The sequence below is a fragment of the Musa acuminata genome, chromosome BXJ1-8 (genome assembly GCF_036884655.1).
Source record: "Musa acuminata AAA Group cultivar baxijiao chromosome BXJ1-8, Cavendish_Baxijiao_AAA, whole genome shotgun sequence".
Taxonomy (NCBI): domain Eukaryota; kingdom Viridiplantae; phylum Streptophyta; class Magnoliopsida; order Zingiberales; family Musaceae; genus Musa; species Musa acuminata.
In genome coordinates, this window is record NC_088334.1 from 3,150,433 (window position 1) to 3,424,874 (window position 274,442).

General features: G+C 40.3%; 34 protein-coding genes, 2 long non-coding RNA genes, 1 other non-coding gene and 2 pseudogenes across 64 annotated transcripts in view; 22 read left to right on the plus strand and 17 right to left on the minus strand.

Annotated features, from left to right (window-relative positions):
* Positions 1 to 1,589: 1,589 nt before the first annotated feature.
* Positions 1,590 to 8,472, minus strand: LOC135680681 (SCY1-like protein 2 B; annotated as a pseudogene).
* Positions 8,109 to 13,514, minus strand: LOC135581730 (protein NLP3-like). The gene is made up of 6 exons (XM_065194785.1): positions 13,115 to 13,514; positions 12,423 to 12,985; positions 11,034 to 11,081; positions 9,997 to 10,939; positions 8,641 to 9,733; positions 8,109 to 8,556 (listed from the first exon to the last, which is right to left on the minus strand). Exons 1-5 carry the CDS (start codon positions 13,356 to 13,358, stop codon positions 8,670 to 8,672), a joined length of 2,862 nt encoding a protein of 953 aa, XP_065050857.1. The 5' UTR covers positions 13,359 to 13,514; the 3' UTR covers positions 8,109 to 8,556; positions 8,641 to 8,669.
* Positions 13,515 to 15,188: 1,674 nt separating this feature from the next.
* LOC135680683 (cytosolic sulfotransferase 12-like) lies at positions 15,189 to 16,617 on the plus strand. Its single transcript, XM_065194786.1, has one exon. It carries the CDS (start codon positions 15,275 to 15,277, stop codon positions 16,445 to 16,447), a length of 1,173 nt encoding a protein of 390 aa, XP_065050858.1. The 5' UTR covers positions 15,189 to 15,274; the 3' UTR covers positions 16,448 to 16,617.
* Positions 16,618 to 16,795: 178 nt separating this feature from the next.
* On the minus strand, positions 16,796 to 19,155 carry LOC135588912 (uncharacterized). The gene is made up of 3 exons (XM_065081251.1): positions 18,726 to 19,155; positions 18,567 to 18,652; positions 16,796 to 18,087 (listed from the first exon to the last, which is right to left on the minus strand). The coding sequence occupies exons 1-3, from the start codon at positions 19,036 to 19,038 to the stop codon at positions 17,803 to 17,805; spliced, it is 684 nt and encodes a 227-aa protein (XP_064937323.1). The 5' UTR covers positions 19,039 to 19,155; the 3' UTR covers positions 16,796 to 17,802.
* Positions 19,156 to 19,809: 654 nt separating this feature from the next.
* On the plus strand, positions 19,810 to 26,841 carry LOC103993874 (E3 ubiquitin-protein ligase At3g02290). Of its 4 annotated transcripts, none has more exons than XM_065194787.1 (5): positions 19,810 to 20,036; positions 20,345 to 20,528; positions 22,151 to 22,568; positions 25,153 to 25,262; positions 26,385 to 26,841. In XM_065194787.1, the coding sequence occupies exons 1-5, from the start codon at positions 19,825 to 19,827 to the stop codon at positions 26,409 to 26,411; spliced, it is 951 nt and encodes a 316-aa protein (XP_065050859.1). In that variant the 5' UTR covers positions 19,810 to 19,824; the 3' UTR covers positions 26,412 to 26,841. The 4 variants fall into 4 exon arrangements, with proteins under 4 accessions (XP_065050859.1, XP_065050862.1, XP_009412365.2 ...); XM_065194790.1 differs by having other exon boundaries at positions 19,898 to 20,036; positions 20,320 to 20,528; XM_009414090.3 differs by having other exon boundaries at positions 19,898 to 20,036; positions 20,356 to 20,528.
* Positions 26,842 to 26,883: 42 nt separating this feature from the next.
* LOC135680684 (truncated transcription factor CAULIFLOWER A-like) lies at positions 26,884 to 31,933 on the minus strand. Its single transcript, XM_065194791.1, has 9 exons — positions 31,646 to 31,933; positions 28,626 to 28,704; positions 28,482 to 28,546; positions 28,268 to 28,367; positions 28,084 to 28,125; positions 27,810 to 27,851; positions 27,604 to 27,728; positions 27,204 to 27,347; positions 26,884 to 27,097 (listed from the first exon to the last, which is right to left on the minus strand). Exons 1-8 carry the CDS (start codon positions 31,828 to 31,830, stop codon positions 27,251 to 27,253), a joined length of 735 nt encoding a protein of 244 aa, XP_065050863.1. The 5' UTR covers positions 31,831 to 31,933; the 3' UTR covers positions 26,884 to 27,097; positions 27,204 to 27,250.
* A 6,500-nt stretch (positions 31,934 to 38,433) lies between these two features.
* Positions 38,434 to 41,397, minus strand: LOC135680685 (photosystem I assembly factor PSA3, chloroplastic-like). The gene is made up of 3 exons (XM_065194792.1): positions 40,963 to 41,397; positions 40,727 to 40,891; positions 38,434 to 38,810 (listed from the first exon to the last, which is right to left on the minus strand). The coding sequence occupies exons 1-3, from the start codon at positions 41,317 to 41,319 to the stop codon at positions 38,487 to 38,489; spliced, it is 846 nt and encodes a 281-aa protein (XP_065050864.1). The 5' UTR covers positions 41,320 to 41,397; the 3' UTR covers positions 38,434 to 38,486.
* Positions 41,398 to 42,759: 1,362 nt separating this feature from the next.
* Positions 42,760 to 47,523, minus strand: LOC103993871 (uncharacterized). Its single transcript, XM_009414086.3, has 9 exons — positions 47,258 to 47,523; positions 47,108 to 47,163; positions 46,885 to 46,987; positions 46,276 to 46,373; positions 46,011 to 46,141; positions 45,773 to 45,881; positions 44,102 to 44,293; positions 43,886 to 44,022; positions 42,760 to 43,310 (listed from the first exon to the last, which is right to left on the minus strand). The coding sequence occupies exons 1-9, from the start codon at positions 47,502 to 47,504 to the stop codon at positions 43,034 to 43,036; spliced, it is 1,350 nt and encodes a 449-aa protein (XP_009412361.2). The 5' UTR covers positions 47,505 to 47,523; the 3' UTR covers positions 42,760 to 43,033.
* A 91-nt stretch (positions 47,524 to 47,614) lies between these two features.
* Positions 47,615 to 56,073, plus strand: LOC103993870 (uncharacterized). 2 transcript variants are annotated; one of them, XM_065194793.1, is made up of 8 exons: positions 47,615 to 48,739; positions 52,727 to 53,053; positions 53,186 to 53,251; positions 53,440 to 53,520; positions 53,653 to 53,712; positions 53,942 to 54,026; positions 54,193 to 54,328; positions 55,691 to 56,073. In XM_065194793.1, the coding sequence occupies exons 1-5, from the start codon at positions 47,890 to 47,892 to the stop codon at positions 53,679 to 53,681; spliced, it is 1,353 nt and encodes a 450-aa protein (XP_065050865.1). In that variant the 5' UTR covers positions 47,615 to 47,889; the 3' UTR covers positions 53,682 to 53,712; positions 53,942 to 54,026; positions 54,193 to 54,328; positions 55,691 to 56,073. The 2 variants fall into 2 exon arrangements, with proteins under 2 accessions (XP_065050865.1, XP_009412360.2); XM_009414085.3 differs by having other exon boundaries at positions 47,617 to 48,739; positions 53,126 to 53,251.
* A 532-nt stretch (positions 56,074 to 56,605) lies between these two features.
* On the minus strand, positions 56,606 to 69,117 carry LOC135680686 (histone acetyltransferase GCN5-like). The gene is made up of 13 exons (XM_065194794.1): positions 68,419 to 69,117; positions 67,647 to 67,711; positions 67,414 to 67,494; positions 66,374 to 66,445; positions 63,958 to 64,126; positions 63,345 to 63,388; positions 62,965 to 63,064; positions 62,172 to 62,240; positions 61,148 to 61,202; positions 59,664 to 59,767; positions 58,720 to 58,813; positions 57,174 to 57,315; positions 56,606 to 57,076 (listed from the first exon to the last, which is right to left on the minus strand). Exons 1-13 carry the CDS (start codon positions 69,040 to 69,042, stop codon positions 57,010 to 57,012), a joined length of 1,686 nt encoding a protein of 561 aa, XP_065050866.1. The 5' UTR covers positions 69,043 to 69,117; the 3' UTR covers positions 56,606 to 57,009.
* Positions 69,118 to 69,871: 754 nt separating this feature from the next.
* Positions 69,872 to 71,831, plus strand: LOC135588880 (chitinase 1-like; annotated as a pseudogene).
* Positions 71,832 to 76,293: 4,462 nt separating this feature from the next.
* LOC103993867 (U-box domain-containing protein 43) lies at positions 76,294 to 83,107 on the plus strand. 2 transcript variants are annotated; one of them, XM_009414081.3, is made up of 4 exons: positions 76,294 to 76,840; positions 78,046 to 79,420; positions 80,636 to 80,954; positions 81,497 to 83,107. In XM_009414081.3, the coding sequence occupies exons 2-4, from the start codon at positions 78,185 to 78,187 to the stop codon at positions 82,969 to 82,971; spliced, it is 3,030 nt and encodes a 1,009-aa protein (XP_009412356.2). In that variant the 5' UTR covers positions 76,294 to 76,840; positions 78,046 to 78,184; the 3' UTR covers positions 82,972 to 83,107. The 2 variants fall into 2 exon arrangements, with proteins under 2 accessions (XP_009412356.2, XP_009412357.2); XM_009414082.3 differs by having other exon boundaries at positions 76,294 to 76,686.
* Positions 83,108 to 84,507: 1,400 nt separating this feature from the next.
* Positions 84,508 to 88,635, plus strand: LOC103993866 (GDP-mannose 3,5-epimerase 2). The gene is made up of 7 exons (XM_065194796.1): positions 84,508 to 84,657; positions 85,846 to 86,268; positions 87,139 to 87,232; positions 87,357 to 87,486; positions 87,573 to 87,705; positions 87,868 to 88,075; positions 88,182 to 88,635. The coding sequence occupies exons 1-7, from the start codon at positions 84,548 to 84,550 to the stop codon at positions 88,335 to 88,337; spliced, it is 1,254 nt and encodes a 417-aa protein (XP_065050868.1). The 5' UTR covers positions 84,508 to 84,547; the 3' UTR covers positions 88,338 to 88,635.
* Positions 88,384 to 94,271, minus strand: LOC103993865 (uncharacterized). Of its 6 annotated transcripts, none has more exons than XR_001979467.2 (5): positions 93,515 to 94,271; positions 93,205 to 93,394; positions 92,476 to 93,110; positions 91,883 to 92,161; positions 88,384 to 89,120 (listed from the first exon to the last, which is right to left on the minus strand). XR_001979467.2 is itself a non-coding variant. In XM_018830454.2 (4 exons), exons 1-4 carry the CDS (start codon positions 93,869 to 93,871, stop codon positions 92,039 to 92,041), a joined length of 1,305 nt encoding a protein of 434 aa, XP_018685999.2. In that variant the 5' UTR covers positions 93,872 to 94,271; the 3' UTR covers positions 90,508 to 92,038. The 6 variants fall into 6 exon arrangements, 2 of the variants coding, with proteins under 2 accessions (XP_018685999.2, XP_009412352.2); XR_001979469.2 differs by lacking the exon at positions 88,384 to 89,120 and adding an exon at positions 90,508 to 91,381; XR_001979466.2 differs by lacking the exon at positions 88,384 to 89,120 and adding an exon at positions 90,508 to 91,743.
* A 4,257-nt stretch (positions 94,272 to 98,528) lies between these two features.
* LOC135680688 (probable histone H2A variant 3) lies at positions 98,529 to 101,744 on the plus strand. 2 transcript variants are annotated; one of them, XM_065194798.1, is made up of 3 exons: positions 98,529 to 98,631; positions 98,945 to 99,073; positions 101,319 to 101,744. In XM_065194798.1, exons 2-3 carry the CDS (start codon positions 98,966 to 98,968, stop codon positions 101,613 to 101,615), a joined length of 405 nt encoding a protein of 134 aa, XP_065050870.1. In that variant the 5' UTR covers positions 98,529 to 98,631; positions 98,945 to 98,965; the 3' UTR covers positions 101,616 to 101,744. The 2 variants fall into 2 exon arrangements, with proteins under 2 accessions (XP_065050870.1, XP_065050869.1); XM_065194797.1 differs by having other exon boundaries at positions 98,603 to 98,861.
* A 6,376-nt stretch (positions 101,745 to 108,120) lies between these two features.
* LOC135680689 (protein LONGIFOLIA 1-like) lies at positions 108,121 to 111,604 on the plus strand. The gene is made up of 4 exons (XM_065194799.1): positions 108,121 to 108,639; positions 108,715 to 110,067; positions 110,139 to 110,364; positions 110,508 to 111,604. The coding sequence occupies exons 1-4, from the start codon at positions 108,484 to 108,486 to the stop codon at positions 111,110 to 111,112; spliced, it is 2,340 nt and encodes a 779-aa protein (XP_065050871.1). The 5' UTR covers positions 108,121 to 108,483; the 3' UTR covers positions 111,113 to 111,604.
* A 181-nt stretch (positions 111,605 to 111,785) lies between these two features.
* LOC135680690 (protein SPIRRIG-like) lies at positions 111,786 to 135,892 on the minus strand. 3 transcript variants are annotated; one of them, XM_065194800.1, is made up of 19 exons: positions 135,217 to 135,888; positions 133,091 to 133,160; positions 132,905 to 132,990; positions 130,982 to 131,114; positions 130,836 to 130,892; positions 129,600 to 129,776; positions 128,729 to 128,920; positions 128,550 to 128,615; positions 126,814 to 126,928; positions 125,494 to 126,647; positions 124,653 to 125,340; positions 124,464 to 124,566; positions 123,271 to 124,370; positions 121,537 to 123,187; positions 118,367 to 121,381; positions 114,935 to 115,243; positions 114,526 to 114,832; positions 114,239 to 114,385; positions 111,786 to 113,443 (listed from the first exon to the last, which is right to left on the minus strand). In XM_065194800.1, exons 1-19 carry the CDS (start codon positions 135,423 to 135,425, stop codon positions 112,292 to 112,294), a joined length of 10,731 nt encoding a protein of 3,576 aa, XP_065050872.1. In that variant the 5' UTR covers positions 135,426 to 135,888; the 3' UTR covers positions 111,786 to 112,291. The 3 variants fall into 3 exon arrangements, with proteins under 3 accessions (XP_065050872.1, XP_065050873.1, XP_065050874.1); XM_065194802.1 differs by lacking the exons at positions 111,786 to 113,443; positions 114,239 to 114,385; positions 114,526 to 114,832 and having other exon boundaries at positions 115,141 to 115,280; positions 135,217 to 135,892; XM_065194801.1 differs by lacking the exons at positions 129,600 to 129,776; positions 130,836 to 130,892; positions 130,982 to 131,114; ... (1 more) ...; positions 133,091 to 133,160; positions 135,217 to 135,888 and having other exon boundaries at positions 126,814 to 126,953; positions 128,729 to 128,792.
* Positions 135,893 to 137,434: 1,542 nt separating this feature from the next.
* LOC135680692 (protein TIFY 4B-like) lies at positions 137,435 to 143,803 on the minus strand. Of its 3 annotated transcripts, none has more exons than XM_065194804.1 (9): positions 142,740 to 143,803; positions 142,491 to 142,648; positions 142,253 to 142,404; positions 141,859 to 141,943; positions 141,620 to 141,782; positions 141,478 to 141,543; positions 139,392 to 139,449; positions 139,104 to 139,321; positions 137,435 to 137,993 (listed from the first exon to the last, which is right to left on the minus strand). In XM_065194804.1, exons 1-9 carry the CDS (start codon positions 142,948 to 142,950, stop codon positions 137,980 to 137,982), a joined length of 1,125 nt encoding a protein of 374 aa, XP_065050876.1. In that variant the 5' UTR covers positions 142,951 to 143,803; the 3' UTR covers positions 137,435 to 137,979. The 3 variants fall into 3 exon arrangements, with proteins under 3 accessions (XP_065050876.1, XP_065050875.1, XP_065050877.1); XM_065194803.1 differs by having other exon boundaries at positions 142,253 to 142,407; positions 142,740 to 143,799; XM_065194805.1 differs by lacking the exon at positions 137,435 to 137,993 and having other exon boundaries at positions 139,185 to 139,321; positions 141,452 to 141,543; positions 142,253 to 142,407; positions 142,740 to 143,802.
* Positions 143,804 to 144,764: 961 nt separating this feature from the next.
* On the minus strand, positions 144,765 to 147,152 carry LOC135680694 (uncharacterized). The gene is made up of 4 exons (XM_065194807.1): positions 147,006 to 147,152; positions 146,807 to 146,924; positions 146,582 to 146,734; positions 144,765 to 145,103 (listed from the first exon to the last, which is right to left on the minus strand). The coding sequence occupies exons 1-4, from the start codon at positions 147,011 to 147,013 to the stop codon at positions 144,930 to 144,932; spliced, it is 453 nt and encodes a 150-aa protein (XP_065050879.1). The 5' UTR covers positions 147,014 to 147,152; the 3' UTR covers positions 144,765 to 144,929.
* Positions 147,153 to 147,311: 159 nt separating this feature from the next.
* On the plus strand, positions 147,312 to 154,271 carry LOC135680693 (tRNA (guanine-N(7)-)-methyltransferase non-catalytic subunit TRM82-like). Its single transcript, XM_065194806.1, has 11 exons — positions 147,312 to 147,507; positions 148,737 to 148,870; positions 149,358 to 149,522; positions 150,508 to 150,688; positions 151,417 to 151,473; positions 151,551 to 151,621; positions 152,012 to 152,090; positions 152,169 to 152,228; positions 153,069 to 153,169; positions 153,266 to 153,326; positions 153,760 to 154,271. Exons 1-11 carry the CDS (start codon positions 147,442 to 147,444, stop codon positions 154,150 to 154,152), a joined length of 1,368 nt encoding a protein of 455 aa, XP_065050878.1. The 5' UTR covers positions 147,312 to 147,441; the 3' UTR covers positions 154,153 to 154,271.
* A 945-nt stretch (positions 154,272 to 155,216) lies between these two features.
* On the plus strand, positions 155,217 to 159,090 carry LOC103993858 (homocysteine S-methyltransferase 2). Its single transcript, XM_009414068.3, has 7 exons — positions 155,217 to 155,801; positions 156,083 to 156,139; positions 156,215 to 156,444; positions 156,546 to 156,675; positions 157,615 to 157,818; positions 158,027 to 158,098; positions 158,628 to 159,090. Exons 1-7 carry the CDS (start codon positions 155,421 to 155,423, stop codon positions 158,850 to 158,852), a joined length of 1,299 nt encoding a protein of 432 aa, XP_009412343.2. The 5' UTR covers positions 155,217 to 155,420; the 3' UTR covers positions 158,853 to 159,090.
* A 6,617-nt stretch (positions 159,091 to 165,707) lies between these two features.
* LOC103993857 (NADPH-dependent aldehyde reductase-like protein, chloroplastic) lies at positions 165,708 to 166,929 on the plus strand. The gene has a single exon (XM_009414067.3). It carries the CDS (start codon positions 165,754 to 165,756, stop codon positions 166,711 to 166,713), a length of 960 nt encoding a protein of 319 aa, XP_009412342.3. The 5' UTR covers positions 165,708 to 165,753; the 3' UTR covers positions 166,714 to 166,929.
* A 1,143-nt stretch (positions 166,930 to 168,072) lies between these two features.
* On the plus strand, positions 168,073 to 170,537 carry LOC135581784 (protein SINE1-like). 5 transcript variants are annotated; one of them, XM_065194810.1, is made up of 4 exons: positions 168,073 to 168,190; positions 168,265 to 168,382; positions 168,499 to 169,862; positions 169,934 to 170,537. In XM_065194810.1, exons 3-4 carry the CDS (start codon positions 168,555 to 168,557, stop codon positions 170,357 to 170,359), a joined length of 1,734 nt encoding a protein of 577 aa, XP_065050882.1. In that variant the 5' UTR covers positions 168,073 to 168,190; positions 168,265 to 168,382; positions 168,499 to 168,554; the 3' UTR covers positions 170,360 to 170,537. The 5 variants fall into 5 exon arrangements, with proteins under 5 accessions (XP_065050882.1, XP_065050881.1, XP_065050880.1 ...); XM_065194809.1 differs by having other exon boundaries at positions 168,520 to 169,862; XM_065194808.1 differs by having other exon boundaries at positions 168,265 to 169,862.
* Positions 170,538 to 170,631: 94 nt separating this feature from the next.
* LOC103993856 (T-complex protein 1 subunit theta) lies at positions 170,632 to 176,755 on the minus strand. The gene is made up of 13 exons (XM_009414066.3): positions 176,425 to 176,755; positions 175,539 to 175,801; positions 175,282 to 175,428; positions 175,037 to 175,198; positions 173,818 to 173,895; positions 173,501 to 173,634; positions 172,671 to 172,743; positions 172,506 to 172,583; positions 172,301 to 172,423; positions 172,035 to 172,129; positions 171,267 to 171,476; positions 170,999 to 171,056; positions 170,632 to 170,881 (listed from the first exon to the last, which is right to left on the minus strand). Exons 1-13 carry the CDS (start codon positions 176,570 to 176,572, stop codon positions 170,816 to 170,818), a joined length of 1,635 nt encoding a protein of 544 aa, XP_009412341.2. The 5' UTR covers positions 176,573 to 176,755; the 3' UTR covers positions 170,632 to 170,815.
* An 803-nt stretch (positions 176,756 to 177,558) lies between these two features.
* LOC135680696 (uncharacterized) lies at positions 177,559 to 182,283 on the plus strand. Its single transcript, XM_065194813.1, has 4 exons — positions 177,559 to 177,913; positions 178,133 to 179,041; positions 181,637 to 181,684; positions 181,766 to 182,283. Exons 1-4 carry the CDS (start codon positions 177,719 to 177,721, stop codon positions 182,204 to 182,206), a joined length of 1,593 nt encoding a protein of 530 aa, XP_065050885.1. The 5' UTR covers positions 177,559 to 177,718; the 3' UTR covers positions 182,207 to 182,283.
* A 15,183-nt stretch (positions 182,284 to 197,466) lies between these two features.
* Positions 197,467 to 198,904, minus strand: LOC103993853 (glucan endo-1,3-beta-glucosidase 8-like). The gene is made up of 2 exons (XM_009414058.3): positions 198,648 to 198,904; positions 197,467 to 198,574 (listed from the first exon to the last, which is right to left on the minus strand). Exons 1-2 carry the CDS (start codon positions 198,887 to 198,889, stop codon positions 197,467 to 197,469), a joined length of 1,350 nt encoding a protein of 449 aa, XP_009412333.3. The 5' UTR covers positions 198,890 to 198,904.
* A 1,003-nt stretch (positions 198,905 to 199,907) lies between these two features.
* On the minus strand, positions 199,908 to 202,753 carry LOC135581795 (probable NAD(P)H dehydrogenase (quinone) FQR1-like 2). Of its 2 annotated transcripts, none has more exons than XM_065194815.1 (3): positions 202,581 to 202,753; positions 201,513 to 202,065; positions 199,908 to 200,334 (listed from the first exon to the last, which is right to left on the minus strand). In XM_065194815.1, the coding sequence occupies exons 2-3, from the start codon at positions 202,052 to 202,054 to the stop codon at positions 200,106 to 200,108; spliced, it is 771 nt and encodes a 256-aa protein (XP_065050887.1). In that variant the 5' UTR covers positions 202,055 to 202,065; positions 202,581 to 202,753; the 3' UTR covers positions 199,908 to 200,105. The 2 variants fall into 2 exon arrangements, with proteins under 2 accessions (XP_065050887.1, XP_009412331.2); XM_009414056.3 differs by lacking the exon at positions 202,581 to 202,753 and adding an exon at positions 202,354 to 202,540.
* A 1,479-nt stretch (positions 202,754 to 204,232) lies between these two features.
* LOC135581796 (protein EMSY-LIKE 3-like) lies at positions 204,233 to 212,343 on the plus strand. Of its 2 annotated transcripts, XM_065194818.1 has the most exons (9): positions 204,257 to 204,411; positions 205,105 to 205,164; positions 205,496 to 205,698; positions 205,951 to 206,060; positions 206,155 to 206,332; positions 211,110 to 211,340; positions 211,586 to 211,654; positions 211,789 to 211,846; positions 211,935 to 212,343. In XM_065194818.1, exons 3-9 carry the CDS (start codon positions 205,564 to 205,566, stop codon positions 212,027 to 212,029), a joined length of 876 nt encoding a protein of 291 aa, XP_065050890.1. In that variant the 5' UTR covers positions 204,257 to 204,411; positions 205,105 to 205,164; positions 205,496 to 205,563; the 3' UTR covers positions 212,030 to 212,343. The 2 variants fall into 2 exon arrangements, with proteins under 2 accessions (XP_065050889.1, XP_065050890.1); XM_065194817.1 differs by lacking the exon at positions 205,105 to 205,164 and having other exon boundaries at positions 204,233 to 204,411.
* Positions 212,344 to 212,486: 143 nt separating this feature from the next.
* On the plus strand, positions 212,487 to 218,302 carry LOC135680698 (binding partner of ACD11 1-like). Its single transcript, XM_065194819.1, has 8 exons — positions 212,487 to 213,121; positions 213,229 to 213,332; positions 213,537 to 213,612; positions 215,644 to 215,712; positions 215,796 to 215,858; positions 215,972 to 216,309; positions 217,095 to 217,218; positions 217,957 to 218,302. Exons 1-8 carry the CDS (start codon positions 213,116 to 213,118, stop codon positions 217,975 to 217,977), a joined length of 801 nt encoding a protein of 266 aa, XP_065050891.1. The 5' UTR covers positions 212,487 to 213,115; the 3' UTR covers positions 217,978 to 218,302.
* A 1,481-nt stretch (positions 218,303 to 219,783) lies between these two features.
* On the plus strand, positions 219,784 to 222,340 carry LOC135680697 (uncharacterized). Its single transcript, XM_065194816.1, has 8 exons — positions 219,784 to 220,019; positions 220,081 to 220,285; positions 220,385 to 220,475; positions 220,544 to 220,689; positions 220,753 to 220,996; positions 221,086 to 221,190; positions 221,262 to 221,649; positions 221,736 to 222,340. Exons 1-8 carry the CDS (start codon positions 219,803 to 219,805, stop codon positions 222,224 to 222,226), a joined length of 1,887 nt encoding a protein of 628 aa, XP_065050888.1. The 5' UTR covers positions 219,784 to 219,802; the 3' UTR covers positions 222,227 to 222,340.
* Positions 222,341 to 224,639: 2,299 nt separating this feature from the next.
* On the plus strand, positions 224,640 to 228,198 carry LOC103994336 (uncharacterized). 2 transcript variants are annotated; one of them, XM_009414660.3, is made up of 9 exons: positions 224,640 to 225,794; positions 225,868 to 226,072; positions 226,138 to 226,228; positions 226,304 to 226,449; positions 226,555 to 226,798; positions 226,890 to 226,994; positions 227,063 to 227,245; positions 227,342 to 227,543; positions 227,668 to 228,198. In XM_009414660.3, the coding sequence occupies exons 1-9, from the start codon at positions 225,575 to 225,577 to the stop codon at positions 228,159 to 228,161; spliced, it is 1,890 nt and encodes a 629-aa protein (XP_009412935.2). In that variant the 5' UTR covers positions 224,640 to 225,574; the 3' UTR covers positions 228,162 to 228,198. The 2 variants fall into 2 exon arrangements, with proteins under 2 accessions (XP_009412935.2, XP_065050892.1); XM_065194820.1 differs by having other exon boundaries at positions 227,658 to 227,950.
* A 187-nt stretch (positions 228,199 to 228,385) lies between these two features.
* LOC135680700 (serine/threonine-protein kinase TOUSLED-like) lies at positions 228,386 to 245,115 on the minus strand. Its single transcript, XM_065194821.1, has 16 exons — positions 244,474 to 245,115; positions 243,640 to 243,729; positions 241,575 to 241,781; positions 240,002 to 240,052; positions 239,153 to 239,260; positions 239,020 to 239,064; positions 236,318 to 236,430; positions 235,268 to 235,334; positions 234,371 to 234,437; positions 233,738 to 233,835; positions 233,431 to 233,610; positions 233,027 to 233,237; positions 232,057 to 232,321; positions 230,240 to 230,294; positions 229,549 to 229,710; positions 228,386 to 228,712 (listed from the first exon to the last, which is right to left on the minus strand). The coding sequence occupies exons 1-16, from the start codon at positions 244,681 to 244,683 to the stop codon at positions 228,617 to 228,619; spliced, it is 2,025 nt and encodes a 674-aa protein (XP_065050893.1). The 5' UTR covers positions 244,684 to 245,115; the 3' UTR covers positions 228,386 to 228,616.
* A 1,016-nt stretch (positions 245,116 to 246,131) lies between these two features.
* LOC135680701 (uncharacterized) lies at positions 246,132 to 248,605 on the plus strand. The gene is made up of 3 exons (XR_010515508.1): positions 246,132 to 246,373; positions 248,007 to 248,148; positions 248,288 to 248,605. It is a non-coding gene; the product is annotated as an uncharacterized LOC135680701 (long non-coding RNA).
* A 248-nt stretch (positions 248,606 to 248,853) lies between these two features.
* On the minus strand, positions 248,854 to 248,925 carry TRNAG-UCC (transfer RNA glycine (anticodon UCC)). Its single transcript has one exon. It is a non-coding gene; the product is annotated as a tRNA-Gly (tRNA).
* Positions 248,926 to 249,889: 964 nt separating this feature from the next.
* On the plus strand, positions 249,890 to 256,526 carry LOC103993847 (myosin-binding protein 7). 5 transcript variants are annotated; one of them, XR_001979287.2, is made up of 6 exons: positions 249,890 to 251,238; positions 255,290 to 255,333; positions 255,427 to 255,525; positions 255,789 to 256,012; positions 256,122 to 256,162; positions 256,285 to 256,526. XR_001979287.2 is itself a non-coding variant. In XM_009414049.3 (5 exons), exons 1-4 carry the CDS (start codon positions 250,150 to 250,152, stop codon positions 256,159 to 256,161), a joined length of 1,272 nt encoding a protein of 423 aa, XP_009412324.2. In that variant the 5' UTR covers positions 249,890 to 250,149; the 3' UTR covers position 256,162; positions 256,285 to 256,526. The 5 variants fall into 5 exon arrangements, 1 of the variants encoding a protein (XP_009412324.2); XR_010515509.1 differs by having other exon boundaries at positions 255,841 to 256,012; XR_001979286.2 differs by having other exon boundaries at positions 256,122 to 256,526.
* Positions 256,527 to 259,590: 3,064 nt separating this feature from the next.
* On the minus strand, positions 259,591 to 267,768 carry LOC108953638 (uncharacterized). Its single transcript, XR_010515510.1, has 3 exons — positions 267,394 to 267,768; positions 260,753 to 267,312; positions 259,591 to 260,300 (listed from the first exon to the last, which is right to left on the minus strand). It is a non-coding gene; the product is annotated as an uncharacterized LOC108953638 (long non-coding RNA).
* Positions 259,896 to 266,200, plus strand: LOC135680703 (ABC transporter G family member 22-like). 2 transcript variants are annotated; one of them, XM_065194823.1, is made up of 10 exons: positions 259,896 to 260,271; positions 260,781 to 260,851; positions 261,154 to 261,389; positions 261,834 to 261,989; positions 262,151 to 262,334; positions 263,192 to 263,500; positions 263,850 to 264,137; positions 264,660 to 264,944; positions 265,036 to 265,143; positions 265,788 to 266,200. In XM_065194823.1, the coding sequence occupies exons 1-10, from the start codon at positions 259,896 to 259,898 to the stop codon at positions 266,007 to 266,009; spliced, it is 2,235 nt and encodes a 744-aa protein (XP_065050895.1). In that variant the 3' UTR covers positions 266,010 to 266,200. The 2 variants fall into 2 exon arrangements, with proteins under 2 accessions (XP_065050895.1, XP_065050896.1); XM_065194824.1 differs by lacking the exon at positions 263,850 to 264,137.
* A 561-nt stretch (positions 267,769 to 268,329) lies between the features above and the next one.
* Positions 268,330 to 269,130, plus strand: LOC103994335 (uncharacterized). Its single transcript, XM_009414659.3, has one exon. The coding sequence runs from the start codon at positions 268,385 to 268,387 to the stop codon at positions 268,886 to 268,888; it is 504 nt and encodes a 167-aa protein (XP_009412934.1). The 5' UTR covers positions 268,330 to 268,384; the 3' UTR covers positions 268,889 to 269,130.
* A 2,176-nt stretch (positions 269,131 to 271,306) lies between these two features.
* LOC135581813 (E3 ubiquitin-protein ligase RHF2A-like) overlaps positions 271,307 to 274,442 on the plus strand; it is a 4,189-nt gene continuing 1,053 nt past the window's right edge. The window contains exons 1-8 of the mRNA XM_065081253.1: positions 271,307 to 271,514; positions 271,848 to 271,988; positions 272,112 to 272,158; positions 272,572 to 272,634; positions 272,728 to 272,836; positions 272,949 to 273,331; positions 273,424 to 273,531; positions 273,613 to 273,965. Coding sequence (XP_064937325.1) covers positions 271,857 to 271,988; positions 272,112 to 272,158; positions 272,572 to 272,634; positions 272,728 to 272,836; positions 272,949 to 273,331; positions 273,424 to 273,531; positions 273,613 to 273,895 — 1,125 coding nt within the window. The 5' untranslated portion in view covers positions 271,307 to 271,514; positions 271,848 to 271,856 and the 3' untranslated portion in view covers positions 273,896 to 273,965. The remainder of the gene's footprint in view (positions 271,515 to 271,847; positions 271,989 to 272,111; positions 272,159 to 272,571; positions 272,635 to 272,727; positions 272,837 to 272,948; positions 273,332 to 273,423; positions 273,532 to 273,612; positions 273,966 to 274,442) is intronic.

Genomic DNA, 274,442 nt, shown 5'->3' on the forward strand with positions numbered 1-274,442 from the left:
AAGAAAGTTAGTCATGACATTACTAAGATGATATTACTATAAGAGCTTGGGTTTGATTATGACTAAGATTAAATTTGTTCGATTATTAGGTTATAAATAATTATATTCATTAAATATTTTATCTTTATAATTGCTATACATTAATTAATAAGATTTATGGTAAGAAAAAAAAAATAACATAAACAAAAATTCATATTTATAGCATATATGATCTTTAAAGTTTAATTCAATATAAACACTCCTAACCCTATAATTATTTATTTTAATTTTTGTAATTAAAATTATCTGTTCTCGTTCTCGGCAAGTAACACTCTCGGACTGTCCGAGTCTTCAGGTCTTTGTGTGAATAGCGACTGCAGCACCAATAGCAGCGATGATGGAGGCGACGACCGAGGGGCGGAACCTTCGCGGATCCGACTCTCTGGTGGCGAGCAACCCCCTGCCGACACCAGCAGTGTCGGAGGCCCATCACCACGTGGCACAGCGGAGGAGGTCATCTTCTCAACGGGAGCAACTACCGCTGCTCGTCTGACGCGCTCCGAATCTCTTGGGATGGTGACATCCCCACCGCACCATCCTTGGACGGCGACTTCCCCGGCACAGGCTCGCGTCCGCCACCGCCATCGACTTCCCATTCCGCAGGCATCGCACGTTGCATCATGAGATGCCAGATGCTGCACCCATTAGTATCGCCCACGATGCGTGCCTCCTCGACATCTCTCGGCGTCTTCGGCTCCTCTGATTAAGCAACACGGGAGGAGGGATAGGATAATGTCGGCGGTCTTATTCTGCGCGCTCTGTTCCATCGCGTTAGATAAAGCTTCGATGTTGAGGCTTGTCAGGGTGGTTGACCTTTCCAGAAAGGTGCGTGGATCTTCACCGCGTGCCGACATGTCGACGACCGGGCTCTTCCGTGTCTCACCGCACCACTGCTTCGATCGAATCGTGGTGGACCATACGAGGATCGAGTTGTTTAGTCTCTCTTTTCTTCTTCTTCCTCCCTCCCACCCCTACTCGTCTCTGTGTGCGTTTGTGTGTGTATGTGTGTGTGTGTGTGTGAGAGAGAGAGAGAGAGAGCGAGAGAGTGTGTGTGTTTGACTAATCTGGGTTTGGTTGACCAACCTGGGTTTGTCGGTCTCCGGCGCGACACAACGGTGAGGCGTCGAGGCTGCGTCGGCGCGGGCGGATGCAATGGACGACAGCGTCATGGCCGTGGGGTTCTACGCCGGTAGGTGGGTGGGCCACGTCTATCCCCGCCGCATCTCTCGCGTCTGCTTGCTGGTCTCTCAAAAGGAGACCTGCGATGGTGATGACAACATGAATCGACGGCGACGCGGTCTGTGGGACACATCCCTGACTCGTGAGTTTGGAGCCATCTGAGGTGCGTTCTCCATCTACTTTTCACTGCCATTCTCGCGTGTCGTGTTCACGTCCCAAAAGTCCGCAACTGTTGTAATTTTATCTCTCTCTCTCTCTCTCTCTCCCAGAGCATTTTGACAAGAAATGCAGGAGGGACCTTATAGACATGGAGATGAATGCTGTGAGTATCTCCTCCACTGAATCCATAAATCACATCCGCAGACCAAAAATTTTGAATCTAGATTTAGGCATCTGAATTTTATTTGACATTACAAAAGAGAAAAAGTTCTCATTTCTTTACATTTGTCTAAACCATCCTCAGAACCACTGGTTTCCGAAGAAAGATCTGAGCAACTATAACATTAACAAACTTTGAGGGGAAGATGCACAGGCAAAATTTCCATTTACTTCCCATCAGAATTTCCACATTTTAAACAGTAAATTACTGTATGCATAAAGAATACATCTTCTTTTTAGATCTATCCTGACCTTTTATATGGCTAAAAGAGAAAATCCACATCATTACCATTCAACTCAATAATCCACCTGGACTTTATTCGGTCCGAATAACGGCTCTGATTGGGGAGGTTGCTCTGATGATCCTTGCTATGATTTTGATCATCCTGCATTCCCTTGATTCCTTCGATGAACTCTTCCGATGGCAGTTGCAGGAGGTGATCCAGTTCTAGGAGTTGGCTGCCCATGGTGAGAAGAGGCGAATATGAACCCAAGGTCGGTTGTTAGTAGTATGACCACTAGAGATGAAGTGACTTGTACTTGATTCCGAGACTGATTCTCCAGCGACTGATGCATATGCAGGATTCAACTGACCAAAAGATTGGCTATTCATGGGCACACCAGTCTGTTCATTGTGGCTTCGATTGCCCAGTAGAAGATTCTATGCTGCTCATACCGGATCCTGATATATCATGACTCTGTGTTGGTACAGTTACAGACGCTAAATTGCTTGGCTTTGGTGGCCAATTGGCAAAAGGATCCAAATCGTCGAAAGCACTATTGAAAATCGCTGCGGGGTTCTGCTTCTCATTAACGCTCAACTGTGCACCAAACCCAGAATACGAATTTGAAGGAGGCCATTCAATGTCAACAGGAGTGCACGGCATGGAGGTTTGGTGGATAGGCACGGCCATAAGAGACTGCAAGGGAATAGCAGGGTCAGGTGTTGACTGCAGAATCGGAAATGATTGTTCAGGCTGATGGCTGAACTCCGTCGGATGTGAAGCATTGGTAGTCTTCTTTACTGTAGGAACCCAGTCTTCATCGCATGAGGGCCTGCTCTTTGTCAATGAGTTTTGTGCACTAGATTTTGGTAATGGTTCAGAACGAAGCTCGTTGGCTAACGCAGATGACACTTTGACTTGTGAGGCACCAGAATCAGACATGGTCGCACCACGTTTCTCTTCTATCTTACTGCAAATACAAGATAAATATAACTCAATTGCTTCTAATAATTATATTAAAGAAAAAGATGCAGATGTATTTACAATACCTTATGATATCCTTAATGAAGAGTACGTACTAAGTGAATTGCTGAACATTCAATTGCTGGGCAGTACGCAGTGGGAAAAGTAGGGAAAGCACGTGCTCAATGGCAAATTCTGTGCCATGCTGAATAATAAAAAGCCGAGAATTGTGAAGCTTGGAAAAGATGGGCACATCTAACGTGTGATGTAAATGGAATGCGGTAACCATTCAATGTCAGCTGCAAGAATAAGCTTAACAGAGAATAGGATCTAGGAGATAAATGCAGCTTTGCATACCTGTTTATGAATAGAATTTGCCACTCCCAGTGTGCACATGAGGGTGGGTATCGAGTGGTCGATAGCGGTACAACGTTGAAGTGCTAGCAAGATGTCCAAAATCGCAAGTTTATCGAGTGCTGAAACCAATTCCCCTAAGCAATGCAGAGCATTTACTCTCATCTGTTGATTAAACAATGAGAAAAATATGAATACCCAACAAAAACAAAATGAACATGTTCTGTACTTCCAGTCGCACAGATCTGAATTTCATAATAACGGTGACAAAACCAGAAGAAGTCTGAGACTGCAAGGATTTAGAAAACAGAACACCATACTGTATGTAATGACAGAACTTTTGTGCTAAACATAATAAAGGTACTACTTTACAAGGTATGCTTCCAGGAAAGAGAACTAGGAGCCTGAAAAACCTCTACTTACCGCAGCAACTGTAGTCTTCAGAGCCAACCCATGAACACGAAGTCCCATGGCTTGATTCACTAGCTACAAAAGAGAATTTAGTGAATCAGTGTTACCTGTTGCAATAGAAGTTGAAAATGGAGAATAATCAGGATAAGATATCCACTGAACAACATGGTAACTGATTTAAATAAAGGTATAGGGCAACTTAAATGTCAATAAATCCATTCACTAGGAAATAAAATAGAATAATTAAAGCACATCTAGTCATATATCTAATAAACTTGATTTGTATTGGTATCAGTCAAGACTGATCCAATTTAAGATTGATTTTTTTCAATTTTGTCATGAAATTGTCTGGAATCGGCTAGAATTGATCAAACTCTATCAGGTATGTAACTGTCAACTTCAAAAGATAAAGAAGTGGAAAGGAGCAGGAGGTCAATGGCTACTGCAGGTAACAGATGCACAGGAAGGAAAATAAAATGGGAAACTGAGAAAAGACAAGAAAAAGTGTGATAGGCTTGGGCAATCGTGGGTTGGAAGAATTCTCAAAGATGGATGGCCTATAGGATCACCACATGAGGTACCAACAGGAGCTTTTCAGTGCGATTAAGGGATGAAAGATTTGACATTCGTGAACACACAATCACATACAGAGGCCCTACAGACTATGGATTCCACACTTACGTGATGGCTGAGGTAATAATAGCAATCAGCATCATCAGAAAGAAACAATGCTGTTGAGCCAGGTCCACAATCAATGGGCACAAGACACACAAAAAGGAAAAAGAAGGAAGCAGTTGATAGAGTTCGATTCAAAGTTGATGAAATAAAATGGGGAAGGGGAGGTTTAAAAGATCTATACCACAATGTGTGGATGTTTATTAAAGAACTAGTCAGATCAAGTCCAGCTGCTCAACCTTTACACATGAACTTGAACCCTAAGTTTGAACAGAGACGATTTTTAAACTCCAGGACAATATGAGTTGGCATAAACATACCTGAGCTTGTCCAAGTTTGAATTAGGGCCTATATGCCTGAGCGGTAGCTCAAAAAGGTAGCAGTTCTGAAATCTAAGAAGAATTGTAAAGATTGCAACATTTTGTTTATCTTTTTGTTTGTAAGTCATTTATCTATGCTTAAGAAATTATAAAAGGATATATGCATGTAGGAGTATTTACCAAACAACGGTCAATATTCAACACCTTCATATAGAACTCAGAAGATCATGCACATGTTATTCATGCATGCAAAATATTATGATCCCGACCTGCATGTTGAGTTGCCTTGCCAAGGGAACAGTTCTCCGCAAAACCTCTTCTTGTATTCGAGGAACAGAGTCATCATAAGCTCGAACAAACAAAGGAAGAACATAGGATATCAAGTCATCTTGGCTTGCCTAAAAGAAGTAGATCCGACAAGAGGGAATACATGACGGAAATATATGAAAATAAAAAGAATACTTAGCGTGCACAAGAAGATAGCATAACTACCAAAGCCCATTTCTGAAACCCAGCAACTGACCTGCACAGTCTATTTAAATCTACATGTCTAAATGAAATTAAAAGACATAAGAACAATCTAAAATGCCCATTGTCTATAAATATAATCTGATTACTAATAAACATTATTTATTAAGAGAATGGCTCATGAACCAGAATCTGTAGGAACTTGCACGGAAAGAACATTGCATGTTTAAGCTTAGCAATCTTAGTACAACAGTTCCCCTCGTCTTATATTGCTAAACCTGCCTAGTTCAGGCCAGTAGTTTTCAAGGTCAAAGTGACATCATTAGTGGGTCACACAACTTTGTCAAATCTTAGACTTGTTTGAATTTTCATTATGCTTTATAGAGGATCATTCAACTTCTGCCAAATATTGCATGGACCTTTGTCTATATTTTATTAATGCTCTACATTAGAACCCGCAACTTTGTCAAAACTTAAATGAAGGCTTATGTTGCATTAGTTCCTCAGAGCTAACTTGACACGATATTGTTTGAGAAATGCTTGGACAATGATTTAATTGGCTGGCTAAAATAGACTTAATATTACATGTTTTCTTTACCATTTGTCATGACCCCCCTTGATAGAGTACTAACCCACTAACTTGAATGGTCGAAAACCACATGGCTCAAAATGTTTAATAACGAGTTAATGATAGTTGGTAGTTATATCCTTATAAACTAGCTAAATATTCCTCCCACGTCAAATATGGCACTAAATTAGGGTGTCACATGGGCAATAACAACCAACTTCTTCAATGTGAAAACTAACTAACTGAAAGTTGACATGTAAAAAATCTTGCAAACAAAAGGTAATATCCAAGAAGGGAGTTATAGATAAACCAATTTTTAGTTATATACTGATAATTTAAAGTAAATTAGTTTCTCGTCTATAAAATAGTACCAATGTGACAAACATGACTAATATCCAACTAAAATTTAGACATAACAATAACCTGTATCTTCCTCAGCTACAACTAGCCCAACTCAAAAGGCAACAAGAAATGTCAAACCAAGCTACAAGAAGGGAAACCAGTAAGTGCCACCTCAGTCTTAAGACATACTTACCAAAGTTTTGTCGAGGTAGATTTTGCATGTATCCTCAATATCAATTATTAAAGATCTTAGTAACTGCAACAAAAACAAGAGAAAGCAAAGGGATTACAAGAGGTGAGCAAACCTGTTGAGGTTCTTTAAGTTCTACTAGAATATTAATTCATGGACTTATATAAACAGCACAACTAGAGAAACTATCTTTAAGGGCGTATTTGCCAGCTCCAATTTGTTCTCTTATTTTATTTTGCCTTTTTCACTTTGTTATTTGGTTGCTTAAGCATATCAATAAAAGTAATAATATAGGTAGCACACAGGGAGTACAAGGCTCACCCATCGAGTACCCTTTTCAACCATAGATCAGAAATCGATCGGCACCACAAGTAGTGAGAACAATCCTGCAGTTATCTTGCCAGATGTACAAAATCACATACCTCCATAAACAGAAAAAAAAAATAAAAAAAGAACAATTTTATCCAAAGAAAAACCCTAAGGATGCTGAGTACAACAAGTTTAGGAAACTAAAGCACAAACCATGAAGGGGGGAGATAATCTCCTACTGTGATGCAGCAAGATAAAAGTAAGAGATTCACATAGACATTGAGATCTGCATCGGTAACAACCTTCTCAATCAGAATTCTGAAAATAAATCTAATTCTACCCTTTTATGTAGATTTCAGAATAAACGCTAGCGCTATATAACTCAAAACCAGAAGTAAAAAAAAATAAAGTGTAAATCAAGAAAATGGGGGTAAAAAGCAGCAGCTAGTCGACTTACTTTTTGATCGGAAGGCAACAACCTCAACCTTGGGAGTAAACCGAAAAAAATTGCAGATCCTTGATCGGAGAACATTGCTTCAGCCCTGGGGATAAAAAGAAGCAGCCGGTCCACTTGATTCTTGATCAGACGGCAATGCCGCCATCCTCGGGTGTAAAATGTATCATTCGAGGGCTACAAAAATTACGGCTGGTGAATTGGAGGCGGAGGAGGAGAGGGGAAGAAGGGAGGCTATCGGCGACTCGTCTCTATTTCCGTGATTGACTTCTTGCAATTCTCGAGAGGTGGGGTGGAACACCGGCGGCGTAGGATGATTCGCGGAGTCGCAAAGCAGCGTTTCTGATGGGTATCATTTGAGGACCACAATAAGTATCTCCCGCTTTGGCATTAAGCAACCATGCTATTGTGGAGTTTTGCCTGATTCAGAGATATTAACATACCAACATGAATGAACAACATGTGCTCAAATTGTTACTTTGATGGATGATAGCATGAGAAGTGGATACAAATAAAAATATCGATTTCTATTAATAATGCTTCGATTCTTATTCTCATTTTAATTGTTATGGAACGGAATGAGATAATTTTAAAGATCTTAATACATAATAATTTAGATGTATCAACTCAATCAACTAAGATTAGTGTTCTGGGGATCAATTGCTTGGTATCATGTTGTGTTTGGAAACACATTTGAAATGTACATTTCAAATCAAATATGAATTAATATTTTTTTTAAAAATTATATCTAGTTTGGATGCTACATTGAAAATATGTATTGATACTTGATTAATTTTATCTAAAATTATAATTAATTTTAAAAATATTATATGATTTTATCTAGAATTATAAGATTACTAAAATGATTTAATGAAAAATCAATATGATTTATATTTTATAATAAAGATACATTTTTTTTATTTATCTTTAAAATAAATAAAAAAAATTATTTTTTTATTATATATTTGGGTCATATATTTTTTATAAGATTACATATATCATTTATTTATTTTATTTTTTACTACTATTAATTTAAATAAATATATTTATTTATTTATTTTTAAATAAAATATTTAAAATATTTAAAATGATAAATTCATCATAAAATATTCAATAGACTTTTGAAATATAATTTTATCAAATAATATTTGTATCAATACACATTTAAAATATAATTTCCATCCATCATTTATCAAATATTCAGAGCATTTCATGACTATACATTCACTCAAACTTGACATTAAAAATACAAATATGTTCTTAATGGGAGACTCAGTACAGTAATTTATGCCAATAGCAACAAACGAAATCATCCTCGACAATTAAAATTAATCCTAGATGTCCTTGATATTTCACATGTAGCACCACCAAAAACTCATAAAGAATGCTATTCTACTTTGTACAAAAGAAAACAAATCATTATATAGCAATGAAGAATTAAATTTATAGTTATATTCTACCTCAGAACAAAACTTGGCTTCTGAATCCATAGTACTTTACTGTCTTCCAGAGTTATCGAACACAACTTCATTACAGTTCTACATTTCCCAGTCAGTAGTTAGTGCTAATGATGCCATTTTATATCCTGGTCTGGTCCATCATATACAGATTGCTGTCACTTGTTTCTTTCTCTTCTTTTGACTCGTGGTTCCTGCACGGATGCTGGTGCCATTTTAGAGAATCTGCAATCAAGCCTGCAACTTATAAAATGTTCAAAACAAAACAGAAAAAAGAGATTTTATGCCAAAACATCACCGCTTCCCTACATTTGTAAGATGATCTCTGAAATGTATGTTTAACCGACGTTGAACTGTCTGGTGACATAATTGTGATAATCAACCTCTGAACTCTCGCAAGAGCTTCCAAGATTGGTCACTGTATCATGCACAGATAGCCTGATTATATGAGCTCCAGAAGATCTCGAAACATCTAAGCATTCCTCCAAATCCCAGTCACAGGTCAACATGACCCACTCATGATCATCATCAAGATACTTGATATCAAAAGTGCCAACTTCCAACTTCAACTTCTTTGAAATTTCATCCTTCAAAGCCAAGATACCAGCATTGTGTGGCAATCGAAATCTAATTATATCTTCTTTGTAACTTGCCTTGATTGTCAGTGCCTTCGTTTCTTGTGACACCCAAGGTTGTGAGGTATCACGAGTTAGAATCATGGCAGGTTCATCCCGGGAACCCACCCCTGCAAAAGTACAATTAATTTTCAATTCTTTTGAGCTTCCAGAATCTTTTATTAGCACTCCAACTGGTAGTTGGGGCTTCGAATTGACAGCAATAGGTAGTGTGTTTTCATTCAGCAGACTCCAATAGCGAGCATTTTGTAATGTGAGTTTTGAGGAACAATTGGTGCCTTGTGCCTGATTTAAGTCCGACAATGCTGGCTGGCTACTCACAAAGAAATTATTAACTGGACTTCCCTGGCATGAACCTTGGGAAGTAGGGGCATCCATGCTTCCTTCTGAAGAGCTTCCTGTTGAGTGACGAGAATCCATGACAGGGTTAAGCTGAGGATCGACTTGTTCTTTAACATGTACCCAAAGAGAAACAGATTGGTCCTGTTTATCTTCTCTATCACAGGGTTTCCCGGGAGAAAATTCACTCCTCTTAACACCATCTTGCAAGTCCTTCAAACTATCCAAATCAACAGGCCATGGAACAGAATCAACAGCAACTGGAAGTGGACAAGATAGAGAGGTCAAATCCAATGACCCAGCACCTTGGACCGACTCGATCACATGCTTCAGCTTGGAAAGAGACCGGTTAACCTTATTAATTTTCCGAGATGGCCATCTGGAAATTCCATGATACCGACAGATGCGCTTCATGGTTGTCGGACAAACTGTGAAAAATGAAAAACCATATGGTTATGGTCGAAGAAGAGCATGGAGGTACTGATTCAAAGCACACTTTCCAGTGGTTGCAAACAGTAACAGAACAGCTAGGCCCAAACGATATTAGTCATAGATATAACCAAGAAACCGTAAGACTACTACTTCTGCTACTATAAAACCATATATATTTCCTGCATGCAGAAGGAAAATAAAACCAAAAATGGACATGCACAAAAAAGATTTCATATGCATCACAAGCATGGAAACATACCTCCCAGACTCTTTGCAGCATCTTTAAGATTCCCAGAGAAGTATTGCTGAAGTAACTCTAAACTGATCGTCTTCTCTGGTTTGCCTCTCCGCTTTGCAGGTATATAGCTGGTTTTGTTGTCCAATGCAGTTGAGTCTAAAAGTTTGTTACCATTCTTTTTGACATTTGAATCTGTAGCCAAATGCTGCCCATGCAAATCAGGAGTTGCATTTTCCTCATTTAGTGAGTCATCATTGTCTACAGGTTCATCAATATTAGCTTCAGAAGGTATATGGACATGAGTGTCACCACGTGGACTATATATGAGTCTAGGTGGCAATTCATAGCTACCATCCGCAATTAAGTCAACTTCAGGAGACTTTCCTCCTTGAAACTTAACCTCAGTTATGAATTTTAGATTCTGAAAACACTGTTTCAACAAACCTGAAATGGAATTCAACAAATCCTGTTGCTCACCAGGGCTTTTACAATCAGCTGGAAGGAAGAACTCCAATATGTAATCGTCATCGCCCAAATGGTTACTTCGTAAGCATATGGCAAGACATCCAGCTAAACCAAACATCCGTGCGTAATGTACAAGAGGATACTCACTTTTACAATACTTGGTAATATCTTTAGAAAAACATGGCCTACGTTGTGCAAATGTCTTTCCAGCCACTCCTTGTCCCTTCTGCAAATGATGTTCCACACAAGCTTCTCTAAATCCCCACAGGTGAGGGTCGATAATATAAAAGGCAACATCTGTTGTTGACATGCAGACTTGTCCCATGCAACTTCCATCAAATCTTGAACAAATCTTCTTAGGACCACCACCATGTGTCAGAACAGTTTGATGCCTGCATGGAACCCAAGTTTGAGCAAGCGGCAAATTTTTTGCTTCACAGACCAGTGTTAAGATTTCAAGAATTTCGGCTAGAGGTGCTTGGTGTCCATCATTGGCTATCTGGTTTTAATATAAAAATCGACCTCATCAACTCGTGGGAAATTTATAAACAAGAATTTGATTGAATATTATAACAGAGTAAAAAATAACTCACTAGAACATTTGGATGGTCCAAAATCTCAGAACTTTTCAGGTTAACAGCCTGCAGAAAGTTGCATGGATTAACAAAATTTATTTGAATGACCTGAGTGACATAACAACAGAACACTGCTCTGCAGCTTAAGCAAGTTCGTAGCCAGAGCTGAACAAGGAGAAAATTGGATACATAAGGGTATCGGCTTACTGGGCACCTCAGCTACCCCAAGGAGGCAAAAGGCTTAAATAGCAATTTGCTGGAGAAAGAGGTACACACTATTCTGCCAAGAGAAGAGATACATACCCAGAACCTGACTGCATCGAGTATCCCCATGAACTGGCCAAATTACAACGACAGCAGTTCCACAGAGCATCGAATTGCCTTAATCCGACTATTTAAGAACTCTGTCACCAGGTTTTCTTTTGTCTGCCATAATCATGCTTTTACTTTTTGCTACCCCTTTCTTTTTTCCTTTCCCCAACCTATCATAATTAAGGAAATTTTCTCCTATCTCCAGAATATATATCTATGAACCAAACGAGGCCTTGTATGTCTAGACCACACTAACCTCATATTGGTGGCTACACATTTATTATTATAACAAATAAACATTTGCTAGTGACATAGAGAGTTATTCAAGGATTAATCTAAGATAACAGTGCAACATAATTATTTTATCTCTTAATTATACTGTATACTATTTTATTGCAAAACATGATACATAAAAATTATAGAGATAGAACAATACAGTAACCCTGGACCAAATTTTTTCCAGTTAGCCACCTAACGGTTTGGGTACCTAGGCAACCAAGCATCAAGGCTGGTTAATCTGGACTATCAGACAAATGTGGAGTACAAATACTAAACTATGAAAGGTCAACTATTAAGAGAGTAAGAAACTAACTTTGGAAGTTATGGATCAAGCCAAAGGCAGCTCAATGACAATCTTCACAAACACAATGGTTAGATATAAATTTCCTAGCTATCTGTGGCCCACAATATTCAAGACAGTGTGACAAAAGTGACAGAAAGGAACAGTAATCACTTTGAAATCTTGTTTTCCCTAAATATGCTACATCTCATGACAGTGTGCTAGTTGTAGCTCCTAGGTACCATGGTTTGCCATATGAAAGAATCTAGGGTTCCTCATGTAATCAGATTGAAAGTTGGGCTAAACCGTACCACCATCTTCTAAATATTTACTTTCTAGTTTTTTTAATAATAAAGTGCATGTAAAATCAAATGGCACGCATCTCATTTGTAAAAATACCTTGTGTAATTCTACATGCCCAGTTATACTCATCCTACCATCAACTCCAAGCAAGAAGACTGGACATTTTCACAGAATCTCTGAAAGTAACTGAAGAAAAAGAACAAAAGATAACTGCATAGGAGAAGGAAACATACCTCTAGAGCTTTACAAACTTTATCAACCTCATTCGCATAATTGACCTTTTGCGATGTCATGACGACCTCAACTACACCAATGCAGGATTGACCAGATGGTTCAAAAACTGGCAATGCCAGGGTCCCCTGAACATTATAACAGAGAGCATGATTAAGGCGCTGATACTCCTTGCTGCTATAGTATTGCACATTCGGTGTCCATTCTGGCATTCTTCTTGTGAAAACACGGCCAGGGAGACCCAGATCGGCATCATCATCTTCATCAACCGAAAATATGTACATTAGAGACACCGTTCTGTACTGAAGAAGCTTGGTACTCTCAGGATCTAGAATGAAGGGCTGTCCCAAAGTTGTGAGAACACAACGATCCCCGTTCTTTACAGGCGCCCAAACCTGAACCAGAACATGATGATCTGTTGACTCCTTAAAGTACCGAAGTGCCTGCGTCATCCTCTCCTTGATCACAAAGGAAGCATCCGAGAACTCCTCCACTGCTGGAACTTGTAGATCCATTGCTTTGCTATCAGCCATGTTAGCCTTTGCATTTCGCATGTCATGATTACCTAAGTACCAGCAGTCAATTCCAGTTTCACGCAATCGAAGCTATCAAAAATCCCTAACGAAGCAGGCAAAAAGAAAAGGCGACTCAAATCGAAAGGCAAAGGTCAAATCAAGAGCGGGTGGGATCTCACCCTTCAAAAACCCCGGGTCGTCGGCGAGAGAACTTGAGACGACGGCAGCAGTATCTTCGAAGATCCAAAGCGGCGAAGGCGGAGGAGGGAAGAACAGCGGAGAGGAGGACGAGAGGAGGAACGAGGAGGGGAGGCTCGCGACCAAGGGGCTCGGATCGAACGTCCACGGGGAGACGTCGAGGTCGAGGTCCATGAGCGCCGGGGAAGCGGAGGGCCGATGAGAATGGCATCGGGGTTCCGACATGGGGAGGACGGGGGAGGGAGGTCGGGGGAGTCGACGGTAGAGGGCGGTGATCCCATCTGGGAGAGCGCGGCGGGACGGTTGGCTTAGTAGAACCAGTGGGCGTCCCACCGAACCAGCGCCTGAGGGACAAGTTGGAGGAGGAAAAGTGGGGGCCAGGTCGATCGGACGCGCAGCCACCGTAGGATGAGATCAGGACGTCCACAGCGAAGTTATCTCTGCCTCGTGGGACGCAATACCTTCCGTGTGGCGCGTGGCAACGGAAACGTGTGCGTCTGTAAACGGGCACGCGGTCCTACGCCAACAGGCTGTCAATGATTTGAGAAATACCATTTCTAACCAAATCAAGAAAAATAATTTTATTTATTTATTTGGATTTTTATTGACATCGAAATCGACACAAATATTTCCTATTTGTTTTATTTCTTATCAAAATTGGTTGTGTACAATATACGGAATTAATCTTCTGGTCATTCGTCGAGATAAAGAGTGGTCGAGGCTTACTTGACGCTCTCTACTGCACATCCATTCGTCGAGATAAAGAGTGGTCGAGGATTAGTTTATCCTCTAGTGCACATCGACTCGATTAAGCTTTTCCAAGAAGTGGGGAAGTGATGTGGACACGCACATCATATATTCCAAGAAGGCGTTGACTTTAATCTGTTTGTGCTGATCCATATATATGTATATTCTAATAGTTAAGTTACTATTCAGGTCAGAAAATTAGCCAATGATTTTAGTATCATTTCAAACGGTGTCCAAGAAGAAAAGATTGGTTGGTATTAGAGAAAGTCATTCATCGAGATCCGAGCTTTATCTAGCCCTTGGATTGGGCACCCAAGATGGCTGAAGAAGAGAGACGAGCAAATACCGTTCAAGCCCTCCAATTGCACCACCACCACTAGAGAGATCCTTCTAAGTTAAGTTCTCTTGCTCTAAAGCGAGTTGGCTAGAGGATCATAGTCTACGATAGTAGTAGGTGTAACACATTTAGGAGTTCATCTATTGAAGTATCTTTGACTTTGACCATCCTTCTCTTCATGTTCCTGCATAAGTTTTTTGGGTTGAAGTCTTGGTTTCTCCTGATATTGAAACACCAATGATCATATCAACCTGATGCTCGATCGGTCCATATGGTCATGGGGACAACTCACGGACCGTAGGTAAGTATCAGTCCAGGCGTCTCCTTCGGATCGACTCTTCGATCTATTGCTGTAGACAGATTCTTATAGAAACGACAGAGCTTAGATCGACTACTCGTCATTAGTGAGGCTCTCAGAAGTTCTAATGTAACTCGAGAATGTTTCTTTATTGCTCTCTTCCTACAGGTAGGAGAGAGAGGTTGCAGGCTTCATACGCTTAAAGCAAAGGCGCGTGAGTTTCCAGCACCAGCACTGGATTCTCTTCTACAGCACAGTACGTCCACTCGGGGTCACGATCCATGTCCATTCTGCTTCCAGAGTGATGAAAAACCGGCATTGATAAGCATACTAAGATACACGTGTGTTTATATGCTTGAACTCGTTGAGTTGGTGAGTGATTGGGTTACGCCTCCTCGATGAGAATGAAAAGAAGAGTGTGGAGAGCTTGGAAATGTGATGTCTGTGCATGTGAGCTCTGACACCGATGCTAAAAACCATTGTAGATAAACTGCCCTTACTGTGAGAGGGCGTGCAGATCTCGGACATGTGATCTCTAATGCATCTACTTACACGGTGAGATTTTGTGGTAGGTCTGCTCCCCGGTCAAATCCCCATCACTATGTACGAGCTTTGTCCACATTCGTATGCGAAGGTTAACGAGTGGTCACAGCACGAAGAAGGCAGACAAGGCGAAAGCCAAGACCATGGAATTGGTATCCGTGATCGTTTCAAGAATTTACTCTCGGTTTGAATGCCTTGCTAGTTTTTGTTTTTTGGATGATGTTTTTGAAACTCCAAGTTCTTAGTAAAAATTTTATTATATTAAATAACATACATCAATTGAGAATAGTACTGTTTTCGATTGTCTCGAAGGAATCCTTTTTTTATGTTTGCCTTGGGAAATCGTTGGGTCGATATTACTGGAGGAATCCTTGCTCCTCCTCCCAGTGTGCCATGGCCGCTGGCTCCGTTCCCCTTCTTTCGGAGGATGCAGTACCTCTCCAAGAGTGCAGGGACCTCATCGCATCCCTCCCGGTCGACCACCGCGTCGTCCCCGTGCGGCAATACCAAGGGTTTTGGTGGCCGGAGAGCACCCTCCCCGGCGTCATCGCCGTCCAACGCCACTTCAAGCCTCGACCCGATGACGTCTTCCTCGCCACCTACCCCAAGTCCGGCACGACCTGGCTGAAGTCTCTCGCCTTCGCCGTCACGACCAGGTCGCAGTACCCGTTATCCGACCACCCTCTCCTCCAGATCAACCCCCACCAGTGCGTGCAGTCGCTGGAGAGGATGTTCAACCGGGGCCGCAGCTCCGAGATCGATGCCCTGCCCTCCCCTCGCATCCTCGCCACCCACATGCTCCACTCCGTGCTCCCCGACTCCATCGCCGCCTCCGACTGCCGGATCGTGTACCTGTGGCGCGACCCCAAGGACGTGATCGTCTCCGCGTGGCACTTCGGCGAGAAGGTGCTGGGGACCCGGGAGTACCAGGCGGAGTGGCCGGTGGACAAGGTCGCCATGGCGCACTGCGAGGGGATCTCCACCCACGCGACGATCTGGGATCACATCCTCGGGTACTGGAGGGCGCGAATGCACCGTCCGGAGAAGATACTCTTCCTGAGGTACGAAGAGATGTTGGCGGAGCCGGCGGCCAACCTGAAGAGGATGGCCGACTTCCTGGGTTGCCCCTTCTCGCCGGAGGAAGAGAAGGCAGGCATGGTGGAGGAGATCGTCACCCTGTGTAGCTTCAATAATCTGAGCGGCTTGGCGATAAATAAGCCGTCGAGCGACGTGACCGATGAGGGGACGAAGTTGCAGCTGCTGAACAATGCATCCTTCTTCCGCAAAGGAGAGAGGGGTGACTGGAGGAACCATATGAGCCCGGAGGTAGCTCGGAGGATGGATGAAATGACCATGGAGAAGCTTCAAGGATCAGGGCTGAGCTTTTGATGTAGACGCCAACACCGCAGGAGAAGCTTTAAGGCCCTTTTGGCTGCCGTCTTTTTCTTCTGGTTTTTGCTTCCCTTTGTTATCAGTAATAACGCAACGCAGGCTGTAGGAAGTGTTGCGTGATGTTGTTTCTCATCGCTAGTTTAATTTGCTTTTGTTTTTTGGTTAAAGATCTGTAACTTGCATCTACTCTTCTTTTAATTCTCACCAACGCTTAATTAACCCAATTATTCACCAACTAAACGAGTATATATATATATATATATATATATATATATACCATGTTGAGATTAATTAGTATTCTTATAAATGCCTGTATTCCACGAATCTTGAAGCAGAATGGACATGGATCGCGTGCCTAAGTGGACGTTCCGTGCAGTAGAAGAGAATCCAATCTTCATTAATTGGAAGTCTATAGCAACCATGTCTACGTTTACAGTGGAGATTATACAACACCAGGTCGTTCTTGCCTCCAAGATTCACGAAGCGAGGCCTGCGGCGGGGCTCGAGGGCGGCCGGGTCCATGAGCACCGCATCCCGTGTGGGAACCTCCATCCTCCTCCGGGGCCGCTGGGCGCAGAGGTACCTGCAGCAGCATGAGAAGAGGCAGAGGAGAACCAGAACCAGAACCAGGACCAGGGGCAGTACCACGGTCAGTCCCATGCGCCGCCACCAGCGGAGTGCCTCCGACCTGGTCTCCGGCGGAAAGGCCTTGTCGAATTCGCGCGCCACGAGCCGGACGAAATCCTCCAGGAGACGCAGCACGTAACCAAGCTTCTCCTTGATCAGCTCCAGGACGTATTGCTCGAGGTCCAAGGCTTCCCCTGCTTTCTTTGCCTTTAGATTCCTCATGCTGGCTTCCCTGGCGGCTCTTCGTTCGTATGAAACAGCCAGGTGGAAGGGAGTGAAGGAGATGAAGAAAAGGCACTCCAAAGGCTTGAAGAGAAACCGATACACTGTGGATAGCCTTCTGTTTCAGAAATTGAGCTCGCAGATTTAGCAGGTCAAACCTGGTTCTGAAATATACTATAATCCAATTGAAATATGAAGAGTGAAGCACAGAAGCATTAAAACATACTATATATAATATTTACACACACTTGATATCGGAGTAAACTTATTATAGCTGAGAGAGAGAGAGAGAGAGAGAGAGAGAGAGGGGACCGACCCATTTTTATTCACCAATGTTACTGAGAGTAGATGAAGCAGTCTCTCATGACCAAAAGCATATCATACAAAGGCAACAAGGAATGAACAAATGCTACAGGTTTCATCTTTGAGCTATCGGCACATCACTTAACCCTCGAAAGCAAACATGCAGGTCAAAGCACGAGGCTCATGTTTCGATTCCAACCTCATGCTAAGAGCCAGAAATCTTTGTGCCGCTTGGTGGTGATCAAGTAGCCGCCGCCTTTCCTGCTCTTCCTCCTCACCGCCAGCGCCATGCATGTGGCGTTCTGGACGCAGTAGTCCACCGTGCTGCCTCCCACCTTATTGCCCGCCCACATCATGATCAAGCGCCATGTCGTCGATCTCTTCCTCTGCCCCATAACGAGGAGGGAGGCTCCCTGTTTGCCTGCCTCTTCCACGATCGTCGGCCCTCGCTCTTTTCCTTCCACCGAACAGAGCTCAATCCGCACCTGGGAACAAACTCATATATCAGAATTTGCCCATGGAAGATGGACCAGTAAAAAGGACAAGCAAGAGGCTGATCTCACAATCATCTACTCTTGAATCCAAGGTTATCTTAATAGGCCCTGAAGGACTTGACATCTCTCTGGTTGTGTGGTCACAAGGGAAATCTTACTACTCTTGATCATGAAGTTCATTTGCTTTGAACTGTCAAAGAACATTCAAGAGTGTCCGAACTAAATAGATTTGGCCATTAATGTCAGTATATCCTGTTATATAAAGACCAATCAAGGTGAGCAGACAACTGGGGCTTTAGTCCAATGGCTGAATCCTTGAAGGATGACCTACTATCACAAGCAATGTCCAACGCCAATTCTTATCTTCCCTATGCCCTCTTCGGAAGGAAATCTTGCCCAATGTCAACTTTTGGACAAAGAATGAATGACAAGTTCATTCAGCTAAAGCATGAACACATTACAACTTTTACCTCTGGTTTTTTTGCTTGGCAAATACTCTTCATGGCATGGAGAAGCTCGTAACCTTTTGGTTGTCTCTCAGTTTGAACTCTTTCACCTGCCATCACAAAGTTACAGACATGGCCAACGAGCAACAGGACTCGATTACCGATTGCAACACAGAGTCTTACCGTTCCTGGATGGCTTCACGATTTGGACCAGGACGACCGTGTCGTTGCTCTGCACCGAGTGGGATAGCGCCCACAGCAGAGCAGCCTTCGCCTCCGGGCTGGAGTCCACCACGATCATGATCCGCCTCCCCTGTTCCATCTCTTGCTTACCTCCATTGGCCCCGACCTTCTCATCCGCATACCCAAGAGGCGCGCTGAACTTTCTTGCGCTCGGGGAGAGCGGCTTCGATTCGAGCGGCGGAGACCGGACTCTGACACGGGTGGCGACGCGGTTCAAGCAGAAGCTCGGTAGCCTTGTGCCGGTCCTTCCCATCCTTCCAAATGAACTTTTGCTGCGCGGCTACGGAGGAGGAGGTGGTGGGAGGGGAAGAAAGTGAGCGCAGCACAACTGTCTCTGGCTCCACCTATGACCTCGTCCTTGTGGTGGGTGTCATTTCACATCCCATGCCCCCTCTCTTTTCTCCTCATGCCCGACCTTTGTTTTCTGCCATGGGCTCCATCCTCAACGTGGTAGCCATGAAAGTGTTGCTTAACTCGCCACATTTCATACTGAGACCAATCATGAGCATCTTGGCTTACACTCCTTGGAGAAACCACCATGAACAGGTTTGTCCCCGAAGAATGCGCACGTATAAAGGCACCATGGCTTATCCCGGGATGGAGAAACCTCGGTGCAGTATCTACCGCAAGACACTTCTTGTACCTCCCCATTCTGTAATGCAGTCTGCAGAGAGGACTGTGTTGTGGGCTGCCATGGCAAGAACTCAAGACAATGAAAGATGCTACCATGAGTCTTCCCTCATTGACAAACTCCGCAATGATTTGGATCGAATTGACAACTTGATATAGCTGTCTGTAATTTACAATTCCAAATGGGACAGTACGAAAGCTCCAATTTCAGCTTTCATGTTTCCACCAATTTGCCAAATTGATGCAATAATAAATAATAATTGTTATTTTTTTGGTACATATTTAAGAAGTGGAAGAAGCATTTAGATCTCGTATCGGGTTGGATTGGGACCCTTAATCCGATAAGGGCTTAAAGGACCCAAATAGGATCCGATTTGGGTACTCAATCCCTGGATCCGCACCTATTGCCATGCTCGATAACTATCGGGAATCGGATCGGATTTCGGATTCATGTCCTGTAAGCGGTTCATCTGACACCCGTAAGGCAAATGGGTGCTCCAGTGCTCACCAACGCCTGGTCGCCGCCCTTGGTGCTTTCCACCTGAGTTCCTCGTCGTCGGGGAAGTTCGCCGAGGGAAGGTGGGGAAGATTCCGATTCGAAGAAGCCCGTAAGAGCGGCAGGTAAAATTAAGGAATCTTGCAACAATTTCTCGATTGGATGTCTGTGATGAATGCCTTGCTCGTTCTGTCTACCGGTAATTACGCTTGAATTCGATCCTGGATGATTTTGAGACCTAGATGTTAGAGATTCGGCTTTTTTTGTATTTTTGGAAGATTATGTTCTCGATCTTGGTGTTGAATTATCTAGATTTGATTTTTTTAATTTTGACGACAGATATATGTTTTTTTTTTTTTGGCCTTGGATTCTCCTCATTTAGGTGAGAAAAAGAGAAACGTTTTCCAGGATGCTTGATATAATCAGGTTGTAGAGTTGGAACAGGAGAAAGGTGCCACTGGAGTGGTAGATCTGAACAGGGGAGTGAAGTTGGGAATATGGGATCTGTTTCCTCTTGCTTGCTTGAAGAGGATACCGAGGAATATCAACATTCAAGTGCTTCGGTTTTCAGAAGCTGCATCTGCCTCAGATGCTTGGCTCAGCAATTGATAAGCGTGGTATGCCTTTTTTTTTTTAGTACTGCAAAATCTCATGCGATCCGAAGCTTGCATGTATTGACATTAAACAAAAAGAGCTACTCTTCGTTGCACTTATTTTTTATTCGCTAGTCTTGAAGCTCCAAATATTTTTAGGTTTCATGTAAGTTTCTTGGATCAGCTAGGTGGCATAAAATCAATGGTTGCTCTATCTCTCTGGATATTTGATATTAGTAAAAAGGCACATCGTTGATATGCATAAATTTGTAGCCTTGTTATTATACTATATACTGTCGATTTGATCCCCTAGCTTTTCTTCTTAAACATTTTAAATAACTAAACTAATGCTTATACATAGATTAATACTATGCAACTCACCAAGGATTCAGAATATTACTATTAAGCTAATGCATATCTCCCTGTACCCAAGAACATGGTTTGTAGAGAAAATTAAAAGCGTGTTTTAAAATTATTATCTAGAAGTCGAAAGAAGCTCCATGAGCTTATTTATTTTCTTATCGAGCTTAATGCAGATTATATATTGTTAAATCTAACTTTTAGATGGAAAAATACATAACAGAACATGGTAGTAACTTTTTCTCTTTCCTGCTAAGTTGGAAGTGACACTAACTAGGGATAGGATGAGGGAAAATCATTTAAGATGATTTTAATTTGTCTAATGATGATCTATATGGTTGACACCACAAAATTATAAATGAAGGCCTTTGTTATCTGGCTGCTCCTTACAGTAAGGTTACCTTGTCAGGACTTACTTTAGTCATGAGCTTTGCCATCAGTTCCCTCCTTGTAAGCAATGACTTTGGGCATCGGTAGCTCCCACTGTTTGATGGTGGTATGAGTTCATTGTGATATGGTTGACTCAGATTACTTGTAATCTTGGCTTCAAGTATGCGGGATACAATCTAAACTTACGGCAAAGAAAAGTGTTCTTTTATTTTTCCCATTGGGAGATTAACACACTTTGACTGATTTAGTAAGATCTCAGGAGCAATACTATCTTGTCTTCCTTTTAGGTACTTAGATGTGGGTTGAATTGAATGGACAAGAATGAAGAGTATAACCAACTAAAGGAATGTATAAGAAATTTGTTTTAGAAGCTTAACTAACTCTGTCATTTGAACATCATTTATCCTGATATCTTGTCGGGCATGGATTTTGTGATAGCCAAGTGTTATGTTGTCAACATCCTTATTGCAGGATACTGGTATCTGGTTGGCATGACCTGCATGCAAGATTGTTGGTACAAAGTTTCATATCATATGCTACTACTTGGCATGTCAGTAGCACTGGCCATTGGTGGAAACTTTATCTAATAAAGTACTTGGTATAAGTTTGTTGTGAAGGTGTGCCCTGTTTTCTTGATTGATGACTTACCTTTCTTCTACTTAATTATATTTTATTTGATTTATGTACCAAAAAATGGGGAACTCTACTGGACGTGACAAACTTAATAAAATTTATTTAATTGGCATCTTCTGCCGGGGCATGCTGATGAGTTAGAAACTGAAATTGACTGTTGCATGCTTTTTGACATCTTCTAGAAGATGCTGAAGAACTTCCTTTTGTCCAATGTTTGGGCTATTTCCATTAATTAGAAAGCCATTTTTCATCTTTTTTTGCAGTACACTGCATTATTTTCAAGAGAGGAAGTGCATGCCGCTCCTTCATCTTTGCGGGAAAGAGTTCCTGTTGCATCTCCATCACTAAACATTAATGACTCTATTCCTGACACGTACAATGCTCCGCCCAGGCCTGTACCTTATGATGATCCTATATTCTCCCAGCGTCAGCATGATGGGCTTATCTCAAGGCACGATAAAATCTTAAGCCATTTCCATGAGGAGTCTGAACCATTTATAAACAACAATGATAATGAGGCAGAATTGAAAACAGAAGGCAAATGTAAGTCAATCTTTGACGGAGGATACAAATTTGGTCAGCCAGAGTCGTCACTAAAGCGCTTCTCTGCAGAACCCAGAAAAGAAATAATGAATAACTTTCCCTATGAGGATGAGGATGTTTGTCCAACATGTCTTGAAGGTAGATTGGATGAGTTCTTTATTTCTATTAATATATTGGCTATTTCGCAGTGAATTGGTTATAAGTATCAATTAAACTAAATTTACCTTTTGGCTTAATAGATTGGTGAAATTTTTTTCGAACATGCTGTAAGGTGACTATATTTTGTGAAACAGCAACTTTCAAAAAGATGACTTAAACAGTCAAAAAGAAAAGAAAGGATCATAACATTCCTCTCTAAAATCTTATTATATGTCATTTTACTTCTGCTTTAGAACATTTCAAGGGAAGAAAACATCTGTCCTTTGTGAGGGTAAGCAAATTTCTCTTTTAGATTTCTTATATTCAAGTGGGACATAGTATATTATTGGTTGCCTTTGCTTCAAATTGAGTCAATGGTGTATACCTGATGAGATAGATGAGAGCCAGGAATACTCTTTTTACGTAACAGAACTGGAAAAAGTCAATGGTGTATACCTGATGAGATAGATGAGAGGCAGGAACACTCTTTCTAGGTAATAGAACTAGAAAAGACAGTTTCACATCCGCGCGTTCCAGCCATAGTGACTATTTGCTTATCATATGAAAGGCCATTTGACAAACAAATATAACTTTTGTCTTAGTTTAGATCATAAAATATGGTGAAATCAGGTCTGAAAATTTTGCTTGTGGTTCATGCTTTTATGGAGAAGAGGCCAAAAATATCTATTTCTGATTGTATTCTTGAAGAAGGAAGAGATAATAATGGTCAGCTTGTTGAAGCTGTGTGTTTTCTTTTGCTAAGATTGTTAATTTTATGTTTGTTAGTCATATTTTAGGTAAAGCTCAGGAGAGTTGAAACAGAGCTCAAGGTGGAAGTTCCAAGTAGGTGGTCAAAGTAGTTGGGGCATTACGACTTAGTATTGTTTTTGTTTAACTAAGTTGGTACAGCCATCACATCATTAGGATTCAAGTTTTGGATATGTTTTTGTACTTAAGAAATTACGGATCTTATCAAAAAGATGTTTCACATCCCTTGGGTTCTTTTATTGATGTTTAAGCAAGATTCAAATTTTGATTTGTACCGGTTGGTAGGGGTTGTTTTTACCAATGGATAGGATCAAGGAACGTCACTTTAGGTACCAGACCCATGACAAACCAGTACGTACCGGGCAATACTGGCTCATAGTGTATTGGTATGTTTTGGTCGGTGCCAACTCACAATGTATTAGTATGTCCCGGTTGGTATTACTGTACTGACTCAGAGTACACCGGTATGTACCAGTGACTTGAAGAGGAAGAAGAAGGAGAAGAGGAAGGTGCGGTGAAGGAAGACGAAGGAGAGGAGCCAGTGGAGGAAAAGGAGAAAGGAGGAAGAGAGAGAGGAGGAGGAGATGAGAAGGAAGCGTCCAGCCTCCTAATTAAATTTCACTCTCTTAAATAATTTTTTAAAAATGGGTCAGAATGGACAGCCCGAAACGGGGGTGGCCGCATACCCGTTCTTGTTCAGATCGGTACATACGGTCCATTTTGTGCCAGTCGATGTGAAATGGTCCATGGTTAGGATGATCATACTTATTGGTTTCTTTTTTTGTAAAGAGTAAGTGGTGAAGGCAGGATTCAAATCTAGAACCTTGTGATAAACCATCAAAATCTTTACCAATTAAGTTAGCTGATACCTTCATACTCGTTAGTTTCTTGCTGTTGTTTCTCATGATGTATAACTGTGTGTTTTAACCATCTAAATAAATGTCAAGGCTTGTCACATGAGTATGTGCTGCCTTTTAGCCATGAACCCTGTTACTTTCTTTGTCCCGTCTCTTTCACATCTTTCTATATTTGGTTTCTTCTGTTCAGCTCTCAATTTCTTTTTTTTTTTTTGTGTTGAGAGAAGTTCTAGTGGATACTGCACTCTTTCTTCCCTTCTATCTCGTATTATGCCAAATAGAAACTCCAGAGCTTGTATTTTCTAACAGCAGCCCACTTGAGACTTTTAATTTGAACAACTTGAATGCTTCTTTAAAGTGTCTTCTTTGGTCTAGTACGAAACGAGTGGTACATAATGGTCCTGTTATATGTCAGACAGATAGGGTTCAAATGAGTATGACATTTAGTACTCATATATGTTTGTGTTAATGAAATGTTATACTATGTATAATAAGCAATCAATCATTATCATATATGAAGCTCATAAAAATGTAACGACAGTTCATATATATATTCATGAATTTTTTCCAAACAGGAACATGCAACAGTAAGGAGTAAGTTACAATTATAAGCATATTGCCAATATTTGATATGCCTTGAAGAGTTATATGTTTTAAGTGCTTTACATAGATATGGTACATTTATTTATTTTCAGAATTCTTTCTGTCAAAATGGCAATCCGATAAGAACTAGAAGATTTTCAATAATGAAGAAAAATGTACCTTGTGTAAGCTAATCACTCGACGGGAACTTGGCCTAGGTTTATTATGTGATGTCACATTCGGTTATTCTGGAAATAAAGGCTAATTATCGTCATAGACTTATGTGTATTCAGCAAAAACATATTACTCCTTTTTATGCACATCTGATCTTGAAGGTTATTTGCGCCATTTGAGTCTATTTAATGATGCCTCTGCAGATTATACTTCTGAAGATCCCAAGATTACAATGCAATGTTGTCATCATTTCCATCTTGGTTGTATATATGAGTGGATGGAGAGAAGTGATGCATGTCCTGTTTGTGGCAAGGTAACTAGTTTGTCACCATTTGTGATTCTTTCAACTGACCAACCATTGCTCTAACTTTTTGTTATTGTATCTAAAATTTGCCATTTTCCATTCAAATTTGTTTCTTTATGTTGAGTGTCTAACTCATGTGGTCTAAGATAACATCAACATACAAAAGAAACCATGCATTACGAATTAGCTATATTTGAACACATCCACATGGTAATTCCCTGGAACTTTAAAACCTGCAGTTGGTAAAGAGAGAATATCCAACAATCTTTTTAGAGATATTATAGTTGAACTTCACTTCTATTTCTAGGAATTGTCTGCTATGTGCCTCAACTTCAAAAATACAAACCTTCTTGTATATACTGCTGACATGTAACTTCTAATTATATTCGAGATGAAAATAACTAGCTAGAAAAACTTTATTTGCAGTTCTATTTCTCGTAAATAGAAGTCATAACCTTGCAACATCTTGTCAGAGAAGATTTGATTGTTCATGCATCTTGCATTCCAGGATGCATGATCATATTAAAAGACACCTGACTGGAAGTTTGACTCAATCAGGTCAAATTTATAAATTGATTTGCTGACACATTGCTTTCTTGGTCTCAAACCATGTTCTGAAAATACAGATGACCCACTAATTAAATATGTACTGCTTCCTACTCTCCTCTCTGTGGCTCACAATCAATTGTAATCAGCACTACTTCATTTTGCCTTTCTTTTCTTTTGCGTTGTTCATTTTCTTTTCTTACCCATGCTAACACAAGAACACAATTCCAAGATGTAATTCATGTTTGCTGCTCCACATAGGAAACTAACCTAAACTGGAATAGATTGGTAACAATGAGTCAGCTACTTGGAGTTGCTTGGTTGCGCCACATCTAATCTTAATTCATTACCATTAATACGGTCACAATGGTTTCCAGTCTTGAAGCGAGGAACATACACATCTAAAATGTGTGTGTTCAGCCAGGCATCTGATTTCCGAAATATGAATCCTCACAAGGGTTCAATATATATAAAGATAGCAAAATGTGTGTCGCTTCTGATCATTTCTGGATAGATTGGTTTTATATGCCAAATAATGTACAAACTATTGGCGTTTGCTTATGTACTTTGGTGTTCTTTTGACAGATGATGGTATTCAAGGAAGCAACATGATCACTCCATGAACTCCGTGTGCCAAAGTTTGTATGTATCCATAATGTGTATCTCAATGCCGCGAGTCTTCATGTATGCATGATTTTGCGGGCTATTTATATTTACGTCGGTGAATCTTTTGAAATGACAAGGAGGAAGTCGCACGGCTTGTGCTCGGGTGGAGAGTTTTACGTATTAGGCTCGATATTGTACATGAAGTCCATTTAAGAAAAATCTCCGATCGTCCGATAGTGGAAAAAGATGAGCATGCCAATCTGATGATGACTCAGTTTGTGACAAGTGAAAACAATACATAGGAGAGGATTACTGCTCGAGAGTCGGTGGTATTTGTTTTCTCTTTAGCATGTGGGCAATGATCGGCATGGTTGCTGTGAACCCAATCTACTTTTTCCTTTATCAGTACAAGTTGTCTCTGAAGAGTGTTTAAGCAGCACGATAATGGTAGGGAATAAAGCGAGGTTGCAACATCACATAATCTGTAGGTAGAATTCCTTCAATCCATAACGTGTTTGTCATCGATCCTCTGACATTACGTATGGGCAAGAGCCAGTCACACACATTACAAACACGAGGGAGAAGACTCCTCATACGTTGACCAAAGTCCACATTGGAACCGTGTGTCTCTCGATGAGATCACGCAGCTTTAGTCTAACATGCTTCCTTTCCATACGACTCCAAAGCTGGACCTGGATCAGACAGACTCTAGATAAGAGAGAGAGAGATAAAAAGGAGGAGCTCGCAACACCAGCACGGAGACTTGGTGTTATATGTACAAGTAGTCGAAAGAACAACTTGAACTTGAGAGCGCTTGTTGAGTGACGACTGCTTCTCGGTCCTCTTCACAGGCGAAGCATCCATGGTGGCAAGACGCTGCTGGTCGTTTGGGCAAGAGGCTGCTCGGCTTCCTCCACGACTGCGCCTGTGGCTTGGTAATTTCTGCAATGGTAAGGTCGGTGAATTTGCTCAAAGAATTCATTATTACCTCATACTAATTTTGACTTCTGATGCAATTATACAAAAAAAACATGGCAAAACCTCTTTAAACTCATAGCAAAATCATGGCAAAAAGCATGAGACAGACCAGGTTCTATCGTTAGGCAATGAACTGTGAAATTAACTAACTCTTTTATAGTGTGTGATATCAAATCCAGGTATTATCTAGTAGAAGAGAGATGCCAGATGGGAAGTATACCCGACATTAATGGTGGAGTCTGTTGATAGCAAGTCCGGTGGAGAGGAACTGGTCTCGGCTAGAGCTTGGTGCTCCGCTTGTTGCTGTTGGCTCAAAGCCTCTGCCTCCTTGTTCTTCTCCTTGATCTGTATGAAGAAGCCATTCAGTCCACATTTCAATCCAACTTTGGAAGTCCATAAATGAGGTTAATCATTCTATCACTTCACCTTCTTCTCCAGATCGCTGTTATGTGCTTGCAGTGCTTTCTCCTGCATGATAATAATAAAAGGTTATTCACGCACGCACCATTTTACCTGAATTCTGAACGTTGTTATGGGCAGTTCGCACAGCGGTCAACCATATTTATTGTTTCGTTAAATGTTCTCAATTTCTCCACAGAATATATAATGTAGCCATGTCATCTATAAGATGATGAAGATCAGAATATCTAAGAACATTAAACATGAATGGGTTCACATGTCATTAGAGTTTCGGACTTGCCTTCCTTTGAAGCTCATGAATCGAATCAAACAGCACATTGTTCTGCAAAAATTGAAAAAAGCATTAGAAACTAACTTTGCATGCACAAATTGACATCACAAAATTAACGACTGTTCGAGGTAGGTCGGTCGTAAAGATGAGGACATAGGAGGGAGGCTATGTTTTGTAAATGACATCAATTCACCTTTCTTGACCTTGTTTTTCTCAAAGCTGTTTCAAGTTGTTGTTCCAGCTGTTGGAGTTCTTTAAGTGTCAACTTTTCGAGTTGCTCACCAACGAGGTGCCTGAAAATGGCACAAAAAGACGGTGCATGTAACATCTCTGTGAAACTTTCCATAAAGAAGGAAAAACATCTTTGTACAAGAGAAACACCAGATTTGCAACACATATCTCTGTACCTTTGACTCGTTTGTAGTGCCTCAATCTTTGCCTTCAGTTGCCCATATTCAAGACACCAGTTTCCCTACGTATAACATTCACATGCTTTTAGTTATCTGTATGAAGCATTGGGGCTTTGAAGCAGGTCTTTGATGATATGCTACCTGAACCTCGGTATCTGCTTCTAAAAGGGCTCTTTCAGCATACGAGTATTGCTGGTAACGTTCGAGAATCCTTTCCATACTGCAGGTAAAAAAAAAATAACTTTTAGTTTTCCTTTTTATATTATTGATGTAAAATTCAAAAGCTCAAGGACTAGCATTATTGCCTCAAGTTTGTAATGTTCTCTTCTAGCCAACTTAGATATGCCTCATAAATTTCTCATGCCAAGAAGCATTTATCAAAGAACATCCAGGAAGTATCTCATATATATCAGAATTCATTCATGCTGATTTATCTGCTACTCGATTATAAAACCTCCAAGTTCTTGCATTCCCAGATTGTCTTTCTAATCAATATGTCGCGTTGAAGTAACTTGGCTAAATAAACATCTCTATCTTTCATATATCTTTTTATACTCCTAACAATTATAAGAAATTACCAAATCAATTCCCTACACCATGCTATATTTTCTGTATATTCTTCACTAAAACAGGTCTTCTGGACTAGCCTTGGTAAGTTTAGGATAGATGGTTTAACAAGTATTTTGAAAAATTCACAACTTTTCAAAGGATAATAATTTTCATAATCTCACAATAGTTTTTTAATAAAAAATCTATATGTTCTTACATAGACTCAAAATTGAGATCTATCATTTGTAAAAATTGTACACTCACTATTAGAATGTCTCAATATAGATATAATCTTCTATGAATTACTGATACTGTTCAAATAAAATAAGGAAATTGGCTAAAAGAGAAAAGAGACATCTTATACTGATTGAAGTTTTATAAATATATATATATATATATGCCAGATTTATTTAAAGATAATTTTTTATTGAAGGAGAAAGATCATCAATCATATATTTTATTAACAAAAAATATTACTTCAGAAAAAATATATGAAAATACATCTTCCGTAAAAAAGAAATATGAAATGATAGATATCTTTTGATTTATGGGATAGAATCTTTTATTAATTTTCTGTTCTTACACTTGGGGATTCTAAAGAAAAGGATTCATAATAAAGAATGAGTTTTTTTCATGTTATATTTGGGTGGTGTGAAGTTACATTTAATTTTCTCGATGATAAGTTCCCATCATCCATGTGTGATGCATGAGGGTACAAGATCTTCATCGTCCAAGTCTCTCACTGAGCTAGAATAATTTCGTAATTTATCTTTTTCTATCAAACAACTATCATCCTAGAAAATTTTCAATATGAAAGTTCATCCTACATTAATAATTGCATTACAACTCAACAGTTTTAGTTGGTACATGCAGGGTTTACCAATTTTATTTGATGATTCTGGCGTTTATCATATTTGATCATTTCCATTTCATGTTCCTAATAGGTTTTAGTTCCAATAGATCATCGGAAAATTCTTAAACAGTCTATGACACTTCAGTTGTTTGTTTAGGGCCTACTAAAATTATATCCACTTAGGGCCCCCTACTGTCGACCTACCATAAAGTCTCAAGTACCCTTTAAATCTAGCGGATGGCCATTGTCCTTTACAGGGCGGTATCAACTACTATTTTCCTATCCCTTTGAACATATTCTGTGATGAAACTTGAAAGCTTGAGGTGCATGTAATGCAGAAAATGTGAAGAAACAAAAGTAAAAAAGAATTAGAAGCTGAATTTGATTCAAACTGATTTGCCTCATTAAGTTGGCCTAAACTTAACATACTTGCACCATCCAATTACTGACAAACAAAACCTACTAAGTGGGCAAGGGGGAATGTGTCAGATAGGATAAAGGAGCAACCAAAGTTACATAGATAAATTAGATAATCCCCTAATAAGCAAAGCAAAGGCAAAATTGAAATATCTTCACAAACACAAAAAGACAAGTCTAGTGCAGGGAAATTGTGGGTACAGATCGGCAGATAGATTTCATGGTCGATATTGGTAGATAGAAAGGAATATCACTGTATCATAATGTGGGAATGCAAACGATAAAAAAAATGGGTTTTTCATGCTAGGCACCAAAGGGAAACAGTAAAAGGCGTGTCAGACACAGTAGGGGATAGCCTGAAGTGTGAGAATGGTTAAAGATGTAACGAGAGAGGAAGAGACCAACAAGGGGGACCATGATTCTGATGGGAAGATACGCACCCAGAATAAATATCTGCTTTTGGTATCGTGCTAACTAAGTTTTGCATGATCTTTCAGAAACTTCAATATCCTAAGGCATTGATTTCTATAGAAGCAACAAGTGGCTCAGAAATTTCGCACCGGCTACTGCAACAATGAATCGCGGATGTGCCCGGTATTCAACTTGGGACAAGATCGTACGGTAATTGGTACTGTGTCTGGTCTCTAATGAGTGAAGCAGTGCACCGCTGGATGGCACCAACCTCCAGAATCATCGAGAACTACATGAGGCTCGATGGCACGGGCAGCTCTTAAGCGGCTCAGAGGAAAGCACGAATGCAAGATTTGCCAGAAACAGTGGGAACTCATACTTCAAAAGCCGAGCTGAGCTACCCAAATCACAGTCGATCACCACTGTCCATCTGTGTACGACAGCAAACAAGCTAAATTTACACAGCAGTGTACGGATAAAGAAAGAGAGAGAGGGGGGGGGGGGGGAAGACGAGGAGTAGGAAATCTGTGGACATAAATCGAGCTAGGCCGAGCCTCAAAGGACGGCAGCCATTAGGATCGTACCCCACCCGGAACTGCTCCGGAGTGTTGTGCAATATTAGATGAAGGTAGCAGCGCTTGATACTAATGTCAAACTCGATATCCGCTCTTAGCGGCACGCCGCCAATGGAATACGCCATGCATGCACATCAAACCCCCAGTTCCAAGACGAATCAGGAAGAAGAGAGAATGACATCCATGGGAGGCTAAAGAAATCGATTTTGATTGGAAAACCTAAGATCACGCAAGAACAATGATCCGGGTCAATCAGGAACCCGGAATCACGGGCTGGTCGCGCAAGAAACATCCTTCTTAGAACAAGAACATGAATGAGAGAAGATCGAGCGAGAGATGGAGGGCGAAGCGGGTACCTGGAATCGGTGGAGTACTCATAGAGCTTGCCTTTGGTGGAGAACACGATGAGGGCGACCTCGGCGTCGCAGAGCACCGAAATCTCGTGGGCCTTCTTGAGCAGCCCCGATCGACGCTTGGAGAACGTCACCTGCCGGTTGATCTTGTTCTCGATCCGCTTCAGCTGCACCCTCCCCCTCCCCATCGCTCCTCCCCAATCCGATCTCCTCCTCCCTTAAACCCTAACTCGAGTACGACTAAAGCGACGCGAGTGGAAGAGAAACCGCCCCCTCCTCCTATTCGTTTTCCCCCTTCACTCCTCTCCTTAGCAACGTTTCCTCGCCTTCTCGTTATTTATAGAGGGAGGGAGGGAAGGGTGACTCCCAGATCCGGAGAGGAAGGTGGTTTTGTAAAACCGGGGTGGTTTCGGTTTATACGTTGTCGACGTTCTAGTGGCCGGAACAGGTGGGGGCCGGTCTTGGGCCGCTCCCATTGGATGACACCACTGTGCATTCGTTATTCGCGTCAGCATTGACCCGAGCCCGAGGCGTCCGAGGACATGGCTCGGCGAGACCGATACCTGGACCCACCAATTGTTTTGGAACCTACAGTTCCACTGGCCCGGGTCCCACCGGGTAGAAGCAACTCGGTGGTGGCCAAACAAGCTCCGAATTAGGAAAGAGACGCTCACGCCTTTCTTTTGCATCCCCGCTCACGAGTTACCGGCGCGGGTCCCATCAGATACGTCTCCCTTCCTCTGATCACGAAGCGGGTGCACAAGAAATGGTAGGAAGGAGGCATCCCGCACCACGCGCGTGCACGCTGCACGTACGAAAGCCTCGTAGCTATAATTGTTTCTGCTGCATCAACGCGACGCGAGTCCAGAATCTCCGCCGTCCGTTGCCGCAGGGAAGGCTGGGGCTGCAGTCACTGCGGTGCAGCACTCAACGAAGGCTGCAAGGGTGAGCAGGAAGGACGCCATGGTGGATTAGAGACACCGCGTGGCTGCAGAAGCAAAAGGCAGGGATGAGTTCCAGTTTGGGGGAGGGAGGAGGAAGAGGGGACGTGACCTCACACGAGGGCAGGAGGAGGAGTAGGAGGAGGAGATTGAAAGGCCCGTGCGTGATCGAAACGTGGCGGGACAGTGCACGCTCCCAGTACCAAGGAGATCGACGAGCCCGTGTGAGGTCGAAACGTGGCACTTGGGGTGCGCCACGCAGTACCACGGTGGCCAATTCGAGCACGGTGGCCGTCCTCCCCCCGTCGCCCTTTTCTTGCAACTTGCGGTGTCTCCATCGCAGCACCAGGCGAGCTCACTCCTCCCTCCGCCTATCTGCGTTAACCTTCTTCATCCCAACAGCGCAAAGTTGCTTACGCTGAATCCAATTCCAATCACTTCTAAGGAACCCAACAGTTGTTTTTGGTTGCAACACAAGGAGTTACTTGGTTTCTTCTTTTCTTGCATCTCTCTCTCTCTCTCTCTATAATATACATATATGTGTGTGCTACAGAGACAATCTGATGGCCTAGTAAAATGCCTAGTCTACCATTCATGGACATATGGGGGAGCATGAGTGGCTGCTTTGACGACAATATGGGGTTGGAAGAAGGCAGCCTCAGTCATCATTTCTGTGTGCCTATCCTCTCCTCTAATGTTTTCAGATTGTCTATTATTTGCTGCTATTTAACTCCAAAAGAATTTGTTTAGCTTTCTAAATTAGTATAATATCTTATTTACTACTATTGAGTTGTGAGTAATAAATATTATTCCTCAACATTAATCATTGATTGTTTTCAAGTTATCATCTGATGTAAGAAGACCCAGTGAACTTTGCCTTGCACACCACACCTCATTTGTTCTTTGTCACCCTTTTGAGCCACACCAATTGAAATTTGTGCTTCAATTTACATTTATTTGACCACAAAACTGGTAAGAAAACTTTAGAGAAGATTATTTTTTGTTGGACGAGAAAAACTCATTTTGCTTAATTGTTTTTTTCAAATTGGCATGGCAAAAAAAGATACAGTTCGATTCGATAGCGTAAAATGAAGTCTAGAAAGGATCAATGTATATCGTTGTGCACCAAAGTTTATGAGTTTCACCAAAAATATGTGAATATTTTTTTGGTATTTCTTGTTTTTTCGGGGCAAAAGAAGAGCGTGGTATTGAGGTTATACCAATGAATCATGTGTGGTTGATGCGTACCATTACTTGTTTTGATGTCCAAATATATCATGCATGACAACTTCTTCTTCCTTCTTTTCTTCTTCTTCTTTAAAGACTAGCCATAATAAAAACGATCGTCTTCTTTTCTTTTATTATATATTTCTTGTCATCTAAGTTGATGCTAAGTTAATATTTTCTTAAAGATGCAAAGATATTAATTAGCTCATTTCTCTCTTTCTATGATGCATAGATTCTTATATGATGGCTGATCAATGGTGAATCATTAACAATTAGATGTAAGCAATATATTGAAACCCTTCTTGATAGAGAATTAAGAAGCGATGCCCTCAGATTTATATGCCATACATACATACATCTTTCTTTAATTCCATACTAATTGATTCATCATTTGACATCCTAAACATCAAACATACTTCAAGATCTTATTTACGGAAAGTTTTGAGATGAATTCCACAAAATTTGAAGCACATCAGTACGAAAGAGATTGATGCATCCACCAGGAAACCTAATCTTTGTGTTCCATTAGCTCAAAACCAATAGAGCTTCCTCCATTGCTTCTTTCCTGCACCATCAGATCGAGAGTAGAATGAGGCAAGTTTGCTACCCGAGGAAAGGCAGTTGATCTTACATCTAAACATCAGATGAGTTGCGCGGATCAGAATTAGCCCACTGCAATACACAGACAGAGAACAAGCTAAGTTTACGATCGAAGGCTAAGGAGATGAGTTGTTTGGTTGATCTCTTACATTCTTTGCTGCCATGCTGAAGGCTTCTCGATGAGGTATGTCAGGTTTGGCTGCCTTGATTCGCTTTATTTCCTCTCTAGCATTAACATGTGGACACACAGATTATATTGCTTAGCTTATGCAAATGCATGCAGAACATCTACAGCTTTAATCTTTACCTCATGAAGTGATTGTAAGCTGATGGTGCTCTGTGTTTCTTTGGCACTGTGATCAACAGATTGAATTCAAATGTGCCAAAGCATCAATGGAACTTTATCAGGAAGCTTACTACATCATACGAAACAAATGGTGCTTTCTTGAACTGCTCACCTGAAGTCGATGATCTCCGCAGTGAAGGTGGTTCTCTCCTTGAGCCAAAGCAAGGACCCTAATTCACAGTATATGAAGGAAACAGTCATATGAGAGTAAATACTCGTCTCCCCTTGTTGAGCTGCTTTCGAATGATACAGTAATTGTTAGTGATAGTTAGTTCATGTATTCTCTTGTAAGTCTGGCATTGAGGAGAACAAAATACTTCAAGAACAGTATATGTATCCCACAAACACTTTTGTTTCTCTTTCACAGGAGGATTCAGTTGTGGGTGAGAGAAGTTTATTAGACTGGAATATGAACCTGAAGACTCATCTGCAGGTAGCTGGTGGGGCAAATGCACTGCACTACATCTCCAGGACTGAGAAAGGACAAGTGGTGGCAGTGACCACAATTCACAGTCACTCTGTCCATCAACCACCTGAATGGAACTCCAACCTGCAACACATGATAGGCTTTTATACGTGACAGAAAAGTGAGAATCCAATAACTTGCAGAAGCTCTACTTTGGCATGTGGAGGAGCTCAAAAAATCTCTTTGTTGGAAATGACAGCAACAAGGGAAAGGGATTGGCCATCACACTCTTTTCATTAGGTTAAGGATCGTAGCTGTTTCAAGTGGATCTTCTTGACTCATTCATTAGGTTGACAGATGCTGACAAGAAGAAATGTAGCTGAGGCAACTGATCACAGACTGGAGAACTGTTGGTGAGGGAAAAAAATAAGGAGCAAAATGATCATGAAGAGAGACCTAACAACAAACTCCGGATGCATGAGATGATGAAGCTTCTTATCGTGTATCATGTACTCTAAAACAAGTTTGGGGAATCCAACTCCAAACCATGATATCTTAGGACAAGAAAGAAACAGTCGATTGAGAGGAGCTTCTCATATCTCTCCATCTATTTCTACATGGCGAATCTAAGAGAAGAGAAATGGACATAGCTGTGGAGGAACTTTACTTGTGGCGAACAATGTCGACAAGAATTGAAGAGAACCTCACTTTCAGCAGTGGCTTTTACGGATTGCGCATTCAAGAGGTAACAAAACGACCAGAGACAAAGATAAGAAAGGGAAGCTGAAGCCCATTTTGAACTGCCTATTCCTAAAGACATCGAAACATGTGTTTGTGTGCTTCTTGTGCATCAATCTACACTTGAAGAAGTCCATCTTCCTATCCAAGACTTCATCACCGGGTTTCACTTCAAGAAATTACCGCAAGAAGAGTGTTGCAGTAGGTGCAACGAACGTAGCAAAGGTGCTCGATGGGACAAACCAAGTCCATGGCAAGAAGAAGAAGAAGAGATAGGAGAAGAGGAAGAGAGCGTGGCTTCTCCTCTGGTGTTGAGCTTAAGAGGGTTTGCAAAGAGAGCTGAGGACCGTAGCTTAGGGTTTCCATTCTGACAACACTGACCGGTGGATTCCCATCTATGAAGGTACGGCCGAGCCATCATATCAAAGCTATAGAAAACCTCAATTGACCTACCAAATCTCGCGCTATCTTGTGAGACAAAGATTCGTCTAAATCTGCTCAAAGATTCGGAGGTCCTTTTCTCTTGTGCTGTGATCAAGAAATTGCTTCCTAAAACTCCTTGTAGGAAAACACTTACTATATTATTGTGATAATATATTAACAATCAGGGATGATTAATTTCTCTCTTTACGTCGAAGAGACTTTGAATATGATACGAATCCATGAACTCATAATGATCGATCAAAGGAGGTGGCATCACTTCCATCAGCCTCCAAAGTTTGCATCAGACACTCCTGATGTTGTTTTCCCAAATAAGCCGCAGATACCTCAACGAGTAGCGACAACAAAACTGGGGATTCCACTGTATCCCCAGAGAAGGTTTTCTTCATCTTTATGAGGAGGCACTTCTTGCTTCTACCAATGGCATGAACGAACACAGGAGGAGGCAGATGGCAGATTAAAGATGATAGAGGCAGTGACCAAGAGCAGCGGGAAGGAAGGCTAGCTTGCTGCACTTGCTCTCTAAATCACAAACTAGATATGCTCTCATGCTACACACCCAAACACAGGGAGTACACATTTGAGATGCTAACTTGCAAGAGCTATAATGAATGAGTCTACATGCATGACAGCACCAAATACAAGCAAACAAACAAACTTCATGTTCCTGCTGGATCTGACTCGACTGCGATTATAAGTCATGTCACTTAAGCTTGTTGTGTAGCCACTTATCATCAGTAAGAAATGAAGGAAAAAGAAGAAAGAGAGAAGATATTGCTGCTGCAAAATACAAACAAACTGAGCTGCAATTATAGGCCATCACACTCTCGAGCTGGTTCTGAAGGTACTGAGAGAACTACGATGGTGAGAAGATGCTGCTGGAATTGTGTGGAGGAGAAGGGCAGTGGAGGAGGAAGCAGCTCCCCACCCCAAACTGATGTGACGATTCGTTGGCTGCCATGAGAGCCGCCCTCGCCCGCCCCTCTTTGGCTCCCTCACGTTTGCTCTGTCCGTATGACTTTGCCTTTACCGATGCAATGGCGATGGTGCGAGCCTTCTCTGACCCCTATTAATGTCCTACGCATACATATATGTTGCTGCTAACTCGTCTTCTGAAGCTACTTTCAAGAGGCTTGCATGAGCCACCACTCCTCTTCCGTAGCCTTTATCCTTCTGCTCTATCTGTATATATACTTTTAATATGCTGTGTAGCTTTGGAGTGAGACCTCATAATAAATGCAGCCTTTTCCTTTTTTGGAGTTTCGAGCAAGAAAACAACATACAGTTGATTAGGTCATCTTTTCATTCTGATTGGTGATAAGTAATGGATTAATATTCTGTTTTACTCTCAGATTATAAATAAATAAAAATATAAATTCATTTAAAAAGAATTATAAATATTTTAGACTAATAACATAGTATAAGATAGAGGAATATAGGATTATTCATGACAGACTTTAATATGTACGGATCTATGGACATGAAATAATATGCCAGTGTATGATGGACATATATATCGGTCTAATATAAATCAACACGAGTCCAGTACTCAAAATTAAAAATCTTGAAAAGGAAATAGAGGGCAGATAGCTGCTGCAATCAGTTGCCATTTTCTTCAGATTTGGAACTTAGCTCATCAATGCCGAGACATAGAGGACATGAGAAGGCAGTTGCTGATCAGTTTGGTCGGAGGTCCTCGTCGTGGCACGGAGAATGATCGAGGCATTCTCTCCTCCAATGCAGGCACGTTCTTGATGTGTTGTCAATGACATGGCAGCCACTTCGTGCACCACATCGGCACCAGAGTGGAGCACCACTCATCAAAAGTATTCAAGCGTGCCATTTTTTTCCTCATACTTCAGTTAATAACAAATTGAAATTTCGATAATATTGTGCTCGCATGATAATGATGATGGAAATCAATTATAGTAAATATGTATACATTGAATTTAAATTTAGAAGGACAAGTATACGCATTAACAAAATAAAATATTCCGAAAAAAAAAGGAAAAAACAGAATTGCTTCACCAGATAATGAAAAGCTCTGCAAAAGTCATACGGACAAGCGAAAGAAATATCAACAAGAATAGTGTATGCAAACTACTACTGCATTGGTAAGAAGAGAGACTCGATACATCAGGAAGGTTAGCTCGAGTTTTCGCTCTTCTGTTGCAGAAACTCGAGGTCCTTCATTTGCCGCTCTACGGCTTCTTTGGACAAAGATTTTGGCTCTGGATAATTTGTTCTCTCACCTGTAGCTATTTGCTTTACCATGGAACTGACTATTCTATCAATCTCTTGCTTCCTGACTGAAGGGAAAACTGCATGTAACATATTACACAGTAATCTGACATCCTCTTCTTCTATGGTATCCTTACCAAAGCAGCAGACGTAAATGGCCTCCAGCGCTTTCTCAATTCTAATCTCCATAGGGATTTCTGGGGTTGCAGCCTTCAGTTTTGTTCGCCTCTGGACAACATGAGAAACCGAGTTCAGTCATTGTTCATCTTAATTTATTCTCTCTCTATATATATACACACACACAAGCAAGTCCATGAGATATGAATTCGTATAACAGGCTATGACATTAGCTAAAGTCCAAGCATTATGCACATCAGGTTCTGGCATCCAAGATTTGAAACTATTAATTTCTCATCTTTAATAGTCAGGTACTATTCAATGCTCCCTGTCATGCTGTGATCAAAATAGGCACTTCAAAGTAACGCAAAGGTCATTGGCACAACAACAGAACACTAAGACAATATATATATATATATATATATATATATATATATATATATATATATATATATATATATATATATATATATATATATATATATATATATATATATATATATTTGTATAACAAAACCATTGTTAGGTACGGAAAGTATTAGCTATAAGTTGCCTTTTTAGTGGCCATCCAGACTTTGAGATCTAATTAGCTGATCGGAAATGAAACATGGGCATACAGAAGGAACATAGATGCCGTACTACACATCTAAAAAATTAGACATGACACAACAATTGCTAGATGCATATTTCTATAAAAAGCAATAACTAGGAACACATTATAGCAGCAGACTTGGACAGTCTATAGTCATCATATACACAGCCAAAGCTTTAAGGAGATTACTCACATTTACAACAAGACAAAAGTTCAAAATACATACATACTGTCAGTCATAGCTATCAAGGGTGCATATGACCTAATCGGACACAGTTGAAACAGGAAAAGGATCTAGATTGCAAACTGATGATCTGACATTAATGACATGATCCAGTATATATAAGATAGGATGTGGATCAGGATTGACTAGATCCAACTCATCCTTACCTTATTTTATTCTTTATTTCTCTTTATATGATATTTTTTCTTCGGAAGTGTTAGCCCATCTCTTTTTTTATCCTTTAATTTGACTGTTCCCGTTATCTATACATCAGCCTAACTCTTCCTTCTGTACATAGCTACCAACAACCACAGCATTCATCTATTAGAAGAAGTTATAAGAATTGTGTAAAACATCATTCCTTCCCCTTTTCTGTATTTTTCTCACTTTCACAGTTCCATAGATAGCTGCAACCTCTCCCCCACCGCCTGGACTCACTGCTCCACCAACGAGCCAAGCCATCGAAGCCACACCACTCCTCTGCCATGCTATTTCTGTCGAGTGACACAAGTGATGAGAGCCGTCACCACCACCAAAGACCCTAGCTGAGGCCCCTCCTGCTCTCATACCATTATTGGTGATGATGAGATCTGCCACTGCCAAGTCGACCAATATCCTCTCTGTTCTCCAGCCATTAGACTAGATTGAAACAGATGTCCATATAAGAGCTTCTAAAATTTTATAAGCAACAATAAGCACCTAAGTTATCTCCCTCCCACATTATTTAAGGAAACAAAAGCACTTTTTCTGTCTCCAGAATAGACATGGATTTTTTTTTTTTTGGAGGCAAAATGACCTCCTAAGTCTGGATAAAAAGCTAGCTGAATAATGTTCCAAGACCAGACTATATAGAAGACTCTCTCTCATTTTCTGTCTATACACTGATTCCACATATTTGGAGGTCAACCAAGATTAAGATCCAGTACTACTCTCCAGAGGGAACTAACTTGTTTGGCAGGATTTCCAGGTTATCTCTCTTACCTGATCATTTCATTGTTGTACCCAACTGGACCTTAAGGCCTAGCTAGAGATCAGGTGTTGAATCAACCTGTCCAACCACACCAATTATTCAGCAAGTTCTTCATGTAAGTCACCACAGAGAATATACATGACTAGTCAACATATAAAAGAAAAAAATGAAAGCAATAAATACTGATTGCCATCCGAAGTTTGCACATAATCTCAGGGTGAATCTTTTAACAGAACACTGACCTCCCTTGCAGTAGTCATCATGGCGAAGAAAGTCTCCTCCTCAAACTCGATATCATTTGAAATGCGAAGCCTGGCCGCCCCTTCCAGTATCTCTTCGGACTTCAGAAGTCCAGCACCAACCGCGGCCAACCAGCAACAGAGAAGAACATACAGTGGATCCCCTGCCTGCCCAACCAACGGAATCATCAAAAGCTTTTGCAAAGAACGGAGAAGAGGGAGAATTTGGAGTCACGAACCCGACCGCGGCGGTCCTGGAACTCGTAGAAGGCTCTGGAATCGGTGATGCTGCACTTCTTGCCGACCTGACGCCGGAACTCGGCGAAGTCGATGAGGTCGTCGCCGACGCCCCCCTCGTCGCTCAAGATCCGGGCGACGAGGCCCACCACGGGGAGCGACCCGATTACCTTGCTCGCGAACCCGGCGAGGGAGTTGGGTTTCCGCTCCATGTACCCGACCACCACCGTGGATCTCGCCACGCCGCCGCCGGAGGTGCCCGGGCGACGGGCGGGGAGGAGGAGGGTCAAGGGCTTGGGTGGGAGGAGGGAGGAGAGGAGATAGGGGAGTGGGGTTAGGGTTGCCGTCGAACTCCCCATGGGCTTCGCCTGGGGGTTTGGCGAGGACGGGTTAAGCTTATCGTTATCACAAGGGGAACCACGCAGCGTGATTGGAACCGAGACATTTCTTGGTTTTCATTTTAAGTTGTAATTTTTGCGCCTTTTTTTTATCCTTTTCTTAGTAATTTAGTTTTTTATTTTTTTTCACTTCATCTAATACAATATATTATTTTAAGACCATTTGCTCAACCAATTATTATTATCATTATTGTTGTTGTTGTTATTGTTTTACCAAAAGAAATTTTATGTAAAAGATTTTTTTTAATCAATTTGATGGAAATATCCTTTGTTCTCTACTAATTATCTCTAGTTATAATTGCCTTTGTTGTCCCCACCACCCTAAGTAGCGTCGACCATCGCCTTTTCTCTTCTCTCCCTCCTCCTCATCGACGTCTTTGTATAGCACTACCATGGGTGGTAGCCTTATCCCCCTCCCTCAATAACACTATAGTTATAACGATTACCTCTCTCCTATCCTCACGATGAGAGCTCCTTGCTCATGCTACCCTCCGTTGCTCCCTCTTTCTCGTGATCGAAGATAAGGAATGGTCTCGCTCATGAGACTCTCATCGGTCATGGGCCTCACTTCTCCATTATCTTTACCTTTGGTACTCTTATCACCTATCTCCTCTTTATTTGGATTACTCAAGTGATAGAGTATGCATACAAGACTAGGTGGGTGATGGGAGGAGAAAGAGAAGGAAGAGGCGACGGGTGATGTCATTCGCGATCAAAGGGTTAGTGGTGACAATGATCGAGGGCGACCAATAGGATATTTTCGTCAAATTGATCAAAAAAAGATAACCTAATGTAAAAAATCAATTAGGAGCGTTTTTGGTAAAAGACTTTTTCAAATAAAATGCCCTTCCCATATATATATATATATATATAGATTATTTTAATAAAATACTATGTATAATGAAAAAGAGAATATTCAATAAAAAAAATCAAAATTGGAGTTCATTTAAAAATGAATCACCTTAATATACACTTTTTTTTTCCTAGAAATTCATGCTTCTAAATTTTATATGAAAGTAATGCATCCTTTGAATCCTCCAAACTCTGAACTATTTATAGGGCATTATGTTTATATTGCAGCAGAAGATATTCATCAGAATAATCTTCGTTTTTTAAATTATTATCAACTTACCTAAGAAAAGTCAAAAATAAATATAAATTCAAAAAAGATTCAGATATATCAATTTTCTTTTTATGATATGATTAATCTGAAAAACAAAACATTAGTATCCATCACCATACAAGATTTTATGGTTTATAAAACAATAAACCATCGTTTCTATAGATTCTTCTCTACATTAGAGCTCTCTCCTAATAGTATTACAAAAGATCATTATGAGAAACTATGATCTTATGCACAAAAGAGAGAACAGTAGAGTAATAATAACATTTGCACTCCCATAATAACAATTTTTTAAAAGATAAATTAATATATTCTAACTCAAATGTTCCTTGAGACAGTAGAGTAAAATGGAACAGTGTCTCAAGAATACAGACTATTTGCAATCCATAACTTCAGCATAAACAACTTCTAGAGAATTGATCAGTCATTTAGGAGTTCCTCAACACCTTAAGCAATTCCAAACAATGTAACAAACAGCTATAACAACTGTAGTATCATTTGCATCTAAAGCACCTCATCCTTTCCATCCAACACCAAAAGCATCCTTGGATGTCATACAGCCATTTGAAATCGCTCAGGAACACGAAGCAAAGGTGGCTGGATGTACCCAGGCTTCCCAAGCTGACCACAAGCAGCCATCTGATCATCCCCTCTGCTAAGTCTTAAGAAAACTACGACCCCAGCTTCGGCCAGGACATTGCGGAACTCTATCATCTTTTCCTCTGGAGTTGGTTTGAATTGTGTTCCACAGTGAGGGTTGAATGAAATGAGATTTATCTTGCAAGGAATCCCACGAACAAGTTCTATAAGCCTCTTTGCATCCTCCATGCTGTAATAGAATTAGTGTCAAGTTGCAGACATCAGATGCAGACATCGTAGGTTCTACGTGAAACAAGAACACTACCACAAAAAAGAAAAAAAAAAAAAAACAGGTAGACCAAGTGATTCATATGCATATGATGACCAATACTAATTGCCACAGATAATATAACATAAACATGCACCAGTAATATCATTTTGTACTAGCAGGAACCGACTTTTGGAAGCATCAGAGGAATGAGGATGTTACTATATTCCCTGAGCAAGTTCTTGCAGGTGCTTACTTTGTGAATGAGACGACATGTGCTACAAGTGATCACAAATTTAGTGCAATGATAATATTAATTCAGATTCAGGCTTCAAGGGTTCACATCACAAAAATGGTGAATCCACAGGAAAGTATAAGAGTCTGCATGTTTAGACCTCCCAAAAACCCTAGTTTGGATCTTGTGCACTAGGCTTCCCTCTTACCATATGGTAGGTAACACACGTCTGTTGTGTTAGCAGGACACAAAATGTTGTTATATTGATGTCATGTCCTAAAGAGATCCTGTATTCTAAAAGAGAATTACAAGCAACTCAAACCTGTCATTTACTCCTGCAAGCATCACATACTCAAATAGTACTTTGTACTTGTGTTTGGATAAAAGTTCCTCCCTCAATGTCTCAAGAAGCAGGCTAAGATTGTATTTCCTGTTGATAGGCATGATCCAATTTCTTACCTGCATTTCATAATATTAGCTGGTTTGCTCCATACAAAACTTAAAGAAGTTGATGTTCCAAAGTAACTCCAGGAATCACCTCATCTGTTGTAGCATTTAGACTAACTGCTAATGCACATGTTGATTCCCGAAGAAACCGTTTTAACGGAGGGACAAGTCCACTGGTTGAGACAGTCACCTTCCTTGGGCTAAATTGAAGGCCTTGCTCATCCACCATTATGGATGCCGCTTTAATGACATTATCTATATTATGCAGTGGTTCACCCATGCCCTAAATAAAACGATCAAGTAATCATCGTTACAAGAGAAAGCTACAAATAATGGTCACCAAATGTTATAAGAAAAAGAAAAAAGAAACTGGTTGCTATACAGCTAAGCTACACAAGAAAATGAGAACCAATTACAGAAGCAATTATCCAAGACCTTAAGTACTAGAGGCAACTCCCTGTTGCTTCTTGATAGATCTAGATGTGTGTATATTTCCAGCAGGTCTGGTTCATTAATAAATTTCTAAGCAAAACACAAATTTTTGAGACAGTAGAATGTATTCTAATTTGACCTATCTTTAGTATCATCAACAAGTGTCAAATCTGATCTCAGCTTCTGGAATTCAGGCTAGACTTGGATTGGGTAGATTCCTGCAGGTTATACTGAATAGAGGAAGTGAACTATAAAGCTGATTTTGGAACATGAATTGCATTTGCTCTGGCTAATTGCAAGAGTCATTTCAGTGCACAAAAATATTCAGAGCTTCATATATATTTCATGATATACAAATCCGAAGGTACATGTGAATCTGTTCAAGTTGAATCAGGTACCACAACACTCACTAAAGCCAAGGCCAACACAACTTTAGTTGAGGTCTGAAATTCGAAGCCCAACTCATTACTTGACCATCTTCAAGTTCAATCAAGTAGGTTTTCTCAACCCACATTAACTGCAACTCACCACATGATTGTCCTAGATATTTTACGATTCCACATTACTTACACAACAGCTTAATTATGATAATATAAGTGTCAAAATGTATAAAATGAAACTTTAGGTTCCTAACTTCCTACTAAAAGGTTCCTCTTATGATGAGTATGAAAAAACAAAGTCATATACATTAAATAGTTAGTTTAGTGGAGTCTTTATTTAAAAAAGCAACAAAGAAAAATGACAGGGAAAAAAGAGAATCTGGTGATGCACAATCCTTTTGAAGAAACTTTGATCATCTTAATTATAAAGTTAGTTTCCTGTAAGTAAAACAGACTCTTGGTCAGTTGCTCCACGACCATTAGGAATAAATATCCCATTTAAAGTGAAATTAATCATGTACCACAGATAGCTCTAATAATATGCATATACCAAACATGTGACAGAATATGGACACCAAAAATTGCATTTAAGTTCTTAGCAATATGATCTTTACTATCTTCACTGAAAATGGTTTTGAGATACTTCCACCTTTATCACATCCATACGACTATAAAGTTTCACATTCAGTTGGCTTATAAAGTCTCAAAGTTTACATGCATATATTCCTGATTCTATAATTTCCGCCATTGTCCATTGATGATCAAACCATGTTTACATCACCTTCTCAATGTTTTCTAAAGCTTCTATCATCAAAGATCTAGCTGACAGTTAAGATCCATATGTACAAATTCAGATGCTAACATAATGGTTAAATACCTGCATTAAGTTTTATGTCTGACTGATAAATAAGTTAACTGAGAATTTAAGAAAAATAAGACAACATGTTTACCATGAATACTACATTTGTAATTGATCCAAATTCACTTGAAAATAACCGGCGAGCAAAAACTGCCTGTTCAACAATTTCTGCTGTTGACAAGTGCTTCCTTAAGCCCATCCTGATAGATCAAAATATATAATAGGTTTAGCTAATATCCAAATGTCCAAATCCAAATAATCAAGCTTGATAATACAAACATTTAGGAAAAAAATGAAATCAATCAATTAATACTACAAAAGATCCATGCCTCCCAGTGTAGCAGAACTGACAATTCATGGCACAACCCACTTGACTAGAGACACAAACTGTAGTCCTCCCTCTATCGCATGGTATAACAACTGTTTCTATCACTGATCCATCATCCAAAGTGAACAAAATCTGCAACCTCCTGCGAATTTAAAAATTAATTCGAATATTCTGAAAGCATGCATAGTCGTTCTCAAATAAAAATATAAAACAAATTACAACATCAAGCACAGTTGAATAGCTGGAAAGGAAAAACTTGGACCTACCTTTCGAGTCCCGTCAGATGCAGTGAGTACATCTTTCACTGACAATGCCATAAGAGAAGAATTTTCACTTAACATCTTTCTAAATTCTTTGTTTAAACCTATCAAGAATTATAAAGTTAGACCACCAAGCTAGTCCATATGAGTTAATTTGCATACACAAAAGAAACATAAAAATAGTACAAGTGTGACACTAAAACCACATATCATTTATCCAAGGTATGAAAACTGAGAAGTAGCACAATGGTTCTTCAGCCTTACTTCAACTTGAGAAATGCTTTATACACCGATCATGATAAACACCCAGCCAAACGCCCACACTTCCCTTGTGTATGATCGATGCCCTTCTCAATACCAATTTGACCCTTGATTTAACCAAATTACATTCCCAGTATTCACCAATCAGTTACTGCTCAGAAAATGTAATATATTATCTAATTAATTGTCAAACTTGCGAGAGTTTGACAAAGTGTTTGACGAAGTGGATAGGAAGCATTCTTCCTTTTAGCTCAAAGAGAATGCAACTCAACTAAACCATCAAACCATTGTATTTCCAATAACAAAAGGTGGAGGGAAGCCAATATAAGCAAGAAAACCAAGATAGTACAAAACCTGCCAATTCGTCACAGCTCTGTGCCCAATTGTTGTTCCCATATAGACACTTCCACAGCATCAATGCCTGCCCCGACCTAAATCCTCGCGACTTGACCCATTTCTGCCCAAACACAAATTTTTCCCCACATATCAAGTCAAAATTCATAGAACAATGACAGCAATCTGAAATCTTTATTCACCTAAATGGAGGAGAAGAAAAGGAGGACTCGAGAGAGCTTACTTCGAGTTCGGAAAATTCCATCCCCTTCAGCAGGACTTTGGAGCTCGTGGGATCGCCTAAGCCGATGCACACGTTGAGAGCAAAGCGAAGAAGAAGATACGAGATCGAAAGGGGAAAGCGCAAGTGATCGAATGAAGGAGAAGCCGATACCAGATTCCGGATAAGCCGGAGGAGAAGTCGCGAGGGAGAGGCGGCGAGTGAATCGGGAGAAGGTACGGCGGGGCAGAGAGAGGCAAGCAGTAGCGCTGGGACACGGGAAGAAGGCAAGGGAGGAATGAGAGAAGGCCGTCCATCGGACGATCACTGCCATGGGCGGAGTTGGGAGGCAGCGCAGAGAGATGCGGTGGCAGCGGCAAGCTTTATCTTCGCCTACTGCCTCGTTAGGGAGTCTTGACATTGGGCCTGTTGAGGAACCCTACCCTCTCTCAGCCCGTTAGCCCAAGTGTTGGTGTCAACAATCGATCAAACTTGAGCTTTACCTGAGCAGGAGTTGAGTTTAGGAGGGCGCTCGGTTTCTGATCCTGTGGTGAGCGGGGAGTCGACAGAGCAACAGATCGCGCACGCCACCGCGACAGACATCGATCCTAATCTTGTTCGGACGAGTTCCTAGAATCCACTGCACACATCAAGCTCATCCAAATCCCAATCTCGCTCTCTCTCTCTCTTCTTTCGCGATGGAGCAGAAGGTCAGCCGGAGCGGTAGCCATGGGTGCCGGTGCTGGTGCCGGTGCTGAGTAGAAGACGAGGACGGCGCGACAACCCACCACTTCGCGAGCGGTGTTATGCGTCTCCACGCCTCGAAGCTCGACCTCCCCTTCCCATCCTCCTTTTCCCCCTCCTCCCCCGCCGCCGTCGTCTCCTCCGTCCTTTTCGAGCCCTCATCCCGCTCCCTCTCCCTCATGCTCGTCGACTCCTCCGCCCTCCTCTACCCATCTCTCTTGTCTTCAGCCACCCCAGTCACCGTCCCCCCGCCCTCCACCGCCGCATGCTTCCTCCGCCTCCTCCCCTCCGCCACCGTGCTCTTCCTCTCCGCCGCACCCCTCGCTGCCGGCTCCTCCCTCCAACTCCGCGCATGGATCCTTCTCCCACGCGGCGGCTCTGCCGCCGCCTTCGCCCCCGCCCGCCTCGACTACAGGAACGACCGCGGCCGATCCGCCGTCGCACTTCCCCTACCGCACGGCCTCTCGGTGCGGCTCGCTGGTTCGGTCAACGCCTTTGTCGTCCACTCGATCGCCGCCAGCCAGATCTGGGTCTTTGCCGCGAGGCTGGACGCGGGGGCGGAGGCGACCATCCATCTCGTGAAGTGTGCGGTTGTGGAGCTCACGCTGCCGATCTACTCGATCACGCTTTCCATGGGGTTTATGCTCATTGGCGAGGTGGATGGCGTTCGGGTCTTTCCTTTGCGGCCGCTGATCAAGGGGGAGATCAGGAACTCCGGCGGTTTAGGGCACAAAAAGGCGAGCGCTTCGGTCGTAGATCTACGCAAGAAGAATTTGCCGAATGGGCTTGTGATTCCTAAGAGCCGTATCAAGAAGTCTTTGGGGCCGGACTCCGGTGGTGGTCGCTGCGATTGCCGAGGTAGCACGAAGGGTTCGGCAGTGGAAACCATGGCTGATGGAGGTTCTGCACCCTGTAAATTTCCGAACTTCATAATCTCTTCTTTTTTGTTGGTAACATTTTTGCTGTCTGGTCTTTCAATCTTTCTCATTATCAATATTTATTTTTGAGCTATCATCAGATCTTGTCTGCTATTTTTCACAGTTTTGCCTGCTAAATTCTTTCAGTTTATCATTCTGAATCATTAGTAGATAATCTTTGTTGTAGGATCATGTTACCATTGGGAAACGAGCTAGTTTTTGTTGTTGGGTTGCAGCCTTGCATGTAGGCTAGTAAATATGGCAGAAGAGAATGATTTATTATAGCTTGCTCTGCGAATGTGATTGAAGGTTCGTTTTCATGATTCAAGGTTTTTCTCGGTGATAGTGTAAAATGTTGGTGACGTCTATGTCAGCTAGACTCGGTCTTGGGCCACGTGTGCAAGGGTCTGAGAATGTCCGACTAGGGAGGTCGAGAACTCGTCTACACGCTCGATGACCAACTTGCAAGAAGACCAAGGTCGGGTGGGGTGTCCGATTTGATCCTTTTGACGCTTAAGTTAGGGCCAAAGTGAGAAAAAAGCTCACTGATGAATAGTAACTGACTTATGTAACAGTAAAATAATAAGCCTTTATAGTAGGTTGGATCCAAGGGAATATTATGCAATATGGGCTAAATATTCTCCTTTGGGCTTACTAGTGTTGTTGGGCTTGGATGGTTGTCACCTCATTCGAGGCCTTGCCACATGGCGAGCTATGATTGGAGGAATAGATTTTTTCCCCCTATCATTTGTCCCCCCTGAGGTACGTCTCGGGGCTTGTCTTTGGGTGCCAAGGCATGCCCTTGCTCCAACTCGAGATGTGGCTCGATTGGGAGACTCACTTGCGGTGCTAGTGACTTTTGTGTACCAGACATTGGATTTGCCACCTTCGCAAGTGCATCGATCGTTCCTTTTGTGCTTGGACCGGTCGAGAGATGCCTTGGGCGCATTTTCATGCTTGGCTCGAGGGGGACACCACGAGCGCATCTTCATGCTTAGCCCGAGAGGGGCACCTCAAGCGTATTTTCATGCTTAGCTCGAGAGGGGCTCCTCGAGTGTATCTTCATGCTTAGCTTGAGAGAGGGCCCTTAGGTGCATCTTTATATTTAGCCCGAGAGGGGCATCTCAGGCATATTCTGAAGCATAGCCCGAGAAGGGGCTTCGTCAAACCCCCCCACACCCCCCCCCCCCCCCCCCCCCCGGGTCAAGTTCCTGTTGGCAGGAAAATTCCAAATGTCGCATCAAGTAGGAAGCTTAGGCAAGAAAATTTTCAAGTGTTGCATTAAGCAAGAACTTGAGTAGCCTAAGGAGTCGACCCGACGCTCTAGAAGGCGAAGTGGCGGTTCAATGGATATAAGACGACCTCTCACATGCAGGTGGGGCTCTACTTGCATCCTAAGCCCCACCTTGCTTCTTACTCCAGCCTTTTTATCCTCCGCTTTTTGTCTCGGGTCTCCAAACGTCAATGCACCGGAGGCTAAACTCAAATTCCCCCTCCACCCCTTCCTTCATCTTGGAGTGCCTCAAGGCCTCAAGGCCTCCCAAATCATTTGGAAAGACGATCCCTAGTCCGTCGAATACCTTCGACAGGGCGCTACTCCCTCCTCTAGCCAAGGAGGTATATAAGCTGCCTTCGGAGTTACTTATCGAGGCATGCCTGAGGTGGGAAATTCTCATAAGCAGTTTCTTGGCCTATTTTTGTCTCGATCTCTAGCGATCCGTTCACTCTAACTTCGTCCTTTCTATTTGCAACACCAACACCATTTTATGGTGTTGGTAGATCGGATGTGTGATTCGGGAGTCATCGACACCACATAGGGTGACAAAATCATGCACATCCAAGCCGAGGTGGTCACCCTAAGGGAGTCGGTTGACTCACAAGTCGTCTCTCGGTTAGAAGGGCGGGTGGCCGAGCTGGAGGGCCAGTTTGAGGGGCTTCGTTGTGCTGATGCCTCTTGGGTGGCCGAGCTTAAGTTCGTTCGGGGCAATTCCGGTCCATGGAGGATGGGTTGCTCTGGGATCAGGCAGTCATCTAGGATCTCAAGGGATTCCTTAAGGAGAAGGATCAGCAGATCGAAGAGTGCGATTGTCTGGTCGTCGATCTAGCCGAGCAGCTCGTAGTTGAGGCGGCCTCACTATCAAAGAGGGAGGCCAAAGCGATCAAGTGGTACAAGTCCTCGGTCAGGCTTCAAGAAGGGCCTAGAGCACTTAAGGGAATCCTCAGAGTACGGGCACCTCTTTGTCATGGACAAACTTCTAAACAGGATGTTTGATGAATTGCTTATGTATGTCCGTGTCTTTTGGTATGTTCATGATTTGCACAGCATGTAGAGGGACGATCGAAGGCTTAATAGTCCCATTATATTTGGGTTTAGTAGTCGTTTAAGGCTTGTAAATAAATGTTATGTCATGTGGACACTTGTGAGAGATTTTCGGTCTGTAGTGGACCATTTTGACCCTTTGTTGTGCAACTGTTCAGAGCTTGTAAAGTCTGTTTATAATTTGCATTGTCTATGAAGTGTTTTCGAAAATATTTGTTTGTGGATCCTGAGTGAGATGTTTTCTCTAACCCGTTTTCTCTTTTGTGGGTCCTAAGGGACCAGGGGAGGCTTTAGGGAGGTTGACCTTTGCGGACGGACACGCAAGGGTGCTGCACGACTTAGGCAAAGCCAGCTAAGTCCGTGACAAATGGTATCAGAGTGGGACAAGCGCTCACAGAAACACTTGGCATGCAAACGTAGGGGACCTAGCGGGGCTGCGTTGAGGGCAATCAGCACACGCGCGATCGTTTGGGGGAAAACAGACATAGAGATGTAGGGAAAATGAGTCGCTCAGAGGAGCGGACATCTGAGATTGGCATTCAGAGGAAAGACCAACCCTTCGCGCAAGAGGCGCCACGAGAATAAGCAAGCTCGGAAGAATGCGGAGCGCACAAAGGTTGGGATGGCTGAGTTTAGGCTACTGCTCAACGTTGACAACTATACTTGATGGTGCTCAATGCAAGCGAGGCGCTTGGTAAAGGATGAGACCATGTAAGGTGGAATGAATTGCTCAGCGACCGAAAGAGTTGTGCAAAGCTCATAGAGGTGAGAGGAATTGCTAACTCAGAATTCGGTACTGATGCATGGCCTTGTATACGGACGATGGAATGTTCGCGGCCATCCCAAGGCGACCGAAACTCGACGCCATGGAGCATTAAAACTTTCTCTTCAGCATGTGAAGGATACGTCCGTAGGAGGCTGAAGTATGCAGTGAGTTCAGCATGTTGCTAGGCCTTGAGTGGTGCAGTGGGGGCTGTATTGACGTGGAGTCGCAATCTAGCAAGTGCGTTTGTAGGAGGCAGAACAATGCACAGTTTGTTCAGCAAATCGGAGTAGTCTAAGGGGATGGTGGTCTCCGAAATGAGGAGAGATATTGCTCCAACGGGATAGATATCCAGGAGAGATAAGTCCCGGCTCTCCAGATGAAGAATCATGTGCAACAGACTGCACATGTTGAGGAGTACCTCAAAAACAACAACTCCACGAAGCTTGAGAGGCTGGACCGAGCGAGCGACGAGGAGTTGTCGCATGATCTCGCTTGAGAGAATGCATTGGTTAGACAATTTCTCTTCTAATTTAAAATTACATAACGTATAATATTCTTATCAGGTTATGAAGCAAGTGACCAATGTAATTAGATACATAGACTTAGAACGACTTAATAATGAGAGAGGTGCACTGAGTCTGTGGGTTCTTTTCCTTTTTGGATTAGGAGTTCTATAGAGTTCTAGTTATATAAAATGAAAATGTAACTGCAACTGATCAAATCTGCTACAGACTTAGGATGCATTTTGATTTTCTCTTTAAAGTTGTCACTTGCTTATCTTTGGCTTCTTTTGAAAATTATTTTCTTACTATAATTATTTTTCTCGACAAAAAACATTTTTATCAATTTTTCCAGAGGTGATGCTTTAAAACTATTTATAATTATCTTACATGCAGGTAAGCTTAAGACTGTGAGACTGAAGCAAGACTCAGGTGATCACTACTCATTTTTTGTGGTCATAAGGGGTGGTGAGTTCCAAACCTGTCAGGGCAGAATAGGAGTTCCTTCGTCACTAAAGGCAGTTTGTATCCATATGCTATCCCCGAAGAAGTTTTTGATCTTGGATTCTGCTGGTGATTTGCATGTTTTAAGCTTGAATGACAGTGGCACGGCAATGGAACCAAATGCACGGTTCTCTATGATTTCCAAATTAGCTGATCTCCACCCTCTAGACCATGTCATGGAAGTGCAGATGTTAGCTGCTCTTCCTGACATTTCATCAAGTATGCTTAATTTTTACATGCATCTGGATTATCTTTCAGTTTGTTTCATTTTATAACTTATCTTTTCCACAGAAATACAATTTGTTTGGATATCAGATGGGGGATATTCCATACATTTGATTTCTATGGCAGATACTGAACATGCCATTGGAGGGAGTGATAAAGATGAAAGCAAGCATAAGTCTGCTATAATTTCAGGTCCCTGAAAATTAACTTGATGACTTTTTATCACTAATAAAGCCATTGCAAATAACAAAAACAATTTCATGACTTGTTAATATTAATGAGCCCTTCAGAAAAAAATTCAAGGGAAGCTATTGCTTATTTTCTGGTCTCTCATAATAATAGTGTGATCTTTTTTTGGTATGAATTCATCTTCCTTCTAGTTGTCGGAGCTATATTTACAAGTGAAAAGATTCAGGAAGTCGTACCAATGTCTTCAAATTCATGCCTAGTGCTTTGTCAAGGTACAATACTGAGATTTTATGGATTTATTGAAAAATGGATTTTCCAATAGCGTTTTTCTTTGACGATCTTAGTATATCAATATTTTTTATATTTATGGTAAGAAATTTGATCAAATTTTGTTTAATATACAGGAAACATGTTTATTTATGGTGTTGTATGAAGAGAAGTGTCATTCGCCATCTTATGTGGTGGTTAGTTCCATATGCTCATCAGATATCTGGATTTTAGCATGCATGATGCAGTTGGTTCTTGCCCGATAAGAGACCTCAAATATTAGGGGCCACTATTATACCATTGATGGCTAATATCAAAAGAGTTCTTGTGGCATCATGTTGCTTTTATTAATATATCTAATATATTATATCATCAAATAATTTTCTACAGTACTCACTAAAATATTGTCTTTCCTATGTGATAAAGGAAATACTTGTCAGGCCAGCTTACAACTTTGAATTAATCTATGCCTACATGCTTGCTGTTTGGAGCAATTCCTTGTTAAGATAGGGTAAGAATATTTCGGTATTTAATTTCCAAAATGTTTTATTGTACTTCACCTCTATATATCAGAGTAGCAATTCCTTGTTAAGATAGGGCAAGCATATTTTGGTATTTAATTTCCAAAATGTTTTATTGGTATATATCAGAGTTAAATTTTTTGTTGTGCATTTCAGTTGGTGGTCGTGCAGTCTTACCTCTCAAGAGGTTTCTTTCTTGAACCTGTCTTTGAAGTTGTGAGCTACATTTAACTTATCCTTCAGTATCCACCTCTAGTTCATAACTTCAAGAGGGATCACCAAGAGCTCAAAGGTGAGTTTCTTTGTTTATCTATTAATAAGAGTAGGATATTATATGTGGTTGATGAGTGTTAGTAATGTTGTCTGCTTCATTAATATCTTGAAGATGCAATTGCTGCCATTTTTACATTCAGTTCTGCAGTTTGAGACTTTCTTTGATGTTTTCATCACCTCTGACTTTTTTCTGTGTAGTTTCACTATATAAACCTCAGATGCTCTTGTAATTTACATGTTGATCTGTGTCCCTTTTTATTCCTAAAATGAGGCAGAAACAAGCCAGGAAATCCATCACATAGAATCATGATCCATGGTTTAGAATTTCAGTTCCAATATTGGTCACTAGCAGCATAACTGACTTCATTGGTGAAATTTTGTAGCTCAGAAGCCTGAAACTTTAGGAACACTGAGAGCACAATGAAATTGGTAAGAGGTTTCAGAGGGCTGCTTCAGTTGATTCATTCAGAATCACCAGAGATAATGGTGGGAAGAAGATTAGCAAGGCTGGGATAACAAATAGTTTTAGAATCCAGGATGAGGATCAGTGAGACTGGAAAATTATAAAAATAATAATACAAAATATACAAAAAAAAAAAAAAACTGTATACTAAAATATTATATTTTATACCATATAAGAGTAGGATAACATGACCATATCAGTTAATTTTTTTTATAAAAGATAAAAATGATAAATGATAAAGATAACAAAGTGAAATAATCATGTGTAATCTTATAGAACTGACACATAAAATATAAGGGTTGTATGAATGTCAGATGTGGAGTGAAGTAGGCGACATGCTTGTACCGTGTGGTAATCTTGCAAATACATGCTTCATGAAAGGAACATACATAACTTAATATTCCAATAGATCAAATCAACATAATACTTTATAGAGGGTAGTGAACTAGAGGAAAAACTTATATATTTGTTCAAGTTGGCTCTGGGGCTCCTTTGAATTATATATCATCTATCATAATGGTCCAGCGGACTGGAAAGTAAAAAAAAATGTTGGTTTACGCCTGGGTAGGTAAATACGGTCTAGTGTGTACTGGTCTGGATGAAATTAGGAACCATGTTTTAGATAATGACATACCTAATCGATAAAGTAAAAGTATATGAGAAGGGCTTTGAATATGTCACTGGTGTTTAGAAAAGCTTGCTCTCATTTGTGGTCGAAAGATCTATAAATGTTCAAGTTATCATTTCACGGACACCCAGTAAGTGGAAGGATATGATTGTCTTTCTACTAACGTTGCATATGTTTATTCTTTTCTAATATTCTTGATTTTTGAAATGGCAAAACCATTTTTATATGCATTAAGGCTCATTTGCTTCTTAACTCTATCGGTAACTCAGTGGTATTTGTCCTGTGATCAGGTGCAGGCCGTCCGATAAGGGTTTGACATTCTGAATTATTAATGGTGTTTTCCATGTTAAAGGCTGTGCTTAGTGGTTATCGACTGCTTCACCAGACTTCATGGGGTTTGGCTGTTTTACATGGAAGATTAGGTTGATATCTGAAACCAGATATTTGGTGGTTTTATCTGTTTATCCTCTTGAGAACTGCTGATACTAAAAGTTGATTTCTCAAAGACGACAGTCTGGGCAGCTCCTGATGCCACCAAACTTGTCATGGAAACTGCCGCCGCCAAACTTGTGGGTTGCGGATGATGATGATGATGATGATGATGATTCAAATGTCAATGATAGATATTTAAACAACAAATTAGCATCAATCGAGAATTTCTTATATTCTGTCATATAGTACATTTCGTGCATGATGAATTGATGACTGTTTTCTCCTACTTCGTCTACTCGGAATTACTTCAGATTTCCATGGTTGCACAACCCATATCGAAAAAATGGAGGTCTTTGTTCCAACCAAACAATTAAGTAATGTTGAATTTCTGAAGCATGATCTTCACCATGTCATAGTCCTTTTTCAAGTTAATTAGTCCCTTTTCTTTGTCTGTTTGCCGTGACCCATCAACAATCGAAGAGAAAGGTGATGTTAGCTTTGAAGAGGAAGAAGTGTTGCATGCAGCAACAAAGAGATGTGGAAGGTGACGAGGGAGTCGATCAAACTTCCTAAAAACCCTTTACATCAAATATGAAGAATGGCTAGAATCCCTGTTTGATTACCACTGAATTCTGAGAGTATTTGAGAACCATGTTTCCTTATCCACTCAACAACAACAACAAGGCGATGGTAAGGCTCACTGTGATGCATATCCGAGATTTGCAGAAGGTAAGCCTGTGTGCCACCTTATCAACTCAATAACTCGAAATGAATGATAGCTTGCAATGATTTCCTTCAAGATGATAAAAAATTAACTGTATCAGAACAGTTATAAATTACAAAATATGACACTCAAGTTACCTGAGTACAACTACGACCAATGATAAGATCCGTGTATAACGACACTCTCAAGCTTCAAAAGTTTGCTACAGGGGATTTGGTGGAGCAGATAAATCCCATGACAAAGTAGAGATGAGTGGTTTAGGAAACCTAGTCGGATTATTTACATTTCAATTAGTCATACAGTAAAGCTTTCAGAATGCTTTGGATTTCAAGTCCATTCTCCCACCTCTCTTCTACCAATTCTCTGACTACTCTCTAACTCTTTTCATGATTTGTACAGACAGTAGCGCTCCTACATCAGCAATTGGATCAGCCACAGTTGTGGTGCACGCTGTTACGAGCTCTTGTTTGAAATTTGCAGAAGGTAAGCCTGCGCCTTGCTTGTGAAGAAGTTCTCGAGCCTGATGCGGACAACAAGAAAATGACATGAATCACACAGGCAAATCTATATTTATAGGTATCAGTTACAAGATTTAGGATTTGACGAGGAAAACACACCTATTTGCGCACTTATAATATATTGTCTCGGGGGAGTTGTAGGTGCGTGCATTTGCGCACATTCTTTTCACATCGGCCACAAACATCTCGAAAGTGACGTAGTACTGTTCTGACTCTAATCTCTTAGACATGGTCCTTAGATCTGCAAAACAAAAAATTTATCAGTCAAAATTTCAGGAGAGAACTTAAACTGAAAGATCTGATGTTAAAAAATAACCTAAATATAGAGAGAAGGGATTTAAAAAAAAAAAAAAAAGCAACGTCCTTCCAATGCAGCATAACTACAACAATTTTCACTTCTCTGGTCCAGTAAGTTAATGAATCAAACTAAATGAACAAATGCTCAACATAGTCTGCCACATAAAAGAGAATCATTATAGATATAAGCATGTTGTTTCAAGAACCCAATCTCTGATCTGATATCAACATTAAAAAGGGCATTAAGCTTACTACTCAAACATTGCCAGCTGTGCTTGATTGGAAAGAAAAACATCGATCCGCATGATTTCCTATGAACTCATTTCAAGAAGAAATTAATAATGATCATGCAATCTAATTGAAAATATGGGGCATAGGATTTCAGATTTTCTCTCATCTACAATTATAGATAAAAAAGAAGAGCATGTGGACACGGATTGATCTGTTACTAAACAATTTAAGTTGCCCAATATCAAGCAACAACCTAGGATTCACCCAAAGTTTAATGTAGAGTTCCTTGAAGTATTCGTCTTTGGTATCTACATATGTGACTTTGTTTTCCTCGAGTAATGCAAATAACTCCTTTTCAATATGTCAACTTGCTGCCAGCACCACCTAAAGAGATATACAATTTAATCCCAACATAGACCTCTGTTATTAATCCAACACCAAACTTCTCTTATGTCAAATAGCTGCCGCTGCATGGTTCACTACATCAAGATTTTTGGAAATCCATGTATGAATGAACCAGCCATTTTTATCCCCAACATGGTAACCTAGCCTCTTCCATTCAAACAGTCAAAAGTTTACTGCTGCATCCTAATCAGCATGCTGTTGACACAGTAACCACATAACTCACAAGCAGAAATGGAGGGAAATTGTCTTTTGTTAGTTTATCTTAGCCCAATTACTGGACAAATTCTAATAAAATAAAGTCAAAGTGATCCATCTGATGATTTATCTGCATGAGGTGAACAGAAAAAAATAGAGCCTTGGTAAGCCTCATGCCATACTGCACCATAAAACAACATTGCACAAAAAGAACCACTAATGCATATGAGCCAATAGAACACAAATCTTTCTAAACAAAAACTAGGCATTTCTTTCTTTCGTCAAGCAACTATAAACGAGTTCACATGAATATCTATTATCTTCATAACACATGGCATAGAGCAAAATTGTTTGTCTAAATTAAGACAGTAATTAAATCATTTAGAGGCTAGGAATCTTGATTATTTCTTTAACAAAAGTTAACAGAAAAGAAAATCACCCATATATATGGAAGGTACCATAAAAAGAAATATTTAATTAGACTTTGGAACAATATCAATATTTCTTGCATACTTACCCATAGGATCTTTTATGATATCATAATAATCAGGAACCTCACGTGCATCTACTGGTTCCTTGAATGGCCAAGCATCAGGATGTTCAAACATGAGCTGTCAGAGAGTCAATAATGGTATCACATTAGTATATAATAGGGTATTACATTAGCATATAACATAAGTATCTGAAAGCACAGAATCATTATCGTGAATCTCTGTATGTATTGATTGCCTTCATTTACAGACAATCTAAGGTATAAGAATAGGCAGCAGTTCTATATGTAATATGTAACAGAACTGTTTTCTTAGTTCCCCATAATCAAGAATTTTAACTGTCTAAGATGAATTTTCTAGCAACAACCATTGTTACAATCTTGAACAAAATAGAAATGCATAAATCATATAAAATAAATGTTAAAACTTCTAAAGGTTATATTCTGGAATCATGTCACACAATACACATATAATTATAATGGAAAAAGAGATCAACAGACCCAATATGGTCAAAGGAATAACCTCAACTAACACAACAGTAGTGTCACGAAAAGGAAACCCAAGTTGAAAGAACAAGGCTTTTCCTTTGTTTTGGCAACCAATAAATAGAGTTCAATGCTAATAACAAGAACTGTGTTTATAACCTAAACTGAACCATGCACCATTCTCTAGGATAGTGGAGAATGGGCAACCACCAAATAGAGTTCAATGCTAACAACAAGAACTGTATTTATAACTTAAACTGAACCATGCACCATTCTCTAGAACAGTGGAAAATGGGCACACGTGTATAAGCTTGTGGTGCAGAGGACAGATTATTCTTCACAGCAGTGATTATTGTTTTCATATTCATGCTTTATATATGACATACTGATTTCCACGTAGATTGTTGAACGATCGATTCCAGCATGATAAACTTAATTAAGCAGAAAATAGCAGGACTAGCAAAGATCTAAAACATTGAACTTACCTTTAAAAGGTTACGCATGAAGTTATTAAGCTGCTGGCGCTCTGTAGCATTTGTTGTCTTAAATTTTGAGTGGCCCCATTGATCTGGTGTCCAACCGGCATCCTCTATATATTACAGAAAGTAGAAATTTTCATGACAACAGAACCAAGAAAAGAAAATACATAACTATAACCTAGATCAATTGCTATGTATACTATGCATGCTGGTATGACACCACACGGCTTCTAGAACTTCGTACTCAGAAGACATTACCTATAATCTAACCTATTAACAGAGAAAAAAGAATCAAGCTAAAAATTGCATTCAGATGCAAAAATATCTCGGACGTTTGAACATCCTTTTGATGTCAGTTATGCATTTTGTCAATAATAATCACTAAAATTTCAGCATCACATACAACTACAAAAAAGTTACTCTTTTTGGTGAAATTATTTTAAGCAGAATTTTAAAACTAAGATTCATAACTTTTTAAAATTAAGAAAACAGACACTGAAATGTTAGTAGTGCACACGTTTGTCTAGTAGGCAATCTTATCTCGAATGCATTTACATAGTGACTTGGGTCTTCGGCTGTTGTAAATGATTTCTCAAGGCACAGGAAATACTCATGATATACAAAGAAAGCTTATTCACACAAACAAAAGAAAAGTAACAGCATTTTGCTGAAGTGTCAGTAGGAAGATACAGTAGTCCACTACCTTAATAAGCAAGAAGCCATCAGCAGAAAAAGGTGGTAAATATTTTTTTTTCTTTTGAGGTGCAGGGTTTTGTAAATTAATGTGCCTACTGCTACCTTTTCTAGAAATGTGTTAGATTTTGTAGATTGACCCTGGCAACCAAATGTCTTCAAGGCATTTATTATTTTTCCTCAGATTATACTTTAGATATATCACTTCACTTGTAAATGTACTTTGGGAGACCCAGTGTCGCTACTAACACACATGTTGGACCAACCACAATGGCATGAGTTTGTACAGGTTACTTGCAAAACATTTTTCAGCACTTGTATGTGAATCCAGAAAACTCATTTTGCCGGATCAGTCAGCAAAAAGTGTAGAACTTTTTTAAGACTTTGTATTTGGACAAAATACATATCATATAGGTAATGATTGAGTGATCATGATTAGCTTATGCATAGAAAGCCTCTAGTGAGTTAAGAAGACTGCTTCATTGTTGAAACTAATGAGGAAGCTGCAAAACAAAAAAAAATGATACATGAACAACAGTGTTGTATGTGTGTGGGTGTATGTGTGTGTGTGTGTGTGTGTGTGTGTGTGTGTGTGTGTATGTTTAAAGTTCTATATAAAGTGCTCTCTCAAGAAAGCTACAAACGGTAGAACTGTATTGAGTTTCTTTTACTATTTTGAATTAGTTCAATTACATTAAAAAATTATGAATTTACCTTTGACAGAAGTGACCTTTAGTTCCTAGTTGATATTTTAGAAGAAAAGATGATCAAAAGATGAAGTCAGTAAATACACTTACTCAGACCAGGAATGTCTTCCACTTTAATTGGTTTTCTTGGAATGCCAGCTTCTTTCTGAACAGGACAAAAGATGTTGATCAGACATAAATATAGCTTAAGCATACAAGACGTTAATTAATATGGGAAACCTATATAGTCCAGAAAACATATGGAGCAAACTTTCAGTCAGTCAATTTGGGTAGTTAGATGACTGCATATTGGTAAACTTCAAAGGAGAATTCTGGTTCCAACATTATTTGTATAATCAAAGAACCATTATCACCAGATAATGGCAATTCAATGGTGCATACCTGTAGGTCTTACACATATATTCTAAGAAACTAAATGTTCAAGTCCTTGAAACATGACAGAAGTTATATTTTTTATTTGTGCAAATGCACTATATGGCTAATGTTAACATGTGCTAACAGAAATTAGAAATTACAAATGCAATTCTATCCCTTTTTTTCATTCTCAATCTACATGCATCCAGACAAACAAATGTATATGCCAAAGGCCATAGTGGAAAGTTCTCATGATCTCATTTTTCTAATCTAACAAAATATTGTGTACCTTGATGATGGATCTTGTTTAAGATATCAAGATACACACTATAAAACTTATGGAAGTTTGTTTCTTTATGTTATTCGAACACATATAATGGATTTCCTGAAGAGACCTATAAATAAACAACTGAAGTTATGCAGGAGTATTATCAACCCTTAACATAAAGGTTTCAAGTTAGCAGTCAAAAACAATGCATGATCTCATCAGGTTTATTCAATAACCGCAGCTCTAGTCAACCAGTTCAAAAAATCAGCAATGACCACTTTAAACTATGGATAAGAAGGCATAACACACAATATGTACCAATTATCCAAATTTGTGAATACAAATTATTTGCAACCTACCATTGGGAAAGGATGTACACTAGGTCATATATTAATGTCTATACTAACATAAGCAGACAACATTTCAAATTTTGGTTGCTAAAGTGAAAATACAGGATAACATCAAAATCTATATGTACAGATGACATCAGACCTTTTGGAAGTCGATTCCTTGATAAACAATGTGACAATTTGAAAGTTCTCTTATTTTCTCATCTATTGCCTGCAAACTCAAAACGAGAAATGCACATTCAAGTGATTCCACAATCAATATTTAGTAAATACCCAACAAAAACAAGTAGAAAAAATTCTCATAGAGTTACAAAAATCAAAAGTCTGAACCTAAGAATCTTATTGATATACATGACATAAATGAAGGGCAGCTCAGTACATGAGGCTTGAGCTTAGTGACATTATTTAGTGCTGTAACACACATATCAAATTAGAACAACCTCACAGTTGTGCTTAAGACCCACCCCTTAATATTTCAGGAGCCTATTACACATACATTCCGTAAAAATGAAATCTAACTGCAAGTAGCAAATAACTTAACTTGGATATTGATATAACAAGTTCAACATAGATTAGATTCATTTCTAATTTACATAGTATGCATACCCATCCCAGCTTTCTATCACTAACTATATTCAAAATGTAGTGTGAATTTTTTAACCCTTAAAATCCTTGTTGTTAATGCTTAATAAAGACAAGGCTAACCTTTCCAATCGCCCAAGCTCAATGAAGTGCTAAATAAATAAGATAAAAAGATCCTAGGTAGGTACTACAGTGATATACATTTTCTTCTGGATTCCATTTTGTACCAGTATCCCAAAGAAACCGACGAACATCTCAAATAATCTCTTAGTCCTTTTCTAAATAACACGACCAAAATACTTAATTGACTTACATGAAAACCAACAGCTGCAGAGAAGCATTTGTCACTTTACCTGTCGTTGTCGCCGAATCATTGTAGCCAGATCAATGTATGGAAGCTTCGGGTCTATTTTGCACTCCATAAGAATACCTCCATCATAGTCCTTGATATATCTTCATGTACAAGGTGAATAGATAATTTAATGTAATAAAAAAAATTCAAATGACATTTGGAGAATATATAAAGCAACATGGTTTCTAATAAACACATTCCTTAAGTATAATATAACAAAAATTGGTCAGAAAGTGAAATAAACAGCAAGGAGGAAAGTTCAACACTTCATGCAGCAAAATTCATAAAGGAAAGGGAAAATTGAGGGCATTACAACCTCAAGCTCTCAAAAATACAAGAAATTTGAATCTCGTGAAATTGATAATGTCAAAACATCCATACCCTTGCCATCTTTCTTTCTCCAAAGTGATCTCCTTTGTGAAGCCCTAACAACATCAATTCACAACAGTCAAAAAATTCTGACCAGAAAAATGGGCCAGAGCTATATGACAAGCATGTTAAGTTTTCCTTTTAGGGAATCATCTTGCACAAGCGGATATGGTAGCAAGCTAAATTCCATAGTGTGAATAAACCACTGTCCATGAGAACAAATTGAGTATTTCTTACCAGTACAAAATTGCACTAAATTGCTACAGCTATGCGGACACAATCAGTAATTAAAGAATCAGAAAAAAAAAAAAATGTGAAGCAGAATTAGATTTCCAAGAGCAAGATTCACCACACCGAACAAAGAAACCAAAATCACAGGACGGGACACTGTAGATGGGAATAAATAAATTTCCTCATTTTGCTCACCTAAATGACTATGAAAGTTCACCAGTCACAGACTAGAGAAGATATTCGCCCGTGTTTTGGGACATTATACGATTAGCATGTTTAGAAAATAAAAGAAGCAGATTACAAAACAACTATCATCAAATAGTCTAATGACATAAACATTATCAATAGCCTAATGCAGAAATGTGGGACAGGATAAAACTTTGATAGAACCAACCTGCTTAACAAAATAGCCAACAGCATTATTATCAGCATAAGTTAGAAAATAAGCTAGCCCATCAACATCACGAGCATGCTGTTTTAAGTGATTCATAAGTCTTGTGCCATAGCCCTTGACTTGCTCATCTGCTGTGATTGCACAGAAAGCAATTTCCCCAAATCTTTGGCTGCAAGCGATTAAATCCAAATTATTAGAAAATGTTCAATATTGTGATGAAAATGCCATCGGAACAGGATAGAAGCATGACAAGTTGGACAAAACAAAGTTTTCATGGCTTCAAACATGTTGAGGAAGTTATTTTATTATGAAAGTCATAATGCTGAGCATCTACATGTGCTTATAAATGCATGCCTGCATGAACACGTTTATAGAACATGAACATACATGCATGTATAATATAAAATTGTTCCAGGTGAAATGTACCAGAGTTTGAAGTGGAAAAGAATTCAGAGAAACAAGAAACCAGGGCAAAGGAAACAATATGTTTAGTTGTTTACAGTCACAGCCAACAGCACAAAATAAAAAATCACATGTAAATTGTTGAGCTTAAAGATGCCTGCAATTACATGTTTTCCTAATATTATAAATATGTCAAAAATAAATTAATATTGTTGTGTGACTAAACTACAACCTTCCCTACAGTTACATATTCTTGGTAAAAAAAGCAGGGGAAAAAGAAAAGCATAAAGCAATATAATGATATTTAGAAGGAGGATGGTGAAGATACATGTCAACATCGGGTAGTCTTGCAGCAATGTACCATCAGAACTAATAGGAACCAACAATCACTAAAAACTAAATGGCCCAGATTCAATGGAACCTATGGTCAGGATTAGAACTGATCAAATTGGATTGATGCATCAGGATATTCACCCAAAAATAGCTATTACATAAATAAGTAGCAACCTATACTTGTGTGAACTCTTTACTTTTGATGTGGACGTCTTTTGAGGCTCCAGTTAGCTACTACTCTTCCTTCCCAATACTTAATACGGGTGTGAAAGGGCCTATCTCAGGCATGAACTACTACACATTATGACCCAAAGCCGACTATTGATATTATGCCATGGGGTAGAAGTGCACATATGTCTTATATTTTTTCCATTAATAAAGAGTAAATAAATAAAACCCAAAATAGTTACTTTACATTTTCTTCTTCCTGATATCATAGAGACTGACTGAGTTTTTTTTAGCTGCTTTTATGCATAATCCCAAGTGTTTCACCTTGGTGAGAAAGCACTGACGGTAATGCACGTTAGGCAGTATCTGATGTCAAGCTCACTAGGGTTTTTCCCTACTCTTCCCACTTAAGTCTCTCGTTTTCCCTGCCACCATGGATATGTTGACATGGTGCTGATAAGGCACATGCCAACAAGTTTCATCACAGCCACAGACAAAACAGTCATTCAAGACCGCATTTGAATCAACCCCAAAAAACAAACCTTAATTTCAATATTAGTCTCACCTATCATTCTAGGGCAAAAAAGACAGCCATGCTTCACCTATCATCCAATAATAGTCTCTAGTAACCCCAGCTCCATAAAGATCTTGATGTGAGCAGTTAAGCCAAAGGTTGTGAAGAGGAAAAACAGATCAAATCTGTAATGGGTAGACTGTAGAGGTCTACTCGGATTGATCACTGAGTAATTAAATGCTCCTAAACCAACAACTGACATCCTCTAGTTGGAAATGATCATAAAAGGAAGACAGCATTAAAAAATCACTGGTTTACAAATAGCTGTTAAATATTCAGCAAAACAAAGGTGTGAATGATTCATTTGGATATATACCCCATCTAAAGAAATATGGAGCAAAGTTCCTATCATCAACAAATGAGAAATCATCAAAGCAGGATTTCACAAGAAGTAATCGACCCACATACAGCAGTGGAACGTATTAATGCTCGACTATCAGCAGTAAGAGGGCTTCAATATGAAAAGCATGTCATTAGAGCATTGAATGGGTAAGAATTTCAATAACCTATATTAGCACAATATCATGCCTACTGTAGAATAATTAAACAACTCTCCATACATTTATATTTAAGCAACAATAGGTTCCCAATATCAAGTCCATTTTAGGGATTTAAAGATGATTGATTGATTATGGCACCAAGCTAAAACAATAACATAATGTACAAGATTGTTTAAGAAAACAGTGACCAGAAAAGCCATTCTTGGAGAAACCTCAATTTTTCATTTTTATCATAAAATTTCAACCAATAAGAACTGCCTAGCATGACATATAAATTACTGGTGAACAACAGCTATAAAGTCAGGAAACACAAACGTTATCATCCAATTTATTTTCATATAAAATTGCAAATTTGGATTACACAATATTAGTAATAAGTTCAAACCTTTACAAGTGCAGGACATTGTATTGATCAGATTATGATATATGGTTACTTTACCTGATATAGGGGCGATATGTTATTCCACCAACTACCTGATTATGTCGGATAACCATCATTGACTTGTGGCTTCTGCAAAATAACAAAAACAAAGATGATATAGGCAAATACAAATAGATAAACAAAATAAGTGACAAAGTTTGTGTTTAAGAAGACAAATACATCGATACCAAATAGCAAGCACAAAGGCCATGCAAATCATTGCTATGATTTTGATTTAAAATAAAACGGGTAATGCAAATCATTGCTATATGGAAATAAAAATGGTTGGGGTGTTATGCAATAAACTGTAATTTGTTTACACCTGGCTTTATCTAATGTTCTCTGAGCCAGATACCCAAAAGTCAAGTGCACTTTGCCTCGAGCGGCACACACCACACCAGCGAAAGGTGTATGCCACTGAAGCTTGGCCCAAAAACTAAATTCTTATTTCAATTAACTTCAGCCCATGATTGTTTTGTACCAGCCCATGAGACCCTTGCTAGAGAATACAGGTTCTGAAACCAGTGAAGAAAATGAATTTTAGGAGGATTAGTCACCAGAGAATCTAGTGTTGCTATCTCTATGGAATGATCTAAAAGATGCAGGAGCTTTCTATTAGATTTATTCTGAAACTCTTTAAAAATGCAACAGAAAGTATGCAATCATCATCAGTGTTCTTGCAAAAAAGTGTTGTTTAACATCCACACTGGACATTCAACTCTGAAACAATTGACCCATCTGAAATTCAGGCAGATCGATTGAGATGCACTAAAATGCATGTTTCATGTACCTAAACATATATAAATCTAGAGAATTCTTTATACTTCCATATATGTAGCTAATAGGAGCAAACTAGAAGAAGATACAGAAAGGATCAACTGACAAGTTAATGCATAAAAATACAAGAAAAACCATCAATTTTAGTCTGTCGCAGAAAGTGAAGACAGACATCTTAGTTGTCCAGATGCATGAATTTGAAAGCATAGGAGGAAACTAGAAGCTTAAGATTAAATTTCAATTCCTACTTTACAAAATGATCCAAAAGCTTAGATGATTACCTATCCATAACAAGACGAACAATATACTCCTTGGGCATATTAGGAAGTTGTCTGGCAAATATATTCTTCAATCCAATCAACCTAAAGGGTGCAAAGTAGATAGGAATAATTAATTACAACAAAAAAAACCTTAAGTTTTCAAATATTTCATGGTTAACATTCAAGTCAATATTAATAATATAAAAAATTGAAATTATTCCTGAAAATCATGTAAAAACACATGAAAACAATACCAAATCATATGTTCATCAACTCCGTCATTTGCATAGCACAAAAATTTGAGCCTTCCAGCATCTTCCTGCAAAGGGACTAATTTTTGTATCAATATGTTTCAAAGAACTAGTAAACCAAACTGAGAATTTGCGATGCTTTCTAGGTTAATTTCTTGAATAATTTCAATGAACTTGTAAAGCTAACAGATCGACCAAGTTGTTATATATGCCACCAAGATGCATCAAAATTATTTACTTAAGCAATGGAAGTCTTTGAAATTACTGATGAATGTGACCTCAAAATACGAGATATTGACTCCAAAAGTAACATTATGATATGTGGTCTTTGTTCCATGAGTCATTTGGAATGTAAATAATGAAAAATGCTAACAAGTCTCAAGACCAGCAGACATCACTTGAGGTTTCATACCCGATGCTTCCTTGCTAAATTTTCGCATCGAAGATACACTTGGCAGAAGTAATCATGTTTCTCTGGAACGTGCTAAAGAGTAATTTTATGTACTATTTGTCTAAACACCACAAGAATTTTACTATTAGCCAGTATGATAATCTTCTGTTCTTTAGTAACTGAAGATTGGAACAAAGCTTGTATTGTATTACAAGATAGAAGAATTTATAGAGAAAAGAGATGAAAGTAGTCCTCCCTTGGTCAAGATTTTCAAGAAATGATGTGCTTTGCTCCGAATATACTGTGGATTTAGTTTTCAAGAAATAAACAAACTCCTCTATCTCTCAAAATATTCAAGAAAAGGAGAGGGACGAGCGGACTCACCTCTCTTTTCAGCCCTTCCTCTCTGGCAATGTAAGCCCCGCTAGTCTGTATGTTCTCAGTGAAAATACTCTTCACGGTCTCCTCCTTGACCACGATCCCAGGCATCAAGTTCACATTGGATGAGGGGTTCTGCTGGGCCGGCGGGCCAGCGTTCCCACGGTCATCCTTGCTGCCCAGCGCCGACAGCCCAACCCCCGATGGTTCGACCTTGGTGGTCAGGTTCTCGGTTTTAGGGGGCTTGGTGCTCCTGGGGTTGCCGGATCCGCCGGCGGCACTGGCGTTCTCGAGGCGAGCGGCGGTGAAGGTCCGCATGGAGTCATTGTCCTCCTCCTCTTCCTCTTCCTCCTCCTCCTCGTCCTCGTCTGCCTCCTCCTCCTCCTCCTCGGTATCGTCCTCCTCCTCCTCCTCCCGCGCGCTGATGCTGTCGAGGTCGTCGTTGGAGGTGAGGGCACCGGTGTCGGAGAGCGCGAAGGGGGCAGGAGCAGGGGCTGGGGCGGCGGTTGCGGCGGCACCTGGGAACTTGCGCTTGTGGTGGACGGAGCTGGAGGCGGAGGCAGAGGCGGAGTGGGAAGGGGAGGGAGATTGGGAGCTCCGGGAGCGGACGGGGGCGGAGTGGCCGTCCATCGGTTCTAGGGCTTAGTCGAAGAGTCAAAAGGGTTCCGACGGGGGGTTTGCTGGTCTTTTTACTACCCCACTCCGAAGAGCCAAAAGGCTACTGTTTCATCATTTTATAATATATATATATATATATATATATATATATATATATATATATATATATATATCACGTGATGATCGATAGTCATGTGACATCTCTACCATAGTCTCGTTGCACACACTGCATATCCTTCCACAAATAGTGCAAAGAACCCCCATAGTCATGGTGGTGTATAGTTGTGCTCGCTCGCTAACATAAATAAATCGATAACATAGATAAATTTAGAGATCGAACAAGACGGATGAGATAAGAAAGTATATCGATAACATAGATAAATTGTTCAACTATCGTACAATCAAATTTGAATAACACATTTTCATAACTAAAATATGTTAACAAATATATCTAAATACAAAATAGATCCAATATACTTTTACGATCCAAGGTATTTGATTTTAAAATATAGCTATGATAGTATAAAAACTATAATTATACTTTTATGCCAAAAAAAATTTATGTCAGAAACTAAAATCAAATAACGATATATCAAATATTATGATTATGTATCTCTGGATGCTTTTTAGAAAACTTTTATTTGATCTATAAGAAAGTTGTTTCCCACAACAATGGTGTTTGAGAAAAATATGAGAAAATATAGAAAGATAGTTTTTATTCTAATTTCATCGCTTAAAGTGGTCTAGTAAAAGATAAAAAGAGAAAAAAAAAGTGAGTTTAATTTTCTTTCGGGCAGGAACTCCTCGCCTACGCGTCCAGAGGGGACCTTCGGCTTCGCACATGCACAAAGGTCGAGCCGAGGCTCTCGGTCCGACCCCTCCAACGATCAAGTTAGCTGATGTGGAGGGGGTTTCAGATGAAGGAGTGTTTTTGTGTGTCCGTCCCCCCTCATTCTAATGAACGAGAGGGCATTTATAGGGAAGCATATTGCTTCCTGAGCTGCCCGCTTGTAGGGGGCAAGCTGGTAGCGTCTGACTTTGGATTGGCGTGGTGTGAAGATTTGAGCTTTGACATGATGTTAATGTGCTTCGATCGGTGTTCCGATCTGCATTGACCGGGTGCTGTTGCGTGAGGCGTCATCTGACGTCAGTCGTGTCTTATCATAATTACTAGCCTCATCAATCATATACCATAACATTATGTATAAAATACTTAAGAGGTTCTATCCATCTATTTATTGGTCACAAAAAGGTCTTATCCAAAGCAAAATCAAAAATAAATAATCAAGAAAATCGTTCTCGTTAAGATTATATCTTAAGAAATTATATAATAATTTATTTTTCCTTTTCATTAACTAATAATCATATCAAAATCTAATTAAATATATAATATATCTAATCTAATTTAATTCGAACTTTGATCTTATTCATGCAAGCAAGCGAGCAAACCTTTCTCCATAGTCTGCATCATGCAAGACCGCTTCTTTGTTCTCAGTAGAAGAGTAGATCGAGTCAACACACTGCAATAAGCTCGACTTTTCCATCGGTCTCGTGCCGATCAAGGGCCCTAAGTTGGTCAACTACGTTGACAAGGACTTTTGGTGGTGCGGTCAACATCATCCAAACGCGATCAAGGACTTTGTCTTCTGAAGTCCTTTGTACGTAAACTCTGAAAGGTCTTCTTCCAATAATTTCGTAGTCCGGAAGAAGACGACACCGCTCTTGGATTAACTTCAATTATTAAATTCACAAAATCACATATAATTACAGTTTATAAGTGTATATTCTAAGTTTATATCAACACGATCTCCAACCACAGCGAGCTAAGCCATGGGTGTCTGTCTCCAAGTTGTTCTTCTCATCCTTCCTCCTCCGTGCTCTTCCTCTTCTCTAGCTTATGACCATAGCCCAAAACTCCCAGCTCTTCTGCGAATACATTGGAGCACAATTCCACTTCATCCTCGCCTTCGCCATCAACTACACCACCTCCGCGTCCCTCGCCGATGGACAGTTCAACGTCTGTTGGGATAGCACTAACCTCTCCCCCTTCGCCACCTCTTCCATCAGACGAAGCAATGGGATCGTGAAGGTGGCTCTTATCTTGGGAGGAGACACCGTGAGCGACAGCCAGACTTACTTTAGTCCTTCTTCTATTGACTCTTGGGTCAACAACGTCGTCTCTTCACTCACCTCGATCATCCGAGACTATAACCTCGACAGTATCGACATCGACTACGAGCACTTCCAATTTCACGTCGACGCCTTCGCAGAGTGCATCGGGCAGTTGCTGACGACCCTGAAGAAGAATAATAGGGTGATCTCGATCGCTTCCATAGCTCCTTTCGATGATGCACAAGTCCAGAGCCATCACCAAGCACTTTGGGCGAGGTTGTCCATATAACCATGTCAACTTCCAACATCCAGTTGATTGATCGAGTTGATTGATGAATATGATACCAATACTAATGAGATGATGACGGTTAGTTTGGCAAGTCATATAGTCCCACATCGGAAATATCAGACTTGTTGTCTCGTCTTGGAACTATAAATAAGGGCCTGGACTTTGAAGTCAGATGTACCACAGACACCACAAGAGGTACCACAAGAAAACCTGCTTACGGTTTGGGTTTTTTCTTGTTTAGTAAGCTGAAGGTGTTTTATGGTCTAGGAACATCTTCCTAAGGCATTTGTCAATGTCCCTCTTTTATAGTAGTAATTTGCTCCTCTTTCTTCCGTAGATGTAGGTCAAAGTCATTTGACCGAACCACGTATATCTGGTATTCTGGTGTTTGGTTTGTTCTTGTCGCTTTTATTCTTTCCGTTTTATTGTCTTGTTGTGTTGCCAAAATTATCCTTTGGTAAATATCTTGGGGCTAGCTTTAACAAACTGGTATCAGAGCCTGGTTCTGGGATCTTTTGGCAACAATGACAATATCAAAGATCGTTGTTGAGAAATTCTACAAAAATGTAAGAAGGCCCGATCCAGCATCATTCTAAATCTCTCTGATGAGGTTTTACGGGAGGTAGCTACGGAGACTACGGCTAAGAGCATGTGGGACAAGCTTAAAGCTTTGTACATGAAGAGGACAGTGGAGAATCGTCTCTACTCGAAGCAGAGACTGTATATGCTTCGGATGATTGAAGGTACATCTATACTCTCGCATCTTGATAAGTTTGATTCTTTGGTTATGGATTTGGAGAATATAGATGCAAAAATTGATGATGAGGATAAGGCTTTGTTACTCTTGTGTTCTCTTCCCCAATCTTTTAAGCATTTCCGTGATACTTTGATTTATGGAAAAGAAACAGTTTTGTATCAAGAAATTAAATCTGCACTGAAATCTAAGGAGCAAATAGATAAGAATATCACTGGGGAAAGTAGAGAGAATCAGGTTGAGGGTCTGGTTGTTAGGGGGAGAATGGATAAAAGAGAATTTGACAGTAGTAGATTTTGGAATGCAGATATTGTCATAAAATGGGGCACATTAAATCTGATTGCTTTAAGTTGAAAAATAAATTAAAGCAAAAAGAAAAATTTGTTGAGAAAACTATTGAATCCGCTGAAGCTAGTGTAGCATGTGATGAGAATGTTGAAAATATTTTCTTTGCTACTGATGACAGGACGATGTCTAAAAATGAATGAATTTTAGATTCAGGTTGTTCTTATCATATGTGTCCCAATAGGGATTTGTTTTCCACGTATGAATCTTGTAATGGTGGAATTGTTTTGATGGGCAATAATGCCGCATGTGATGTTGTTGGTAGAGGAACAATCCGAATTAAAATGCATGATGGTATTGTGAGGACGCTCACTAATGTTAGACATGTTCCTGATTTGAAAAAGAATCTCATCTCTTTAGGCACCCTAGAGGCCCTTGGGTGTAAATACACAGCTGAAGGTGGAGTTATGAAAGTTTCTAGAAGTGCTCTTATTGTTATGAAAGCTTGTAGGTCTGGTAGCTTGTATATTCTGCAGGGAACTACTGTCATAGGTTCAGTTGCAGTTTCGTCATCATCATTATCTGATTCTGACATCACCAAATTATGGCATATGCGTTTGGGTCATATGAGCGAAAAATGTTTGAGCATATTGAACAAAAGAGGTCTACTTTGCGGACAGAGTACTGGGCCACTGGACTTTTGTGAACACTGCATTTTTGGAAAGCAGAAAAGAGTCAGCTTCAATTCTCCGACAGTTCACAAAACGAAAGGTACTCTTGACTATATTCATTCAGACCTTTGGGGTCCAGCTCAAGTTCAGTCTAAGGGTGGTGCCAGGTATATGTTGACTTTCATTGATGATTATTCCAGGAAAGTTTGGGTTTATTTTCTGAAGCATAAAAATGATGTTTTTCTAACCTTTAAACAATGGAAGGCTTTGATTGAGAAGCAAACATGTAAACAGATTAAGCGGCTTCGAACAGATAATGGCATGGAATTTTGTGAAGGTGATTTTGAAGAATTCTGCAAAAATGAAGGAATCGTTCGGCATCGCACTGTTAGGATGACGCCTCAGCAAAATGGTGTGGCCGAACGTATGAACAGAACACTTTTGGAGAGAGCGAGGTGTATGATCTCAAATGCAGGGTTGACAAAAGACTTTTGTGCAGAGGCGATTAATATGACATGTTACGTTGTCAATCGCGCTCCTTCTGCAGCACTTGATTTTAAAACTCCAGAGGAAGTTTGGTCAGGTACTCCTGCTGATTACTCTGATTTTAAAATTTTTGGGTGTCCAGCATACATGCATGTAAATGAAGGAAAATTAGAGTCTCAGGCTAAAAAGTGCATTTTCCTTGGGTATGCTTCTGGGGTGAAAGGATACAGATTATGGTGTCCTGATCCCAAATCCCCAAAATTTATAATCAGTAGAGATGTTACTTTTGATGAATTATCTATGCTATCTTCTAAAGAGGAATATACTAGTTGTATAAATGATAGTGCGCAGAAGCAGGTGGAGCTTGAGATTGGTAGTTCAGATTCTTTTAAGTCGAACTCTTCTACTCAAAGAATGCTAGTAGATAGTCCCGAGTCTACTGATGCAGATGATCCAGAGGAAGAGCAATATTCCATAGCCAAGGATAGACCACGGAGAAATATTCGACCACCACAAAGATATGCAAATTTGGTTGCATATGCTTTGTCTGTTGCAGAAGAGACAAGTGAAGTTGGTGAGCCTACTTCTTACTCAGATGCAGTTTCTTGTGATAATTCCGCTAAGTGGTTGATTGCGATGAATGAAGAAATTGAGTCTCTCCATCGGAATAGAACTTGGGATCTTGTGAAGCCGCATTCGGGTAAAGAAATTGTTGGATGCAAATGAGATACCATTGCTGAGGGAAAGGTCCTTGTTCAGAAAATTTATACGAAGGACGATTCCGTTGATATGCTTACGAAGCCTCTTCCGGTTTACAAGTTCAAGCAGTGCTTGGACTTGGTTGGTATTCAATGTTGGTGATTGTCCGTTGGGGCTTTTTGTGAAGAAGTTTGTTAGTTTGGCAAGTCCTGTAGTCCCACATCGGAAATATCAGACTTGTTGTCTCGTCTTGGAACTATAAATAAGGGCCTGGGCTTTGAAGTCAGATGTACCACAGACACCACAAGAGGTACCACAGGCAGCACAAGAGGTACCACAAGAAAACCTGCTTACGGTTTGGGTTTTTTCTTGTTTAGTAAGCTGAAGGTGTTTTATGGCCTAGGAACATCTTCTTAAGGCATTTGTCAGTGTCCCTCTTTTATAGTAGTAATTTGCTCATCTTTCTTCCGTGGATGTAGGTCAAAGTCATTTGATCGAACCACGTATATCTGGTGTTCTGGTGTTTTGTTTGTTCTTGTCGCTTTTATTCTTTCCGCTTTATCATCTTGTTGTGTTGCCAAAATTATCCTTTGGTAAATATCCTGAGGCTAGCTCTAACAATGACCACATCTTAAATCAATAATATAGTCATTTTCAAAGTTGATAGATGTCATGGCCTCAATAGTTTCGACCATAAAATATTTAAAACAAGCTTCATCAATAGTATTAGAATAATCTTCTTGTAATATTTTTTGTTTTTAATCTTCATACGATATTTTTTCTTGATATGGTATAACTTGTCACACTTATAACACATAATCTTCTTTCGATTTATACTATTATTTGAAAAAAAAAACTCTTGTTTGTTATTAGCATCATCCTTATTTTATTTATTGTTATCATTATCTCTTTTTCTTATTTGTAAAAAGACATCTTCATCTCTCATTGAAATAGAAGCTCTCGCCATTTGATGAGATAGGGATTCTTGAGATATCTTATTTGTAAAACCTATCCTTGAATAGATGTAGTATAAGAAATATATTAAGACTATGAATAATATAACATTACATTCGTGCATTAGAAATAGATTCATTTGGATCTAAGAGTGATATATCTTAATATAATTTTTTAATCTTTAAAAAATAATAAGAAATTGAGAGATCACCTTACATGGTATTTGCTAAATCATTCTCCAAATATTGAAGCAGAGTCATATTATTTTTGTTGAGCAATGCATCAAGAGTGATTCAAATCTCTGAAGTTGATTTACAACGACTAATATGTTCGAAGAGATCATGAAAAATATATATTTTTAATATAAATCCAGCATTTGCATTTAAAGTCCTCCATCTCTTCATAGCGTCTTCGTCTACAACACCTGATGCTATTTTTTGTATTACTATCAACCACATCTCATAGATCTTTCCAGATATGACTTCAAATAAGTCTTCCCGATCTTATAGTTAAACCGATCAAGAAGTTTAATATAAAATCCACCCACTCAACTATAATATTCCATAGTAAAAAAAGATTATCTTCTATAATATTCCACGGTGAAAAAAGAGAATCACAGTAGGTATAATCCTTTCTCAAATAATAGTAATAAATCAAACAGAAGAAATCAAGACGAATTTTTTTTTATTGAACTCCTAAAAAAAAAAAAAAACTTATAAGTTTTGAACAAAGTCTTAGACTTTGACTTGAATACTCACACTTTTATTGATCTACATATAAATACCATATATTTATAAAATAGAGGTAAAATACAATAGTCCTTAATCTCTATAACTCTATCTAATTTTATTTTAAAAAAATTAAAAATATATTTTTAAATTAAAATTTTTTATTCTTAAAATTATATAATTTATGATATTTCAAAATATACTTTATTTGTCACCCGAGAATGACTTCTTCGTTGCGGGTGCTGCGCGCTAGTTACTTATTGCACTACCGGGAGTCTCCACGAAGAAGGGCTTCGTCGTCGCGCGTGGTCTGGAACGATGGGGCCTCTTTCTGGGGAGGCCGATGGTCCTTTTCGCTATCTTTCACGGGTCCCCCTCTTGATTGCCTGCGTTTGTTGTTCACGGAGTCGTAAAGATTCCTTCATTTTCATATGGATCCTCTTTAAGGCGCGGTCGCCTTCTGGGCTCGCCAAATCGTCATCGATTATGAATGCTCGTCTCGGTTTCCTCGAAGACTCGTGATTGACTTTGGAAACCCTCACCTGGATCCTCGATCGCCTTCTGGTGTGCCAAAAAATGGTTTCTTTTTTCCTCGAGTGGCTGGATTATATAAGTTGCATCCCTCCGGCGTTCTTGTTGACCTTGACTTGTGCTGCTGCGGGTGGAGGATGTGGAACGGTTTGGCCTCCGATCTTGTTCCCTTGGTTCTTCCCTGATTCTTCTCCTAGTTGTCATGCAAAGAGTTGAAAGCTTCGACATTTGCGTTTCGTTGGTTCGGTAACTCGGTCACAAACGATCCTTTTGGGTCTTTTTTAACCTTTCCATGCTGCAGGTGAACGGTTTCGCCTCTTTTCTCGTTTCCCTACTTGTTATCTAAAGTTTCGATCTTTGCGTTTCATTGGGATCCGTGTGACTGGGGTGTTAGTTCTCGGATTCTTGGCGACTTGGTTTCTTGATTTGGACTAACGTTAGTCGGATGTCGAACGGTTCTGCCTCCTATCTCGTTTCCCTTCTTCTTCTTCTTGTGTGGTTATAGTAGTTTTCTCGTAGTATTTGCCTTTCCAATTAGCGCAGTGGTTGGGATTCTTTTGGATGATTTCTTGGATTCTTATCTGGGTTTTTCCTGCTGACTGCACTTCTTGTGAATTTGGCTTTGAGTTTTTGAGTGTTGTGAACTTGAACCTGGGCGATCGTTGCTGTTTCTACAAATGATTCTCAACTTCATTTAAATCGAGCGTCATCAATTTCTAGGGTTTCTGAAAGTGATGTAAATCCATTCTTTTTTTGGGGGGGGGGGGGGGGGGGGGTTGAGTTCTTCAACAAAAGTTAGCAATGCAATCGAACGTAAATAGTATTCATCTATCAAGTAAGTCAGACAGTTGAAATCATAATTTATAAAAGTTAATGTGTAAGAATTTTGAAAGAGTTACTTCATTCTTTCCTCATTTTCGTAGTTAAAAGAATCAAGGTGCCATCCTGTTTCCAGGATTTGGCTACATAATAGATGACTCTCTGATCATAAAAAAGCAATAAGGTTTAATATATTGTATTGATGATTATTTTCATGAAATCAAAAGAAAAGAAGGGGCGTTTTACTTTATTTTGATTATCTTATTCCCTGGTCGTTCTTTGTTAAAGATGTAATTTGAGACCTTTCATTCTTTGTTTATTATGTTGAATTTGTGCTTTAAGCTTCCTGGATCCACCAATGGAGTAAAAAGGCAAGAAAATGCCTTGAAAATGCCTTTTTGACAATATTTGATATTGCTGCTCCTTTTTGGTGCATAATTCACGTCAGAGGTTTAGTTTGTTTTAAAAAGTAATTTTGGAATTTCCTTGTCTGGATATTATCATAAATGAACTTTTCGCTTTAAATATGCATCTGCTGCAGCATATTTTCTATTTAATATAGTTTTTGGGGCATTAGCTTTATGTTAAATATGGATAAAATTTTGGACTCCCTAGTGGAAGATATCATTGATGGATTAGACTAAGACTTTCCAAGTAGGAACTGTGAAAAATCTGTAGTTCTTGCAGGACATGGGTTTGGTGGTCTTCTTACAGATCATATAGTGTCATTTTCTGCACAACTTGCTTGTAGACACTGGCATTTTTTGTTGTGTATAGTGGAGCAAAAGTTGGGGTTTGTGAATCAACTTGATTTGGGGATCAGAGAATGCCGCTTTTGGAACTGATACCGATCGGAACAATCTTGGCACTGCTGACAGATCAGGTCTTACAAACAGCAACAGCCGCAAAGGATGTTCTTATTGAGAAAGAAAGTTTTAAAGCATTATCAAAGTATCTCTATGATATCGAACCTGTCTTGAAACAATTGCAGCTTCATGAGTTGAATGACACTCAAGCTGCGAGACAAGCATTGGAGTTTCTTAAAGAAGATGTCAAGAAGGCAAAGGACATAGTGGATAAATATAAGAACCGTGCACGCTTTTATTTACTTGTAAGATGCCGAAACATTGTAAGAGAGATACAAGATGTCACGAGGGACATTGGAAGGTCTCTTGCTGCTTTGTCCCTTGCAAGCACTGAAGTCCTCTCTGATTTATCAGAAAGGATGAATAGGATTCATGGAGAAATGCAGAAGGCTGAGTTTGAAGCTTCTCAAGCACAGATCAGAATTGTTGAGAAGTTGGATCAAGGACTTCGTGAGAGGAAAAGTGATCAGACCTTTGCAAATCACATGCTGGAAGAAATTGCAAAAGCAGTGGGTGTGCCTATTGAGCCATCAGAAATAAGTGAAGAACTTGCTAGTTTAAAAAGGGAAAAGGAAGAAGCAGCTGCTCGTAAGGAAAGGGCAGAAGAAATCTTTTTGGAGCAAGTTATTGAACTTCTATCTCACGCTGATGCTGCTGTTGATCAAGAGGAAATTAAACATCATTATCAACGTAGGGTCCAGACTATAGAAAACTATGCTCCACAGGATGAGTCCATTAAACCTTTGAACTCATTTATGTGTCCCATAACAAGATCAGTGATGGTCGACCCTGTCAGCCTTTGCACTGGAACTACATGTGAGCGAGCAGCCATCGAAACGTGGTTTGAATTTGGACATGCTATAGATCCAGAGACACACCAAATTCTTGAGGAGTTCTCACTAAGAAGCAACATTGGTTTGAGACAGTCCATTGAGGAGTGGAGAGAGCTCAACTATTGTCTTAAGATTAGGTCAGTGAAGGGAAAATTACAATCTGGTGATGATTCAGCATGTGCTAATGCTCTCGACCAATTGCAGGAGGTTATTAAAGAAAATCCAATCTGCAAGGATTGGATTGCTCTAGAGGGTCTTATTGATATCATCCTTTTGACAGTCCCAAGTAGCCATGATAGAGATTTAAAGAAAAAGGCTTTAGCAACATTAACTGTTATAGTTGAAGGGCATGCTAAAAATAAGGTATGTATTTCATTACTAAGTTTAAAGGCCATATGAAAACAAAGCAATAGTTACTTTAAGCACTATTTGTTTGTTACTTATTGCTGACTTCATATTATTCTTCACACTTCTAGAAATTGTTTAACATACTGTGTTGGTAAAATATTTGTTATCTTTTGATTTTCCAAATGTCACATTTATCCTAGAAGTCATAAGTAGAAATTCCTATTTGCTGCTATTGGCATGGTTTACTGTCATTGACAAACAAATCCTGTTAAATTGCAGTTTCATTTCTTGAGTTTTGATTATGAAGATTTAATTTGAAATTGAAGAACTATGAACAAATGTAACATTGCAATTACCTTACAATAGAGCTATCACAATTTACGGAGGATCCCTAATTTGCTAACTTAGTTGCAATTTAGCATGCATGCAATTATGATGAATTACAAATCCTTTATGTGCATCTCCGGGATGCATGCGGTGTAAGAAAATACTTATTTGGCTGTTTTCAAGTCCTTCTAAAAACTTAAATAGGAAAACTTTTAACTTCTACTGCTCCGAAGCTTCTAGTCTTCTTGCAATTATGAGTGTATGTATGTACACGAGGCTGTAATTCCTTCATCTTCAGATGCAATATGTTCTCTAGAATAGGTTTGTAAGCTCATCAGCTATCTTCTTGCACATACACCTATTTTTTGCTTTTCTATAAAGAATTCTCTTTTTTTTTTCTCCAGATTTATCTTTCCTGTATTCTTCTTTTTTGCCCTTCTTTTGTTTCCAGATTCTTTGGCAAGTTACATTTTTCATTTCAGTGTAGTCTCTCACTGCCTTTGCCAATATGTTATTCCATTCTATCTTGACTGTTAATATTCTTTATTGTTCAACAGCCACCCAAAATTTGCATGTGTAATGATGCCTTCAATATGCTCTTTTGGCAAATTTTGAGATAATGTGCAACTTAATGCATAGAACTTCCTTACAGGATATAAATTTATGCCTATGTGTAGTATCTGTCCATTCTGAGACATATTCAAAGCATCTGTCCCTGGAACATTCTCCTGGTTTATGTCATCCACTGAGAATATACATTATAATTTCTCTTCTTGTATTAAAACACTAAAAAAAATTAATTTTCTTTCCTGCATTGTGTCATTGGTTGAAATCCTACAATTCTTATTTGTTTTAGAAGCCTTTCCATTTCTTTTAAAAGGCAAAAAAATATTACTGGGACAGGAAAAAGTGGTTGAAGCTGGTGGTCTTGATCAGATAGTTATTTGTCTGGGACGTGGTCCAGACATTTCAAGGGTTGCAATTGAGTTACTATTTGAACTACTGCATGATGGTTCAAGGTGGAATAAATCTACATGTAAGAAACTTAAGCAGCAAAAAAGCTCCATTCTTTTTCTCGTGATGCTTCTGAACAATGAAGTCAGGGAGTCAGCAGAAAAATCTGAAGTTATTTTATGGAAGCTTTGCAAAGATGATGATGATACTATTTTATCTGCAGCTGCTTCTAGTTGGTACAAGCCACTCATCGATCGTCTCAGTCATGGTAAGTCCTTAAATATTCAACCATTGTGATTAGTGTACAGTAAAATTTCTTAACATTTCTTAACTTCTTATACTATCGTGGGAAATTAATCGCCAAACTTGAAAATCCACCATCACCCATTGAAAAATTATGACTGTCTCTACATGATACCCCCATATGGTCTCACATCAGAATAAAGAGGATGATTATGATGATAGACAAACTTAGATGATGGTGTGGTGGACAGCTTAGCCATTTTCTCACCTAATGATTAACGGTTATCGGTAGATCTCCTGGGAGAATTGCTACTATTTCTTTTTCTTACCCTACTCATGTTTCCTATCTGACAAAAGACAGCTGATTGTATCCTAGTGCTTATGAGTTGAGAATTTCATCAAGCAGAAACACACACAACTTCTCATGAATTATACTCTTACTCCATCCCAATGATATTACTTGACATAAGGCGTGGTCTTAAGGAGACATATATGCAAAACCTTTGATCTTTTAATTGCATGCTTGCTTATAGTTTTTTCAACTCATTTTTACACTTCAACTTTTAGGTCCAGAGTCATCAAGGATATATATGGCGAGATCCATTGTGAAAATGGAACTGATTGATCAGAACATAAGGCTTCTTGGTGATGAAGGAGCGATCCATCCATTGGTAGAGTTGGCATCTGGAAATCTTGAAGCGAAAGATTCAGCTTTCTCTGCTCTAGCCAAGTTGTTGAGTTCCCGGGATAATAAAAGGTTAGTTGCTGCAGCAGGAGGGGTTCCCCTGGTAATAGAACAAATATCTTCTTTGCGTGTCCCCTCAATTATTGTTGGTGAGTGCTGTAAGATTCTTGAGAATCTCACTTCAGACGACGGCATAGAATTTCTTGTTGATGCAAATGGAATGCATCTCGCATTGGAGGCTATCATAACCAACTTAATCACCATGCTTCAAAATTCACATTACTCGCCAAACATTTTGAAGCCAGTCCTACTCACACTTTTGAATATCTACAAGTCAGACCAAGTAATTTCACAGAAGGCAATTGCTGCAGCTAATGGTGTTTCTGTTATATTTTCCTTGCTTGAAGATCGCAACAGGCAAATACAAGAACTTGCACTTAAGCTCATCTATCATCTTTCTCAGCATGAACCGGATGGTATAACAAGTTTCCTCCTGGATAAAAGGCTGGAGACAGTCGTTGACTTTCTTGAAGATGGCACTCAATATGATGTGCAGACAGCAGCAACAGGGTTATTAGCTTGTCTTCAGAGCTCTGAGGCAGCACTTAATGAAAGATTGATTCAGTTAAATGTATTGCCACTACTTATGAGCATACTCAATACGAGTAATACTGAAGCAAAAGAAAATGTGCTCAGGGCCCTCATCAGGTTTGTAGATCCAAGTGATGTTGAGATGCAACGGAGGGTGGTAAAACTGGGAGCCTACCCATTGTTTGTGAGCATCTTAAAGTCTGGTAGCTTAACAGCCAAGGCAAGAGCAGCAGCTTTAATCGGCAAACTGTCATCGAGCAGTTTCACACTAACTGTTGCACCAGTTACGACTGGCTGCTGGTGTTTCCGAGCAGTATCCTTCCCTGCGTGCGAGGTGCACGGCGGAATATGTGATGTCACTTCTAGTTTTTGCCTTTTAAAGGCACAGGCATTACCCGAGCTGATAAGATTGTTGAAAGAGCACGAAGATGCAACAACTTATGAATCACTTCATGCGATAGGGACTTTGATTCAGGATGGTTCGTCTTGTAGAGTTGCCAAGGTTCTACACGAAGCAGGTGGCATCAATCCAATAGTGGATATTTTGAGCTGGGGAACACCAACCTTAAAGGAAGAAGCTCTTGTAATACTAGAGAAGTTATTTCAGTACAGGGAAGTTGCGGACTTCTACCGTGCAGTAGCAAAAATCCTGCTTATTGGTTTGTCCACCAAGAGCAATGAGAATGGGCATCTCGGACGGAGGGCTGCTCAGGTCCTGTTAGAGCTCGACCGCTACTCTAAATCAAGTTCGATGCCACTTACTTAGATGGTATGCATTAATCTAAACTGTAACCATGCTTTCTGTCAGATTCCTTTGCAATTTATTACATTTTGGTGCTAAAAAACCCTGCCTCATTCAGCCATTTTCCATGATCCGGTATACAAGTAAGTTTGCGAATTCAGATTCTTCTTTCATGTTATTGTTTCTGGCCTCTTGGCAACATTTTTCTGAACATATCTTAGGTAAGATCCTTGTAGTCTGTTTTTGTTCTATAGAAAGTTGTGTGCAAGACTACCATCGAGATATGATATATCTCAATCTACTGAGTCATATAGGTTTTAGATTTGAGTTATAAGCAAAGGATCTTTCCAAAAGAGTCACTCAATAGCAAATTTACCTGCTAATTTGTTTTAGCCGTCCTCCCTTTACATGGTGGGGTATATATTAGGGTGATTGCAATATCCGATTTTTGTGTTTTTTTTTTCCTGAATGGTGCTCCTTTTTCAAAATTTTCAAACCATCATATCTTATTTTAAAATTTTCAAAAATATCCCCTAAAAACTATTCAATGTTTTCCCATCTAAATTCAAAAAATAAAAATTTTATCAATTGTTTATAGTGTTTTGTGGATTAATTTTTTATCCACAAAACACCGTATAGTGTTTTTAAAATAAGACACTATATAATATTTAAAAGTACTCTTCAATATTGTTAACGCACTATACATTGTTTTAAAAACAATGTGTAGGGATTTAAAAACACTATATAGTGTTGTTTTAAAAAATATATAGTATTTTGTTAAAAAATACTGTATAGTGTTTTATGGATAAAAATAAATCATAAATACCCTTTTTTTTAAGGAGTTTTTTTTAAATATAAAAAAATAGAGGGTGATGATTTGAGAATTTTAAAGAGGTTTCATCTGGGAAAAAATTTCAGAATATTTTTTTGAATTATCGTGTGTGTATGTGTATGTGTATGTGTATATATATATATATACATATATATATATATATATATATGTATACATATATACATATACATATACATATATACATATACACATACCTATACATATATATACACATGTATATATATATATATATATATGAGAAATTTTTCCGCCAATCGCTGTTTCGCTTCGCGAGCCAATCTTCGCTGCCACTTCAGCTCACGCCGCGGACGTACGGGTGTGCAGATTACGCTCTGAGGAGGACCGTTGGATGAGGATCAACGACGGAGCTTTTCCCGCTGTGACGGGGCAAGTACAAAAATGTGCGTACGTTCAACGCGTAAATCTTGCCTCTATGACGTCCAAGACGTGGCGTTGCCTTCACCGTTCGATTCGGGCTCATCCACATCGGTCCCAACAGAGCCCGACCCCGAGATATAAAAAATCGTCACTCCCGTTCGTACAATTGGACACGACTTAGGGGCCCACAGGAGATGGGGCGACTCGCGTGTGTGGGTCCACCGCCCTGCCCCGGCAACGGGTCAAATTTGGCGAAGCCCTCCATAGAAATTAGCTGGAATAAAAATAAAGAGTAGAAAACATGCGCTTCCATTTATTATTACTATTTCGTCGGACAAAGTGGCCAATCTTCTGCCCTTCCTCTATATAATGGGCGGCGAAGAGCTCCACTGGCCACCGAGATCTCCTCTCTCTCTCTCCGCTTCCTTCCTCTCTTCCTCGGTTTTCTGCTCTCCCCACCTTTTCCTTCAGTCGACGAGGTAAACCTTTGTTGATGCGTTATCTTGTTGTTGTTTTAGCTGAACGAAAGCCAGACGCTTTTCGTCCTTGGATTCATCATCTTCTGCATCGCTCGTGGTGCGGTTTCGAGCAAGAGCCTAATTCCTTCTTTATCAATCCAAGCATAGTTAAGGCTCGTCAGATTTCTTGTAGGGTACCGTGTTGATTGTGTGGTGTCATGAATGATTGCTTAAGTTCCTAGTTTTACTGTTGTGGGGACCCAAAACATGCTCCGATTCGTGCTTTTGCCTGCTAACAATTTGTTCTTTCCCGCTTTATTCATATGGTTGCTTCGCTAATCATTGTGCTCTGTCTTCTACTCTTTAGATTTGGTATCTATTGTCACAGGGTATATCTATTTTGGATGGTTTTAATTGTAATTTACTGTTACTATTACCGGTCGCTGTGGATGATTTTTCCTTATAATCAAATTGCAGAATTCTTGTGGCTTTTATGGTATTGTTACTTTTCCTTATTAACTCTTGTCGCATACGGATTGAACTTAGCTTTGACTGTGATTGGCGAATAAGTATTGAAGGTACTAAGATTGGCACTCATTTTTGGTTGTTATCATCATTAGTCTTGGGCATTCAGGTGTCAGAGCTCACTCGGTTTGACTTTGTGACTTTAACTGTTCTCTGAGGCATAAATTAATGGATTGCATCCAGGGCTTTGATCTCTACCTGCTTCTTGAGATGTAGACTATTGGATTTTGTTCTTCACAAAGCTTGCTAATGTGTGAGGTTGAAGCATAAACATGTCCCTTTTTTTGTCGAGTTTCTCATGGTGCTATGGAAGACAGGTTGCTTCTCTGTCATTGATTATGTGCCTGCTCAAATTCTACTTTTGCAAATGGGAAAAAATTTCCCTACTTTTCCTATTTTTAGAGTCGTCTTTGCTTGTTGTTGTACCTTGTTTATCAATTGTATCTGCTACTCGCAACTTGCTATATTGTTTTACCACCATGTTCACCCTCCATATCTTACTTGAGTCACTGGTTTGATCTGGATCTCATGTGCTTCGACTCACTTGTAGCTTTGTCATTGGTTTTCTTGAATTACTTTCAGGTAACTTGTGTTTGATATTTTATGAAATTATTTTGTATATCTCATCAGAAAAAAATATTTTGTATATTTCATGAAAAATTATTTTATGAAATAAACTTGAAGTTGCAGAATGGGCAGCACTGGAAATGATGAGACCAACTATGGAGAATACACTTATGCAAACTTGGAGAGAGAGCCATACTGGCCTTCTGAAAAGTTGCGGATTTCCATCACCGGAGCTGGAGGGTTTATTGCATCTCATATTGCAAGGCGTCTGAAGAGTGAGGGTCACTATATTATAGCCTCTGACTGGAAGAAGAATGAACATATGACTGAGGATATGTTCTGTCATGAATTCCATCTTGTTGATCTGAGGGTCATGGATAATTGCTTGAAGGTCACTAGTGGGGTGGACCACGTATTTAACCTTGCTGCTGATATGGGAGGAATGGGCTTCATCCAATCCAACCATTCGGTGATTTTCTACAATAACACTATGATCAGTTTCAACATGCTTGAAGCTGCAAGGATCAATGGTGTGAAAAGGTACATAATTGCTATATATGTAAGCCCCTATTTTTATCATGGAATTTGAGCATGTAACATTAACAGATTTCACTCATTAGGCAAGGTGATTAAACTGTAGAATCGCATGACATTAGATTTAGTGGTCATTGTGGCATGTCATGCTTTTGAAGATCATATGGTTTTATGCTTAAACACTTTAAAGTTATGACTCTACTATCCAGCTAGACCCACCGTCATATTTCACAAGGTATAATTAGGTCTCCCAGAACATATTTGTGTTTGGCTTATAAAAAATAAGGAAAACCAAAAAATACTGATTAACTTCCTGTAAACTTCTGGCTGCTGTCCATTTGATTCAGCATTGGATGATATGTTCATCCGAGTACATTTCAATTCTCATTGCAGATTGTTTAGTGGTCACAATGAGAAAAAGACATTCACTAACTTGGAGCAATTAATAATGGATGAAAAGTTGAAAAACAACACCTAGTCTGCGAGGAAGATATTTTGTCTAATGATGTAAATTATGGAGCTATATTTTATGTGTATGCTCTATTTTTCTCATTAGTGTTACTAAGCATGGTCTACTTGGTCCACTTGCACGCCTACCATACTGTTTTGGTGTCTTATCGGCACCTACCATAGTAAGTTGTAGTCAAGTTACTAGTGATGCCTGTGAAAGCTTTTTATTAACTCTATAATATCTTCCAAAATATCCATAAACATATTTCTTCTGATGCACTTTATTTCTTACTGGTTTCTCTTCTTTATATTTATGCTTCTTAGGCTTGCCTAACTAGTTATGAACTTGGTCATCTTTTGTTTAAATTTCCCTCTTATTTGCATGCTAGTTTGCACATACAAAACTTAAAAGATGAATTTCTGCAGGTTTTTTTATGCCTCAAGTGCTTGCATCTACCCTGAGTTCAAGCAGTTGGACACTAATGTGAGCTTGAAGGAGTCTGATGCTTGGCCTGCCGAGGTTTGTTGATCTTGAATCATCAATATTGTTGGTTTTATTATGTTCTAAATAAGTTCAATAATTAATTATTTCGACTCCTACTTTAATGTGTGAGTGCAATTCTGAACTACTGTCGTCGTGGCAGCCTCAAGATGCTTATGGGTTGGAAAAACTTGCTACGGAGGAGTTGTGCAAGCACTACAATAAGGACTTTGGCATTGAGTGTCGGATTGGGAGGTTCCATAACATTTATGGTCCCTTTGGAACTTGGAAAGGTATGTCACGAGTTGTTGAGGCATCTGCAAGCAAATCTACTTTTGAGATTGTTTGAACTGTTGAGATTATCCTGAATACACCACAGGTGGGAGGGAGAAAGCCCCTGCTGCTTTCTGCCGTAAGGCATTAACTTCTACAGATAAATTTGAGATGTGGGGAGATGGGCTGCAAACTCGATCCTTCACCTTCATTGATGAATGTGTTGAAGGTGTTCTAAGGTAACTATGATGCAAAGTGCCTGACGGATTTCTAATTATACAAATTTTTCCAACTTCCTATTCGCTTGACGCAAGGATCTAGTCTTAACAACTACTAAAAGTTGATAGAATCTAACTATAGCCAACAAATTTCCTCAAGCTTATTATTTTTTCTGAGATCAGATTGACAAAGTCAGACTTCCGAGAGCCAGTCAATATTGGCAGTGATGAAATGGTGAGCATGAATGAAATGGCTGAAATAGTACTCAGTTTTGAGAATAAAAACCTTTCCATCCATCACATTCCTGGTCCTGAGGGTGTCCGTGGCCGCAACTCTGACAACACACTGATCAAAGAGAAACTTGGCTGGGCTCCATCTATGAGGCTGAAGGTATGCAATACAGTATTTTTCTGTAGATCCTGTTTGTTTGACTTTTTGGGTTCCTCTATTTTGCAACTCTGCTATAATAACGGAGCGATTTCCTCTATTTCAACAGGATGGCCTCAGATTTACATACTTTTGGATAAAGGAACAAATTGAGAAAGAAAAAACTCAGGGACTTGATGTGTCTCTTTATGGATCATCCAAAGTCGTGGGAACCCAAGCACCGGTCCAGTTGGGTTCCCTTTGTGCAGCTGATGGAAAAGAATGAAGTCAACATCCTGAATTTATTGCCAATAGCTTTCACACTCTGATGGTAGCCACTTGGTCTGTAAGAAATTACAGCGAAAAAACATAGCGTTGAAATCAGTAAATTTCTTCTGCATTATAATATCCCGTTCTATGTTGTGTAAGTCAGGTATTATTGTTCCTTCTTGTCTGTATTTTGACAGATAATTCGTGTTGTAGGCTGATATCGGCATTGTTATACGGTATCACCATCGTCGCAGTGCCTATAGTTTCTGAGAAGACATTTTAATAAATAGAAGAAAAAAGTGATTTTGTTGTAATTGACGGTATATGATTCTGGAGATGCATTTTAATCTTTGCGGAATTCATAAGAAGACAGTAGTCCTGCTAGTCCTTGTGACTTCTATCCTTTCAAAATTTTCTCTTGGAAGAGTCTGCTGTGCTGTATCTTATTCTACATCATGATCTTGAAATCTTCTTTGTTCCACCAGATTGATGTGTGGCAGGCAATTTAAGTTTCCACTTGATGGAATTGTTTTTGATTGAGGAATATTATATTTAACCATTCAATCAGATCTAGTCAGACCAGTTTTGTCTCATGCCTGATTAGCTGATAATGATACTGCAACCCACCTTTTCTCATACATCAATATGGAAGGCACAGATGGTAGAAATTCTGGAGTTCTGAGAAGGACACATACCTTTTCTTTTATGTCTCTCCTCTTCAACTTGACACCCAACTTGATGGAGGAACATTGACTTGACAGAGGCCACAGGCTGGTTCTTTTGGACCACTCCTGTGGACCTGCACATAAGATGAGAAGTATGAGCTGAAACCAGTAGACCTTATCCTGTGTGTTATCATCAGGGAGAGGGAACAGTTTTGAGACGTGGGGCTCTTGCAAGCCTCCGAGAGCAAAGAAATGGGGTGCAGAAGAAGATAAGAGCAGACACATCATGTCAGCTTCTCGCCATTATATCCAGGAAAAAGAGTTGATGGGTCTGTGAGTTGCTCTTATCAGATGACTGTCGGGTGAGAGTTGTTAGAACCCAGAAAAATAATAGTACATCTCTTCGCTGACTATGCTTGCATTATTTCTAGAGATTTAGTGCAGTACTCGATCTATCTACCAAGTTAGAAGACTTTGTTGTGATCGTATCTTTTCAGATAATTATTAATTTTATTGAGTGGGAATCATTGTTTCAAACTATTTAAGCATGTACTTATCTGTATCTCTTATAAATCGATTTAAATCTTTTTCTACGTTAAATATTAGACTATACTATACGTTTGCGATTTCGATTTACACCATGTGACGACGAACATAAAATATTATTTGTTAACAATATCACTTTATGATGTACCCTCTAATTTCACTGTAAGACGATGCACATAACATATTATTTGTTATTTTCGTACATCATTGTATACCTAAAAAATTAAAATGATACAAGTCATATATTAGATGTATCGAATCGAACAAACTCTGTATTTGTTTGAGAGATCGATGAAGAATATAGAATAATAATTTTTAATATTCAAATATATCCTCGTTGAGTATGTCTAAAAATTAAATGTTAATTTCATAAGATCAAACATGCAACTTCTTTATTTTTTTATATTTTGAAGAAAAATGAACAAATTTTTGAAAAAAAAATTAACTTTGATAATTTCCTACATAAAACCCTAATTTTAAAAAAATTCCCACAACTAGTCAGATTATTTTGCCCTTACTTTTGTTGGACTCGTCTTCATCTTGATCTTGCATTGTAGCTCGTAGCCCTCACATGAGAACTATTTTTGCCTCCGCTAATATTGTCCTTACATGCGTCACCCGCAACCATCGTGTAAGGAAGGAGGGGACACGAGAGTCATCAGTGTTGCTCACAACCGTCGTACAAGTGTCTATTATTACATATAGTCTTGCTCGTGATTGCCTCCATATTCGCAAGGGTGAGTTTGATAAGGTTCTCTCCTTTCTCACACGAGGGTTGTGAGTGAGCATAGCAAAAGCAAAGACGATAACGAGAGTTCGATAGAATGTTAAAGGTAAAATAATTATTTATTAAAAAAAATTAAAGTTAGGATACTTTATGAAAATTCTTAATGAATTTTTTTTTTCTCGAAAAGTCACCCCAGAAAATTATGCTAAAAAAAATCTAAAATGGTTTTTGTTTGGATGAATGGAAGGTGATAAAAGGTATACGATTCCTTCGACGCCCAACTGCGTCAGGTTGTTCGACCGTCTTTGCAGCTTTTAGCGGTGCAAGACAAAAGAGCTGCATTAAATCCGCTTACCCTCATCCAATGCAGCAACGTGAAACGTTAAATCGTCGAAGGTGGGACGACCGGACGCAGGGCTACGTGAAATCATGAGCACATGCACAGGTACGTCCTACATATGTCATGCATCCGAAGAGGACAAATCGCTCAGGTAGCCACCGCACTGTAGTTTCAGATGGGTGGGTACAAAAACTGGGCCTGAAAAGGAGTCGGTGACCGAATTTAATGGAACACGACGCGACTTAGGGTGCACCTCGATTCGTTGCACGAGTGGCGCTCTCTCGGGTGTGGGAACAGGGCTCTCCGCTTCCGTGGACTGTCGGCCCCACCGTCCCAGCTTTTGTTCGAGAAGGTGAATCGTGTTCCCGGTTCTGACCGAGACAGCGGATCCGAAAAGAGAAATAATGGCCGCAGACCCACAGACATTGTGTTCCAATGTGGTCATGTGGCCAGCAGCGGATGATCCGACCAATGTTCACGCGCCACGTCGCCGCTTATTCGAATGTGTGTGGTGTACAGGATAGAGTAGGCCCGGGTCTCCTTTTCTTCAGCAGTACTCCGGGGAGCGAATCGCGGGCCGACAGCTGACCCACAAAGGGCTTCACTACCCAGGTGTCGGTTTCTCATTCGGAGATGTTGATGTGCTTCCCATGGCTCCTTACATGACAAATTGCAGAACCAGAGGGATGGATGGATGGATGGATGGATGAGACGGAAAAGGCATTGATTCTGTTGATGACTACCTGCTGCTTTTGCTTCTTGTTCAGTAGCTCCTGGGACGCCTGGGGTAAGGAAGAGGGCATTCGAAATCATGGCTTGATGTCATGAGACCGAGAGGACTGATGGTTAGGATCGGTCGGTGACTTGAGAGAGGGGAGAGAGAGAGAGAGAGAGGGGCCCAATGATTGTGGCTGTGAGGAGGAGAGTAGGACGATCACGATCAAAGCACCGGCGAAAGAGACGGGAGGAAGGGCACGCATCGTGGTACCATCCCTTCATTATAATAATGACTCCGTGGAAATGAGTACTCCCCTCGGTCGATGGGACCTTGACGCCGTTAACGGGATGCTTCGGTACGAGGATCACGAGAAGAACAGGATAAGACTGGCCCACGTTAGCGTCCAACACAACGCGACATGTTAATCTGCGCTGTCGACGTCATAGTTGGGAAGGGTGGAGTCCCTAAATTACCCCCAAGCGCGCGGCCCCCCGGGGTATGCCCCCCGGAAAGTTCGAGACGTTGGGGTAGTTTAGTCAGTTCAGGGAAAAAAAAAAGGAGGTACCTCACGCGGCTCCTGTGGGTCCGTCGTCTCAATCACGCCGAACACGAGCATGCCGTCGTCATCCCCCGTCGCCCCGTCCAACTTGTGTTTGAATGCATGTAGCGGATAAGAGCATAAAAAAGAAGAAACCGATCATATCGGGAGAATAGCATTCGCTTATAAAAGAGGAGCGTAAGGAGCATAACCTTTATTTTTGGTAGGGTATCGCCCTCCTGTTGCTCGATGTTTCGCTTTCAGGGACCGACGCCGGCAGAGAAGCTTTGCGATCCGTTCCAGGAGCTTGACAATTAAATAAACAGTTAAAAAAAGAAAATAAATATCTGCGGGGAAAAAGTTACATGGGGAACAAAATTATCGTTTATAAGAATAATAAATATTATTATTTGATATTTTCATCTATAACTAACTACGTAGTTATATTAGCAGGGCAGTCACTCCATACAAGCCCCCCTCTTACAAACAAGATCAGAAAAAGAAAGGGAAGGAGCACGAGATTTAAAGCGCTTCCATAAGCCTCAGGAGACAAAATAAAATAAATAATAAAACGAAAATTACGGGTTTTCGGAAAGGACGGAAGCCAAGCCGGTGACCACCTTCGCTCCCTTGTGCGGCGTCCTGGGCTTCACTTCCGGCAGCTCCCACGTCGGTGGCGCCGACGCGGCCGCCACCGTGCTCTTCCCCTCTGCTGCCTCTATGGGTTCGTCGGTCGATGGGAAGGCGTCGCCGCTCGAGTTCTCGGTCTGGGCTTTCTCTTCCAATGCGCCAGTCTCTTTTAGTGCCTCCGTTGGTTGCGTGGGGTCCGTCACCACCGCGCTCTTCCCCTCTGCTTCGCCGGGTTCGTCAGTCGTTGAAGCGTCGCCGCGTGGGTTCTCGGTCTTGGCCTTCTCTTCCGACGCGCGAGTCTCTTCCACTGCTTCCGCTGCTTGCTCATCGTCCGCCGGGGTAGTCGATCGCTCGTAGGGAGCGAGCCATTTGGAGCGGATGTACTCCGGCTTCCGCCACGGAGGGAAGTAGAGGCCCTTCTTTCTCAGGCTCAGCCGTGCAGCCTCCGAGACCACTGCGACGATCTGGCTGACTCGGTCCTCCTTCCCGACGAAGACGGACGGCAGGGACTGGAGCACGGCGGCGTAGCTCTTCGTCGACCGCGCGATCTGGAACTCCGACCTGAAGTCCACGTCCAACAGCAGCCGCTCGCCGACGATGATGACGTCGATGTACTCATGTTCGCCTGCCGTCATTTCAACACCCCTCAGGTCGTCGGTCGTCGGAAATTGAGACGAGCGAACGGCGGGATATTGATGAGAGACGGAGAAGGAACGTACCGGCCGGGATGGAGGCGGTCTTCTCCCACCGCGACTTGCACAGGGAGGCGTCGTAGCCGAGCGATCGGAGTCCATCGGTGACGGCCTTCATATGCTCGTTCTTTCTCTTGAAATTCTTGTTCCTCTCCACGACGGTGGACGCATCGGCAAGGAGATTCCTCTCCGAGATGGTCGTGCAAACCACCAAACCCTGTAGCAATCCCATTATTTTCAAGTAGAAATGAGGGAATTCTACGAGCCTTGAATCGTAAATATCAAGTGGATAAGAACCACCGAATGGGGAGTGGATTTTGAGGGAGTCCGCTGGTACCTTGATGACTTCGGCGGCGGAGACGATCGGAGCGTCGCCGCTGTTGGAGGAGGAGATAAAGTCGAGGTCGTCGTCGGAGCTGTCGTCACAGTGGCCGTGAAAGCAGTTACAGCGGCTGTGACCACATCGGGAAGAGGGCTTCTCCCCGTTGTTGTCCTCCATGAAGCTGCGGACCATCTTGTCGAGGCAGACGGAGCTCGGCTCCAGATCCAGCCGTTCCACTGACGAGATTCGCAGGACGCCGGGGAATTGTCGCTCGAAAAGCCGCTTCAGCCGCGATTTGGGCACGGGTTTTGCCTGATCGCTCCGCACTAACCCTCTCACGTCGATCGGCTGGATCTTCGTCGGAAACGGCATGATTACACCAAAATCCAAACCACCACTTCTCTTCCTTGATTCAAGCCCGGAAATTAGTGACACTGCAACACCCCGAACACCAAATCGGCTGAATCGGAGATCGATGACAAGATCAGGCACCGGAAAGAAGCGTCTACGAGTCGGAAGAAAAACGACCAAGATCACGAACGAGGACTCATCGAGGAAGACGACCGCTCAGGTCCGAACCAAAAGATGATACGATCGCTAGATTCCTTTACACTCGTTTGCCATCAGATAAGGGATCAAACAATGAATGGCTTCCGATCTCTACCAGGTGAATAGCGTCGCCACGAAGGTTCGGCGGCAAGCCCGACCTCACGGGCAATTCTTGGGTTCTCCGGCGGTGGCGATCGGAACGATGTGGCTCGGGAGGCGAGGAGGATGGGGTTTTAAAGAGGCGAAGCGGGATACCAAGGTGGGGGGAGAGAAGAGGAAGTGAGGGAGTGTTGACTAGGATAAGACGTGGCATCCTACGTGTCCATGTTAATCCTAAGCCATACGAAACGGTGGTCGGGTTCGTGCCCGGTTTCACGGACACCGGTTTCGAAGCGGGCCCCCACGATCTCGACACGTACCCCACCGAGCAAATCAAGTGTTGTTAACAATGCCACCTTCGTTACCGGGGCCACCTCAAATGACACTCTTACACCCTTCATTTCTCACAATAACCCCTTTGCCACTTCCTCAGCGTTGTCAGAGAGCTAAAAGGGAGTGGCATCGTGGTAAGAATACTTTACTTGGGATGGCTAATGTAGAGCAAGCACCTCCCGTTTCGTCTCCGTCCCAACGAGTGGTTTTCGAGCCGTTGCGTTCGCGTACGCGATCGAACCACCAGTCCTTCCACCGTCCGATCTCGCCACGTGTCCCCATTAGTCCCGCTCACGGGTTTAAGCTCGTGGGTTAGGGGATGTAATAAGCGGGGAAAGAATCGCTTAGGCTAATTAATCAGCGAGTGGCTTTCAAACGACGTAATCCCCCCCGTTCGTGGTGTTTGTCGTTTTGCGGTGATTAAATTCGCTGCTGTTGAAGTGCTACGAAAGCGTCCGCGCTGGAACGGAGCATTCGCTTGCCGCTAAACATGGCCTATTCGTGTCGCGACGGAGGTCGCGCATCCCACACGAAACATGGAAGGACCAACCCATTGTTGCTTATCGGCGTACTCCTTCATGTACACATAATAAATATTTGCTTATAGTATACTTGTTGTTACGTGGTGACAGGGAAGGAGGGGGATAGGGCTGAGCTTGTTGGAGATTGCAGGGTGTTGACCCCGCTGCAGATCAACTTCAGATGAGCTGTGGCAAGCCACGGTCATGGAGAGGAAGCTGTGATCCGATCCCATGCCTCATGTGAATTTTACAGTAAAAAGCAGTGTCTCACGGAAAAGACACTGTAGTTCTCAGTTCATGCATCCAACCTAAAACAGCGTCCACATACAGTCTTCAGATTTGTAAGACCTTAATTGCACTTCTCTCGGTCGATGAGGACCTTCTTCTTCTTCTTCTTCTTCTTCCTCCTCATCTTTGCTTGCCCTGAGAGATCATTGATATACCAGTTTGCTTAGTATATACTGGAAGAAGAAGACCAAAAACCACATGCACTCAGGTCAAGAGGTTCTCTCTGGATTTGAGTCCATTTAAAGGATGACTTTTAGGTGTATTCATTACTTGAATGCATTAGGCAAGACTGTATTAAGAGATGAGGCATTACAATAACAAGTAGGTTAGGATGGGATCTATCTAGTAGGGTACTTAATGACATCATTTGATGTAGCATTGTTTGACAAAAGTGAGAGACAAGTAGGGTTGGGAGCTTTAAGCTTAGGTGACTGTTCTTATATCATGACATCTCATTAAATATTTGATTCTAATTTGTACACCAATTGCACAATGACACTGTGATATGCACCACATTAAAAGACATGATGTTGTCTTGGTCTTAGTTTAGATTCATTGAGCACACTTTGTACAAAAAAAACACTCATTATGTTGGTCCTCAATTCAAAAAATAAAAATTAGAAAAAGGCTATTCTTTTATTTTGTTAGACCCAAAATCAGAAAAAAGACAATTTTTTTTTTATTTTCTTTCTTTCAGATTGAAACATATAAACATTGCAATTGTTCCTGCAAACAATTATATGCAATTTACTTTGTTGGTATCCACTAAAAGCCAGGTAGAAGACTCCATAATGATATATAGGTGATGTTGGTGGGCCCTAGGGTTGGATGAGATGTCATAGTCTTGTAGGACCCCCAGGTCCCAGCTACTCTCAACTGTTGCCCTGCATGAGGACATGCATGCTCTTCTTCTTGCTTGAAGGAGTTTCTTAGAGGACACTTGAAACCCTAGGTTTAAACTCCTAGGGATGGTCCCAAGGTCATGTGGGCATGGCCCCCTGAGCAGCAACACCTTGCAGAGGTTTAAACAAGATGCCTCACCATTGGCACCTTTGGCAAAGGACTCCATGGTCTTGATGGAACTTGCATCAATAAACATATCATCTCTTTCAGCTAACTTTCTTGGAACAGGGAAGTCTGTCCTTTGAAGAGTTATCATTGAAGAGAGAGACAAGAGGAGGGCTTGGATCACAGGAAAAGCTATTTGGTGGGCCACATTCAAAGATGTGATGTTTCTTTCTTCTCATAAAAGGATTGGTTCCTCATGCAATTTTGAGATCAATTGAAAGGTATTGCTATATCATGTTACTATGCAATATTTTATAATATATTATTCTGACTGCAAAATTAGAAGATAAAAGGATGATTTTTTAAATAAAAGTATTCATATTTTAGATATTTTTAATCGATGTCTTTCACTTTGTTTTCAAACATTATATTTTAATTAAAAAATATCCAAAATACCCATAATAATATTTTTATTAATTTTAAATGATTATGATGTTTTTATTTGACTCATGTATAGTATTTTTTAATAACATTCAAGCACTAAAAATACTCTAAAAATTATTTTAAAAATTATTATAAGTGACATCATATTTTTGTCTTTTTGGTTTTCATCGTTACGAAACCATATTTTTAGACTCGTAATCAATTTAGTTGAAGTTGGAAGTCTATTTGGATTATTTATAGTGTTTTCGAGTAAGTTTTACGATATTTTTATTGTGGTGACTATAATATTATAACACGCTAATTTTTTATTTTTATTTAAGTGATGTTATTCTTAAATTACTATAAATACTTATTTTAATCATAGTATCATATATCATATGATTTTTATTATTTAAAAGAGTATAGATTGAAAAATACAAAAAAAAAAAAAGAGTTTTTGAGTATTCTGAAATTATTGTATCATGTTATGCATATCACTGAACTCAATCTACTTATTCAAAGCACTCACACATATTCTAAACTACAAGAAAAGAAACACAATGGACAACTACAAGTCCATCATTCATCATTTATCTCCCATTAGCTCCATATTTCTGCCCTTAGAACCATTTTACTTTATGCATTTTGATGCACCATTATTCATGTCAAAGCATGATGATGATGATCATCAAGAGCTTCCACAGTCCATGGTCATGCTAATCCAGAACCTAATTCTCATCATGTCAAAACAAATGTGATCAAAGCTAATTGAGTGCTCACAATTTGGTGGTCAAGCTTCAGACAGCTGGCATCAGCTATCATACTATATGATGACTAATGACTATAATGATGATTAGGTTTATTTGTATTATTCACTTTCCAGCATGATCTCATTCTTAGCTTACCTTATCGATTAGCTGCACTTGGCGATGTGTTATTGAACAAATGTGCTGTATTGACCGGTCCATGGGTCGATGTTAGTTGAGTTGGATGCAGAGGTCGACTGGGCATTCGTGACGGGGTGTTGATCAGCGTTCCCTGATGTGTCGATCCAGACATCGTATATGCCAGGCTGCGTCTCTCCTTCTCCAAGGTGGTTGACAGCTCGTCTTTGTGAGGTGGTCATGCTCTCAGGAAGGAGTGTTGGTTGTCATTGGTCAGGATCCAGGTCGATTGGTTGCTCTCCTTTGTGCACTGGATGGTGACTCCAAGGTGGTTGGTAGCTCACCTTCGTGAGGTGACCGCGTTTTCCTGCAAAAATGACCCTCGTCGGGATCACCCGATGAGACCCTTCCGACGAGCGAAGTCAGTGAAGTGATCAATTGATTTTTCCACCTCTTTTTTTCCTCTCTGGTCGGATGTCGACTATAGGTCTTTATATTACTGTATGTGGGTCGGTCGTATGCGGGTTGGTGTGGTGGATGTGCAGAGCAGTGCTTTAGTACGAATTCTGACTTGGCGTGTCTTAATACGAATTCTAACTTAGTGCATCTTGAGGGCCAAAATATGCATGCATCTTGAATTGTTTTAGCGTTTCATATAAATCATACCTTCTTAGGATCCGTATTCGGATCGATTATCGGGTTCAATCGACGTGGAATCGTCTGAGTGGGTCGGATTAAGAATATGGGCCGGATGAGTTTTGCCGACGAGGCCCAGTCACTAAACGTACTCGGTCGAGGCTATTTTGGTCATCGAAATGTTTATTGACTCTATTACCCAATCATACCCTGCGTCTTTTATACTCTAAGCACCTACACGCACTTTATTTTCTGTCATTAACTGATAAGTGGAGGCTATTTTGGGGAATTTGTACTCCCTCGTCTTCCTATCCGTTCGAGTGATCGTGTGTACAAAACGCCACGCTCGCTTCGACCCCTCGAAGCTAGAAAGCGGGAGGACGAGGAGGAGGTAAACTTCCCCCTTGCGCTACCTCTCTCTCTCCCCCTCTTAATGTGCTTCGGATCTAGGGTTTTGCGCTCGAATCGATTAGGGTTTCTCCGCCTTCGGTTCTGATCTGGCCTACCATTTCGCCCCTTCCCTCTTTGCGACCAGATCTGGAGGTTTCGCGGACGGAGTTTGGGTTCTTCTGTCCTACCCCTGTATTTCTTGTTGGTTTTCTTTTGAACGAGTTTTTCTTGGTGGGTTTTTAGGGTTTCTAGCGTTTTGCTTTGCCTTTTTGAGGCTGTTTCGTTTTGATCGGGTGTTGGTCGATGCCCGCTAGGGTTTTGCGAAGTTGGAAGAGATGGCGGGAAAGGGAGGGAAGGGGCTCCTTGCGGCGAAGACGACGGCGGCGAACAAGGACAAGGACAAGAAGAAGCCGGTATCCCGGTCTGCCCGAGCCGGTTTGCAGGTGAGATCGGTTTGATCTGCCTCGTATTCTTTCTCCGCCGGCGGTTTTGATCGGCCAATTACATGGAACCGTTTCTTACTTGTGTGTCTTTACTTGTTGTCGAGTTATTCTGGTACTGATTCCGGAATTGTAGTTATTAAACGTGTTGTTTACATTTGAAAGATTGGTGATGTTGGTTGTGTTGGGAGGGATCTGGATAACTGGAATGCTAATGTCATTCATATAAGATCATTACTTTATATGGGTATAAAGATTTTCTTATATGGTAACTATTTGCCTTATGTTTTGCATTTGAGATTGCCTCCCTCTTTCCTTTTTTTCTCTCTTACCTGAGCACACCCAGACAAACAAGAGGTTAGGGAATTTCGAAGTGTTGTTATTGATAAGCTTAGGTCGTAGTCAGTGAGGAAAATCTTTGTGTCCGCTACTTTCTTTTGTTCGAAGTGGTTTCGAACATGGGGTCTAATTTGGTTGGGAGGTATTCCTGGTGTAGTGATACTAATCATAGAAGTTGTAGTTCGTTCAGGAAATTGTCAACTAAAGTATCCTTGTGACGTTGAGCTGCCCAATTCTTAATGCAGGTTCTATGTGACATGGTGGAACTTAATTATACCTACATTTTAATTCCTAGTTTAATCCTTTTCTCCTCTTCTGTCCTCCTTTATTGAGGTTCCATATGCCTGTTCGTTTTTGTATTCGTACTCTTCTCTTATCCCTATTTCAGCCAGACACTGTAGATATAACAACGTTTCTATTTCATACATGGGCTATTGCTTCTATCCTTGGAATTATAATTCTTAAACTGAATTGGACCGTAGAGCATAATTTCATGCTGTTATAAGAATTATATCAAATCGTTTATTGCCTCCACTGTTTAGTCAAACATGAGTGAAGCATCGTAGAAAATATGGTTGATCTGTGGTGCCTTCTCCCCTTGGAGTCTGATCCTTTTGTTCTTTGATTAATCATCTTAATGATAAGATCTTTAATGGTTCATAATCCGGAGCCATAGTCATTTCAGTTGATGGGGCCACTGACTTAATTCGACCAATGAAAACGTATCTGATGAATTTGGAGGAGACTGTTGCTCGTTTGCATTGACATGTTACCCTGTGCTACATGGTACTCTGCAATTGGATTGTAAGGACATGTCCCCATCAATTTACTTTTTAATGTGCCTTGACTTTTATTGTCACAGCATTTGTATTTGAAAACACTTGCAAGATTGTGGCATACAGATGTAATACTGCAAGCATAGAATTTGTCCATAGATAAATATAGAATGTACATGTGTATATATGCATGTTTTTCTATTAATTTGTGCATATTTGATGGTTCAGTCATACGATGTGAAAGTCATGTGATTTGTCTTTTGCCTAGCTACTTGCTGGGGCTATTATGCAATTGCTTATGGAAAATATGATGTTGAGCTAACCATAACCGTAAACACCTTGGGCTAACTTATTGTCCCATATGTAAAATGCTTTCGACAGTTCATTCTTACCGTGAATGGGTCATTCAAGAACAAAGTTCTTTCGTTGTATTAAAAGTTCTTTTGGATGGGCTAGTCATGAGAAGTTTTGTCGAATGGTCTAATAAATGTTGTTCTGGTAGTGATGCAATTCTGCAATGTGATCGGTTGTTCTTTTGGGTTTGTGTTTCTGAATGAAATTCTGATTGTTTGGACATTTATTTTGATGAATATTTATTGAAAGCGAATTTTTTAGTTATTTTTACCCAAACGATAGCAACACTTTAGATTAATAGACTTGATTGTGTACTATTATTCAATATTTGTTATAGTTTTCTCGACTGATTCAAATTGTTTGCCTTTAGTGAGAGAGCGTGTGCTTTTGTAGTACTGTTCCTGAAATCGGAGCATTGTCAGATCAGTTTCATTTCAAAAGTTGTTTATGTAACTTCTATTTCGTAACTAATTGACCAAGCTCTTCCTTGTCGAACTAGTTTCATGTTAATCTTTATTCAGTTGAGGAATCACATTACAGTGGTTCAGTTGAGGGTAGGTCCTTTCTATTTAAAGATGGGGAGTTTGTATGAAGGTTCCAATCCAATGTGTGATTGCCATGTGAGGTCAATGAAATTTATCTGGATAGTGGTTGCTCTCAAGTAAATGGGGAAGCAAACCTTTTGGTGCTTATTTTTTGGTTGGATTTGCCATCTGCATGTGTTAAGATGCCTTGTTTGCATGCCTCTTATTGTTGTTGTACTGATGATATATGTGTAGTTTCCTGTTGGCCGTATCCATCGGCAATTGAAGTTGAGGATTCAAGCAAATGGTCGGGTTGGAGCAACTGCAGCTGTCTACTCAGCAGCAATATTGGAGTACTTGACAGCAGAAGTGTTGGAGCTTGCTGGGAACGCTAGCAAGGATCTCAAGGTGAAGCGTATCACTCCACGCCACCTTCAGCTAGCCATTCGAGGAGATGAGGAGCTTGATACTCTCATTAAGGGCACTATTGCTGGTGGTGGAGTCATCCCCCACATTCACAAGTCCCTCATTAACAAGTCTTCCAAAGAGTGACTGTGTCATTTTCTTTGGATGGATTTGCAGTTAGTGGATATGTGTGCTTCGGTAGATCAGTGATTTTGTTGTTTCAATTGTGAACCTAAAGTGGATTATTTGAGCAAAATGATGACTGTCTTCCTACTAGATTTTCTGGGATTAGCTGCCGGTGTCAAGACTTTTGTTTAGCTTTAATATTTATTTAGCATATATGCTAACATCAACTACTTCTCAGAAATTTATGTTACAGAATTTTGGTTTGAGCTAAAGGATTGAAAGGTAAGCGTTCAAGTCATGAGGGGGGTGCGAGGTGCATGGGTTTGGGGCGGTCAACAGATTGATGTACACCGTCTCATATCAGGATTCATTCCGTACATTAAGCTATCATCTTCTGGTTTTCCCTGTAGATCCGAAGGAAAATCATGGTAACGTCTGGCACTCTGTTTATACCTGGTTAGTGCTTATTATCTTCTATATTATTTAGGCAATGCTTGTTCTTTCATGATGATCTCCGAGGAGAATTTACGTGATGTGCTTTTTTATGAGCTAGTTGATTGTTAATGTAAACGAGAATATTGGTTCACGGACCAGTTTTTATAGATATAACATGGTTATGATAACCTTTGGTCTTTTACCATGGGGTAAATAGAATGTGGTTTTATCACACTTGTCATGGAGAACTAGTGTTGGGTTTGCACTACTTAGTTGATCTGTTTTTCTCTTGTTGAAAATGAAAAATAGTGGGTTCATATCTGCTTTTTTGTTTTTATGTTTCTCCATCAAATCTATTATGTGAATTGTTGTTTATATTTAAATGTGATCATCATTATCTTCGGGTGTTTTAATGTCATTCTGGTTTTTCTGGAGTTACTTTTGCTCGCGAGTGTGTTGTGTTGTTTTAGATTCATAGAAATTAACTCTTGAATTAGCAGGGTTCTTTCTTTCTAGGTCCAACAAGCTGGGCCTCTCCTTTTTCATCTATTGATGTGTCGCTACAAGGTAGAAGAAGCTGTCAGATTATATGTTCCTGAAACAAACTACAAAAGCCAACCTGATGATAATTGATTGAACATGGCAGAATTGTGGGGCTATGTGTATCTCCTCACTTCGTACCGATGTGCATTACAGCTCGTCTCAAAGAATTCAAAGCCGACGGTAAGTGGATTCTTTGTGCATCGTATTTCTTATTGTCTGGTTGTCAGCGGTCTAATGCAAATGCAATCCTTCTTCTTTATCCAGCTCACATCTTCTGAAAGAGTACAAGAGTCGGCTTTGAATTTTTACCAGTAGGGAATTGGGGGTGGGGCCGTGGGGCTCAGCAGTAAGTTTGGCTGACATCGAGGAGGTCACTGGGACCATCATGCTCAGCTAAGATCCAAGCCCATGAAGCCTTTGAAGGTACTACTAGGCTCATCAGTCCAGGACATGCGGCATGCTTCTTCACTCTCTTTCAATGCCTGTCCTGCCTCTGTCACACGCACAATCAACTGATGTCATCTGAAACGGCATTTAAACTGCTAGCTGCGCAGTAATACTCATCAACCCCTTAGTTGGTAAATCCTACTAATCAAACAGTACAGATGAATTATTGGGAGTGAGGTGCCCATGGACAAAGGCCCTATCCATCGGCTACCTCCCAAGAGTCTCTGCCCGTCGGGACCATTCATCCCTGGATAGCATCCAATTATTCATGAAGCTTTAGGGGGCAGCAGCATGCGCATCATTGCAAGACATGCATGCAGCCCGCTGATGGTCCTGCAAATTGGTTCATTGCTTCCTGATGCTCATTCACTTCAGAATCTAATCTAATCGACAACACCCTCCTGCTAAACAGACACAGGCCGGGAAAGGTGAGCAGCAGAAGCAGCTTCGTTCTTGCATGGGATCAACTCATACTCTGGAACATGGCAATGTGTTAGCACAGCTGATCTGCAGGCAGATGGTCTCGCGAGCAGTGGCTGCTTGCTTGACATTTATTACCATTGCCACCGAGTAGATGGCCAGGTGTGGCAGCTCGACTGCTTGAGAGCTGATGACCCCAGAGCCCCCAGTAAATGAGCGACTTCTCTTTTTGGTGTCCCCCATTGCTGAGGCCCTGCTGTTGGCACACCTGTCTATTTCCTCCTATTGGTTGGATGGGAGCAATCAGTATCCACGCAGGCTGTCAGTTGTCTTACGGTTGTCCTGTGGTTATATGGTAAAGCATGAGAGAGTCTGCATTCCCCATGCACACAGTAACTCCCATCTGGGCTCCATCGGACAATCTCCGGTGTTGATGCCCTGCAACAATGGGCAATGATCTGGATGCATGAGACATGAAGTTAGTTAGCTACTCTATGCCTGACATTTTACTTGGAAATCTTGCCCAAACTTGCCTTCCAAAGCACCCCTTCAAGCGTGCACATTCTCTGATGGACATTGAACAATGGTGTTCTTCTTCAAGCGTATGAGATCATCACATATGGCTAGTGATAGCATAGATCCGATGCAAGGGATACCACATGGATTGCTGTTCCTATCCTACAGAACTGGCAAGTGGGTCAATTCTTCACCTTCAAGATACTTCATGTCCTCCTTGTGTTTGCTTCTTAGCGATCATCAGGAGGAAGATGCAATGACCTGCCAAGAGCCTGTCTGTCCTCGCCCTCTGCAGAATATTACATGACCTACCTGAGACGTCACTGGGATCAGTCGATACGAGGACTCGCACCTTGTGATTCAACGTCGGTTGGGTTCAGGACTTCGATAGTGACTGAAGATAGATTAATAATGCACACATATATATATATATCGACACAGTCAAGTGTGTGTGTGGGTGTCCGTCCTGATAAGATGACATCAGGTATCATAATTGCCAACACGGGAGTCTGTGCTTCATGGTTTTGCTGCTGCAGCCTCCATTAATTATTCCCACTTCTGACTCCCTCCCAATAGAAAGTTTGTTCTCTGTCTGCCTCTTATCCACAAATCCAACAAGAGCCATGTGAGGTGGTGGGCGGCACCTCTCCCCATGTCAGAAACAGGAGAATTAGGATTGGCTTAATCTCTGGCTTGGCTTGGCTTGGCTTGGCTTCACCATCCCGAGCACAGGAGGGAGCGAGAAGACCAACCATTCATTATTCAAAGGGAGGGGGTGATGTAATCATGGGACCTCTGTTTTCCATATCCCTTTGCCTCTCATTGGTTGTCCCAACACAAAGTGCCCCATGTTGTCACTGCCAAACCACAGCAGATTTATTGCAGGGGCGAGTGGTACAATGCCCCTGCGGCCCTGCCTCCCATTCCAGTCATATGCTGTTGTTGCCTCCCAAGGCCACTCCCAAAAGATTCCCACCCCCCTCCTCATTAACTAACGATGCTCGCAGTGTGCTGCATCTTTCTAACACATGGGTCATCTCTTCAAAATGACGGATTCTTTGTGCCAAGAGGATGATGCCACTGGGACCACCAAGTCCGACTAGATCAGACGTGGGCCCACCTCTCGAGATGGAACCCAGACACCCATGTCAAAGTTGGATCCTGACCGGTTACAAAAATCTCCCAACTCCGATGCATGATTTTGAAGTTTGAGGTTGATCCAAAAACATGACTTTTTCGAGTCGATGTAACTCCACAGGGCGATGGAGATTTCTCTCCTAAACAGCTTCCGCATGTTGAAGCTAATCGACTTTGTATCACGGAGTGTTAAGACAATAGAACTCCACTATGAGATCGACGACACAAGCGGAGGTCAGATTAGCCAACAAGCCCACTCGTTTGGTCACAGGAGCAGCACGCATTGTCTTATGGCTGGCTACATGTGACCGGAACAAAAAGATAAGATAGGAGAGAATGGCATAGAGGCAGTTCAACAAAAACCCAAGACATAGCTCTCTAGCCCGATGGCTTAGCATTTCAAGAATGTACCAAGCAAATCTAACTAGATTTGGAAGGAGATTTTGTTCATTGAATCCCTACCGGTAGTGGAATCAAAAGCTAGATCTCCATATCTCACAAATGCCAAAAGGATTTACCCTAAAATATGGGGATGAGAGAAATAAACAAACGGAGGCTTTCCTCTCTCTCTCACACGTTAGTTTATTTTTCAATGGGAGGTACAATGGAATGTGAGAGTGCAGTGAAAGGTGGCGAGTGGGGAAGAAGACGATGTAAGGAATGTGGTCAGAGAGAGAGAGAGAGAGAGAGTGGAAGAACATGGGAGCGTGCCAAGGTTGGGAGCCGTGCAGTGAGCCTCCGGTTGTTGGGTGGCATCCGCATTCAAATCACCGGCTTCTCATGGGAACTTGTGAAGGTGGGGGGGGGAATCGGACGGCCAGGATGGGAGCTTGGACTATAGTTGGCCGGAGGAGATCGCGATGGGGCGGGGACGTGGCCGCGGTGGTGGTCAGGGGCGCACGTTGGTGCCTGCATGGATGCATGTGGGGTGTGGGATCAACGAAAAGCCACGCACCAAAAGCCATGCATGCTTTCTGAAACCTTTCATGTGTGGAGAGACATGTAAAGAAGAAGTGACGTGACACGCACAGTCAGAGAGAGAGAGAGAGAAAGATGGAAGCTCAAATGAGTTGAATGAGGGGAGATGGGGCACCCTAATTTGGTCCTTTTAGCCTTTTGTTTTGTTTGTATGTGCGTCGGGGCACGAGGCCCACCAAACACACAACGGGCGGTGGGTGTGTCTCCCATCTCCATAGGACCCGTGGAGGACGCGGATATGAGGTGATTGATACATCCCGCCATGTTGGCCGTTTATAATGACCACCAATTTCAGTACAGCATATGCGTCAGCTTATGCTGTTCGATGTGTTGTTACATAAATGTTCAACATTGATTCAAGAGATTCTCTATTAAATAGATTGCGCATTCCACACGGAAGAGAAGACTCACACACCCTTTTAGTTTGATATGATTAAGATAGATAAATGATGACTCTTTGCATGCATGATAATATGATTATAGTCATATTAAAACTCAGATTCCCCAAGGGATGGATTAACATTGAAATATGGCTATTCATCTCCGATCCAATGGGCGTACAGCTTGTGAGAGTTGCATGCTACAGTTTCGTGTGACGTCTTCCTTTTGGACTTTTATGTACATCTCATATTGGTTAGTCTATTCATGCCACTTGGGGTAACAAGATTCTTTTATTGTCTTCTGAATCTCCAAGCCAGCCACACATATGGCTCCTTGAATCAACCCCAAAGCTCCTTTTCATCCCTTCCTGACGATGCTTTTCTTTTCTTTTGTATGTTATGTTGATAGGGCATATATTGGAAATCTACCCTCTAACTATTATTCTTAGTTACATCAATACGAAGGACAATACATCGGATTATATATTACCCCCCCCCCCCTCCCTCGGGCGTCGCTGACCAAGTACAATATCATCCCGTAAAGATTGGGACGACGTCGAACGAGTATCCAACCCGCAAAGGTTGGGATGGCGTCGATCGAGTACAGTGCCGTTCAGCAAAAGCCGGGACAATACCCATCGAGTACAACGCCATCCCATGAGGGATGGGACAACGTCGACCAAGTACAGGCCTACGTCGGGATGGGGAGGGGGATGCCGACTTAGACCCCTCCAAAGATCAACTTAGTGGCTTGCTAATATTCTAGATGCCTCTTGTCAGATGTTGGCAAGAAGTTTTTCATAGTGTCTGGAGGTCGATCGTACACGACCTTGGCACGATGATCGACTCCTCAAACAATGAGCATACCTTCAAGCATTCGTCACTTGAGATATATGGGATGGTGTCATGCGACATCGTCCCGAGCTTCCCGGAACGATCCTTATTGTGACGATAGTTGGTGCGGCGCCAAACGATGCGAGAGGAGGACGATTGTTATTTCGGATATCTGATGGTGCATCCGTCGTGACACTACGTCTTCCTCCTGAGAGCCCACACTTGGACTAACGTGACGGGAGTCGTGTCCTTATGACGGAATCCATAATATGCCCTATTAGCTTCTGAATCAACTCCAATGCTCCTTTTCCTCCTTTCCTTATGAAGACGCTTTTCTTTTCTTTTGTATGCTTACCACTAATTCATTACATTCTTTATTTTCTATTGTCTAAATTCCTATATATAATAATAGCTTGTGAACATAAATAAAAGCTGCATTAGAACATATTGTGTCGATAAATGCTATATATATATATATAGAGAGAGAGAGAGAGAGAGAGAGAGAGAGAGAACGGGGATGGGGAAAGCGAGTGTGGTCACCGGAGAGGACTCTTACCGGTGTCGCTGGTCGCGGCGAGACAGCGATAGTTGTCAGGGTCACGTGGCGCGGTTACCCGACGCCAGATCTCGTGACGCGTGTTAATGTGACGTATAAAGTTGAGTGATGACGTGACACGATCGTTGTTGGTTAACATGCTAAACCCAAAAGCTAAAGGAAATGGCTTAATTGGAACCTTTTAATTCTATACGTGTTCGGATTGCGTCGTTGATATTAGCCAAGAAATTGATGTATAGTTACAAGACTGCCATATAGACTACACGTCAGCTAATTAGTGATTTAGAATAAGGTGGATTGTGATTATAATTATAATTATATCAGTGGCAGTGACTGTTAGCTGCCTGCGGTGGAGGTTTCGATTCGTCGTCATCCGGTCAAACTCACCCGTAGCTCGAAAGGCGTATGCTCTCGCTCTCCTCCTTGTCACGCAGAATCCGACGTTTCGGGGGCAATACCGTCATTTGGGTGCCGATCTCCACTTTAAAAGGTCTTTAGCGGGAGTCGCGATGAACGAATGAATGCGAGGCTGAAGTATCCCATGTGAATGCGTGCGGAGTGAGGCGGAGTTGAGAGAAGAGGTTGAGATCTGACCTGACAAGGGCGGCGGAGCATCGCCGAAGAAGAAAGGCGGAGGACGGAGATGACGCCCGGTGTCGTCGGGGAGGGAGGGGTTCTCGAGGAGCAGCGCCTGGAGCCGCAGATGGGGTGCATGGCCGGGTTCCTCCAGCTGTTCGACCGCCATCACGGCGTCGCCGGGAGGCGGCACTACTCCGTCCACCGCCTTCCCACCTCGCCGGTGAGGGTTCGGCAGAAAGGATGCGGTTTTAGACACGTTTCGTTTTGTCTTCTGATGGTTGGTTGGTGATTTCAGACTGCTGGATCGACGTCGCCGTCGGAGAGATCGGAGGCTTCCTCGGCTTCGATTTTGAAGGAGAGCCATCCTCCTCCGTCGTCGCCGGAGCCCTGCCCTTCTTCGCCGGAGAGAGGCTCAGCGGCAGAAACACCGGCGCGGCGGTCGCTTCCGCTGTCGCTCCCGGTATTCGAGGTCACGGACGGAGTGAGCACTACCTGGAGGATCCGGGACATTCCGAGGCTTTCTCTCGACAGCCGCGCGGTGGTTGACGCGAGAGGAAAGCTCCGCCCGCGGGAGATCCGGACGGCGGTGCCGGTACGCTCCGAGAACCAAACTGACGCTTCCGAGGCCACAGAGGAGCAGCGGCGTTCCCCGAGCGTCGTCGCGAGGCTAATGGGGCTCGGTGTCCTACCAAGCGCCGGCGGGGAAGGACGAGCAGAGCCTCACCGGGCCGAGCTACGGCGATCCGCCTCCGAGTCACGGGTTCGGAGAGATCCATCGATCTACGGGTTCGTGGACGCAGGATCGTTCCACAAGCCGTGGCCGTCGCTGGCCGCGGAGGAAGCCGCCCCGGTCTCCGCGGAGGAGTTCTTTAAAACGGTCAATCTGGCCCGCTTCAGGCTAAACGACGCGACGAAGGCCAAGCCGCCATTGAGAAATACCCCGCTTCAGCCGCTCCAGCGGAAGATCTTCTTCCATGCCGAGGACTTCTTCCCGGAGCCGAAGCCGTCAGTAACCCTCTACGGCGAGATCGAGAAGCGGCTCAGGTTGCGAGGCATTGACGAGCCGGCGAAGGACCTGGAGACTCTGAAGCAAATCTTGGAGGCGCTCCAGCTCAAGGGGCTCCTCCATTCTAAACGGTCGGACCATCGCGTCACCGGTCGCCGCAATCTCATCTCCGACTACGAGGGCCGGATCCAAGGCGAAGCTCCGATCGTCATCATGAAGCCGGCACCCAAGCCCCCGCGCCGGCGCTCGAGCGAGCCGCCAAGATCCGTCGCCGCTCGCCAGAGCTCTTCGCCACTCAGGCGCGAAATATCGCCGGTGCATCGGACCATCAGGGGAGGAAACGAGCGGACGAATCGTGCGCCGAGGTCGCCCGAGAGCCCGAGCTCACCGGTGCTTCGGAGGACGTCAAATGCTGCGACCCAGAAGAGCGTGCAGGCACAACGGAGGATCTCGACCGTCGGTTCCCCAAAATGTAGTCCGAAGATGACGGGGCCGGATCCGCTGGCCGTCCGATCGCCGAGGAGCCGGAGGCCAACGGCGCCTTCGTCTCCCGTGGAGAAGGTTTACGCATCCGCGGAGGACGATACCTCCACCACCCTTTCCGAGAGCAGCATCAGCGTCTCCTCCCAACTGGATTTGGAGGTACAGCGAATACATTTCTCTTCAACTGCGTTTATGGAGTTCCGAGTGCTTAGTGAAATGAGGGTGGGCAGGTGATGCAGAGGAGATCGAGGGCGGGCGAGTACAGATCGGGGCGAAGCCTGTTGGATCGATGCGACAAGCTGTTGCACAGCATCGCGGCGTTCACCGGCGCGGAGCAGGTCGCCGCTGCGGACCAGCAGCCGAGCCCTGTCTCGGTGCTCGATTCGTCGGCCTTCCTTGCTGAGGAAGGCTCGCCTTCGCCCTCCCCCCTCTCCAAGCGCTCCATCGACTTCAAAGGTGACCACCGCCTTTCCTCGTTTGGCCAACCTGGCTTCGTTGAGACCAAGAACGACTTTGTGATTCGTATTTTTCCTGATCACGCTTTTTATATCATCTGAATCTCATCGTGAACGCGAATATTGGTGTAATCTGGTCCGCAGATCGAGCGGCGGAGGATTGGGAGGGGGAGCAGAGGTCTCCACGGGCGTGGACGAATCATGGGGACGTGGAGGGCGGGGCCGACGTCGTGGACCGCGACTACGCCTACGTGTGCGACGTCGTCCGCGCGACCCGCCGCTACGGGGAGGCGTCGGACGCCGTGTACGCGACCCTGGAGAAGGGCCGCTACCGGCGGCCCGCCGAGGTGTCCAAGGCCGCCCGCCTCCACCGACGCGTCGTCTTCGACACCGTGTCCGAGATGCTGGACCGCAAGCGCCGGGTTCCCCCGTGGGACGCCTTCTCGAGCCCCCCGGGACCTTGTCCGGGTGGCTGCGGGGAGGAGGAGGCGCTGCTGCGGGAGGTGTGGGCGGAGGTACGGCGCATCCGTGAGCAGGTGGCGGACGACGACCAAGACGCCGTGGCGTGCGGGGCCGTGCGGAAGGACATGTCCGGGGCGCTCGCGGACGGGTGGGCCCGCCACGCCGCCGAGATGTCCGACGCCGTCCTCCACATCGAGCGGCTGATATTTAAGGACGTGGTCGCGGAGACCATCCGCGACCTCGCCGCCGCCGCCCCCTCCACCCCCCGCCGCAAGCTGCTCTTCTAGAGGGCAAAACAAAGGAACAAAAACCGCTAGCGCTCGGATGCAATTTGGACGGTTGTGATGTAACGGAAGTTTGTTGACAACGACCACCACCGAGTCTTAGGTGGGCAACTCGTGGCGCGTAGGGCGGAGGGCAACACGATATGGGCTTCCGCCAGCAAAGGGGGTCCACGAAGGCAGCCCCCGGTCACTTGTGGTCGCTGCTGTAGCAGACGATGCCACGAGAGTGGAGTCGTGAATGGGACGCGCTCACGCGGGTGACTTGGTTTCTTTTGGGGTGGGGGAAGGGGCAGAGGCATATGATGTGGTCAGTCTGTGTCAACGTCTCGTCCCCTCTGTTTCGCGCAGGTGGGGGGAGGGTCCACACTTGAGGATTTGATGATGATGACGATGCTGTTTTACTTGTTCTTGGGTGGATATCTGTCTTCCATTAGCGTACTCAACGAGCAGTGGCTTGCTTGTGCTAAAATGAGCTTAATCCAATCCCAAATCCGACTTAATAATGCCTATTCTCCGATTCAAGAATACATACATACATATATCGTTTTAGTTATTAATATATAGCATTTGATTGTTAGAATAATGACATTTAGGCCTATAATGACAAAAGGTAGTTGTGGATTACTAGTTTGTGATAGTACCTCAGAGGAATGAATGATCACCAAAGACAATACCATACATAATCAATCAAATGGTCATATATGAAACCCCTTCCTCGCACTTAAAAATCTCTACAACCCATCACAGCTCCCAAAACATTCATTATATGATGGCTCTATACAACTTGATAGAGCATTAATCGATCACCAATTTACACCAAAACAGGCAAACCGGCATCGACTGCCTTGGATTCTGAAGAAGCCTCCCTGCTCGCAATGCCTTGCCACAGAAGGGAGAAAAATAAAAAGTAAATAATTGGCTAAATCACTTATCTATCACATCTCACCTCGATCATCTGTCGACCACCAATATCGTGTGTATGTGCCCGGACTCTGTTTAGTTAATGGAGCTGTGCCGTGACCATCAACAAATCTCTTCTTTCGCTATGACTTTCAGGCCAGCCCTCGGTGACTTGTGTTCGCCCAGAATGGCGTCACTGAGTGATCAAAACTTAGTCCTAAGCTTGAGGACCGATGTTATCGAACACTAGCAGATTGATTCGATGGGCCATCGTTTGTAGCCTCAAGAAGCTCTCAAGCTGTTGTCGGAAAGGGTCCATGACAGCAAGTGTCCGCTTGAGTCACCGCTCAACAGCTGCTTCATATCACTTGTAAGATGAAGTGCCGTGACAGGATGTTTATGGGACTTGAGTACCTTGTGCAGAACCAAGTTGTACTCGGGCAACCTCCCACCTAAATTCAGCAGTCCCGATCCATTTGTTGGTGACTTGCTCCTGTTGGCCTCGTCTGTGGAACAATGCACCATGTTCCAGACCTTGACTGCTCCACTCTGGTGACCCGTCATGTACCAGTTTGTGTCCTGCCAATCGGAGTATGCCGCACTTGTTATTGTCAAAATGAGATCCGAAGGGAGTTGTGAGGTATTCATCATCGTGAGGCAGTCCCCATTGACACTCCAAACTGCGAGAAGAATTCCTGCAGCAGTCAAAACTGTTCCTGTAAGTTCATTCACATGGACAGCCGAGACTGGTGCCGGGAACAGAGGAAGCTGCTTCACAAAGACCAAGTTTGTTAGATCCCACAGATTCACACTACAGTCGTCAGAGCCTGTCACAATGAGTGAGTAAGGCTGGCTGACATGGAGGCATGTTATCTTGCCAGTATGGGCACAGAGGGCCCTCCCCAAACTCAGGCGGTTATCTTTATCGGACTTCCAAACTGCAACAACACCATCATCAGCACCAGTCACCAGAATCTGACCATCATGACTGATCCCGACACATTGAATCTGGTTTCCACCATGAAGGTTTTCGTGAGTGGAAAGAAGTTTGTCTTGGTCATAGCTCATAATTCTCAAGCTTCTATCTGGAAACCCCCAAGATATGTACTTGTTATATGTCACCGGTTTGAGTAGGCTATTTGCTCTAGCTAGAAGAATCTTTTCGTTCAATGTCACAATCTGAGAGATGAAAGATGAAGACCGCCGGACTTGATGGGGGACGAGACTGGCACTGTAACGAAGAGGGTGAAGGGGAACTTTCCTGTCAGTTCGGCGCTTAACATGCGGCTTCAGGAATAACTGCTTAGGTGTCTGACCAAAATGATTTATCTGAGCCAGGATTGAGGCTTTCATGGTAGGGTCTTCGACTGAATCTATGTCCACATTTCCTTCATATGTGTAGTGATAGAAAACGTTCGTAGCATCTTCAGCTGCCTGTAAAAGTCAGGATGAAGAAAATAAGGATTGGTTGGATGAATGCTTACATGGTCATTTTCACATTGCAAATCAGAGTAAGGCAAAACTCTTCTACAATTTTGGTTTTAAGCAACATGAAATGTTTCTGGAAATGATGCATCTACAGCTCAAGGAAGGCGACATTCATGGCTACTAGATCATTTGTTTCAACTATTTTTATACTACACCAATATCAGAAATATAAAATTGCAAGTCACCAGCGTAGTCAAAAGAAATCTCTATGAGATTGTGAAGACTCGTTCATATTCCAGAACACTCCAACCATCCACACATACTAGAAAGTCTTGACAGTAAATTCTTCTTACAAGAGCTTTGATCAATAACACTGGAAGCATTTATGGGTCGAATTGTCTAAATTAGGATGAATATTGATGCAGTTGAAAGAAAGTTCAATGGATATTAGCCAAACTGAAGAGATAAGCCATGGTGTGGAAATAATGAACAAATAGAGGTTGCATAAATGATTGGGAATGTGTAGAACTATAAGGGCTTGCATAATTGAACCTCACTAGCCTTCCTAGCACTAACAACATTTGCCTTGACAGCCTTCAGTTGCAATGGGCGACAGGTCAATCCTTGTTTACAATTTCAGAATTAATTTCCGCAACTAGGTCAAAAATGTTCTTATGTATTTGGGAGAAAAAGTCTTTTCAAATACATATAGTTTTTGCACAAGTAAAGGATAAGTTCGTTTCAACCCATAAAACAAAATCAGGGAAATCTATAAATTGCAAGATCACAGAGTATACCCACCTTCCCTCTCTGCTTATATCCAAAGATGAGGTCTATCCAGTGATGCAGATTCTCTGAAACATAATCTGATTCCAAGGCTTCCCGGTGCTTCCTTATGAACTCTCTAGGACTGCCTTTGGCCCAAGGGGGCAGAACAACATCACCAACCTGAAAAAGAGTCTCATATGAATCTCAATGCAAAGGTGCCAACAAGTAATTTTCTCCAAAGTCAAGGTAACTTTGTGTGCATATTTTCTCACACTGCAAAACCAAAAAACACCAGGACACTGATTTAGTTCAAAATTTACCTTTTCGCCTGACTGTTTTTCACCCAGGTCGAGATTAAAGCGATTCTCCAGAAACTCAGGCATGTAAAAGAACTCAGGGATCAGTTCCTTCACATCCGATGTGTTACTTCTTCCAGCTGCACTTAACCATGTATCTCTCACACTATTAAACAAACGGTCTGCATGGTCAAACTGCCCCCCTTGTAATTTCTGATTTTCAGTGCTAAATGGTGGCAGCCTAACAAGATAGAAAAGTACAATTCCGGCACTAGAATAATGAGAACCATAGTGAAACTTGGGGACATCAGGATCATCCCAAGTCTCATATCTGATAAGACAAAAAAAAAAAAAAAACAGAGAAATAAGAATTTCCAAAAAAGTTATCTGAACCAGAACAACTAGATTTAATGGACAAGTAAAGGGGATTAACCGTTTCCTAAACTCTTCCTTTCCCTCTGCTGTTTGACATCCCATTGGTTTATCAAGTTTACGGAATGTCCGAGGATTTTTCAAATCCAAAGTTTCACTCTCATAATCTGCAAGAACCCATGGAAATACTGGATATTGTGTAAGATCACTATAGCCACGTCCTGCAAGAGTGTTGAGGTGCATGAGGTACTGAAAGTTGCTAATTTCTCCATTTTGCCATCTCTTTGAGAAGGACTTGGCCATGATCTTAAAAAGGCGGCTTCCCTCATTGCTTTCTTGTTTTGATGACCCAGATATTGTTGTGTCCAACCTGTCAATTTGTTCTTCTAGTGCTTATGGAACTATAACTTTGGAGTTTACACAAATATAACAGTGATGTTAACAAAAAAGACAAGCATGGTATATATACTTCAAGATAAAAAACCACCATCATTTGGACTCCAGGTGCATCAAAGTGGCATAGAAGCAAAGAACTAACAGCCAACAACCATATTATTGCAAAAAAAAAAGAAGGGAGAAAGAGAGGGTTATTCAGTTAGCTAGTCAGCCAAAAGGTTTACTTTCTTGAACTAAACCACAAAAATTAGATTAAAGCCACATGCTGCAATTTAGCCCGATAACTTGTTCCATTGAAAAACTTGTACCACGCTGTAGATGTTTCCTTTAAACCATTTTTCTTGTTAACATTGAAAAGACAAATAAAAAGTACTCCATATACTGATGTCTTCTCTCAGTGTGTTCATAAAGTCTCGGCTAGTTTCCCATAGGACATAGACCTTATTAGATTACCAACTGCACATCTTCATAACATGCATAAATTATAATTAGAAGCGGCAAATTTACTAATAACAAGTTTTATCTATAAGCAAAATGCAGGTACTAATTGCATACACAGCTGCATTAGATGGTCAATGCTACCTATGATATGCTTCATAAACCATATAAAAAAATTCTATACGGGCATTCATGCAAAAGATGATAAACCAGAAAAGTCTCGGTGTGTTCATACACAGCTCCATATACTGATGTCTTCTCTCAGTGTGTTCATAAAGTCTCGGCTAGTTTCCCATAGAACATAGACCTTTTTAGATTACCAACTGCACATCTTCATAACATGCATAAATTATAATTAGAAGTGGCAAATTTACTAATAACAAGTTTTTTCTATAAGCAAAATGCAGGTACTAATTGCATATTTGCATACACAGCTGCATTAGATGGTCAATGCTACCTATGATATGCTTCATAAACCATATAAAAAAATTCTATATGGGCATTCATGCAAAAGATGATAAACCAGAAAACCACTCAATTTCAATTGGATGAGAGATTCATGTTGAGTATATGGGAAGACTGATTAGAAAATGTCTCTAAATAAATGGTGATGCAATACATAGAGAGACTCAAGCATGATTAAAAAGAGTTATGATTGAGAACTACCAGTTGATAAAATTCAAAGATTAGACCGGTACGAGGGTCTGGCTTCTCAAAAACAAAATGATTTCAGGTTTAGTTTGTAAACTGGATTTAGCAAATTTGATTCTCATCATAGCAATCAAAATCACAAACTTACAAACTGGTACTCTTTCTAATATTTTTCATGTTCTACATATTTTTATAAGATTCCTCCTTCATAAAGGCTAGATTTCAACTACAGTTTGGAATTGCCAAAGCCTTTAATGCTTTCTTCGTAAATAAATCATGTGAAGAAATCAATGATAAAGATCCATATGGAAAAAATTTAACAGTGACTTAGAAGCTGAGAGACATCCTTCAAAGCAAGGTTTGCAACATCATCCAGTAAGGTTGGGTACGGACAATATTTACTGATCCATCATCTTGCTGATATATGGACCAGACCAGGGTAAATCATGCAGTACATCCGATGCAAGGTCTGTACCACCAGGTAGTGTGGTACAGGCCGTACACTGGACAGTTTCTTTTTTTGTTTTTCGATCCTTTTTTGGGCTTTTTTCGAGACTCCGCACATGGCAACATATGGACACTCAATATATTGGTATGAACCTGTATGGTACCAGCACAAGCGCAGACCAGGGCACTACTAGACGGCACAAGAAATTGCAAACCTTCAAAACAAAGAAACCTAGGGGCTAGGAGTGCTAGTCTAAGGTGTGATTCTTCTCCTATTTTTACAAAACCAATTCTGCTTGACTTTAGATTTCTTTGACTTTTTTAAAACAAGAAATGGTCCTAGTCTGAAGATTAACAGTTAAATACAGCATCTAGTCCTTGCCCAGAGAATGTAAGATCACTGAAAGAAAGGCTGGGTAAAAGTTGTGTATTTCTACCTGTTTGCATATGATATCATTTGTTTATAATCAGATACCAAAATATGCATTTCATTGCATCCAGCCCTTAGATATCATTATTGGATTTGTGTGGCTTCAAAGTGAAGTGCTTTGATGTCATCATCACAAATCCTAATAAAAATGCCACTAAATAGAGGAACAATGATAATCAACTAGTTATTTTGAAGCTGTCTTGTTTAGGTATTTTAGTGATGGATATAGTACATTGTCAGTAAAAAGAAAAAACAGTTAACACTAATATACAAAAGAAATTACCTAGCTGAAAGTTCATTTACAGTGCATAAGATTGCAAGATTTTCTGAAAAACATATTTGTAATATTCAACCAAGACAAACAATTTCCTCCACTTACAGGCTTAACCTGCTCACTGTGGAGGAAAAGAAAAAACTCACCCTTTTACACTTTTACTAAATAACAAAAAAAATCTGCTGCATCTTGTCAAATGTCAACAAAGGTGTGCCTATGTCTAGAACAACCAATGTTAGAAGTCCACTCAAAGGTTATTCTACAAAGCTGCATTAATGCAGCTTTACCAGTCATATAGAAGCTACTGGAACTATTCTATCCTGGAGAAAATGATAGCAAGAAATGCTGTTACCAATGTGGCAAAAAGGAAAAAAGGACAATAATAATACAAATGAGGTAAGGAAGATAAGAGAGCATACAAATGAGAACAGTACTATAGAGACTCTTTTCTGACAAAAATTAAAAATGTGTATCGTTTACTCTAAATATGAAGATTTCAAGAATGCAAGAACTTTGAAACAAATGATGCGGGCTGTAATAGTTATGCCAACAGTTCAACTGATCATATTCGATTAATTTAAATCTGATGTATATATGTAACTTTAGGTGCTTTCTAATAGCATGTTTTAATCTGCCTATAGCACAATATGGAACTACTGTTTTTCAATGATTATAGTACATAAAGGGAGGATGTGGAGTAACAAACTTAACGGTTAAGGGTATATCAATGATAAGAAATATAGACTCAGTATTCTACTTAATGGTGCAGAATGTGCCAAACTCAAAAACCATAAAACCAGGCAAATAGAGCAGAACAGGGAATAGAAAAAAGGTGAAGTAAATGAAATGAAACATACATGCTATTCCGTGGAAGGTTCATTGTGATCAAGTTTTTGAAGACCTCCTCTCTCTCCTTTTTGTGGAAAACCAGAAGATCATTACATCCATCCATGCTAAATAATTCAATAGCGACAGGACGAAGCTGGTAATCACGTTTCAGGAGTTCATAAATGCTATCAAGCTTCCACATGTGCCATGGATGTGGCAGGTTACTACTGCTACAAACCTTCTCCTTTCCCCAAGCACCTCCATTATATGCCCATGCTCTTCCACCAGCCAATGTCTTTACTGCCATGCTCCGTGTTGAAGGGGATTTTAGCTGGAAGTCACTGCTCCCTGAGACATCCTTTTTCACACCCAAAGCTTGATCAATCACAGATAGGTCGTCCTCGTTTACCTTTTCACATATGCAGCCAGAATCATCAATGTAAAAGTTCTCGATAACATACAAGAAGAGGTCCCCTATAAGAAATATACCGTCATGCTTGTCAAGGCCCACAACACGTTCACAATTATACCTGAACCTTATCTTTTCTAAAGGTTCAAGAAAAGGCCTGATAAGATATTCACCATTATCAAGCAGTTCTTTCTCTTGTTTGAGCTCCGGAGCTCTTGTGTCATAACTCTTAAAAGAAGGTGACTGCTTTGGAGTGCCTAGTTCAGATTTTTTTTCCTCTGTCATCTGAACAGAAAAGGAACTTGACTTATTGCCACATTCCGTCGCAGAGTGAACACTTGGTTCATGCATACTGCTATAATGATCATCATTCCACCCAATCTGAGCAGATGGTAAGGTTTCAACTCTAGAACCAACTTCTTTTATTGACTCTTTGTGGCCACTACCATCATAGCTCTTGTCTGGAGCATCATCCGATAATATATTAAAATAAGAATCTGACTCGGATCCAGATGTACCTGCACCATTTTCATGCTTTTGCTTAAACATCTTTGGCTTCTCCAGCTCAACGCCTCTCACCAGGACACTGTGGATTGTATCAATTTTGAGTTTGCAGCGTTCAAGCTTTTTCCGCATCCGATATGGCCCTTCAAGAGCACAGAGCTGCCATTCGAGTTTCAAAGATGCACGCCGAATGGGAAAAATCCCTCTTTCATGAACAAGTTGCTGAAGCTGATTTTGCCACTCACTTTCAGCATGAAGAACCCAACCATACTTGTCTTGGCGAATAGCTCTTAGTTCTGTAGACATTAGATCTTGACCTGATTCAAGAGCAAATCTTCGCTCATATATCTGTTCCCAATGTTTTACATCTAACTTTGCACATTCCCGTGCTTTCCTACTCATTTCCCTCTTACGACGAACTTCCATGCCTTTAATTCTGACCCCAGGAAACTTAGCTGACCCAGATACATATTGCGCCCACATGATAGATGAACATTGTTCCAAGACTTTATTAATGGCTTGCTCAGAGCCCTCGAACCAGTCAAAAAATGCAGAGAGATTCCCCGTCAATAACTTATCAAAACCACCACGCAACACATTCAAAGCAGGTCCTTGATTTGGCTTTGTCACAAGAAAGTCTTCGAGTGCTGGTCGACGATGCAACAGCAGGTACTTGATGAGGTCCACTGCTTGATTTTGAGCCATTGATCTATTGTCACGTAGAAGAGCAATTAAATTTATGCAAAGACAACAAATCAGATCAGTATCGAGATTACTTGGGCAAAGTACCAGCCGCTTGTTAGCAATTAACAGCTGCAAAATTGTGCATATATTGACAGTTGACTCATCTTGCATTTCGTTCAAAGATAAGTTGGTACTCCTTTCAGATTGAAAACCCATAGTAAAAAGCAGATCATCCTCACAAATGGACTTTAAGAACAAAGGTAAAAAGCAGTACATTATGATGCGGTTTGTGTTTTTCAGAATGGCATGAATATATGCCTCAAGTTGCTTGCTTCCTCTGGCAATGGACAATAATCCTTTTCCAGGTGCTGCCTCTTCCACATGACCATCTTTATTAGCAAGTTGTAACATTGACAACAGAAACTCCAACGTTCTAAAGACTCCAATTGGCTCAGAAAAAGATCCCATATATACACGATCTACAATCATCCAACAAAGAGAATCTAAGTTTACAGTCCACCGATTTTTATCAAGTTTTTTCTCATCTTCATCATCACGCAAGAGGCGCCTTTCCAGGAAGTTCATCAATCTACCTAAACACAATCCCTGAAAAACTAAAGCAGACTCAACATCCACATCAAGTGGAACAGATTCTAAAATATTCTCTACAAACTGGGTTGCTTTCAATTGTTCTGAGACAATATCAGCAAGAACTTCAGCAGTGAAGTCTAAAACAGCAGCAGCTCCTGCAGAACAAGGACCACCTCCATAACCTGAATCATCAATTTCAAGTAACAGCTTTGGATTTATTGGAAGAAACATGCTTGCAGCAGATGATTCATGCGAATTTGTCTTTAAATCAGGAGATGAATCAGACTCATTCAAAGAAAAAGATCTCATTGATGGAGTAGCAGTTAATTTTGCTTTTGCATCACTGTTACTGCCTGTGCTGCCAATCCATGATGTTAAAGCAAGTACAGGAGATGCACTAGTTTTCATGTTTGAATTCTCAGATTGGGCAGGAGAATAAGGGACAGACATAGAGGCAGAACTAAGTGTATCAGATGGTTGACTGAGAATCTGAGCCCTTATATCAGGATCATTGTAAGTAAAAGACATGTCAGTGAAATTTTGCTCATTAGGACTCCAGAGAGATTGGTCACCTTCTCCACTGAGAGATTTCTTAGGATCTACATTTCTTGCATCATCTCTTTTTACAGTAGCATCAATCAAAGGATAATTAGGTGTCCCTTGTATATCTGTGGAACTAGTACTTTTTTGCTCTTGAGGAAAGCTTCCAGTGCTTATGGAAGTTTTCACAGACTGCTCGTTTTCTGGAGGCAAGCTAGTGAATGTGTTCTCAGAATCCTCATCATCATCAATATCATTCTTCTCCTCAGGTGCAACAGTAGGAAGATTTTTAGCCAACCTTAATGCACAATCAGCCCTGAAAGACAGCAAATTAGTCAATAGACAAGAATAAGGAACTCTTAACAAAGATAATAGTGCAAGGTTGGTAAACAAGTCCTCGCATTTATGATGGAATTCAACCCAGAGACCAATAGAAATGAATCAAAAAAGCTAGAGCATCTTGCAACAAACCTTACACAAGAAAAATATAGATCAACACAGCTCTCAAGAAAATCTGCTCGCCTGCACAAAGCAGAGAATGAAGGACATGTTTTTGCTAAATCAACCATAAACCGCAAAATCGAGGTGGCAGCAATAGGCGCCCCTGCCTCCCCACCCATTAATCGTGCTGCATAAGTCTTGTGCAATAGTGCTTCACCTTGAAGGTCTCCTGCCATATCTGTTGTTGCTTCTACAAGCTCTGCAACTAAGCTACCATTGGTAAGTGACAGATTACCATCTTGATGAGCAATCATTGACTGCATGCTCAATCTATCAAATGTGGCTTTTGCCATAGCAATCACTGTTTCTAACAGGTCGACAAATTTCAACTCGCCATAGTTTCCATCATTAGGCAAAAGGGCAAGAAAGTCAAGCATGCGGACTTCAGGCACCCTGGGATAGACAGCCTTACCAAATATTAAACAGAAGAGAATATAGTATATTTCAGGAGAATCATGGAAGCTTGGAAGAACACGTGACAACCCTTGGTAACCCCCGCTGCTACGGAACATGAGAGCAAACGTAGGAGAAGAAGCAAGACAAACTCCCAAAAGAGTCATGATCCATCTCATACTGGTTGGATGTACAGCTTCATCAAGGAAAAAGGCAATCAATTTGGATGAGACAATCTTATGCCACTGTTCAAGCAACTCTTCAGCATTAATAGTTACTTGTAAATCAATAAGCATCTCCAGTAACATGTTCCTTACTATAACATGCTTTCCCATTGTCTCTCGAATAATCTGATTCCCTTGAGTCAGGTGGGGCGGATCAAATGTCATAATAACAAATTTGACAACTAGTTCTAGCTCAGAAGGTAAAAAGCCATCCTCCAGAATGACACCAAGCAGTACCACCAACTTCTCTAAAACAAGAACTTCCATATCACCACGTTGCAGAGTTACTAATAAATGCTGAACCAGGTTCATGTGACGTAAGATTGTCAGGTTGTGATTTCTATACCAGTGCGTGGATACCATGCGTTCAAGAAATCCAATAAGTGCAATTTGAATCGAAACAGAAGCTGTAACCCACAATGTCCAGTCTAGGAGGACATGCTCGACCATGTCAGCATTTGACAGAACGATACAGTTTGAGTTTACATCTGACAAATCAGTGTTTTCAAGATCTGAAAGATGACTAAAGGAATCCTTTTGTGCAGAGAAATCATCCAGATCTCCATGAGATCCAACTGAATTAATTTCATCAGAAAATTTTGGAAAAGAAAGATCCTCTACACTGGCTTCTGGTGAGGTTCTAGCAGGAAGACTCATAGCCCCGCTTGCTTGATACTTTTGTGGTTCAGAAAAGGAGGCCTCACATGCCACAATACGAAAGAATATGTCAAGTGAATGCATATCAAATATTGACATCTTACGGTGCAGAAAAAGTGCGAGAAGATGATATCCTCTCAACATTTGCATGTCCCTAACATTCTGTGGACTTTGATGAAGTGAACATGCAAGCAACTCCAGTGCCATGTGTAGCATGTCCCTGGTTTCAGCAGCCTCGACAAGAGCAAGCACAACAGGGATTCCACCAACAGCACGTATCCTATCACTGATCATCAATTGGTTGCAGATGTACACGTCTCCAGAAAGGCGACCATAGCGTGGTATACCTGCAAATCAAATAACAGCATTTACTTCACGTATTACACGGAATTCCCATTATGAGTTCAAGTATCATTTGTAATCTACATACCACCAATAGGAGAGGCAGCAGCTGATGTTGGATCAACAAGATTGAGCAAGGACAACGTCCCAGAAGCTCGAAATGATTCTGAGGATGTTCCATCAAAAGCGAAGATGAGTTTTTTGCCAGAAAGCTGTAAAGAAAGGTTTGTCAATCTTTCCAAATCCCAAACAATCCCACTGCGATCTGACTTGGTTGTTCCCTGTTTGATAGAACTATCAGGTCGTTGTGAATTGGAAGCCATAGGCAACTCAGCTTCCAAAGAATCTAGTATTGCCATGCTGCCCCCACCACAAGCCTGGTTTGGGACAAACCTTAGAAGATCTGCATCCTGAAATAGTCCCCTGTATCCTCGGCCAAGAATATACATGAAGAAAACACTACCAGAGGTGAGCACCTCCTCAAAAAGATAACAGCATCTAAGCCTCCATGATAAATCACTAATTTTTGCATGAGAAACTGGTGTACCAAGAGTAACTTGCAATAATTTACCAACAGGAGATAGTGAGTAGCCAAGCTTTCCTGTGTGAATCAGCTTTCCATTAACATAAAGGTATGCTACACTGGCTTGGAATAATCCTGCTAACGCATTAGGTTTGCTATGAACAACTGCAAGGTGATGCCACCTTCCTTCTTCCATTTCTATGCCAGGAAATGATAGTGAGCACGAATTACTTGTTGCTAGAGTTAAGACACCATTCTCTTGGAGGTAGAGTTCTGCATATAATGTGTTTCCATCATTCATTGCACCAACAGAAAAGATATGCAATACCTGACCACCAGAAGCATTGCTTTTGCTAGATCCAATTCTGGATGCCTGCTCAGATTCTTTAACTTGACTTTTCAATAAATTATGATACTGAAACCAACAAACGAAAGAATAACCAGCAGCTGGAGGCCATGTTCTTTCTCCTAAAGACACCTGAATGGATGCATGACCCACTTTGCTCATGTCCATCTCAACAAATGGTGCTAAGGAAACACCCTCTGATCTGATGTCTTCCATCTGTACTATTTTTTCCATCATATCAACAAGAAGTTGCCCTGAATTCTTCAACTTTAACAGCAGAACATATCTTACAAGAACTCGAAGCTCAGAAGAAGACAGCCTATTACCAAAAAGATTACATGTTACTCCAAGCAAACAAGTAAATATCTAGTGGTCAGATGGCAACTAAGTCTCAATTCAGTATTGAACAAACCTGAATGCTCCTAGAACTTCCACAATTCGGAAAGCATGTATAAGTAGCAGGGATGAGCCCTCAAGTAATGGCCTAATTGTCTCCAGCAGAAATGCAATGCATCCTAAATTATTAGCCGACCAGAGTAACATTAATTGCTATATCATGCATAAGACAAAACTAAAAGAAAATGTAATTTTTTTGCCTTACCAACAGAAGTTAAATTTTCCTGATTAAATGGACCAGCATGAGCAAGCTTTTCAATGAACTTCAGGATATCCAATTGCATTTTTGGAGTAAAGAGTAACAGGGAACGTATGAGCACACCCACTGCACTAGCATTGTATATCCGCTCATTGTCAAGCCTAGATATACCAAGAGAGATGGCCAACAAAGAATTTGGCTCATCCTCTGAGGTATCAGAGGAAGAACTCTCCCCCTGAATATTAGCAGATGGTGGAAGAACATTCTCAAGTGCAAGCTCAAACAACAACTGGACAACTTGCTTCTCGCATTCCACACAAAGCAAACCGGACTCACAGAGAAGATCATAAAATGTCTGAGATGACATAGTTGCTTGGAGTCTCAATCTATTAACAGGATTATTGAATACCCCAGCAGTGATGGCTCGCATTAGAAAATTAAAAACATTTATAGAAGATTGAACATCTGGAAGCTCACTGCCCTGAAAACCATGTAATGTGGTTAACAGTAGGGAAAAGCCAGTGGCGTCTCCGAAAACTCTTTGTGCTGAATTGTTTGCCCCAAAGATACGCCATAATGAACTTAATATTTCACATTTTGCATCAGTTTGAAGTTTGTATTGAGATCCAGAGACACTTGTAACCATCCCACTCTTGAGAATCTCAATTAGCATACCTAATTCTTCTGGATGAGCCTGGTAGGAAAAAGAAGATACTATCTATGAGATAAGAACAAAGTACTTTTTGTGGTTGAAAAAATAGTCTTTTGTAGAAAATATTGAAGCACAAACAAGTTCCAGGTGAAGATATTCATATATATATTAATTGAATCTTTAAGTACTGCATACCTGAAGAGCATCTTCAATAATCAAACAAGATAGGAGCCGAAGAACACCAGAACGATGGCGATCAGATATCAATAATGGAAGAATGACACTGACCCCATTGGATGATCGGAATGATTGTTGGTTAGCTTCAGCTCTCCTTAACAAAGAAAAAAGACAATCCCATGCTATAGCTGTGGTACTGTCATCTTCAAATACAGGATATTTTCCTAAACCAGAAACCATTAATTTGGGTGAAGAAAGAATGCCATCTTTGTTGTCGATGTGTTTTCTGAAGCTGCCAGGATTAGACTTTTCTAAACCACTAGAAATCCTGTTTTGCTGCTCTACACCAGAAAAATACTTGTGCTGTTTCAGATCATCTAGTAGAACCTCCAAAACACCAACCTCCCTAAGGACTTTCTTATACTTCTGATCAAAGGACAGGAGCTTAACAAAGAAAGCAAGTATAGTATGCTTCAGGCTAGCAGTAATAGGCTGCTGCAATAAGCAACAAAGTGAAAGCAGTTCTTGTTCAGGAATACAGTTTGCAACAGTCACAGCATATTCTAAAATTTTTAGAACAATCTCCTGTAATGATGCAGGAAAGCCAGCCATATTAAGGATAAACAGGGGCAAGGTCCGCAGTTGTTGACACAACTGGTAATTGTCAAGATGGGATGAAAATATCTTAAACATCCTATTCAACACCTCCGCCTGAAGTTCCACATTTTTTGCCTTCAAAAAAATATCTTGAAGCATCTGTATGGCTTCAAGATCTTTAACCTTAGTATTACTTTTCTCATCATCACCGAGTCTATCAAAAGAATGTGTACGACTTCGATGGCTTGTACCCTTACTGTGTATAGATTTTGAACCTTTTCCAACAGTGTGTTCTGTAGGACCTGTTTGTGCTAAATTAACAAGAGCATCAAGTAGCCTTATTAATGCTGGAGAAAGATGGGATGATGAGGCATCACTTTGACTTTCCAACTGTATCGAACTATTAGCTGCATCCTGACCATCCAGTTGGGAAGACTCTTTATGTGGCAACTTTGAACTGACTGACTGAACAACCTGATCCTTTTGCAAGCTGGATAGTGTTAAGGCAAACTGAACAAGAAAGTGATAGCCATGTGCATTGTGTATATCTTCCCTTAGATTAGTGGTGCCAGCCTCTACAGATAAAGCACAAAAAGTATAGCACTAAAACAAATTACCTAACTCACAAGTTATGAAAGGTAACCAATTGCTTTTATATCTGAATAGCAGCTCAGATAATAGTTTTGATGGATATGAGAAAAACATCTAGGACATGAAACAAGTACTGTGAATTGAAGTTACCAGGTCTATATGATAATTCGACGCATTCAATCAGCAAATCAACTATTCCCATGGTGTACGCAGCATCACCCTTCTGAGGATTGAAATCTTTGACAGCCATCAAAAGGACTCTTATCTAAACACAAGACCACATAAAGCCCCTGATAAGACAAGACATCAAATACAACACATCTTTGCTAAAGAGAAGGAATAATCTACAAGAAGATTAAAAAAATAAAATATTACAAAAAGAAATTTATAAACTGCATAGTGTTCCTCCAAAATCAACAAAACCATAAGCAGTCAAATATAGCACAGATGCCTCTTGTTGGCAATTGGCATAATCGTATAACAAATAATGTCGAATTTATCCCACTCTTCACTTTCATGAAGCAATCTATTTGTGACTACAACCTACCATATATCATTTTCCAGTATTTGTCAAAATTTTCCTTTAATTTCACTCCTTCCAGTCAAGTATTACATGGCATATGCACTAGATGCTTACAACAAGATTCAATCCATCAGGATGACTCCTCAAAGACTTAGTCTTGGTGAATTAACTTAACATGCAGTTTAAAAGATCAGCAACATATGTATAGAAATTTCCATGAAAACAAACTTATCAAATGTCACATGATATGACATTGCAGAATTTAACAGAGCATTCAAACTACCAGTATATGCTCCCCATGACAAAAAAAATAAACACATTAAATGTTGCATCATATAATATTGTAGAAGTGAATAGAGCATCCAAATTACCAATAAATGCTCCTGCTGACACAGAAATATACACACATTCTGACACCTCTTTCAACCCACTGTTCTCATTCATCAAGCTCTTTTTCGCTAATAATCCAACTAAAGCTTTAAACTTTCTTTCATTGTTTATATCTATTCTCTTATTATGAGAGTCTGTCAAATGGTCTGACTGTCTGAGACAAAGCCCAACAGGTCCTAGCACACTAATCATCTCCAAAAGCCTCCATTCCCCTCCCCCAAGAAACAACACTTTATAGTATTTACCAAAAGAAATAAAACTACAGTTGATGAATGTCTATAATTATGTGTCTAACACTTACATATGATAATTGAATGTGCCTATTAACATATTGGTTATGTTTCAAGTTTTCATAGACATATATAAAGGTTTTTTTAGGTTAATAAAGAATAGACCAAAATCTCTTCATCATGTCAAGTCAAAAACCTTTGATACTACTAAATAGCAGAAATGATTTTTCATTGATGTAATGTATCTAATGTGCCTATATATTAAAGTTTCAGTAAAACAGAAACTCAACACAAGTGGAATGCAAATTAAGTGCAACACACAATGTGGCCTAGCAGACTGCCAACTTATTTCATTAAGAAGTTGAAATAAGTAAAGAGGGAAAAAGGAAAAGAAGAGAAAAAGTAAATTACTTCCCACTCTGTAATGAAAGGAATGAAAATAAAAGCTGTCACAAACCCATCAGAAGAGAACAACTTCTTCTCAGAAAGATTAACCCTCAAAACAGCAAACTACCTAACTTCTGTCTTGAGAATGTGGAATCAAATGTCTTGCTTTGAATTTATACAACAAAACAACGGAACTAAATGATTATACACAAATCAAAGGTGCATTTTCATTTGAGTTTTAATATATGTCATTTGCACTTACAATTGCTTTTAAATGAGACTAACATCCACTACATGATAATATGGCATAAAATATGTTAATTCAGTCCATTAGGTGAATAGGGTAAGCAACATACCAAGTGATGCTTATGTATATATTTTGCTGTGCTTCCATTGTCATTGACAAGAAGAAGACCAAGTATCTGTACCAATCGAGAGTAATAATCACAATTATGCATATAAATATGTATATGGGGATTGCATACCATAATTGAATCTGTAGAAGGCTATATCATGCATCCACAAGGAACAAAACCTGCATGGCATGTCGATGAAGTTGAATGGTATGCAAAGGAACAAGGCCATCTCCAAATTGAGCAAATACATGTGAAGAACCATTTGCAACCATATGAAAGAGAAGCTGAAGTGAATCATCTTCAATCAAACTTGGTGCTGCTGAAGGATGGCTTGCTAATGCCTTCATAATATGCACTATACTTCCTTCTATCTGAATGGAGACCAAAAATAACAAACCCATTAGACCACCATATAATCACAACTGAAAGTAGGAAAAATTGTGCAAGGATGTTCTCCAATTAGACACCAGACTAGCTGGAGTTTCTAAAGAGACAATTATGACTATAGTCATGCAATTGTCCATGGTCAATTTGACCTGAGTCTCCACACTGACATTTGGTTCATGATTAGCACCTTATCTGGCCAGTGGCAGTTTCCTTGGGACCATGAATACTGGAAGTCATTTCCATTTCAAGCCTAAGCCAGTTTTAGCCATCATGAGCAAGTTGTTCAAATTTTCTCTCTGGCATCCCATTCAAACCTCAATAATTCCTTTTACCTTTGATACCACAAAGCTCCATTTTTGTGTTATCTAGTGTATCCTCTATTGTCATCACAAGCAAGGTGTCCTTGCAGGCTTGCCCAGAAACTAAATTTTAACGATCAAAATTAGAGGGAAGAAGGAAGTGCACGATAGAGAGAAAAATAAATTTCAATAATGTAGAGAATATAAAATATAGTAACAAAGCATCTTATCTCATAACTAATATTAAAGCTAGATTTACAACTCCAAGGCATGGCTAGAAACTCACAGAAAGAGAAAAAAAAAGGGGACTCACAGTAATTACATAAGTCAAGAGCAGAATTCCTATATTCACAGGTGAGTTTACCTCAAGCCGTCGCACTCGAAGAGCATCTTTATCATCCATAGCTTTTTTACTTTTAGTTGATTCTTCTAAGGTTTCAAGTTGTCCTTTCTTGGCCTTGTCAGGAGTTAAAAGTGCACTGAGAATATGAATAAGACAGCATAGAATGCCAGAATCCAACAGTGGTTGCTTATCCGTTGCCTGTGTATAAATAAAAATCACAATTCAAGCGGATACACAATCTTCATGTCATAATGCATTCAAAGGTGTGACCGTTGGTTGTATGCTCAGTTAGCTCTACCAATATCAAGCTAGCTTCAGATACAACAGCATTAAATCAACTATGTCATAGAAGATTAAGTCTGTTTGTGCAAGTTAATTTGTGTCCTTTTCCCTTCTTTGGTGGATTTGGAGTTATATTATTTGTTCAAAACCAAGATGCAGTTTTGTCATACCATAACTTTACCTTAGAACTTTAACAAGAAAAATTACAATTAAAAGATTTGAAGAAATTCCACACACTAGCATTTGGTTGACATGGTAAGGAGGAGACACATTCACATCCTCAAGAGCAATTAGGAAAAAGAAATAACTTAAACAGGTTTCCAACTAGACAATCACACTGAATTAATTCTTGGAATTTTATTGTAAAATATAAGAAAGTAAACTTTAGAAATATTTGTTCTATAAAAGAGAAAATGTTGAGGTGGCATTATAACATTGACAAAGATATGTAATAATCTAGATCAGGTGGTATTCATGTAACTGTATTCAGACATGCAAGGTGTAAAGTACTACTAACATGCTGACATGTACTGTTTTTCACCGGTATTTAGAGAGGATTAGCACATTAGACCAGATAGCATATACAAAATCAAACATTTAACCTCACATAACTGCAGTCACATACCATCCAACATGTCACCTTTATATTACTCTTATACGGTGCTGTGACAGAAATCATAATGATACATGTACCCCAAAAAATTTCTACAAGTTTATAAAAGAACATCCTTCAAGCAAATATAACAAGGAAATATAACAAGGAATAAATTATAATTCTGTTCATGACTAGACAGAGCCACTAGATCCAGTATTTGTATTCTCGTGTCTTAATAAAGCACCTTTATTGGTTGACATCAGAAACAGAAATTTGACAAGTAAACAAGTTTCTGTAAGATAAGTTACTATGTGTTAGAGAATTAACAAGATTAAATGCTTTTAAATAAATTAGTCACTAAAGAACATGGACATACATACCCCTGTTACAAGGAACTCTACTGCATATAACAAATTAGAACCACGGCCGATCCCCTCCTGCACAACAAATAATTACTTACAGGTGTATGCAGTTTTTGGAATTAACAAGTATGAAAAAGTGGTAATCAGAAAGTACAACAGCAGACCTTAACTTCAGAAAAGAAACTTATTATGTTTGCAACATTTAAAGATTTTCCCTTGCTATAGATTCTCAACTTCTCACAATCTGTCACAAAGGCTCTTCCAACAACAAAAGAAAATATGTGTACTTCTACAAACCTGTAGTAAGAATTGAAAGAAATGTTTAGTTCATGTAAGCCATTATGCCAGAATACTTTACTTCAACAATAATGGACAAAAATATAACCAAATTCACACTTATAAGATAATGTAAGAGTTTTCTGCTAAAATTTGTTGGATTTGTAGCCAACTTCTAGTTGCAACTTCAAATTGGATGAACTTATAAATAGATTCAAGACAGGTTCCCAAACTGCATGCATTTGCTAATGACATCCTTACAACTCAATTTAAATAGAAGAGAAAGTAGCACATAGCTGCCAGAATAAATCTCAAAATATAAAGTCTATCTTATAATTTGACTTAGAGAGACTTTATGCAATTTCAGAAAATATAAAAAAAAGGTAATCTGAAATGAATGGTTAAAAATAGACTACTGTCACTACTTAATCAAACAGAAACAGGATAAGGAGGAGGAAATCGCTCTCAGAGATATGGCATGATATGATGGAACTAGTGTTTTGGCATGTGTTTTTTGTGGCTTAATGTGCCTCAAGGAACAGGACCAAAACAAAGCAGTCCATTTTCTAAAAGCAGAGCAAAGAATAAACACATATGGATGATAAGGATTGCAATTAAAAAAGAATGATCAAGAGTCATCACTATAAAGATAGGATCGACAAATTATTGGAAGCTGTAGTTGGCAGCAATATCAATGGAAGTTGTTTTAGCTAATTTGAGACTTCCAACAACCAAATGATGAAAATTTTCCAAACACAAAATTTAATTTAACAGAGGCAATCTAAGAACTACTCCACTGGTTTGATATCTCTGTTCTCTTCAAAAGTAATTTTGAACTCAAAAGAGCATGTCTCTTAAGATTTCAACTTCCTACAAAATAAAGTGAACCAGATGTACAATCTACACAAGCTTGCAGACTATTTTATTTACCAAAAAACAAAAATTAGCAAGTCATTATCAAGTTAAACATCAATGCAAACATATGAAGCTAGCAAAAAGCTACCCATTAAACAGCCCTAATAGGAAAGCACTGCACTAAATAAAGAGGATGTAGGAACAAACAACTAATTCAAATGTGCTAAGTTGATTGGGAATTATTCAAGAAGACATGGTAATGCAAATATTAGAGGACTACATGATCAAACATAGAGTAAATGACAAAAAAGACAAAAATAGCTTAGATAAACTTCTATGACATGGTATTCTGCATGTATTTAAACATGCTTCCCATGTGAAATAGCACTTGTGCACCATGAACTAATAACAAAGCACTTATCAAGACTAAATAAAGGCATATCTTCATCTAATGTCACATCTCTAAATCAATAATCCAGACTTTCTGTGTCATAATGATCATGAGACACGGCAAGAATTCTACAAGGTACTACGATGAAGCAAAGAAGATCAAGAAGTTAGGAACAGGTGTAAAAAAAAGATGTTAATTCAGATAATGATGCAAGAGAAAAGATAGAAGGGATACATAATTCTATCTACATAGTACATATTAAGTTTCAAATATCATCAACCAAAAAGAAGATACACTTGAAAGTTCATCAAAAAGGTATCATAGCTAATGTTTCCTTCAGTGGGCTATTCATATTTCTTGTAGAAAAAATAAATTTTGCAACCAATCTGTAAACACACTAGATTCATGATTTACTAAGCCTATCAGAAATTGGTAGTCTAAAAATAAGTTTTAAAAAGGCTAGAAAAATAAATAATAAACATCATAATTATTTGCAGGATAACATAGGGGACACAAAGTGTGAATAATTTAGATTGTATGATGTGAATAAGGTGAGAACTCATACTTGGTAATCAACTGAGCTACATTGGACTGCTGCTTAACCAGTCTACAGAATACATCTACAGCCAAATTTAATGCTGTTTCTTTCTCCTGCATGGGCAAACTTTCAATATAAGCATCCAGACTGTTAGAAAATACAAGATGACAAAGGCCACATTAGTGCAGGGAGCATGAGAAGCCTTATAACAACCTTTTCAGAGCTGGAAGATCGGAATTGTTCCCAGAACTTCTTAAAGTCCAACTCCAATTCATGTTTGCCTCTGCATTTATATAGAACAAGAAATAACAAGAATGAGCAAACTACAGAAGCTGGTTTTGATTACTTTTTATAATAACCAGATGCAACTCAACAAGTAGAACTTCAAAGGTCACCTGAAATAAGTATGTAAATTATTCTCGGTGAAACAAGAAAATGCACAAATTCAGAACAAGGTAAATAAAGGATTCCCTTCAAGATCATTTTAGCATGAGAATCATGCACATATTTTAACCCAAAACAGTAAATGAATGCCATTTGTGAATAAAGGTAAAAGAGCTGTCATGATTTGAGAGTGTAAAATTCAGGCTACAAAGATCCTGCAAAGTGAAAAAAGTAACAATCTACAAATATAGCTATATAGATCAAGATAAGAATTAACAATCTGAATTCATCTCTTCTCATTCTCAATTTAAACTGAAAGTAGCATTGAGCCAAGAAGGAACCTCTACCCGAACATAGAATACAAAATAGCAGTTTCTCAACCTTTCTGCAGATATACAATTCAAGGTCATGCAGTCGGTAACAAGAGAGAGGATATATTTAAATTTCTTTTAATTTAAGCTTTGTGCAGCTTAGAGTTAATTGGTTTTTGTACTCTAAGCTGAAAAGTGTAAACTACAGCACTAAATTCATCAAACTAATCAAGCATCCTAGGATCACTATGAAAAGCATGTTTTGGAATTTGTTAATGATATATAAATTGTCTAATGATCTATAAAAAGGACATGGCAAGTTGCAAAATAATACAAAATTATAATGAATTCTTGAATATATTATTATTTTTTAGTGGATTCCAAATAATATTTTTTCTACCCTTCTATGGTCACTTTGCTTCTTTTCCCCTTTCTTTATATCGTTCTACATAAAACATGTCTCTTGTTTCTTCAGCCCTTAAAGCCACTTTGTTTGACGTTGATCGGAATCAAAGAAATTATTCCTACAGTTACTTCATTGCTATTGGATCCCAATAATCTACAGAGTAATACCATGACAATCAACTTCAACAAAATGAATAAAGGATTTAAAAAGCAGAGAATTCATGTCAAAGCAGGATCTAATTAATAGAATTAGGTGGATGAATTCATTGTTGAAATGGAAAGAAAGATGGATCAACTAATAGTCATGATTGTATATGCAGGAATCAACTCCAATCATCTGTTGAGTTCAACTAAGAAGAGTACAATGACAGCAAAATTCCCAAACAGTGGGTTGATGTATTTTCTCATGATCAGTGTTCTTTAAATGCACACAGAATCATAACCTTTAGACAAAAAGTGAATTTTATCTATTTCCCTGTCTTGCATTACCAATAATCCATCATTACTCTACTGATTTTTTTGCATTACCATAATCATGCACACATCCAAAGGAGGGTTGGTGATCACTGGCCTTTCATATCTTTTTAATCAGCTTTTACTATTTAATATACACTTGCAACAGCATAGAAAAATATCTGTCTTCATCAGCATTACCTTTATCTAGATATAAATTATTGCAACAATCCTACTTATCTTCCTATGCGCCAATAACTTATGCTTTCAGAGGCAAAACTTAAGCTAACACATACATGATGCTCATTTATTTGCCAATATTTGGATGATTATACTAATCCATTTTCTGTTACCTAATGGCAGAAAAAACTCATATCTCATTGTCAAATCTCATCTGTACGAAAGGAATATCCATGTTGCTTATATTTGGAAGTATAGACCAGTCAGTTGACTTTGTAGCTTGCACATGATCATTAAAAAAAAAACATATTGCTTTAATGGAATTATCAGCAGAAAGATTAGTTAAATCCGATGCGTAATTCAGTTGTTCTCTCCGAGATTCGCCGCGTGAAATAGCATTCTGCAGATAGTAAAAATATCATACACAGAAGATCCTAACCCGAGAGACATTCAATGAGAAGCAGCCATCCTTAACATAGATTCTTATCTTTCACACCAGAAACAATCCATCTTTCTACAGGAATGCACCGCCTAATCGCATTACCACGCGCAAAAGATACAAAAACAAGAACTCGATGGTTGAAGCAAAATCAAAAGGTTTCATACCTCGCAGGTGACGCGACGGGAGATCCGTATGCCGACGACGGGGCCGACTCCGATGCGCCAGCTCCACCATATTCGGCGGCGGCGGAGAGCGAGGGAGACGGGCAAGCTACGGACTGTAACTGTGGCTGCGACGCGGAGAGCCCGATCTTCTCCCTGAGATCCTTAAGCAATGACGACCATTTCATCGTTTTCCGCGATGACTGGAACATGGGTGGTCCTCATCCGAAGCACGAACCCCCCGCGTCCCCCGTCCCTCCTCCGTTTCAATTCCTAGATACGATCCCAGCTCGATCCAGACCCTCACTCTCCGTCTCGTCCCGTCCACGGCGGTGACCGACCCAAAAAGTGGGAGAGACAAAGAACGAACGGAACGCGAAGTACGAGGCGTCAGCTGGAGCGAGACGGAGCGCCGGATCTCGCGTGCTGCTTCGTAGAATCGATCGGGATCCGTTCAAGAATGGGATCTTTCGGCGGAAAAAGATTGGTTGAGGGTATCCGGCTCAGGGGAACGAGGGCCTTTGGTCGTAGGGATTTGGGGACACGATGTCCGCTCGAAGGAAGTCGGAGACCGGAGAGCTATTCTCGTTCTCTCTCTCTCTCTCTTTCTCTCTTTCTCTCTCGGTCGAACGATCGATCGTGTCCGTGCGAGAGACTCTGTCTCGGTCGGACGCTTCCCTTCTTTCTTTCTCTCTCATCTCACTCTTAGCGCGACGTAGTCGCCGTCCACCCCGGCGCCACGTAGGCAGGGGAAACGCGCCACGTGGCAAAGCGGAAATCCAGTTCCACAACATTCTTTACGACACGAGTCGCGAAGTACGGTGCGCTCGGTGCCGTGGCGATCGAAACCTAAGTCGTGGCGAAGGCGGTGCCCCGGTTTCCCTCGCTCCCGCTCGAGATCTTGCGATCCCCTCGGTCGTAGCCCACGTCCGACCTCACGATTCGTGCGGGCTGCGACGGACAGGGCGAGGATGAAGCGGATCCGAGGGGGTTGTCGTGGTCGTTCCTGGGGATGGGTGCGGTTACCCGCGGTGAGGACAATTCCTTCGGATGTCCCATACGCACCTGATTCGGGCCGGTCAAACCGACGGATCAGATTAAAATCTGAGGAAACGAGAAATAGATGGATATGGGTATGTGAGTGGTTCATGTCATGCTTACGGTTTAACGGAAACGGGAAGCAACGAGCTTGTGTGGAGTCGTACCTGATCCACTTTGACTCGCTCCTATCCCTCGTGCCGAAGACCGGGTCGAGGTCAGCGCCAAATCCTCGTGCTAAGCAAAGCCAAATTGGGAACATGAGTGGTTTGACTTTTGCTTTGATTAAGACTTGGATTGCGATGATAAATTTGATGGATACAACGTTTTGCCAAGGTATTTAATTGTTAAGAGACATCCCTCTTTCACCTCATTATTTTCTCTTGTGAGCCACTCTGAGCACTTTATGTTATTGTTAAAGATATTAATAATACACAAAATTCCATAGGTATTAATTGTTATGCATAATTTATAGCATCATTTTTAAAGTTATAAAATTAAATCATATATGTCCAATAACACATCATACCTTAATAAGCAATTGAATATGAATATGAATATATATATATATATATATATATATATATAATTAAATATATAGCTTACATAATTGACTTAGTTCTGATAAGTATGCATTGAGCACTCCTATAAGATGTCATGAATGGTAATGACGAAGACCTCCTTTCTTTTCTAATAGTGGATTAGATTGATGATGATGAAATGATGACGACCAAGATTAGCATAAGGGTGTTTCATAAAAAAATATTACTCGACAAAGCCCCAAGAACGAGTCTACAATAAAAAGTCAAAAAGTCATGAGTTGGACTTCCCAATGAGCAGATTGCTTTTGGGCTTTGCTGAATGAAATATGAAAACACTAAAAGAAAATAAAATTTATATGGTTCTCATTGGCCAAATAAATGTGAGGTCACATATAAAAAATACTATGAGACCCAAAGAAATAGTTAGCAGGAGATGGTGGACGGAATGATTGAAAAGAACAAAAAGAAAAATATCACCACATTACTGAAGAAGAAGAAGAAGAAGAAGAGGCAAGAAAACAAGAAGCCACCAGCAAACACTTTTAAATACGAAGGAAAAGCCAAAAGCACTTACGAACGGATAAAGAATCTAAAATGAGTAATGCAGAAAACACGAGTGCGTTTGGTCCTCGAGGCAATACTTCCACCAGTAACGTAAACCAATAGATTCAACATGTATCGATAAACTTAAATATAAGAATCAACAACAAGAAAACTATCTCATAAAAGAGAAGAAAAAAAATGGCATGTCAAACTTTCGGGATACGGTACTCACCCCAAATAAATCCACGAGCAGCTGAAATATTCATAGAACACCTTACAGCAAGCAAGGTGGTAAATGGTAAGAAAATGATAGCAGTTGGAAACACAGAACTGCGATCCTTCCATAGGCTGCACTGGCACCATAAACTGGCAGAATTGTTTTCACAGGTGAAGAAATCTGTTAAATCTTGGCATATTTATATGCTGGATGGAGACTATGGCTCAATCTCATCTTCCATCCTGCCTTCTACTATTTGTCAAAGTCATGCTTGTCATTGCTTGGAATCACAAACCCAAACTTCTTGAATATGTTCAAACCCAAAGCAGAAAGATGAGGAATTAGGATCTCTGATGGCTTTGGCCACGTTGATGGAGCAGCATTAGCACACTTCTGTTCGTCAAACAAGTGAAGTTAGGCAGTTCACTAATCCCCACCACCTGTAATTACGATTGAGATGCAAACAGATATCAGATTGTCACCAGCAGTAGTGCTAAACCAAACGAAGTAAACACCAACCAGGATACAAGAAGGTATCAATTAATGGATGGTGGAGTATGTGCATACATCATAGATTTATATCACATCAAACTAAGATGTAATCCTACTGAAATTTATTATAAAAATAATTTGAAATTTTGATTGTTATTATTATTATTTTTACCTCGTGAGAAGTCTGAGAAACCGCAAGTCATTTGTTCAGCTCATGTCAATCAACAAAGTAATTGAGAGACATGTATCTGACACCAAATCTTACTTTTAACTCTCTTTTTTTTTTTTGATAAAAAAGCTCTAACTTGCAACATAAGTTTAGTTTCTGATCTTATCAGGTTATCCAAATTCCAAGAATAGGGTGATGATGGTTTGAGGAACTGCAACTAATTTGTTGGCAGGTTTTATTTTCCTAATCTAAACTATCACAGATCCAAGAAGAAAAGAGAATAGTGGTGCTGATGGACAAGAGCATATGAATAGCAGAACAAGCCCAGTGAATTGGACACTGTTGAAACATATATTGGGTCATTTTCTAATAGCTTAAACCATTAGAATTTATGACCACTAAATTAAATCTTTAAAATGGTATCAGAATATGCCATGAATTTGAATATTGTATTTTCCATTTTTTTCTCAATATTTAATTAAAATTATTTACGCATTACTGGTTCTTCATTTGGCCGTACACCTAAACTAGCACCATATATTCTCGGAGTAGGTGGTGGTGAAAGGCAGAGAGACTACCTCAGAAGAGGAGAGATCACCAATGGTAAGATGAAAAAAAACAATGAAAGTCGAATACAAGAAAATATATAAACAAGCCTTGATATTTTCAACATCAAAAGCGAATCAGACAAAGAAAACAATTTCTATATCATATGATATTTCTGTATGTTGAAACAGAATTCAAAAGAAAACATCTCATGTGCAAAAATTTCATAAATTTTTGCTTGAGTAGCATCCTCATCGAGATGCTAGCTTAATCAACCAGTAGTGATTTTACATGCAAAGGAAAAGTACAGTGCATATATCATCTAACACAAAATTTAACTCACCATCACCATTGAGATCGATGAAGAATTTCTCCCTTTGAACTTGGTTTTCTCCAGAGCTGCACTTACCTGGGGATTGAGGTTGTTGAAATAGGGCAGAGAAGCTTGTGTCATCGAGCGTGGTAAGCTCATTTGGGTTCGGGAATTTCAACTTTTGGCTAAAGTACATCATTTCCATATTTGAAGAAGTTGAACCTTTAAGGAGTTTCTTTGCCTTGAATCTTCATCAAAGAAAAAAAATTAATGGAATTTCTTTAACAACAAAGCCTCTCTGGTACAAAAAAGCAATACCTGTCTTTTCTTTTCACCAAATACCTCTGCAATGATGCTTTTCTGCTTGTTGCAGAATCTGTGGTAGTTCAAGTAGCATTAGTACAAGAAAAGTATGGCATCATTTGATTGATTATTAGGTTGCTAATATGATGCTAGTCATATGGATTAATTATAAACTCCCTCCACATCCATATCTCTCTTATCAGTGTCAATTTCATAGGATTTCTGAGGGCAACTGTATGGACACTACACACTAGCACAATATTCAGCAAATAAAAATGAGGCTTAGCAGTATTACATACATACAGTCAACATAAGCCTGGTTTCATGCATGAAGTAGTGAAAGCCAATCTCAACATACAGGTTTCAGTTAATAGTACAAGTGCAGCAAAAACAAATTTGTTCTGAAAACTAGATATCTACAAATTCTCATAGCATAATCCTATAGTTTTATGCAAATCTTTTTAAGGATCTACTTTTACAAATATGATTTTTGAACAACATCATATATTTAGATTATTCATGACAACTTAATTCCCATTAAAAATTGAACACAGAACTTTGTGCTGCAGGATTGAAAACTTTCTTCAACAAACATTTAAACAGATAGGTCCAGACAACTAGATACTAAAAATAGATGCAACTATCAAGCCGGCAACTATGGTTATTGGGAAGTTGGAACAGGGGCAGAAATGAAGAACAATAACAAATTAGTGGTTATTGCAATGAAGAACAATAACAAATTAATGGTCGGCCCGATCATAATGGGCAAATTGCAATCAGTCCATAGGTCACCCAATCTGCAAACAGGCTTCCAGTCCATTATTACACTTACAACTATCGCGAATAATAATAAAAACTGGGTTCCTCACCTAACAACCACAGCCACCCATCTAACCCAACAACCACCAGAACTCAAATATCTCGCTGGTTGCGTGAAGTACACTTAGATGACATTTGCTCTATACTCACAAACCAGAAGTATAGGAAATGGATTCAGCTAAGATCAGAATCCTTTAACATGTTTCGTCCACGAACAAAAGAATTGAAAATGGAATTTAAAATCCTATGTTGCTTCTTGTTTCATCTTGTCATATTTCTTTATGTTTTAATTATCTTATTTTGATAGATTTTATATATATTCATATTTACTATACTATTTATTATAATTTAATGCTAATACATATTTTGATTGTCTGATTGGGATGCCAATTCAGAGCCAATGGAGGTCTTGTTTTATGATTATCTTTGACTAGTGTTGGAAAAGTACCAAATCCCCTTCATTGTTCAAAGTGTCATGCAAAACTATGTCAAAGGTATGTCTAAGGAAATGCACATGATGAGCTTTTCATAGTGTGGTTTTAGAGAGGGAGGAAATGCCCCCCTTGGATATGTGTTAATGTCGAGATGATTACATGCCCGTCGGTTAATCAAAGTCATGTCGAATCCAATGAATGACAACATGTCAATCACATGACATCGAGATGTTAATCAATGTGACATCTAATTATCAAAACCATGACATTAGAATATCGATCATATGACGTTAGGATGTCGACTATCAGTCACATCATCATTCTTCTCACCTATATATTGTTTTATGATACTTTATATTATTTTATCTTTTTTTCTACTTTAAGTTAATATTTAGTTAATAGTTTTATGTAAGATTTTTTTTTTAGAATTTTCAAATATTATTATTTGGTATATCATTTTCATATGTCATATTAAAGGCTATTTTTATATCCTTTGGGATTGTGAATGCGAATCACACGCACCAGGTCGGATTTCATATCCCTTAATAAGGAAAACACAAGTCCTCTCCAAAGGACGCCTCTGTCCGTCCCGACCGAACACGAGTGAAAAAATCACCCGCTCCCATTTCCATCCCAGTCTCAGTCCTCTCCTTGGTAAGGGAACCAAGTGTCGCCCTAAATCTTTAAATGCACGACCCATCACACAGTGGGGGGCCTGACGTTGAGATAGCCTCTCACAGGATGATACTGTTCGAGGATCCCACTAGGGTGTCAAAATGTGTGTCGCAATCAGTAATGATCGAATCAGAAAACAAACTTTACCCGCCACAAATTCCCCGCTCTCTTACCAGGCTCCGCTGGCCGTGTGCCTCTCGGTTCCTCCAAGCCGCCCGCCGCATGGTGGGCCACCCTGCCTGCATCACAATCAGTCCGGTCAGATATTATCACAAGGCCAGGATTTATCTGCACAATACGGCAGTCGATGGCTACCCGACGCTGCTACTGGGAAAGTTTTGGCCAACGAGGGCGCTGTGGGGACCGATACCGGGCCCTGCTCGGGGACAACTGAGGTGGGGCGGAAGGCCGGAGAAACCGGACGGGTTAGGTCGTCGAAGCAGACCGCGCTGGCCGCGAGCTCCAGGACCGCCCTCGCCTGCGAGGCAAAGCGGCGCCGTGTCAGCGTGTAACGCGTCGTGAGTGACGGGCGAACACGAGATTCTTGAACTTACCTGATCCATCGGCAAGTCGTCGTAGACGTTGACCACGCCGTCGTAGACGATCGTCATCTGCCCGGCCGGGAGTTCGGCCGTCGCCCTGAAAACAGAGACGCATAAACCGTCATCAACGTTCACGACACGCCCATAGTGACCTGCACCATCCCTATGCGGAGAGGAGCGCTGGCCCACCCATGGGACATAACGCCTACCGATGAGCTCCTTTGCTCGATTAAGTAATCACGTACTGGGGCGGACGATCTGGGTCGTCGGATCGACGATGAAGGGTCTCAAGGAACGGAGGGGTGACCCGGTGAAAGAGGGGGGACCGCGAACCGGCGCAACTTAGCGGCGCGAGGAGGGGGTGGGTTTTGGGGGGGTCCAGTTGGGGATGCTTAAGGAGACAAACCTGGGGAAGAGGCAGCGGATCTCCGGCAGGGGATGGGGTTCCGCTCCGGCGGAGTAGGACGGAGGGATCGGATCCCTCCTCCGGAACGGTGACGACTCCTTTGCCGGCAGCTGCGATCCGCCGCCGTCCTTCGGTGAGGGCGGAGAAGAGTCCTGCTGAAAAGAAGCAAGAAATGGGGTGAGACTAAGGGCGTTACTTCGGTACTTTGTGGAGAAAGGAAAAACCAGAGGATGACGACCTGCAAGGGGAACACCGGCGCCGGAGGAGGGGAAGACTTCTGAAAGATTCCGACGCCAGCGGGGCAGTCGTCGCATCCCGGCGTCCCTTCGAGGAGGGCCTTAAGGGAGATGACCTGCTGGATCGCCTGCGACTTGTTCCATGACGGCCGCCGCATCCCTACACGCGCCCATCGATTCCCCCATCACCGCGCCCCCCGGCAAAGCAGGAACAGAGAGAGAGAGAGAGAGAGAGAGAGAGAGAGAGAGACCTTTGGATTTGAGGAAGCGGCGGGCGTCCTCGCGGGTGAGCTGCGCGATGTCCCTCTCGGTGAGTTCGGCGAGGGGCTTCTCGAGAGGCGACCGAGGCACAATCTCCCCGGCGCTCGTAGGAGGCAAGCCGCCGTGATCGACCGGGGTTCCGGCCACCACGGATGCAGGAGTAGACATCAAAGGAATAGCAGCGGGAGAAGAGTCGATCATATCTCTTTCTCTCTCGCGCGCGCAGTGCGATCGCAGGAGCTACCTCAAAGAGGGAAAAATAGCTCGAGAGAGGCAATGTACTCGGAAACAAACTCAAACGGGATGGGGTTAGGCCGCGGCGTCTCCCGTTCGTTGGGGGCCGGTTTATTTTATCCGGTGGACGACGCAACCCCATGCCGCCACGTCTGTCCGCCGCTCCCACCAGTGACTGCCTGGCCCCGCCCGTCGCCCCGATCACCCAAAAGCCTACGCATGCAACAAGCTTTGCCGCGTAGACCGTGACATGTTGCCAGCGAGGTAGATTAATCGTACGGCTGGTTGGACGAAGCAGCACGTACTGAGCCAATCGCGGCGCTCGGATATGATAAATCCAGCGTTACAACGCACGTGATGGTACTTTACATGCGATTTATGCGTAAGGTAAATTGGAGACATTATTGGTATGCAGGTGACGTCAGCGGCATGGGACGAAATCCGGGTCACGTGCAGACCGCTCCGGGCCCGTTGTTACACCCCCATCCTAACGCGTGTCTTGACACCCGAAGGCCTCCGACACCGACGTCTCGGGGCCCACCCTCACGTGGGTGCGCCCACGGCGGACGTGGGGGTTCCAGCGAGCGGTCACGATAAGTGGGTTCGCGTCGGGTGGGTGACGCGCGCTCGCCCACGGCGGTGTGGGGTCGCATGGCCACGGACGTGCGGGGGCCATGGTGGGTATTTCCCAGCTTAAGGTAAGCAAGTAAAGTAGACTTATAGGATGAGAGTTCCAAGTTGGCATCTGATACAGTATAAGCTATAATTTTGCAGAAGCAATCAAGTCAAGCAATTATAATGTTCGATAGATAAATAAGTCACAAGCATATTGAAGCATATATTTCCCCACTTTTTTTTTCCTTCTCAAATATGGTAAGAATTTTATACTCGAGTCATCTTATTCATACATCATTATCATCATGATGTATGATATTGTTAACTATAATGGTCATTAGTTCAGTTGAGATATATATATATATATATATATATATATATATATATATATATATATATATATATATATATATATATATATATATATATATATAACCATAACTTAGAGAAATAACATGTAACACGTATGTTGAAAAATATTTGTTATCATTGTTTAATGGGTATTTTACTTAAAAAAATTCTTACTAATAGATTTTTTTTACTAAAGGATGTCTCCTAATTGATTTCCACATAGGGATATCATTTTTTATTACTTTGATAAAAAAATCTCTTCATTATCATTTTGCCCTTGATCGTCGACACATTATCATTGTCTCTTCCGACCTCTTACTTCCCTAGTAACGTGTAGTGTTATTGTCACACCTAACCCTCCACCATTAGCATAGCACTATGTCACCATTCCCTTTCATCGCCACCACCTCATCGCAAGGTGGTATAGTTGTCATTCCCGTTGCCTTATCCCTAATCACCCACCCATCCTATCGCAAGCCAATTCGATAGATACTATTTCCGTCACTTCTGTGTGAAGACTGATTTAAGAGAAATATAAACAGTCTTAACAACTATCCATCATCGTAAGGACTTGCTATGAATCAAGGAATTGATGGGGTCCGTGACAACTTCATGCGCTCGGTTGGTTCAACTTCAAACACAATGCTGCAGGTGCTTCTGGGTGCCAGGATTCATTGAAGCCGTGAACAGTAACATCTTTTGATGATGACAAGTTTTCCAGCATCAATCTGTGTCAGATTCTTGGGCCATTCGCATCATGTTGATAGAGGAAACTAAGCAACCAGAAGAAACATTGATGATGCTCCCATCACAGCTTCAAAAAGAATAATGTACTATATCCATCAATCATTGAGGAAAAATCAGAATCCAAAATGAGAAGAGGGGGGGGGGGGGGGGGGGGGGGAGAGAGGAAATTGGGGGCATTAGCACAATGGTTTTGAGAATTAACACACATGCTGCAGAAAGAAGAAAAAAAAGAACTAATTTTCCTCCATTGGCTTCGCAGTTGGCGGTTCTTCAAGATCCTGCATTTCTTCATCAGGCTTTGCTGGAGGTGGCGGTAAAACCTCAAGAACTGAATCCACCAGCTCCTGAACTTCATCAATCCCTCGGGCTTCGTCTTTTGTAAGACGCTTCTCGCAGTACTCGATAATCTGCACAGGTAAGAAGGCACGAACAAAGGGATGATGGAAAAAGAAACAGATCTCTTAAACTATTTGTCATGAAATGAATGGAGCATATTCTAATATCTTAGCACATATATTTGGGTAGATTTACCAGTCCAAAAACTGATGGTAGCTTCAAAAGTAGTCCGACAATGATGTCTAATAAAGGCGGACACTCAAATCAAATCATTTTAGGATATCAAGTTTTAGAGTAAAAACTAGAACGAGCTAAAACTAGAACAGAAGACAATAGTGGAAGCATGCATTATTTGGATGAAAGCTGCAACATCTTAACAGTATAGGCATAGTAAATCCTAATGAAAGTTCTTTGATAACTGAACAATGGTAAGTATTTTGACGATTCTCAGAGATGAGTCTTGGAATATAAATGGTTCATTGCACCTCCTGTTTTAAAATAGATCGGTTTAAGATTTTCAATGAGGCACAGGTCTTTATGAGTGTATCCACCATGGTTTATTTTTCTAGTTTCTATTTCACTGCATCGACAACTTCACTCATCTATGCCAACTCCAGGTTCCTTATTTTTTCGTGTGCAAAGGGTACTCAGGGTTAAAGATCACTTAGAAGTCCTTGGGCTTGAAGGAGTGTAAAACCAAAATTTCATATGTTTTCAGAGATTTTGTTGATATTGAATAATAGTTTACCATATTTTCTCAGATCTTGATAAAATCAACCTCATGAGCCTTTTGATTGCTCTTGACATGCAGATTTATGCATCACTTCTTGCACAAGTCATGAGCCTTTTGAATGCATCATTTATTCAAACTCGGTTTTTTTGGGTTTGAATATTGGTCCTTCCTAAGGTTTCTGTGTTAACTCCTTGATGGTTACCTAAAGACTCTTTTAACTCTAAATGCATTCTCTGAAAATAAATAGAATCATCAAGTTGGTTGAAAACTTGAAATTATCTCTCTCTCTCTCTCTCTCTCTCTCTCTCTCTCTCTCTCTCTCTACACACATGTGCGCACGCACACACACACAATCCTGCAAATGATTTTATTAAGTTGGTTGCAAATAGTTCAAATGGACCCTCTTTATTTGTTTGAGTAATTCACAATGATGAAACTATCTCCAGCTAACCATAATAAAGGTTAATCTTAAGAAGTCCAGGAGCCTAAGTTAAGAAAGTTACTTAAAAGAACTCATGAAGCTATAATATTCAAGGGAGTCATCACATGAAATTATCATGGAGCAGGTACACCAAGGTCATATAATTTAGCAATCTACAATGCAGACATATCATCACCTCAAGGAAGAACAGAAGTTTTCCTTTGAATAGAAGCTGGATGCATAATTAGTCAACAATTAACATGGTTCTTCGTATGCAACAGCTGATAATTGTTGACAAAGCTTGCTGTAAATAATCGCAATACCTAAATGCAAGCTCACACATTCTAACATACCAAACATAACAGTACCAATTAGTTTTAAAAAACAAGACATACCGGATCGATCAAAGCTTGGTTGGATGGCCTCAAGTTGATGATGTTGAACTTCTCAGCTTTTGCAAGCTTGAATTTTTCGCATCTTTTCAAGAACTCATCGATTGCTCCCCGTGTCTGATTGCAAGCAGGCGTGTTTACAAGGTAATCGAAAACCTGCCCACACCAGAACCAAGATACCGTCACCAGGATTGCTAGACGACGAGATTTAGGGCGTGGGAGTGTCACCTTGCACTCGGACGGGGCAACAGCACCAAGGCACCCCATGGGATCACTCGTCGCCCCTCTCGCGCGCAGGAACTCGAGGACCTCGAGATTGGTGAGCACCCCAGCATTCGCCTGTAATCTATGGAGCACCAAGATCGTTTCTTTAGCAAGATTCCAACAACAGGATCAGAAAGGAATCACCAAGAAGAAGAGGGCTTACGTTTTCATCGCGGGATCTCTCAATCTCAGAAGGAGAGAGACACCCTTGGAAGGCACGCGACGCTGAGCGGGACGACGGCCGGCCGGCGGAGAGATATAGCGGTGGATGGCGACTGGGGGTTTGCGGGTGGTTTGGGTTGGGTATTGGATTAATCTGGACCGTCCATCTTCAACGAATTGAACGGTGGACTGTGCCCGATATCAACCCGATCCGACCCGTTAACAGCTTCCTTCCCCGCTCGTGTTCTTCACGTGACCGAGGGAGCGGTACACGTGGCCCAGTATGCCGAGTGCCGTTCCACATTAGGGCGAACGAGCTCATCAAAAGGTTTCGCGCCGTGCTAAGCTTTCGATTCCCATCCCTCGCGTTCTCTTCCTCGCTTCTTGGGTTGGCGTCGAACGCAGAGGAGCTGCCGCCAGGGACAAACCCGACATCCATGGAAGAGACGACGGAGATTGTCTCCGATGGCGGCGACGAAGCGGCTCCTGCAGCGGTAACCATGGTTCGTGCTCTTTTTAATCTTGGTCCTCGTCCTTCTCTTGGATTTGGCTCTTTGTTGACTCCCTTCTTCTGCATTAACGCTACTTGATCCGATCGAAATCCGTGCACCAAGTTAATCCTACACCCGGTTGTGTAATTTTACGGGTGCGATTGAGATCATTAATTCTACATAAATTTATGACTTCTCTTTTCACCTTCTTGTTATACAGTCTTTTAATGACATCTAGGAACCTACTTGCTTCATCAAGGCTACTAGAAAACCCTTTTCTTGAGGATTAAGCTAAAAGAAAACCATCAAAACTAATCGAAAAACCCTTTTGTTCAGGGATAATCTAAAAGAAAACCCTTCATGGGCTACTCAATAGCATACACCTTTACGGAAAATTGCACCGAGGTGTGATCAGGATAGCTCAGATTATGATCTTATCATGTTACGAGCGTACAGGTCGGGCTGTGTTTTAGAGAGATAAGTTGTAAACATAACTGTGATCCTCCCACATTAATCAGACTTCACAAGTCCTGGTATAACCAAATTAATTTGCCTAAACACCAAGACATACTCTTTTTTTTTTTTAATGTGTCTCCTGACCTTGCTTTAACTAATTAATTGCTTGGACACTAAAATGTTGATGTTATGTGAAAATCTTCATAAAAAGAACGACCACTATGTGTATATATGAATTACAAAGAATTGACTTGGATATTCATAAAGATCAATTTGTACTATGAATTTAATCACTTATAGTCCCTTATTATTTCTTTTCTAATGGCCCATTGCACAATTAAGAAAATCTTAGTCATTAATCATATTTGTAGGACATTTTGTAGACCAAGATTGAGGCCACAAGCTAACGGGTTAAGTGCCTCACCATATATGGATTTGTATTGTTTTGATTGAAATCATGTTGGATAGTACTTAACTGTTCTATTCTAGATACAGATTAACTTCCATGTCATTTGAGTTCTCAAATGTTGTAGCTATGTTGTTATGCGGGTGCTCCTTTTTAAGAAACAACCTTTCGAATAAATTAAATCTCACAAGGCTTGCATGTCCGACCCAGCAAATGTAGTTTCAAATTCAAATGTTATATTCCCTTGACATGTTCTTGTTTCTAAAAGAAAAAAGAAGGCACGTGCCATTATTTTATTGCCAAAATATCTTAAAAGCTAAACGTTCCTTTTGTTGCATTTAAATATTTGATTTCTTACACAACTTTCATTTGGGAATAGGATGTAGAAAATGGCTTGATTGAAGAAGAGAAAAATATGGATGGTGAAGTCGCTCCTGCACTTATCTCCATTCATCCTTTTGAGAAATCAGTTGTTGTTGCAGTGGGTTCTGAGCTTCGACTATTCAATTTAGAGTAAGCTTTCCAAGATATCTTTATCGAAACATGATTATTCATGGTTATGTCATACTTGACATTTGAATTTTGACTAGAATTATAAGAATCCAGTGATAGGTCGCTTTTAAGTTTGCTACTGATGTCTTGTCTTTGAGCCATAAGAAGATTCTTCTTTGAGTAGTTGTCTGTTGCTTTTTGAACCCTAAAGGACAAACTCAGTGCACAAGGCTGCTCCCTGACACTGTGCGGTCTGCGGAGCATCAATGTGCATAGCCTTACCTTTGCAAGCAGAGGTTGGTTTTTCTATTACTCGAACCTTGGACACTGCTATATGGTCATAATGAAGTTTTGCAACATGTCAATGGTTGAAATTCTAACAGGTGGAACAATAGTAAGAGACAGACTTATGATAGACCATAATTTGGAAGCATTATCAGCCTTTTGGGCATATATCAATAAAAAAAATATATATATATTCTGATTGCCTTTATTTTGTTCCCAACAGGGGTAACTGCTCAGTCTCATTGATAGATGATCCCAGTGGCCCTTCCCATTCAGATGCAATTAGATCAATTAACTTTGGTGCAAGTGGAAAATTTCTTGCATCTGCCGGAGATGACAAACTTGTCAAGATATGGGAAACAAGTTCCTGGCATTGCATTCATACTGTGTGAGTTTTAGGCTCTGAATTTTTTCAATGCATAATTTCAGATGAACTGCTTGTTCTTCTTTTCCTATGTATTTTGGGTGGAGGTGGGGATGTAATTTTATTATGTATTTTTTATGCAAATTCAAATATGTAATCAAGTATGAAGCACGTGTGTTATGTCATCTTAAGGCTGATACAGACACTTGATAAAATAAGATAAGGCATATGCAAAGGCATCTTGATTTTGTAAACTGAAAAAAATTGGACTTTTCCTGTTTTCAGTGTGAACTGTATCATGGATTACTTGTTAAATTTTAGCAATATGTGAAATGACTGATGTTCCTAACATCATTAGGGTTTCATTAAACTGTATCAATAGGATAATGATTATCAACTTATTGTCTAAAAACCATCCTTGGCCCTTAAGTATCTGCTTGGTGAGATGGCATTTTTAGCTGATACATTTAACAACTGAAGTCCTAAATCCTTAGAGACAGTACCGTTCGATGTATCCTACCTTATAACTCAAGTTCTCACACAATAGTAACTTTCTACTGTAATATCAAGGTTTCGGTTTGTTTCATATTTTAATAAGAAATGGTGTTCCTAAATTTTGTTCATGCAACAATATTTGGATGTAGACTACAATGAGTTATAGCTACTTAGTCTAGCACATACGTTCATGTTCATTTTAGTGCATAAGCAGACTCGAACTTAGTTGACTTTTACTCCAGATTTTTATGTTGTTGAAGATGGTATGGTGCAGGTATTCTAGTGGATGAGAATTTATTCCTTTATACAATTTAGACACAGATCCTTCTGGGAAATTGGATCTAATCACTATATAATTATAAGATTATGTTGTTGTAACTGTCAACTGGGTAGGTTCATTATGTATAGTTATGTTAATCAAATTTTTTATTTTTTCCTTGTTTTGCTGTTATTAAATATCCCTTGTTCGTGAAGGTTTTATATATTCATATTGCTGTCAACAACTAATATCCAGGTCTGCAGACAAACGAGTTAGTGCAGTTGCTATTAGCCACAGTGGGCGATATGTTGCTTTTGCTGATAAGTTTGGAGTTGTCTGGTTACTTGGATTGGATGAAGATGATGCTAAACAAACAAAAGTTGATAAGAAGGTTGTGCCAATTCTAGGTCATTACTGCAGCATCATTACTAGGCTGGTATGAGTTTTTATCATCCCACTTTCTTAATATTCATGATAAGGTTAACTTTATTTTCTTTGTACTGTCTCCTTGTTTTTCTTTTCTCCACCAAAAAGAATTCCCCATATTTGATGCATAACTTCAATGGATCCGCTTTGCTGTGCTATTAGATGGCTTATATCTATTAGATCTAGTAAAATTTATGTGATTGGACCCTTAGTTTTAGCAGTCATGTACCATAATTAAGCGGGTGGCACACCATGTTTATTATTTTTTTCTAGTGCTTTAAAACTGATAATGCACATGCTCATGCCATTTTCATTGGGTTTGTAAATATTAGCGTTTTGTCATGTCATTGACATCAATGGAGCTTTATTCTGGTTTTTTTGTTTTTTTTTGGGGTTGTGTGTGTTGAACATATTTTTTTTCAAATGAAACTTCAGTGCATTATTTTTCCACATACTACCATTTCACAAGTTCTAAGTCTACTATGAAGTCAATATGTTCCTTGCACAATGATCACTAAAGCAGATAGATATTGCCTCTGCTGTGCATCTCAGAAGTCCATAAGCAAAATACGCTAATTAGTTTAATGAAGATAGCCTTGTTACTCTATCGGATCTTAAATTTTAAGCAGAAATTGCTCATGTATTTTAAGCAGAATATGCTAATTATTGGTTGCCCCATAGGGTCTAATTTTGATTATTCATATAGTTTTGGTTATTTTTCTGTTGTTCAATATGCAGGAATTTTCGCCAGATGAAAGGTTCATTGCAAGTGCTGATCGTGACTTCAAAATTCGTGTATGTATAAACTTCTTAAAGTGTTCTAGAATTTCTTACGGTAATTTTCTTGTGTAATCTCATTTCCCCATTTGTAGATCACGGTTTTTCCTAAACTACCTCTAAAAGGAGCACATGAAATTCAGAGTTTCTGCCTTGGTCATAAAGAGTGAGCATGGATTCTATGTCATATGCACATTGTTTTGGTTATTTACTTTTAGCTTTCTGTTCTCCAATATACTCGCATTTTCCTAAGTCTTGATAACTTTATTTTGCACTACAAAATGCAGATTAATGATTTGCTAAACATTAGTTTGCGTATAGCACAGTTGTCCTTTATATTGTAATGAGTAATATAGCAGGTCTTAAGACATTATATTGAACTTCTGCAGCCAGTTTATAATATACAGTAAGTCCATAAACCAGTTGTATGCTGAGTATTTGAGTACATCACACATACATCACATCTTTAATCTCATACCTCCATATATTAGTGTAAGATCTCACTTAAAATGGCTGTTGGATAACAGATCATTATAACTGGGGTTCTTTTTTGCAGCTTTGTTTCTTGTTTTGCCTTTGCATGTCCTCCAGGATGTGCCCATGGTTTTCTCTTTTCTGGAAGTGGTGATTCAACTGTGAGTGCAAAAAATCATCTAGGAATATGAAAAATGTTGTTGTTGGCATGTATTTATATGGTGTTTTGCCTTTTGTAGGTTCGGTTGTGGGACTTCATTTCTGGACTCCTACTTGCTACTTGTGAAGTTGGGGCAATGGTAACATAGACTAAGCTTATTTATTTTTATGTAGAGAATTTTCTTTTTGCAAGGAAATGATGTCAATTTCTGTACTGTTTTTAATAAGAGATTGTCATGATGCCTCATTATCTACAAACGCTGAGGCTAAAGTTTACTGTTTATGGTACTCACAGATTTTATGACTTTTAAGTGCTGGGATAAAGGTATGACACCTAGCCCAATTTGCCAACTGTATTAGCAAATACATTTGAATTAGAAAGACTCCATTTGGCTTAGAAATGAGATGTCCATTGAGTTGTTTCAGTTCATAGATTGATGAAAGCAAATGGGGAGCTGGTAGTGAAAATTTTCTAGTTTTTTCCTGGATCGACGGAATCCTTGTGGTTTGGAGCTGTGCCTTTATGCAAGATTATTTTGGTTGGATATGTTGGCGTGAACTGACTACATTAAAATAGGAGACAATGCAATTGCATATTGTTACATCTATTATCAGCATGTGTACGAGACTCAGAAGAGCCTTTTCTTTTTTAGCAATTTTTTATATCTTAAAATGGTGCTTCATAAAGATCTAAATACACATCTGAATTAATTGATTTACATTTTGTATAGTGTTTCATATTTCACTTGTGATGAAAGGTCTTTCTTTCAATTACCTTGATCATTTATACCACTCTCTGCTGGCTTTGATTCCGTATCTCCTGATGACATGCATCTGCTCACATTCTTTTATTACGTTGGTTCTTTAGTCATTCTTAATTTTCAAGTATTCATCATGACAGGTTAGCTAGTCATCATTGTTTTTGAGTCAGCAAAATTATTATTCTTTTTATCTGAGAGCCTACTGGTTTCATTTTGAAGGTAGGATCATTACAGTACAATGGGACAGAGGATGGTTATCCACCAGTTACTGATCTCTGTGTCTCTTCTGATGGTTCGATAATTGCTGTTGCCATTCAGAGGTAAGTTCACTGACATTTTTTTAAAATTTTCTTTTAGAAATTCTGGCTGAAACATACGTGCCATAATTTGAAAGATGGTGATATTTGGTACTGCAGTTTGCGTGGGATTGTGCTTTTGAGTTGTGGTTTTTCAGATAGAACTCTCTCTGTTGCCAAGGTAAAAAATTAACCAAGAGATATAATTAGCTGATAGATGTTACATGCATATCGAACTGCTGTACATGCTTACTAACCAAACAAAAGCCAAAGGGAAAAAGATTCCGGTCAGCAGACTATCCATATACATATTATCGATTTCGGATATGAGCTTTAAGTTGGATTTTACTTTGATTTGCTTCCACATTACCTTATTCACCTACCGAACTGCTAAGCTTCTGAGGCTATTAGATGGATTCTCAGCTGACCTTTTCCCATCTTTTCTAGGAGAATTTTTTTTTTATGTGCCCATTTAGTACATTATATATCATATTTTATGTTCCCACCAGCTTTAAATCTTTTTCCATGCCTTGTGGTAATGGAAAATTGAGATTTCTCGAAACATGTTTATTTTATAATTTCTTACCTTCTTACTTTTTTTTTTTGTCCTTTAGGTTGTTACCTTGGAAGATAATTATTTCCCGACCAGTATGGTGTTGAGCTCCTTGACACAACGCTTGTGGATGGTGATGGGTGCCTCAAATCTTCCTACCCTGAGCGCCACCCAGTTACCAACCCGCATTAGGGTCATGTCTGGCTTTCACAAAGACCCTTCAGATTACAATGGCCATGATCCTATTACTTTGGAAGACAATGAAGTACCAGGAGGGAAGAAACTCCTTTCAGAATTGCAGGGAAGTTTTGATGTCGCCATGGAAGAGGCAGCTTTCGCAGCAGCTGCATCAGCAGTTAAAGCATCAATGCGAAACATGCTGATAAAAAAAGAATACGCTTTAGAGAGAAGAGAGATGAGAAAAAGGAACAGAAATGATAGAAAACTAAGATAAAAGAGCTTGTGTCAGTTGTCTCTTGTGATTTAGGTGTTGTTGTTTTTGCTTACATATTTATTCTCCCAGATACATATCTGTATGTTATCATGCAAGCTATTTTTCCTTTCTTTTTTCCAGTAGCAGTACTGCACGAATCTGTGTGTCATAATATTGATGGGGACTCACTCCTTCAACTCAAAAACTTAAGATTTTTTTTAATTTAATATTTGTAATTTGATTTGTTTAATTATTAAAGTTCTGAGACTGTCCTCTTAGGATATTTTTCTTCATTTTACATATGAATATTTTTAATATTTTCTTCTATTCATACTTTTAAATTGAGTTCATATCTTTTTGGATGTTATGCGATGGTTCAGTCATCCGCGTCTATCGATAGTTTGATTTTTTAATTAAATCAGATCAAATTTTTATTCATTGGATTTTAATACTTATGATATAGTCAAGATTAATATATAAAGGACAAATACCAATGTTTAAGAATTTAAGTTATGAGCCAAAATATGTATATATCACTTGATTCTTAATATGAGATTTTATTTCCAACAAGATAACTATATATTTTAAAATGACTGTTAATTATCCTATCCCGACCGTTGGTGGCATCGACAGCTATTTCTTCCAATTTGGTTTCGAGTCATTTCTGGCAACTCCACCCGATGATGAAAGGTGTTTTTACTCTGTTTACTTTTCAGATAAAAGAAAAGGTGTGTTCCTCGTTATTGCTTCGAAGACAATTTAACTTTGCGGGCCCTGCAAGCTGGTAATGCAAATCGATTCATCAAGATAAGCTCATCTTTTCATAGTGGAGAAGGATATATTTGTTGTGCCCCCTATTGACATGGAGCTTCTGGATGTGTCAACCTACCTCACGGTACAGTGACTCTGGACGTCTTTCACTTTCTTCTCTAAACCCATCTACATACATGCAGCCTAGATTCATTGTATCCGCCCTATTTTCTTCTCTGAACATAGAAGAAACACAACGAAGCCCAAAAGAAAAGAAGTACAAGCTCTGTTTCCCCAAGTGCCCAAATATATATATCCCCAAGTGTTACATTCATAACTCCAAGCCATCAGAATGTCTTGAATCCACAGATGAATCGATTCCGATTCTTCGCATTGTTGGAACAGCAGCATCAAATTCCAAGGACCAGCCAAAGATCAACTATATATCTGAGGATTGGGGATGGAGGATGTTTGTGAAGGGAACGCCACCGATACAGGCTCTGTTTTTCTTCCCATAATAGCCGCAACGGGGGCGTTTCATGAACCCCATCTTACCCTTCCCGCACTCAGAAGAATTACCGAGGGCGGACTCAAATCTCTTCCCTATATATCCCCACGCACGCGACCAACTTCGGGAACCACCCATCCCATCCCATCCCATCCTTTCCGCCTCCGTGAGAATGGCGGCCGGGGAAGTGGAAATCGCGCCCTTCTCTCTCTCGCACGCGCACGCGCACGCAGGCACGCACCGTGGGACGGGGTTCGGTGCCCGTCTGATGCGGGAGTTCCTCAGGGAGGCCGGTGGATGCGCCGTCATCGACGGCGGGCTGGCCACGGAGCTCGAAGCACATGGAGCCGACCTAAAGGACCCCCTGTGGAGCGCCAAGTACCTCTTCACCTCCCCCGACCTCATCAAGAAGGCATGTCCCCCTCTCTTCTCCCTGATCCTTAATAGACTTCCCATCCTTCGATACTACGGTCTACAATGTAGTTTGGCACAAAAAGATTCCCATTCGTCGGCCTTCTCCAGCATTCTCGTGTTGTGTTTGCCCATGTTGTGGCAATCTGTGAACTTCTCATGATCTTTATCTTCCGAACAAACCCATCATACAGAGTACGGTGATAGGTGCTTCGATTCCACAGCTTGCAAGCAGCACAATCTGTTCCCTTTCTTTGATTACCGCCTTCCATACCTTTGCAGGTCCATTTGGACTATCTTGAAGCTGGTGCAAACATCTTGATCACCGCATCCTATCAGGTTCTCTCATCCGTCTTTGGTGACAACATCTCGCAGCATTATAATGGTGAGCGCTGATCACTTCGTGTGTACCAGGCTACCATACAAGGTTTCGAGTCTAGAGGCTTCTCTAGGGAGGAAAGTGAGGCCTTGTTGCGGAGAAGCGTCGAGCTTGCATGCGAAGCACGAGAGATATTTCAGGGGCGACGCCTTAGAGGCTCCGATAGATGCAGCAAGGCCGGCATCAGTTCTAAGCATCATCCTGTTCTGATTGGAGCATCGATAGGAAGCTATGGAGCGTATTTGGCAGATGGCTCCGAGTATAGGTGCAACCTCTAATGTTCATCGTGGTTATTCTTCTTCCATGGTACCTTTCGTTAGATGATCTAACTCCAGTTACGGTGATCATTGTCAATTCATTTTTCAGCGGTAATTATGGTCTAGAAGTGACTCTGGAGACGCTCAAAGATTTCCACAGGAGAAGACTTCAGGTTCTCTCTGAAGCTGGAGCAGATATAATTGCTTTTGAGACAATTCCAAGTAAAATTGAAGCACAGGTATTGTTTGATACATACATATCTAGATCAGGATTCTCCCTAAGCTGTAGCCCTGCCGCTACCTTCTGATACATTTTTTACTGAAAGCTGTAATGGACTTAGTACTGTAAGTACTTTATAAACATTAATAGTTTCATATATTTTCGAAAAGATAAGGCAAACAAAAACTTTTAGAAACTGGGTGTGGTGTTATGAAGTAATTTGCTGCAACAAAGCGGTCAATTTTCTAGGTCCCTTAATCTAATCCACCTGTCGGATTACTCCTGGACTTGGGTTGGTACTAAGTCTCAATGTGACATACAACCGTGTTGATTGTTGACAACTCCAAGCATTGAAGTAACTTGCTCCTCCAAACAAGGAGACCAAAGCATTGAAGTAACTTGCTTCTCCGAATAACTTGCTCCTCCAAACATTGAAGTGACTTGCTCCTCCATACAAGGAGTCCAAATCATTGAAGTAACATATCAGTTTCAGCCACTTCTAGCTTACTAGCATAGCAATGATTGCATGCTTGTGCTCAATATATATTTGCAAATTATCCTGCATAATTTTTAGCACTTTGATTATTCTATATTTACTATTCTTGGAATTGATAATTGATCCAACAATGGTTTGATTGTTTCTATGTAATAATCACTCCGAAATATTAATACCGTGAGGTGATGAATTTAGTTTAGCCGTGCCGGTGGAGGTAGGGGAAGACTGAAAAAGGCTTGGTTATAATAAGGAAGGGGATGATCACTGACCTACACCGAGCGACATTTCCGTCAACTGTGCTTGGTTGTCGGAATAATAAGCTAGAGATTTAAATTTTACATCTGGCACAAAGTTTTTATTATTGATGTCAATGTTCTTCCCTTGCATAGAGAGACAGATGAGACTCAGTTCTTTTTTATTTGATATAATACTCTTGGTGGTTCCTAATTCTTTCCTTTATAGGCATATATTGAGCTACTTCAAGAGTGTAATATAAAAATTCCAGTCTGGTTTTCTTTCACCTCAAATGATGGGATCAACATTGTCAGTGGAGACTCTTTGATGGACTGTGCTTCGATAGCTGATTCATGTGACAATGTTGTTGCAATTGGATTCAACTGTACTTATCCCAGATATATTCACAGTTTAATTATATCTATCAGGAAGGTACTATGAATAATTAAGCTTTTAGCTTCTAAATTTAGCTGCATGTTAACTTTTTGTACTTCTATGTTAAATACTGGATTTTATGCAATTCATTTTGACAGTATCATGTCCCCACACGATCCTGGATGAAGCATGTGTTCAGTATTTGGCATGCTATTTAACTCTTTTTAGTTTGTGATGAGGTGTTTCTGGTTTTTCTCTTGTATAGTTGACAGAAAAGCTAATCGTGATCTATCCAAACAGTGGTGAAAGCTATGATCCTGACAAAAAGGAGTGGGTGGTATGTTTTCACTATCTTGAAACTTTAAGCTTGAATTTTCAGATAATACTGATGCCTGATCATTCTTTTTCGTCTTCTTTGACATTACTATGATATAAATCAAAGGGTAAGACGGTGTCTTAATCTCCTATTGTTCCTAAATGGAGTATATACCTATCTTCACATCCTATCAGAACAGAATTATCCTCTTGCTAAATCCTTACTAAGAGGCCATCAACTGGTGGTTGGATCAATTTGAATGCTGTGACATTTTCTTCCCATGATGTTGCTGATGTCAAGCATCCTTTGCATAAAGCAATCAGCACTCCTTGTACTATGGTCCGTATGCATCTGATCTAATTTGTGGTGCTAAAATAATGATCATTTGGTGCAAAATCTTTCATTCTTCTGCTTACTAAATGATCATAGTTAAGTGACTGATTGTAGAATCATTCTGCATAACTTGGGTCAACATCATATATTGACATTAGATTATATACAATATTATATGAAAAAATACATCTACTGACTTGTCTGATTCTGGCTACAGGCATCCAATGGTGTTTCTGGTGAAGATTTTGTTTCGTATGTTAGCAAGTGGCATGAGGCTGGAGCTTCTCTTATAGGAGGTTGCTGTAGAACAACCCCAGACACCATTAGGGCAATCGCCAAAGCTCTGCGCAAGGACTTTTATCCTTCAAAACCTGATGAAGAGCTGCATAATGACATTGAAAGAAATATACTCAAAGACAGCTGCTTGATCGACTCTGCATAAAGTCATCACTCCGAAAGAATGATACATATGAGTAGATTGGCAGCAAAATATGGATTCTGTAGTGGACTTAAAACATATTGATCTTGATGTCAAATAGATGCCATTTCTGTGTTCCTTGGAGTGCCCAAGTGGCAAATTTAATCTTGGCTTAGGAAAGATGATCTTGATGTAATGAGAAATGGCTTCTTAATTTGTAGCATGCAAAGATGGTCTTCTCAAGGAGACATGGATGACAACATATTGAATTTATGTATACCAATATGTTGTGATGATACATCTATTGCTAATTGATTATAATAATCTTGACACTAAACCCTTTGATCCATCATATAGATGATATGATGTGTCTCTTCAACCGATATAGATTTTTATCAAGAAAGGGTGCGTCTCTTGTCAATAGATCATATTTTGATTATGCTTTATATCATACCATAAATGGCATGTTACTGATGTTGAATCATGATAATATTACAAATACTAAGAAAAATACAATCCATGCGTTCATTTGCATTACCAATGTTATCTCTCAAGCTTGCACATTTAATTGCCATAGCCATTGCACACCAGTATATTTAGATCTATAAGGATTTTATCCTGACCTAATAACACATTATTAATTGGCTTGAGCAATTTTCATGGATTAGACATGCACACAAGGGTTCATCTTAATGTGTAGTTGCTTGTTCTGCAACATGCAACTACACATTTAAGATGAATCTCTTTTGTGCTTGTCTATCTAAACTTGTAGCTCTTATAATTTTTATCCCCATTGTACTCCCCAAAAGTTGAGAACTTCACAAGTATACCCCTGAAAAAGACCAAAATGCAAAATTTTAATGGATATATTACATGTTCAAGGTCATATATAAAATTTAGTAATTTTACAAGGGTCAAAAGGACAAAACTAATTTTTTTTTAAGATAATTGATATGAATAAGACATCTTATGTTTTGAGAATTGAGATATTTAGGAATAAATTATAAATATTATTAATATTATCTCAGAAATGATATATTAATTGAGTCTTCGAGATATTTAGTATATAGCTTTATTCATCAAATGATAAAAGTAAAAAATTTCAATCAAAACAAATATTTTAAAATGACTTTAGAAAGAATTTGATAAAAAAAATATTTATTATATATGCACAGTTAAAGTCTATTGCATGCTAAAGCATATACTAGATTAGTATCAATTTTATAATTAAAATACTTGATATATATCAAAGTTACTCAAGAATGAAACTTTAAAAGGTCACAAATAAAGTAATAAAATATCAAAAAAGGAAAAAAGATTATATGCTTACATATGAAACTAGATCAAATTGAAATGATAGTATTTTCATATGTTTATTATATAAATTATCTCGATAACATGAAGTCCACTTTACATTTTATATTTATTAGTTGAAGGGACAATTTACAAAGAAAATGTTAAGTAATATATTATTATTTTATCAATAATAAAAACTAATTTTATGGTATATTTTGAATCCATTAATTAAGCTTTATAACTATAAAATTTTATCTCAAAACTTAATACGATAGAATCAATTGTTAAGCCATCGAAGATACTTTAATGTCAGAAAATTATAATTATGCTACTGTTCTATATAATCTCGATAGCATAATCAAATTTCATATATTTGATTTTAAAATATGGTTTTTATATCAATTATAAATATAAAAATTATAGTATGCTACTGTTATATGAAAAACTTTAATATCAAAAATTAAAATCAAATAACAAATCTAATATACGATATGTACCTTTCGATGGCTCTTAAAAAGCCTTTATTTGATCGATAAACATATCATAATTAGATTCGAAAACTACAAAGATATCGATATGTAAGAAAAGTTAGACTCGTCTTTTTTTTTTTTTCTTATCCTTCACAAGACCAATGATAGATTAGAGACAGAGAAGATCTAATTATATTTGACTTATTTCATCCCTAGGATATCCTATCCTTTTATAAGTGATAGCAAAGAGTCTAGAATAAGTATTATATGAGTCACTCATTCTACCATAATTAAATTTTCTTTCTATTAATCGATAATCATAATCGAATCACAATCATATTTATAATATATCTTATCTAATTAAATAAGATTACGTAATATAGTATTCTCTCACTTGACTCATTGATTTGTAAGATATAAAATAAATTTAAAATCAAAATAAAAAATAAAAATTAATTTAAATTTAATTTAAATTTAATTTTACCTAATTGAAACTTTTTAAAAATATTTTATATGTGCACACGAATTTTATAAAATAAGCTAATAAGTCCACTTAGCATAACACCACGTTAAATCCGACTACTAATGCAAGTCATAACAATTGTATATTATCAATATTATACTTCCTTCTATATATTACAATATTATTAGTATTTACTAATGTAGTCCAAATAACCGCACTAGTTTATTCAAGACAACCCTATTAGCAAATTCAACTATAATATGCACATATATAAATGTGAATATGATACCAGAAATAAATAAATTTAATTATGTAAATAATAATATTAATTATAATGTTCACTTAAATATGTATTATCATACCTTTTATGGGTTACTTACAAACTTAATCATAAGAATATATTCTTTTAAATACTTTATCTTATAAGGTCTTACTGAATAAATCAACAATCAATATAGTGAAACTCGAGTTCTTAATTGATATTAATTTTTTTAAATTTTTTTCTCTAACAATGAGTATTGTGATATATAATAAAATATCCTCAATGACTTAATAATTAAATCTGACCATACCAAAACTTGAGATAAAATTTCATAGTCATAAAGTTTGATTAGTGACACATCAAAACATACCATAAAATTAGTTTTTAGTATTAATAATATAATAATATATTAATATTTTTATTCTCGTAAATTATCCCTCCAAGTATTATAACTATAAATGAAAAGTTGACTTCTTATTATTGAGACAATTTACAAAAGCAACATCAAAAACATACTTATAGTAAATCTAATATATTATTATTTGATTTTAATTTTTACTATTAAAACTTTTTTCATAAATAGTATATTATGATTTTTATACTTATAATTAGTATCAAAGCCATGGTTTGAAATCAAATAATTTAGATTGAAAATGTATATCAAATCTATTTTGTATTTTGATATGTTTATTTGCATACTTCGCTTATAAAAATGTGTTATCTAATTTTGATTTATGATATTTGTATGATCTTTTTATATTATTGATATATTTTCTATATAGTCTATTCTATCATCTACTTACGAAAGATGTGAGATTCCTCGTATGTTATTGTTGGTGATGGCCTTTGGTGGTCACAAGTCCAATCATAAGCAACGAGTGCATATGCAACAGAAGCAACATGGGGTGCGATAGTTTTGCAACAATCGATCTATTTTGGTTATAGGTAATTGCAGTAGTGTCGTAGCGTGCGATGATTGCAGCAAAGTTGCTGCCTCAAATGACTATGTCGATTGTAGCAATGTTACTACAATAGCATTTACTAGTAGCCATCGATGTCACTGGATATTGAAGGCCAACGGTTGTGTAATGGACGTATGTGCACAATTGCACAATAATGATCGTGGGGGTCGTCCGACAACACGTGTGCATAGTAATGTTATGATGATTGTGGGGGCTATCGGGTAATACATGCGCATAGTTGCACATAACCATGGTAGCACAGCACCACATGATGATTGAAGAGATCGTTGATTAGTATATAGGTACTGTCACTATTGAAGACAACAATAGACAACACACATGCGATGGTCACACCTTGCACTAGAAAGGGATAAGAATTAAGATTTTTTTAAAAATAATATTTTTACCCCTAATAAATCAAAAAATCTAATTTGTATCCTTAAATTTTACCTTTCAATTATGCCCTTCATAAATTATATATTTCCATTATATATCCCACAAAAATTTATAGTTTTACCCCTTAGAAATTAAAAGTTTTTTTTATTTATGTCATCAATTATACAATTAACTAATTTGATTTATTTTAATCAATCATTTTGATCAAACTTATATTGATTATTTTTTGATTGGTTGATTAGATTTAGATTTAATTAATTAAGTTTTGATCAAACTCAAGCAAAGTCAAATTTCGATCAAAATTTGATTTTGAAGGGCCTAATTAGGTAAATGGTTGACCTAAATCTATGAGTCCAATTATGGTAGTCTAATTCAAACTTGATTAAATAAGATAAATTGATAAAATTTAGAGTTCTATACAAATTTAAAAAGATATAAATTATGATTTTATTTTATATATTTCTCATATAATATGTTGATAATTTTTTTCTATGATGAATAAAATTATAATATTATTCTTCAATATTTATTTGGTTATTCATATGCATATATTTGAAATTATAAAATGATATTTATTTTTTACATAAAGATAGGATTTATGTTTTATTATGATTACAATTATTCTATGAGTTTTCTTTTATACTAATTAATTTTAAATCATTATTATGATTATTATTATTATTATTAAATATTTGACATAAATTAAATTAAAAAATTTTGGTGAATATTATTTGCAGCTTATATCCTTAAGTCTTATGTAGTTTCCAAAGAGACTTTAGATGATTAGCTTGTGAAATATGAATTATAATAAATATTTTTTTTATTTATAAATTTTATTTATAATTTTTTTAAATATATTTTATATTATTGATTGGTTTAGTAGTCGCCAAAGTAGGTTAGACCAATGGCTTATAAAATTATGTTAAAAAATAATTATAAATGACATCAAAGAGGATAATATTTATACTAATATACATAATTTAGAGATTTAGATAATTCTAAAAAAATCTACTCTATATTAATTTTGTAGTCAAAATACTAAGTATATATTAGAGTTACTAATGAATAAAATACTAGAAGGTCCATAGAAAGTAATATAGACAAAAGATTAAATACTCACATATACGAAATTAGATTAACTTGAAATAATGATATTTTCATAGGTTGATTATATAAATTATCTCGGTAATCTAAAGTTTACTTTATATTTTATATTTATATTAGTCAAAGGGGCAATTTACATGAAAAATATAACGTATTATTGTATTATCATAATAAAGATTGATTTTATGATATAATTTGAAACAATTATTCAAGTTTTATGATTACGAAATTTTAATCTTATCCTTTAGATATGATCAAACTCAATTGCCAAGTCACTTAAATACTTTGTGACTTATTGATTTTGTTCTCTTACTCTATTAATTCTATGCATTTGTTCTCTTAAAAAAAAGAGTTAAAAATAATTAATATTAATTAATAACTTGAGTTCTACTATATTGATTGTTGATATATTAATAATTTGATATACAACCTAAAGTATTTAAAAGAATATGTTCTTATAATTGAGTCGTGAGCAACCCATAAAAAATATGATGAGACATATTTAAGTAGATATTATAATTAATATTTTTATTTACATAATTAAAATTATTTATTTTTGTTATCATATTCACTTATATATATATATGACTGAATGTAATTATAAGATTATCTTGATAAAACAAGTTGCAATGATCATTTTGGATTGCATTATGAAATGTCAACAATATTGTGGCATAAAAAAGGAAGCATAATATCGTTAGCATATAATCACTATGATTAACATTGATAATCAAACTTAATGTGATATTATATTTATTTAATTTATTGATCTATTTTATAAAATTTATGCATATATATATAATATTTTTAAAGTTTTAAAATATAATTAAATAATATTATTTTAAAATAAACTTTTATTTTTATTTATTATTATTTTATTTTTATTTATAAATCTTACTAGTTAATGGGCCAAGTGAAAGAATATTATATTATGTAACTCTATTTTAGTAAATAAGGTATATTATAGATATGATTACGATCAATCAATAAAAAATAAATAATTATAATAAGTTTCAATTAAGATAATCTTGATGGGAGGGATTATCCTAATTATTTATGTTAAATCATCTTCTCTCACCTATAAATAGATAGGATTTTCTAGAAATGAAGTATGGATTCATGAATATGTGACATCACTGAGAGATTACAAATTTTCTCTTATCTTTTTTTAATCAACTAGTCATTTAGATATTATAAATATTTTATTGTCTCTCTATCAATTTCCCTCATGGATCGACATCGTGGTAGCTTACGGGTCCGACGACGACGATGCACCTATAGACAAAAATTTTCTGAATAGCATAAAAAAAGGTACGCATATATTTGATTTATCGTTATTTTATTTTATTTTTTAACTTTAAAATTTTTAGATAATAATAAGAATTTTATACCGAATTGTTCACGGGTCGAACCGGTTCAATTGGACCGAATTCACTTGTCAAAAATGGCGGGTTGAGCCGGTTCAATTGTGCCGATTGAAAACAAGAAACTTACATACGAATCTTATGTCCTCCGTTTCTGTTTATTGTACTGCTCAGACACTGTAACATGGATTCTTCTTCGAAGACCGTCTTTGAGATCTCGTTTTTCTTGCCTCTCTTCTTCGAGGACAGATCACAGCACGGAAAGCCATAGGTTAATTTCCAATCTCTTTGTCCTTGCATGTGTGATCGATCCTTGGAGCAGCGTAGGAAACTACACCGATACTGCCATGAAGGTATATAGTTCTATAGTGTTATATATATATATATATATATATATATATATATATATATATATACACACACACTTTGGTGATAGTGGCAATAAAAAACACTGATTTTTAGGGATATAGTTTTGATAATTTTAATATTCTGACAATATTATATTTACGTCTCTCTTTGATGAAGTCTGAACTCCCCCTCCTCTGCATATATATACGTCACCTGACTGCTCCAATGGAGACGCGGGTAAGGTGAGAACGAAGCAAGCGATGGCAGCCCTCACCAAGCCCAACGGCACCGCTTCGCCCCTCGAGAACGGCCATGGCTCCAAGCATGAAGGCGTCATGGCCTCCCCGCCGTCGATCTCCATCGCCTGCACGCCAACCCACGAGGTGAGCCGGCCGCCACACGGCAACGGCGCCGCCCGTTCCTTCGTCTCTCGTGCGCGTCCCCCCACGGACTCGCTGCCGCTCCAAGGCAGGGTGGCCATCGTCACCGGAGGCTCCGGCGGCATCGGAAGCGTCGTCACCGCCCACCTCGCCTCCCTCGGCGCCAAGGTGGTCATAGGCTACATCGGCGATCCCACCCCGGCCAACCGCTTGGTCTCGGAGATCAACTCGGCGTGCACCGAGCCCGGCCCGCGGGCCGTCGCGGTGGAGTCGGACGTAACAGACGAGGCACAAGTGAAGCTACTGTTCGACCGGGCGCACCTCGCGTTCGGCCCACTGATCCACATCGTCGTCGCCGCCGCCGGGGTGCAAGACCCCAGTTACCCGCCGCTGGCCGCGACGACCTTGGCGCGGTGGGAGTGGGTGTTCGGCACCAACGCCAAGGGCACGTTCCTTTGCTGCCGGGAGGCGGCCAACCGGGTGGTGCGCGGCGGCGGGGGACGGATCATCACGATGTCGTCGTCGACGGTGGGATCGCTGAGGCCGGGCTACAGCACGTACTCGGCCAGTAAGGGCGCCATCGAGGTGATGACGAGGGTCCTGGCGAAGGAGCTGAGGGGGACGAGGATCACGGTGAACGGGGTGGCGCCGGGGCCGATCGCCACGGCGTTGTTCTACCGCGGGAAGTCAGACGAGCGGATCGAGGCGATCGAGGCGGAGAGCCCGCTGGGGCGGCTGGGCCAGCCGGAGGACGTGGCCCCCGTGGTGGGGTTCTTGGCGAGCGATGCCGGGGAGTGGATCAACGGTCAGATCATTCGGATCAACGGTGGATATGTGTAGCACTATACTGCTGCAACTTACTTCTCTTTCCTTCGTCTCCGCCGTGAGAGAACGCTCAAGCTGCTACTAAATCCATAAGGATGGATATGTCACGTAACAAAACACTGCTCTGAACTGAAGTGTTGCTATAATAATAAAATTGAGTTGTAAAGGTTCCATAAAGAAGGATTTTGATTGCTGATAATAAAGAACTTACTATGAAAGCACTTTAATTGAGGCCAATAAATTGGTGGCATGGAGATGATTAGGATGTATCCAGACAATAATAATAACACTCAGTAAATAATATTCGTTCATTTTAAGCTTAAATGGCATGAAGGAATTTGAGCCTTCCAATTTAGTTCGGTCAGATTCTAATTAAAATATACATATATGGGGGGCACTTTATATAATAATGTTTGCTTTCTAATTGTCTAATAGAATATTTTTTGAAATATATTACTTACGCTATAATACATTAATTAATTCGAATATCTAAATGGAGATAAATATTATTCTAATTTATGTATATTTAATAGTGACTTTATATGTCATTTTCTTACTCATTGCACTTTATTTGTGCATGTTGAAATACCAATCATTATTACTTGCATAAAAAAATAATTAGAGGATACTTTGAATGTCATGAAAGATGAATGCATTTGATGTAGGGATGTTTTAACACACGTAAAACGCTTTAAAATTTTTTAAAAGGATATAATGTGTAAGTAAAGTTATAACACATCAAACATTTTAATATTTTTGTTTTAGATGAATACGTTATGTATCTTTGATTATCAATCTATCATGATCGAAGAGAGAGTTTTTTTTTTTTCTTTTCGTGTGGCCTCGACTCTATTCTAACACCAATATAATACGATTAATTTTGACTGTTAATCTTGATGAATTACAAAAGACCACTCTCGGGATATATTTGACAAATATTTAATTATTCAAATTTAATTTAATAGGTTCAGAATGAGATAAAAGAAATTACTTTAATATAGTGTTTCCTTAAAAGATCTATGGTTTTATTTTCTATCATTCCAAACATCGGTCATCTTTTTTTTTCTTTTTAATTAATGAATCGATTTATAACACACAAATCTATTAGTTAATCTTTTTATTTGAAATCATTTTGAATAACACTAAAATATTTGAGTTTAATATAGCCAACGTGGCTGTCATCCACACTCTACATGGAGAAGGAGGGCACAAAGAGACTTAGGTGGGACCCGACCAACGCACCGGAGAAGGGCGCGAGACGCGTTGCCAAAATAATTCAAATCCAAAGGCTACTCTTTCCCTCCCATCGCCAAATCCACACACATCCCTCAGGTATATAAACCCCCCCTCGAAGCCCTAAAAATCTCCCATCTTGTTCCTGTCTGAGCCCCTTCCGCCCCGCTCTCCTTACCTTAGCTTCTTAGCTGCTGCTCCTACGAGAACAAGCGGGATTGCGACGAAGGGCATCTAATCTACTGTCTTTTGAACTCAGGTTAGTCTTTTCGATTTCCCCCCTTTCGTGATACTCAACGAGGGTTGATCTTGAGATGTTTCTTCCGAATCCAGTGAAAGATGGAAATGGCCCTTTGTTTTCCCTCATCGTTCGTGTGATCTCTGCTCCCGAGAGCGTCTTTTGTGTTTCTGGTGGAAGTTATCTTTGACCTTCTTCTTTCTTGGGAAACTGGTGCGTTTCGTTTGCCCTAATTGTGTCAGGATTTGGACTGTCATGTCCTAATCCCTGGACCTGATGCATTAATCTCTAATCAAGCAAAGTTCCTCCTTTTTGCCTTTTATCGTTAGTAATCGGTGGATGTGTTCTAGTTTGGCTTGATTTCTTCGGCAGCGATCCTCACGTTATGGGTAGGAGTCTTAGCCCGGTGCTCCGGCAGGAGCTGGCGAACCTCGACAAGGACGCTGACAGCCGCAGATCCGCCATGAAAGCTCTGAAATCTTATGCCAAGGACTTGGACTCCAAAGCCATCCCACGCTTCCTCGCCGAGGTGTCCGACACCAACGGGGCTTTCGGTATGCCCGCGGGCGAGTGCACCATCTCCCTTTACGAGGTCCTGGCTAGAGTCCACGGCCGCAGCATCGTGCCGCAGATCGACAACATCATGTCCACCATCATGTGCACCTTGTCCTCCAGCGGAGGATCCTTTCCCCTCCACCAGGCCTGCTCCAAAGTCGTCCCCGCGATCGCTCGATACGGGATCGATCCGTCGACCCCGGACGAGGAGAAGACGAGGATAATTTGCTCCCTCTGTAAGCCTCTTTCCGACGCGCTGATGGGCTCGCAAGAGGGCGCCGCCTCCGGGGCCGCTTTCTGCCTCAAGGCCCTCGTGGATTCGGGCAATTGGAGGTTTGCTTCGGACGAGATGGTGAACGAGGTGTGCTTGAAGGTCGCAGGGGCCATGGAAGAGAAGGTGACCCAAACCAACGCTCATATGGGCCTGGTCATGTCGTTGGTGAAGCACAATGGTGTCATAGCCGAGGCCTACTCGAGGTCTCTCGTGCGATCTGGCCTGCAGATTTTGGCGACCGGTGCCACGGAGAGCAACTCCCAGAAACGCTTCTCGGCCATTCAGATGATTAACTTCCTGATGAAGTGCGTCGATCCGAGAAGCATCTCTTCGGAGGTCTTCAAGATAGTCGATGCCATGGAGAAATGCCATGCTGACGACAAGATGCCATTCGTAAGGGGCGCAGCGTTCGAGGCGCTGCAGACCGCGAAGCCTCTGGCGGCACAGGAAGGCTCGAGGCACGAACTCGGTGCGAGCCCGGTGGTGAACTCGAGCTTCCGCAGGAGGAACGAGAAGAGTCCTTGGCGAAGCGGCTCCCCCGTCCAGTTCTGCTCGCCGGAGTCGCAGACCCTCGACTCGTACATCAAGAAAGATGCATTCGTCGAATCGCCCGCCTCGGTCTCCCAGCCTTCGTGCGACTTCGAGCGTGGCCGGCGCACCAGCAGGAGACTGTGGAACCATGACGGCTGCCCGGTGGATGTATCCTTGAAGGATGGCTTGTGTCTGAGAGCTTGCTCTGGCAGCGACGGCAAACACATCGACTTCAAGCTGAACGATCCCAACAAGGAGCGGGCAGAAGGCTTCTGTGGGTTCACGCAGGACAGTGAGACCGCCATGGCAGCAGATGCCTTAGCAAGCCCTCAGGTACAAGCTCAAACGCTTCAGTGTTCTGCCGCAGTATTGCGTCAAACTTGATCTTCGTTTCGGTGTCACAGAAATCCATACCGCACCCGGCGATCGATGATGTCAGAATACAGACTACTCCGGGAAAGCCGATTCGATCCCTTCAGAGTGGAGCTTTTAGCAGCGAAAGCCAATCTCAGAAAGTGAACTCGGAGAGTGTGGGGACTGCTGGAAAGCTGAACGATCTCAAGGATGATGAGCAAGAAGAGCGAGATGGTGTGGAATCGGTTTCATCTACTGATGATGTCCCTGAAAGCGGCATTAGCGAGGAGTTGCATGGAACAACAGATCACGAAGTCAAGAACGCAGTACCACCGTTAAAGAGCAGGAAGAGGATCGGGTATGGCACAGCTGCACTGGGTTTTCTCTGGGCTGCATCAGCTGTGCTGCTTGCCATAACCTTTTCATCGATGGAGGCTGCTAACGATGAGCTTGGGCTGGGTCTGGTTCCTACTTGATCTTTGCACCTTGTTCTTTCTTGTCATCCTACTACAGTTTTGTACGCTTAATTCAGTGAGTATGCATCGTAGACTGGCTAGTGCAGTGATGCCTGGGGTGTCAGTGAGCAAACTGCAACCATGAAGTCATCATAGTTTTTGTTAGAGACAATATGAATATTAAGATCATGGTTCGTAAGCTGGAGAGTGAATTCACTAGATAAGCAACTCGAGAGCATCAGCTTAGCGAACAGCCACAGTTACATGTGCTATGACTGCACTGCATGGTTAAGTGGATGAAATTTGAATTAGTCCACCTTGTTTCTGAACTAAGATTCATCTTGGTAGACACTAAATTAGGAGTTCAACATCATAAGCTTAATCCAAAGTGCGGTTTGCTCCATTTTGTCATAGTCAAAATCTTTTTAAGCTGCAAAATTGCTACTAATGACACTCTCACTCAACCTATAGAAAAAGTTAATCCTCATCCATGCCTGCTGGTGCATCTCTCCTTGGGCCACCTGCTGGTTTTGCCATTATTATCTGCCAAACCAAGCACACTGAAATGATGAGAAGAGCATTATACCCAAATATAATGTTGAACATTGAAACTTCATTGTTGGTCAAGATGGAGGATCTGATGGGAAGAGGATGACTTACTTGGTCGACCCGGAGAACGGTACAAGCAGAATCAGCAGCATATTTGAGGGCAAAGAACCTGTCAAGAGGACAAATTAACACATTTGCATCATACTATCATAATACAGCAATTAAAAAATTATAAACATAAGTATACATGTGAGAAATTATTGGAATCTGCTTAACAGTTGAAAGTAACTTTAAACTTTCTACATACATTAAATTAGCTAACAAAAATAACTACAATAACAGTAAGCTAACTAGGATTATCTTTCGAAGCGAGGCTCACTTGGTAAGATAGAGGTCCCAGACATTCATGGCTGAAACATCCTTGCAGACACCTTCTTCCAAGTCAATACCAACTTTGATATTTCCAGCAGCATGTTCAGCATACAAGGAAGAAATAATCTCCATAGCATTAAGCCCTGCATTTTCAGCTAATGTTCTAGGTACCATTTCGAAGCTTTCGCCGAATTTTGCAATTGCATACTGATCCAACCTGCAAAAGAAGCTTGAAGGTGTTAACGAAAGGGTACCGCCTCCACAGTTGCTAACTTACATCTAGAAGTGGTCAACCACTTGCAACTGACATTTTAATAGAAAAATGCTTTTCGAGAGAACATAACATCTTGCTTGAAAATTTAGGTAAAACTTGTGGATAATATAAAAGGAAGTACGAAGTTTTAAGATGATGACTACACCCTGACAAGATTAAAAGTTTAGAACCACAACCACACAATACAAGGGGATGACTTGACTTGACAAATGGGTAAGTGGATCCAAAGACATTTTATTTGGAAATGTCGTGAAGACTTCAATATGAAACACAAACTTTGAAAATCATTTTATTTGGTATAGATTTCCTATGTAAAGTTACACCAAAAAGTAAATAAAACCTAGTATCTTAGGCAACAAAATACATAGAGAGAATAATTGTTTCCAGGAGCACAAAGAAAAACCTTATAGTTCCAAAAAAGTATCAGAGGTTCTCAAGGGAATATATTCTATTGATGTCTTTCGGCACAGTTAATTAAACCAGAACATAAACAAACAATACCCTGTTTCTTTTAAGGAGAACTCCTTCAATTTTCTTGCTAACTCAATTTCAGTTGCAGCAGCCCCAGGAACAATACGACTATCTCTGCACATTGCCTGATCCATGGGAAAGAATATATTAAAAAGGAAAGACAGACTACAGCAAGCACAAATTACATGCAATTTTGCAAATATGATCACATAAGATCACAGTCAAATCCTACACTTTGAACAATATAACGAACCTAACCCCAATGAAAAAAACTATAATCCTTGCAAAAGGCTTACCTTGTACGTATTAACACCATCATCAACGGCCCTTTCAAGGTCATCTAGAATACTGTCAGTACTGCCCCGTAAAACAACTGTAGAAACTGAATTTCCACCACCTTCATTTTTCACAATAGTTACCTGTCAAAAAGATAATAAAGTGCTAGATCAGATAGCTGGATAAACAAGAAAGCATAAATAACACTACTAGCAGCTACTATACCCGAACACCACCAACTTCCTCCACTGAAATGGAATCTGCGTATCCAAGTTCATCTGAATTTGGTTGGCTCAGTTTCAGCTGAATGAATAATTAAACACAAGTTATCAACTACGATAGTACACACCATTAAGACATGAAGAAAATGTAATGTAACAACAAACTTACAAGAGCTACAGCACCAGTTGTACGGCAAAATCTCCGCAATTCAAACTTGGAGCTGATTTTTAGAACCATGAGTCTGCGAAATAATCAAGTTAAAGATATTCTCCTTTATGAATAAGCTGCTTCATTTGTCGGTATTAAAATTTTTCCTTGCCTAGCTCAGCCATCTCCTATGTTCATTACATCTTAGAATTGTACAATGTATGTTAATGCATAATTTAGGTCATTCTGATAGCCCTTATGAAATTGTTACCTTGCAATATTATAATCACGTCTATTGAAAGCTTAGGTCAAATTTCTTTCACCAAAAAGGTTATGACATATACTTTACAATGACTATGATGTAATGTTTGATGCAAATACGAAAAGTCCCAATAGTATTTACTCATCAAAAACCACCACATGCCCATCAATTAATTCATGATTGAGAAACCTACCAAAGTCTAAGTGAATATAAACAAATGCTAAACCCTAGATATCAGGTGCTCTTACCATATTTGTCCTGAGAGAGAGAGAGAGAGAGAGAGAGAGAGAGAGAGAGAGTTATTGCCCCGAAAAAAAAACTATTCTTTAACCTACAAAATAATGGACCTATCTCGGTAAGCATGAAAAACGTGAAAGGCAGTACACACACAGTACAGGTTGCATCTGAAGAAACATTGAAGATAACGTATGGTAAGAGAAAAGTGAAATAGACATTAAAAAAGAATATATTTTGAAAACACGATGCAAAAACAACAGCAAATCCAGAAAAAAGCATAATTAATGAAAAAGGAAAGAGACAAAGACCAAACAGAAAATGGATGCTATTGTTTCGGCAGAAGAAAATGTACTTATAACGCTCGCAGAAATGTAATGCCATGTCTCCAACAGCAGCTCCGCTCACAACCACCTTGGCACCAGAGTCAGCAACAGCTTTGATAAGCTCCTCAACTTTGGATTCTTCGGTTTTTGCATAATTCTCAAGCTTCAAAATCGTGAGAAACATCAGTCAAAATAAGATCATTTCTTGGCCATTACCATCAAACAGCTGTCTCCCTAACTAAATTGAAGCTAGCTGATATAGTCAGCAAATAGCACTTGGACTTTCACAATTAATAGGTATATGCAGTGAAAAATACATCATATTAAAATATGTAGATGCATGTACCTGCTCTGCACTTTGAATTAGAACTGTTCCTTTAGTTTCTGTAGCAGATGTATCAACACCACCAGCAAACACCACAATCTAGCAAAGGATCAGAACCATCATAAAAGCAAACAAAACAATAACCTAGAAAAGTTTACTAAGCAGTCTGAACATTAAAATAATGTTAATTAAAATAATTCTTTTTTTCTTGAAAACGAAAGCAGCCAGAAAGAATAAGCAGCTTATTTTCTATCATCCTAATCAAATAGATATCTTCTTGCTGAAGCTAAATTTGATCTCAAGAATGCCCACCTCATACATAATACACTATTTATCCTGGTCCAGAGCGGAAAAGGGAGCACACCACCAAAGTTTATTTATTTGTTATTTGTTATTTTGTTTTTAAGTTATCCTGGACGGTATGGCATAGCGGTACCCTACCAGTTTGATATTTTAACGAAATGAGCATCAGACAAGTATTTAAATTCAGAATTTAGATTTCACAGTATACATAATGATGCAAGGTAGTGAAATCCTTATGTTCATGCAAAATATTCATCACTGAAAATTAATGGATGATGATTATACTATTTGGGGGAAAGAATCTTTGATGTCCGTAGTTCAAAATCAATTTCAGCATACTGTAACATTGCAATCAAAAGTAGAAGAAATTACTCAGATGAAGAAATGCTATTAGATCTCAATCATCCGATCAGCTAAAAAATGCAGAAGAATACAGTAGTATGGAGACTTGGTAAGAACACATACAAGAGATACATATATGATATATCCAGTTTTTCAGGAATCATTCTGCCTGTACAAATGTGTCAGACAAATATCACTAGTGGAATTCATATTACTATGACAAACACTTCCTGTTTATAAAACACACTTTTTTTTTAAAGATTGATGGAATATTATGCTCTTAAAAGATAAAGGATCCAATTGTTTCATCATCAATTTTGCATATTTTGCTTTCTTCTTGACCAATCTGACCATGGATTTTGCACTTACACATATAAACCAGGTTCTTGTTTACATGTGCACACAAAACTGCCAAAAAACAGATATTTTTAGACAGATTGATATAAACATGGGTTCTAACTGGACTTGCTTAAAACACAACTGGCATGTAACACTTGATGCAACTACCAAGAAAGGATGCCATGTTCCATCAAGTATCAAACAGAAGTGGATCAGCAAATGGACCATATTTGCATTAAAAGTAAGCATACAGTACCTTCGCCTTCTCGACTCGTTTTATAGTCCCAATGGCATCATTCTTCAATACCATACCATGAACAACAGTAGAGTTGTGCAAACCACCTCCAAGTAGTTTTGCAACTCGAACATTGTCCACATTGAAGTTTGCTGGGTTTTTTGGGCACACTTGGATGCATGCCTGACATGTGATGGCAACCCATACATGTCAAAGATGTCAATACCAATAAGATAGCAGGGTTGGAAACAAACTGAGATACTCACATCAGCAATGATAGGGCACAGAAGTTGTTCTAGCCCAAACTGCTTGCTAGCAACTGCAGCCTTCATCCGGGAAACAACTTCTTCTTTGCTTCTAACATCCATTGTTTCAGATCCTTTCTCTACCAGCTCATCTAGAATTTCAATTGTCTGAAAATATGAAAAAGCTTAATCACGGCCACTGATTATTTCACTACGGAAAGAACCTTGTTAACATAAAGGAACAGTAAAAAAAACTCAATGATAACCCTCGAGAGAACCTTGTTGATAGCTTTAGTATAACCACTGATGATTTCGCTCGGATGCAGACCCATCCTGATTAGCTCTTCTGCATTTTGCAAAAGTTCACCAGCAAATGAAATGGTAAGGTTAGCCCCATCACCGATTTCTTCCTGTTGGGCCTTCCCTGCCAACGTCAAAATCTTTGCAGCAGGATGTTGAACCTCAAGCTCATTGACGATTGTGGCAGCATCATTTGTCACAAAAAGCTTGTCCAAATGGTTGATGACCATCTTGTTCATACCTAAAAGAATTTAGAAAAAATTATCAACTGAACATATGAATCTAAATCCTAACACTCTGGAACATTAGAGAAAAAAAGGATAAGGATGAACCTTGGTTTTTAGTTGGAAGAATTCAATGCAATTAATGAATTCTCCGCCAAGTAATATTTAAGAAATAAAATGTTCAAACACTAACAACGACTCATCATGTTCCTTCTCTAACCTACATAGCAACCACGGACAATGAGGTAAGTTTCCTGTAAACTTAGATACTAATGTGGTCTCTGATAAGTTCCATAGGATGGGTCTCTGTTTCCAAACTACTAGTTTGGAATTTACCAGACACAAATATTCTTCGACCTACTTAATATACCCAGCACTTACACAAACGCTGATCTACCATACCCAACAAAATAACTCCTACATGCAGCAAAGCATTCAAAGGAAACAAAAATCTCTAATATGTAGTCAATTTGTTTTATCTCTGCAAAGCATTGTTTCATCTACCGGAATCGTATAACATATAACAAGATCCGGCGACCGATAAGTCTCTACGTAAGGAATTCTACGAAAGGTCAAGCCCGCATCAAATAAAATCTATCTTTTCCCTGTTTGAAGCGAGATTAAGTGCGGAAGTGCACACCGTTGGGCCCGAGGGAGGTGCGGGTGATGACGGACAGCTGCTTGCAGGCGTCGATGTTCTTGAGAACGGCCTCGTCGAGCCCCGAGAGGTGCTTGTGCCCTTCCTTGAGCATCGCCTGGATCCCGTACCCGGGCAGCCCGAACGCCATACCGCCCTTGTTCTAGAGACACCGGGAGCAACGAAAAGGAAGGGCGAAACCCCAGAAACAGGCAACGCGATCGGCTGCGGAAGCCGTAGGAAAACCCTAGAGTTCTTGGAACCGAGCGCTCTCTCCCTTCCCTCACTCGCTTGCTGCTGCGTCTGCACGCGTGCCGTGAAGGGTTTGGGGTTTGGGGTAGACAACGAAGAAAAGGCGAGGGGCCAACGGTGAATTCGTTTATCACGTGCGATTCACACGTGAGACCGGAAGGATCTCGAACCCTATCCGGTGGCCGAATCGACGAAGGTCGAACCGAACCGAACCGAACCGAACCGCTCTTGCGAACCCGGCCGGCTTCCGATTCTTTCTATTAATTTTCTTTTCTTTTGGCCTTTTTAGTATTTTTGAGGATACAAATCAGCTTCTACATCAGTGACCTTTTGTTTTAGCTGAGCTCCTATTGGTTAGCCTCCATGGGCCCCGCGAAAGCAATGGCAACAGCCTTAAGATATTACACGTATGCGTATGTTTATTAGTTATTCTTTGGTGATTATCACAATTTTGACGATAATCGGAATAAAATATTATGATACTAATGGAATGAATTGCTTCACATATTTCAGTTGATACTAAATATCACCATAATAATAAAAAAACAAAAACATAACACGTGGTGGCCCACTGGTTAGCAATGGGCCCCTTGCACTTTACCCAACAACCGTTTGCCACATAATTAGCTTCGCCCTTCCACTCGAAGCAAACCGCCCCTCTTCTTTGCCTCCCCAATTATTTTGCTGCAACAGTAAGTAGTCCAGACTCTGTCTCCAGGTGTTTTATGAGCCTTCTACACGTTTTAATTTAAACTGGACCATATAGTATTACCAGGACACGTCATTCTGCTGCTCGTTTAGACTCGAGGAGGTTTCGTCGTTGGATGACGCCTGCGGTACATCGTAAGCTTCCTCGGTGTATATTTATTTTTATTGATCTATGTTTCTGCTCAGGCCGAGCGACGGAGAGAAGAGGGAGGGAAGGAGCGACGGCGAGCGGACCACAAAACCCTAGCACGGCAAGGGAGAGGGCGAGGAGATCGAGGGGGCTTCGGATTAGATCTTGGCGTCGGATCGGGGTTCCGGCGGTGGCGGTGGTGATCGGATGGCGGAGGAGGACGGGCGGAGCGAGAGCAGCAACTACACGTCGGAGGACGAGGGCACCGAGGACTACCGACGGGGCGGGTACCACGCGGTCCGAGTTGGGGATTCCTTCAAGCAGGGCGCCTACATCGTCCAGGCCAAGCTTGGTTGGGGCCACTTTTCCACCGTGTGGCTCGCTTGGGATACTGTCCACTCCGTAAGATCCTCTAAACCCTCATTTCTTTTTTATTCAAACCCCACTTATACTGGGAATCGCTGAGAGAGTCGCTGTAATTTCTCTTAAACCCCCCCAAATCTTGATTGAGAATCTGATATCTGCTTAAAATTTCTCCCCTTGGGAACAAAGGCAGAGCATTGTATTGCTTTAAATTGGAGAAAATATTCATAAAATATAATCTTGCTTCGTACATTGCAGCGGTATGTGGCATTGAAGGTGCAGAAGAGTGCACAGCACTACACGGAGGCCGCAATGGATGAGATAAAGATCTTGAAGCAGATTGCGGAGGGTGATGCTGATGATACTCGTTGTGTGGTCAAGTTGCTTGACCATTTCAAGCATTCAGGGCCGAATGGAAACCATGTGTGTATGGTCTTTGAGTTCCTCGGAGATAACCTTCTCACACTCATCAAGTACACTGACTACCGAGGGATACCTCTCTCCAAGGTGAAGGAGATCTGCCGTTGTGTCCTTATTGGCCTGGACTACCTCCACCGTGACCTGTCTATCATCCACACTGACCTCAAGCCAGAAAACATTCTCCTCAAGTCCAGCATTGACCCAACCAAGGATCCACTTCGTTCTGGTGCTCCTCTCATCCTGTCCACCAACAAAACTGAAGAACCACTGCCAGCGTCCCCAGCTCGGTCCAATGGGGAGCTCACACAAAACCAGAAGAAAAAGATCCGAAGGAAGGCGAGGAATGCAGCTGCTGCTACATCAAGGAGTGCAGCAACCATGGCTGGGGATGCCGATGGCTCGGAAGATAATGGAGACTCGAGAGTGGTAAATGATTGTGGTGGCAGTGGTGAGACGCACAGTGGAGCACCACAGGGCCACAGGAGAGGGATCAGAGCCACGAGAAAGAGGCTGGCAATGGAGGTAGACCTTTGGTGCAAAATTGTTGACTTTGGAAATGCATGTTGGACATATAAGCAGTTCACAAATGATATCCAGACAAGGCAGTACCGATGCCCAGAGGTGATTCTTGGGTCTAAATACTCTACATCTGCCGACATGTGGTCATTTGCCTGCATATGCTTTGAGCTTGCAACAGGAGATGTACTATTTGATCCGCATAGTGGTGATAATTTTGACCGAGATGAGGTAGGTGCCATGGAACTTTCACTTTAAAGGTTTAAAGTTTTGGTTTTTTTTGCTACACAAATAATATACTTGATCTGTCACATTTACTTCAAACAACAATTATGCTACTACCGTTGCTACTTTGAGAATTGTTAGTGCCTAACCACTATCGATAGAATATGACTCCTTTTGGGGTGCTCTACAATGTGAGGAGGAGAATTGACCTCCCAAAGACAAAAGATGGGGATAAAAGAGATAATTTACTACTAAACTACGTAATATCTCTTTCTATACTGAATTAACCAAATATCAAGATATAGCTTCTATGGCTTACAGTCTCACATGTATATATATGAAACTAATATAACAAGACTAATGATTTATGATCAGTTTTCACTTTTTTGCCAATATATTCTATGCTGTATGACCCCATAAAGTATCCCAATCTCAGGCACGGTAGATCATCACAAAAATAAATAGATGAGAAGTAAAAAAGTTGATCTCATTGAATGTGAGTTGAAATCGATCCTCTTCAAGTATCTGATATTTCCTGATTAGACTACTGGCGATTATCCAACCTGACCCAACCTAACATGACAAGAGAAAATTGAACAGTACATTAAACTTGTGTATCATGGGAAATTTCAGAAAATAAATTCTTCAGAAGTCCTTTGTTACTGATCCAATTCCATAAAATTTAATGACTTACGAAGGTTAAATTTAATGACTTACGGAAGCTGGCCCTCTCCTACAACATAACAGGTAGTTTGATAGGTTTAGTATATGACTTCCGTGAAGCAAAAGGAAGTTTTTGTTCTCCAATATTGGTATACTTCCATACTCTTGTAAGAGGAGAAGAAGAATGAAGAATCAGAAATGATTATTAATAGCCTTTGTTTTAGCTCTCATATCTGGAGCCACTAGAAGCATGCTACAGAATTGGTGGCTTGTACTTATGGCTAATTAGTACTTGCCACTCACAGAGGAATGATGATGTGTGTAAAATAGAGAGAGGAAAAGAACGGAAGCACAAGGGTTTCAGAGCATGCTTAAGATTGAACTCAACTTGTAGTTTCATCCACAAACCTGATTCAGTTTTGAACAATCCCTTTAGGACTCTGACCAGTTTGTGTGGAGTGAACATATCTTTATTTGTTTCATGTTGTAAGGCACCTGTAGATCATTTCGTTTGACCTCAAAGTTCAAAGTGGCTAATAGTGCTTCATTATTGCGAACCAGCAAACTTTTTCATGATGCCAGCCAAAGTAATGACTACCACATTTTTTCCAATTCAACAAACTTTAGGCTTTTGTTAATCAGGTACAAGAGATAGTTGTCTTAATGCAACATCTATAACTAGAGCAACTGTATATATTGAGTATCATAAGATTTAGTTCTTAGGATCTACATTGAATTTTAAATTAGGGAACACTCAGCAACCAACTGACTCCTGTTTCTATTTGATGAAGTGCTAATTGAACACAGAAACAAAGCAACTGTGTGTTAGTTGTTGGCATTATATAATATACAAATTAGTATTGAAGATCTGTTTTCACATGATGGGATAAAGTTCAACATAAAGAATAAAAATTGTTTCAAGGTCATGGTGAGTAGACATAAGATGTAAACCAGAAACTGACTTCTCGGCATATTTTAATAACTTCTGCCATCTTCTATATTAGCATTTAGAGTACAGTAGTTAAGAGTGGTTGATTTATAGAAGATTGAAAAGTAAAATAAACTAGAAGAACTATATAACTAGTCGTATAAGTAATATTAGTCAAAAGAAAAAAATTATAGTGGTTAAATTGTTGCAATTGATTATGAAATATAACATTACAATAGATGTTCTGCACTGAAAATCTGCAAATGGACTTCTGCATGATTAAGCCTCCAGACTAGTTTATGCTACATAGCTCTCTAGTGAGGATGCTACTGAGTTAAACCAATCTTGGGCTATTTAACAGGGGAATGAAAAATAGTGGCAAAACCATCTAGTGTAACAGGATGGATTATCATATTAGCTTTTCCTTTGCAGGTACATGTAAAATGAAAAGATACACTCCTTGCATCTTTGTGAACAAATTTCGCTTGCTACACCCTAAGTATTCTGAGCTCTCCTCTTCTAACTTTCCCTGTATGTTTATGATATGATAGACACAATGCTTAAAGTGGATAGATTACTTGGGAGTCCTGAGTGAAGATGTCAACCTATCTTGAAAAATTGCTGCCTGGCTAAGTACACTGCTAAAGATTTCTTACCAGTGAAGATTGCCTTGGGCATCTCTGTATAGTATCCGACATGTTTTTCCTAAACAATTGACAGTCCTTTCAGCATGTAGATTATACATTCATGCCAGCCTTGATATCAACTTCTTTTTGGCTCTGAATCTATATACTCACAGTGCTGAAATGTGTCGTTTAAAAATTATCCTTGTCTAACTTAGAGGTTATATGATGCTTTATTCTCTTTGTGCTGCCATACTGAATACTATTGTGCCTCCAGTTCAAATCACATTCGTAGTATAGCCTACACAATGGAATTTGGTCTTGTGGTAGTAGGTTCTAACTATTAGATTAACTTTTTCTAATTATTATGATACTTACATTTTGTAGGACCATTTGGCACTGATGATGGAGCTTCTTGGGATGATGCCACGTAAGGTAAGCTATCTATACCCCTCTGAAAGGTTGACCTATGAACTTCCTATCAGATTTTGTTACAAAAATAACTTCTTTTTTCAGATTGCCTTGGGTGGTCGATACTCTCGTGAATTTTTCAACAGGTATGGCGATTTAAGGCACATCCGCCGCTTGAGATTTTGGCCCCTAAACAAAGTGCTCATGGAGAAGTATGAATTCAGTGAGCAAGATGCCAATGACATGGCCGATTTTCTTGTTCCCATACTAGACTTCATTCCTGACAAGCGTCCCACAGCCTGCCAATTGCTTCAACACCCATGGATTGATGCAGGGCCACGAACACAGGAGCCAAGTCTATCTGTCTCAAATCAAAACCAATCTTCAAAGCATGGTGATTCAGAGAAACAGAAGGTGGAGAAAGATGAAAGGGAGGCAATGGCAGTAGGACTGGGGAATATCGCCATTGATGTATCTTCCAATTCAGTAAAAGACCCTCAACCTAATAGCAAACCAACGGAAGCAAATGTTACATCTTCTAGATAGCCAGTTCTTGTTCCAGACTACGAGCAAGATAAGGATTTTCATGTGTACATTTGATAACAATATGATTGATTACTCCATCTTGTTTGAGGTGTGCTGCTGATGAGTGTAAAATGGAAACCTTTTAGGTGTTAAAATTCATCGACCATTGCCAGAATGGAATGCCTAAAACACTTTCTACGCTGGAGGAGTGTTGTTATTTTTATTCTTTTCCCCATTGTCTCAAACATTTTTTCCCCTGTAAGAAGCACAACCAACTGTTGAAAATTCTTCAGAAATGTATTTGTTGGAGAGCTTATTTCCCTTGGAAGCTTCTACTTCCGCTCTTTAAATGATAGCTGAGTCCTTTAATTAAATTTTTGTGCTGATGATGTTGTTTATGTGATCTTCACTAGTTTAGTTGACATCTTATACCAAAGGTAAAGAGTGGTTATTTCCAGCTTGTTCTTAGCACGTGTGAACACTATAATATTAATCGAGTTTTGAATTGATATACGTTATGAAAAATCATTGACGATGTCTGGGTCAATCTTACGTGATCCAAACTCGAGGGTGACACCTGTGCTAAGATCGATGCAAAGAAAATTTTTCAATCCGATCCGTTCAAGTTAGTAATTGATGTCTCTTAGTAGGTGTGGTTTTATTTTGAAAAAAGAGTCCTAGCGCTAGGGATTAACTTTTATACATAGTCTTAGAGGGGATAATCTGTAATCGCCCTAATGGACCCTTCTTGGCGTTTTGTCCATGTGGGCGATATGGGGAGATAGCTTCGAATAACCTGCCTTAAACTTTTGTCAATGCAGATAGATGAGTGAAGGGTGATCTAGACCTTTTTTTCCCACGATGCTTCCACGTGGTGTTTATGTGTTGGATGATGATTGGTCAGTAATATATTCTCTATCTTTTGTTACTCTCACTCGAGGAGTGCTTCAAGGCTCTTGTTAAAGGGTTCGGAGTGGGACATTTAATTTATCTGATAGGTCCATTGCCAACCTATCCCTTTGTGGCATCAAAAGAACATGTTGGTCGGGTGGGGGTCGGGTTTTCCGACTCATATGTTTCAGGCAAATTTCGTCCTATACCACCATGACAAACTTCTCTTAGCTTGAGTTGGGTTTTCTTGATACATGGCTCAGGTGCATTTAGTCATGCACTACCATGGTAGATTTCGCCCTATGCTTTCACCATAGTGGATTTCTCTTGACACATGTCGAGATTTACTAACTGATACACTTTAGGCACATTTTGTCATGTATCTCGGCTATAGCAGATTTATCTTGACATGAGTCAAGTTTTCTTGACTCATACGCCTCGAGCATATTTCACCTTACGCTTTCACCATAGCGAATTTCTTTTAGCATAGGTCAGGTTTTCCTTACCCACATGCCTCGGTCATATTTCACCATACACTTTCGTCGTAGCATATTTCTCTTGACACAAGCCAGATTTTCCTGACTCATAGCCTTAGGCATATTTCACTCTGCACCTTCGTAGTAACGGATTTTTTTTGCACAGGTCGGGTTTTCCTAACCTATATGCAATTCACCATATGCCTTCGTCGTAGTTGATTTCTCTTAGCACGCGTCAGGTTTTCTTGACTTTGCACACCTCGGGTACATTTCACTTTGTGTCTTCGTTGTAGTGGATTTTTCTTAGCACAAGTTGGGTTTTCTCAACTCATACACCTCAGGCACATTTCGCCCTATGCCTCCAACGTAGCAGATTTCTTTTGACATGGGTCAGGTTTTTCCGAATCACATACCTTGAGTATATTTCGACCTACACCTCAGTCGTAACAGATTTCTCTTGGCATGGGTTAGGTTTTCCCGACTCACACGCCTCGAGCACATTTTGCCTTGTGCCTCCACAGTAATAGATTTTTCTTAACATGGGTTGAGTTTTCTCAACTCACACCACTCGAGCACATTTTGCCTTGTATTTTTGTCATTGCAATTTTTTCTTAGTATGGGTTGGATTTTCTCAACTCATATGCCTCATGCACATTTCGTCCTGCTCTTTCGTCGTAGTAGATTTATCTTGGTATGGGTCAGGTTTTCTCAACTCATATGTCTCAGACACATTTCCCCATAAGCTTCCACCGTAATGGATTTATCTTTTGTCTGATAGATTTTGAATCATTTGTCTATTATGGCGGGCTTCGAGTCCTTCGTCCGTCGTGGCGAGCTTCAAGTCCTCCCTTTATCGTAGTGGGCTTCAAGTCCTCCCTCCGCTATGGTAGATTGTTAGTCATTCTCCTATCATGGCGAGCTTCAAGTCTTCTCTTTGTAATAGTAGATTTTGGATCCTCTTGCTATTGGTATCTCTTGGGAATTATCTTGAATGGACACTTGTCTTGATTATAGGAGGAGGGAGATCAACATCCTCTTTATAAATCTCCCCTCCTCTTATAGAGCGGAATTAATTCTTCAGCCTCTAAAGACTCAAATTAGAGCCTCCTTAGAAGCTTTCAACCTCACCCTCAAGGCCTCCTTAGGAGTATTCTCCACCTCGCCCCGGTTCCCAACAGGGTGGGTCAATTTTTAAATCCCTTATCCCAGTATCAGTTCTACAACAAACTAATCATCAGTTATCCTGCTCTTTTGCTTTAGTTTAATATGTCTTTCCTTTTTTATATAAGTTCCTATTGATTCTCTAGCCACCAGTCGATTGAGGTATGTGCTCCATCTTTGGAGAATCTAAGGGCAGAGGAGGTTGCGTTCTCCCCTTTATCGAAGGAGGTATCTCCCATGAACCCGAAGGTTCTTTAGGACTTAGAGTTTATGAAAAGTTCATATGACTGTGACTTAATGATGAGCATGCCTCTCTATATCTATTGTGAACTAGGTGAGCACGGCTTAATGGTAAGTATGCCTATCCCGACCAAATTTGATCTACAAGTCCCTCGACTCGATCAATGCCTTTTCAACCTCATGCTTAGGTCTTTTTGCTTATCTTGTGATTCTCTCGAGGCAGGACTTCATCTTCCTCTCCTCCTGATGATAGTGTCCTACCTCTAATGGTGAGGGATATCACTTTCTCAAATGGTGCCCAACTTGTGACGATACTTAATAGTGTTCATTGAAGAATGCCGATATGCTGGTATTACTTTGACCTACATCCTTTTCGTCATTTATTTTTAGTTGTGCAAGGGAAGAAGTGGCTCTTACCTAGTCTCTCGGAGAGGTCTCAAGGTCAGTAGTACCCCTTCCAACCATAAAAGTTGGAAGGAGCACTTCTTTCTTGTGAGTTCAAGTCGAGACTAGAGATTTAACCTTACTTGGTTGGCACATTGCATTGACAATACCTCTCATTTCCTATTGAACAAGAAGACATGTTAAATGCTTCAACTAAGGGACGTATTCTCTTCCTTCAAGATAGTTCGAAAGATGGACAAGGACTGGTTGATCGATGTGGGTCTCAATCAGGCTCCTTGGGGTATGATCTGAACCTCCCATCACTTCACTTCACCTCTCTTTGTAGTCCTCAACTTTGTGACTTGGATCTTTTACTAGCATGAATCTACACTTGAAGAAGAAGGTGTTTGGCTCCTTGTTGTGCACAACAAAGCCTCATTCGGCCAAAGCTATTGTTTGCAAGTCGTTACTAGAGGCACTGGACTTGCCTCAATCTAATCATCATGACTGCATCAACAAACTGAGAAAGAAATATAACGTCATTGTGAGGAAGGTCTCATGCCCTTAAAGGGATAACCCACTCAAGGAGCTAACCCATAGATAACAATTCTATATTCTCAGTTGTGTGTTTGATTCTTAGACTTAAGACACAATGATGTCTTGTATGAGTACTCCATTCTTTAACATCGGACTTATAAATTTGGAAGTTTTAAATCTGGTACAACTGATTATCGGGAATAACAGCTAACCTTACGAAGGCAATTGAGTGTCAACAGAGGATCATCTACTTGTTAGGATCGAGAGCACTAAGAGGGGGGGGGGGGGTGAATTAGTGCAGCGGAAATCTTACAGCGATTAAAAACCAAAAGCTGCGTTCGTTCAAAAACTGTAATGATGCAAAAGCAGATTCTCAGTTTGTATCTAAGTGCAGTTTGCGTCTAAGCGCAGATTGCGTCTAAGCGCAGTTTTGCGTCTAAGCGCAGTTTACGTCTAAACTCAGATTTACGTCTAAACACTATTTTACGCCTAAACGCAGATTTACGTCTAAACGCAGATTTACGTCTAAACGCAGATTTACGTCTAAACGCAGATTTACGTCTAAACGTAGATTTACGTCTAAACGCAGTTTTACGTCTAAACGCAGATTTACGTCTAAACTCAAAAACTTGTTTGTATACTCGCAGAAGGCAGTATGCAGTTGGAATCAAGACGTAAATGTGAACTGAGATCTGATGATTGAGCGAGGAAAGCCGATTTACGTCTGAATGCAGTTTTACGTCTAAATGCTGAAACTCGTTCGTAAAATCATAGAGGACAGATTGCAGTTATCAATAGGATTAAAGTGTAAGTGTAAACTGCAAAGAAGCTCGTTCGTAAAAGCACGGAAAACAGTTCTGCAGAATCAAACGTAAACGTAAACTGTAATGTATGAAAATACGAATTTACGTCTGAATGCAGATTCGGAAGAACAGCACTTAGAACTTGTTCGTGAAAGCACAGAGAGCAGTAGTAATGAGGGAGGTTTGCAGTAATGATAAAGTGCTCGAAAATAAACGCAAACCAGAGATTTAGAGTGGTTCGGTCAGCCTTGACCTACTCCACTTTTGGCTTCCTCCACCGATGAGGTTGCCGACGTCAACTAGGTGCCTTCCTTCAATGGGCGAAGGCCAAACTTCCCTTTTACAATTTCTCTCCTTTTGACAGGCTCAGGAGACAACCTTTACAGACCTTTCTCTCCTCACTTTACAACTGAAAACTTGAAGAACAGAAGGAGGAGACTTAAAGGCTTTACAACACTTTTGAGCTTCTTAGAATCACAGAAAAGATCAAGATTTCGGTGTAGGTCTGTATCTTTTCAGTGCTGAATGGGTGGGGTATTTATAGGCCCCAACCCAATTCAAAATTCGAGCTCAAAACGATCAAATCGATCAAATCCCAGAATTCTGGGATCAGGCGGTTGCACCTCTTGACTGGAGAGGTGGCACCGCCTGGCAGAGCTCGAAGACTGAGCTCAGGCGATTGCTTCTCTCTGCCAGAGCTCGAAGACTGAGCTCGATGGTTGCATCACCTGGCAGAGCTCGAAGACTGAGCTTGGTGATTGCATCACCTGGCAGAGCTCGAAACTGAGCTCGGTGGTTGCATCACCTGGCAGAGCTCCAAACTGAGCTCAGGCTGATGCACCTCTCTGCCAGAGCTCGAAGACTGAGCTCGGTGATTGCATCACCTGGCAGAGCTCGAGACTGAGCTCAGGCTGATGCACCTCTCTGCCAGAGCTCGAAGACTGAGCTCGGTGGTTGCATCGCCTGGCAGAGCTCGAAACTTGAGCTCTGGCGGTGCTACCTCTTGGCAGAGGAGGTTGCACCGCCCAGTCTAGCTCGAAGACTGAGCTCTGGGCGGTTGCACCTCTCGGCTGGGGCGGTTGCACCTCCCAGCCTCGCAGCCCTGGCGGTTGCACCTCCTGGCTGGGGCGGTTGCACCTCCCAACCCCACAGCCCAGGCGGTTGCACCTCCTGGCTGGGGCGGTTGCACCTCCTGGTGCAATCAGGGTCCGAATGGTTCACTCCATTCGGCCCACTTTGAATCTTTTCAGGGGCCCAATTGCCCCAAGATTAAGCTAATGGGATCACCTCCCATTTTCATGCTTAATCATCATGCTAACTACGATTAACTCTAAGACAACTTCTGCAGCTTTGCTCCGATGCGTCAATCGCTTCTTCCGGCGAGTTTCCGGCCAACTTCCGTCGATCAACCGATAACCCTCGGTGATCCTTCTGCGGACATCCGGCATACTCCTGGACTTTGCGACGATCCACTTGGCGAGTTCCGACGAGCTTCGCTTGGCAAGCTTCTGGACTTCTCGGATCTGTTCTCGCTGAACCTCCGACGACCGTCCGAACTTCCGTCGAACTCTCGAACTCCCAACGTGATCATGATCTTGACTCCGGCGCAACACCTGCTGCTTGTCTTACTCTTATCGTAGTTAATCCTGCACACTTATCTCAACACATAGATTAGATAACAAATGACAATTGACTTCATCATCAAAATCCGAGATTCAACAATCTCCCCCTTTTTGATGATGACAATCAATTGATAAAGGAGTTGTCCTTAACTCCCCCTATCTATATGCCATAGTTGAGATAAGTCAACCTTGAATTCAAGACCGAAGAATTCAAGTGACGTATTGATAAGTTAGATCAGTTAAACTTATCAATGCTCCCATCATGATGCCCATCATGATGTATCTCTTCAAGAATGATGTCAAAGCATGACATACATCATCAAGTTTGTATGATGGTGTTTGTAACAAATCATCATGTAATAATATAAAGCTTCGAAGGACTTTTTACATGATGCCCACATTTGAGATTTTCTAGCAAGTTTGCATTTTCTATAGAATATCAAATCAAGATATGATGCAAACTATAGCACATGTTCACATATCTCTTGGTGATGCAAGGATGGCATAACATTGTTTATAGCATCACTCAAGTATTTGCAACTATGACATAGATATGATTATGGCAGTTCAGCTATGACATAGTGTTTATCAATTCATGTGTTTCTCCCCCTTTGTCATCAACAAAAAGCATGATAGCATTATCAAGCATATAAAGGAAGTCATGACACATATATCTTTTTATTGTTTTTGCTTGACGGAGGAAAGTCATTTTTCAAAGAGTTTTTATAAGAGTGTACAGGAACATCCCATACAAACCGAAAAATGAACTTCTTACATGCATCTGGTTATAAATATTTGTCACATAATTTGCAACATGTTATTTGATCAAGCGTTTGTCAAGGCATGTAATAGTAATAACATCCGAAAAATAATTTTAACTAGTTAAAGTATTCGGACAATTCAACATTCCTAATTCTCTTCTTATGTAATCAAATTGTTCTTCACATAGGGGTTTTGTGAAGATATCAGCCAGTTGATGTTTGGTATTAATGAACTCTATGGTTACATCATGATTAGAGACATGATCTCGTATAAAGTGATGTCTGATATCAATGTGTTTGATTCTTGAGTGTTAAGCTTTTGATGTAGTAACACAATTATTTCAAGTGCAGCATTGTATCATATTGCATAGCAAGATTTTTATTTCAGCAAGTGTAGCATTGTATCATATTGCATAGCAAGATTTTTATTTCAGCAAGTGTAGCATTGTATCATATTGCATAGCAAGATTTTTATTTCAGCAAGTGTAGCATTGTATCATATTGCATAGCAAGATTTTTGTTTCAGCAAGTGTAGCATTGCATCACATGGTAAGATAGCAATCATATTAGCAACCATATCAATGTCATACTGCTGACTTATCAACTTATATTGGTATGTTGCTTCATATTTTTCAAGGCATAGGCTTTTAAACCTTTTTAGTTTCAGTGCAAAAACCGAGATAAACAACAAGAGATGTTTGCAAATATGCTTACAAAGATAACCATATCAGGGTAACATATGTACAGCATATCAGGTAACCATAAAGACAAAGTCCTTCATGAATAACATAGGGAGTTTACAACATGTCATATTAAAAACATCAGATGTTTATACAAGCTTATTCATGAGGTGGAAGATTAAAGTGCCTAAGTAAAGAGTCAAATTGTCGATGGATTTGCTGCAGCTCGGTTAGGATTTGATCTTGTCGAAGTTCAAGCCGTTCTTGTCTTTGTTCAAATCGGTCCATCCGAATCCCGATATCTTCGATGGATGATGTATGAGTTTGCTCAACCGGATGTGTTTCCTCAAAGGGACAGATCGGAGGAGAGTGGGTACTCCTAAAGACTGGGGTTTCCGGCTCTGGTTCAGGTTCAGGTTCAGGCTGAGGGGGATCAGTTCTTCTATGCATTCTAACCCAGTTACCGTTTCTATAGTGACATCTTAGTCGGTGAAGTAGATTTTTGTTTATTATGCTGAATCTATCTGATTTCATTACTTCTTCTTCTAGTGGTATTTGAATGTCGTAAGCTTTCATTATTCTAGTAATTATTCCACCATATGGGAGCATCATATCTTTCGTAGATAATTCCAACATGTTTTGTTGGATCAGATAGCCAAGACAAATGTCACGTTCTTTCATGATTAGGTACATAATTCCTAATTCCAATTGACTCACTTCATCATGATGGTATTGCTTAGGAAGAATTATACTAGTCATGATATGATGAAGTATCTTAGTGTTAAAGGGCATTAGATGTTCACAACTTTTAGGAATAGATTCTATGTTAGGATTGGCAAGGATTGTTCCTAAGGCTTCAACGTAGGATGTTTCAATAGTTTGTTCATCCCATGATCCTTTAAAGTAAAGTCCTATGCTTTTCATGGGAATACCTATCATATCACAAATGAATCTATCAGTGATTGAGATGTGTTGTCCTAAGAGATAGGTTGATATCCTTTCTTCATCATCTATTTGCATGTTGTTGTAAAACAATCTAACTAGTCTAGGATAAATGGGTTCGTTGATCTGCAAAATGGGAAGTAGATTTAGGTTTGCAAACCAATGGATAGTCTCTACATCTCTTAGTTCATTCAGATCTACGTATTTTCCCTTATTGATGCTTCTTAGTTCGAAGGAGAGAAATTTTTCAGCATGGTTTTTGGAATCAAAAAGAGTGAGATCAAACTCTTCTACTACTCTCCTCTTTCCCTTGTCCCTTGAGGATCTTCTAGATCCCATTACTACTGCTGTTTAGAGGGATGATGATGAGCTAAAGTAAATGAAGAACAAAACAGAAATTTAAGAGCTTCTTAGAGAGTACCTTTGTGAAATCTTCAAGAGAAGGAAGGATTCTTGATGTTTTGCTCCGAAATAGGAGGTATTTGGAAGGCTCAGAGGAGTGAAATGGGAATGGAGGAGACTTGGAAGAGTAGAGGAGGAAATGGGGGTGAGTTGGGGTCGGTTCCTTAGTCGGCCCTAGTGTGGTTTTAAGGGGCAGAGCTGCTGGCGGTTGCACCTCTGGCTGGAGCGGTGCAACCTCTGGCAACCCGTGATAGCTGGAGGTGCCACCGCCAGCTGGAGAGGTGCCACCGCCTGCAGCAGGTGAGCACTTAAGATGATTTGATTAGGGAGCCTTTGCCTTGAGGAGAGTTTCAGAGCAATTAATGTTTGTTACATGATTTCGTATGAGTTTTTATTTAAGGAAGAAGCTCTTTGTAAGATAGATCTTTTAACGTGCATACGTATGTTTGTTTGATATCCCTTTTAAGATCATGACATATTTAGTTTCTACAAGAATTAATTCGTAAATGAACGGGTTTTGAAGATCAGGGGGGTATGTGAATTTGGATATCATATGTTTCTGATTGTATCGTATTTGTGATTTCATAACTTCCACTTGTTACTTAAGCGTTGCGAGTTCCTTTTTGATTCTTGGTTTATGACCATTGAGAGTCAAGGAGCAGAATATTATTTCTTGCTCCGGCCTAGACTTTTAATGTTTTTATAGGAAGGGATGATCTTTAGGAACCCATTTGCTTTTGGGTGCCTCATAAATAGATCTACATTTTCTATCATGTTGCATAGAGTTTATCATGGTTCCCTTAGGAACCCAAATTAATTTGTTTGGACTTATTTTCTTGAATGGACAACAATGTGTCTTGTGTCCAGATTTGCAACAAAAGTTGCACTTGGTTTGGTGTTGAACATGTAAGATGGGGCCTTTTACAAAGGTAGTTGGATTTCGGTGAGGACTCCTCACAAATCCAATCCCACTTCTTTTGGGAGCATGACCCTTGTTTGTAAGGATCATGTTTAATGACTTGCTACCAACCTCGAATTTCTTCAAGGTGTCCTTAAGTAGCAAGTTTTCTTTTTGTATAGTTTCTAAATCATGACATTTGATACATGAATTTAAACTATCATGATGTTCGACTTTTAACTTATCAAACTCACAAGTAAGATTATCATGTACCTTTTTTAGCAACTTGTATTTTCTATTTATAACTTTGCATTCATCAAATAAATCATGGAAGGCATTTAATAATTCATCGAAAGATAAATCAGCATCTAATAAATCCGTTACCTCCTCTTCGATGGCCATAAAGGCGTAATGAGCAACTTGCTCGGTGTTGGATTCTTCTTCCTCAGATGCGCTCGAATCATCCCATGTTGCTTGGAGCGCCTTCTTCTTTGTTGTTCTTTTCTTGACTTGGGGACAATCACTTTTGTAGTGTCCCGGCTTTTTACATTCGTAGCAGATCACTTGGTCCTTCTTTGGTTCAGGTCTATTTTTCACATCGTTTTTAAACTTGTTTCTTTTGAAGAATTTCTTAAACTTTCTTGTCAAAAGTGCCAAGTCATCATCACAGTCCTCATCACTTGAGTTTTCTCTCAAGTGGCATTCAGAAGTTTTAAGTGACATATCCTTCCTGTTCTTTGGAAGGATGTCTTCTTGCTCTTCATGAGCTTTGCAAGTCATTTCGTAGGTCATTAATGACCCGATTAGTTCTTCAAGAGGGAAGTTGCGCAGATCCTTTGCCTCTTGAATGGCGGTGACTTTAGGATCCCAACTTTTAGGAAGGGATCTTAGTATTTTATTTACGAGTTCAAAATCCGAAAAACTTTTTCCGAGTCCTTTTAGACCGTTGACGACATCCGTGAAACGGGTAAACATGTCGCCAATGGTTTCACTCGGTTTCATTCGGAAAAGTTCAAAAGAATGCAGCAACAGATTGATTTTTGACTCTTTCACTCTACTTGTGCCCTCGTGGGTCACTTCAAGTGTGTGCCAAATATCAAAAGCAGTTTCGCAAGTTGAAACACGATTAAACTCGTTTTTGTCAAGTGCGCAAAATAAGGCATTCATAGCCTTTGCATTAAGAGCGAAAGCCTTCTTCTCCAAATCGTTCCAATCGATCATTGGAAGAGAAGATTTTGAAAATCCATTTTCAACAAGGTTCCACAGTTCAAAATCCATAGAAATAAGAAAGATCCTCATTCGGGTCTTCCAGTAAGTGTAGTCCGTTCCACTGAACATGGGTGGACGTGTAATTGAATGCCCCTCTTGGTTTCCGGCGTATGCCATCTCTCTTGGGTTTTAATCCTTTAGAGAGTTAACCTTGCTCTGATACCAATTGTTAGGATCGAGAGCACTAAGAGGGGGGGGGGTGAATTAGTGCAGCGGAAATCTTACAGCGATTAAAAACCAAAAGTTGCGTTCGTTCAAAAACTGTAATGATGCAAAAGCAGATTCTCAGTTTGTATCTAAGTGCAGTTTGCGTCTAAGCGCAGATTGCCTCTAAGCGCAGTTTTGCGTCTAAGCGCAGTTTACGTCTAAACTCATATTTACGTCTAAACACTGTTTTACGCCTAAACGCAGATTTACGTCTAAACGTAGATTTACGTCTAAACGCTGTTTTACGTCTAAACGCAGATTTACGTCTAAACGCAGATTTACGTCTAAACGTAGATTTATGTCTAAACGCAGATTTACGTCTAAACGCAGTTTTACGTCTAAACGCAGATTTACGTCTAAACTCAAAAACTTGTTTGTATACTCGCAGAAGGCAGTATGCAGTTGGAATCAAGACGTAAATGTGAACTGAGATCTGATGATTGAGCGAGGAAAGTCGATTTACGTCTGAATGCAGTTTTACGTCTAAATGCTGAAACTCGTTCGTAAAATCGTAGAGGACAGATTGCAGTTATCAATAGGATTAAAGTGTAAGTGTAAACTGCAAAGAAGCTCGTTCGTAAAAGCACGGAAAACAGTTCTGCAGAATCAAACGTAAACGTAAACTGTAATGTATGAAAATACGAATTTACGTCTGAATGCAGATTCGGAAGAACAGCACTTAGAACTTGTTCGTGAAAGCACAGAGAGCAGTAGTAATGAGGGAGGTTTGCAGTAATGATAAAGTGCTCGAAAATAAACGCAAACCAGAGATTTAGAGTGGTTCGGTCAGCCTTGACCTACTCCACTTTTGGCTTCCTCCACCGATGAGGTTGCCGACGTCAACTAGGTGCCTTCCTTCAATGGGCGAAGGCCAAACTTCCCTTTTACAATTTCTCTCCTTTTGACAGGCTCAGGAGACAACCTTTACAGACCTTTCTCTCCTCACTTTACAACTGAAAACTTGAAGAACAGAAGGAGGAGACTTAAAGGCTTTACAACACTTTTGAGCTTCTTAGAATCACAGAAAAGATCAAGATTTCGGTGTAGGTCTGTATCTTTTCAGTGCTGAATGGGTGGGGTATTTATAGGCCCCAACCCAATTCAAAATTCGAGCTCAAAACGATCAAATCGATCAAATCCCAGAATTCTGGGATCAGGCGGTTGCACCTCTTGACTGGAGAGGTGGCACCGCCTGGCAGAGCTCGAAGACTGAGCTCAGGCGATTGCTTCTCTCTGCCAGAGCTCGAAGACTGAGCTCGATGGTTGCATCACCTGGCAGAGCTCGAAGACTGAGCTTGGTGATTGCATCACCTGGCAGAGCTCGAAACTGAGCTCGGTGGTTGCATCACCTGGCAGAGCTCCAAACTGAGCTCAGGCTGATGCACCTCTCTGCCAGAGCTCGAAGACTGAGCTCGGTGATTGCATCACCTGGCAGAGCTCGAGACTGAGCTCAGGCTGATGCACCTCTCTGCCAGAGCTCGAAGACTGAGCTCGGTGGTTGCATCGCCTGGCAGAGCTCGAAACTTGAGCTCTGGCGGTGCTACCTCTTGGCAGAGGAGGTTGCACCGCCCAGTCTAGCTCGAAGACTGAGCTCTGGGCGGTTGCACCTCTCGGTTGGGGCGGTTGCACCTCCCAGCCTCGCAGCCCTGGCGGTTGCACCTCTTGGCTGGGGCGGTTGCACCTCCCAACCCCACAGCCCAGGCGGTTGCACCTCCTGGCTGGGGCGGTTGCACCTCCTGGTGCAATCAGGGTCCGAATGGTTCACTCCATTCGGCCTACTTTGAATCTTTTCAGGGGCCCAATTGCCCCAAGATTAAGCTAATGGGATCACCTCCCATTTTCATGCTTAATCATCATGCTAACTACGATTAACTCTAAGACAACTTCTGCAGCTTTGCTCCAATGCGTCAATCGCTTCTTCCGGCGAGTTTCCGGCCAACTTCCGTCGATCAACCGATAACCCTCGGTGATCCTTCTGCGGACATCCGGCATACTCCTGGACTTTGCGACGATCCACTTGGCGAGTTCCGACGAGCTTCGCTTGGCAAGCTTCTGGACTTCTCGGATCTGTTCTCGCTGAACCTCCGACGACCGTCCGAACTTCCGTCGAACTCCCAACGTGATCATGATCTTGACTCCGGCGCAACACCTGCTGCTTGTCTTACTCTTATCGTAGTTAATCCTGCACACTTATCTCAACACATAGATTAGATAACAAATGACAATTGACTTCATCATCAAAATCCGAGATTCAACACTACTCTCAGTATCGCAAGAGGAATATCCTATGTATGCTCGATAAAATATCTAGCTAGGGTTGTTTGGATTTAGAGAGAATGAGTTCTTCGGGAGAATCCGATTAAAGCAAGACTTGGACATAATTTCGTATGTGTCTAATGTTACCATGCTCAATATATAGTCTTTGGGATATTAAATTGATGATAGACTATAGATACATAATAATTGTGGACATATAGATCCAATGAATTAGATCTCATGTATCGTCTAAGGACTATGGCATAGTGGCCTAGTACGTCCATAGTCGATGAGTTGAGTGAATTATTATGGAGATAATAATTCACTATATCAGAAGGAGTTCTAACATGAGCAACTCACAGCCAACTCGATATTGGGCACAGAGGGTCACACAATATAATGAATGTTGCGATGAATAGATATACAAATATGAGATATCTGCAAAGCTCCTATTTTGGATTCTATAGATGAAATCCAATGAGATTGGATAATTGGATAGCGATCTAATACCCAATAAGGTCAGGATCCATTAAGGGTTAAGCTATATGCACCTCTATAAATAGGAGGAACCTCAATGTTTATAGACTAAAGCTTTTGGTGGTCGCCCCTCCTATTCTCCTCAGCCTCATTGACTTTGACAACCTTATGATTTGCATGGAGAGGGAGATCCTGCAGCGATTCGAGGAGTGTCATTATCACGTTTACCATGTGGATCACCGCTAGAGACGAGCACACGAGTTCTCCTTCATTCTCTCCATCGAATCTATAAATTTTAGGGATATACGATCTCCATAGATAACACTTTTCATATGATACGTGCAGTTTTTGATTTTATGATTTTCTCGCACACTAATCATTACACAACGACCAAGTACTTAACTTTAAAAAATCTGATTTTGTTTTTGTTTTCTATTGCGTAAGAGATGCCGATATAAGATTTCCCAACAAGTACTACGTTGGCATATGCACTGGCGTGGATGTATCCATGTGAGGGGAGGATGACAGCTACCCTCTTGAATAAAGGGTCTCCTCGCTGAGCTGAAGCATTCATTGAGAGGATTGACAAGCGAACGTTCTTACAATATCATGCCTTCATTCTAGTGCCAAAAATGTTAGGAGAAATCATTGTCGATGTTTGAGTCAATATGATGTGATCCAAACTCGAGGGCGCAAGAGTATCCAATGTGATGACTAAGGTGACTTTTAGGTGGAAGCGTCGAGCTCTTAACTAAGATCGATGTCAGAAAATTTTTTTTGACCCGTCCTTCCGACGCTTAAGTTAATGATCAATGTCTCTTAATAGGTGTGAGTTTGTCTTAGAAAAAGAGCCATTCTTGTGCGAAACATCGAAGATTAACTTTTATACCTGACTTTATAGGGGACAATATGTAATCACCCCAATATCCTCCTTTTAGTATTTTGTTCGTGTGAACGATAAAGGTAAGTAAGCTAGGAACATTTCTTCTTGGACTTTTGTCCATATGTTTTGGTAGGTGGAAGATAATCTAAATATTTTTCTTATACGAAAGTGTTTTTATGACACTTGTATTCCTTAACGTATCAAGGGCGACTAGCAGTGTATAACAATCTCAAGCACAAATAGTTCGAAGATGAATACTTTGAACAATGGGAAACACCAAATCTATCGATCGATGCACACAAAATCTAACATCGTAACATATGACGACGGTTGCTATTTTCGAGAGCATATAACACGAATAAGTCAATCACAGAGAAATCCACTACTTCTATCTACATCAAGAGCCCGGCGGCAATCGCCAACAAAAGCACCACCAGCCGCGCCCGGCGAGAGGTCGAAGCGGCGGAAGATGCGATCTGAATCGTGAAGTTGCAGGAGCCCTGCGAGATGTTCTGCGTCGTCACCATGGCGAGTCCTTGGAAATAGCAGCTCTCCCCGTTCTGGCTCTGAGCTTGGAAGTACGCGTTGAAGGCATACGAAGCTTTCCCTGAAGCGTCGAGCGCATCGCAGGAGCACCCGCCGCCGAGGGCGGTGCAATCCGCGTACGTGCAGGCGAAGTTGACGTTGTCGGCGAGCTTGCCGAGGTCCGTGGCGGCCGGATTCAACGCACACCACCTCGTCGGCAGGTACTGCACGCCCTTCGCTCCCACCGGCATCCCGTTCTGTCCCTGCCCGGAGAAATCGACGGCGAACTTTGGCCGTCCGTCGTAGGTGAAGAGCCCCCAGTGGCGCTCGAAGTTCCCGGGCGCCACGCTCTTGGCGTCCTCGTCGACGAGGCCGAACAAGTACACCTGCATCTCCATGTTCGGCCGTAGCGGCGTCCCGCTCTTGGCGGCAAGGCGCTTCAGGAGGCCACCGAAGAACCTCTCCGCCATGGCCACATTGGCGTTCACGTCGCCGTCCGTAGGCCAGCCGACCTCCCCCACCACGATAGGCAGATCGCCGAAGCCGGCCTTCCTCAGAGCCGAGACCAGCGTGTCGAAGTTGGCGTCGAACACGTTGGTGTACGCCACCCCGTTGTCGACAACGGGAGCGCTGGTGCCGTCGAAGAAGGCGAAGTCGATGGGGAAGTCGCTGTTCCCGTACAGGCTCAGGAATGGGTATATGTTGACGGTGAAGGGCGCACCATTGAGGCTGAAGAACTCGACGATCTGCGCCATTAGGTCACGGATATCAGCTCGGAAGTCTCCGGCCGACGGCACCGGGTTGCTCGCCGGTGAGTCGTAGACGTCAGCGTTGAGGGGGACGGTGGCTTTGATGGCGTCTCCTATTCCTGCTTCGTTGAGAGCGTTCTGGATGTTCTTCAGCGCCGGGAAGGTGATGTTGGTGAAGGAATCGTTGTATGACTTCAAGAAGGGTTCATTACCAACTGCTACGTATCTGCACGCACAATAGAGTCAGAAGAACATGGCGACATTACCAAGGAGCGACGCCAACGGGACCAGACCCATACTTGATGTCAACTCCGCCGTCGAAGTTGTAGCGGGTGACGTTCTTCTTCACCCACTGCTTGGCCGCGTCGTAGTCGTTCATCGTGGCGAGCATGCCGTTGGGGATGGCGATCATCACCTCGATCCCTGTCCCGGCCAATGCGCTCATGGAGGACGGATCCGCGTCGAATATCTTGACCTTCTTGATGCCGTTGTCTTGTAGGAGCTGCGCGATGGTTTTGGGCGGCAACCGATGGGTGGCCATCGTCCCCCAGTTCACCCCGAGGCCATCCACCATGGAAGTCCAGAGGGCGACGAGTAGTAGTAGACATGCCAAGAACCGGCAAGCAGCAGTCATTCTGCTTCGAGTCGATTCAACCAGCACCAGCCAAAAAGACAATTTTTTCGCCCCCAGAATCAAATTCTTCTGGGGATTCTGGGACGAGGCTCCGATTTGAGACTCATGGACCACCGACCTGGGTAAGGAAACCGCCCGAATCTCCGAGGTGGGAGGTCCTGTAAACACAGACGGTACTGCGGATGGCGAAGAATCGCCAAGGATCAACCAGAAACCGGAATGTCGCCTCAAGAACAGGGCCAAATCGAGTCCCTTAAAGCTAAAATCGGCGCAATATCCCTCCTTGTGGCGCGAACTAGGTCGGTGTAAGAAGGGGGAGAGGGTTAGGCAAAGAAAGGAAAGAGAAGACCGAACAGAAGTAGAGCAGTGACAGGAGAGGAGGGAGAGGAGGCGCCATGAAACGGTTTCCACGGAACGTGGCGCCGCATGGGATCGTGGGACGGACCGTGTCGTGACGTGGCCCGCGTCATGTGGGGGGGGCTATTTTGGGACACCGACGTCGTTTCGGAAATCCGTGTCTGTGTTATCATGTGTGGGCCGCACAATCGGACGGGTGAAATCGTGGGTACGAATGTGTTCTGGTTCGTGAAGTATTACCTATAGAAGGCGCTGATCCACCGCCGACGTTTCTGGCCGTTCGATTGCCCGTTACAGAAACGTCCGCGGATTTTGATCGGTTTAAATTACTAAAATGTCCCTCAACCCGTTAAGTTGATAAGACGGCGAAAACAGATCAGCAGAAGGGGCGGAACTGCCCAGAGACGCCATCCATTGGGTCGGGTGAATCTAAACCCGGATCCGATAACACATCCCTGTTCCGAAACCCGGATCTAACTCCGATGAAGAATCATGCTTGCACAGCATGATCCACTGAATCCACAGAGACTGGAACTCCAAAACACACCAAACAAAGAGAATCTAAATATCGAAGATCAAATGCCACAACCTTATTTTGTCAAAGACATCATGATTTTTGGACACATGACCATGACCAAATACAAGAAATAATTACAGGTATCAGAAAACACATAGGCGAAGAGCTAATTTATGAATGGAATAGAACATTAGGCATTCAGGTTTTACATAGAAAACATGCAATCCCAGTGAAAAGCTAGTGAAAGGATCAAGTTTGCACCAGCTTCTTGACTACAGAAGCCATATATTTGCCCTGGTACTCTGCTAGGGCAAGCTCTGCCTCACTAGCTTGCCTTGTGCCATCTCCGGCAAAGACGCCAGCACCATATGGAGAACCACCTCTGATTTCATCCATCTCGAACATACCAGCTCCAAAGGTGTATCCGATGGGAACGAAGAGCATGCCATGGTGGGTCAATTGGGTTATCGCAGTCCAACTATACAGAAGAGAAAAAAGTCAATACCATCAACTTCTCATATTAATAAATTCAAACAGAGTATGTCAAAGCAAATTGTACACTAAATAAATTTGAAGTTTCTGCATTACTTTGAAGATAGGTTATTATAGACTGCCACAACTAGTCACACGGATAAAATTAATCCATATAACATGGAACTTTCAAGTGCTTCTAGTGTGCAAGTGTTACAAGGCAAACACCTATGTGACACTTTCCGCAACAATCAAGTAATATTTATCGCTAACGTTACCGGATCTGAATTATTGAAAAGAACTTCCCTACTCGGTCCACTCACACTTCAGATATATTTTTGGACACCACATTCAAAAATCAAATATGTCTCTTGAGAAAGTAACCATAAGGGATTAAGGCTTTAGTACTGCCAATGGCGACCATAACAGCTGCCATATCATCGTGCAAAAACTAGCAAAAATTGTTTTCCATGGCTATCATGTTCTTTGTTTAATGCTCTTCAGCAGGCGATTACAGTACTAGCTCAGAGATATAAACCATGTCGTATAAAAGTTCATATGTTCCTCAGTGTAAGCATTACAATTGGTGCCAATTAATCAAATTTAGAATGTTTTTCCACGTAACTTTATACCTCCCCTTTCTGTTTCTGGGCATATTAGGACATAAACCAAAGCATCTTTTATTTCTAGGCCTACTATTTATTTTGTTACATATGTCCATACCATCTCGACAGATTCTTAAAAATTGTTTGTCACTTTAAAAAAAACATTACTGTATAAGAACCAAATTCACACCGACTCATTTGAGATGATCTTAAGGAAATTCAAGTACCAAAGTAATCTAAAGCATGTGTTAACAATCCAAACTTACACCATGACCATAACCACCACTAATAACAACAATGAACAAGCATTTGGTCCCAAATCGTCAAATCTTTCCCCACAAGTTAGTCATGCTTGAGGTACCATACTCTTGTCTTGTTTTTTTTTTCCTTCATATAATCTCTTAGCACCTCTATCCCAAATTGGTCTCTCTAATCAGTTGTGGCTATAAAGAACTATCCTTATGCGAAGAAACATTAACATGATCAGATGATGACATTTTAAAGATTAAAGCTGTATAAAAAGTCTGTAGTTGTTCATACAGAAGCAGAAAGATCAAAAATTGGCAATAGATGGACTTACGCAGTGGTCTCCTGCCCTCCCCCTTGGCTACCGGTACTCACGAAGAACCCGGCTGGCTTGCCGGAAAGCTTCTGCTCCCTCCATAGCTGTCCAGTAGAATCAAAGAAGGCCTTCATCTGAGCAGCCATGCACCCATACCTAGTCGGAAAACCAAACAGTATGCCGTCCGCCTCAACCATCTCTGCAGCCGATATCAACGGGATCGCCGTATCCTTGGGCGGAGCATGCATCTTGTCCAAGACATCCGGTGGGAGGGTCTCTGCAACACGATACAGGACACCCTCTACACCTTCAATGTCATCCACACCCTTCTTCATCCGCTTGGCAAGAGACTCAACGTGGCCGTACATGGAGTAGAACACGATGAAGATCTTGAGCTTGGACTCGACCGACGATGGTGAAGCGGGTTCGATGACCTCTGCGCTGGCTTCAATCTTCTCCTCCACGGGAATAGGAGCATTCTTCTCGGCGGTGGCAGAACCATCCAAGGCAGCAGCTGGCTGCCGCTTCTTGCTCGGCACGCAACCTCCTCCCTTCCCCATGTATCTTCAATCTGTGATCGTCGAAGCAGTTCAAACTCAGTAATAAGAATTGCGTCCCTCGCCAAACGTGTTGCTGAAAAACCCTAACTTTCTATGTTTCACACACTAATTTCGACGAGGAGCAATCAATTGGCCTCAACGCCCCAGGGGAAGTTAATTTATCAATCAATAACTCGATATAGAACCTTAAATCGAAAGGAGAAAGAGAGAGAAGCGCGTAACACCTTTCAATTCTGCTCTACGTTTCGTGGATCAAATAAAGCCAGCCGAAAAACGTTCAAGGAACAGAAAGATCTCACCTTGAAATCGGAAACCGCCTCCAACGTCAGTAAATGCCAAGACCAAACAAGAAACCTAATTTTAGGAAATCGCCAGCCTTTGGAAAGCTAATCAGATCAACTCCAATTTGATCTGTGATTCTTTCCTCTTCGAATCGAGGACACATTAAATCCTGCCTAATTCTGACCAGAACGAACGAGAAAACGAAATGAAAGAACATCGCACAGCTTCTGACGTCGACTCTTACCGTGAGAGTTGCACGGAAAGGAGCTCCCGCGATCGCCTCCGCGGCTTCGAGATTCGAATCGCGGCGGGCATCCTTCGAACGGGAACGAGCAATAATACATGGCAGCGTTTGAGCCCTTCGCCGTCGTGCCGGCCATCGAGAAGGTTTGACGAGATCGGGTGTCACTTACCACCGCGACGGATCGGCTAAAGAACCCGTTCCAGCGGCCCACTCCATTTGCCCACTGCATAGACGACAGGCGGATGATTGTGACGTCATCATACGCTGTTAATATCTCATCTAAATATCTGTTTTCTGTTTCTGGATTTTGTTTTTGTTTCTTTTCACTTTGTACTTTACATGTCACTGCATCTCTGATGGCCGAAGCGGACGGGGTTTCCGGAAACATTTTTCAGGAAGTGTTTATTAGCGTCCGCTGAAACATCATCATCGGCCATAGATTTCTGATTTTTGTGGATGTTTGGTAGGTGGGATTAAGGTATCGATTTTTTAGATAATAAATGGAAAGTAAATTATAAAAAAATCATGAGCGATTTTTAAAAAAATTCTTTAATGAATTTTATTTGTATAGACTGAAAATTTTTATTTTTTAAGAAACAATCATTTTATCCCTATTAATCATCGCATGATCATACTTTTGTTCCATGCTTGGCTGCGTTATTCATCACGATCGACTATGACTCTCCAAAGATTGATCCTCTTGATATACTTTCAATCTTATAAAAAAATCTAAATTATTAAAAAAAATTAAAATTTTAAAAGTTTTACATATTTAGAGAAGATTCTCGATGTCTAAGTTATCTATTTTTGCTATAGATTCATAGTCAATTTTATTTGGATAAGGGATTGACCTATGTATTTTTGTGTGATGATTTCCTAAGCATAGGGTGTATTCTCCTTTTAAATTAATAGATTAGCTGGTTGCTGTTTTTGGATTTTTTTTTTTGGATATATGGGTTTTTTCACAAGAAAATCCAAAAATCCTTCTTAGTCAAATTCAAATATCAAGCAACTTCTTAGCATCCCTCATAGTTAACATTGACTAATTTGTATTCAAACTAATTAATATTTAAATATTTTTGAGACACTTATAATAATGAATTTTTAAACGATGTTTCATGAGAGTAAAATATACCTTATCACAAATGATAATTAACTTATATATATATACACGATAATAACATATTAATATATGAAAAATCAAAATTTATATGTATATATACGAAAGTCAATAATTTTGAGGTTATATATGTATATATATATATATATATACTATTTTTTAAAATATTTTATCAATAGTGAAAACCTTATATAAGAGATATTTATGTAAACATTAAAATTAGGGTGGAAATACTCTAAGCGACGCTGCATGATGGTTTGGCCGGACCCGAATGCGCACGCATTCCCAAGGAAACGAGAATCCAATTGACGACGTGGGAATCAGCAGGGAAGCGCACTTGGAGGGCAACATCGGTCACCGTCAATTCGTTACTCCGCCGGAACTATCATTTTGTCAACGTTCTCTTACGTGTTCGAACACTATTAGTGAACCGATATGGCCAAATGGAATAGACTGGCGAGACTGTAGCTTCTCTTAAAAGAATCCGAATGCTCATCTCACCGTTTTCTTCTCTTCTTTTCCCAGGTAGGCTTTTTCCTTCGCCGTCACGCGTTAGGGTTTATAGCTTCCCTTGGTTCTCCGGTGCCAGGTGCCGGGGCTTCCTCGCGAAGGCGGTCTACGTTGTGATTCTCGGCGCAAGTGTTACTCCATGATCCGTTCGCTGGTGGCTTTCAGTTTGATCGATGGAGTACGTGAAGAACGATAGCAGCGGTACATCTGCAATCTGCTTGCGGAAAATTTCCCCGTCCTCTTTTCCCCTTCTTTTTTCATTGGTTCTTTTGATAATGTGATTCTTTATTGCTTATTTGGCTTTTGCTTTTAATTTACTTCAGGCGGCGTTTAGGGTTCTTCTTGTCAGGGTTTTACGATCGATGGATGCATCGGTCTTAGGGTTCCAGTGGTGCAAGACGATTAAAGATAGGATTAAGGTTGGGGCAGGGTTGTCGAAGATTGTGAGAATCTTACTTTCCTGTTTGTGTTTCAGATCGTAGCCAATCTGACGGACGCAAATTAGTGTGAAAACATGGGGCACGGGTAGTTGATTGGATGCGATATGTATGTTTTATGTAATGTACTGCTTTCATGTGGTGTGTTGTAATAAATCTCTTTGCATTTGATTACTATTCGAAATAAGATGGAGATTTCGTGGTGGTTGATTGTTTCATCACCTTTTTTATTATATAATACATTCTGAATTTTATATTTATTTTGCTTGTTAGATTAATGATTTTTCATGTTTTTGTTCATATTGGGGGTGGTTGGTGGTGGAGATTAAGGAGGGAGGGAGTAAGGTTGGGATTAGTCGTGAGTTCTAAGAATGTTACATGAGGTTGATTGTGGACTTTTTCACACAATATAATTTCTCTAGAATTGTGCTCAATTGTTTTTGGTTTGTCTTTTTAGGTTGTCTTGTTGCCAGTGATTACTAGAACTTCCACCTACATGCCTCTTATATTTTTGGAGGTATTTTTTTGTTTCTTAATTAGTAGACTTTCAATTAGTTTCATGAAGTTATTTTATGTTCTTGATGCATTTTGAGTTCCCAGTTAATAATTTTTATCATAGGTTGAATTATCGTAGTTGCCTGCATGTAATGAGAAGATAGCGCCACAGAGCTCCTGCACTTGCTTATAGTCCCTCGAATTTGTCCTAACTAATGAAGCTTTATGCATATAGTTTGGAGCCACTTGTAGCAGCCTCTACGCTGAGAGCTTTCTTGAGCACTTTGTTCAGAATAGAAATCTTGTTGTGTTTCCACTTTGGAACCTCATTCTTTCTTGCATACGTGTAACAGGAACTGATGATGATCTACCAAATCCTGGCATCATTAGAGCATCTAAGGGTCTTGCATGTTCTGGAATTATGGCCATTGCTTCAGGACCAATGTCCTCTGATAAAGATCTGAGGGACATGGAGTTCCAGGTTCACTGCATAGAGATCGAGGCATATAGTGCTGTTTTAAGAGCCTTCATTGCTCAGTCAAATGATCTTTCATGGGTACCTCTCATTCCCCAATTAGATACTTGTTTTGTATCCATATCAGGAAATAGTTTAGATGCATTAAAAAGTAGTGCATATGTAGATTATATAGGTTTTCTAAACATGCTTTATTTGAGTGTAATAAAGATTTTTAATGATCTTTTGGTTTGTTTATCTTTCAGATAGCAATCAGAAAATGGTGCATATAGTTGCTGACTCTTTGGTGTTATTTGATTTATATAATTCCCTTTCGTATATATCTTTGTGCAGGGCAAAGAAGAACTTATATCAGAATTACGGAAGGAACTTAGAGTTTCAGATGTTGAACATAGGGAAATTCTCGGGAAAGTCCATTCTGATGACTCAATCAAGTTTTTAAGGTATAAATCATCTCCAGACAGATTTATATTAAATCTCAGTTATGACAAGCTAGCCATGTAGAATATAAACGTATTTTTGCTAAATTTTAATCAGGGAATCACTTAAGAATGCTGAGGCTCAATTGGCAGCAATGAATCCTCCTCCTTTGGGGCCAAACTCTATGGGCCATGTACCCTGTAAAAAGTTGAAGCAGGGGCATATGACCGTTTCAGCTTCTCCACAGTACCTGACTTATGCTCAGCCCTCATCGACTGCTGTTCAATTACCAGCAGTAAGTTATGATGGCCCTTTTGTGGTATTTTGTTTGATTAAAATTTAATTGTCACTCTTCTCATAGAGAAAGCAGTCATTGCTAACTTGAGCTTATTGTTAGATTTTACTGTTATGATCATGTTTGGGTCGTTGGGTTTCAGACGTGTTCTGAGTCAATTATATTTACTTCAGATTTAGGTTTCACCACTGGGTTAGATGTTCAGTTAATTTAGTGTCCTCTAGGATTCACCCATTTTATTTAGAATCTCTTAGTGGGCTGTTTTATTTCTTCTGATGGCTGGAATGTGATTTAAAAAGGCGCTTGGGCGCTCGCCTAGGTGCTCGAGCGAGTCGAGGCGAGGCCCGAGCGCCTCGCTAATCTCCCAGGCTGTGCCCTTCAAACAGGCGTCACCTGGGCGCTCGCCCGAGCCCAGGGGCTGGGCGCTTTGGGCGAGCGCCTGGGTTAACCAAGGCGACCGAACCAGGATTTTAGCTCTGGTTCGGTCGTGGTTCGATCTCCGATGGTTAGTTGGTTCAATCGAACCAACTAAAATTGCTATAAGTGACAACCAAATCCTAACCCACGCCGCTGTCGCTCTCGATCCCGATCCCGATCCTGCTGCTTGTCGCTGTCGCTGCTCGCAAATGCTGTCGCTTGCCACTGTCGCTGTTGTCGCTCGCGCCTCCTGCTGCTCGTCGCTTCTGCTCCCACCAGTGATTTAAAAAGCGCTAGGCGCCAAAAGGCGCCAAGGTCCAAAAACGCCCGAGGCGCTAGGCGCTCGCCCGAGCGAAGCGAGGCGCTAAAATATAAAAATATAAAATATAATTAATAAATATAATTATTTAAAATTTTAAATAAAAATATAAAAATATATAATATAATTAATAAATATAATCACATTAACAGTATAAATCTGCTGACGGAGAAACGAGGAAGCAGCGGCGAGCGACGGCAGCAGCGACGGCGAGCGGCGGCAGCGGCGAGCGGCGACAGCGGCAGCGGGAAAGGGAAAGGGAGCGGAAGGCGCGAGCAGCGGGAGGCCTCGAGGGAGGCGCAAGCAGCGGGAGGGCTCGTGGGAGGCGAGAGGGCTCGCGGGAGGCGCGAGCAGCGGGAGGGCTCGAGGGAGGCGCGAGCAGCGGGAAGGCTCGCGGGAGGGCTCGCAGGAGACGCGAGCAGCGAGAGGGCTCGCAGGAGGCGCGAGCAGCGAGAGGGCTCGCGGGAGGCACGAGCAGCGGGAAGGCTCGCGGGAGGCGCGAGCAGCGGCAGCGGGAGCAGCAACAACGAGCGACGAGATCGCGATCGGGATCGGCAGCGGCAGCAGGTTAGGGTTGGGGTTATATCGGTTTAGTTGGTTCGATTGAACCAACTAACAACCGAACCAGGACCGAACCAGACCTAAAATTCTGGTTCGGTTTACCCAGGCGCTCGCCCGAAGCGCCCAGCGCCTGGGCTCGGGCGAGCGCCTAGGCGGCGCCTGATTGAAGCGCGCCGCCTGGGACATTAGCGAGGCGCTCGGGCCTCGCCTCGCCTCGCCTCGCCCGAGCGCCTAGGCGAGCGCCCGAGCGCCTTTTGCAATCACTGGCTCCCACTCTCGCTCCTGCTCCTGTTGCCGTTGTCGCCGCTTGCCTTTGTCGCTGCTCGTAAACGCTGCCGCTGTCGCTGCTCGCTCCTCCCGCTGCTCGTCGCTCCTGCTCTTGCTCCCGCTCCCGCTGCTCGCCGCTGTTGCTGTCGTTGTCGCTGTCGCCGCTCGCCGCTGCCTCCTTACACTCCGCTGCCGCTGTCACTTCCTCTTTTCTCAGTTAGCGGGCTTAGCACCCCCTTACACTTCCTTCTTCTCCTTCTATTAACAGTATACTGTATACTGTTAATATTGTTAGGTTTATTTGAAATTATTAATTTTCAATACTGTTAATAGATTTTTTAATTTAATAATATATTTTAATTTAAAATTTTAAATAATTATATTTATTGTTTATATTATATATTTTTTTATATTTTAGCGCCTCGTTTCTCTCGGGCGAGCGCCTGGGCGAGTGCCTAGCGCCTCGGGCGTTTTTGGACCTTGGCGCCTAGCACTTTTTAAATCACTGGGCTGGATTTCTCTTAGTTGAACTTGGATTGACCAAGAGCAACATGATAATTTAAATGGACATGTATTGATGAGGTATGTTTCATTGATATAAGAAAGCATGCTAATGAGACTTCAATAGACCTGTTGTTAGACCAAATAAAAAGATTACAGCTTCACTATTCTTTTTCACCTTCTTCAATCATCCCACATTTGAAATTTCTGTAATTCTTCAATTGTTCAAGTAACTGCAAATTCAGAGATAAGATAAAATGAGATCCTAGTTAACTGTGTGCAGGGAGAATATGAAAATATGAAGGTTAACTGCATCATGTGAGGTTCGAGTTACTTTTCATCAAATCCTAAGTAATGTTTATGGAATCAAATTACTTTGGAGGAAAACTGTAATAAAGACATTGTTGTTCATGGTCAAATCAAGTTGATGATTCCTAGTTCAGCTATGCGTGAGACTTAAGTCAAAATTTGTTATAGCTTGGTTTTAGGTTTTTATTCTGTTGTGTATCTACCTTCCAAAATATCATATTCGATTTGATACCCTTTGAAGAAATTATTTTGGGCACCAGTACCTCGGCTGCCATGTTATACTTACAATGCTTAAACTTTGTCCAATACTAACCCAAGATGAAAAAGACACCTATGCAAGCTTGCAATTTTGTTAACAAAAATATACATAAAAATGAAATTAGCATGAATGCCATTCAGAAAAAAAGGTACCCACTTTAGTTTTGATGGCAACCACATAGCCGATGTAGGAAATTATTAGGGTAATACTGGACAGGGTCATTTTTGTCATTTGACATACATGAACCAGCTTATTTTACACTATATCAGTGAATCATTAAATTATATTCTGGTTGGTATCAGTGCAAAATGACTTTTTAAGGTTTGGGCTGGGTTTTGCACTTAGAGGCAACTTTGCAGGGATATACATGGGAAGAAAACACTGTTGTCATTCAGAGATCTTCTATTTATAGGTTAACTACCACAGTTTAGATGTTTTTATGTTGTGTTTTGGATGATTTTGAAGAGCATTTTATGTCTGAATTGTATCATTATTCATGGACACTCACAATGGATGACTGTTTTCCTGTTATGGATTGTAGCTGCGATCTAGTTAGAAGTATGGGGGTGGTCTTAATAGGTCAAAGATGAACTGAGTGATATGCAGCTGATAACGGAAGCATGTTGCAACACAAGGTTATTTGCTGTGAAATGACCTGTAACCAGGCTTTTATAAAATCTGCATATAGTAATTAAAAAAATCTGGCTGGATACTTTTACATCCTTAGATTATGGTTAAATGGAAGTTGAGTTATAAGTTCACATAGACAAACATATATATATGCATTTGTCAACTCAGATGCACATAATTGGTTGGTGACACAGAAATTCACTATGAAAACCTCTTTGGGGTGGACATTTGGCCTTTGATTTTATCCTATTTTTGAGTTCACGCCTATTATTCAGTGTCTTCTCCCATCTGATTGTGAGTATATTGACATAAAAGGATTTAAAATTTGTCTTGAAGTTGTCTTGTCGTCGATTAGATTGAGTTTGTAATATGAATGGTAACTTTTGGTAGTTGGGATTCACTTGTTGCTATAGACGTGCTTCTGGGGTGTATGCTAAAAGAAAATGAGCCAAGACATGTTTGGCTTTTACTGTGGTGATGTCTAAGCATCGAGTCTTAAGTTGGAAATTATGTTTTAGGAAAATGTTAAGAACTTAATAGAAGATCCTGGAAAGGACCATTTTTGTCTTTGTTGAACGTCACATAGAAGCTATCAAGCCTTAGGTTATACTCGGTCTTGGCTTCCTAATAAGAACTAGTAAAGTACGACGAACACTTTGTGGGTTTCAATATACTTGTATGTATATTTATCTGGATAAATTGGTGATACATGTTTCTTCCCTGACAAATAGTTCTTGTTTTTGTTAAAGCAGAACTCTGTATCTTTGCATTTTTATCCTAGTATCATATAATGCCAACATAAAAAATTCCGCAAATTATATAGCCATTGTCTGTCACCACCAACAAGAGGCACTAAATATTCTGAGGATCTTGCTGATGCTTGTTCCTAAGGTTGATAGTTCTCCCGCATGTTTATTGGAAAAGAAGTACCCTTCTGTTTTGTTGGATTTTTATTCTAGTTTCATATAAATGCTAGTTATACAGTGGATATCTGTCACCAACTTTAAGAGGCACTCAATATCCTGAGGATCTTGCTGATGCTAGTGCCTTGTTAAGGTTGATGTTTCTCCCTCACTTTCTTTGGAAAATTAACATGCATTCTGAATGGTGCTTGCTTTTGAAACTGCAAAATGTTGCTACTGCACAAATCATTCATGTGGGTTATCTTTTTTTGCTTTGGATGAGTTGGTACAATGCTGATATTATTCGAGGCTTCCAATGACCTTAGTACTATCAAAAAGTATCTGTATGTATTGTGCTATGTTCTCATCATTTCATCTGCATCAGAGTTCTTTCATACTATCTATAAATGAAGTGATTTGCTTGAGTTTCTTCTCAGTGGAGATATATCTAATGATAAGACATGCGGGGTCTGTATTTTATTTTTGACCTTGTATAAATCTGTTGTTCCATGTTTTGTATCTTTGTATATCTCGGCTTTATATCTGTTGTTAGGACTAATGCCTAACTGTATGGTCAGTTTTTTATATTAAATCTTGTATATTCATAAACAGAAACATGCCAGAGATGACCAATTGGGTAGAAAGGGGACTTTGTTCTCACCCCAAAGTAATGGACAAGCTCTGGGTCCGGTTAATCCAAACGTGCAGCCAAACAAAGTGAAAGCAAGGGGGTCACTGATAGTCCAGGCTTCCAAGAAGGGCTTTGTTCATTCAGGAGTTGATATTCTGAAACCTGGATCTGATATAATTGAGATTCTTGCAACCGATAAACTCATACACGAGGTGAGCATGATATTGGGCTGAATCGTGCTATCTTTAATGTTGTTTTATAGGAATCTATAGAGTAGGTGTAGTCAAGGCATAGGTTAGTGGGACGAACAACTCGAGTTGGATAAATAATTTTCTGCTAATTATGTTTGAGTTTACACTTTTTCTTTCTGGTGCTGATTTTTTTTTTTGCATCAAAATTGTTTAACTTGCCACTATTTAATGATGTGAAAGGGTTGATAATCAGTTCTTTGTTACAGGTTGAAAGGGTTTGTGGAGGCGAGAACCCTGAACCTGCTCTGGTCCAGAGGGCCAAGCTAATTCTCAAAGTAGGTTGCTTAAACAGCCCTTGTTTCTTTTAGTTCTCATCTTTTGGCATGTTCTTTCAAATTTGATTATCCAACTCAGCTTCACCATTTGGACAAATGGTTCTTTTAACATTTTCATTGCTTCTCTGGAGTAGGATCATGAAAGAGCCCTGCTAGAAGCAATTGGTAAACTTGCTGATGTGTCAGATGGTGGTAAGTTAGTGAGTTCCAACAATATACATGCATGCCGTTAATACTCATATTATTTTCTAATCTACATGTTTTTGGCTTTGATATCCAGATGACTCTCCTGATCGAATTCAGTACATGATTCAAGAACCACAGAGTAGAGCACACGTTTTCCCGAACAATAGATCGAGAAGCCATTGCAAGTAAAGGCTATGGTGGTAAGCATCAGGGCTTTGTGCTGCAAGTTGATGATTATAAAGGTGGCTAATGTGCTATGGTATGTAAAAGCTTTGTTACTGTAGCTTGATCGAGTTGTTTTTTGATCGGAAATGCTATCAGGTCGACCAGGGTCAATTTTTGCCTGTTCCCTGTAAATAGATGTAGGACGAAGTCACTTTGTCAAGGGCCGCCCCGCCATTTGTATAGGGCTAGGATTGTTGGTCCATGATCTCTTTTGCTCTGTTTTGGGCTTTAGCTGTGTTACACTTTCTTCAAAGCAAATGCACAGCCATTACCACTGACTCTCTGTTAGTTGGACTTTTGTGTTTGATGAATTGCTCATGTCTGTATATTCAGACTCGAGTTGGTTGGTGTGCAATAAGACTTGGACTAATGCTTGAAAGTGTGGTTATGCTCGTAACCAGGTCATGTGGCAGGCTTGACATTTCGTATAGAAACCTCGTGCTTTGTCTTCGAGCCCCACGCCATTTTATATTGTACAACAGGTTTGACTCTCGTGTTCCTATCCTCCCCACATGGCCTGACGTAAAGATGGAATATATGTCCGCTCCACTCGACTCGATTTAATGTCACTAGTGTCCAATCGGCGGACTCGGTAATCATTGATTGAGATAACTGTGGTTACATCTATTGCTGCGTTTGTTACAACGGTTCTCATAGTGTAACAAGAGAACGGGTGGTAGAAACGACTGTTTTCTTTTTCGGGAAGCGGTGTGTACAGCGGTTATATTAATAGAATACTCCGAGTCATGGGCAGTCGAGCTGCCGTCGGCGGGCAAGGAATCTTCCGAGTCACTTTCCATAACTATCCCTTTCTTTGTTTTCTAATAACATTCATAACCCATGTTAATGCATCCTGGGATCGAATACTTGAAGGGTATTTCTGACATAATCGGGTATCTGGAGGCCATTATGTTCTGCTTCCTCTTTATCCGCCTCCCTATAAAGCGCTTCATGGAGGCATCAGCCCAAGCGAAACAGACAGATTGAAACAAACAGCGACGGGGCGAAAAAGAAATAGTTTCTTCTCCCTTCCCCAAGAAAATCGAGGAGATGGAGGTGAGAGACATTTAGCTACACCTTCAGCTTTTGCAACTGGGTTCTTTTTTTTTTTTTTTTGTTGATATTCGAATCCTTTGGTTCGCGGTTCTGTGCAATTTTTGCAGACAAGATCTATTCGGGTTGGCAACATCTCAGATCTAGCGGAAGAGAGGGAGATCCGGGAGTTCTTTTCCTTTTCCGGCGACATCGAACACATCGAGATCCGAGGGTCTGTTTCTGAGCTTTGTGCTGCGGTTTCTGTCCGTTTCTGTTCTTTTTCGGGGTTTGGTTTGGCGTGTTCGTGGTATTTCTTGTTCTTCCGATGCTACGTCTACTTCTTTTTCTTTTCACTTCGTGTTTGAATGTTTTCGAAAGTTGTTATTAGTATGATGTATTAAGGGCTCTTCCAATGTTTTGGGGCTATTTTTGGCAGAAATGTCGGCAGCGGGAGGATCGCGTTTGTTACATTTAAGGATCCAAAAGCACTCGAGATTGCTTTATTGCTATCGGTACTTCCATTACCTTTCCATTCTGTTACTCTTGCTTTTATCTTATTTTAATCGCGAATTATTCGGCCATCACATGTAATTATACGATGGCAGATCAGTTCTACATTTCATTGTAGATTCGCTGCTTGATGGAGCTTTTTCTTTAGTTACTAGACTTTAATAATATGTGAGCTATTTCTTTATTCATTTGAAAGCATAGTAGATCATAATCAATTCTCAGATATTATTGGAAAGCTTATGGCTCATATTTGTTATTGAAAATTGCGTGTGAAATGTTAAAATTTAGGTTTCCAGCCGGGTCAGATGCTCTTCCTTTCCGAAAGAAATTTTCTGTTGGGAGCATTTTGGTGTGTACGCGAACTGATTGAGTAGCAATGCAGAGTAGTAGAACCATTTCTAGAGAAAGCTTTTCTTATGAGTGCGTTTTGCTAGAAGTGATATAGCATGATCTGATTTAGTGTACTGGAATTTTAGAGGTTTTTCTCTATATCTTGCTATTAAGCTATAATTAGGACAATATCAGTAGCCAAAGTAAGAGTTGTCATATATCTATTTATTGTATCTAATGATGTTTTCTTTAGTTGCCATCGGTGGGCGGTGGCGGTGGTGGTCGGGCTTCGACACACAGGGGAGGTGGCTCGCAAGGAGTCATGAACCTATGAGACTAAGTTAAACAAAAAAAAAAGACTGATCCCATTTTGAAAAGTGAGCACTACTATATGACTAAAAGAAGAAAAACCAAACCGAACTACCAGAAATGGAGCGGTCCACATCTCAGTTCACACTCGGATGGTAAATAGCAGTGTCACTAGTCCAGGCTAAATTAAATTCCTTGGTCTTCATTGTTTGAATTTCAAACTGTTCCTATCTAAACTCTCTTCAATCGAAACAATATCATCTGCAAATAACATGATTCATAGAGTTTTATCCTGCTTATTCCTTGTTTCATTTATAGACGATGATCTTGTCATGTATTGAAGTTTAAATAGTACTTATAACATCTGACAAATTTCCTTTATTTGGGTTGGAGACTGGAATTGAAAAATATTCACCAATACGCACTCAGATAAAATTTCTTTCGATTAATATACTCAGATAAAAATATTCACTAATGACCAACAAATTAGGATATTACTGTTAGATGGTTCTTGGGGATTTATCATGTTAAATTGGTTTTCTTCCTTTCATGGTAAGAAAGGCAATGCTTATCAAAGTTTTATTGGTGAAGCTGGTTTATCTTCTCCAAACATAACTAATTGTGTCTCTTGTTATTCAAATGTTGCAACTGTTGAGTTTGCTAAATGCAAAGAGAGTTTTTCACTGTCAGCTGCTTCTACTGTGACTGACAATTTGAGCATTTATAGACATATATTCTTATACAAGTTGTGGACAGAAGGTAATGGCAAGATTGCCTACTTGCCATTTTTGCTATAATGCTTAAGATATCACTGAAAAAGGAGTCTCCTAATATTTCCATTGTGTTCCAACTTGAAGGAAGACAATAAGATATTCTTGACCATTTATGATGTCTGGGGATGCATCAACAAATTGATGATATACTGACAGTGTGTCAAGGGATTATGGTTTGCCAATTTATGTACAACTACTAAGGTGACTTTGGCTGTTGTAGTGCATTTTGGCTGTCATCTATCTTTTTGGATGCTTGTGAAATCTGAAATATATTGTGGTGAACTTTCAGCTAGATTTTTCATTCTTTTCCTTTTCAATTTCTTGCATTGTGAGGATTACCTAATTGATAGCTCCTGTATGTTTCCCTTCCATATTCATCCCAAAATTTGTGTATTCTTATGGGCATTCAAAACTTCAAGGAATTTGCATAATCCACTGTAATTGTGGACCCATATTTTTGAATAGTGTACAACATATTAAACCGGATTAATCAAAATCATTCAGAACATGGTTGTCAATAGTTGATACTAGTCTTACACTACTATTTTGGTAGTCTGAGCAGTGTGGAAATTGAAATTTTATTGAGGCATGTATTGCTCTCTCAACTTGTTCCTTTGGCAGGGGGCTACTATAGTTGACCAGATAGTAAGTATAACTCCTGCTGAGGATTGCATTACAAGAAGTGAAGAGGTAAAACTTTACTCTTTCTGTCCTATAGAATTTGTTCGTTGGTTCTTTTAGTTGTTTCACTTCTTGTGCTGAACTCCATGCAGCAAGTTATGGCAGACAATGTGACAATTGAGGCTCGTGTCAGTATCTATTCTCCAACTGTTGAGGTGTCTATAAACTCCAGTATAATTTTCACTCGAGCACTGCTGTGTGTACAGATTAATATATTCTTATTAAAGGTCTTAGGATTGAAAGAAATGATTTGTTTGTATCCATGCAGGGTAAAAGTAGTCCTGGTGATGGACAGGTTCATGTCAGTAAAGCTCATGATGTTGTAGCAGCAATGATAGCAAAGGGTTCAGCATTTAGACAAGATGCTATCAGTAAAGCTAAAGCATTTGATGAGAAGCATCAGCTGATGGCCAAAGCATCAGCAAAAGTTAGTTCTTTTGATAAACGGGTTGGCTTTAAAGAAAAAATAACAGTTGGAATTTCTGTTGTGAATGAGAAGGTGAAATCAGTCGATCAAAAGCTACATGTGTCTAATAAGACGATGGCTGCCCTTACAGTAGCAGAGCAAAAGCTGAATGATACGGGCACAGCTGTCAAGACAAACAGGTGCTTTAACTATTTTAACAGAAGTTTCATGCTAATACCCAAAAATCAAACGGAAATGATGACTCTTCTTGTATGTCAAATTACAAGTGGATATCTCTGAACATCATCAATGTTCAGAGAGAAATGAAGGATATTTTGTCCCCATTAAGTAACACATGCAGGATGCCGAATATTGACCTTGCCATAGACACACCATTGCATGGTTCTTGTTCTCATCCATTTGTCACAACTTTTATCATTTAATTCCAGTTCTTCAGCTTAGTGTTGTCTGTCTATTTTACTAAATAGTGCTTTTGGTTTTTCCAGTGGTCATGTCCTACTATATTCTTTGTTGCTTCCCCATGATTTGTCTGAGTTTCCATTAATTTTCAACCATTATTAAAGTGAGATCATAAATTTGTTTTCTGAATTGTTTGAACTGTTGTTGATGCCCAATTCCAATGATTATTCACAATCTCTTAAAGTGAACTCATTGATCTGGAACTTATAAGCAGCAGTTTAACAATAGTTTTACTGGTTTATCTGATAATCAAGTTCCATTCCTAGTACTATTTGTTTTTGAGGTTCCGGTTATTATTTAATATGAAAAGATAATTATCAAGTATCTACTGATTTTAGTAAGATTTTATATTATTATAGTGGTGGCAAAAAGAATTCTGTTATGGAACTATAATTAGCTATATCTCATATTTTATGCTAGCGCTTCACATTGGTGTGTGCATTAAGAAAACTGGACTACTGAATATGGGCATTCAATGTTAATTTTGGGTTGCATGGATTTTTAGGTATGTAACTGCTGGAACAGCGTGGTTCCATGGAGCCTTTGGCAAGATGGCAAAAGCTGGTCATGTTGCAAGGACAAAAACACGAGAGAAGTTCCAATTAGCAGTGACAAATTTAACAGCCAAGGTAAGACGATAGTTTCCCATTTTGGTTTGTTTGAATTTGTTGAAAGCATGCACGTTAACTTTTTTGTCCCCGCAAAACCAATGTGACACATTCATTTTTCAGTTGTTGAAACTTCTTTTTGCCCAAGAAATTGTATGACTTGCGTTGAACAAATAAGCCAATTCCTTTTTTTCTCTAATGTAGTACGAAACTTTGACGTAATTGGGCATGTCTAGCATATTATTTCTTTGCATCAGGGTTAGTATGGCTTAGTACACCAAGTTGCCTACCGGATAATAAGCAATACTTGTTCTACAAATTTCTTTGATTCTGCATTATACGAAGTATTGACTTACACATTGTGGCTGCTGATACAAAGAAGAAATATGGAAGTGGCATTCATATCCTAGCAAGCATCTGCTTTAGTCAAACAACCATCATATGTTTGACTTGATAGAATGTGTTTTGATCAGACAATTATCAATTGTTTGGCCTCATAGAATGTCAGTTAATTGTGGTTCTGATTTTATCTTTGCAAAACCATGTGCTTCAGTCAGAAAATTATTAGACATTTCTCTTCATTTCTTGCATCAAGTTGATACCTGCACTACATTTTGTATTTATGTTTATGGTACTTGTGTCTCTTGGAGATTGCTCTCTCTCTCTATCTCTCTCTACTTCCTTTCATGCACACAACACAGACATCTGATAGTGAGCGTCCAACCATCAATACTTGACTCCATAATCCTCCTGTTGCAGGATCCAGTTGTAGCTGCATAAACCAGTTCATTTTAGGTGGTTTAGATCAGTTCACTACAAGAAACAGCAAAGCAGTCAGCTGATTATGCTATGACAGCCATACCTAGAAGCATGTTGGCACAAGATTGATGCTATTTTTTTGCGGATCATCTCATAGCATCGATTTGCACGGTGTATTTTTCTTTCTTTCTCAATCCTTTTTCTTAAATTTTAATTCACTATATACAGCGTGCTCCTATCTCCAGGTTTTGAGTGATAAGTTGCTTGCCGCTTGTCTGCTAAGAGAGATGTAATTTTTGTACGGCACAAAATTTGTGGAAGCATTTTGTTGCATGGTTACCAGTTATTTATCAGAATCATTATATATATATATATATATATATATATATATATATATATATATATATATAAAATCGTTCCACCACCCCATGGAACGAATTTGTGTTTTAATTTTTTTAATTGATTCGAAATCAAATCAGAATTGTCAGTTTCCATCTCAGTCCTAATTTTTAGAAATCGAAACTCAAACCACACAGTTTTGATTTTGGTTTGGCTTAAAATTCGATTTGGTTTGAAAATATGAACCACTGATCCGATTAAATTCCGATTCGATTGATTCGAGTCAGAGTGACGGCTAACTACAAACCCTGCGTCTCTCTCACCTCAGATGACAAAAACATCCGTCGCCACATACACAGCTTTATGGATTTGTATAGCATTCTCACTCCAACACAGATGGAATGCACTGCATTAGAAGGCTTTATTCTACTAAGCAGGCTCTGAACACTGACGATAATACTGATGAGAAATCAATGCTAACAGTTGTTGGGAGGATCGGAGGAGCAGTTCTACAACGAGGGCTTGTAAGGGTATGATCTGTTACCGGATCCTATCGCTGTGTCCGCAATAACTGCCGCACGTAGGATTGATTTAGCAGATATCTCTATCCGTTTGCGGTTGATCACCGAAGCCAGTGAAGGAAACTAATAATATCCATGGATTCGTTTGATGGATTTGATCTGACACCTGCCTTTTACTAATTCTTTCTCACAGCACAACCACCCCCTTCCCACACTACAAATATCATCTTCGCCTTCTCTCTCTCTCGCTCTCTCTCTCTCTCTCTCTGCATTGTGATCGTTGGTAAGATCTCGTCCTTTCCATGGCGTTTACAGATGCAATTCCTTGCATGTGCATGAAAAATCCATCCATCTTGCTTTAGCATTCGGACTGTTTACGTTGTCGGAGTTTGTTCTATGCTTGTTCTTTTTCGTCTTTTAACTCTTCTTCTTGGACTCGTCGCCCTGCCTTTCCCTGAATGGTGTTTGCTCACAGATCATGTCCATGGAAGAATATACGATTGGTATTGGTGTCTTCTTCCTCTCTGATCACTGATGCCTCAGTGTAATCGTCATCCATCCAGTTCATGAATCTTCTTCTATATCCTATTATTACTGTTTTTCCAGCAAAATCTCAGTGTTTTTTAAGCAACAACATTCTCCATCAGTAATATTTGTATCCGTGAGACAAATAGCAGAATTATTTTACTCTAGTAGCTCAGTTGACAAATCCTGCTGCCATCTTTACCTGAGTTCTAATTATCAAGGTTCGAATCTTTTATGTATTGCTCTACAGCTGCTTTTATGTTTCTAGTGAATTCTGGATGAAGATTTTCTGCTCATTGGTCTATTAATTCTCTATATACTCTTGCAATTGTAGAGATGTTAGCTTCATCAGATTCCAATTGCATTGTTTGCTTAGTGATTGTTCTACTGGATGAGCTTTGATCTTTTCCTAAATAACACTCTCTTCTTTCCGATCATCGTAGACAAACAACAGGTGGAAGATGGGGACCTTCAAAACCCTTCTTTTCATGCTCCTGATTCTACACTCCTCAGTAGCAAGAGGAGCAGTTTATCTCAAGTATAAGGATCCTAAGCAACCACTAAACGTTCGAATAAACGATTTGCTAAACCGCATGACTCTCGCTGAGAAGATCGGTCAGATGTCACAGATCGAACGAGCAACTGCCACCGCCGAAGTGATCGAGAAGTACTTCATTGGTACGATCCTTGGTTGACTCGATCTTTAGATTGCCGCTGTTGAACTTGTTTGTGTGCGCAGGTAGTGTACTAAGTGGGGGAGGCAGTGTGCCTGCTCCTCAGGCTTCTGCAGAGACATGGATGAACATGATCACTGAGATGCAGAAGAGTGCACTTTCCACCAGGCTTGGTATTCCAATCATCTATGGCATCGATGCAGTTCATGGCCACAATAATGTCTACGGAGCCACCATTTTCCCTCACAACATTGGCCTTGGAGCTACCAGGTAATCATCCTTGGCTATTTCTCGAACATAAGATTACAACACTCAAAATGGATGATCGAATGCTTAGAGGTGTTCGTGATGGCATGCTTTTCCCATCAGGGATCCATCTCTTGTGAGGCAGATCGGTGCTGCTACTGCTCTGGAAGTTAGAGCAACAGGCATTCCTTACGTTTTTGCTCCCTGTGTTGCGGTAAGGAAGCTGTACCTTTGCCCGAGAAGCGATGTATTCCTGCATAACACGAGCTTGACACTGTGTAGGTCTGTAGAGATCCGAGATGGGGACGCTGCTACGAGAGTTACAGCGAAGACCCCAAAGTGGTCGAACAAATGACGGAGATAATTGACGGCCTGCAAGGAACTATTCCTGCGAATTCCCGCAAAGGAGTCCCCTTTCTCGCCGGACGGTAAGTTCACGTACTCCTTGTTTGGGCATGGATCGAGTGGAGGATGAACAACTGGTGGTGCAGGAAGAACGTGGCAGCCTGTGCGAAGCACTACGTTGGTGATGGTGGAACGTACAAAGGAATCAACGAGAACAACACCGTCATCGACCTGCATGGATTGCTCAGCATCCACATGCCTCCCTACTATCACGCCATCATCCGAGGCGTCTCCACCGTGATGGTCTCCTACTCGAGCTGGAACGGCGTCAAGATGCATGCTAATCGTCGCCTCGTCACCGATTTCCTCAAGAACACGCTTCGATTCAGGGTCGGTGCTCGTCTCGTTCATCCTATCCTTCATGTCGTTCTCGTTGGCTTCTCGGAATCGCGCTCAGCAGCCGTGAACGCATGCAACAGGGGTTCGTGATCTCGGATTGGCAAGGAATCGACAAGATCACGACGCCACCTCATGCGAATTACTCCTACTCCGTCACTGCTGGAATCAGTGCTGGCATCGATATGGTCAGCATCTCCTCCTCGAGAGCTGTTTCGTCAGCTCCAAGCTGACCGACTTCTCCGGTGGTGATTTGCAGATTATGATCCCTAACAACTACACCGAGTTCATCAACGACCTGACGGACCAAGTGGAGAGCAAGATCATCCCCATGAGCCGAATCGATGATGCTGTGAGGAGGATCCTTCGAGTCAAGTTCACCATGGGCCTGTTCGAGAACCCCTTCCCCGATCCCAGCTTGGTCGATCAGGTCGGCAAGCAGGAGCACCGCGAGCTCGCCCGAGACGCAGTGAGGAGATCGCTCGTGCTCCTCAAGAATGGGAAGTCCGCCGACGCTCCCGTGCTCCCGCTTCCCAAGAAGACAGGCAGCATTCTCGTCACGGGAAGCCATGCGGATAACTTGGGTTACCAGTGCGGCGGGTGGACGATCACTTGGCAGGGACTCGGCGGAAACAATCTCACAATCGGTAACCACGCGCAAAAGATCGAACACCTCGCTTCCCTCTTCCTCTGCCCCAGCGCGGGCTCTCAGACCTTGCACTGTTTCCGACAGGAACCACCATCTTCGAGGCCATCAAAGCCACCGTCGACCCGACCACCCAGATCGTCTTCTCCGAGGACCCCGACGCCGGATTCATCGAGCGCAACCACTTCTCCTACGCCGTCGTAGTGGTCGGCGAGCAGCCGTACGCCGAGACCTTTGGCGACAACCTGAACCTCACGATTCCGGAGCCGGGGCCGAGCTTGATCCAGAAGGTGTGCGGCAGCATCAAGTGCGTCGTGGTGGTGGTCTCCGGCCGGCCGCTGGTGATCGAGCCGTACGTGGGCGTCATGGACGCGGTGGTGGCGGCCTGGCTGCCGGGATCGGAAGGCCAAGGCGTGTCGGACGTCCTCTTCGGCGACTACGGGTTCTCCGGCAAGCTTCCGAGGACGTGGTTCAGGTCGGTGGAGCAGCTGCCGATGAACGTGGGGGACCGGCACTACGACCCCCTCTTCCCGTATGGATTTGGCCTCACGACGAAGCCAGCGAGAGCTCAGCAGTAGAAGCTACAGAACTAACTCTACGCGTGTATACGATCGTTGTCTCGGCAAAGACAATAATAAGGACGCCATTCGGAGGCGAATAATACTTTCATTTCATTGCTTCCAGCAAAAATATGTTTGTTTGTGTCTTTTCTCTCTCTAAATCTCACCCACCGAAATATTGTATTTAATTTAAAATTGAAAATATGTAAAATCGTTCGAAAATACAGATAATATATTAGAAAATGTTTTTAAATCTAAAAAAATGGAACAATTCGAAACATAAATGACACTCAAACATCGATCATATAGAAGAATAAGATAAAAAGAGTGGAACTCATGCAGAAGAAAGAAAACCGGAGATAGAATACGAGGAAGCCTCCCAAACCGAAGTCATCAGATGTACGAGAAGAAGAAGAAGAGAAAGACGACAGCGGAGGCAGCGATACGTGTTTGCGTAGCTCGATCGCATTCCTCCGCGGGTTAGTAATCTCATTTTGGTTCCAAGGATCAAGTCTTCCTCCCGGCTTCGTCATTTTGCCGGCCAAGTGTTCGACGATATGTCCTGGCTGCCTGGTCTTCTTTCTTACACATCACTTGAGTCACGCAATCAGATTCATAGAGGAGTTGTTGCCGTGAGACGAAACAACATTATCTGAGGTGACAGGTTCTCGACCCAAACCGACCTTCATCGATCACCTGCCACCCGAGCTGCCGCCGGCTACAAATCGCTCGATGTTTCGGATAGATTTCGAGACATTTTCGCATGCAAAACGTCAGTCATGCTGAGCTTATCGTTTGAGTCAGCAACAATTAGGATCCATAGAGGGAGGAATTCAAGAATTCAACGGTTGACTTCGTGTTGGCAGACTAAATTAAGAGGCGTACGGACTTCTCCCTACCAAACCTTATCTTCCATGGTGTTGGGTTGGTTGTGATCCTGAGCTAACTAAGAAAGGGAGAAACAACATGAAACATCTGATGGTCTATGTAATGAGGTTGCTTGGTTGGAGGAAAGTTTCCTATGTGTGATCTTTGTTTGAATAGGACTTGATCTACGAATGATGCACAAATATTTCAAGGAAAGTTTCCTACTCTAGTCATCCTTTTACTTTTCCGACCTTTACACGTACGTTGCATGCGGCTGATTCATGATGATTTTATATATTATATATCAATTAGTTATAATATTATATTATCTTATAATTTTTAAAAAATATTATAACTTGATTGGTTTATCCTATGGATCAATTCGTAAAAAAATTATTCATCTCCTTCTCTTCAATTTTTTTATGAGAATCGATAAGTCGAGTAAATCAATGTAAGTTATAGTGTTTCTAAAAGAAACATTATAAGATAATATTATATTATAATTATAAACCAAGTATTATGTAAAATAAAATACTATTAGGAAATTCTGAAAATAAAGATATTTCTCGAAACAAAAATACCGAAGAAGGAGTTTTTTTTTATTACATCACAATAAAAAGAATATGAGTCAAATAAGACTCTTTTATTACATCACAATATACACTCATATCTATTTTTTCATAATTATTTATGATTATTTAGTAATTAGGTACATCTGATTAAGGTTCGTTGTACCGTACCGTACTGACGTTTCGACCCGGGCTCGGTACGGTACGGTACCGATGTACCGGGGTGGTACATCAGGACGTACTGAATATTTTTTTATTTTTTTATAATGTAGCAATGCTATAATGTAGCACTGTAATAGTACCGGACGGTCCACATACCGATAACTTGTCAGACTGGTATGTATCGCCTGATACGGGTGGTACGCTTTGGTACGACAACTTTGCATCTAACTCACCTCACTTAGATTTTGTATGCCTTTATTTAATTAAATATGAATATACATTATGATCCTATAAATTATTCTCGGCCAACTTCATATGATTACTACTTTAATATTATCTAAAAAATAAAAAAAAACTAATTAAAACATCGAATCAATCAGACAATTATGATTGTACATACTATCATGTACGTTAAATTATGCCCACAGTGAAATGTCTGACAAACGTACAAATGCTTCCCTGTTTTTTATGCCGAATGGAATGCGACAACTCAACCTCAAATTAGTTGATGCTAATCACGAATAGCAGTAGAATATTCTTTTTCTACTTTGTGCGAATTAGATGTTATGAAATGTGTTGAGGATTCTAAGATTTGGAAAGATAAGATTGATTACATGTTGTCATCGATCTTTTACGTGTAGTCTGCGATTGGGAAACTTCCGTAGGAAAAACTCGGGATCGCGTGGCGTGTTGGTGGGGATTCCCAAGCACGCCATTTCCTTATATATATCCGACAAAATTGGCTTAATCCCCATCGAATCCATCGTAGATTCTCCTTGGTAATGTTCTATATCTATACATCTATGCAGTTAGAGATCCGTGACCCCCTTAATCTTGGATAAGATCTTGTTCCTCTCTTCTTTAATGGTGACATGTAGCTGTACTGGGTGGTCCTTGCAGCTGCTGTTCATGCTTCTTTGTCAGAGCTTAATGGCTTTGTTCTTTGAGAGAGCAAATGTGTTCTTGAGGATTTTTTGAGATAGAAAATGTTTTCTTGGGGATTGTGATTCAAGGGGTGTTTGTTCTTTGCCTTTTCATTCTGGAATCTCTGTTCTTGGTGTTCTTTTTTCCTTTGATCGAGTTTGCTCTGTCCTTCTGGTTCTCAATTTGCTGCCGCAGATTGTCCAGAGTCTTTCTCGGTTCTTGACGTTCTTGCCTCTTTCCATCCAAGTTTTCTTGAGGTTTTAGATCGAGCGGTAGCTCTCCGCCTTTTGATTTGGCTTTTATCTGCGACATGTCGTTCAGGTTCTTCGTTACTTGTTGATGTTCTTGCCTCATTCGATCGAAGTTCTTGAGGGTTCGGATCGAGCGTTTGCTCTCTGCCTCCTGATTTAGCATTTATCTGCAACATTTATTTCAGGTTCTTCATCATTTCTTGAGGGTGTTGATCGAGCGTTTGGTCTCTGCCCTGCGGATTTGCATTTATCTGTCACTTATTGTTCAGGTTCTTCATCAGTTGTTGATGTTTCGATCAAAGTTCTCGAGGAATCCAATCGAGTGCTTGCGCTCTGCTTCGTGGATTTGCATTCTGTGCGATATAATCCTCGAGGACTTCGATCGAGCATCTGTTCTTTTCCTTTGCGTCAAATCTTGAGGACTTTGATCGAACGCACTGTCCATTTTCTCGTCATCCCCTTCTCCTCACGATTCAGCTGAGCAAGAGGAGCTCAAATCAACAGGATTTCATGCTTCGGATTGCAACCTTGTAGCTGCGATCTGATTTGTCGAGCCATGGTGACAGGTCGCTCGCGCATTCCTTCGATCGACGATGGCGAGCCGAGAAATGGCGCTCCTGGGAATTCACCTCCTGCTATGCTGGGCCGCGGTCTCGGGAGCAGAGTACGCCAAGTTCAAGGATCCGAACCAGCCGGTGAAATGGCGCATACGAGATCTGATGCAGCGGATGACGCTCGCTGAAAAGATCGGTCAGATGACGCAGATCGAAAGGAAGGTGGCGACGCCGCAGATCATGAAGGACTTCTTCATCGGTAACCATCTACTCGAGTGCTTGTTTCAGCCACGGCCGTAGACAAACTTTCTCGGACCATTCCGGTGCTGCAGGTAGCGTGCTCAGTGGTGGCGGAAGCGTTCCTGCTCCTCGGGCCTCTGCCGAGGCCTGGGTGGACATGATCAACGAGTTCCAGAGAGGATCGCTGTCGACGCGGTTGGGGATTCCGATGATCTATGGGATCGACGCTGTTCATGGCAACAACAACGTCTACAATGCGACCATGTTCCCCCACAACATCGGTCTGGGAGCTACGAGGCAAGTGTCGAGGAATCAGCAAGTAGGTGTTTGTCGAAATGCCACCTGAACTGCGTGCTCTGCAGGGATCCCGAGCTCGTGAAGAGGATTGGAGCCGCGACCGCCCTCGAAGTCAGGGCGACGGGCATTCCCTACGCGTTTGCGCCATGTATTGCGGTAAAGGACGAACACGAAGCAGCATGCAGCGCCGTGATCACCCTTTTGATCTGATGTTTCTTGTTCGCCACCCAGGTTTGCAGAGATCCGAGGTGGGGACGGTGCTTCGAGAGCTACAGCGAAGACCACAGGATCGTGCAGGCGATGACGGACATCATCCTCGGCCTTCAGGGAGACGTGCCCGAGAACCACGCCAAGGGCTTCCCTTATGTCTCTGGAGAGTAAGGCTTGCGGATCTCTCATGAAAGTTTATGGAGCGCGGTGGCTTGAGGTGGTACGTTACGTGATGCGTTGTTGTTGTTGTTGTTGTTGTCCTGATGGAACAGAAGGAAGGTGGTGGCCTCTGCTAAGCACTTCGTCGGAGACGGCGGGACACAGAAGGGGATCAACGAGAACGACACGATCATCGACCCCAACGGGTTGTTCGGCATCCACATGCCTGCCTACCTCGACGCCATTGCCAAGGGCGTGTCCACCGTCATGATCTCTTACTCCAGCTGGAACGGAGTCAAAATGCACACGAACCGCGACCTGATCACGGGCGTCCTCAAGAACAAGCTGGGCTTCAAGGTAAGCCCCGTGAAGCTTTCAGCTCCCTCCCTTTCGTGTTTCCGTGGCTTCGTTGGCGATGGGCTAATTCTCCTCCCGGAGATGATACCAGGGATTAGTGATCTCGGACTGGGAGGGCCTCGACAGGATCACAAGCCCGCCCGGCGCAAACTACACTTACTCCGTCGAAGCTGGAATAAACGCCGGTATCGATATGGTCGGTAACCTGCACGCGAGCTATTCATCTCCTTGGCTCTGCTTCTTGACTCGTGATTCTTTTGGCAGGTGATGGTACCGAAGAGGTACAAGGAGTTCATCGGCAACCTGACGTTTCTGGTCAAGAACAAGTTCATCTCCATGAGCAGAATCGATGACGCCGTGAGGAGGATCTTGAGGGTGAAATTTGCTCTTGGCTTGTTCGACAAACCGCTGGCCGATCATAGCTTAGCTGATCAGCTCGGGAAAAAGGTGATCACTGCTCTCTCTCTCTCTCTCTCTGTCTCTTGTTCCCAGCCGGAAGCAGAGAGACACCAGTAAATGATGCGTCTCTGAAATTGAAAACAGGAACACCGGGAATTGGCAAGGGAGGCCGTAAGGAAATCGCTGGTGCTGTTAAAGAATGGGAACTCTGACGACGGCCCGCTGCTGCCGCTGCCTAAGAAAGCCCCCAGGATACTTGTGGCAGGAAGCCATGCCCATAACATAGGATATCAATGCGGCGGATGGACCATCGAATGGTACGGCGGCAGCGGAAGGATCACAGCCGGTGCGTACTCGTCGCTGCAACACCTTCTCCTGCACTAAAAACACACTTGGATGCTTGTCTGAATCCATCTAAAACAAACTTGCATCTATTCATCTATATTCTTCACAAGAGTAGTGCTCTGCAGGCACCACGATACTGGAGGCCATCCGATCCACGGTGGACCCGGCAACCGAGGTGGCGTTCTCCGAGAACCCCGACGCGGACTTGCTCAGAGACCACGACTTCTCCTACGCCGTCGTGGTGGTCGGAGAGCACCCCTACGCTGAAACCTTCGGAGACAGCCTCAACCTCACCTTGGCCGCTCCTGGTCCGACCACGATTCAGACGGTGTGCGGCGCTGTCAAGTGCGCCGTGGTTCTCGTAACCGGCAGGCCGGTGGTGATCGAGCCCTACCTTCCGGTGATGGATGCGCTAGTGGCCGCTTGGCTGCCTGGTTCAGAGGGCCAAGGCGTTGCCGACGTCCTGTTTGGGGACTACGAATTCACGGGAAGGCTACCCCGCACCTGGTTCAGGTCTGTGGACCAGCTTCCCATGAATGCCGGTGATTCGCATTACGATCCCCTATTCCCCTTGGGCTTCGGCTTGACGACGGAGGAGCCTCGCATCAGCAACATGTGAAACTCCTCGATCATCAGTTCATATATATATATATATATATATATATATATATATATATATATATATATATATATATATATATATATATATATATATATATATATATATATATATATATATATATATATATATATATATATATATATACACACACACACACACACAAGCATAAAAAAATGGATTCATGTAAAGAAAATAGAAAGGAAATAAAGTGACGGGCTCAATTAAAAAGAAATGCATGCTTTTTAGGCGCCTCATTTTAGTTACTTTAGACAATGGTATTCCTTACAGATAAAAAAGAAAGGCTTTTTCTTTTATGGATAAAAAGGAGACTAAACCAGTGAGAAGCTAAAAAGAAACACGGCTTTACAACAACATTTACAAACTCACTTCTCCGAATTCTTCCTTCAAGTGCTGCCTTTGAAGGTATTCCTCTTGGCAAGATGTACATCTTTCTATCTCTTTGAATAGGACAGGTAAGGGTCCTGAGCAATGGTTAGAACATCAGGCCTTTCCGCTTGATTATATGTCAGGCACCGACGAATCAATTCCTGACGATGTGACCAAAACACACAAGTTAATTGGCTGATTTTTCCCTCATTTTTATGATGAAGGGCATGTGAAACTTTCACGTGGGATGGGCAATGCACTGTAACAGCACTGGGTGAAATAATTAGCATGAATCTGTTTAATAAGAACATTGACATTGTTTTCTTAAGCATATGACAGATGTTTCTGCCAAACAAGTTCTCATTTTTGTCGCATGCTGATTCAGATTTGAGAACGTACATCAGGAGGTAAACATTTATATTGTAATGGAATAGGAGCAAGGTCAACCGAATTAAAGCTGGAGATGTCGAGGAGAGGATATTATATTGCAAGATGTAACAAAGAGATAGATCAAAGAGATAGATGTAACAAAAGGATGAAGGATCAGCCAGCATAACTGGATTGGAAACTTTCTTTTAACATCAGAAATGTTCAAGCCACCAAAATGAAGAGATAGATCAAAGAGGAAAATTGAGCTCAGTTGCCTCAACTATGGGAGTCAACACGTACAAGGCAATGATTCTTGCAACAAAATAGAACTAAAAAGAAAATATTCAGCTTTTGGACTAATTCAAGGGTAATAAGAGAATTAAAGTCAAGGATCTCCATATTTCTTGCTTATGGATTACATGTGGATAATAATGTGAATAACACTACCCTGCATATCATCGAAATATGGGGATAGATGGGTGTAAAAGAAGTCATACAGATTGGCTAGAAAGGAACGATAGGAAGTATACAGCTAATTTTATAGGTCAAACTAAAATTCCAGTTATTTTTCTTCGACAGAGAAAAAACTGCACAAGGCAATATACTTATCAAGAAAACAAAATCTTACCTTTGCTTCAATTGAAACAGATGGCTTCGAAGGAAATTCAACTTTCCGTGCATTGATGATGGTGTCTTCACGAAGAATTCTCTCCTGGGTTTGGTCATGTCCAAAGGGGCGTCTACCAAAAAGCATTTGGTATAAAATTACACCAGCTGACCAAACATCCACCTGTGTGATAAGGGCAACAATGGTTCTTGTCAAGCATCTAAGATAAGCTATATAAATTACAAAAGATATCTGGCATGCTACGATAAATTTAGTTGTGGGATTGCCTTTATAATGAAAAAAATATTTACATTTCCATGCAGTCTGCTAATTTGTCACAATTAGTTTCATCTATAATCATTACATGTAATTAAGAAAAACTATATCGTTTAATCAAATCCAATCCATACAGATTGCAGCAAGATTGCCTGGATCATAATGTAAGAAAACAAGGACTTGTGATCTGATTAATTATCAAGTGCTTAAGTATCATCACAATTTAAAAGCTCATACTAACTAAAAACTACTTAAATAGATAAAACTGCATCTTTAGCTTTATTGTAATGAATAAGAACCCTAGAGATATTCCTACAAGAATATCTCTTGGTTCATACCATGTAATATTTTATATTATATGACCACAAATGTACCAGCATATGTACTTGTAGATCACTCTATGGATAGCCGATATATTATCCTCGCATTGACTGACCTTTGATGATATTAGTGGTGTCTTGCTGAGTTCAAAGCATTCTGGAGGCAAGTACCTGCAAACATGCCATGATGTACTTGAGTAAATCGCATGCTAGGTTATAGACAACATTTCAATGCCAAAAAAAAGTCACTATCAAACGGTTACAGAGATATTATATCCTTTGACATGCTTAGGTTAGGTGTCACTTTTTAGGGATAGATGGAGCCATTGATAATGAGAAAAGTTACAGCAGCAAGTCAAAGAGTCTACACAAAAATCTGATGTAGGGCTAGAAAAAGAGGAAGATAAAGGTGAGGGAGGACAAATGAACTGCCAAAAAAAAAAAAATGAAACCGTGGTTTTCTCATTATGTTAATGCTACAATGTGACAGAAGAAGATAAACAAGGAGACATCATTAAATTATCTAAAATTTATCAGCATCCGTGGTTTTTGACTAAGATGGCCAACAAAATATTCCATTTCACTATTACTAACATGGAAAAGGCACAGATCAGCCTCCATGGTTTTTGACTAACCTTGTTAGTAATATTTTGTTGGCCATGGAATCCTTTGAGAAAATTGTGGTAACTCATGTATTTAGAGAAGCCAACCAATGTGCCCATTGGTTAGCCTCAAAGGCCAATAGTTGTAAAGTTATTTCTTTGTGAAATCAGGTTTTCCTCCTGAGTTTCTTGATGTGCTACCCTCTGATGAACAGGGTTCTGGGTGTATCAGACTTCTGAAGCAATATATTTTGTTTTGTCTTTTGGAAAAGAAAAGGCGTTCTATTTGTCATAAAACAAAAATAAATAGTGAATGAAGATGAAAAAGTTTCTAGATTCAGTTATGTTTCCCTTGTATTTTAAATATTTCAAAGTCTCAACCCTATCAAGTAATGATGTGTCTGAATAACTTCGAAGTTGAATTTAACTACAAAAGAGGTCCTATGTTATCACCGTGCATAAAGCTTTTGTTTGATTTTGAATCTGACACCCAACCTCATATCCAATAATAATCGGATTTGGAGTGACATTAGGATTCTATAATTCCTCATCATTCAGGTTTCGATCTTAGGTGGGAAAAATGGATTTGTGAAAGTTAGGAACTTGTTTCTTCATTTTTCCTCCCTTATTCTTATTTTTATTCTATCTACCTTCATATGATCTTTATGCCTATCTAATGCTCTCTTGTTACCTTTTCAACTGCAAAACTGCAAAAACATTATCTTTTCAGAAGTATCATGTGTATTTCTCAGTAATCAACTTTAATGCTTTGGAACATGTTCCTAGGTTGCTGGATTTTAACCAGCAAGTTTTAACTGTATTTAATTGATCACAATCATCAGGATTTTTTTCTACCTGATTTCATAGAGATGGAGAAAAGACAATATGCTTTTAAAATTATATTTCCATATTTTTCAGTGTTCATCCTTGTACTGCAGGCAATACTACCCTTTTTCTAGGTAACTCAAGTGCCAATATCAACAGCCATCTAAATCCTATGCTAAAACACGAAAAATTACTGATGACTTCAAAATCATTAGCAATAACTTCCAGAAAAAATAATGGGCACAGAAATAAAAAAGAATTTAAGCAGAATTGAGAAGTACACATTAATAAAAAAAATTCACCAAAGAGCTTGACGTTAACAGGTAAACCAAGACAAGGAGTCCAACAAAAGATGCATCTTAATGCAACAGAATGTAAGAACACATCTCAAGAAAGTGAAGAACATTGTAACCTCAACTTGATTAGACAAATATATGCATGAAGACCAAGAATTAAGATAGAAAAGTGAATTACGTATAGAATTTAATAAAAAGAATGCCACTCACCAATATGTTCCAGCTCCTTGGGAGGTAAGCTCCATACCCTGAGAACCAACATCGTCCTCCACTATTTTGCTTAGGCCAAAATCAGTCACTTTTGCTACACCAACCTCATCAAAGAGAACATTACCAGGCTTCAAGTCATAATGAATGATTCTTTGAGGCCTTTTGTTCAAGTAGATCAGCCCATGAAATATCTGAACAATTATGATTCTAGCTTCCCTCTCAGGAAGAATTGGTGTTGCCTTAAGGACAGCATCAAGATCTTTGCCTGAAGAAAACATAAGAAAGCAGAAAAAATGGCAGCATAAGAATAATATTGTCAACTGGCTAGATGGCTAAAATTTCTGTTGTGCCACTTCAATTTTGACACATAAGTGACCATATCACATATGCATTATTGTAAAAGCACTATCAACTCTAAACAGCAGTTAAAGATCATAATACACGTTCAACATGGCATGATCATGTATGGAATTTATACATTTAGAGATTAAGAGAAATTTTTGCTTCAGGGTAACTTCAAGTATATAGATAGCTAAGAGTTCTCTTTGACAATAAAATAGAATGAGATCATAATTAGATATGATGGGATGCGACAGTATCAAATGACTTGGGTGCAAGTAATATTAAGGTCTACAGTTGACATCATGTATCTTAAGATGCACATGGTAGGCATTGGGTCAACAGACATTTTTCCATATAATGAATATCAGTCCAAAACCCATTTCAGTGACTTGTTGGACTAATAATATACCTGTATACTACTGCCTGATATCATAGAAAAAATATTTTTACAAATAAATACCAATCGGTACTGAGCTATATAATCCGGCAGCATTCCTTGATCGGACCAGTAAATACCAATCCAACATGATATCATGCTAGAAACACAAGAAATAAGAATGAAGCATAAGTCTTGTATTGTATCTAAAAAGAGCGAATAAATAAATGATATTAAAGGAAAATTATTTACCGCTGCAATATTCTAAGACAGTGCAGAAAGTGTTGTGGTCAATCTCAAAGATATCCCATAACCTCACAATATGGGGATGCACCAAAGTCTTGTGTATGTTGTATTCACGAATTGCATGGCGTATGTAACTTTGCTTCTTTTCTTCGCTCCACTGACCATTCAAACTATGAAGCTTGCATGCAACATATCTATTCTCCACCAGATCAAATGCCTGCTTCAAAGTTTGCACTTCAAATCACTGCAAAAGAGTTTATACTCACGAATGCCAACAGAAGTAAACCAAAAGGTTGTCTCTTCTGATGTGGTAGGCCTCATAACCACCTTTATGATAAGTATCTTACATCATGGTAAATTTACTATGTGCTATGGAACTACAGTTTGGTAAAAAAGGTATCAAAATGTACCTTGTAGACCTCACTAAACCCTCCTTTCCCAAGAAGGTTGAGGAGAGCATATCTTTGGTTAAGAATCGGAAAATTGTTGAAGCGCGAACCATCTTCATCCCGTATCCGCTTCATTTCCCGTATGAGCCTTCCCTTTTCCAGCTCATAACGATCCTTCTCTTTCAGATATGTTTCTTCTTCCTTGGATAATATAAGAGGAGAAATAAAAGATTATCAGGGATACCATGACTAAGAGAAACCTCAGGCTTAGGACAACCGCATGAAGAGTGGCTTGCATATCATAATCACATATAGGGCAGGAGCTCACACGCTTGATGCTTGCAAGGCGAGATTTAAAAATCTCATCATGTACATGAAAATCTTCATCTGATATGCCAGTTTCCATGTCACTGCCATCACCCTTATCTTCATGGAAGAAGAATCATGATATAAGCAATTAAATGAGAATCACATCATACTCTAAACAAATTAACATGAAAATTTCTGGAATGTTCAAACACTACCTGTATGTTTCAATTCTTAGGATACACTTCGCAAAATAGATTCAAAAGAGACATAGATTAGGCTTATTTAGGTCTGAAATTTGATTCATGTCAATTCTTTGTTTGGCTTGCTTATAATTTTCAGTGAATTCCTGAATACATTTGTTATGACTTGTTAATTTTTACTGGTTTTAGGGAACTTCAGGAAGCTTATTCCAAGTAACATCAGCATGGAAGAGTCCTATCTTAGGTAGTTTAGCATAGGAAAATTATTAGGCCATTAAAATCTGATTTTGAGATCTAGAAAGTCCTATGAAAAGCCACCTCAAAAAATCTTGAAAAGCAACGAGTGTTAGGACTTAGAATTTACATTTATCAAACACAGGTGTAATCTGTTCGGTACAAGATAAGAGGCTATGAAAACCATTATAGTGAGACAACACATTATAGAATTTTACCAGACTGTCGTTTTTTAAGTGATTTCCGGTGCCTCTCAATAGATTCTTTCATCTCCAACAAAGACCTCTGCAAAATAGTGAAGATGATGAAGAAGGCAATAAAACTCAAAATAAAAATTGATATCAGAATACTTTTGTGGCTGAATGACACAAATCTATGCAGAGACATCCATCACAAATAGTTATGCACATCACCTCCGCTAAAGATACTGAAAGTGTGGTTCCTATATTTGTTAATTGATTAACATACATAACAATATATCCAAGTGTACACACCTTTGAAGACATTTTCACATGCAATAAACTAGTAATTAAACCAGATAACTTTAAGGTAACTATATGCCTCTTATATATGCATATGTAACTTATACTAACCAGCAAACTATAAAGCATCATTATGCAGAAAACTTTTTAGACATTGCATCACCTAGACAAATAAAGCCATGTATTTTATAGAACATAAACAAGCAATGCTTGAAAATAAATAGCAGAAAAAAAAGCATTTTCAATATGAAAATGCCTAATAAACACATAGATAAGAATTGCTTGAAAAATGATTAACAGAAAAACTAATTCTCAAGATAACAATGCCTCACAATGACAAACAGCTGTGTTAATTAAAAAAAATGTAATATAAAATCATAAATATAACCCCATTAATGTTCATTGGGTCTTTTTTTAACATCATTAGCAGGACTCATGTGCAGAGTCATGATCTCTGCTCCAGAACTCCATCTATATATTTCCTACCAAACAATATAGTTGAATTGTTCTAGCACAGACATACTAACATGAAGATTTATGCATAAGTTGACACAACATTGTGGTAGGATGCAAATACACGCAATATTCCATGTATACTTTGACATGCAAAAATATGAGCTCACAAGAACTTACAAGATGAGCATTAAGATCCTTCAGTGCCTGACCATCCTCCCAACCCTCAGAAATAATGGTTCCAGCTCTACAATCAGCAGAAAAAACATCAGAAACAAAAAAGGGTATTTGCAAATTTCAAGTATTAAATACAAGCATGCTCTTATCCATGAGCATAGGGACAGGATTTATGTGCTCACACCAACAAGACATTCTGAGAAGCATTACTATGGAGATTGAGTGTTTCATATCTTAACAACGACCATCAAGACTTGTCCAATTTAAGACATCAATGAGCTAAAATTTTCCCTTCTACTGTCAACTCTGCTTTTTTATAATCTACTCGGATTACAGAATAATATATCAAATTGTACCTAGAAGAATCTATAAAAACATATACTAACAGTATGTTATCCTTTTACTACAAATGAATGGGGATGAAGGTTGGTTTTCTCGAAGAACTAATTTTATACATTAACTTAAAGGAAAAAACCAAAAGCTTATTCCACAGGAATCAAATTGAAAAATGAATTTTTGCACAGATTTGTGAAAAGTCCATATAAGGCAATTATGTTATATGCTCATTGATAGTGGAGTTTATAGAACTTCATATTCTAGAATACAGTTGATATAGCAAGGAACAACCTAGAAGTCGAGTGACAACAAAAAAGTAACTGGCTTTGGCAATCTTTATATTATTGCATCAAGCATATGCATAGCTTCCTCGTCCATTAGAAGAATTGGTGATCAGCACCTTGTTCCCCATTAATGAGGAGCAAGCATGGCTAACAAATTGTGAACCTATAATTACTTTCCTCTAATAGTATCCCATATTTATGGAAAGTTTATAAGTTCAAATAAATAGAATGCCTTTCAGACAGAATGTGCTATCTTAAATTCAAGTTAATGACTGGTTTATACTAGATCAATCAGGCAATTTGCTAACAATAACATCACAAAAGGTTAGCTAACAGCCCAGAACATTTAAAATTGTTATCAGTATATGTCTACTGTCTACTGATTTTCGTTTGCTGATTACAATAGAATAAAATGCAAGAGCTTGGAATCTACCTCACAACACCAATATTTCCAAGCCTAAGAGATTCTTGCCGTATCTTCATCCTTGCTTCTTGCCTCTCTGCCTTTGAGACTGATATTAACAGATCAGATAGCACTTTAATCCGCTGCATTATTTCAACCAAGGATGATGCATATAGTTTCAGTGAAAAGTTTGAGTCACTGGTGTGGTTAGAAATAAATCAAGAAAATGTGCTGCATTATCTACCAAGAAATAGGGCTATTAAATATAGCAATGATACTTACAGGTTATAAACAAATAAGTCCATTTTTTCTAAAATATGCCCATCAGTCTGTATGAATTCCTCACACAAGTATCCTACTAGTGTATGATTTACAACCCATTCTCTTTAGAGTCCCTACCATAATTATGATTTTAGGTATTTTTAAATTGTTCCAGACATGAACACCAAGAAGAAAGCACCAAATTTCAAAGCCACATGATATGGTTGCACATTTTTGAGCAAATACTCTCTGCATGTATGCAAATGCAATAGAATGATCTTGAATTGTATGGTGAATAAGTTATCTCTAGTTTCAGAACATCAGTAATTCTGGAAGCATACATTGTACAGTATAAGTAAAAAAAGAATAACACTGAAATTTTGGTAAAATCATGAGGTGCACCTACATTAATATATTTCTTTTTAATAAGATACATTTAAGATTCTTTAGTCAATTCAAAGATATAATAAAGAAAAATCTAGAATTATTCAAGCATCTTAATTAATGATAGACCATCATCATCCACCAAAACTCCTAGTCCCTGATACCAAGTATCATTTTGGCTGTTTGCTATAAAAAATCAACTATTTAAAGTCCTAACTGCTTCTAATTAGATTGAGCTCTGACTCTAACTAGTTGAAGAACTTCCAACTATGATTCTAGAACGGTTTTAACTTTTAAGAACTTCTCACTATGGTTCGTCTTACCGGTTCGTACCGGTGTACTGACTAACTGTTGGTACAGTACATATAGAGCATATCGACACATGATATATGAGGATGTACCGATGTACCACCTGTACCAGTCTCCTATCAGATCGGTATGTACCGCCCATACCGAGCGGTACGTCATGATACGACGAACCTTGCTTTTCACAATCATAAGAATATATCTAAAATAGCTATTAAGCACTTTCCTTGTATTTTAGATCTGTATTTAAGTCACACTATCAGATTCCTAAAGTAATGTTTTTCACAACCTAGTAGATCCTTTTCATACGTCAAATAAACACCAGATGTGCATTGGGCCAAAAAGTTCTTACAACTAAACATGCTAATGTCATTGCTTCACATCTTCTAAAACTTAATCTTTACAGCACTTTGTTAAACAATTCTGTTAATCAAAATTAGTATAACTGATGACAGAAAATGACTCCAAAATACATAATAAACTAAACCCTTGAATGACCTCAAACAAATCAGAAAGTTGATGGCATTACTTGTAATTTGATTCTTAGTTCTTATTCACAGCAAAGAAGCAGAATAGAATAGCCAACTAATGCACCATAATCATCCTTTTATAGAATGAATAGTCAAAACAATTCCTTGTCTCATGTTAGGACAATTATTGCAGTAATGTCTTCTTAAGGCACATAGTTTAGAAACACATTATTACCAGTATAAGATTGGCAAGTCAAATCATGTGAGCTTTCCTTATATCTTAGGCATCAACAAACGGATGGTATAATCACAAAACAAGGCACCTTCTTTCACATTTAGCACATTTATACCACCAATATCTTAAGTAACATATTTGGAAACAGGATTTAAGTTGGTGTACTTTTGGTAACTCAATCAAACAGTCTTGTTTATTTCATAAACACCAATAAATAGACACAACAAGAAAGTTTTCCCATCACTGGATTTAGAAGCTAAAATGATTTAAATCTGACTTAACTAGCAAACATTTTAGGTGATTGTTGTAAGTTGCAACATCTTTAGAAGAACTGTTTTTGCTTTCTAGTTGCAGTAACCTTGTCCATCATCAACTTAGTTCACTTGAGTATGACACATTCATGTGATGATCTCAAGTTGTGCTTAAGGATATAGGTATATTGACCCCATAACTTAAGACATTCCCTAAAGGCCGTCCTGACTTTTCCTGATTTTGAAGATCAAAGATAGTAGATCTTAATGATTTGGTATATCAGAAAAACCCTTCTGACCAATTAAGATTCAGGAAATGCTGGTCAATGTGACCGACACTAATGCAATTACATGTTATTTGGTCCATTCAGTAGCATAAAAGTTACTGTAGGCAGAAATTCCTGAACAAAAAGAGCAAAATGCATTTAATACTTTATAGCAAAGCTAATGTCTGTATTCATTAAAAACATATCTTAATTCTGATTCAAGCAAGACCTTATTAACTAAGCAAGAGGACATAATCAAAGGTTTACATATATGTTTAACTCATTGCAAATTTCACAGAACAGGGATTTGAAATTTTGATGTTACAACAAGAAGATTCTTAATGACCTTGCTTCCCAATTCACCATATTGACAGGCATAGCCAAAAATCAAGTAAGAATTTAAACCATGGTTATAACTGAGATTGTTTACTTTATGCTTCATGTCACCAAATTTATGATGTTTAGCGCACATATCAAATTATTGACAACTAATACTATAGTATCATTTTTTTCTACAAGGAACAATGTCAGGATTACACAAGTTCAGATATAATGAAACCTTTGTCTTCGACTGTTGATCACGGTCTCTGAGCTCTTTTAATTCCTGTTTAAAGATATTTGCAACAGAGTTAATGCCCTCTTAAAAAATGACAAATCCATGGTATACAGCCAATACATCAAATAGTTTGTACCTTTTCCAACTGGTGGGAAAGATGACGATAGTCAGATGCTTCTTGACGTGACCTGTTTAACTCTTCCTCCAAGGTAGCAATTTTGCCATGTAACACAGATATTTCCTCCTGTTCAATTAACAGAAGCTTATTGGATAAAAAACTGTAATTAAGATTTAAGAATACGAAAAGGAAAAGACAAGAAATGCACCATCGCCAAATTAATTATTACATCAATATGAATATCTTTGCACCAAAGATGTAGCATGCAGGTAGGTTGACAAGAGTCTAATCTGTTACAGCTGATACCATTAACCAGAATTTAAAGGCTTATAAAATCAACCTGAAATAACAATCCCATGTTATATACTATTTCTAGATGGTTTGACTTTTCCTATAAAATTATCATAATAGTTTGATAGTGGAGGTCTATCTTCAAAAGCTATAGTGGAGTCTCCCTTCAATCGATGAAATGCCCCTACTAGACCATTGAAGAGATAATCATCATACATGTGAACATTAAGCATCAAAGATATAACTCTAACCTTTTCATCTTAAGATGATTTGGTTCCGTAATGCTCAAAGAGGATAATAAAATATGAGTGATAGGGAAGTATAAATGCAATTAGATAGTGAAGACAAGCATATGAAGGCAAACTCACAACATAACTAAAAATCTGAGTACATCTATTGTGCACAATGCATAGTTGACAACAGATATTGAAACACTTAACCATGTTAAGCACGTAAATCATGCAGTTCATCCACTGGAATTGAATAAGATAAATAGATACTGAGGCATAATTGCAGAGAACATAGAAGATTGTGTTATATTATCATGGGAAAAGAATAAATACAAGAGTCAAAAACCTGTAAAGCAACCCTCTCATCATTTCCATGTGGAACGTTTGACCAATTTTCCTGCCAAAAGATGAAATTACTTATCATCCTAAAGCACCAGTGCACGAAAGTGAGGAAAAGAAGATCAGCATAGAATTGTTAGTAAAATGATCCTTAAAAAATGACTTTTTTCACTTGCAAAATGCTATGCTCAGGGTAGAGTGTGAAAGAAAAAACATAATTCAATGCAACAAAGTTATTCAGCATTTATCTGGCCTTTACATGGAAGGGCTATTGTCCACAAGTATTAAGGTCTTATTTTATATTATTTTAGACCATCATATCATGCCGGGTTGGGGAATCAATATAACCACAACTCCGGGAACTTCTGTTTTCAGAGGAAATTACACAATACCCACCACTGGTTGGCCGTTCTCATCATGCCTATTTATGATTCAAAGAGTAACACTTTACCTGTGGTCTCCCCTTTAGCATCCCCATCCATCAATACCCACCGGAGGTTTTGAGATCATCAGCTAGAGTCAAGTGACATAAATAAAGCCCCAAAACCCTCTTTCTTCCCTCTCGTCCAGTCTATTCCACACTGATCAGTTTGGGAATCGAACCATCATACAAACAAATTGCATTTCATTGAGATGTGTACACAATTTTCTGCAAACCAAACCATCACACAAATCAACCAGAAATTAGAACATACAAAACTGTAACCAAGCCAATTCTGATTTGCCTTGCATAATTTCAGCAGAAGCATCATCATAGCTTCAAAGTTCAAACTATGATTAGTAATAGTCAGCATCATAAGATCCACCAAACTAAGCATCAGTTGTGCCTCACACATGCCACTGTCCTCCACCAAGTAGTCACTCAATTCATCACCACCCCTACCACCACCTCCTAGTCATCTCTAATGACCCCAAGAACAGCGATAACCTCCAGGAAGCTATCGATGGGATGGTGATCACACAACAGCATGGCTCATCCATGTTAAAAACACAGTTGAAGTAGAGGAGATCCCTGGCAGGAGAAGCAGTGGATGGGGATGGTGCAGTGTGATAGGAATCATAGAGGAGCACATAATGTATGTGAAAAATAGGTCTCAGACTGAGGAGTTGACCATTCTCCCTGCGATTGTACAAAGACTAAAACACTCATGCAAATAAATCATTTTGGACCAACATGCATGGTTATTTTGGTCTTCTAAAGAATCTCAAATCCTCAGATGCTAACAGTGGAAGCTTGGTGCTACAAGGAAGATACATGTGAGCAAAGTTATACTCCACTGTTAGGCATCATGAAAAACAGTCAAACCACATGTGGGTATTGTGTGATTTACCCTAGATATAGCCTCTCAAGCGGTGGCAAGTGTAAAAAGCTAATTGATACTTAATACAACATTAACAAAACAATAGTTATGATCAACCTTCCATTCTTTAAGTATCAGGGTAGGTTCTAACAGATTCTGAGTAGTGGAAATGCAATAAAAAAAAACCATGAATATTACATTGCACATAAACCAAATTTTATGGACAAAAGGAGGTGGTAATTTAATAGAAAGAATTTTAAGTAATCAAGAAAATAAAACCTTGTTTGGAGGGTTCTCAAGCTGCCCATTTGAGGAATTAATTGAAGAGGTTGAAACTGATCGCATTTGATCAGATGTCTTTGAACCACGACCCCTGCCTGTTGATGGACGACCTCTACCACGACCTTGCTTTTTCTTATTTGGGTCATCCAAATTTCGTCTGATCTCAAAATTCTCCAAGGTCTTAATGCTTCCATTTGTTGTCTCCTGAGCAAACATCATCATTAAGAATGTGTTATATGAACAAGAAATATAAAAGATAAAGCAACAAGATGTTGGGGACAATGACACTTTAACCTAGAAACAGCGACACAACTAGTTGATCCCAACTATACTGGGGACAAACTGACAAAGAAACAATGATACTTTCACATTCTTTTACAGTTAATTGCCTGATACTGATGAAAAGCCCCAGAGGCCACAGAGAAATATAGCCATGTGATGCTGGCCAATTGTGCACCCCATGAAGCGCAAATTCTTTGATCAGATTAGAGAAGAAAAAAGTTTTTGCAAAAGTACAAAATTAAGGCAACCAAAAGCCTGAAAACGTAAGAAGGCATTAAGCAAAGCCAACAATTTTATAATAATAGCATTTGTAAGAGGTGTGCACTAATGCTGTTTAGAACTTGTGTGTGGTTACAGGATCAGTCAGTTTATTGACTCAAGAAATGTCAAACAAAATCTTAAAAGTCATATATATGGTGAGAAAGAAAAAAGGCACTAGACTCTGGAAGGTAACTAAAGGATGCTGCTCATGTATGACGGAGCAAAGAATTAACTTCCTCATCTAACAAGATTGCTTTCTGTCACTAATTATAGACGATAATTACATTGTTGTCACCATCAACTACTACAATGGGCTAGGATTGTGACCGCCTACCCAGAAAAAAATCAGTCTTACTAGCTCTTGCAGTACCTATAAAGCAGCTGACATCTTGGCAGCTTGATATTATGCACAAACTAATATCGGAAATTCAAGATCATTTAATGACTCTCTGGAATTGAGAGCTGAATCAGGTAATTGATCACCGTGGAGGTTTAGGATGCTCCAACTGAATCTTACCACAAGGCACAAAGTATTGTTGCTTCAAATCACTCAGACCTTTTTCTATAAGCTACAAACTGAAACTAGACAAATACTCCCAAATAAATTGTCAACGCTGCCAATAAAGGCACCCAAAGAATCAAAACATAAAGCATTAAACTTGGAAAAGGGAAACAGTAGATATCTATCTCTAAAAGATGCATCATTCGTACAGAAGAAACTTGGCATATTAAAGTAAAATAATATCTGTCGACAGAAACTGAGGAAGAAAATGACACTACTTATTCATCATAGCTTGTGCAAAAACAATAACGATAATTTTATTAGGGGTGTTCTCTTCAAAACATGAGTCAAGCATGACAAGCGTCATCTGATTGGCTTCTACCTTGGGAAAATGGAAATGATAGCTGTATGGGAAAACTTAAATTCAATACTTGGAGGAAAGTATGGTCCAGTTAACAAGCACAAGGTGTTGCCAAACATAATTCTCATATGTTACTGTGTGATAGTTAATAAAGTTTATTTTTTATACACACTAGATTAGGATAACAACAAGAACAAAGCTAAACTTGGATTTACACACATGAACATAGTCTTTCATTAAAAGAAACAAAAAAATGGCAATTACTTGTGAAGTAACATTGACAATATATGTCATTGGCAGACATATTATCACCTTAAAGGCAAATATTAAGAGCAATATCTAAAACAAGTAAATGCAGTTGATAGTACAAGTAGTCCATATAGAAATTCCAATGATTGGTAGCAACGAGTAGGAGTACAAAGTGCAATAGAGACTAGGATGCTAATTATCATGTCCTCAGGAACACACTATGAAGATGAAGCAAATGGTAAACATTTTAATCTTGCGCCTTAAAATTAATGTGGAACATTAGATCAGCATGCAGCTCTTGTCACCTACCAAACTCATGGCTGGCAAGAACCAGAAAAACTAAGGGGCATCTTATTGGCCAAAAACCCATATTTGCACACAAATCCATTATTAGAAAACAAGATCACCTTAGATTGCTCAAGATCCATATCATGGTCATCCTCTTGAAGTCTGTGCCGCTTCTGAGTGTTGTGTTGTATCAAAAACTCACCACCATTCTGAACATTATGAACAACAGACACTGATTATGTCAACAAAACCAAGAAATCTTCATATCATAAATTATAAGCCTACATCATGACAAACCTGCAAATTTATAAACCATCATAATGTCCAACAAACTCATCTAGTTCACCAAACATATGCGAAAAATAAAAGGGTTATCAACACAAACATGCTTCTAATATAACTGGAAACCAACAAAAGGCAGCACTTACAAATTTCCAACATGCACTAACTGCAAAAATCATAAACAGAGTATGGGTGCAACTAATTATCAACCCAGAAACAAAGATGAAATGATCATCTAACAGAAAAGAAAATTAACTTCAAGAATAAAACCTGCTGAGACAGCAAAGTAATTTCATGACAAACAACACAAGAAACACATTATCAACCAAACGAATTATAACTAAACAAAGATAAGAGGCTAAAGATACTTCCTAAAAACAGTACAGGAAAACTATAACATAATGAAAAGCAGCTTTTCTGAGTTCCGACGTCCACTAATGCAAGGGAACATAAATATAGTGCAGGCACAGACAATTATCAACTTAAAAACAAACATAGATAGATAATATTATGAAAACAAGGATTCAATTTCATGAACAGAAGCTATTATCATGGCCAATTAATTTAATGACAGACCCCTAAAGAAAGGATGATCATCCATGTTTCAAGAAAATACATAACTTGCAGCTTCAAATAAATGTTCTTAAAAGCAGTACGGGGCGAGGGCTAACGTCATCATCAGAGGATGAGGAGTCGGGCAACTCCTCTTGTTCCACGAATTTAATCGGAGGTGGGGGAGCAGGCTGCCACGCCGACTGAATTGTGAGCGAGGAAGAGCTCTTTCCGGCCATGCGAGCCTCCAACTTAGCCAGCTTCGTCGGAAGGGATGGATCGGAGGGGCTCGAACTGGAAGACAGTTGCATAACTATGTCATCCGACATGGCCGACCGCGTCAAGAACCCCAAAACCAGCGACCCGAAACAACCCAATAAACGGATCCACGAACCCTAACTCAGATCATTCCCGATTCGAAATCCGGTCACCGATAACCCTAATTCCTATCCCGCCGCCCTCGAAAAACCCGATCAAGAAAAAGAGATCACGAGGAGTTCCGAGAACCGCGACCCCGATTCTATCCCACGGAGCCCCTCGGGATGCGCTGGCGCCGCTACCATGGGCCGGGATCGGCCTTCCGGCGGGCGAAAAGGAGAATAGGGGGAGCGACGGAGGGAGTGAGGAGCGTTTTGGGAATATACTTTTGTTTTGGTGGTCGACTGAGATTGTGTGTCTTCTGTTGGCTTTCTTTGTAAAAGGGAAAGAGGACGGGAAACTCACAAGCCACTTCGAGGAGAAGGGGAAGAGACTGATGTGAGTTGGGGAGGAAGCGGCAATCGGACATGAGAAGACATATGGATTCCGATTTATTATATTATATTTATTGAGATCGATAAGTAATTTTTTTAATATTAATATTTAAAAAAATATATAAAAATCTTTGAACAATAATGTATTAAATTTTAATGTTTGGTTATTTGATAAATATCTTTATCTCTAAATTTTGATGGGAGGATGGAAGATGTTTATCCACCAATTAAAAATATATATATTTTAAAAAAATTATATAAGAGATTTGTGCTTTGATTGAGATTTACTTGGGGCATAATTATATTTTGATATTACATCATGGATAATTTAATTTTTCTAATTATGAGAGTATGAATGTATTATTAAAATCAATCGATTTGATTCATCGATAAATAAAATTCAATTGCATTAATGTAGCATTTATTTTTTATTAATATATACTAGTAAAGATGGGGAATAATGGAAAGTTGATTTTATTGGTGTTTTGGTTTTGATGGTTAAGCTAAGCTAGCAAATATAATTCTACTTTTCAAAATGATGTGATCATAGAAATCTTTTTATCTTAGTATAATAGTATTTGATACATGCTGTCTCCTGTTGTAATAATGTATAAATAGAGTAATTAATTATACCTTTTTGAAAATCTAATTATGACATCACAGTATGACCTAAATGACCTCACCACTTCATTCATTCCCTATAAGCAATTAAGTAATATAATTAATATTAATTATATTAATTAAAAATAATTCTTATTGGTATAAATATCGGAATTTAAAACTGATCAAAGAGGATATATAAATAATTTTCACACTCCAATGGGTGACATCTGTAAAATAATTGCAGCGTTTGTGCAATGGTTAGTGATTCAAGAGAGGATAAACATAATTTTATACTTCAGAGGGATCCAAATGTAAAATATCGCAACGTCGGTCTCTGCATCCTTTGTTGGGGGTAAAAATAATATTCTTTATAGGGTTGTATTTGCAAAACAGCCGCAAGTTTTATGCGCTTGTTTCCTAGAACGCCCCTGCGTTCGCCTGGCATGAATACCTCCGGCGATCTCCTTATCGCACGACGTATTTCCCGAAATGTCCCCGGAAATAGAGACGACGATCCGCCACTCCCGAGCTCTGGAATCTCTCAAGGAATCCTCAGCGAGGAGTCCTCCGTACATGGTAGGAGGAGGGACCGGAGATCGAGCCAACATTGGTACGACCAGACGAGATCAGGGCTCTCTATTGCTCAACCTCTTCGCCCGTTAAGGTCGGATCCCCTTTCTCAAGTTGGTGAAACCTAATAATTCTTTACTGTAAGATGATGAAGTTAGGGTTACTTATCACCTCTGCATGCCCAAAAAGCATAGACTTTTTTGCTGGAGATTAGTTCATTGAATGCGAGAAGTAGATTCGTGTGGGTTGGGACCTTGTTTGATGCCCGTACTTAGGTGGACAACCTATTAACATTAACTGAGTAAAACTTCCTGATTACACAGAAACTAACTTGAACGAAGGATGGGATGTTGAGTGTGTTAGGGTTTCTGTAATCCCATGAAACCTCAATTTGATTGGAGAGGAGAAGTTTAATGATTGAACTGCAATCAAAAGCTTCATCGTGTCAAAATGTTCTGTGACAGAGGTTGGGCTAACTTGGTTTGTACTTGGTTTTCTTACAGTAATTGATGATGCTATAGGTAATTTGGTGAATCAACACAAGTGGATTCATTGGAGATGTTTGTTTCCGATTCTTGGGAGGTGATGGTAAGATCTCGCATAAGGATGCGCTAAATAAGTAACTAATTACCTAACACATAAGACACTGAGGAATAAGAATGTTGTGGGGAATGGCTATTTAACTTGGTAAGGTGAATTGATAAAGCAAGAACTTTAAGCAGCAAATGTTCATGAATTGCAATTTACTAAAGCTTGATAACAGCATGATTTCAAGTTGGTATGCAATATAAACCTACATGATTTCTGACTAACGGATTTGTGTTTTTTAGCTCCCGAATGCTCAGAACTTATTTCCTTTACTTTAGCTAGCCGCTCAATAGACTCAAATCTGAGGAAGTTATATGATAGAGAGATCGTATGCATTTAAAAGAAGTGATAGCCAATCTCAATGAGCATAATTTGGTCACCGTATCGTTGCACGATATGTTTCTCTTTAAAATTGTTGGGAAGGCCTAGGAAGACATGGAAGAACAGTATTTCCCATAAGTTCAATCTCTCTCACAGCTCTCTTCAAGAAATTTTCTCTTCAAAAGAAGGAAAAAAAAGAAAAAACTGAATGGTAGGACCAGGCCCTTCATGCTTCATTTTATCTCTTAAAGAAAAATCTGATTGGTAGGACCATTCATGCTTTTGTATTGCTTTTGGAATGTCTGCCGAAGGACATAAATTTGCTCGTGTTAATGAGTTTTAGCCAAAGCTTTCTGGTCTGGCAACCTTTTCCAAAGTGTAATTTATATTATTCTTGCAAGAAACTTATGCAAATTCCATCTTGTTGCCGCAGCACGTTCTCATGCAGTTAAGAGTAGAGGAATTGCCTCTGTAGGAAGAAAACCATGAGCTGCAAAATCAACTCATAATATTTTCCACAGGTAGGGCGGAATCATGCACAAGGACAGGAAAAGCAATATGTTATTTGCAAAGTACATCCTCGGGATGCCCTTAGATCTCGGCATGCCTGAAACAGCCTATTTACACTTGAGAAGTTCCAGAATTACATCTTTTTTTGGCTGAATTAATGCATGGAGTTTCATGTTCATTTCAGCAACCCAAAATCTCGACTTATTTGCATAACATCTGTCCACAAAATATTGATGTTTCTTCCTTCATTCTTACATTAAAACGCTTAATAGTTTCTTATCGATTCATATTTTGCTTTCTTTTTTCAGAAACTCGATCCTATCATCCCAGTGAAGTTACTCGAGTATGATACAATGCTTTGAACAGTATGATCGCTGCTTTATATTCTATGACTACATTCTGCCAGAAGAGTTGCCACCACCATCAAAGCAAACCTCTCCAATTACTGTGGCATGTTCATTTCAGCAACCCAAAATCTCGACTTATATGCATAACATCTGTCCACAAAATATTGATGTTTCTTCCTTCATTCTTACATTAAAACGCTTAATAGTTTCTTATTGATTCATATTTTGCTTTATTTTTTCAGAAACTTGATCCTATCATCCCAGTGAAGTTACTTGAGTATGATACAATGCTTTGAACCGCTGCTTTATATTCTATGACTACATTCTGCCAGAAGAGTAGCCGCCATCATCAAAGCAAACCTCTCCAATTACTGTGGCACATCACCCTTATATTGTAAATAGGAGAGAGGGCATTATGTGAAGTTTCAAAGTCTACAAAATGAAATCCTGAGAAATATTTGCTGTTCTCATGGTCTTTCAAAAATATTAGATATTCCCATGAACCAGTAATTTTTGTATTTGTCTCTTGAAATTCAAATTTATAAAGTACCAAAGGATGTTTTCCATATTTGAAATTACTTGGTTATCATGTTACAACCCGAGTTTATCAGATGGATACTAAACAGTATATATATATATATATATATATATGAAGAATTTAATTATTTGGATGAATATGTTTTAGGGCATTAATTCATTGAAGCAGTAAATGAACGCTAAGAAGTTGAGTGGGTTAAAAAATTATGATAATAAATGTTTAATAAAACATTAAAAATTAAATAATTTTTTAGTAAGGCAATTTAGGGACTGCATTTGCCGGGAATCGAACCCGGATCTATTGCTTGGAAGGCAATTATCCTAACCTTTGGACTACAAATGCTTTGATGACGTTGCTTTGCCCACATAATTATTAAGATGGTAATACTATGTGGTTGGAGAATTCAATCGATGAGTTCGTCCCAGGAAGCTCATCGGTTCTCGAGGAGGACGACACATCAAAACTCTATACATGATTCTATTAAACACGCCGGGCATTATGACTGTTCAGCTTTCCGAGCATGGAGGACGACATCAACGACTGCTACCAAACCGAGCTGGTAGGTGAGGGGCATCGATCATGGCGTCCAGCTAAAGCGGCAGCAGCAGCAGCTCATGAAGAACTCGGCGATCCTCAAGTTTGTAAGCATGCAGATCTTTCCCAAGTGGATGAGGAAAGAAAAGATGCGGGGTGTTTGGAAATAAGGTCCATGCGAAACGGAGAAGCCGATGCAGTTCCATTGTGCTTCGTGTACCCTCGAAGTCTACCATCTCACGGTAGGCGTGGGGCCCCTCCCGCCGGAGATCCCAAAGCTGGGGGCGAGGGCACGGCTGGCGGACGCTTAAATGAAGGCCGCCGTGCCCTTGATACGTTTCTAGCTTCAGGTCCCACAGTTTGCGTCCGCTATTGTGTCAGGCCGTTTAATGGGTACAGGAGAGGGTCGATGCGAGTAAGTTGACACGGCTCTGAACTATATTTTCCTGCGCCACATCAATCTGTACGTGTTTTGGTGTGGGTCCCGAAGTCTTGATCCACTATTGTGTCAGGCTGTTCCGTGGGTACAGGAGAAGTCGGTAGATGTAAGTACACTGCGTTTCCAGGTTGGGATATGGCCGACCCGACGCCTCGTCCAATGGAATTAGTTTAGCGTAATGACTGACTTAAAGGTATATAATATGACAGATTACGACATAATTTAACTTAATTAAGAGAGTTTAGAAGATAAATAATGGAAAAAGGTGATTTATTTATTATTTATTTGTTTATTGTTCCTCGGGGTCTCGAAACTTTTTCGAAGCTACTCCTCCCTCCCCACTCTCTCCTCTCCTCGCGCGCGCCCTGCCCCGCCCCACCCCGCCCGAATCGATCCCAAAACCTAGCTTTGAGATACGGGTAGGGCTTCGACCCCGCTCCCCCGTCCATCTCCCCAAGGAGTCCAACTTTCGCCGGCCCCGGCGCCGGTCTGGAGGAGTGGAGAAGGTGGAGGCGTTTGTAACGGGGCGTGAGGCCAAGTGGAGGCGTGACAGATTCGATTTGTCTGCCCGTGTCGATGCCCTGCCCGAATTTATGGATGCCGAAGAGCCGACCGTGCCACCCCGAGAAGGGGGAGGAAGACCAGGAGGAGGCGAGGAGGCCTTCACCTGTCTCTGCTGCGGCCCCTCTTGGGTCCCCTCCATGGCCTGGCGGTTGTCCCTGAAGCGGAAGCTGGACGAGAGGGACGCAGAGGCCCGCTGCCTGTCGTGCGCTGGCGTCAGCGTGGCCCGGGTGGAGACCGAAAGCGAGGCGATGGCTCTCCGCGAGGCCCTAGTCAACCACCAGCCGTCGGTCCAGAAGCTTCAGGCGGAGCTGGAGGAGGAGCGGAGCGCTGCGGCGTCCGCCGCCACGGAGGCCATGTTGATGATCCTACGGCTCCAGCACGAGAAGGCCGAGGCCCAGATGGAGGCCCGCCAATTCAAGGGCCTCGCCGAGGGCAAGATGGCCCACGACCAACACGAGATTGCCGCCCTCGAGGATCTCCTCTACAAGCGCGACCAGACCGTGCAATCCCTCTCCGACGAGGTCCGGACGTACCGCCACCGCCTTCTCAGCTACGGCATCGGCATCGATGGTGGGGTACCTAGCTCTGAGCCACAGACCCCAGACACGGACACGGCCACGGCCGCCTGTTCGGTCCCGCAGTTCGACCTCCTCCATCATGGCTATCCCCCATCGAGGTGCAACGGGGATGATGCCGCTAACCTGGATAAGTACCGTTCTGGCCCGGAGGTCATCAAGGGGGAGGAGTTCTCAGCAACCATGGACTGTGCTTCAAACAGTGGCGGAAGGCATGATATGAGCGACGAAGTGTATACGGTGGCTGCGGTGCATGGGGCGAGCGAGGTGTATGTCAGCACACCAAGGGAGCTCCGAAACAGAAGGGACATGGCGGGCAGGGTTGAGGAAGCAGAGATAAGGAAGCTTTATACGAGGTTGCAGGCGCTTGATGCCGATAGAGAGTCCATGAGGCAGACATTAATTTCTTTGGGCACGGATATGGCTCAGATGGTGTTCTTGAAACAGATTGCTCAACAAATGTATAAGGAAGTGGCACCAGAGAGGAAAATAGTCAAGAAACCATTATCTTTCAAGGGGTCCTCTCTCATATCAACGATTAAGGTAATTTTTCTTTTGTTGATATTTTCTTAATGCACATCTTATCTTGCATATGTTCAACTCAAAAAATGCTTTACTTGCCCCTTGCAAAAGGATGAATTATGTGTGTAACTTCAAATTTTGTATTAATTCATTTGTGATACTAAATCTAGAAGATGCACCTCTGTGTGTAACTGTTGAGTCACCATCATGGATTGTATGTGCAGCATGAGTCGAATTTGAAAACAGTATATCTGAATTCATTTTTTTTATGATTTTTTTTTTTAGTTAAACTTGTGCTGATCCTTTAAAGTGACCTCTTAACTCAAACGCAGAGCAGATGTAGACAGGAGTAGGATCGCCTTATAACCTATACCATTGGTTGGCTTAAGAAAATTTACTTTTTCTTTAATTGTTGAATTCATGAATACATGGAGTAACCTCAATATTATTCTGAAAATAAAAAGAAATGTGAAAGAAAGTGGGCTTACAAGCGTAGTATGATCTAATTATGAAGTTTGAGGTTGTCTAGTATCCCTGCAATATCAAATATTTCTATTTTAGCTGCAACAAGCATCATATTTTTATTTTTTTTGCAAAGAAATATCTCTATATTTCTGACATTTTCTACGCCCATAATGTAGAAAGCTCAAGAAATATAGCTCTGTTTTATATCATTACTCTCATCTAATGCTGAAACTATGCCCAGTTGTTAGTGGCCTGAAAATTAGTTCAAGAAGTCATGGAAATTCAAGATTAATTAGGTAATTTTTGATGTGTTGGAGAAAAAAAGGTTAATAGTGTTGCATAGGTCCTTCTGTTAGGATCAAGAGCACTCAGAGGGGGGGGGGGTGAATTAGTGCAGCAGAAAACCTTTTACGATTAAAATAAAACTGCGTTCGTTCGATAAAAGTGATTTCAGTAAGAAAGCCGATTCGTAAATCACTTTAACTTTTGATTAAGCGAGATGCAGCAAAGATATAAATGCAGTTTGCAGTTATGGTTCAAATCAGATAGTAGGCGCAAACTGAAATATGATATTCGTACGAAAAAACTGATTTATGTCTAAATGTTGATTCGTAAATCACTTGATTAAGCGAGATGCAGTTAAAGCAAGGATATAAAGACATTTTGCAGTTATGATAGAAATCAAAACGTAAACGCAAACTGAAATATAATGATCATACGATAAAACGGATTTACGTCTAAACGCCGATTCGGAAAGTGCAAAGCTTGAAACCCAATCGTATATGCGCAGAAAGCAGTAAGCTTTTGAGGAGGTTTGCAGTAAAGATAATATGCTTAAAGTAAATGCAAACCGAGATTTAGAGTGGTTCGGTCAATCTTGACCTACATCCACTTTTGGCTTCCTCCACCGACGAGGTCACCGACGTCCACTAGAGGCCTTCCTTCAATAGGCGAAGGCCAACCACCCTTTTACAATTTCACTCCTTTTGACGGGCTTAGGAGATAACCCTTACAGAATTTTCTCTCCTCTCTTTAAAGATCAGAACTTGGAAGAAAAGAGGGAGAAGAACTTTTGGCCTTTACAACAATTTTGAGCTCTAAAAATCACATAATAAGATCAGGATTTCGGTGTGTTTTAGTGCCCTTTCAGTGCTGAAAGGGTGAGGTATTTATAGGCCCCAACCCAATTTGAATTCCGAGCTCAAAACTGTCAATTCCCAGAATTCCGGGATCTGGCGGTCGCATCGCCTGACTGAGGCGGTTGCACTGCCTGGCAGAGCTCAAAGATCGAGCCTCCGGGCGATGCCACCTCCTGTCAGGGGCGGTTGCACCTCCTGCCAGAGCTCGAAGACCGAGCTCAGGCGGTGCCACCGCCTGACTGAGGCGGTTGCACCTCCTGCCAGAGCTCGAAGACTGAGCTCAAGCGGTGCCACCTCCTGTCAGGGGCGGTTGCACCGCTCAGTCTCGCTCAGAGACTGAGCCCAAGCGGTGCCACCGCCTGGCTGGGGCGGTTCAACCGCCTGGTAGAAATCAAGGTCCGAATGGGTTGATCCATTCGGCTCAATTTGGGTTTTTCAGGGGCCCAATTGCCCCAAGATTAAGTTAATAGGATCACCTCCCATTTCCAACTTAATCATTGTGCTAACTACGATATTTCCTAAGACATTTACTGCAACTTGCTTCGGTGCGTCAATCGTTTCTTCCGGCGAGCTTCCGGCAAACTTCCGTCGATCATCCAATGAACCCTCGGTGATGCTCTTGCGGACTTCCGGCAAACTCTTGGACTTGCGACGATCCACATGGCGAGTTCCAACGAGCTTCTTTGGCAAGCTCATGGACTTCTCGGATTTGTTCCCGCAGAACCTCCGACGACTGTCCAAACTTCCGTTGAACTCTCGAACTCCCAACGTGATCATTGTCTTGACTCCGGCGCAACTCCTGTTGCATATCTTACTTTCATCGTAGTTAATCCTACACACTTATCTCAACATATAGATTAGATAACAAATGACAATTGACTTCATCATCAAAATCCGAGATTCAACACCTTCCTCTATGAAATGCAGTTAGTCTAATATTTAGAATAACTTTAGATGGAAGTTATCATGTTCTTTATTGAATCTTTAATGATGATGATTGACATGTTGTGTCGGATTGAAGGGCAGATGTCTATTCTGCACATGAGCGCATAATCTCATACTGTTAGATTGGATTGGTAGGTTACAATAACCTTGTCTAGGAATGCACCCAACAACTCGTTACCTGATATATTATATTTCTGGGGAAATTCTTGATTCCAGGTGCTTTAATTTTGGTTTACTTCCATTAGTTCCTATTAGATTCTAGATATCAAGTGTCTAGGCATCCCTGAGCCGATTCTTATAAAGGTTGTAAAAGTCGATCATGAAATAAAATGAAGTTTCTTACTTGATGATTCTTGGGATGTGGAATGCTCCATACGCAGGTAGTTTCAGTGTAGCTTTATCCAAAACTAAGCATGTCTACATGCCTAATGGAATTGCTTCATCTGTCAATGGAGATTTCTTCATGCATCAGAATTGTATTTCAGTTACATTCTTTCATGAATCTATATGGTATAGTAAGAATCAAGACAAGAACATGGATGTGTTTCTTTGGCCAAATGGGTGACAAGGATTTTTCAAACCCAAAACTATCTCAATCACTACTCTAATGGAGATTATCCGTGCAAGTATGTTGGAGTAACTATCTTGGTACTCATTGGCTTTTAAAAAATGAGCAGGCTTTTCCAAGCTTTGAGGGACTTTCTGTTCTTTATGAAGCATTAGTCCTATGCTGTAGTTTTGGGCCTGAGCTTCTATAGTTTTATTTTGGTTGTTTCTGCTGAATGATTGTTGATTTGCTACATATCTTGCTTATTGTTCACGATTAAATATGATTTATCTTGGGAACAATGGTCAATAAGCATGATCGTGTCCTATATTCCTTTAAGTGAATTATGTTATTATGCTTGGAGTTGGACCTTGAATGTCTTAAGTTTTGAAACACTGATAAATTGTTGGATTGCATGTCTATTTTTATCTCTCCCCACAATGAATGCCTGCCTATTACCTTCTTGTGTCGATGTTTAGCTGTTTCTAAAGTTATTTGTGGAGTGCAAGCACAGCAACCATCACACTTAGTGAATCTTTTTCTGCTACGAGCTTCTCGATGGGCAGTGCTTATAAACTAAGAGACTAGGCTATACTCTTTATGTAGCTTCTATTTCCATTCGGAGGGCATTATCTTTTTTATGACATCCCTTTCTTCTACCAGTAAGTTGTCTGTTAGTTTTGGCTGAAAAGCCTGGAAAATTGCTCTCTCAAGTCGCACAGCACGTATGTCATTACTGGTCGGAGCATGAAAGTTTCTGGAATGGAGAATCTATTGGTGGCTCTATACTGTAATTGCAAATATTATTTTTACTTGAAGTTTTAGATATCTCAGCATACTTATGTCATCATTTAGGTAAAGAAACATACAATATCATGGAATCATTGGCATCCGGCTAGGTCATTTGCATCGTCTAATAATATTTTGCTATTTTTTCCCTTGCATTTTCTTCCTGATAATTTGTGATTTTGCCCAGAGTGTCATCTCATTCTTCTGGAGAAAGAAATCAGCTCGAGTCAAGTAAGTTTGCATCTCTCTCTCTCTCTCTCTCTCTCTTTTCAAGTTGAAGAATTAGGGGTGAGAATGAGTAACTGTTGCTTGTGACCTCACCAGGTACACTTTTGGCTTGTCTCCCACCAACGTTGGCTTATTGCTGCTCTTGGACAAGTCTTCCCGAATGAGGCAACTGAGGTCTCTCACAAGAACACAGAGGTGACAGCCTCATCTCTGAATCATGAGCTAACCTTGCAAATCCTATGCACATCTGGATCTTAGCTCTAATTTCCCAAATCCATTCTCTCTTGCACTTAAAGAAGACTCTTGACATGAAATCTCATTGTGTCCTATTCTGATTCTGTTGGCGTGTGCATAGATCACTCAACCTTTGAGATTCTTTTTGTTCTTGATGGTAATTAAATCAAAGCTAAATCTTAGAAGCTGGCAAATGATTTATAATGAGCCCTCAATCTTCTTAGAGTTTCCATCAACTGGCTTGAACTGGAAATGTTGTGTACCCGTTCATATCAGACAATGGAGTCCACAAGTTCCAAATCTGAAGAATCCATCCATGCTTTCTTGTGGAGATTTGCTTGTCGGACTCTTCACTCACTGATCCATCAGTCTTGAAGGAACTGAAAGCAACTGGTTGATGGCCACACTCTCCATTTCAGGCTCTCATATTTCTCAACTCTCTCAGCTGGTCCACTCGCCACTCCTTTGCCAAAACAGTACACATTTAAGATGTGATTAGCAGCTAAAAATGCTCTTTTGAAGAAGTACTCACATCCTTCTGTTCATCTTGTTTGCAGGAGTAGCACCAGCATTGCACCACCAAGGCCTTGGAGATGAGGTAGAATATGTCCTCTGCCCTTTCTATTTTGTGTTTGATGTGGAGCTTGTGACTGTCACAAGAGCCTCAAACCTTAATCCCCTCTTGCTCTCATCATGCCCATTAACTCCTTTCCCTTTCAGTGTCTTTTTGGGGAAAGATCCTACAGTGTGCTTGTTGAAGCTGCAAATTAGATTCTCAAGATCATGCGGCAATAGTATGTGTTTTCCATTCCAACAAACACAATTAGTAGAATGATGGAAATGAACGAACAGATCACACGAACAGGTTCATGTTTCAAAGGGACCTGTACCATATTGCTTGTCCCAATTGCTCATTGATATCACATATCTAAGGAGCTTTAAATGCTGGCTTCTTACCCCCATACTACTGTCATCATTTGTCTGCTGCCATCTGAATCAGGTGTCGGCCACACAACCGGGGCTCTGCATCGACATCACACCAGTGGTTGGTGCCACTGTTTCTCTTACTAATCTGTGCTGTGCATCAGCTGGTGGTGGTCGAATTGTCTGTAATTTCCATCTGATTCCTGTGCTTATGCTTGTGATATAGGGCTCGTTCATCCTCTATCACAATGTGTTGTGACCTGACAGGACCAATGGAGAGCATACAAAGGAGAAATTTCCTTTATAAAACATTTATTATTTTTATTTTTATCAAAATATAATTTGTGCAATTAATATCCGAGACATAAAATATTCATGTTAAATCATGCATAACATTGCAGAAGCAATCATCTCTCATCTCATATCCCCGCCGTCCATTGGGAGTTGCAGATGGTATGTGGAAATGGAATTATTGTTGATTGACGGTCGGGACGTCGACGGATCCACCCCCGGGAATTGGATCCGCATGAATGGGAGACGAACCACATCCGATAACCCGGCATCGACGTAGAAGCTTAACGCAGGGGGGATCGGATCCAAACGAGGTGGACCGGATCTGTCGCAGTGACGTGAGAGCTGAGCTCCGACCCGTGGCGTGGTCCATACGCGTGGCGAGATGAGAGGCGGTCCGGCATCCATCGGTGCATGCAGGACTCATGCTGCGGACGCAGCATTAATGAGGGGGCGGCACCGCCTCCAACGCCGCAACAAGAGCACCTCCACCCGATGGCGTGGGTGACGGGAACAGGTGTCGAGAGTTCAACCACAGGAAGACGGCACCAACAGCTTGGAGAAGTTTCTGCTGCTGCTGCTGTCGTCGTCCGGATTCTGACGTAAATGAGAAGTATTATGAGCTAGAATTATCACAACTAATGATTTAGATCTCTCTCTCTCTCTCTCAAAGAACAGCCCTCAAGAAGAAGCTGAGAAAAGTCCTTTGTTAACCTCAGTCGAAGATGACTGAGGTTTTCTTAGGCTTCTCACTGTGGTTTAGGGTTCGTCAATCACACTATTCATTTGATTCTCTGTGTGTCATGCTGTCGTTCGACACAGGACATGGACTCCAATGACGCAAGAGATCACCGAGAGGAGACGGAGTACAAGGAGGACGGGTATATTTGTCACCCTAAGAAGAGAGATGTTGTCCTTCCTGAGTCTTCCAAATGGATGAGGAGGAGGAGGACGCTGTCGTGAGGCTCATCACGTTGCTGGCCACACACCTGGGTGAGATCTCCAAGGAGAGCACGACAACACGGACTTCTCACAGCCATTCAATGAGCAGGAAAGCAGCCATGGCGACTGGCCAAATTTACAGGAATGGACAGACTCGGAATCCGACTCTCACCTCCATTTCCTCGAGCTCATGCGGTCTCCATCGTTGATATCTCCGGACATGGAATTCCAATCAAAAGGTGGCAAGTCTGGCGGAGAGAGAGAGAGAGAGAGAGATGAATTCACGGAAACAAAACTTTTCTTTAAGGGAATTTAAAGCCATACTTAAAACACTCACCCATGTGGGCGATGTAAAGAAATAGATCTTTTATTTAGAAATATATCATTAGATTCTTAATTAATTTATTATTTTAAAAATATAATCAAAATTCATCGTATAACGTATCCTTTAATATAAATGAGACGTACCGATTCGATAGGATATGGGCGGGATATATTGATATGCTCCTATGATGCAGTAGTAATACAAATCATTAAGTAAAATTATCAAAAAAAATTTATATATAATATTTTTTAATATAAAATATAATTTTACTAGATATTTTTTGTATTGGTATTTAAAGATTTTTTATTTGCAAGCTCTCTCTCCTCTTATCATTGATGGAAATAGAAATTATAGCTACCAAAGTCAACATAAGCAAGAAAGGGAGATTCAGCAATATTTGTTTTTTAGTTATTTGAGAAAAATAATAGTGGGCTCAAAACTTGCGTTTGTGTAATCGTAATTAATCATTGTCCTCAAAAGCATATTTTTGTCTTTTATTTTTCGCTTGAGATAAAAATGAAGAAGACAGGGGAGAAAAAAGATCATAAGATTTTTTGAGTGTTGCCCTCTGTGATTGATCACACAAAGACTTTTTCTTCTTTGTTTGGTTTTGCCTTGATTTCGTATCTCTTTGGCGGTCTTCGACCGCATCTCGTCTTGATATCTTTGACAACTCGTCAGCTTGGACTTTCCTTCCTCCGGTGACATGCGGCTGTCAGCACCAGAGAGAGAGAGAGAGAGAGAGCTGCATATTGAGGAGGATATGAAATCGACGAATACGAATTAAATTGGTCAAAATTAACAACAGTTCGATTATAAGTCAAAATCGAAGTATCCAACGCTTTGAAAGTTCATGACGCGAGTACTAAGAGAAAGAGCATGATGATGATGATGGATGGTGGGTGTGTCCATCCTTGGCTGAAGAAAGCAAAAGCACCGGTTTCCATTGCGAGGAAGAAGCAGAAGCAGAGGCGTCGGCGACCACATTGTTTTGTTAGGCCTTCGTAAGGGAAGAAATTAGTGGAGGCGGTGGCCATAATACCGTCACAACGTCAGGGGCTTTTCCGTGAATTAACCCTCGGTTCCCTGCACCGCACGACGCTGTGGTGGTGTGTGAAGGAGGTCGTCTTTATAAGAGAAGAAGAGAGAAGACGGATGGGTGGCATCGAGCTAACCCTCACCTTCCTCTTCCTCGCTCGACCAGCTATATCACACACCTCTTTCTCTACTTCCTCACACCCAGGTAGGTACTGTTTATTTGTGTGCTCTTGTCTTCCTTCCAACTCACAATGATTCCTACTCTCTCTCTCTCTCTCTCTTGTTTTGATCTTGCTTTTATGAGAAATAACAGTGATCATATATATATACTTCACAATTTATCTTCTTGGTTGCATGCATGACATGTCATGTATAATATTTCAGAGCTACTTGTACTATCTGTAGGATTATGGTATGGGCTAAACAACTGTTAGGAATGATCCCACCACATACAAGCTGTAGTAGTTATGACATATAGTAATCACAATACATGTTGAAAGAAAAGATTTCTCTGTGCTTAGTTTCAAAAGATGTGTCATATCAAATATAGTGGAAAAACAATATTCCTTACACACACACACACACACACAGGAGAAAACAAAAAGACTAATAGTTTGATAGGTGACATCACTGCATCAGGAAAGATTAAAAAAAAAAAAAAAAAAGAGTTGGCGCCTTCTTGTCCTTTTAACTCAGTCTGAAATGGAAATAGATCTGAATTCTCCATGTCTCCTTTTTGAATCAAGCATGTGGGAGTATCTGACTGACCGTCGAATGCAGATAACTAACAGCAGTACCGTTGTGTTGAAAGATGGATTCGGTTACATCGATGATCGGTAGGACAAAGTCGGACCAACTGGAGAAGGTTGCAGCGTCACAGTCGATAAGCCGCACGGCCTCTGCCGAAACGATTCTGACCTCAAACACTAATGGGGAGCCGAGCTTATCCAGGAAGTCGAGCTTTGGGAAGAAAACAGTGGGAACTTCACCAGGGAGGAAAGTCGGGCACCACAGTCGGAAGTCACGGAGCGGACAGCTGAAGCTAGACTTGGAGGATGTGAGCAGCGGTGCTGCCTTGAGCAGAGCTTCCAGTGCCAGTCTGGGCTTCTCCTTTTCATTCACCGGCTTCACTGCCCCTCCCGAAGACATCATTGCGGATCTGAGGTCTTTCAGTGATGATGACAATGGTAACCTTTCATTCATTTTTCTTCAACCACTGAAAAGGTGAAAGTTTATGCTTAGTCAAGTGTAATAAAAACTAAAAACTGGTACATGTGAACTTCAGGACAAATTTTGACCAGTTTGCAAAAATTAAACGGTCACTAGATGTGTACAAGCATGCAATAAAATAATAGGAAATTTCATAAGCACCGACAAATATTGTGAAACATATGATGATTGAAGTTTCTAATCTTCACGTGTAATGATCGATGAGACATGGTAGATGGTTGCACTAAAACAAAACTTTGGAACAATATTTGCATCACGATGCACTAGATTTATACAAACATGCAACAGATTGATAATACATTTCAACAATAGCATGTGCGAAAAACATTGAACAAATACTTGCACTTACCTAGAATCTAGAATTTTACGAAATTTTATTATTATCCATTTGTATCTTTAAAAATATTAACATCAAACTGAAATGATTTGCAAAATGACCTTGTCAAATAAAATCCTCATCTTGCAGGAAAGGATCCAGAGGCTGGACACATGAAGAAAAAGATAATATCAGAGCCAACTGTGCCAATATATATAAAGGTAATCCCAATCCAGAGGTATATAATTCAGTCATTGCTGAAACTTCCTTTTCTAAAGAAAGTTGGAATAAAGGCATAGTTCCAGAAGAACAGAATAGTTAGTGGATGTCTATTGTCAATTGAAGCGTCAATGTGACACCACCTTAATCCTGCTGTATGTTCTCAGATCAGCTTAATCAGAGGACTGAAATCTGAGCAAGCATCTGAGAGTCTATAAGCATTCGTACAAGCTAATTTAGTCAGGTCTGGACGATAACCACTGAAAAGTATTTCTATCGCTACTTTCTTTCGTTAATGTTGCAGTTTACAGAGGTTAGATACAAGGTAATCCTCAAAGGAGTAACAACAACCACTGAGAAAGATATCCTCAACGGAATTACAGGTTCAGCGAGCCCCGGAGAGCTTCTAGCCCTAATGGGACCTTCTGGTAGCGGAAAAACCACTCTCCTGAGCCTCCTCGGAGGAAGGATACGTGGCAATTTGGTCGAAGGAACCATAACTTACAATGACGAACCATACACCAAGTCTCTAAAGCGCAGGTAAAAAGGCACTATGAAAACAATTAAATTGCATATTGTCTTTAACAAGTCAACCTGAATGAGGAACAAAAACACCTGCATGGATGTACTTCTAGGAACCTGCATAAAGTAAGCACACATATAAACTTCTCTCAAAAAATAACCATCAATACATTAACACTTTATTGTCAGATAGGATGGCTACTCTGCTTAAATCAAAGAAAAAAGAAAACTAGAAGAAGATGATCATAATGCTTTGTCCTTAATAGCAGTCTTTGGAAATCATGTACAATTTGAATTGTGTTTGAGTGGAGAATGTAAGTAATTTCTGTAACATAAAAGAAGACATGTTCATGTTCTTCTTTTTTAATATCTTAGCGATTGATACTTCCTCTTAAGATGTCCTTCAGCTTGCTTATATGTTATGAATCACAATAAGATCGAACAATTGCATTCACCTGGCAGGATAGGATTTGTGACTCAGGATGATGTTCTCTTTGCACATCTTACTGTGAGAGAAACACTAACTTATGCAGCTCTCCTTCGTCTTCCAAACAAAATGAGTAGACAGCAGAAGGAGGAGAGGGCAATGGATGTCATCTATGAGCTAGGACTTGAAAGGTAACCTCCCAGTCTTCAAGCTATTTCCTGCCATATCCAGTAAAAAGCTCCTCTGAGGTGCAATTACTGGATGTTGTCTACTTTGAAAAGCCGGAAGAGAACTTGCCTATGTTGCCAACTCAGAGGGTGTTCGATCTTCCTAATTTTGATAACAATGGCAGGTGCCAAGACACCATGATTGGAGGATCTTTTGTACGAGGAGTCTCAGGAGGTGAAAGGAAGAGGGTCTCTATTGGGAATGAAATTATTATTAACCCATCTTTGCTGCTTCTTGATGAACCCACCTCTGGTTTGGATTCAACAACAGCCCTAAGAATAATGCAAGTTTTGCGTGACATAGCCGAGGTAAGCACAGCATATGTATTTATTTATTTATGTGGTAGTTAAACAACTGTAGCATACATCTAGATTGTGTGTCACTCCAGAAAGTCAGTGATACCTAAATGAATTGTAATCTGAAAGCTGGTATACCACTGAAAGTTATTCTCCAAGTGGGGAGAAAATATAGGTGCAAAAGGTTATACCTAAATATATTCTCAGCAAAAAGAGCCCCTTGAACTTGTTTAGTGAAAGAATGTATGTCAGAATATTAAGGCCATGCCACAGTCAGTGTTCAGACTTTCGGCCTTGCACACAATGGATATGCCCTAAATTCTCTCACTTTTTTTTAACACAATGGCCTCAATAGATGAGTTCCATGTTGTTTCTACTCATTCTAAAATTAGAGAGTGGTATGCATAAATTTCATGAACATACAATCCGATATGTCAACAATGAGTATATTTTCCACATGTAAAGTAGTTATTTGTATTTGCAGTGAGACAGAATAAGTTCACTGAACAAGCTCTGCTAAGGAAAGTTCATAACAATGGTAAAAGGCATAGATTGGAAAAAGGAAGTAAATATGATCATATAACAGGGAAGTCTAACGTAGTGAGTTGCTCGTTACTTGCATAAAAATAGTTCATAGACCTATCAGAAACAAAAATATAAAAAATAAATATCAATGAAGAAAGAGAACTTCTATGGGAGACCAACCAACAACACAAAGTGCTTTAACTTGCAACATAATATAAAACAATCATGATTGGTGCCCCTACAAGCTACTTTACTCAAGTTAGAAGAATACGATGGATATCAGTAAACATGCAAGAGATTTTACATCATTGTCTGACTCATGGCATCTTTTTATCCTACCTCAGGCTGGAAGAACAGTTCTAACCACAATTCATCAGCCATCTAGCAGACTTTTTCATAGATTTGATAAACTGATCCTTCTTGGAAAAGGTAGTTTGTTATATTTCGGGAAAGCATCAGAAGCACTGGTCTACTTTTCAACAATTGGGTGTTCTCCTCTCATTGCAATGAACCCAGCAGAATTCCTACTTGATCTTGCTAATGGCAACACAAATGATATTTCAATACCTTCAGAGCTAGAGGATAAAGTGCAGATAGAAAACCTTGGAAGCGATATAAGAAACGACAAGCCATCTCCAAAAGATGTGCATGAGGTAAGTTTAGCACCCTGATCTTAAAAGCATGCATTTTTCAATAACAAATTACAATCAGCATAATTATTAAAAATAAAAGAAACCAACCCTGATTGGAAAAAATGATACTTCCTTCTTACAACTACATATGCTTTTGACAATTTTATATAGATATTTAATGTTCATATAACAAAATATTTCTCAACAATGAAAGGGTAACATCTGGTGACACTTATCAGGGTAACAATCAAATGGACAAAAGATTAGCACATAGGAGATTTATGATAAACCCACATCTATTTATATTGCCATATTTTGCATTCATAAAAAAAACTATTATCTTTTGACTTTCATAAAAACTTTAAAACAGTACCTGGTGGAGGCCTATGAGACTAGAGTTGCAGTTAAGGAAAAAAAGAAGTTAATGGCACCTCTTCCTATAAGTGAAGATTTGAAGGTCACTGTGTCATCACCAAGAAGAGATTGGGGTGCAAGCTGGTTGCAACAGTACTCCATATTGTTTTGGAGAGGATTAAAAGAAAGACGACATGATTACCTAAGTTGGATGAGAATCACTCAAGTTATTGCAACTGCAGTAATCCTAGGTTTACTTTGGTGGCACTCCGATAGCACAACCCCAAAAGGTCTGCAAGATCAGGTAAAAAAACCATTTCCATCCTGTACTATAGAAATAGTAATTCCAGACAGGCTGACTAGTAGAAATAGCTTGTGTATAACAGCGTGTAGTTCAGTTTATCATCGGCTTCTGCTTATATAGTTTTAATATCACAACCAATGATCTAATATTTATGCATGAGATAAAGATTTGCCAATGGTTTTGTGTTGATATTTAGGTCTATCGTTTAATGTCTGTAACTTTTGCAAATTTGTATGTCAAACATTAGTAACCTATTTAGCTACAAATAACTTATGCAAGTTAATCATGATTTATATTGTAGTCATTCTAAATAAATTGTCAAACAAATCCCAATTTTACAGTTGAGACATCTCCAAGGAATGGCTATACTATTATGCAAATAGAATTCTTAAAAGCATTCAACGAGAACTGATAAAAGAATAATATAATTATAATGTATATAGCAATTATGAGCAAGAATTTACTTAAATCTTCTTCAAATGTAAGTGGCAGCTAATAGCCCATTCAAAATCTAATATGCAGGCAGGATTGTTGTTCTTTATTGCTGTCTTTTGGGGCTTCTTCCCGGTTTTCACGGCAATCTTTACATTTCCACAAGAAAGAGCAATGTTAAATAAGGAAAGAGCAGTTGACATGTACAGGCTAAGCGCTTATTTCATGGCCAGGACAACAAGCGATTTGCCGCTGGACCTGTTCCTACCAATAATATTCCTGCTAATTGTATATTTCATGGCAGCATTAAGGCAGAGTGTGGAGGCCTTCTTTCTTACTATGTTAATTGTATTTCTCAGTATTGTTGCTGCCCAGGTATGCAGGACAAAAAATAGTATATTTCTAGAAGCAGCATCTGTCATATGTCATCAAGGTGTCGGTTATATAGAGTTTATCTTCTGTGCAGGGACTAGGATTGGCAATCGGAGCCTCACTAATGGACGTCAAGAAGGCAACTACTTTAGCTTCAGTTACAGTAATGACCTTTATGCTTGCTGGTGGATTTTTTGTGAAGGTAAGGGTTATCTCATGCTTTACAGGAGAATATCTTAATCAATATAAGCAAAATTATGAATCATCACATTTTCATCAAAGACTTTTGTTTTGTTCTACAATAGAAACACATATTTTTCAGATAAAAAATATTCATGTCATTGCATGGACTAGAGAGAAAGATTCTAATAGCTTTAAAGAACTAATAACAATAATATAATAAGAAATTAGTACTAACAATGATCTCAAATAACCAGAACAAATATTAGATGAATATTACTAGCAACTTTCCAAAGACAAGAATATTAAGTGGCAGAGAAAAAAAAGCTCCAGAAAAGACTTCTCAAATGCAACTTTCTGGATGATGATAGGAGAATTGCCCTTGCCCCTCAGTAGAAACAGTATGGCACAAAAGTTCACAAGCAAAAACACAATGTATGTTAACTTTTGTGTTAAATAGTAATCATGGATGTTTTTGAGGCATTTGCACAATCTTTCTCCTCCACTTAGGTAAAATCATGAAAGATTTAAGCAACATGTATGAAATATTTTTCTCCTGTTTGACATTATTAAGGGGAAAAAGGAAACCTATAAACAAATGTGACACATTTTGTTTTTCTCATAGTAGATTGATCAAAATAGATAACATGGTACTAATAATTGCAGAGGGTTCCAGTATTCATATCATGGGTCCGCTACATGTCTTTCAACTATCACACTTACAGACTCTTACTCAAGGTGCAGTATGACCAAGCACCACTCTCTCTAAATGTTACTCACCTCAACAATGGTGTTATAGAAGTTGGAGCCATGATAGCAATGGTGTTTGGTTACCGACTCTTGGCATACATTTCCCTAAGAAGAATGAATCTTCATCATGCTGCTTAAGCAAGAATGCACGGAGGAAATTTTTCATCTCCAGCAAATCAAAGTTTGGAAAGACCCAAGCCCAAAGAGAAGGATGCAAAAAAGGACTTTTAGTAGAGATTTTAATTTCTATACTATCCATCATTTGGAATTTGTAAAGCATCATGCTTTAGAAGATATGAAATGAAGAGGTTGAGCAAAAATTGTGCAAATATTTTCCTCACGGGAAAATTAGTTGCAGACGTAAGAAGATATTGGAACCTAAAATTTGTTTAAACCAATAGCCTCAATGTGTCTATACTACACATAGCACTAATTTTATTAAGAACATCATGTAGAAGAGAACTAAAGAATGGTTATACTTACATGATAAAGGATGCGTAGAAAAATATTTGAAATTATGATATTGCCTTGTTATCCAGAAGAGAAACATCCCAGAAAATAGACAAATGAATTACAGGTCATTGAACGTAAACTAAAGATGTTGAAAAACCTAACTAAAATTCAAATGCCTTTTAAACTTTCAACCAAAAGCAATCTAAATTGCCATTCAAGTAAAGATGCTTGTCGGATATTAATTAACTCAATTCAGCAAGGAAGGACATAATTCCTTACAATAGAACTACTATCTAGAAATACAATTTTGAAGATCCCTATACAAAATAATAATTCATATTTCACAACTTGGAGGATGTCCACAAAAGCAGCAAATGTCAAAATTGAACCTACCGGGAGAAAACAGAAAAACCATACACAACCAGAAACTAGTTAGAACATTTTAGAATCTTCTGTCAAGAAACAAAGAAATTCTGAAGCCCTAGATATAAACTCTATTGGCGCGAAATACATTGTTTTACCCACTAGAATTTAGGATGGAAAAACCCTAGTTGTGTTTTCCAAGGGTTGAATGTCAACGAGCCAGTTATGTGATTCCCGTGTATGCTTACAGTAGTACCAACAAACACAGAGCATAAGCAGCAGCATTCTGGATGCTTTGGATCTGACAAGCAATCAAATCTTTGAACCTATATCGTACATGCTTAATGGCAATCATCACTGAACTTCTGCCGGTGCTACATAGTCATATTCATCAACATATGCATCGTGCACTAACATAATCAATCGGAGACCATTTAAGATTCCAAATTCTGAAATTTCTTCCGAAACCATGTGATGGTTCAATAGTCATGCCGTTTAACCATTAGTTCAGACACCGGATCAAATGACTGTCCTTTTCTTAGCTATGTGATGGTTCCATCAGTTCTTCCTTTGTTTTCCATGTCAATTTCAATCAGCACTAACAGTGACAATAAAAGGCAGCTCCCTAGGAAGGAGGCAAGAACAAGGCTTAAAAATTCAACAAAAAATGTAAGTTAAATTTCAACAAACAGGAGCAATATCTCACCTTGTCGCTAAAACCAAGCATCACCAACGAACCAGCACAAAAAAGTAGGTTCATCCCTCTCGTAGTATCTAGAGCCGCTTGAGGAATCATAGGCTTCTAGATAGATGAGTTGCTGCCACCATCCATCCAACCCGCCGACCAGTCCCAAAGCACTCCATCGACCAAGGAGGAGGAAACCCTAAGTTCCTGCTCCGGCGGCCAAATCCATCGGCGTCAAGTGCTGGAGAGGGAGGCGAGAAGCTGAGACCCGACACAAGCATGGGGGAGAGAGGGCCACAGGTTCTCCTCCACAATCGACGAGAGTTCATGCCAAAATTCGTAGGATCCCCTGACGAAATGTGGTTACATCAGAATCATTCGAGGCCACCGCGAGGAAGACAACCATATGGCCTATATATACATACATGTACATATATATATATACATACATATATATATATATATATATACATACGTATATATATAGTGACATACGAAAGTAGATGACCCACGAAAGTACCCAGGCGATCTGACCGCCAATTTGGCGCATATGAACGGGTACTCAAGGGGTTTATGGATGTTTGGGATTTATCTTTTCCCTGAATTGCGTGTCAGATTCGTTCTTATTCGACACCGCCACACGAAGGAAGGTAATCGATATCTACCGGTATGTCATGCACCCATTGGCACCTACCCTTCAACTCGTGGATATCGCCGGCCGAGCACTCACCAATCCCGGTGACGACTCGGTCTCCAACTCGGTCCTCAGCCCCTCGCCAGTCGTTCTGTTTCACATCTCCTATGCCCGCGAAGCAAAAATATTAACGTTGTCCATCGTTTATCGATGTCCACGTGGCGGAATAAGCAGTAGATTATCCTGCTTCGGGGGTTCATGGTACCATCGTATACCGATCCACCGGGCCTATAAAGACTCGTTTTTCCTGTGGCTATCGTCGTCTTCCAAAACGGCTAAAACGGGAACGTAAAGGTCGGAAGCCTAAGGGAGGGGAAGATGGCACGCAAGCCGTCCGACCCTCCCAAGATGATGCCTCCGCAAACCGGATTATCCTCTGTAGCCTTTCCTCCCGGCCGACGGTGGCAGCTGATCGCGAAGGAGAAACAGAAGCCGAAGCTGGGAGCCCGGTTGGCGGAGGCGGCCGGGGAGACGGCGGCGGAGTGCGCGGCCATCGTCTGCTGCTGCCCCTGCGGCCTTGCGAACCTCCTGTTCACCGCGGCCGTCAAATTGCCGGCAGGGCTCGTCCGTCGGGCCCTGCGGCACAAGAGGAAGCATGGCGCCGGCTTCGGCAAGAGGAAAGCCGGGCTCTTTCGGAACAGAGTTGGCTCCCTCGACGACGACGACTTCGGTATCTATTCGGGGTCTCTTCTGGTGGCGCTGGAAGCCGAGGAGGCGTGGCCAGTGAAGGTGGCGTCGCCGGAGGTGTTGGCGTTGGAGAAGGAGATGTCGAAGAGGTTCTACAGCGCGGGGTTTTGGCGGAGCCCTTCGCAGAAGGAGTAGTGGGGTCGCCGTGCCTCTCTCGAGAAGGGAAAGGATTAAAAACTCAGAACTTTGCCCCTCTCGCATGGAGAAACAGAGGAGAAGCGTTCGATGTCCCAACCAAAGGTGGTATCTTTTCAGGATCTCTGCTTCCAATTGACATCCTCTTGTACATTTCAAAGAGAAATTGAATCCACTCGAAATATGAATCTATTGTTATAAAAGACATGGACTAAAAGTGCATGAACTCCGTGTTTAATTCATCGAGAAAAAGATCGCATTTTGGTTGTAAAAGTCCGATCTTGATTTTGTGATCAAAGCTCCTTTCAACGAGAAACAGATCCCCTGAAATCAAACAAAACTCATATACAGCATAAATTTCTTTTCAGATCAAAAATTCCAACATGAATTTTCAGGCATCTCATTGGTTTATACGTGTGAAATAGAAGTATTGGTCAGCACGGTATCATCTTCTCCCACCAAGGAGACGTCAAACACCAGCGTCGCTTTCAGCGTAGCTGGAATTGGAACCTTTCCTTGCAAGAAAATTGACATGGTTTCCTGTTCTTACCGAGTTTATTCTGTGGCATTTGTTCTTGTGGCAGAGGAACGAGAGAGGCCTTGGCATCTGATTCATCTGCGTCCTCTGAAAACATATGGTGTTTGCGGCAGGGACTTGGGAAACAGACTGATCTTAGAGACCAGTGACACCACTAACGTTTGATGGAAATATGTAGGCGTTATGAACAGAGAGGTTAATTATATTATATTATATTATCCCATACAATTAATTATTATTAGTATTTTATTTTTTACATTTTCAAAAATTATATTAAAATTTTTATATTTATAAAAGTGAAATATGTAATCTCATTACTTTAATAAAATGTTTCTCTTTTCTTAATTTTTAATTTTATAAAATTATTTTTTAATCTTGTAAAGTGATCTCAGTAACTTTTGAAAATATAGGGACTGAAATAGTAAAGATAACTAATTATATGAACTAATATATAATTAATCCTAAATAGATATTAATGATTAAAAAATAATTTTATAAAAAAAAAAGAGAATAAATTTATGTAACTTTTGAAAGCACAAACTTCTCCTATCAACTAATTAAAAATAATATGTAATTAGGCCATTGAGATAAAAATAATAATAATAATTAATGATTTCTTGAAACTGCATTCCTTCCATATCATATTCCTAGTATCAAATTTCATGGTCAACACAATAAGTTGGATGGATCGATTGGATCGTTGACCTGATGCCTACCAATTTTGACTTGACTTTTCTCGAACTAGCTTTAACGTTGGTGAGATCTTTCGTATCCTTACCTAACTACTACTTTCACCCAATTGGAATGTGAACCCCAATTGCATCCCAAGTCAAGATCACATCTATCTAAACTTACCATCCTCGACTCCAATTGATCTTACTCATGATAAATTGACATTAATTAGTTGAGTAGATCATAAATGGCTATGGTCAATTTTATCGTATTGAACTTAAATTTACAAGCTAATAAAGAATATCCTCGCACTAAATGTAGAGCGACACAGGACAGCCTCCAAGGAGCTGACATGGAACAACCTGCCATGTGTGGAGAATGGCTAACCCAACAAATGTTGCATGATCAACTTCGTGCTGCTTGGACTGTATGAGTTGGCACTGCATAGTAGAGGTCCGCACAAACCGATCCACACCATCAGGAACGTATGGGTCGATCGCTCACATGGCCACGTTGAATGGGGCACGATGAGCAATAAATGGTCAGCATATCTTCGAGTTGACTCTCCAAGTATAAAAGCCAGAGAGATTGAATCTCAAATACCACAACAATCCAATTACAAACTTAAACATCAAAGGAGTTCGAGTCGAGAATTCCCCCTTAACCCAAGCCTATTATGTAGGTAGCGTGCCGGAGACATGACCAATCGAGCCCCACCTCCGATTGACCACGAACGTAATGAGATCTCGAGATTCGAACTTCGATCGATATTGTCCCTCGATTTTTCATTTCCCTAAAGATTCACATGGACCGTATGATCCAGACTAAACCATGCCAACTCACCGCATAAAGTTGTACATTTTTAGGCGTTAATCACGATCGTCGGTTTAATACAAAGGTCTAAAGCCGTAGTCAATCTCGATCATGACCGTTCATTATACTCGGGCTTAATCTATTCCATCAGCACGATTTTAAATGCAATGTTGCGTCGAACCTAAAACGACCACGTAAGTTTAGCTTGAGGTGATCGGCAACCGTTCCAACAAACGTACGGTTGCAACAGATTCCGTCGGGTTTTAATTGGTAGATTCCCTCTTGGGAATATCCATTTCACGGCTAAACGGAATCTGTTACGGTAATCGTCTCGATAATTGAAAGACGCGCGCCGTCTCTCTTCCCCCCTTATTAGTTAGTGTCATAGAAGTAGCGAGAACGGAGAGAGAGCGAGACGGGAAAGAAGCACTCTGAAACGCGATTTCCTCCTCCTCCTCCTCTCTCTCTCCTTCGCTAGGGTTTCTTGATCGGTATCCAATGAAGCGAGATCGCATCGTCGACTACCCAAACTCTAGCTGCCTCACGGTCGCCGTTGCGGATTCTCGATCCGCCCAACTCTGCTCTTGAGCCGATTCGTCGGAGGTATTCTGTCGTTGCTTGTTTGTTTCGGATCCGATTCGTCCCGGATCCTCGTCTGATTCCGTTCTGCCTGTGGTTCCACTCAATCGTCGATCGTACTTCTTTCCCCCTTGGTTCTCTGATTTTTGATGATTTAGAGGCTGTGTTTCCCGCTGCTCTTGCCGAATAGAGGGAGTCTCGGTATGATCGCGGTATAGATGCCGCCTTGCACGGCTGTTTTTGATCGGTGTGTGCCGTTTGTGTTGATTGTGCTTCATAACAAATGTTGACTGGCTTGTCTTGAATGATTTATAGCCTTGGCCTTTGTCTTCTAACTGGTACGAGGTACTGATTTAGGGTTTGATAATGGATGAGACTGCAAAGATGGAGAGCCATTTGTCTTCGGCCGTGGCTTTTATGGAAGGAGGTATTCAGGATGTTTGTGATGATGCATGCAGCATCTGCCTTGAAGCATTCTGTGAAAGTGATCCATCAACGGTAGGCGGTACTTTAGATTATTTTTTTTCTTCAGTAATTTGTAAGTGATCGAAACGTTCTTTCTTCACCTTTTCTTAATCGCTCGATTTTTTCTTCTAATTTGCTCTATATGTTTTTCTTCAGGTTACTAGTTGCAGGCATGAGTTCCATCTACAGTGTATTCTTGAATGGTATTGTCTTCCTTGCATTCTCTGTTATTACTGTTCTTCCTGGGTCACTGAAGTCGTGCCAACCATGTTCTTATTAAGCATCTAGAAAATAGTCATGTGGAACTCTATAATCGAAGAAAACAACCTTCATAGCTTCGTTCAAGGGAATCATCTCCCATAGTAGTTTGCTGCAGTGGTTTGTCTACTTGTCTCGGGATGCGTTTTCTTGCAGTAGATAAATAAGTTTGGGCATGTTTTTGGCGGCTCTCTGTTGGTTGTTGGTTAATGTTGGGTGTCATCAGCGTCATAAGCTGGTTTCTTCTACAGTATTATTGAAATAACTATGTTCCTTATTTTATCCTCTTGAATGTGTTCTTTGTTTGGAACTATGTTTCTTTCAATTCAAGTTTTCTTTATTTTCTGTTCAATTTTAGGTGTCAGAGAAGCTCCCAATGCCCAATGTGTTGGCAGCGCATCAGTTTAAAGGATCCCACCAGGTTCATATTAAACCAAAGTGGTTTTGTGGTATGTGCCTAGACTATTCTTGCAACTTAAAGGTTCTGATTTTTATTGGACATTGGTTGTGTCAGCCAAGAGTTACTGGAGGCTGTAGAGTGGGAGAGGAGCTTTAAAGTTGATAATACAAAGACTACCACCATAATTCAGCATCCAGCTTTTGGAGATTTTGAATTGCATCATGTGGGTTGTTATGTAATTTGATGTGATTTATACCCTTGAATTGTTGGACATAATTGTAAAAGGTTTCTTTCCTTTCACATAAGGAATGTTTCTTTCTCAAAATTTGTTGCAGTTGCCTGTTGGTGGAAGTCATGCCGAAATTGAAGAGCGTATTTTTCAGCACTTAGCTGCTGCTGCTTCCATGGGAAGGGCACACCACATTGCTGGAAGAGAAGGTCGGGTTAGATCAGGATCTCATGGCCGTCCACAGTACCTGGTTTTCTCTACAAATTCAGATGCAGCTTCTGTGGGCTCCATATCTTCTTCCTCTCCTCCAAGAGGAGAAAATGAAGTTGCTCCTGCAATAGTTGCTGCTAACCCAACAATGCCCCCCGCTACTCTAGTAGGGGAATTTTCTGAACTAACAAGTGTTGCCCCAACTCATGCAAGTGAGGTAGCTACATTGACATCTGAGGCCCGCAATAGTCAGATGAGGTCAAGCATTTCATGTCCAAGGTGATCTTTAGGACTATATATTTGTGAATGTCCATGTGTATTTTTCGCTTCACTTCGGTTACGGTAGTGTTCTAATCATCACTTTTATATAGGACACCTGCTGGCCAATCATCTCGAGTTCACCAAGTTGGACCAGGGCCATCAGACTTCCAATCCTTCTCAGGATCCCTGAAATCTCACTTGAGTGCTGTCTCGATGAGGTACTTTGAAGCTTATAGATATAATGCTTGTTCTCTGGGAATGCAGATGCTAATTGTGTCCTTTGTACTTTGGACAATTAGGTACAAGGAATCAATCACTAAGAGTACTCAAGGATGGAGGGAGAGATTATTTTCACGTAATGGGCCTGTGGCAGATATTGGTTCTGAAGTCAGGAGAGAAATTAGAGTCGGAATTGCTACTGTGTCACGGATGATGGAGCGCTTGGATGCAAGAGAGAGAACAGCTGGTACTTCTGCCTCACCTGTTGCTGAAGGGTGCTCAGTTGTAGAACAAAGTAATGATGGTGATAATGTCAATCATGCAAGTGCTCGTCCAAACAATGGCACTACACCATCTTCTTAGGTTACAGGTCCTAATTAAGCTATTTTTCATTTTGAAGGATCCGAGCATGCTCCAGCTTTCAACATTAAAGGTATATACATTTCTGCTTCAGCATGTTTTGTAATTACATTTTTGAAATCCCCTTTGCCTTGTTGACCATCCATGTCATAGAGATCAGGAAAATAACATCAGAATTCTTAGTTGCGCTATTATGTTTCATAGTTTATTCAGATCAGAAGTACATTTACTTTGAGTTGCTACTGGCCTGGACTTTTGAGTCTGTCTTAGTGAGGCTCAATGCTCGTCTTGCTTGCTTGAAGGTGGCTGGAACTGATTTGAAGCACGGCCATCCTAAGATCAATGCCTTTGGGTTGGCAATTCATATATTAAGTGACTGTTGTTGGTTCTCTGTCCTGTGGAATTGAGGTTGCCGATGCTTCACTAGCCAATATTTTATAAACGAAGAGTGAAGTTGGTTTATGTAATAGGGATTGGCAGAGCTAACAGGATTGAGTGATGTTATTGAGAGGAAGCTTGCGGTAATGGCTGGCTGACCCTGGTAAGGGCA

What these genes read in the sequence shown, in the direction of transcription:
- LOC135581730 (XM_065194785.1), bottom strand. Translation starts at nt 13,358, where the DNA reads ATGTCGGAACCCCGATGCCATTCTCATCGGCCCTCCGCTTCCCCGGCG. An exon ending in CGACCCGGGGTTTTTGAAGG is followed by an intron (nt 12,986 to 13,114) that starts GTGAGATCCCAC and finishes GCTGGTACTTAG; the next exon opens with GTAATCATGACATGCGAAAT. An exon ending in AAGTTTGTAAAGCTCTAGAG is followed by an intron (nt 11,082 to 12,422) that starts GTATGTTTCCTT and finishes AACTTTCTGCAG; the next exon opens with GCTGTTAACCTGAAAAGTTC.
- LOC135680683 (XM_065194786.1), top strand. Translation starts at nt 15,275, where the DNA reads ATGATGTTTTTGAAACTCCAAGTTCTTAGTAAAAATTTTATTATATTA.
- LOC135588912 (XM_065081251.1), bottom strand. Translation starts at nt 19,038, where the DNA reads ATGGGAAGGACCGGCACAAGGCTACCGAGCTTCTGCTTGAACCGCGTC. An exon ending in CGTGAAGCCATCCAGGAACG is followed by an intron (nt 18,653 to 18,725) that starts GTAAGACTCTGT and finishes TTGTGATGGCAG; the next exon opens with GTGAAAGAGTTCAAACTGAG. An exon ending in GCCAAGCAAAAAAACCAGAG is followed by an intron (nt 18,088 to 18,566) that starts GTAAAAGTTGTA and finishes GTTTGTTCCCAG; the next exon opens with GTGCGGATTGAGCTCTGTTC.
- LOC103993874 (XM_065194787.1), top strand. Translation starts at nt 19,825, where the DNA reads ATGCTCGATAACTATCGGGAATCGGATCGGATTTCGGATTCATGTCCT. An exon ending in GAAGCCCGTAAGAGCGGCAG is followed by an intron (nt 20,037 to 20,344) that starts GTAAAATTAAGG and finishes ATCAGGTTGTAG; the next exon opens with AGTTGGAACAGGAGAAAGGT. An exon ending in TTGTCCAACATGTCTTGAAG is followed by an intron (nt 22,569 to 25,152) that starts GTAGATTGGATG and finishes ATGCCTCTGCAG; the next exon opens with ATTATACTTCTGAAGATCCC.
- LOC135680684 (XM_065194791.1), bottom strand. Translation starts at nt 31,830, where the DNA reads ATGGGGAGGGGGAGGGTGCAGCTGAAGCGGATCGAGAACAAGATCAAC. An exon ending in GCACTACAAACGAGTCAAAG is followed by an intron (nt 28,368 to 28,481) that starts GTACAGAGATAT and finishes TGCCATTTTCAG; the next exon opens with GCACCTCGTTGGTGAGCAAC. An exon ending in TTCATGAGCTTCAAAGGAAG is followed by an intron (nt 27,852 to 28,083) that starts GCAAGTCCGAAA and finishes ATTATCATGCAG; the next exon opens with GAGAAAGCACTGCAAGCACA.
- LOC135680685 (XM_065194792.1), bottom strand. Translation starts at nt 41,319, where the DNA reads ATGGGGAGTTCGACGGCAACCCTAACCCCACTCCCCTATCTCCTCTCC. An exon ending in TCCAGGACCGCCGCGGTCGG is followed by an intron (nt 40,892 to 40,962) that starts GTTCGTGACTCC and finishes TTGGTTGGGCAG; the next exon opens with GCAGGGGATCCACTGTATGT. An exon ending in TGATGACTACTGCAAGGGAG is followed by an intron (nt 38,811 to 40,726) that starts GTCAGTGTTCTG and finishes CATGTTGTCCAG; the next exon opens with AGGCGAACAAAACTGAAGGC.
- LOC103993871 (XM_009414086.3), bottom strand. Translation starts at nt 47,504, where the DNA reads ATGTCAAGACTCCCTAACGAGGCAGTAGGCGAAGATAAAGCTTGCCGC. An exon ending in GAGCTGTGACGAATTGGCAG is followed by an intron (nt 46,374 to 46,884) that starts GTTTTGTACTAT and finishes AATTCTTGATAG; the next exon opens with GTTTAAACAAAGAATTTAGA. An exon ending in CAGTTCTGCTACACTGGGAG is followed by an intron (nt 45,882 to 46,010) that starts GCATGGATCTTT and finishes TTGATCTATCAG; the next exon opens with GATGGGCTTAAGGAAGCACT.
- LOC103993870 (XM_009414085.3), top strand. Translation starts at nt 47,890, where the DNA reads ATGCGTCTCCACGCCTCGAAGCTCGACCTCCCCTTCCCATCCTCCTTT. An exon ending in TGATGGAGGTTCTGCACCCT is followed by an intron (nt 48,740 to 52,726) that starts GTAAATTTCCGA and finishes TCTTACATGCAG; the next exon opens with GTAAGCTTAAGACTGTGAGA. An exon ending in ATGCCTAGTGCTTTGTCAAG is followed by an intron (nt 53,521 to 53,652) that starts GTACAATACTGA and finishes TTTAATATACAG; the next exon opens with GAAACATGTTTATTTATGGT.
- LOC135680686 (XM_065194794.1), bottom strand. Translation starts at nt 69,042, where the DNA reads ATGGACGGCCACTCCGCCCCCGTCCGCTCCCGGAGCTCCCAATCTCCC. An exon ending in TGATTCGGCGACAACGACAG is followed by an intron (nt 62,241 to 62,964) that starts GTAAAGTGACAA and finishes TTGAGTTTGCAG; the next exon opens with GCAATAGATGAGAAAATAAG. An exon ending in AAGGAATCGACTTCCAAAAG is followed by an intron (nt 61,203 to 62,171) that starts GTCTGATGTCAT and finishes TGTCCTGTTCAG; the next exon opens with AAAGAAGCTGGCATTCCAAG.
- LOC103993867 (XM_009414081.3), top strand. Translation starts at nt 78,185, where the DNA reads ATGCCGCTTTTGGAACTGATACCGATCGGAACAATCTTGGCACTGCTG. An exon ending in AAGGGCATGCTAAAAATAAG is followed by an intron (nt 79,421 to 80,635) that starts GTATGTATTTCA and finishes TTACTGGGACAG; the next exon opens with GAAAAAGTGGTTGAAGCTGG. An exon ending in CATCGATCGTCTCAGTCATG is followed by an intron (nt 80,955 to 81,496) that starts GTAAGTCCTTAA and finishes TTCAACTTTTAG; the next exon opens with GTCCAGAGTCATCAAGGATA.
- LOC103993866 (XM_065194796.1), top strand. Translation starts at nt 84,548, where the DNA reads ATGGGCGGCGAAGAGCTCCACTGGCCACCGAGATCTCCTCTCTCTCTC. An exon ending in TCCCTTTGGAACTTGGAAAG is followed by an intron (nt 87,487 to 87,572) that starts GTATGTCACGAG and finishes AATACACCACAG; the next exon opens with GTGGGAGGGAGAAAGCCCCT. An exon ending in CTCCATCTATGAGGCTGAAG is followed by an intron (nt 88,076 to 88,181) that starts GTATGCAATACA and finishes CTATTTCAACAG; the next exon opens with GATGGCCTCAGATTTACATA.
- LOC103993865 (XM_018830454.2), bottom strand. Translation starts at nt 93,871, where the DNA reads ATGCCGTTTCCGACGAAGATCCAGCCGATCGACGTGAGAGGGTTAGTG. An exon ending in CCGCCGCCGAAGTCATCAAG is followed by an intron (nt 93,395 to 93,514) that starts GTACCAGCGGAC and finishes GGATTGCTACAG; the next exon opens with GGTTTGGTGGTTTGCACGAC. An exon ending in GACCGCCTCCATCCCGGCCG is followed by an intron (nt 93,111 to 93,204) that starts GTACGTTCCTTC and finishes AAATGACGGCAG; the next exon opens with GCGAACATGAGTACATCGAC.
- LOC135680688 (XM_065194798.1), top strand. Translation starts at nt 98,966, where the DNA reads ATGGCGGGAAAGGGAGGGAAGGGGCTCCTTGCGGCGAAGACGACGGCG. An exon ending in CTGCCCGAGCCGGTTTGCAG is followed by an intron (nt 99,074 to 101,318) that starts GTGAGATCGGTT and finishes ATATATGTGTAG; the next exon opens with TTTCCTGTTGGCCGTATCCA.
- LOC135680689 (XM_065194799.1), top strand. Translation starts at nt 108,484, where the DNA reads ATGACGCCCGGTGTCGTCGGGGAGGGAGGGGTTCTCGAGGAGCAGCGC. An exon ending in CCTCCCAACTGGATTTGGAG is followed by an intron (nt 110,068 to 110,138) that starts GTACAGCGAATA and finishes GAGGGTGGGCAG; the next exon opens with GTGATGCAGAGGAGATCGAG. An exon ending in GCGCTCCATCGACTTCAAAG is followed by an intron (nt 110,365 to 110,507) that starts GTGACCACCGCC and finishes TCTGGTCCGCAG; the next exon opens with ATCGAGCGGCGGAGGATTGG.
- LOC135680690 (XM_065194800.1), bottom strand. Translation starts at nt 135,425, where the DNA reads ATGTTCCAGTCATCGCGGAAAACGATGAAATGGTCGTCATTGCTTAAG. An exon ending in GTTTCTTTTCTGAAGTTAAG is followed by an intron (nt 130,893 to 130,981) that starts GTCTGCTGTTGT and finishes TTTGTTGTGCAG; the next exon opens with GAGGGGATCGGCCGTGGTTC. An exon ending in GAAGTTCTAGGAGCATTCAG is followed by an intron (nt 124,371 to 124,463) that starts GTTTGTTCAATA and finishes TTTTGGTAATAG; the next exon opens with GCTGTCTTCTTCTGAGCTTC.
- LOC135680692 (XM_065194803.1), bottom strand. Translation starts at nt 142,950, where the DNA reads ATGATCGACTCTTCTCCCGCTGCTATTCCTTTGATGTCTACTCCTGCA. An exon ending in ATCCGCTGCCTCTTCCCCAG is followed by an intron (nt 141,944 to 142,252) that starts GTTTGTCTCCTT and finishes CTCTGTTTTCAG; the next exon opens with GGCGACGGCCGAACTCCCGG. An exon ending in TTTCCCAGTAGCAGCGTCGG is followed by an intron (nt 141,544 to 141,619) that starts GTAGCCATCGAC and finishes ATTGTGATGCAG; the next exon opens with GCAGGGTGGCCCACCATGCG.
- LOC135680694 (XM_065194807.1), bottom strand. An exon ending in TTGCCCCGTCCGAGTGCAAG is followed by an intron (nt 146,735 to 146,806) that starts GTGACACTCCCA and finishes TGGTGTGGGCAG; the next exon opens with GTTTTCGATTACCTTGTAAA. An exon ending in ACCAAGCTTTGATCGATCCG is followed by an intron (nt 145,104 to 146,581) that starts GTATGTCTTGTT and finishes TTACCTGTGCAG; the next exon opens with ATTATCGAGTACTGCGAGAA.
- LOC135680693 (XM_065194806.1), top strand. Translation starts at nt 147,442, where the DNA reads ATGGAAGAGACGACGGAGATTGTCTCCGATGGCGGCGACGAAGCGGCT. An exon ending in CTTCGACTATTCAATTTAGA is followed by an intron (nt 148,871 to 149,357) that starts GTAAGCTTTCCA and finishes TGTTCCCAACAG; the next exon opens with GGGTAACTGCTCAGTCTCAT. An exon ending in TTCTGCCTTGGTCATAAAGA is followed by an intron (nt 151,622 to 152,011) that starts GTGAGCATGGAT and finishes TCTTTTTTGCAG; the next exon opens with CTTTGTTTCTTGTTTTGCCT.
- LOC103993858 (XM_009414068.3), top strand. Translation starts at nt 155,421, where the DNA reads ATGAACCCCATCTTACCCTTCCCGCACTCAGAAGAATTACCGAGGGCG. An exon ending in GCAGATGGCTCCGAGTATAG is followed by an intron (nt 156,445 to 156,545) that starts GTGCAACCTCTA and finishes TTCATTTTTCAG; the next exon opens with CGGTAATTATGGTCTAGAAG. An exon ending in TAATTATATCTATCAGGAAG is followed by an intron (nt 157,819 to 158,026) that starts GTACTATGAATA and finishes TCTCTTGTATAG; the next exon opens with TTGACAGAAAAGCTAATCGT.
- LOC103993857 (XM_009414067.3), top strand. Translation starts at nt 165,754, where the DNA reads ATGGCAGCCCTCACCAAGCCCAACGGCACCGCTTCGCCCCTCGAGAAC.
- LOC135581784 (XM_065194808.1), top strand. Translation starts at nt 168,555, where the DNA reads ATGGGTAGGAGTCTTAGCCCGGTGCTCCGGCAGGAGCTGGCGAACCTC. An exon ending in ATGCCTTAGCAAGCCCTCAG is followed by an intron (nt 169,863 to 169,933) that starts GTACAAGCTCAA and finishes TCGGTGTCACAG; the next exon opens with AAATCCATACCGCACCCGGC.
- LOC103993856 (XM_009414066.3), bottom strand. Translation starts at nt 176,572, where the DNA reads ATGGCGTTCGGGCTGCCCGGGTACGGGATCCAGGCGATGCTCAAGGAA. An exon ending in TAATTCAAAGTGCAGAGCAG is followed by an intron (nt 173,635 to 173,817) that starts GTACATGCATCT and finishes ACGATTTTGAAG; the next exon opens with CTTGAGAATTATGCAAAAAC. An exon ending in TTCTCCTTAAAAGAAACAGG is followed by an intron (nt 171,477 to 172,034) that starts GTATTGTTTGTT and finishes CTTCTTTTGCAG; the next exon opens with GTTGGATCAGTATGCAATTG.
- LOC135680696 (XM_065194813.1), top strand. Translation starts at nt 177,719, where the DNA reads ATGGCGGAGGAGGACGGGCGGAGCGAGAGCAGCAACTACACGTCGGAG. An exon ending in CTTGGGATACTGTCCACTCC is followed by an intron (nt 177,914 to 178,132) that starts GTAAGATCCTCT and finishes CGTACATTGCAG; the next exon opens with CGGTATGTGGCATTGAAGGT. An exon ending in ATAATTTTGACCGAGATGAG is followed by an intron (nt 179,042 to 181,636) that starts GTAGGTGCCATG and finishes TACATTTTGTAG; the next exon opens with GACCATTTGGCACTGATGAT.
- LOC103993853 (XM_009414058.3), bottom strand. Translation starts at nt 198,889, where the DNA reads ATGGCCACCCATCGGTTGCCGCCCAAAACCATCGCGCAGCTCCTACAA. An exon ending in GACGGCGGAGTTGACATCAA is followed by an intron (nt 198,575 to 198,647) that starts GTATGGGTCTGG and finishes TTGTGCGTGCAG; the next exon opens with ATACGTAGCAGTTGGTAATG.
- LOC135581795 (XM_065194815.1), bottom strand. Translation starts at nt 202,054, where the DNA reads ATGGGGAAGGGAGGAGGTTGCGTGCCGAGCAAGAAGCGGCAGCCAGCT. An exon ending in GGAGGGCAGGAGACCACTGC is followed by an intron (nt 200,335 to 201,512) that starts GTAAGTCCATCT and finishes TCTTCTGTATAG; the next exon opens with TTGGACTGCGATAACCCAAT.
- LOC135581796 (XM_065194817.1), top strand. Translation starts at nt 204,384, where the DNA reads ATGGAGTACGTGAAGAACGATAGCAGCG. An exon ending in GACTCAATCAAGTTTTTAAG is followed by an intron (nt 206,061 to 206,154) that starts GTATAAATCATC and finishes AATTTTAATCAG; the next exon opens with GGAATCACTTAAGAATGCTG. An exon ending in GGGCCAAGCTAATTCTCAAA is followed by an intron (nt 211,655 to 211,788) that starts GTAGGTTGCTTA and finishes TCTCTGGAGTAG; the next exon opens with GATCATGAAAGAGCCCTGCT.
- LOC135680698 (XM_065194819.1), top strand. An exon ending in TCTATTCTCCAACTGTTGAG is followed by an intron (nt 215,859 to 215,971) that starts GTGTCTATAAAC and finishes GTATCCATGCAG; the next exon opens with GGTAAAAGTAGTCCTGGTGA. An exon ending in ACAGCTGTCAAGACAAACAG is followed by an intron (nt 216,310 to 217,094) that starts GTGCTTTAACTA and finishes ATGGATTTTTAG; the next exon opens with GTATGTAACTGCTGGAACAG.
- LOC135680697 (XM_065194816.1), top strand. Translation starts at nt 219,803, where the DNA reads ATGGGGACCTTCAAAACCCTTCTTTTCATGCTCCTGATTCTACACTCC. An exon ending in GATCGAGAAGTACTTCATTG is followed by an intron (nt 220,020 to 220,080) that starts GTACGATCCTTG and finishes TTGTGTGCGCAG; the next exon opens with GTAGTGTACTAAGTGGGGGA. An exon ending in ATTGGCCTTGGAGCTACCAG is followed by an intron (nt 220,286 to 220,384) that starts GTAATCATCCTT and finishes TTTTCCCATCAG; the next exon opens with GGATCCATCTCTTGTGAGGC.
- LOC103994336 (XM_009414660.3), top strand. Translation starts at nt 225,575, where the DNA reads ATGGCGAGCCGAGAAATGGCGCTCCTGGGAATTCACCTCCTGCTATGC. An exon ending in CATGAAGGACTTCTTCATCG is followed by an intron (nt 225,795 to 225,867) that starts GTAACCATCTAC and finishes CCGGTGCTGCAG; the next exon opens with GTAGCGTGCTCAGTGGTGGC. An exon ending in CTGATCAGCTCGGGAAAAAG is followed by an intron (nt 227,246 to 227,341) that starts GTGATCACTGCT and finishes AATTGAAAACAG; the next exon opens with GAACACCGGGAATTGGCAAG.
- LOC135680700 (XM_065194821.1), bottom strand. Translation starts at nt 244,683, where the DNA reads ATGTCGGATGACATAGTTATGCAACTGTCTTCCAGTTCGAGCCCCTCC. An exon ending in TTGAGAACCCTCCAAACAAG is followed by an intron (nt 240,053 to 241,574) that starts GTTTTATTTTCT and finishes ATCTTTTGGCAG; the next exon opens with GAAAATTGGTCAAACGTTCC. An exon ending in TTTCCCACCAGTTGGAAAAG is followed by an intron (nt 239,065 to 239,152) that starts GTACAAACTATT and finishes ATCTTTAAACAG; the next exon opens with GAATTAAAAGAGCTCAGAGA.
- LOC103993847 (XM_009414049.3), top strand. Translation starts at nt 250,150, where the DNA reads ATGGATGCCGAAGAGCCGACCGTGCCACCCCGAGAAGGGGGAGGAAGA. An exon ending in CTCTCATATCAACGATTAAG is followed by an intron (nt 251,239 to 255,289) that starts GTAATTTTTCTT and finishes GATTTTGCCCAG; the next exon opens with AGTGTCATCTCATTCTTCTG. An exon ending in TCTCTCACAAGAACACAGAG is followed by an intron (nt 255,526 to 256,121) that starts GTGACAGCCTCA and finishes TCTTGTTTGCAG; the next exon opens with GAGTAGCACCAGCATTGCAC.
- LOC135680703 (XM_065194823.1), top strand. Translation starts at nt 259,896, where the DNA reads ATGGATTCGGTTACATCGATGATCGGTAGGACAAAGTCGGACCAACTG. An exon ending in CTGTGCCAATATATATAAAG is followed by an intron (nt 260,852 to 261,153) that starts GTAATCCCAATC and finishes TTAATGTTGCAG; the next exon opens with TTTACAGAGGTTAGATACAA. An exon ending in CTGGTGGATTTTTTGTGAAG is followed by an intron (nt 265,144 to 265,787) that starts GTAAGGGTTATC and finishes TAATAATTGCAG; the next exon opens with AGGGTTCCAGTATTCATATC.
- LOC103994335 (XM_009414659.3), top strand. Translation starts at nt 268,385, where the DNA reads ATGGCACGCAAGCCGTCCGACCCTCCCAAGATGATGCCTCCGCAAACC.